At 46.3% G+C, this 277,488-nt stretch overlaps 1 protein-coding gene across 13 annotated transcripts; it reads right to left on the bottom strand.

Moving 5' to 3' along the window:
* Positions 1-71,740: 71,740 nt before the first annotated feature.
* Positions 71,741-276,868, bottom strand: Kank1 (KN motif and ankyrin repeat domains 1). Of its 13 annotated transcripts, none has more exons than XM_015996406.3 (13): positions 276,555-276,868; positions 199,493-199,620; positions 131,795-131,914; positions 95,896-98,574; positions 84,099-84,293; positions 83,355-83,466; positions 82,003-82,251; positions 80,452-80,539; positions 78,349-78,568; positions 75,921-76,063; positions 75,184-75,384; positions 73,223-73,321; positions 71,741-72,704 (listed from the first exon to the last, which is right to left on the bottom strand). In XM_015996406.3, the coding sequence occupies exons 3-13, from the start codon at positions 131,829-131,831 to the stop codon at positions 72,642-72,644; spliced, it is 4,086 nt and encodes a 1,361-aa protein (XP_015851892.2). In that variant the 5' UTR covers positions 131,832-131,914; positions 199,493-199,620; positions 276,555-276,868; the 3' UTR covers positions 71,741-72,641. The 13 variants fall into 13 exon arrangements, with proteins under 13 accessions (XP_015851892.2, XP_076417659.1, XP_042118037.1 ...); XM_076561544.1 differs by lacking the exon at positions 276,555-276,868 and adding an exon at positions 276,283-276,406; XM_042262103.2 differs by lacking the exon at positions 276,555-276,868 and adding an exon at positions 241,757-241,853.
* Between the last annotated feature and the right edge of the window lie 620 nt (positions 276,869-277,488).

Genomic DNA, 277,488 nt, shown 5'->3' with positions numbered 1-277,488 from the left:
CTGGGGCTTTCGGCCTCCCACCTTCCTCCTACACCCGTTTATTTGTTCGCAGGATTTCTGCTACCTGGCTCCAGACAGATAAATGTCACAGCAGCTCTTTTAGCTCTAGCCTTTATTGCTTCTGGTGTAGATAGCTTCTGCCTTTGAAGCAGCTTTGTTTAGAACTTCCCCGGCATTTAAAAACTGAACTTGGCCAGGCATGGTGGCTCAGGCCTGTCACCTCCGCACCTGGAAGGCTGAAGCAGAAAAATCACCAGGAGCTCAAGGCCAGTCTAGGCCACATAATGAGTTCCTGGCCACTTAGAGTTATAGAGACATTGCCTTAAAATAAATAGATAGATAGATAGATAAATGGGGAGGGGAACACAAGTAGAGTAACCCGAATTTGTAATTCCCACACCCTGGCAGAAACTAAAGGATCCCTAAGTTTGAGATCAGCCTGGGCTAAGTAAAGAGAGCCTGCATCCAAAATTTAAAAACAACAAAAACAAAAAAAAAACTGAATCTGGGAAATGGATTGTGCAAATGGAGACATTCTCAAAACTCATTCCACGCTAAGATCTGCTAGTTTGGGAGTTATTGTTGTTGTTTTGTGGGGGTGGGGGTTCGAGACAGGGTTCTCTGTGTAGCCCTGGCTGTCCTGGAACTTGTACTTTAGACCAAGCTGGCCTCCAAGATCCACTTGCTTCTGTCTCCTGAGTGCTGGACAATTAAAGGCATGCACCACCACCTCCCTGCTTAAGATCTGCTACTTTATTATATGGAAATGTGCCCCCCAAAAACAAATGAAACTCCCCAGCTCCATTGTGTTGGAGCCTTTTCTAGGCTCCCCTGTCTGCTTTCCGCTTGGGTCTTCTGTCTGCAAATGCACAGCGAACCTGCCCCGAGGTGTGCTCATCGGTTCTCCGCAGCCCTGTATCTCTCCAAGCCAGCACACCACGTTAAATCTGAATCTCTAGCCTAGCATGATGGCTAATATCTGTTAACTCCGCCACTGGGTGGAGGGAGGGGCTGAGATGGGAGAAGGGTGAGTTCCAGTCCAGCCTGAGCTACATACAAAATGAAATCCAGTACAGCCCCCTTCCCCCACCTCCCAAAAAACTCTGAGTCTCTGCAGGAGCTTCCATTCTGAGTCTCTGCAGGAGCTTCCATCTGAGCTATTTCTTTAGTTTTCCAGTGCCCGTTCCGCCCCAGGGCCTTGCAGTGGCTGGGTACTGTTTTCTATGTGAAAAAAACAGAAGCTGAAGACCTTGGTTTTCTTTGCGTTTCTTAGCCTCTGACAGCCTCCAGCTTGGAGCTCTCCCTGACCCTGTACAGTGTCTCACTTCTAGGCTTGTGACTGCATTTGTTCTATTAGGAGGCCTTCGTCATTACATCCCTCCACTCCTCTTGCGTCTCACCGGGGTCAGCACTTGCCTTCCACGTTAGGGCTGCTTTCCCCAAGGACCACAGCCAGCCCACTTGGCTTCCCATGGAAAAAGGTTCCCCAGTGGCCATGCCTTTTTAGCAGTTTGGTATGGTCAGGGCACCTACCTCTGAAATCCCCCTAATGGGCCTCTCTCATTCCAATTCCCAAGCCTTTGCCTTCTGTGTGGATTTTTTTCATTAGTGTTTACTGTCTGAAAAATATCTTCGAAAGAAGCTCCTAGCTTTATGAAGGACTGTACAGGAGATGCCTGGGAAACTCCATTTCAGAAAGAAGGGGTCCTGATGCAACCATTCATTCATCTTAGAACCTCTTAAGTGGTGACCATTATTGTTATTCAGATATAACTCAGTCCTGTAAAAGTCTCTCACTGAAATATCTATGGCAGCCAGACCTGACAGCACAGGCCTCTAATTCCAGCTACTCTGAAGGTTGAGGCAGGAAGATTTCAAATTCGAGGTTGGCCTCAGCCACAGAATGAATTCAAAATGAATCTAGGCAATTTAGTGAGATTCTGTCTTGTAGCTAGAGTATTCCTGCCTTGCTCACAGTCAGGACAAATCTCATACAAACTGTATGGCCGTGGCAGGCTTCTTGCTAACTGTTCTTATAGCTTAAATTAATCCATTTCCATAAATCTATACCTTGCCACGTGGCTCGTGGCTTACCGGCATCTTCACATGCTGCTTGTCCTGGTGGCGGCTGGCAGTGACTCCTTCTGCCTTCCTTTCCTCTCAGTTCTCCTCTCTGTTGGTCCTGGGAGCTGGATGTGGTGGCAGACACCTTGAGTCTTCCTTTAATTTGGAGTCAGAGGCAGGCACACCTCTGAGAGTTCAAGGCCATCGGGTCTACACAGCAAGTTCCAGCTTATCTGGAGCTATAGAATGAGACCGTGGGGGATGGAACGAGGGACGTAATTCAGCAGTGGAGTGCTCGTCTTTCAACCCTAGGCTCAATCCTCAATATCACAAAATTAGCTAATTAATTAATTAACTAAAAACACATGCCAACTGTTATTAGCCACTCTTTATTCATTTTAATAAACCGCAGCTGAGTCGTCACTAAGGCCCTGTCCAGCTTTAGACATTGAAATAGACATGAGCAGAAGCATTTTCCATGAAAACCCAGACTGTGAGGGCTCTGTGATGGGGTGACTTAACTCTGTATGACTCAGAATAGAAACCTACACCTTCTGGGCCCTGAAACCTAGAAGGTTATGAGGAAACTAATGACTAAGGGCCACAGACAGGAGAGGCTCTAACTATACCTCAGTAGGAGGATGCTTTCCTAGTATGCATGAGACCCCGGGCTCAATTCCCAGTGCAGAAAATAGGCCTCAAGAATCAACAGTCTTACTTGATCTATTTATTTGTGTATTAAAAAAAACTGTTCGTCAGGCAAGTGCACTACCACTGCACTACTTCTTCAGCCCTTTCTCATATTTAAGAAAAAAAAAATTTAAAACAGTCTCAGTAAGATGCCCAGGCTGACCTTGAACTCTCTCTGCAGCCCAAGAAAGCCTTGAATTTTTGATTCTCCTGTCTCAGCCTTCCCAAAGCAGCGATTATAAGCTTGTACAATAATCCCACAGGTCAAGCTCTTACTAATATTTTGAAAATCCTGGCCTTCTTGCCTCCTTTCTTTCCCAGAAAACCAAAGCCCAAAAGAGATGTCACAGATCTGTACACAATGATATGGAGATATGTCCATAACGCACTAGCAAGAGGGGGCAGTTTTAAAATGTGTCTTTAAAAATAGCTAAAACAGAACTGGGATAAAACTTAGTTTTGACATTTCAAAAATAGAATACAATAATTGATAAATTGGGCTTCATCAAAATTTAAAATTGTTATGCTTTAAACACTACCATTTACAAGGTAAAAAGATAAGCCACAAACTGAAAGAAAATATTTAGAAATCATGTCTGGTAAAGAACTCGCATCTGAAATATGTAAAGAACTATTTTGATTCAATAATTTAAAATGGAGGTGAGGCTCAGTGGCAGAATTTCTGCTTAGCATGCTGGAAACCCTGAGTTTGATTCTCAGTAAAACACACACACACACACACACACACACACACACACACACACACACACACACGGCCAATAGGCACATGGAAAGCTGTTTGGTACCATCGAATGTAGATCAAATGTAGATCAAAACTTCAGTGAGGTATCCCCTCGTTCCTACTAGGATATCTGTGATTTTAAAACACAGACACAGGCTGGAGAGATGACTCAGTGGTTAAGAGCACTGGCTGCTCTGGCAGAGGATCTGGATTTGGTTCCCAGCACTCACATGTTGGCTCACAACTATCTATAATTTCAGTTTCGAGGGATCTGATGCCCTCTTCTGACCTGCATGGCCACCAGGCACACAGGTAGTACATATACATATATATACACACAAAATGCTCATATACATAAATTTTTTTAAATTGAAAATAAAAACACAGACAAAAAAAGGTATAGTGACATATACTTATAAATCCAAGTGTTCAGAGCAGCCTGGGATAATTAATGAGACACAGTCCCAAAATAATTTTTTCAGTGACAACTACAAAAACTAAACCACAGTCAATAGCAGATATGGAGAAACTAGGGCTCTCATAGATTGCTAACAAGAATTTAAAATAGTATAGCCACTTTGGTGTTTTCACCATCTGGCCCAGAAAAAATAAAAATACGAAAATGCAGAGCAGTATTATTCATTTGAAACAATTCAAAGGATCTGTAGACAAAATTTGCTGTGTCTCTATGAAATATTAATTTACTCAGCAATCAAAAAGAATGACACACTGATAAATGTTCCCGCATGGGTGAGCCTTAAGAATGTTACTCTAACTGAGGCAGCAATAGCAGACCTGCATGAGTCTGCACTAGGTCCTCTGCAAATATGTTATGGTTGTTAGCTTGGTGTTTTTGTGGGACTCCTAACAGTGCGAGTGGAGTGTCTCTGACTCTTTCGCCTGCTCACGGGACCCTTTTCCTCCTGCTGGGTTGCCTCGCCCCGTCCTGATATGAGAGTTTGTGCCTACTCTTATTCTAATTGTTATGCTGTGTTCAGCTGATATCCCTGAAGGCCTGCTCCCAGCATGCATTGTATGAGAAAATAATAAAAAAACGAAACAAAACAAATACACTCTGGGACTGGGGAGATGGCTGAATGGATAAGGTTCTTGAAGCACAAGTCTGAGGATGGAAGTTCAGGTCCCCAAAACCCATGTAAATGCCAAGCAAGTGTGATGGCTTACCTGTAATATCATGACGGTTTACCTATTATATCATATAGTATCAACTCCTTCCTGAGGGACGGGATTGCCATAGACAAGATGGCTAGACAAACTGAACAAGTGAGCTGACTTGAATGGAGAGATTCTGCGTGTGTGTGTGTGTGTGTGTGTGTGTGTGTGTGTGTGTGTGTGTGTGAAAGAGAGAGAGAGAGAGAGAGAGAGAGAGAGAGAGAGAGAGTGTGTGTGTGTGTGTGTGTGTGTGTGTGTGTGTGTGTTGGAAGAGGGATGGAGGAAGATCCCCAATGCCAACCTTGGGCCTCCACATACGTGAATACACCTATCTATACACATGCACACACACACAAAAAAAAACCCAACACGTTATTATGAGTAAAAGAGACCAGATTTTATAAACCACTTATTTATATGAAATGTCCAGAGGAATAAATCAATACAGAAAGAAAAGAAACTAGCATAACTAAGGATTGTGGGTAGGAACTGAGAGTGAGTGTAAAAAGGTATAAAGTACTTTTATGAAGTGATAGAATGCTCTAAAGTGATAGAGTTTCAGAACTCTGCAATTTTACTAAAATTAGAATATGATTAAAACAGGTGAATTTTCTGGTATGCATATACTATATTCTATCTCAAGGCGGCAGCTTGAAATTTTGAATTAAAACACTCATAGTATACACAATGGTTTAATTTTCAAAAGTATAAATTAATATATCAACAGGGTGAAATAGCTTACTGAATTCTCTGTAACAGGATCCTGAATGTGTCTCATACTTTACTATCTGTGGATGGTTTGTTGTGGAGTTATTCCAATCACAGAGCACACAGAGTCTCCTGCATATTGGGTACACGATAATCACTAAGCTGGACCCAAAGTCCTTCTGGTATTTTTCTTATTCCTTTTTAAAATTTTATTTGTTTTCATGTTTGGATGTTTTGCTTGTATGCGTGTCTGTGCGTGGTGAGCCTGCAGTACCCAAGGAGGCCAGAAGAGGGCACTGGATCCCCTGGGACTGAAGTTGCCGATGGTTGTGAGCCACCATTTTGATGCTGGAAATCAAACCTGGGTCCTCGGCAATGGCAGCCTGTGCTCCTAACTGCTGAGCCATCTCTTCAGCCCCCTCGTCCTTCTAATTTTTTTAAACGGGAGGAATTTACTTCTACTATAAGGAAAATGTGCATCGCTGCATTGGCAAGGTAGTATACAGCTAAAACTGGTTGATTTGTGATGTAATCACCTGTCTGTGAAAGGGAGGGGGTAACAATGCCAACCTCGGATGCCTGTAAGGAAGACTAAGGTAGCTGATATTAGTGACATATTTAGAAAAAAAAAATATCTGATATATGGCAATGCAGATTGTTATTTCCACAATGGAAAGAAAAAAGAAGGAACGCAGAGTGTGTGTACTTACTTACCTTCTACATGAGGGAAGAAACTGTGAAGAGGTGCCATATTTGAAGGCACTAACAGTAAATTTACCTCCTTTCCGTTTTGTCCAAGACGAACTGGTTTTCTTCCAGGTCATAATGTAACGACAGGTCAAGGGAAAATTCTCCAGGGTTGGCTCTGACATATATATCAACTGAGATACTATATAAGTAAAAATATTCCATCAGCTCACGGTGTCAAGTGTGCCGCCGCGTCCAGCGACCTGAGCACAGACGCGTGTGAGCCATGCCCCGTGAGTGGGCTGAGCACCAGAACTCAAGGCAGAAGTAAGCCAGGGAGGGCTAAGCATTTAGCGAGGATTTGGTATGAGATGGAAGAGGTATCCTGTAGTGTCCGGGGATCTGAGGAGGCATAAAGAGAAAACAGGACATTCTAGGTCACAGGAACAATGGATGGAAGTATGGGTGTTGGGAGCCAACCCGAGGGTTGGGGGAGAGGGCACAGACATGCCCGTCTGGAACAGAGGAGTGCCGAAGCCCAGCAGGAGATAAGCGGGGGCCGATAGCTCCTAGTGGCCCTGCTGGCGTCCATCCTCTGGGCCAATGGAGGGTGATGGAGGCTTTTGTCCTTGAGTTGTTGGAGAGACGAGAGCCGGTTCTGCTAATCACTGTGCGATTTGAACAAACCACTCAGTGTGTTTGAGCTTTCTGGCCTTAGGTGGGGACAATAATATCACAGGAATTAGAGATATTTGTAAAAGGCCGAGAAAGATGCCTTCCACTAGAAAAGGTTTGGTCGCTGTGGTTAACCGGTGCTGGCTGTGGTCAGATCTGGGGAGCAGGGGGAATTTGAAAATGGACTACAGGGCCAGGGACCCTGAGTATTCAGGAAGATGGCTGTGCCCGGGGTGGCAGAATCAAGTCAGAGTGACCAGCTGCTTTCTCCCAAGTTCCTGCAGGGGTCCACACAGATGGAGGACGGGCAGTCGGAGCGGCCCTGTCAGGAGAGTAGGAACACAGTCACAGGGCCTGTGTTAGATGCTCGACCTTGCCACTTTCTAGCCACGCGTCTCCGGGACAGTCACTCGCCACCCTCCTTTCCCTCATCTGGAGACTGGAAACAACTGGAGAATGACCGCGAAGATGCAGCTGCGGATGTGTGAGAAAATTGGGCACTAAAGGGCACGATCTACCAGAATCTGAGCAGGGCCGTAAAGGGGTGGTGTTTTTATATTCCTTAAGGGGATTTTGAAGCTCAGAATGGTGAGCGAGGAGGAAGGCTGGCGGATCTGAGCCGTTTATCAGCCCTTCCCAAGCAACAAGCAGGTTTTTAAAGATCAAAGGTAGGAGCCTCACTAAAGGCCTGGAAGTAAATGACAAAGTCTCTGGGCAGCGAACCCTGCCAGGAAACGACTATCCTCACAGGACTGGAGCGTCCAGGCCAGTCTCAGGCCCTTCAGAAGACAGTGAGTTCAAAAAGGGGCACACATGTGTACTGTGTACCCTAATAAAATTTCCCTGAAGATCAGAGAACAGAGCCAGCCACTAGATTAAACATAGAGGCCAGGCAGTGGTGGCACACACCTTTAATCCTAGCACTAAGGAGGCAGAGATCCGCCTGGATCTCTGTGAGTTCAAAGCCACCCTGGACTACATGAGATTGATCCAGACTAGGAGAGAAACAGAACCAGGAAGTGGTGGCATACGCCTTTAATCGCAGTACTTGGGAATCACACGCCTTTAATCCCAGCAAGAAAGGTATATAAATCATGAGGAGACAGGAACTAAAGGCCTTTTCAGGCTGAAGAGTCTTAAAGGTGAGATGTGCCAGTGGCTTATTCCTTTGTCTCTCTGATCTTGAGGCAAATTTTATTAGGGTCCACCATATATCACCAAAGACACGTCCATCATATGCATCACACTGGCTGGCAGCAAAGCCACACAAGGAGGGAAGCCCTCAGCACTGATCAGCAGAGGCCATCATTATTTCATAAGGATGGTTCATAAGCAGTGCCTGGGAGTAAGCACCCAAATATTAAGTTTGTTATTCTCCATTTAAGAGTACAGTGGTGGCACGTGCCTTTAATCCCGCACTCCGGAGACAGAGGCAGGTGGATCTCTGTGAGTTTGAGACCAGCCTGGTCTACAATGTGAGTTCCGGGCCAGCGGAGCTGCATAACATAGTAAAACAAACGAACAAGAAAGAGTACAGTAGTCTTGCTGAGCATGATAGCAGACACCTTTAATCCCAGCAGTCAAGAGGCAAAGGCAGCCAGGTCTTTTTGTGAGTTCGAAGGCAGCCTGGTCTACACAGTGAACTCTAGGACAGCCAGGGCCACACAAAGAGAGCCTGTCTCAAAACACCAAAATATAAAAAAGGGAATAAAGCCGTCTTGGGTTTCTTTTTTCAATAAAAATTAAGAGGTAAATGTTTGAGTATGTATCAGAAAAGGGTGTCATCTTGAAAAAAAAAATCAAGTTAAATAAAGCAATCCACAGCAAATGTACTCATAGTCCAGACTAGACAAATTAAGGATTGGGTTGCATTTTAAAGATGATTGTAGGATAGGGAGAAGGCCCTTGCTGCCGAGCCTGACTGAGTTTGAGCCATGAGACCCATAAGGTGTAAGGAGAAAACCAACCTATGAAAGGTGTCCCTGACCTTCACACATGTGCCGAGGCAGGCATTCACATACAGATAAATGTAGCATGTTTTTGTTTTTGTTTTTTTGAAAGATAATTGTCCTGGTTGACTTTAACTGTCACCTTGACACAACCTAGAGTCATCAGAGATCCTCGGTTGAGAAACTGCCTGGATCAGATTGTCCTGTGACTTGTTGGTGGGGGATTATCTTCGTTTTTAACTGGTATAGGAAGGCCCAGTACATTGAAGGTGATACCATTTCCAGGCAGGTAATTCTGAACTGTACAAAAAAGCTAGTTGAGTATTAGCTGGCCGGCATCTAGCTAGCAAGCAGCACCCTCTATGGTCCCTGCTTTACTTCTCTGCCTGTGAAATGAGTTCCTTGGTTGGAGGTAATGCTGTGTGAAACAGCCTGGCTTTGAGTTCCAGCCCTGACTTCCCTCAGTGATGGACTGAGACTTGGAGTTGTAAGCGAAAATAAACCTTTCCTACCCTAAATTGCTTTTGGTCAAACTGTTCTTGGTTTTCGTTTTTTCAAGACATGATTTCTCTGTGAAGCAGTCCTGGCTGTCCTGGAACTCTGTCTGTAGACCAGGCTGGCCTCAACTTGCAGAGATCCACCCGGCTCTGCCTCCCGAGTGCTGGGATTAAAGACGTGCGCCACCGCCACCCGGCTTGGCCAAACTGTTTTATGAAAGCAACAAAATGGAAACGGGAGCACTAATTACAGGTGACTTTTTAATGTCAAGGGCTATTTTGAAACAGCTGATTCCCATTAACCCAAGGAAAGAGAAAGGACTGGGTATTCTGTGTTTTAATGAGCGACCTACTGATTCCCGTTAGCCTAAGGAAAGAGAAAGGACCGACTACCGTGCTTTCTCATGGCATCAACTGTTTAAAAACTCAAGAGTCTTATTTTTAAAACATACTGATTTTGATTTTTAAGCTGGCCCTGGTGGCTCAATCACAGCTACAAAAGAAAAAAAACAAAACAAAACAAAACAAAAAAAAAAAAAGGAAAAGACTGATGTAGTCCTTGAACCATCGTAAACCACCTTCATTCACAAAAGTGACTTCGATGGAGAAATAGTGACAATACACATTTACGGGTTGGTACTGTGGAGAGCAGATGTCAAATTGCCGTGTTGGATTTTGACTTGCGACTGCTTTTTATCTTAGCTGACGATTTCAAAATTTAAATTTGAAAAATCCACCCCAAGTCATGAAGTACGTAAGCACTTTCTTAGATGACAGATGCTCACATAAGTTGAGAGTCTCGACGATTTCCCTGGGTCTTCTGCTGTAAGAGACTGAAAAGAACAGCCGGAACAGTAAAAACAGATCCTGAAGTGACATATCACTTCACAGTTTCCAAATGAGGGGCTGAGGAGAGGGCTCAGCAGTAGAGAGTACCGACTGTTCTTCCAGGGTTCCTGAGTTCAATTCCCAGCACCCACACGGCAGCTCACAACCATCTATAACGGGGTCCCATGTCCTTATTCTGGTGTGCAGACGGACATGCAGACAAAGCACCCACATACATTAGATAAGTAAGGCTTACAAACAAACAACAACAAAGAAGACTTTCCAGAAAACCCGGAGGTAAGATGCAGGTCAGCTGAAGTGATTGGGTACCTACACTCCTGGGTTCCATGGCAACTAACTTGCTGATTTCTCAGTCTGCTGACTGAATGAAAAAGAAATAAAAGGAAAGGAAAGGACATGACCGCTCCTAGGTATGGTGGAGGAGAAAGTTTATTGTAGAAAAAAAGGGGAGCATAGGTAGAGTCACGGACAGGGACATCTGGGAGAGTCCAAAGCGGACATGACCAGGCTGAGCTGGGCCATGTGGGGTGGGGAGGGCAAGAAGAGAGGGGGCCATGTGCACAGCCAGGAGGCCAAGGGTACAGAAGGGGTGGGTATCCAAAATGTCTGGATTATATACGGAAGAGCCTCTGGGGGAAGGGCAGCCCAGCCTCTGGGCCGGAGAGTTCAGGGGAGGTGTATGCCAGCCATATCCTGTAACTAGTAGGGACTGAGGGATGCTGGGAGAACCTGGTGGACAGGTCCACTTTGATATGTTAAATAGGCACCTCAGCCGGGTTTGAAAGTTAACACTAAGGACATGGAAACAAGACAGGCGAGCAGAGCTACTTCTGCCAGGATAAATAACAGGGTAAGCATGCCTGTGTCTTTACCATAGTCCGCTGTCATGGGGTAGAGAATTGGGAACAATAAAATGAGTATTTTCACATAGATATCCAATATTATGTATTTTACCAAGCTTTTTCCCCACAAAGAAAGCCTTGTCAGGTGTCTGCTTTACCATGTCATGAGAAACACCTGTACTGAATTTTAGAGATGTGTTATGAAAACAGAAATTTCTCCTATGTGAGAAAGAGTAATGAGTTAAGAGCCAAATAGGAATGATGTAATGGCGGAAATAGTGTCTGCTGCTGCCAAGGAGGAGATCAATGGGTGTGATCGTTTTGACATATTACTCAGAAGCCACCTGCAACTACAAAATAATAATAAAAAATCAGTCTGTTCATCTAGCCAGCTATAATGACTCATGCCTTCAATCCCAGCATTTGGGAGGTAGAGGCAGGAGGATCAGAGTTCAAAGTTATCCTCTAGTCTACAACATATCAAGGCTGAGGCTAACCTGGGCTACATGAGACCCTATCTCAAAAAAAAAATCGCAAGCCGGGCGGTGGTGGCGCACGCCTTTAATCCCAGCACTCGGGAGGCAGAGCCAGGCGGATCTCTGCGAGTTCGAGGCCAGCCTGGGCTACCAAGAGAGTCCCAGGAAAGGCGCAAAGCTACATAGAGAAACCCTGTCTCGAAAAACCAAAAAAAAAAAAAAAAAAAAAAAAAAAAAAAAAATCGCATTCGCCTACATAGTTTCAAACTAAAAATAACAACAACAACAACCTGCTTGGGTTGACAGCATGACTACAGTTAACTGCTGGGACTTAAGAAGTCAAAATATCAAAACCAAACACACCAATAGGAAAGATGTTCTGGGCACTGGGAAAGCAAGACCAAAAAAAAAAAAAAAAAAAAGTGAAGTACTTGGCTGTGGAAACATTCAGGAGCACTTCAGTTTGAGAGGGGCCAGGAGTTGGTGCAGGATTCAGGGCGGCGGCTGGAGGATTTCATCGGCTGGAGACCTCCTGAAGAGTCAGGCCTTCAGGAGAGCAGTCATTTGGAATAACACAGAAAACTGGATTATTCAAAAAACTTGAGCAGGGTGATGTAAACCCAGCACTTGGGAGGCAGAGGCAGGTGGATCTCTGTGAGTTCATGGACAGCTTCGTCTACAAAGTGAATTTCAAGCCGGGAAAGGCTACATAGTGAGACTCTGTCTCAAAAAAAAAAAAAAAAAAAAAAAAAAAAAATGAAACAAAAAGAAACCCTAAGGATGGGCTCTCCTTGGGAAAGCCCCTGGAAATGCCAGATTCCCAGGACCACTGGGGAGTAAAAGTCTTCTGCCCCCTGCTGTACAGCCAGCTGGCCCTGCAGCCTGTGGCCTGAGAGCTAAGGATGGGTTTCACATATTTACATGGTTAAGAGAAAAATCCAAGACAGACTGGAGACACACGAAAATGATCTGAAATTCAAGTTTCAGGGTCCCCACATCTGTGGAAACACAGACCACTCTCTACCAACCATTGGTAACTACTTTGCAGACAAAAGCAGTTTTTGGTAATTGCACCAGATTCCATAGGGACCACAAGTCTTAAATAGTTAGTGATTTTACCTACAAAGTGTGTGACAGCTGCTGTAGAATCCCTTCCCCACACACTTTCTTGAGACTCGCAGTCTGAAATAGTAAAATAAACATATATTGAAAGGTGATAACACATATAGAACTAAGTATCAAGTGTTTGCTAGCAGGCAGAATTGCTCTAAAGTGGCATTCCTGCCCACCCTTCAGACAGCCACCCAGGATCCCCTGGGTTTAAGCACCAGATTACCAAGGGAGATGGGCTTGCTGGAAATGTTCTAGAAAAAGTGTTAGGGACAAGGGCATTCTGAGGAGGAAGGAGCTAACGTTGCCTGGGAGAATGGATATGCAGTCCAGCCTTACAGGCAGACCTGGAAGGCAAGAAGTCCTGTTTCAGCCTAGCAGGAGGGTAAAGAACGACACAGACACAGGTGTGTGTCTATTGTCCAGAAATGAAAACAAAATGCATGTGGCTGAACCTGAGGGGCAGAGCAGAGCCAGCACGGAGCCTGGAGACTGACTGAAGATAAAAGCACTAATTAACACAATTCACCGTGTTCCGTGTGTCTGACACAGAGCTTTCCATGTTGATTTATTTTATTATTGTAATAGCCCTTGACCTAGGTAGGTCCTGTCTTTCATTACTCCCACTTTATCAGTGAGGAATCTGGGGCACTCCAAAGTTCTATGATTTCCCAACCTGAAAGAAGAGGAGCAATAGTCGCTAGATCCAGGCTTATGTTCCTAACCATATCCAAGAAAGACGTCATTTCTCATCTATTGTCCCTCATGGGCAGCAGTAGCTAGGAGGTAGTGGCACAGGCCTGTAATCCCGTCCATCATTCTGGAGGCTGAAGCAAGAGGATCATGAATTTAAGGTATACATTACTTTACATATACATAGGGATATATATATATAAATAAATAAAATAAGGGATACCTTACATAACATAGTGATACATATGTAATAAAGGACACCTTATATATACATAGGGATACATATGTAATAAGGGATACCTTACATATACATAGGATACATATGTAATAAGGGATACCTTACATATACATAGGATACATGTGTAATAAGGATACCTTACATATACATAGGATACATATGTAATAAGGGATACCTTACATATACATAGGATACATATGTAATAAGGGATACCTTACATATACATAGGATACATATGTAATAAGGATACCTTACATATACATAGGGATACATATGTAATAAGGGATACCTCACATATCCATAGGATACATATGTAATAAGGGATACATAGCAAGGCCCTGTCTCAAAAAACAAACAAATAAGCAAAATGGCGGCAACGGAAAACAAGGGATAGAAACGGAGAGGTGAGCTGTCTCAGGTCCTGGGCCTGTCTGACAACTGGTGGAGAAGTGGTGAGGATATTATCAGGGCACTTGACACTGAGGACTTTTGAAGCCACACCACACAAAACTGTGGGGCAGGCAATCAAGTGTGGTGCAGACTATAAACTCCATGAAAATTAGGGAGGGGAGAAGAGGACCATTCTGGCTGACAGGGGAGCTATGCTGCTGTCGGGGTGCTGGCCTTCAAGCCAGTCTTTTGGTGGTGGGAACAGGAACTATAAAGTCTACAAAAATCTTATAAACCTCCTCTGCTTGGTTTATTCCTAACTATATCTCTAACATCAAGATCAGGACCTCGTATGCCCAAGGGGCTTATTAGTATTTGTTGAATGTATGAGTGAGTTTTAAATATATATGCATGTTTTGGGGGCTGGAGAGAAGACTTAACAGTTAAGAGCACTTGTTCTTCTAGAGGACCTGGGTTCCATTCCCAGCAGCCACATGGTGGTGCACAGCCACCCACAACTCTATTCCAGGGTGTGGTGGTTTAAATAAGAATGACCCCCATAGGCTCACGTATTTGAATGCTTAGTCACCAGGGAGTGGCACTATTTGAGAAGGATTAGAAGGTGTGGCCTTGTTGGAGTAGGTGTGGTCTTGTTGGAGGAAGTGTGTCACTGGAGGTGGGCTTCGAGGTTTCAAAAGCCCATGCCAGGCTCAGTCCCCACCCTCTCTGCGGACTATGATCAGAATGTAGAACTCTCGGCTACTTCTCCAGCACCGTGTCTGCCTGTGCACCTTCATGCTCTTCACCATGATGCTAATGGACTAAACCTCTGAAACTGCAAAATAAGCCCCCAGTTAAACGATTTCTTTTATAGGAGTTACCTTGGTCGTGGTGTCTCCTCACAGCAATAGAACAGTGACTGAGACATAGGGGATACAATGCCCTCCTCTGACCTCGGCAAGCACCAAGAACTTACGGATGCACACAAAACACACATAAAATAAAGTGATCAAATCTAATATACATACATATATATATATGTATGTATGTATGTGTATATATATATATATATTGGCAGGAAATACATTTACACAGTTCAAAGGTAACATGATTCAAAATGCTGGAGTGAAATTCTTATCACTGGCCTTGGTCAGCAAGCTGCTGCTCTCATTAGACTCAAGTGAGTTTCACATTTTTTGAGTGTTTTTTTTTTAGAGTTATTATGAGCATGAATAAGCAAATACACGTAATGGTGTCAACTCTTAACTCTTCCCCCACAAACACATTTTAACACGAGTTGCGGCAGAGCGTGTGTGAGGTGTTCATCACACAGGGAGGTTTTCCCCTAACAGTTTCTAAGGATCTTCCTCTATCTAATGCTTGCTCTGGTTTGCATTTGGGGACACCCTGCAGAGGCGCCTGTACGGAACACTTGGTCCCCTGTAGAAGCAGTGTTCAGAAGTGGGGCTCTGGGGGAATGGTTGTATTGTGCGAGTTCCCATCTCCTAGGCAGATGAATCCATTGAGGGGTTCATAGCTGCATGCACTTGTGGGAGGTGGTAGGAACGGTGGAAGGTGGGACCTGATTGGAGGAAGTGGGTCACCTCACGGAAACGCCCCGAAGGGGGTGTCTGGTTGCTCACCTGCCTCTACATCCAGCCCCATAAAGTTCTGCCTTGACCCAGGCAAAAAGCGATGGAGCCGGTTGACCTTGGACTGAAGCCTCAGAAACAATGAGATAAAACATTTCTTTTTTAAAAAATTGTTTCCCTCAGGCATTTTGTCACAGCGACCCAAGGCTGGCATCACACAGCTGTATCCACTGCACGATGTGTCTGTCACCTTCTTCACTTTCAGCCTTGGTCCTGTGTTCTTCATTTGCTGCTGGAAATGGATTACAATGTGTGCTATATGGGAGTCGATCGGGGAGGATCTGAACTAGGGAATCAAAAGGCCGTAAAAGCACGGCGATGCTTAAGAAGTCCTCAGCAGGAACGCACTGAAACAGCCTTTGCCAGCGGTGACCCAGTCTAGTGAGAGATACCGCGCTTTGGGGCAGACAAACTTGCATTCTGTTCCTTATAACCCGCTGCTGTGAGTGGCTGTCCTCCGGCCCAGGCAACCTCCACCTTGGGGAATTCAGCTGGGCCCTCTTGCCAAAGGATCATCCCAGCTGGGCTTGTTGACTGTTTACACCCTCTCTTGGAGGGGTGGGGAGGGTCACAGACTTGAGTACCCAGCCACTCCCTACCGGCCATTGTGTGTGATTCAGCCTTAATTGCATCTGGCCTGCGGGAGGGACTAGAGTATAAAGGCTTGGCAGGACTCCGGGAGGGGTGCTCCATCTAAGCTCCTATGGGCAAGCTCTTATTCTGTCTGGGAAAGGATTTTCAGGTGCAGCCTCCTGTGAGTGGAGCGCCCACACCCCTGTAAGTAACCCCCTCACCTACGCTCTGTAAGGAAGCCCAATAAACCGGTGGTTCCCCAGAGGGAATTTTGGAAGACTCCTGCCTCAGTCAGGACGTTAGGGGAAGATGTTTACGTCTTTCCATGAGAAGGAATTTTAGCACTATCTGCATCCCTTTGGAGAGCTGCCGACTCCTTGGGCATTTCACATCTTAACTAGTGAAGGAGTGAGTGGTCCTGGCCTATGGAGATTAAGTTAATGAGCTAACGAACACGCATAGACTTCAGAAATATGCAGAACAGGAGAGGGAACAGTTCTTGTTCTACACTGTGGTGGTGTTTGTTACTCTGTGACCCTCAGAATTCTTTCTCGTTTGTCCTCTGTTGGGGAAGATGTGGCTTAGTTACTACTCATGGGAACAAGATTCTCTTGTTGGTGATGAAATGGTTTAAAACAAGGCCGGCCTCACAACCATAGTTCTATTCCCAGGACCGACATCGTGGAAGGAGAGAACCAGCTCCCAAAAGTTGTCCTCTGACCTGCATACACGTGCTTGTGACGCATGTGCCCACACACATACACACACGTACATGCAATGTGTGTGTGTTTTGTTTTTAAGATTATTTTTATCTTACCCGGATGAGTGTTTGCCTGCACGTATGTATGCGTACCACATATGAGTCTGATGCCCCCAAAGGCCAGAAGAGGGTGTCTAATCTCCTGGAGCTGGAGTGACAGGTGGCTGTGAGTTGCCATGTGAGCGCTGAGGCTTAACCCAGATCCTCTGCAATGGCAGCAAGTACCCTTAACTGCTGAGCCATCTCTCCAGCCTCCAGTACATTTTAAAAGTTAAAAAAAAAAGAAAGAAAGAAAATATGGCTGGGCAGTAGTGACGCACACCTTTAGTCTTAGCACTCAGGAGGCAGAGGCAGGTGAATCTCTGTTTGAGGCCAGCCTGGGCTACAGAGTGAGTTCCAGGATAGCCAAAATTACACAGAGAAACCCTGCCTCAAAAAAAAAAAAAAAAAAAAAAAAAAAAAAAAAAAAAAAAAAAAAAAGAAAAAAGAAAAGAAAGAAAGAAAGAAAAGAAAAGACTTAAAATGGATGCAGTGGCATAACACCCAAGATACTGAAACTAACCGAACTGTAGACTTTGAATGTGCGACATTGATGTGAATTAAACCTTGGGAAACGCTCTGGTAGGAAGGTGAGGAGGAGGAGGAGGAGGAGGAGGAGGACGAGGAGGAAGGACTAGAATAACCCAGAGCAGCAGAGGCGAGACTGGGCAGAGAGGGCGGGCCTGGGACAGCTCTGGTCACCCAAGGGCTTCATCCTAGTCCTGGCTCAGCCCTCAGCGGGCTGTGAGTTCGGAAAAGCTCCCTCACCTCTGTGTGCTTGCCTCGCCTCGTTAGAGTAAAAAGAAAAAATAAAGTGAGAACGGGGATGTACCTCCTGATGACTTAAGCCTCCAGCTTGACTCCTGACTAGGCTGGAGGAGGGAGGAGCAGAGGAAAGCCAGAGATAGGCTGAGAGCAGATATTTGCCAGGCTCCCCCTCCTGTTTGCCCGGCTCTGCATCCTGCCCTCTCCTTGACCTTCTAGGTCTTTGTTCATTCCATCAACCTGAAAGTCCATGCATGCAGGACAGCGAGAGGGTGAGGTTTGGATAAGGTCAAGGTCACGAGGAGGCCCAGACATGAACCCCACTGTCAAGTGTTATTCTATGTCGAGTCACTGGTAGATCTTGGGAAGGCAGCAGCTTGCAAAAATGAGGGGAGGCTCTCAGCAAACTCTCCAGGCAAAAAGGGGTTCCTCCTATCATTTTCTATTGCCTACTTATAAAGAGAACATTCCCTGGTTAGGGTTCCATAGCCTCTGTTAACATGTGGTAGTAAGCTGCATTCATCTGCACGCACTTTAAGTTTTCATTGTGGGAAAGCATACTTTTTTTTTTTCCTTTTGTCTTTGCCCTTTTAAGTGAACCAGACAGTGACCTTAATCTAGCAGCATGGCTGTGCAACTGTCGCACCATCCATGTCCACCCCGAAGTGAGACAGAACACGTGAGAAGTGCAGGATCCCGAACGGTCCTCTCCTTGGCCTCTTACATTTGCATGTATTGTCAACGGTTTCCTGCATCTTCATGCCCTTCTTATCAATTTTATCTTAGCTCTTTGCTTTTGTTCAATGTCAGCCCTTGCTTGGGGAGGTGGGTAAAACAAAGAACAGAGCATGGTTGTTGTTGTTTTGTTTTTTGCAGGAGGCTTAGGTGTTTTTGCAGTTTGCATGGTCAGTATCTCAATGTTTCATCCCCGCAGGCTTAAATCCCCACGTACTTGGGCAGGAAGGCAGAGTGCAGGGATGGGAACGCAATGCTTTCCAGAAGATTTGCTGTCTTCCAGCTCCGTGGAATTCCCTTGTCCTACATCCCAGGGCCACGTCACAGATGGAAACATTGTCACTGTAGAGTGCAGAATTCTCAGCGCAGATGGGACAGTGGTGACAGCCGAGGCTTCTGCTCAACAGAACACAGCGACCCATGCTACTTACTTACTTGGTTGAGCAAGACATCCACACCTGGGCCCTGTCAGTGACTTCAAGAGGGTCGCTTGTTTTGTAGCTGGATTCAAAATAACACTGGTCCATTTTCTCGTTCTGTGGAAGATAAGAACTAGGAAACTGAAAAATGTTCAGTATTTGCTTGATTTATTATTATTTTCAATATTTAAGTCTGAGGTAAAGAGAAACCACAGGGTCAGAACACGGCTTCTCAAACAAGAAAGGAGCCAGTGAAAGGCTGGGAAAGGAGATCCTGCGATGTACTTGAAGTGACACAGTCCAGGAGAGTCACTTAGTCCCAGAGACAGGGAACAATTACACGACTTCGTCCAGAAATGCAAAAGAAAGCAAAATGAAATAAAAAACCGCCAAAGTTTTCCATACCAAGTGTTCTGTCCTCCCTCCCTCCCTCCCCCCTCCCCCCTCCTTCCTCCCTCCCTCCCTCCCTACCTCTCCTTCCCTTCCAACTCTAACTTCTGCAAATGGGCACTCTGTGTTTTTAACCCTCATGTGAAGTCCTGGGGCAGCTCATGTGTTTCTGTGGGTTTTTTTTTCCCACCATGGTCCCCTTGAGCACGCAGGAAATAGTAAAGAACAGAGACACAAGGAAGAACTGGGTACATAGGCCCAGATTCTAACAGGATGACAGCCAAGGTGGATGGGAAGGCAGGGGTCTCTAAGGAGACAGCCACTTTGTTCAGAGGGAAATCTGTTAGTTCCGAGGATTTACAGTCTAGGCTCCTAGGAGAAGAAAGAAAGAAATTCCAGGGAAAATTTAATCAAATGTGGTGGGGACAGTGTTGGGAGACAGTTTCTGTCACTCTCTAGCCCAGGCTAGCCTGTAACTCACTGTATAGCACAGGCTGGCTGACACTTGGGGCAGTCATTCTGATGCACCTTCCTGAGTGCTGAGATTATAAGCACGGAAGAAAACAACAAAACAAAACTCTTTTCTAAAGTCAGAGAAGCAAGCAGTTGGAACGGGGCAGAATGGCCCAGAGAATGTGGGAGGAGCCACGCATTCCTCAACTCAGTCAGAACAGGCAAAATAGAGCTGGGGAAAATTGACAGAAGCAAGGAGTGTGCTGGGATTTTAAATTCTTTTAAATACATTTAAATTTTAAATTTCAAATGCATACGAGTGCAGAAATCATTTGCCAGATCAAACCATGGACACATAGCCAGAAGAGTTTCAGAGTTAATGCTGTGGACTTCTGATAGCAGAATAAAATGCATCCGATGTTACTTTTTTTAAAATAATTCTGATATTTACAATTTATTGGGGTTTTTTTTGGTTTGTTTGTTTTATGTGAATTCATCTACACTCAACTTGGAAGCATGTTTCATGGCTGTTTAAATGGTTGTGATAGCTGAAAGGTTTAAGTTTTATTTACACACGCATGTAACTTTTGCTTTTCAGCTCATTTTATTTAAATAGTCCACATCTTTGCTTTATGCCTACTTGATTAGTTGATTTCTGAGAGATATGTGGTAGTATTCCTGAGAACAGAGGTTTGTTAATTTCATTTCTTATGGTAATGAGGCTCCCCCAAAATATTCTGAAAGCTTGCTATTGGAGAAAGGACTGATAGATATTATGTTTTTATTGGTGGATTGTGCCTTTTGTAAAGTGAAGTGTGTCTCCTTGATGTTTTTTTTTTTTAAGTAGTTCTTATTTTTTTTTAAGATTTATTTATTATGTAGTGTTCTGCCTGCATGTATACCTGTACACCAGAAGAGGGCACTAGAGCTCATTATAGATGGTGGCTGGGAATTGAACTCAGGACCTCTGGAAGAGCAACCAGTGCTCTTAACCTCTGAGCCATCTCTCCAGCCCCTCCTTGACATTTTTTAATTAAAATATTTTTAGAATTTAACATTTTTTATTCTATGTGTATGGATATTTGCCTGTGTGTACATATGCACAGTGTTGAAGGAGTCCAGAAGAGGGCATCAGATCCCCTGGGATCAGAGTTAGAGCTGTGAGCCTCTAGATGGGTGCTGGGGATTGAACCAGGGTCCTCTGAAACACTAACAAGTGCTCTTAACCACTGAGCCATCTCTCCAGACCCTCCCTGACATACTTTTGTTTTGTTTGTTCTCCAGACAGGGTTTCTCTGTGTGGCCCTAGGTGTCCTGGAACTCACTCTGAAGACCAGGCTGGCCTTGACTCACAGAGATCCACCTGCCTCTGCCTCCTGAGTGCTGGGATTAAAGGCGTGTGCCACCATTGACTGTCTCCTCCCTGACATTTTAAATAATTTTTCCTTGCATGTTATTTTGTGTGGATCAATATTTTTTACACTTGATCTGTTTTCCTTGCTTCTGCATCCAATTCTTTCATCGCTAGTTTTGATATTTTTGGTTGTGAGTCTAGCCTTCAATGGCTGAGCCATCTCTCCTGTCCTCATCACTATTTTTTAAAAGACGTATTTATTTTTATTTTATGGTGTGAGTGTTTGCCTACATGTATGCATGTGTGCCATGTGTGTGCATGTGTGCCATGTGTGTGCATGTGTGCCATGAGTGTGCCTGGTGCCTGGAAAGACCAGAAGGCGGCTTCAGATCCCTTAGACCTTAAGTTACAGGCAATTGTGAGGCACCATGTTTGTGCTGCACTGGGAACTGGACCCAGGTCCTCTGCAATAGCACCCAGTGCTCTGAACCACTGAGGCACCTCTCCAGCCCCTTCCATTGCCGCTTTACAATGCAGATTGAACCAGCAGCAAGAAAAACCTCTAATTTTAACATTTGTATTAATTATCTTTAACCGAGAAAAAAATCTCCTAGACTATTGGACTACAGACTAGAGTTGCAAAACAAAAAACAAACAAACAAAAAACCTTTGTTGATGTATAACTTACAAATTATAAAATTCATTTTTCAAGTGACTCTGTCTCTATGATCCATTTCTTAAAACATCTTTATTTCTTCTTAAAATAGTAATGAATTGTACTTAAGGCCTGAGTGCATATTGTCCTTCCCAGCTATAAACCTACAGTTGCCTAAGAATCTCAAAAAGAAAAGAAAAAAAAATTATAGGGAACATGTGTTATATACATAATGAAAATTTTCCCAGCCATAAAAAAGAATATTGAACAAAGCAGGCAGAGATCTGTGAGTTTAAGGCAAGCCTGATCTACACAGCAAAAGTCTCCCTATAAATTAGATAGTTATAGATGTAGATATGGCTTGAAAGTAGAAATGAAGCTATCATTTCTGGTTAGTTTTTCTTTTCAACTTAACCCTAGTGTTATGAATTATGCACCCGTAGGAAAGCCCCAGCTGGCTGGGCCAGAACATCCCACTCGTGCAGGGAACCATGCTGGCATGCTGGGCAGGTGCAGCGACAGGCTGGCTGGTGACCTACTACTCCATACGTGCATGGCTTGCATGGCGGCGGGCTGCGGGTGTACATTCACAACCCAGACACTACATCCATGCAGAAATGGTTTATTGTAATAGAGAGACAAAGAGAAGATAGGAAAGAAAAAAGAGAGAGGGGGAGTTGGGGGCACACCTCCTGGGAGGGGAGGGAGGGAGGGAGGAAGGGAGGGAGGGAGGGAGGGAGGGAGGGAGGGAGGGAGGGAGGGAGGGAGGGAGGGAGGGGGAGAGAAAGAGAGAGAGAGAGAAAGAGAGAGAGAGAGAGAGAGAGAGAGAGAGAGAGAGAGAGAGAGAGAAAGAGAGAGAAAGAAGCAGAGTGGGTCAGAATATTAACAGGTAGAGTCCTGTGGGAAGAGGAAACTTCTACTGAGGAATTGCCCAGAACATATCACCCTGTAACCATGTCTATAAGAGATTGTCTTGGTTAATGATTGCTGTGGGAGGGCCTAGCCCACTGTGGGCGGTACCATCCTTAGGCAAGTGTGGCTGGCCTGCTTAAGAAAGCCAGGTAACCACCAGCCGGTGAATGAGCCTGAGAGCGAGCCAGGAAGGAGCCGTGTCCTCCATGGTTTTTGCTTCAGTTCCTCCTGCTTCTTGTCCTGCGTTCCCTGCAGGATGATTTTACACCTGGAAGGGTGAGCAGCAATCCCTCCACACCCCTTCAAATCTTCGCTCTTTAACGAGATCTGTGGCTTACAGCCCCTCCTTTCCGCTCCCAGCCCAGGGCAGCTGCTTATCTTTTTTTTTATAGATTTACATCTCTTGGGCACTTCATGAAATAGAATTACGTAGCACTGAAGTCTTTTAAACCTGTTTTCTCTTACTTAATAATGCTAGTTTTAAATCGATTCTTGTTATATAATATCCCACTGTGTGGGCAATATGATAATGTATTTATCGGTCAGTACTTGGGCTCCAATTCTGAATGTTATGAATGATGATGAGGCAAGAGCGTTCATATACAGCGAGTCTTTGGTAAAGGCCCATGCTTTCCTTTTTCTCAGACAGATCCCTAGAAGTGGAATTGTGTGGATTCTATGTTTAACTTTCAAGAAGCTGCCAAAGTTTTTGCCAGAGTTCACAGAGTGGGGACCATTTCCACCCTCAGGATGAAGTTATCGATCAGTCTGTGGGTGCCTGTGGGGGGTGCCAAACAGGTGGTGGTGTGTACATGCCCACTAAAGTGCAGGGTCATCCTGCATCTGCATGTGTGCTCGGAATGGAGTCCACTGCTGCTTGTAAAGCAAAGCACAGTCTGCCAACCCGCACACGTGGAGTCACTTAGAGAGACGCAGCCCCGCGGCTGGGGCAGTCACAGAAATAACTCTACATAGCCATCCCGCCATGTCCAGGACCACTGGTTCCAGGATATTGCTTCCCACCAGGAACACACAAATCCATCGGTGCTCAAGTCTCTAATATGACATGTCAAGGATCTGCTTATGACTTATGTCCATCCATGTTACAGCCCCTATTTGCTATAAATCAGCTCTAAAAGCCTAGTTCAATGTAAATACTATGTAAATAGTTGTGATACTGTATTGATTCTGGAATAAACAGCATAAATAAATTAGTAAAGAGGAATAGTCTGTCCTTTTCACAGATACTTTTTCCGTTTATGCTGGAGATCAAATCCAGAGCCTGTCTCCTATTAGGCAATACTCTTACCATTGAACTACACCAGCTGTCCACAGACGCAATTTTTTTTAAAGACATTGTTTCTCTGTGTAGCTTTGCGCCTTTCCTGGAACTTGCTTTGTACACCAGGCTGGCCTCGAACTCACAGAGATCCACCTGCCTCTGCCTCCCAAGTGCTGGGATTAAAGGCATGCACCACCAGTGTCCAGCACTCAGATGCAAGTTTTAAAAAGATTTATTTTAGTTTATGTGTGTGAGGGATGCCTGCATGTATTTATGTACACCATGGGCATGCTTGGTGCCTGGGGAGGCCAGAAGAGGAACTGGAGTTACAGGTGACTGTGAGCGACTATGTAGGTACTGAGAAGTGAGTCCTCTGGAAGAGCACCAGCAAGTCCTCTTAAGCACAGAACTAATTTTTTTCCAGTATCCAGATACAATTTTTTTGATCAAATATTTTTAATCTGTGGTTGGTTGACCCAGAAGACACAGAGGGCCAAGTCCACACATGCGGTGTCAGGAACAGGTCAATGAATGTCCACGAGAGGCTTCAGTGAAGGAACGGACAGCCGTTAGGGCGATCGAGGAGCACCAAAGGAATTAGCTCCATGTGGAGGCCTGAAGGATGAGCCCTGGGTACTCAGGCCACGACTGTGCAGAAGACACAGCTGAAGGGAATGACCATATGCTGCATTTCCTGCTAGTCACAAACTTATTCACGGGTCCCGGAGCTGGGTTCTGCTGTCCCAGCACCCGCATTCAGCGATACTTGGGGCTTTCCCTGTGCTTTCCCTGAATTGAGCAGGCCAGCCTCACCACTCACACTTTTAAAATGAAGAGTCATGCCAGAGTTTAAAGGGTGATAAAGGAGGACCGCCGAGATGGTTCAGTCGGTGAGCGGCTTACCATATAACCATGGCGTCTTAGCCACTGTTCTATTGCTGTGAAGAGAGACCATGACCAAGGCAACTATTATTAGAGAAAGCATTTAGGTGGGGGTATGGTGGTATTTTATTTGTACTGAAATGTGATTTTAATTGTATGTTAATAAATAAAGTTGCCCGGGGGTCAGAGCTATTAGAGCCATACCATGAGTGTGGCGGTGGTGGCACATGCCTTTAATCCTAGCGCTTGGTAGACAGAGCTAGGTAAGTCTCTGTGTGTTCAGGGATACAGCCAGCACTGGAGACATACGCCTTTAAGACCTGGAGGGCTGTAATTACAGGCAGTGACGAGGCAGTCATGTGTTTGGGTTTACAACCAATGAGAAGGCAGAACAGAAAGACTATGTAAAGACATACACACAGGAAGTAGGTCTCTTTCGGAGAGCTAGGAGCACTACATCTACATGGGGGCCACCATACAGTTTCAGAAGTTCAGTCCATTATCGTTATGGTGGGAAGTATGTTGGCATGGAGGCAGGCATTGGAGGAGTAGCTGAGAGCTACATCCTGGTCCATAGGCAGAGGGAAGGGTCACCCTCAGTGACACTTTCTCCAACAAGGCCACACCTCTTCACCCTTCCAATCCTTTCAAACAGTTCCACTCCCTGGTGACTAAGCATTCAATGGGGGCTGTTCTCATTCAAACCAGCATACCTGGCAACCCGAATTAGATCCCACTCCCCCATAAACAGTGGAAAGAGAGAACTGACCTCTCAGCGTTGCCCTCTGACCTCCACATTGATGTGCATGCGGGGTACACACAGACACACGGGCACATAGTTGTCTAAGTCACTCGTGTGCACAAGGAAACATCCGAAGGTCCCAGGCACTGACGGTCTCATGGGATGACCAAGCGAAGAACTAGACATCTCAGAACCAATGACGTTTGCATAGGACATGGGCTCCCGAAGGAAGAGGTCTTAGCTGGAGATGGAACTCTCAGTCATCATCGTAAATAAACCTTGTTTCATTGCACCCATGATAAGGTTCTCGAGGGCGCACTGAGCTGCGGGGCTCGGCGCCGTGTGTGGGTTTTTGCTGTCAGAATTTGACTAATGCGGAGTTAGTGCCGCAGCTATTGACAGCAGAACAAATTCCTATGGACATTACTTTTAACACTGAGTTACTACAACTTAATGGCCACATTTTTTAAAAGATTGGCTAAATCACAAGAACGCTAGCTGTTCTCATCATTCACGAAATTAAAGATAGAACAGCCAACAGGGTAGAGGAGAACCAACCTGTCAATGAAAACTAGTTCATTCATTTTCTTTTGTTGCTAGAACTAGTGGAAGCAGGTTCTGCAACAAGGCTCAAGGCAGCATTTCTTCCCTGTCTTTATTTACCCTCCTCAGTCTATTCAGACTCCGTAGCAAACCATTCTGAAATAGGTGTTTGGAACAAGAGATGCCTCTCTCCATTCTGGGAGCTGGAAGTCCTAATCAGGGTGTAGGGTTGACCGTGTTCTGCTGAAAGCTTGCTTTGGGATTGCTGACTCCCATCTTCTCCTTGTGTCCTTACTTGGAGCAATGAGAACAGGAGGTCTCTCTGGGGTGCCTTTTATCAGCACTGATCTCACTGAGGAGGTAGGACCTGGGTCTGGTTCCAGCACCCATATCTATATCTCCAACTCCAAAGGATCCATGTCCTCAGACATCCAAAACAACATTTGTACACACACACACACACACACACACACACACACACACACACACACACTTAAAAAATATGGTTTTGTCAGATACGGTTTGATTTTTGAGGACTACACACCAAAGCATCTAAAGTTTTGGCCTTTAAGAACAATTTTTTACAGCTAGAAAGATGGCTCAGAAGTTAAGAACATATACTGTTCTTGTAGGGGACCCAGATTTGGTTCCCAGCATATATATCAGACAGTTCACATCTGTAACACCAGCTCTGTGTGATCTGATGCCCTCTTCTGGCCTCCACAGGCAGTGCACTCATATGCACAAACTCAGTCAGACACACTCACATCCACATATACATATAATTTATATTAAAAAAATTTTAAGGGCAGGCACCATACCCAGCAGTAGTTGCCCAACATGAAACAAACTCAAAGGTAGTTTTGGAGATTTTTTTTCCTCTCATATTGCTTTGTTTGGGCATTTTTTTTTTTTTTTTTTTTTTTGCTTTGTTTTGTTGACAGGGTTTCTCTGTGTAGCCCTGGCTGTCCTGGAACTCACTCTGTAGACCATGCTGGCCTCGAACTCACAAAGATCCACTTGTCTCTGCCTCCCGAGTGCTGGGATTAAAGGCTTACAATATCAACACCCAGCTCACTTTACTGGTCTTTTGCTTGTATATTATGATTTCTAATTTTGAATTTTTATGGGTTTTGTTTGTATGTGTGTTTCTCATGCTTTTTTTTTTAAGTTATTTTTTTTTGCTTGTTTGTCTTTTTTATTTGCTTATTTGTTCTCTTAAGAGAGAGAGAAAGAAGGTGTGGAGTTGGAAGTTTGGGGAAGTGGGGAGGGTCTGGGAGGAGAAGAGGGAGAGGGAACCATGATCAGAATATATTGTATGAAAATAACTTTATTTCCAATTAAACATAAAATAAAAAGATTTATAAACTAAAGGCCTTTAATCCCAGCAGCACTGAAAAGGCAAAGAGACAAGTAGATCTCTGTGAGTTCTGAGTCAGCCTGATCTACGTAAGTTCCAGGACAGCCAAGGTTACATAGAGTTACCCTGTCTCCAAAGACCAAAATCCGAAACAAAACTAAAGAAAGAAAACATTTATAGTTACCATCCCACAAACATTAGGCTTGTTAACAGTCACAGTTGTGCTAGCCAACTCCTTAGAAATCTTTTGATAGGGCTGGAGAGATGGCTCAGTGGTTAAGAGCACTGGCTGTTCTTCCAGAGGTCCTGAGTTCAATTCCCAGCAACCACATGGTGGCTGGCTCACAAGCATCTGTAATGAGATCCGGCGCCCTCTTCTGGCATGCAGGCAGAACACTGTATACATAATAAGTCTTAAAAAAGAAGAAAGAGAGAGAGAAAGAGAGGAAGAGAGAAAGAGAGAGATCTGGCGCCCTCTTCTGGCATGCAAACAGAACACTTTATACATAATAAATAAGTCTTAAAAAAGAAGAGAAAGAGGGAGAGGAAGGAAGGAAGGAAGGAGGGAGGGAGGGAGGGAGGGAGGGAGGGAGGGAGGGAGGGAGGGAGGAAGGAAGGAAAGAAAGAAAGAAAGAAAGAAAGAAAGAAAGAAAGAAAGAAAGAAAGAAAGAAAGAAAGAAAGAAAGAAAGAAAGAAAGAAAGAAAGAAAGAAAAGAAAGAAAATCTTAAAAAAGAAATCTCTCGCCAGGCAGTGGTGGCACACTCCTTTAATCCCAATACTCGGGAGGCAGAGGCAGGCGGATCTCTGTGAGTTTGAGGCCAGCCTGGTCTCCAAAGCGAGTTCCAGGAAAGGCGCAAAGCTACACAGAGAAACCCTGTCTCAAAAAAAACCAAAAAAAAAAAAAAAAAAAAAAAAGAAATCTCTTGATAGACAAATTGATAGATAGGTCTATGCTATGTTCAAAACCATCCAAAAATCATTGTAACCTAACAGGAAGAAAATAAAATTGAGTGCCTTTTGTGGAATAATCATTCATTTGACTTTAATAATAGAGCTGTGAGATCATATGATCACTTCTACCCATGGATGAAGAAACTGTTTAAGGGAAACCTGTCCAGGGTCTGAATCTCAGGCTCCTTGGCTTAAAAGTCACCCCCAGCCACCACCACCACCACCTGCCCCTGCCTTCCAGGAACGGCTTGTCCCCAGTGGCCTTCTGGGGCTCAGTAACCTCAGGGGAAGGGCTTCAGCTCAGCCGCACTGAACCCTGGATAGAGTCGGGCATGACCGATGCTCGTGCACACTTGCTTCATTACAGTAAACACCTGGCTGCAATGTCTGCCTACACTTCTGAACACGGTCAGAAACACACTCCAGCCTTGTTCACGTTTCATACCCGAGAAGGCTCTGGAGGCTAAGCGTTCCAGCTCCTAAAGTTTTTATAGATTTTAAAATTTGTAGTGTGTGTGTGTGTGTGTGTGTGTGTGTGTGTGTGTGTGTGTGTGTGTTGTCCACATGTATGTGCCTGAGGAGGTCAGAAGAGGGTGTGTCGGAGTCCTCTGGAATTGGTGCTATGGGTGGTTGTGAGCTACCATGAGAGTGCTGGGAACCAAAGCCAGGTCCTCTGTGAGAGCAGCAAGTGCCCTTAGTCACTGAGCCATCTCCCAGCCCCTGCTTCAGCTTCTAAATAGCAGGGTGGTGTCACCAACTCTTCTCTGTCCCCAAGTTTCTGCCCACGGCATCCACTGCAGAGGACAGCTTATCCTGATGTCCTTAGTGTCTATCCGAAGTGTAACATCTCTCTCATTCCCATTCTTTCCAGCCCGTGGTGGAGCATGGAAGAGTTTTTGTTTGTTTGTTTGTTTGTTTTGGTTTTTGGTTTTTTGAGATACGATTTCTCTTCCTGGAGCTCACTTTGTAGCCCAGGCTGGCTTTGAACTCACAGAGATCCACCTGCCTCTGCCTCCCGAGTGCTGGAATTGAAGGTGTGCGCTGCCACCACCACCCCGAGGAAGAGATTTTTGTTAGAGGGCAGTTCACAGAGATCTGAGAAGGGTTTAAGGGGAGCTATTTTGGGAGGAAAGTACTGTGACTTGGTAACACAAGGACCATTAGCCCCTCCTCCTAAAGTGATAAGGGAAGGAACAATGATAGAATCCAGAGGGTACTGGCCCCTGGCAGAGACAATGGCTCCAGCAGAGACCCACAACCTCTGGCCACCCAGCAGGGAGAAAACCAGAGGAAGAAATCCACACACACACCCCATGCCTCCACCCCCACTCCCCACCAATCCTCTTGCCTCCTTCACCCATGAGAGCATATTCCACAGCCCATGCCCACGCTGAGACAAGAGCACAAAGGAGCTTGTCCCTATTGTCCCTGGAGACCAGACTCCCTGGACACAGAACAGAGTAGAGAAATCAGAACAGGAACCTGAGGATCAGTGCTACAAGACAGCCCCCAAGGACGGTGTCTTGGTTACTTTTCTATGACTGTGATAAAATATCATGACCAAGGCAGCTTAGAGAAGGAAGGGTTTATTTGGGCATACAGTTCCAGGGGGATAAGAGGCCATCACCCTCTCTGCGGGACATATAGCTGCAGGCAGGCAGGCAGGCAGGCAGGCAGGCAAGGCGACTGGAGCAGAAGCTGAGAGTTCACATCTTAGACCTCAGACATGAAGGAGAGGGAACACACTGGGACTGGCATGGGTACTAAATTCTCAAAGTCCGCCTCCAGTGGCACACCTTCTCTAACAAGATCCAAGCAGCACTTGTTACACACTTGTTACACACTTGTTACACACCAGGGGACCAAGTATTCAAATGCCTGGGACTATGAGGGACGTCTCATCTCATTCAAGCCAACACAACCTGCGTGGTAAATGATGCCTCAGTGTTCACCCAATGGATGAGAAGTCAACAAAAGCCTTGGGCCTTGAAGCTACACTGCCTGGTTTGAAGATTGGTCTATGGCTTCCTACCTTCATAGCTTTGGGCTAGTAAGGTATGGTCTCAGTTCCTGTTCTATCACCATGAAGATAGGTCGTGACCGAGGCAACTGATAAAAGAAAACATTTGACTGGGGTCTTGCTTACAGTTTCAGAGGTCGAGTTCATGAACACCAAGGCAAGAGCATGGCTGCAGGCAGGCATGGCGCTGAAGCAGTAGCTGAGAGCTTAGATCCCGATCCACGAGCAGCAGGCAGAGAGAGTGAGACTGAGCAGAGAGAGCAATGAGCTTTGAAACCTCAAAGCCCGCCCTCAGTGACACACAGTAAGGCCGTGTCTCCTAATCCTTCCCAGAAGAGTTCCACCAACTGGGGACCAGGCAATTCAAATATATGTGCCTAGGGGAGCCATTCTCACGCAAACCACCACAGATATCTCTTTTGTGCCTCGGTTTCCTCATCTATACAACAGGGATGAGAGTGTCAGTGCATAGGATGGTCATGAGGAAGACCTGAGTGCTGCCTCTTGAGTAAGACTAACTGAACTTACACCATCCCAAAGACACTCCAAGCACACGGCAGCAGGAAGTTGCCATGTGTCCCCAGGTCTAGACACACTTGGGGAGAGACAGATACCTAGACCTCTCAACACAAGTTGGGGTGAGCATCTGAGAAAGGACTCCAGTAGGGAGGCTGGCTCTACACGTTGGGTGGGAAGGACAAGGGGTCTCCTGGAGCCTTGAGCAGGGCCTTGCAGAGGCTGATGCACAAAGTTGCCTTTCACTACTTAAAGCAAGATGGTATCCATTCTGGACCTTCAGCCTTTGGGGATTAAAAAAACTGGAGGGGTTTGGGAGTTGTCAGGGGACAAGAACCAGCCTTTGAAATCAGGGCTTGTGTCTGAAGTGGGTGGTGTAAACTGGTCAGTCATTTGGAGGAGGCCTTCCTGTCCTTGTCTGCTTTTTGGTTAGATAATCTTGCTGTGGGATGTCTTTCTGTATGCTGTGAATATGTGTGGCTCCCATTGGACAATAAATAAAGCTGCATTGGTCTATGGCAGGGCAGGATGGAGCCAGGCAGGAAAATGCAAAAAAAGTGAAAAAAGAAAGGCAGAATGGGGAGACACCAGCCTGTTGCCCAAGGAGCAACAATATATATCAGCAGACCGGTAACACCGCGGCCACATGACAATATATAGATTACTACAAATGGGTTAATTTAAGATGAAAGAGCTAGCTAGCAAGAAGCTGAAGCCATAGGCCATACAGTTTGTAATTAATATAAGCCTCTGAATGATTATTTTATAAGCAGCTGCGAGATTGCATGTGGGAGAGATTTGTCCAGACTGTGGGGTCGGGCAGGACAGAGAAACATAGTCTTTGTTTTCTTCTTTTCCTTTCCAACTCCATCTTTCCTCCTTTAGCTACTTAAGCAGGGAAATCTTTCTTGGATGACTCATTCAATAAAGCCATTGAAATAACTTAGTGTAGTGGTTCTCAACCTGTGAGTCCTGGCCCCTTTGGGGGTCAAATGACCCTTTCCCAGGGGTCGCCTGACACCATCAGAAAACTCAAGATATTTACATTGCAATTCATAACAGTAGCATAATTACAGTTATGAAGTAGCAATGAAAATAATTTTATGGTTGGGGGTGACCAGCACATGAGGAACTATATTAAGGAGTTGTAGCATTAGGAGGGTTGAGAACCAGTGGCTTAGTGAATAAAGACACTTGCTTTCAAGCTTGACAACCCAAGTTCGATTCCCTGGATCCAACATATCGGGAAAAGAGAACTGAATGCCCCAAACTGTCCCCTGACCTCCACATGTACACACACACACACACACACACACACACACACACACACACACGAATATAATAAGTACAGTTTTAAAATGCATCTGACATTCAAATATACTATTTTTCTTTTGTATCTCTGTATAATTTCTAGTGAGAATACGTGGAGTCCACACATTTCTACAACTACTTATTATCTGTTTTAGCAGATGTATGTCATGTGACCAGCATACCAGTTAGTGATCTTATTTGGTTTCTGTTGCCTGAGGTTGTCCCTGTTTAAACCATGGCAAGCTAGTCTTGTCATAACAAAGCATCTTTTCGAGACAGGGTTTCTTTGTGTAGCTCTGTAGCCTGTCCTGGATCTCAGTCTGTAGACCACGCTGGCCTCGAACTTACAGAGATCCTCCTGGCTCTGCCTCCTGAGTGCTGGGATTAAAGGCGTGCGCCACCACTGCCTGCCTACAAAGCATCTTACTTGGAAGAGACTTCCGTGCTTCTCAGGTACAAGCTCCTGCATCTCAGTCCATTTGATTCACTACAAAACAGCACGAAGTGACTTAGAAACGGCAAGTGTGGAGAAACACGGCTCTGGAGCCTGGGAAGCCAAGACCACGACAGTGGCCGGTTGTATGTCTCATGTCCTGCTGTGTCCTCTTGTGGCACAGAAGCAGAAGAGGTGAACTCACTGCCCACACCCCTTCCTAAGGACTGCAATCCCGTCCTGAGGCCCGCCCTCTGCTGTCACCCGGGTGACTGAGTTCTAACACATAAACTAGGGACGTTTAAACCATAGCACCGTGGCCCTTACAAAGGGTCACTTCATGCTGAAGTGAACCCACCTAAACCCAGCTTTCGTTATTTCCTCCCCTAAAGATAGGCTGATTAAATGACTTAATGTGAAGTCCATCCAAAATTTCAAAAGGTGCACACAAGATTGCTTTCTTTGGAAAGTTATAGGGCTAAATTACCATGGGAGCTAATTATGAATTTATCTTAGCTTGGAGCATGCCCCAGGACTGTTTTTCCTCTTTTCATGTTCATGTGAATGTTTTTGAAGGTGTTGCTAAAATTCCTTCCCAGGGGAAGACATGAACAACATCTGCCTCCCACCCCTCCCCCCTCAAGCCCCATTCCCAGGTCCCAGTGACAAATTGAGGCAGGAGTCTATCACAGTTCACTCTGGGGAACCAATGAATCCATTGGGCTTCCTTACAGAGCATAGGTAAGGGATTATCTACAGGGGTGTGGGTGCTTCTTCCTAAAAGGCTACATCAGAAAAAGTTTACCCGGCAGGAATGAGGGATTACCCATAGCCACAGAGATGACATCACCTCCACTCATCCTCCCCCACCCCACTATATCCTCCAGTCTTTCCCAGAGACTCTGAGGTCATGTGCAACGAGGCAGAACTCATGCCACTGGTTGGGAGGGTTTGGCGGCTGGATACTCAGCTGAGGGCTCCCTACCACTCCCTACTCCATCCAAGAGGGAATGACCACAGTCAGAAAGGCTCTGCTGGACTCCTAGAGATGACAGACAACAGTTTGGCTCAGAGGATAGTCCTGGACAACAGAAGGTTAACAATTTGTTTTGTTTCCTTTTCATTGTATGAAAGAATAATTGTGTGGAAATCATTAAAACGAATCCGGGCATGTGGCGGCGGCGGCGGCGCATGCCTTTAATCCCAGCACTCAGGAGGAAGAGGCAGGTGGATCTCTGTGAGTTCGAGGCCAGCCTGGTCTACAGAGCAAGTTCCAGGACATCCAGAGATACACAATGAAACCCTGTCTTGGGGGAAAAAACAAGGATAGAAATCTTAGCTCCAATATCTCTGTAGAAAGTGCTAGCAATGTGGTTCATTGCCTGCTCTTTTCTGTTTCCTTTTTTTTTTTTTTTTTTTTTTTCTAAGTAATTTGTCCTGGACTTGAACTCACTGTATATCCTAAACAGGTTTCAAATTCTAAATCCTTCCTTCTGCCTCAACTTCCAAGCAGCCAGGACTCCCTTCCTCTCCCACTAGGCCCAGACCGTTGTTAAAAGTCATCACCATTATTTTTATGCTTCTTCTGCGTGCAACCCTAGTTAAAAAATAGGTTTATTGATTTTTTTTAATGTGTGAGTATTTTATCTGCATGTATGTATGTATATCATGTGCATGATTCCTGCCCAAGGAGGTCAGAAGAGAACATCAGATCCCTTGGAACTGAAGTTACGGAATGTGGTGAGAATTCATGTGGGTGCTGGGAATTGAATCTAAGTACTCTTCAAGACCAACCAGTGCTCTTAACCTCTGAGCCATCTCTCCAGAACCCCCGGTTTTGGGGTTTTTTGATTGTTTGTTTCCTTATGGGTTTTTGTTTTGTTGTGGATTTTTTTTTTGTTTGTTTGTTTGTTTTTCAAGACAGGGTTTTTGTGTAGCCCTGGCTATTTCGAACTCACAGAGACCCACCCGTCTCTGCCTCTCAAGTGCTGAGACTGAAGGTGTGAGCCACGGCTGCCTGGCTCCCCCTGGTGATCCTTAGAAAGGATCAGGAATTCATCTGTCACACAGGCAGGAAGAATGGCATTCTGAGAACCACCTTTGCCCTGCCCTGGGCATTACCAACCAAGGACCCCGCACAGTGCTTTGTTAAAGCCAGGAGAGCGGTTCTGGGCCCGGGGAGGCGACTCTGTGGGTGAGGCCTCTGCCACATGCCTCAGGACTGCTTTGAACTTCCTCAACCTGCAGAAAGTTGGATGCAGCATTAGGCATCTATCATCCCAGTGTTCCTAAGGGAAGGTTGGCAGTAAAGACAGGAGAATCCCTTGAGGCTCTTGACGCTGCTGGTCTGGAACACTCAGTAGGAAAAACAAAAAACTCTGTCTCAAGCAAGACAAAGGCAAGGATTGACATCTGCAGTTGTCCACTGACCTCAATCCATGCACCACGGCACATGTGTATCTGTATACACACACACACACACACACACACACACACACACACACACACCACACGCACGCACGCACGTACGCACGCGTGCATGCACGCGCGCGCCTGTGCATCTGCCCACATTCCATTAGGTGATCACAATGCTTCTAGAGGGGCTGAGTCTTGTGGTTCTGTGATCATGATTGCTCTCTGGAGCAATTTTGGTGAGGAACTTGGTTTGTGAGCTGTAAAAACTAACACTATTTTAGGTATATACATAAATATCACACCCGGCAAGAAAGCTGCTCTCCTATCTTCAGAATCGCTTTGGCACTTGTAGCCAGATTTGATTTGCTTATTTCTAACTAGGGTCATTTAAGGAGGATGTCGCATCCACAAAAGCTGTGCCTAAGAATCTGTGGGCTGGAGGGGCTTGTCTCCAGGAAACAAGAATTATTTAGGTACTTAGGATTACCCTGAAGAACTGTACACGCATAGAGCCTGCAGGAGCAGGTCTGTTGGTCTCTGTAGCTGCCAGTGCCTATTAAAAAAAAGTGTGGTTGTGTGTGTGTGTGTGTGTGCATCGTGTGTGTGAATGTGCACCCACATGCCTGCCGCAGCATGCAGAGGTCAGAGGACCTCAGGTATCAGTCCTCACCTTCTTTGAGATCAGGGTCTCTCTTGGTTGTTGTATGCAGCAAGCTAGCTGGCCTGTGACCTAATGAATCTCTTGTGTCTGCTTCCCACCTCACCATAGGAGTACTGCTATGGCAGATACGTGCTACTGTGCCCAGCTAGTACATGGATCCTGGGGATTTGAACTCAGGTCTTCAAGTTTGCATGGCAAAAACTAACCTCATAGCCATCGCCACAGCTCCAATGTCTTATTTTTCTGGATAGGCTCTCATTATCTGGCTCTAAGCTCATAAAACTTTAGTTTTCATTTTATTTTTAGTATAAACTACCTTTTCCTATTTGGGCTTAGATTTCTAATACTAGAAAGGAATTTAAGATCATCCAAAAAAAATTTTTTTTCAAGGCAGGATTTCTCTGTAGCCCTGGTGACTGAACTGGAATTCACTCTATAGACCATCCTGCTTTCGAACTCAGAGATCTGACTGTTTCTGCCTTCTGAGAGCTAGAAGAAAGGTGTGTGCCACCAGATACCCGGTTCTAGATCCTTCATTTTTATAAATAGGACAGCATAATGCAGAAAATGGCACGCCCAAGGTTGTTTGATTTGTATCGAGTGCTAAAAATCCAATATTTTTTCTTTTACTTAAAAATCAGCTTTCTATTTAACAAGAAGAGAATTTCAATCCATCACTCAGTCATTTTTCCCTAAAGCAAAATAATCTGAGTGTGTTTGAGTGACGTTCTGCAAGAGTTCATGTTTTGAAGTTCTAACTGCCAGGGCTTCTAAATGTAGTCTTCTCTGAAGAGGGGGTGGTCTGGTCTGTAGTCGGATTTTCCTTTGGGCAGCCAGCTCACAAGCAACAACCTGGAGACCTAGTAATTGTGAAAGCTCAGCTTTAGCTTAGGCTTGGTTTTAACTAGTTCTTAAATTACCTCATCTACATTCTGTCATGTACCGCCCATCCTGTTCCCTCAGTGTCTCCTTGCCTCTCTCTCTCTTGAGCACCTAGATTCCTCCTCCTTGTTTCTCTCTCTGCCCTGAAGTCCCGTCTACACCTACCTCCTGCCTAGCTATTGGCTGTTCAGCTTTTCATTACACCAATCACAGCAATACACCTTCACACGGTGTACAAATATCCCACAACAATGGCCAGTTAAAATAATGTCATAGTGGAGCAGGAAAACCTCTAGCCCAATAAATACACCTGTTATGTTTATAAAATGGGACGTGGGACAAACTTGGTCATACACACACACACACACACACACACACACACACACACACACACACACAGGGAAAATGACATGCAAAGATGAAGGGGAACCAAAGTCAAGGTTCTCTAAGGCAAGGAACAGCAAAAACTGCCAGCAAACACCAACAGCTAGTAGAGGAGCCGGAGTGTACCCTCATCACTGCCCTCAGCAGGAAGCACCCTGCCAATGTGCTCCTCAGTTATTTAGGCAGCCCTAGTGCATTAGCACACTAGTCCACCTGCTGGGGAGCTAAGGCGGGCCTGAGCCAACTTTCCCTCTTAGGATCCCTTTTTGTCACAGAAAATTGTATGTGACTTTGGACATATATAGGTGTATAAAATAGAATACATCAAACGTTTGCTGGTAGTGAATCAGGAAAAAAGTATTTAAAAGCAACTCTTGGGTACATTTTTATAGTATAATTTTACCATTCATTAAAGACGAAAGCAGAGCTGGAGAAGTGGCCCAGTGGTTAAGAGAGAGTCCTGCTTTTCCAGAGGACTTGATTTTTGCTCACAGCCACTCAGAACTCCAGCTATTGGGAACCTGATGCCCTCTGCTGGCCACTGTGGACACCTGAACAGGTGGTGTACACTTAAATGAACACACACACACACACATACACATAAAATAAATATCTTTTTAAAAACTAAAAACAATGACAAAGCAGATTTATATAGTAATAAGATGCATGTATTTATTTTTACACAAAGTATTAAATCTTGGATGGATATTTGAGACTGGAGAACATAGAGAATCTTCCATAAATGTATATTACTAAAAGATAGAAGTATTTAAAAAAAACCACTCTTATAAAATTGTTGGAAATTCTGTACTACCTTCTAAGCCAAAATTCATTTAACAATTTATTAATGAAACTCAAACAGTTAGTTTTTAAATTATTTTATATGTGTGTTTGATGGTGCCAGCAAAGGCCAGAAGAGGGCACCAGATTGCCTGGGACTGGAGTTACAGACAGTTGTGAGCTACTATGTGTGTTGGGAATTGAACCTGGGTCCTTTGAAAGAGCAGCCAGTGCTCCTAACCACTGAGCCATCTCTCCAGCCTCTCAAACAGCAAGTTTTAAAATAATTTTTTAAAACCGTTCAATACAAAGATAGAGTAATTTGATGGTTACATGCTGAGAGATGCTGGTAGGAAAATATGAAAAGCTTTGTTTTCCATAATAAACTGTCATGTTTGTCTTAGTTACTTTTCTCTTGCTGTGAAGAGACACCATGACCAAGATAACTTACAGAAGAAAGCATGTTTGGAGTTTGCTTACAGTCTCAGAGGGTCAGTCCATGACCATCATGTTGGGAAGCATGGCAGCAGGCAGGCAGGCATGGTACTAGAGCAGTAGCTGAGAGCTTACATCCTGAGACATACCCCAAGGCAGAGAATGAGCTAACAGACAATGGCATGGCCTTTTAAAACCTCAAAGCCTACCCTCAATGGCACACCTTGTCCAACCACGCCTCCTAGACCTTCTCAAACAGTTCCACCAACTGGGGACCAAGTATTCAAATATGAGCCTATGGGGTCATTCTCATTCAAACCACATTTCTGTTCCTTTAAGAGCAGAAATCTTTGTATGTCAGTAACATCACCATGAATTTGATTGCTCTAGAGAACAATGAACTGCACTAGCCTCGAGTCTCAGCTCAGGTGTGCCAGACAGCGGTCACTGGCATTGTGTCAAATGGTGCCGTATTCAGTGCAAAGTGTGCATGTTGTGCTCAGAACCAAGGTTGCAGTCAAGTGTGTAAAACGACAGGCCGAGAGCTTCCAGAGATACCTTGGGTTCATTACACACTTAATTTTGAGTTAATTTTCAGTTGTTAGAAACCTGTTACGTTGTCAAATTTCTCACAGCCCCCACCGTTCAGTTATCCCATTTACAGTCTGTAGCTAGAGTTTTCCTGCCTGGCCCACAGTCAGGACAAATCTCTGTCACCCACTGGTCCCACAGCCGCTCAGACCCAACCAAGTAAACACAGAGACTTATATTGTTTTCAAACTGTATGGCTGTGGCAGGCTTCTTGCTAACTGTTCTTATAGCTTAAATTAATCCATTTCCATAAATCTATACCTTGCCACGTGGCTCATGGCTTACCAGTGTCTTCACATGCTTCTTGTCATGGTGGTGGCTGGCAGTGTCTCCTTCTGCCTTCCTGTTCTTTCTTTTCTCCTCTCTGTTATTCCTGCCTATACTTCCTGCCTAGCCACTGGCCAATCAGTGTTTTATTTATTGACCAATCAGAGCAATTAGACATACAGACCATCCCACAGCAACAGTCTAATAAGCTGTGACCCAGTCAGTGGATTAGAACTGATCATGCCTTGTGCATTTGGAAAATATGGGAGAATCCTCATGCACTCCACAAATACACAATATGTATAGCAAACCAAATGTTTGCAATGGATCTGAGTGCCTCAAACTGCCAAAGTTCAGATTACAAAGTTGTCTTAGTTAGGGCTACTACTATTGGCTGTGATGAAACACCATGACCAAAAACAACTTGGAGAGAAAGGGTTTATTTGGTTTACATATTCAATCTGTTGAGGGAAGCCAAGGCAGGCACTCAAGCAGGACAGAAACCTAGAAGCAGAAACTGATGCAGAGGCCATGGAGGGAGGGCTGTTTCCTGGCTTGCTCCTTTTGCTTAGCCTGCTCTCTTGTAGAACCCAGGACCACCAGCCCGGGGATGGCCCCACCCACATTGGGCCTGTTCCTCCCCCATCAAACACTAATTTAGGAAATGCCCTACAGGTTTACCTATAGCCCAACCTTAATGAGGCATTTTCTCAATTGATGCTCCATCCTCTCCAATGACTCCAGCTTGTGTCAAGTTAACATGTAACTATCCAGTGCAGAAGTCAGCTCATATTAAAGCTGCTGTGCTTTCTGGGGGACCTTCCATGTGGAGCCATTTCCAGCCGTGGCATGCTCCAGAGAAACCTTGCTCCACCCTAGAATGTGGCTAAAGGACCCTGCCTCAGTCTGCATTTGTAGAGGCCATATTCTCTGCTTCCCTATAGGATAGCACATTATAGTCATTTTGAATTTTCTTTCCTTCCTTGAGTGCTATACCTTTAAATTTGGGAGAAAGTCACCGCCCCTTTCAGTACTAAAGTCTCCTTTCTGAAGGTGTAGCATCCTTTCACTGTCCACACATGCCAGACTGCACAGATGTGTGGAGGGAGATCAGAGGTGGTTGGCAAACGGGACATTCTTGTTGCCTTTGGCTTGTTTACGTGAGGAGCGGGAACAGCCTGGCTTTGAAGGGGCAGTTGGGTTGACTTTGTTAAGAGAGCATAAGTAGCCTTCTCTCCCGAGAGCACAATGAGGGGGGACCCCTTGGGGCAACTCCCTCTTAGTTTCACTCAACAGTGAGAGTACAAAATCTCAACACAGAATCAAGGCCAGGCTAACCTTTCAAAGCCTGTGTGCTATTAAAGGCTATTTACCTGAGTTGGCAGGTGAAATTATGGCTTGAAGCTGAAAACATGGAGGGCAGCCGACGAAAGAATTAGTACCCTGTTCAAATTAGATCTGCCGCTCAAGCAGAGAAACCTTTGCCTGTTGGGGCTGATGAGGGCACCTTCAGGGGTCTATGGCCAAGGACAGGCTGAGGAGGAGCAAACTCTTACTGTGTTTCATCAATGGCTTTTACCTACACCGGCTTCCAAATCTACCCAATCGGGAAGAACCGGGAAAGCACAGATCCCATGGATGTTTCAAGCGTCTTCATGGGTCCTGTTTATTTTCTTGGTGTGAATCTGGTCAAAGTCTAGTTTGTCAGGAAGCCTGGGATTTTGTTTTCTGGGATGCTTCTGCTTCTTATTTAACATTTTTATCTTATTACATGTATGGGTATTTTGCCTACATGCATGTCAGGGCACCACACACAAGCTTGGTGCCCGTGGGGGTCAAAAGAAGGGTCTTTGCTTTTTTAAATAGCAAGGAAATGGGCAAAAATTACCCCTCAAAAAGCAAGGCGTCTAAAAGACAGCTTTATCATGCTGTTTCCAGCGGCCTTTGAAGGGGGAAATAATGGAACTGGTGACGGAGCGCTCAGCCGCTCCTCATGACTCATTAAACTGCCGTTTTCAGTACTTTGCCCCGTACTGTACAAATGATGGAATCCTATTACAATCTCTGCTAAGTTGAGAAGCTTTTCTATCCGAAAAGCCTCGTGGCCCCAGCACTCGGCCATGAGTGTAGACATCATTTGAAACACAGGCAGTCATAATAATGGAGCTCGACTTGATAAGGCACTGGGACCTGAGCCAGCAGCCCAGCCCCTTAAGTAGGGATGCACAATTAATTGCTACTCTTTTATTTATTATCTTTTATCTCTCATTGGCTACAGCTGAGTTGCTACTTCCTGGGAAAAGGCCAGGGCATAGGGTGGGAATGAATCATTTTTAAATTATGAAGCAATTTCTTTGTTACAAACCTGGGCTCCGATGTAAGCCCTAATCCTTCCTTTCCTTTTCCCAGGACAGTGCCCTTTGAACTCAAGAAGACATTTGTTTTCCCATCCTCCGGCCGAGGTGGGCAGGTCAGACATGTCAAATCCTTGGAGGTCTCTGATGTTTTTCTTGCCCTCACTAAGGAAGTGGCCTTCTTGCCCAGTGACTTCGCGTGGCCCCAAGTTTCCTTAAAGCCTTTCCTGATGTTAATCAGTAAACCCCACAACCTGCTCCCCTTCGCCACCAACAGGCTTGCTCATCTGTGTGCTTTTCACCCAAGCCGTGTCCGAGGAGGTGAGGACGGTCTCTTCCAGCTGTCTGTGAATCTGAGTGGACCCGGACTGAAGGAAGCAACAGGCTTGGCTTTCAGAGTCACCAAATTTCCTTCCTGTTCACTCAACAGCTTCCTCCATTGTCCAGGTGTTGCCAAAAAAGCTTCTCTTGGGAATTCCATCCTTTGCCTTTCTTCCTAGTGAGGGACATTAAGAGTTTGTGGCCAGCAAAACGCTGTCAACTTCTGAGGTAGGTCCTGAGTAACTTCATGGGACCCTGTCGTGACAAGAGGCTGAGTGTGGAAGCAAAAAGGATAAGCAGAGGGAGAGCAAGAGTCTGGGGGAGGGGTTCAGGTGGAGCGACCCAGACCCTGACCACAGCTGCTGACCGATCCCCTGGAGGTGGCTTTAACGTACTGGAGGAAGGACTAGCTAGTGTTCCAACATGATGTGTCTGAAGATGCCTTTTGATTAAAAAGCAAGTTTCCTACCTATAAAAGCAATCCATATTCTTGTAGGAAACCTCTTAAAATATGTAAAAGATGGAAACCAAATTCTAATCCTATAGTTCAGAAATATCTAATACTTTTCTCATGGTTGCATAAAATATCAGATCACTTATTTAATCAGCTATCCATTGTTTTTGTTGATAGGAATGACACAGAGCAGACACGTAGTCGCAGCTTCTAAGGAGGTTGAGGCAGGAGGATTATAAATTCAAGGCCTGTCTGGGCTATATAATGACATCAAGGCCAGCATGGACAATTTAGGGAGACCCTGTTGTAAAATAAAAATAAAGTCATGAGAAAGGCCTGGAGATATATACAGTTGTGTAGCAGAAGGCTCTCCTAGCATTTGCAAGGCCCTAGGTTCAGCTCCTAGTACCAGAAAGAGAGAGAGAGAGAGAGAGAGAGAGAGAGAGAGAGAGAGAGAGAGAGAGAGAGAGAGAGAGAGAGAGAGAGATGGGGGAGGGGAGGAGAGGAAAGGAAAAGAAAAATAACACTAGCCGGCACTTACAGAGCTTCCTAGGTCTCCTAAGTGCTGACCAGCCAATTCATTGGGTCTTCCCGGCAGCCAAGGAGGAGACACAGGTGTCATCCTCATTTTAGTGATTGGAATTAAGAAGGAACTTATCCAAAGCTACAGCCAGTGAAGACTGGATTCAAACCTGACAGTTGGCCTCCAGAATCTGAGTTCTTCATGTCTGAAGAATGATTTGGAATGTTCTGAACGATTCCGATCATTTCTCGGACTAAGATACTATCTCTGGGTTCACGGTTCCATAGCATACGTCAGGCAATAAACTCAGGTGTTCTTTGCTTTTTTTGATGCTTAAGACCAAGCACCTGTCTGGGGCTGGAGCATTTTGTCTCCCATTTCTGAGTTGGCAGCAGAAGAACGCACCAGGGAAAGAGATTCGTCCACACAGGAGACGGAAATCCTCGACTTACAGCAGAGATTTCTGAGAGAACATTTGGTTGAGAGGTGTTCTGATTGTCAGTGGCCCCACTGGGTAGAGGACTCCATTCCAGCTTCCTCCCAGCTCTCTGTCTTCATGGAATTAGCTGGAGAGGCTCCAGGGAGTGGGAAAGGAGCCCGACTGTAGTCCAAGCTAGGAATCCTGTAGATTGACTCACTGTCTGTTATTTGTATCCAAGGTTGGGGAGAGCATGTGCCATGACAGGTGTTTTGAGGTCAGGGGACAACTTGAGGGTGTTGGCTCTCTCCTTCCTTCTATTGTGCTGGTCCCAGGGTTTGACCTTCAGGGTGGGTGGCAAGTGCCTTTAGCTGCTGAGCAATCCCTGCGGCCCTGTTTATCTGTTGTTGGTGAGAAAGCTTTTCATTATCTTCCTAGGAGACTGAAGCATGGACTGTCCCTTCAACGCAGCAACGCTGAATGAGGTATGTCAGCATAGTCTAGCATGGAAATGAGGCTCTTTCAAGCAGAAACAAACTTCAGAGCTGAGCCATTGTGTGATGCATTTCAGAGGATGTGTAGACACCATCTCCTCTAAAGAATGTGTTGATGAGAGATTAGTGCTTTTCATTTTCTGCTCTGTTCATATTTATATTACTTGAAACTGTCCGTGCGCATCTAATACCATAAAAATAAACAGAAAACTGCCATTGTTTAACTGTGCGTTTCCCTTGCCAAAACTCGGGTTGAAGTTTGGTTATCAATACAAAGGTTTTGAGAGGTGGTGGGGCCTTTAAGAGGCAACTGGGTCTTGGGGGCTTCACTTGCAGGAAGGCATGGACGTAACAACGCTTTTCAAGGCCACCTGGTACCTCTTACACTAACTCTGTCCGCTCCCAGCTCCTCCACTGGCTTCTTCCTACACCATCATGTGCCAAGGCCGCACAAGACCTTTGAGAGCTGCCCCCACCCTTTCTGGAACTTTTCAGCCTGCCAAGCCATAAGTCAAGGTTTCTTTCTTTCTAACCAACAGGCTTTGGATATTGCTTTCACAACAGGACTCAGACTGTGGAGGTTTGAATGAGATGAGCCCCTCCCCCACCCCACCCCCATACATTTTTGAATACTTGTTCCCCTTTGGTGACTATTTGGGAAGGATTAAGAGGTGTGGCCTTATTGGATGGGGTGTGTCACTGAGGCCAGCTTAAAGCTTCACAGGCCCCCCACCATCCCCGTATGCTCTATGCTTCTTGTTGGTGGAGTTGGATGTGAGTTCTCATCCAGCACCATGCCTGTCTGCTTGCTTCCAAACTCCTGGCAAGTTCCTTCTATATGTGGCCATGGTCACAGTGTTTTAGCTGAGCAATAGAGAAGTTAACTAATTCATAGACCAAAAAGTAACCAATAGAAAGATTACAGGAAGCTAGAATACTCAGAGCACAAAATCTTAAAATATATAAAGACAAACTTATTACATATGGAGAAAATAGACCCAAAAACAGAACCTCGGAGAATATAGGACACCACTAAATGATCTGGTATTGGGAAAACGGAAACCTATTTACCCCTTGTGTTTTCTGGGTGTTTAGTGTTGTAGCTGTATAACTACTGTACACCATTGCCATATGCACGTGTTGATGAAATGAAAGAACTTGAAGTCATTAAAAGACAGATTTATCGAGCCGGGCGGTGGTGGCGCACGCCTTTAATCCCAGCACTCGGGAGGCAGAGGCAGGCGGATCTCTGTGAGTTCGAGGCCAGCCTGGTCTCCAAAGCGAGTTCCAGGAAAGGCGCAAAGCTACACAGAGAAACCCTGTTTCGAAAAACCAAAAAAAAAAAAAAAAAAAAAAAAAAAAAAAAAGACAGATTTATCTCTCTCTGCTCTTTGACTGTAGGCACAACGTGACCAGCTCCTGCTGGCCCTGCTCCCTCTCCTGAGGTCACACCTACCCACCTTGACGGATGGTACCCTTAAACCTCAGTGGATCCTAGAGAAGGATATTTTATTTATGGATATTTATGTCTGCAACTCAAGGAGAGGACTTGGAAGTTGTTGGCTGGCCTCCACAGGGAGCTGATCCAAAGAGACAGATTACCGTGAAGGAACACTGTGAGGCTGAGGCCCCCACAGGTAGCCAAGCCACAAGCTCCAGCCTTCACAACCTGCATTTCTAAAGGAAGTACATGGCCCATGTCTCAGCATCTAGAGGGGGCCAAGCAGGAGAGCAAGAGAGGTAAACCGCTCAGGATACAGGAGTGCGACTGTTTCTAGAATTCTCTACCAGCCAGAGCAAGAGTCTTCTCAATTGACATTGTCAAGTTGCTTTTCCCAGAGAACCCATGGTTAAGGTGTTCATGGTGATAGTATCCTTGGTTGTCCAGTTGGAAGGCCTCTGATTAGTTTTGCAGAAACACGAGTAACAACAACAGTGTCCTCACCTCAGTTCATGTTTATTGATTACTCTGAAACACACCAGGCAAAGGCTATGTGACCAACGCCTTTTCTCTTGGACTCCCACAGTGGTGCAAATCAGCATCTCCTCTCCTCCCGGAGTCTTGGCTGCTGTTCACGATGTCCTTCCTGTATATCCCGAGTGACAGATGAGTCAATCAGCATCTCCGCATAAGTAATTAAATCTCAAAAAGGAAATACCTGCTGGGCAGTGGCAGTGGCAGCACACCTCTTTAATCCCAGCACTTTGGAGGCCGATCTCTGTGAGTTCGAAGCTAGCCTAGGCTACAGGACTAGTTCCAGGACAGCTAGGGCTACAGATAGAAACCCTGTCTGGAAAAAAAAAAAAAAGAAAAGAAAAGAAAGGAAAGAAAAAAGGAAATACTTCTTTTATGCCATACTCAAAATTCTTTTTATCAACAATTTTTTTTTTTTTTTTTTTTTTTTTGGTTTTTCGAGACAGGGTTTCTCTGTGTAGCTTTGCGCCTTTCCTGGAGCTCACTTGGTAGCCCAGGCTGGCCTCGAACTCACAGAGATCCGCCTAGCTCTGCCTCCCGAGTGCTGGGATTAAAGGCGTGCGCCACCAACGCCCGGCAACAATTTTTTTTTTTTCTGAAATAGGGGTTCTCTATGTAACAGAGCCCTAGCTGTCCTGGAACTCACTCTGTAGACCAGGCTGGCCTCTATCTCATAGAGATCCGCCTGCCTCTGCTTCCTGAGTGCTGGGATTAAAGGCATGTGCCACCACCACCTGGTTTATCATTAACAATTTTAAGGGTACAGTTTCATAATCAAATTCTCTTCAAAATATTCAAATTTTTTTTTTTTTTTTTTTTTTTTTTTTTTTGGTTTTTCGAGACAGGGTTTCTCTGCGTAGCTTTGCGCCTTTCCTGGAGCTCACTTGGTAGCCCAGGCTGGCCTCGAACTCACAGAGATCCGCCTGGCTCTGCCTCCCGAGTGCTGGGATTAAAGGCGTGCGCCACCACCGCCCGGCCAAAATATTCAAATTTTTATCACAGCAATGAGACATACTCCATACTTGAGTATCCCAGAATGGTTAATAATACACAAAAGGTTTACTTAGCCTGAGAATAAATCCAAAAAGTTGTTTGTGTTACTGATTAAATTTCTGGATTTGAATTTCTTGAATATTTGGAAAGCAGGTTAGTATTAAGCACTCAAAGGCCATTGCTTATGGATATTATCAAGCCTTAAAAGCAGAAGTGTTAATGTATATGTTTCTCTGCAATTAATCTATGAGTTGAACAGTATGCTAATAAGTATGCACAGCCACCAGAGATTGAGTTTCCCAGGCGACAGTCATGGTTCATGTTCTAGTATGTGGAGAGCTGTTACAGGAGACAACCTCAGCCTGCAGAAAGGAACGGTTGTGTTTGTCAGTGTGACATTTGTGTCCATTAAAATGCTGATGTCCATGAAATATGCCAAAGGAGCTTAAGAGATAGAAAAAACTGACAAATGTGGTGATATATTGTGTGGTGATATATTGTGTACCCTAATAAAATTTGCCTGAAGATCAGAGGACAGAAGAAGCCACTAGAAAAACATAGAGGCCAGGCAGTGGTGGCACACACCTTTAACCCCAGCACTTGGGAGTTACATGCCTTTAATCCCAGCACTAGGAAAGTGGAGACAGGAAATGATATGGGTGGGCAGAGAAAGGTATATAAGGCATGAGGAGACAGGAACTAAAGTCTTCCAGCCGAGGAAGCTCATTCAGCTGGAGGCCTATTGGCTGAGGCTTTTCAGGCTGAGGAGTCCTAGAGGTAAGTGGGGGCTTGTTCCTTTGTCTCTCTCTGATCTTCAGGCAAAGTTCATTGGGGCACACAATGTATCACCACAGACAAATGTTGGAGCAGAATAGGAGAGATCTCTTATTTAATATCTATATTTTATGCCTTTAACATTTTAATCCCCCACCTGTTTCTTATAATATATAACCCTTTAATACCTACCTTATAAAAGTTCTATGGCCCTAACTAATTTAACATCAGTTTCAAGGGACTATAGTTTTGGGTCATTTTCATTCATTTTTTATCTTGCATGCTTAGGCTTTGTAAACGAGTCCTGAACTACAAAAGAGAATTCCACAATTGCTAGACTGCAGATCTGAGATGTAAAAGACTTTTGTCTTAGTTTAAAAATATTATTTTTAGAATTTAGTGGTTGTAAGCTGGGACCTTCAGAACATGCCAGAAATGAAGAAGGTGAGAGAAGTCTGGACATTCATAAACACTGCTGCTGTGTGTCACGTCGGGTGAATCCGGGTCCCACATCTCCACCTATGAGACCAAGGGGAAGACACAGGTTTATCTTCTCCTCCTTGCATGGAAATCCTTGGGGAGTGCATTTCTCCATGCTTGCTCTGTCATTCCCATTTCATCACATTATTTGAAGGCTTCAAATACGTTGGGGAGGGGGCACCTCTTGGCAAAATTGCTGCCATCCCCTAGAGTAGCAGTAACCCAGTGTCCCAAACACTGCACGGGGTAGGTGCAGGGCTCTGGGGCAGCGTGTGAGTGAACTTCGCGATTATCCACGTGCTGGTTCAAAGCACCCCATGTGTCTGACGAATCGTGCCTTCCCTCGCGCTGCAGCCTGTTCTGCCCACTCTCATTTGCTCTTGGGACCATCTTGGGCTTTCTCAAGCTTAAAGGAGCCCTGCCACGACACATGTCACTTAGCTAAGTCCCTGGTTGAAGTAAGTAGTCACTTTAACCTGATGACCTTTATATAATGGTTTGGACTCTTGTGAAAAGAAAGTTTCAGTAAATGTTCAGGGAAAAGGAGATAAATCATATTTATGATATAATAAATAGAAAATGTGAGGTAAATTTCCACTATAGAAGAAAGAGAAAGAAATGAGGAAAGAAAGAAAAGCTGGGCATGGGGACCCACACCTTTAATCCCAACACTCAGGAGGCAGAGGCAATCTCTGTTTGAGGCCAGCCTGTCCACATTGTGAGTTCTAGGCCCACCAAGGGTACACAGTGAAGCCTCTCTTAACTTCTCACCCACCAACCCACCCACCCAAGGGAGAAAAGGAGAGAAAGAGGAAGGAAGGAAGGAAGGAAGGAAGGAAGGAAGGAAGGAAGGAAGGAAGGAAGGAAGGAAGGAAGGAAGGAAGGAAGGAAGGAAGGAAGGATCCTAAGTCTTTAAAGAGAGTATGTGACACTCGGATTGGAACACCAGGATCCTCCAGGGCTCTAATTTTGTGAACTTCATTTCTCTGTTCATTCTGGGGGTTTCTATCCCAGACCACACATGAAGATCACAGGTGAGCTTGTAAATATCACCAGCCACCCAGCCTCACAAACAGAGGGTGACTGTCAGGCCTGGGACAGCACCCCCCCACCCCGAGATTGCAATGTTTTCAGGAGGTTGTAAACACTGAGCCAGCCTGAGCTATTTGGTGGGGGAGAGTCCCACCCGCTCCCAGTGAGCAGGGACCCCTCTCAACGAGGGCTGGCAGTGATTAGTGTCATTTACGTAAGTAAATCGTAGTTCTTCATACAGCTCTCGGAGAAGGCAAGCTCTAAGGGCCACTGAACCAGGTACCCACCTTAGTTTTGAAAAGTGGTTGCTCTTTGCTCATAATAACCACTTTCCTTGGGAATTTCCCTGGCATTTGGATGTAAAGAGTATGCATTTTTAAAGCTGTCCAAATGCCTATTTGTGCAGCGGACCATAACTCCTCTCCATAGGCCTCTATGCTTTATCAAGTAAATGATACACATCTAAAAACCCATCTGGAGAGACATTACCTGAGGGGCTGTGTGTGTGTGTGTGTGTGTGTGTGTGTGTGTGTGTGTATGTGTATGTATGTATATATGTATGTATACATGCACGCATGTGCCCAAGGTCTATGGCTCACTGGCTAAATAAAAATCTTCTAACCATTTTTAAATAGATACATCTAGCAAGATTTCATTTTGCCACTCTTACACACTCTATAAAGTGCCACAGTGTGAGAAGGGACTTGTTTAGGTGATTTTATTATTATTATTATTATTTTATTATTATTATAAATTTCACATCAAGATGCTTTACCCAAAGGAACACATTTTAGGGCCAGTGAGTGAGGGTGTTGGCTGCCGAGCCTGCCAGCCTGAGCTCCGTCCCTGAAAGGAGAGAGCTGATTCCCTCGGGCCTCAGGTTGTCCTCTGACGACTTCTCCTCCTCTTCCTCCTCCTCCTTTTTTTGTTTTTTTCGAGACAGGGTTTCTTTGTGTAGCTTTGCGCCTTTCCTGGAACTCACTCTGTAGCCCAGGCTGGCCTCGAACTCACAGAGATCCGCCTGCCTCTGCCTCCCGAGTGCTGGGATTAAAGGCGTGCGCCACCACCGCCCGGCTAGTATCCTTATTCACTTTTCCTTCTGTGGAGTTAGGTTAGTACCAGATTGAGGACATTTGTGCTTTAAGATTCATAGACTCTAACCCCCACCCCCTTCTGTCCAGATTCCTGACATGCATTTTGGAACAGATGGAGACTGAATAGGAGGAGTTATTTGGGTATGACAAGGACATCTGGGAGCTAAGGAGTGTGTCCTCATGAGTCGTGCAACTGTGGAGTCGGTGACAGAGTACCCTCATGGGTCCCTGTTGAGGAGAAGAGGAGGGCTTCAGTCATGAATTTCTGGACTAGTAGAGCATTGCTGCACGCACCCAAGACTCTCAAATGCATGCGGGCTCAGCTGCAGATAACAGGATTCACTAAAGCTAGCTTGAGCGGAAAGGAGTTTATTAAAGGTGTTAATTGGGAGCCTAGGCAGGCTTAGGAGTTACCCATGGACACTGTGGCCAGAGATAGTGTAGCCAGGGAGACATGAACTCTACTTCAAAAGGTGGTTTCTAACTTTCCTGACCGGCAGAGCCTCGTGGGCATTCTGTGGAAGTGAACTCTCTCAGTTCCATCTTAGACCTATTCAACGAGAACCTCTGGGCATGGGGGCCGGCAATCTATTTTAACACATTTTCCAGGGGATGCTGATGAACACTGAGGTTCAAGAGTGGACTTCTGTGATGGTAGCAAAAGCAAGCACCCTGCCACTCTATCCCAGGTTTCCGTGCCTGTAAATCGCCCCAGCTGCCGCAGAAGAGCCAGGCAGCGTGTTCGATAACTGGCTTCTCATTTCCTTGCAGAAGCTGCTGGTCTCTTTTCCAGTGTCTCGTGTGGCTCCTCTCCAGGTTTGAGACACCTGGAAGTCACCCTCCAGGTGGGGGCAAAACCATTCCGTGCTAGCCCCAGGCTAGAGTTTAGCTTTCTGGACCAGAGTGCGGAAATGGGCGACTGCAATGGCTGGTGAGAAAGCTAAGCTTTGTACCTGCAGCCCGCCTGCTTCTACATCCCTGTGTGCATCTCCTCATGCATGTCAGCCTAGGATGGCCCAGGAGGGTAGACCATGGAGGCTGTAGAGACTGGTCCCCCTGCCCTACCTCAATATGGGATACCACCCCAACCCTGGGAAATGTACTCCAGCCCCTTTCCTAAGACCCCAAGACTTTCCATGGGGTCCAGGGAGCCTAAACTCAGATACAGTCTGGCTCACTATTATAGACATATAATGAAATTTGCCTGTGGCTTGAATAAAAACAATTCTTCCTAGCTCCTTCTTTTGTTTTTGCTGAGACAGAATTTCAGGGAGCCCAGGCTGGCCTCAAACTCAGATGGCCAAGAATGACCTTCAACCCCTGATCCTCCTGCCTCCAGCTCCTGGGTCCTGGGATTACAGGCATACACCACCATATGCAGTTTTGTGTAGTGCTGGAGGTGGAACCCGGAGCTGCCTGCATGCTAGGCCAGTTCTTTGACAACTGAGATGCACCCCCAGCCCTCTAGTGGCCTTTTTCATTTTAAGATTTTTGACCTGGCTAGGTTACCAGGTTACTAGGGTAACCTAGGTTACCCTGGCTAACCTGAAAATCCTAGACCCAAGTAAGGCCCCCACTCGGCCTCTCAGCTAGCTGGGTTAGCAGGTGGGTACTGCCACATTTGGATAGGGTCTCGGGGCTTTGGGGGGGAGGGGTACTGGGATGAAGGCCATGGCTTCATATGAGCTACTACCCCTGTAGCTCTCTTTTTAAAATATAAATGAAAGAAGCTGTTCCCGAGAGAATGTCAACTCGCTGCCAGGATGAAGTGCACCATTTCTCAATATTGAACAGCTCCCAAAGTTATATCCAACTACTTCTACATGTTCATTCTGTGATCAGCAAGATCTTTGTAAATACCTCTTTGTGGAAACCCATTCTGACAACGCCATGCTTTCCCAGGGCTGGTTGTAAGTAAGGTGTGTCAGGACACCGGTTATCAATGGCAGAAGTCCATTTCCTTCCAACATCTGCCTGTCTTCAGATGTAAGCGGGTCAAGGTGGTGATCAGTGAGTTCAGTTGACTGTCCCACCTGAGGCTCTGCCTTGGCCAGCAAAGGCCACTTCCCAGTCCAGCTCAAGCATCATCTCCCTAAGGAGGGGTTGCTTAGGGCTACATTAAGAGCTCTTAACTGCTTTTGCAGAGGACCCAGGTCTGGTTCCCAGCACCATGGCAGCTCAACCACCTCTAACTCTAGTTTCATGAGATATGATGCCCTCTTCTGGCCTCTGTGGGCACTGCAGGCACATAGCGCACAGACATGCAGGCAGGCAAACCATCCATACGCATACAATAAAAAGAAAAAAAAATCTCTAAAACAAAGCAATTTGGACACAGCTAAAGCAAACTAAGTCCTAGGGTTAGAAGTCTTAAGACTATACTTTGGGTTGGTCTGTCTGCCTGCCTGCTTTTCGTTTTTGAACTTTTTGCTGTTGCTTGGTTTTTCAGTAACCATGTATTATTTGACCCAGGATGATGTAAACAAACCTGCCAAATGGCCCTCTCCGGATAATGAGACTGTACTGTATTATGTAATTACATTAGTCATCTATTCTTGACACTGAATGAAGGGCAATTTTTTATTATCTGTATGTATAAACTCAGCAGTGTAAATTTCATCCAGTTTGGTGGTGAATTCTTTGGGCTTTTGCCTTTTCCAGTTTGGAAATGTGAGCCACAGGGTTTGGACCCAGGGCATTGCTTCCAAAGCGACAGGAAGATCTCTTCATATTTGTTGCGCTCAGTCCCGAGAGCTCTGGCCTCCTGCTTCTTCCTGGTAGCAGGAGACAGCTGTTTCCGTCTCCTTGGTCACCCTCTCTTTGGGATCTTGCACAGCCGGAGGAGAGCTATGTATCTACGGATGCAAGGCATCACTCCAAACATGGGCTAAGACAGCACCAAATTTTGATCCAGCTTCCCCAGGTCTGGCCACAACTAAATGACTACAGCTGTAAGGCCGTTTTCCAGATTCTCCGCAGGTCTGTGATCTCATCCAGGCTCCAGCCAGAGGGAGCCATTTTCTTGCTCACAAGCTGTTAGCTTCAATCAGTGTCCCATGAGTGGCCACACTAAGGACTTGGATTCTTGCTATCAGCCAGAGGCCACACTCAGCTCCTTGCAATGTGGCTCTTCTCAGCATGAACTCTAATCTCCTCAAAGCCGGTGGGGGTGGGGGTGGGGGTGGGGGTGGGGATGGGGGTCTCCTCAGAATGCAAGCATCTCAATTAGATGTAACCTGATCACAAATGTGGCATCCTATTGCCATAGTCTGGTGGTAGAAGCAGGTCCCAGGGCCCAACTGGGTAAGGACATCACATCTTGGGTGGCAATACCCAGAGCCCTGGTAATGGGTGCTGGCAATGCAATCTGCAGCACTGACGTATGGCAATTTTACAGTATGCATAGAACTTCTCTGACAATGGATTTCTCTCTCTCTCCCTCTCTCTCTCTCCCTCTCTCTCTCTCTCTCTCTCTCTCTCTCTCTCTCACACACACACACACACACACACTTACACACACTTTAAAATAATAAAAATAAATCCTTAAAAGGGAGACTTGTATCAGTTAATTCTTTGGTTTTTTTGTTTGTTTGTTTATTTTATTTATTTTTTTTAATTTTTTCAAGACAGTTTCTCTATGTAGCCCTGTCTGGCATTGAACTCAGATTCACCTGCCTCTGCTTCTCAGGTGCTGGGATTAAAAGTGTGTGCCACCACCACCCAGTTACATCAGTTGATCCTTAAGAGCCAGATGGATGGCAGAATCAGCCTCTGCCATTGAGCTCTCTGAAAGTTCACAGTCCATAGTCTCAGGGTTTTCCGACCTCACTCTGGATTTCAGATGGATTCTCCCATCCACAGCCTGTTGCCATGGCATCTTAGTTCAGGGTCACCTATGGTATAGTAAATGATCTCAGAATGTCAATCTCATTCCAGAGGGCCAAGTAATCTCTGATATTCAGATGCAGTCCCAGCCCAAATCCACATGAGTCAGTTTCTTCTTCTTTTTTCTTTTTCTTTCTTCTTTTTTTATTTTTGTTTTTTTGAGACAGGGTTTCTCTGTGTAGTTTTGGTGCCTGTCCTGGATCTCGCTCCATAGACCAGGCTGGCCTTGAACTCACAGAGATCTGCCTGGCTCTGTCTCCCGAGTGCTGGGATTAAAGGCGTGCGGCCGCCGCCGCCGCCGCCGCCGCCGCCGCCGCCGCCGTCGCCGCCGCCGCCGCCGCCGCCGCCGCCCCCCCCCCCCCACCCCCCCCCACCCCCCCCCCCCTCCACCCCCGGCCAATTTCCTCTTTTTGTGAATTTGGAGCTGGACTCTTCAGAGGAATGGACTCTGGACTCTGGCACTGGGAAGGAAGTTAAACGGTCCTGTTCCCCCCCCCCCTCCCGGCAGTGCTCTGTACCTATCCTCATCCCCGCCAGTCAGCTTACCATGTCTGTTCTGTTTCGTTCCTCTCTTTCCTCTGTCCTGAGCACTCATTGACCTAAGATTGATAAGTACTTTATAATATTTAACACTGGCTTTCCAATATTTAAATATGTGGCCATTTGGCTTTCCGTGTGTATGTGTGTGTGTGTGTGTGTGTGTGTGTGTGTGTGTGTGTGTGTTTGTGTGTGTTTGTGTTCATGTGTGTACAGGTGTGTATGTGTGCAGAAGCCAGAGGACAGCCTAGCTTTTTCTTCAGGCTTCATCCACTTGTTTTGTGAGGTAAGGTCATACACTGGCCTAGAACTCACCAACTAAGCTAGGCTGGCTGGCCAGTGAACTCCGATGATTCTCCCGTCTCTACCCTGGCTCCCCCTCCCCACCAGTGCTGGGATTGCCTGTGCTTGCTGCTATGCCTGGCTTTTAGAATGTGAGTTCTGGGGATCAGACTTAGGTCCTCATGCCAGCGCAATGGTCACAAGTCAGGCGCCGTTCATACGATTCACATTCAGCAGCTGTAGAAGCTAAAGCTTGGCAAAGTCATGTTCTTGCTCCAAGTCCCAGGTGGAGAATGTGGCAAACTCTGAGTCATTCTGTCCAGTCCAAGAGCCCATGCCTTCTCCCTAGAGCATGGTGACACTAGTTCCCTGTGATATTCCTGGGTTGGCTGAGTGTTGAGGGTGGTAGCCATGAGCGAGGGAGAAAGGAGTCCATCTCCTCCTATGGAGGAGGCTGCAGTACCCTATGTGGACACTAGGTGGCAGAGGACCACTGGGCTCTGTCTAGTAAGTCTTGCTCATGGGTTTTGCTTCCTGAGACCTGTATGTTAGCCAAAGGTTGTTATGTCCGGCTGTGAATCTTTAACTCTGATGTGAAGAAAAGGCTAAGCATAGCTATTAAATAGTTACCCGAGTTTTAAAAGGTTCCTTACTTTAATTTTACACAGCTGTCACCAAAAACATGACAGAAACTACTTAAGGAGCAAGGATTCCTTTGGGCTCATGGTTCGAGGGCCCAGTCCACCATGGCAGGGACTGTGTGGCAGAGTTCATGGCGTTTGCTCATGGTGCCAGCTGTGTGTGGCTGGGACTCCTTACAGCTTGGTAGACCTGGAAGCAGGGAGCTTGGGCCAGAAACCCTATCAGGCTAAGCTATGAGGCCGCCCTCTAGTGGCCAGCTTCTTCCTGAGGCTTCACCCTTGAAGGGTCACACCCTTCTGAAGCAGCACCATCCCGGGGACCGGGCACCCAAACACACCAGCCTGTGAGAGACTTTCTCATTTAAACCCTAACGTTACTCCGTTACTCCGGGGCACAAAAGAAGAATTAAAGGCTGAAAAGCCAGCGTGGAGATGAGAAAAGAGCCATGATACATCTCCAATGCTGCAGAAATTCCATTTAAATCCCTCCTTTTAAAAAAGAGCTTAAACCAAAACCCTTGTTTATATTTCCACTTACATTTTGCATAAGTTCTCTTTTCCTTGGTTTTCCTGGAGGGAAAACGTTTTTTCTTCTGACCGTGGAAAGAGAAGTACATACTCTCACTTCGTAGGGGAGAGGCTGAGTTCTATGGTGTTTTGTTGTGGCATGATAGTAGCTGAGAATGTTGGTGCTAAGACTTCAAATCGTGTGGAGTGGCTACACTTCCTGGCAGGAACAGGCTCATCTCGTGAGTTTGCCTGCGGGGTGAATGAAGCGGAGGCAGGAGCTTGGCCTACTTTGTTCCAGAAAGCCCTCTTGTAACCTTTATTTTAAGACAAATTAGGTGCAACCAGTAGCCTAGTAGGGACTCTGCCTTTTCCAGAGGGGTCTGGCAAATGCTTTAAAAGGTGATGGGTCCCTACCTTTAACTGTGTAAAATCCAAAGCATTCTACTTTGAAGGACGTGGTGGCTGGTTATTTCATTATTAGGAAATACTACAGAACTATCCAGTGTTAATCTTATGGCTTGGGATCTTGCATGTAGGACAGTATTCTGGTTATTTAGTCCTGATTAAACTGGATTCAACCTCCACAGGCATGCATATCCTAGGCTCCATCCTGATCAATCCTGGTAGTCCACCAGCACCGTGACTGACACATGAAGACATCCATTGTTGTGAGCAGACCCTGTTCTTTGCAAAGGAGACCAGCACCCACTGTTCAAAATGAGAGAACCTGGGGCCTTCAGATCTCTACTGAACTCACTGAAAAGGAGTTCTGAGCAATGGATGGAGTAATGTTACAGCGGAGGGGCAGAGGACCTCCTGTAGCAATTGGTTTGGCACAGCGGGAAGGTGGGAGGAGCTTGGTAGGACTTAGCTCTCCCCTCCAGGAAACCTCCTCTTGTCTCCTTGAAAGGAATTGAGTGAAGCCTTGATAGCGTTGAGGAAATAATGTGATTACATTCAAGAGGCCAAGGAGAGACCAGCTTGGACACCCTCCAGGGGACCCAGGAGAGAAACTGCCATGCTCTGAACTGAGGAAGTAGCCGTGGGAGAAAGGAGAAACTGGTGGGTGTCAGAGCAGCTTGGTGCTGGGGCGTGGTGAGGTAGCACCGTTAACACAATGGCAGGCCTGTGGGGAGGCACTGGTCACTACCAGCTGCCATCTGGGAGGCAGGTTAAGAGAACTGTTTCAGAGAAAGGGAGGCTGGAATACACAGGAATGAGTCCTAAACGTTCTGGAATGCCCCCTGAGCGTGGCGAGATTGCAGAGTAGTGCATTGAGAAGAGCTCAGAGCTGGTGAGGCCCAGAGCGTGCTGCCTGCCAGAGATCTCGGTCCTTGGAGGACAGCTCCCCTCTCTACACTGCACACCTAGCCAGAGCAACCTGTGGGTCACAACCCTTCACAGGGGTCACTTACGACCGTAGGAAAACAGGTACTTACTTTACAATCCATAACAGTAGCAAAATTACAATTACGAAGTAGCAGCAACAATAATTTTATGGCTGGGAGTCACCACAACATGAGGAACTGTATTGAAGGGTCGCAGCATTAGGAGGGTTGAGAACCGCTGGCCTAGAGGTTCCTCAGAGGATTCTTCTTGCTGACCTTGGGCTGCGCTCCGTCGCTTGTCCCATCCCATCGCAGTGGCCTGACCAGCTCAGTCCACGCTGCAGTGGATGGCCCACTGCATGTGTGTGCCCCGCCATTACCCCTGTTTGTGGGGTACCCGAGAACGATGCTTGCTTTTGTTTGAGCACCTCTGTCCTCCTAGAGAGATGCTGGTGAGGGAAAGGAGGGGAGAAAAGCGGCCCAAACTGAAGAGAAACATGAGGTCTCCCTAAGCAAAACTGCCAGCATTCCCGTGGTAACAGGTTACAGAGCGCCTCCGTGAGCACAGGCTCCGCCGGCTTCCCAGCAGTGACAGGCTTGGAGAAAGCAGCTGCAGATGCTCTTTGCCTTTCTTTCCTTCTAGAAGTTTCTTCCTGTTCAACAAGTCATATGACCTGAACATAGGTAGGATAGGGTTGTTGGCTGTGTGTGTGACTGTATGGAATCTGTATATTGCAGGCAGGCTGCTGGAGCCTGCCCATTCGGCTGGCTTCCTACGGGAATGGATGCTTTGTGGTCCTAACTTGGGCAAGGTAGAATGTCTGGCTTCAGGGTCTCTGGATACCCAGTCGTGAAGAACTCTGGGCATCAGGAATGTGATAGTTAATTTAGTGTGTCGGCTTGGGTAAGAACGCCCATCTAAAGCCGGGCAGTGGTGATGCACGCCTTTAATCCTAGGACTTAGGAGGCAGAGGCAGGCAGGTCTCTGAGTCCAAGGCCTGCCTAGTCTACAGAGTAAGCTCCAGGATAGCCAGGGCTGTGAAGAGAAATCCTGTCTCAAAAAACAAATAAATGCCCACCTAACTGATGAACTGTATATAGTCTCTGGGTATGTCTGTGAGGGAGTTTTTATAAGAGACCTAGAAGAAAAGACACATGACATCCCATCTACAGTTTGGCTCCAACAGAACACAGACTTGGAAGGGCAAACTCGCCTGCCTCTGCCGGGGTCTCCATCTTCGCTTCAATCAGACCATGGCTCTCCCTGGGCCGCAGGCTTTTGGGTTTGGACTGGAACCACTAGAACCACTGGCTTTTCTGGGCTTCCAACCTAAATCAAGACGGCACATTGTAGAGTTTGTTGGCTTTAAGAAACTCACAGCTCAATCCCTCATATACCACTTTCTCGGTGTCTGTGTGTTCTTCTGGTTCTGTTTCTTGGGTGGTCCCTGACTGAATCATAAGGGCCTCACAGGAAAGGCTATGTACATAACGGAGCATGGGAGGTATTTCACTGAGCACCAGAGAATGAGTTGAGGGCAGTAGATGCCAGGCTATGGCAGAAAGAAAAACAGTATTCCAACCCTGTCTGCTGTCCATCACCACCCACTCACTCTCTACCCCACTTTGTGCTTTGTATCACCCTGGTTCCTTCCTTCCTTCCTTCCTTCCTTCCTTCCTTCCTTCCTTCCTTCCTTCCTTCCTTCCTTCCTTCTTTCTTTCCTTCCTTAATTTTCTCCTCTTCCTCCTCCCTTTTTTTTTTTTTTGTTACAGTCTCCCTATACAGCCTGGCTAATCTGGAAATCACTATGTAGACCAGGCTGTCCTCCAGCTTGCGGTGATCTTCCTCTCCACCCCCAATCCTTAACCCCCCCCCCCCCCCCGCCCGTCTTCTGTATGCGGGGATTACAGGCATGTGACCTTGCTGCAGCTAACCCCGAGTTCTGTGGCACCATACTTCTGAGGCAGAAGACCTGACTTAACCCTGGCAGGCAAGAAAGGTTGAAGAGAAAAACCTTAGAGCAAGTAGGCATGTGAGTTAGCCAGGCATCTGAGCCCTGCCTGGCACTCAGAGACTTTCCCAAAGCAAGCTGGGAGCTTGGGAAGGGCACCTTGAGGGAGTTATCAGAGCTGTAGCCTGAGGTACAGAGGCAGGTAAATAATTTCTGTTTACCTGATCAACTGATGTCCTTAGATTTGGTTCCTAAAACGACAACCTAGAGAACTGGGCAGCCACACTTCAAGGACACAGAGTCCCTGAGAAGGCAGACTTTCTAATTATATCTCTTCTCTTCGGAGCTGGGAAATTCAGTGCCTTGTTTGTTCTGCTGGGGACAGCAAACTCCCTCCCTTTATCCTAAGGGTGGGAGTGATAGCCTCAGGGCTTGCTTGCCTAAGTATGATAGGCTTAAAGAAAGCAGCTATGGAGTCTTTGGCCTTTGTTCTAGAAGTTTCTGTCTCCATAGTTAGGAAGTCTCGTGACCTAACTATTACTAGGGCAGAGTTCTTGAAACTAATGTTGTAATTCTGGGCTTTGTGCGTTGCTGGCTGGACTCTAGCTTACAATCATTGAAGTCAGCTGGAGGTGACATTCAGAAGTGAATGGAATCCTGGGTAATTGTTCTATGAGAGCCAGGGCATGCCCAGATTCAGACCTGGTGTCACCAATAAAGTAGGGTCTATAGTGTATTGGGGAAGTCACGTGAGGCTAGAGGATTTCCTTGTCCTTCAGTCTTTTGTCTTTACAGTCAGAGCAGGCTGCTTCCCAAGCCCATAGACAGAGAGAGTTTGTGGAGGTCAGGTATAGCTCAGCTTGCAATCCTTTCCTGACCATGGGTAGGGGAAGATGAAGGGCACCAGAGTTGATATTTCCTGTCTAGAATCTTACACAAAGGGAAAAATAATGGCACACAGATGCCTCCTAGGTTTATGGTGAGGGGAAAGTGGACTGGCGTGCATTACACACTCATAAGCAGGTCTATGTACAGTTGAATGTTAAAGAGCAGGATGTGAAATAAATGGTCAAGGCAAGATCGCTCTCGGCAGCTTCTAGAGGTGACAGACATTCTTGGCCAAGGAGACAGGAGGTCTAGCATCCTCTGACCGGGCTTCCCAAAGAGTCATGGGAGTATCTCTGTGTCAGTCCTTGCACTTAAAATAATCTGTAGGTGGTCCTATGATCTGTAGGTGGTCCTATGATCTGTAGGTGGTCCTATGATCTTAGGTGGTCCTATGATCTGTAGGCGGTCCTATGATCTGTAGGCGGTCCTATGATCTGTAGGCGGTCCTATGATCTGTAGGCGGTCCTATGATCTGTAGGCGGTCCTATGATCTGTAGGCGGTCCTATGATCTGTAGGCGGTCCTATGATCTTAGGTGGTCCTATGATCTGTAGGCGGTCCTATGATCTGTAGGCGGTCCTATGATCTGTAGGCGGTCCTATGATCTGTAGGCGGTCCTATGATCTGTAGGTGGTCCTATGATCTGTAGGTGGTCCTATGATCTTAGGCAGTCCTATGCACAAGACGGGCACATGAGTACAACGGACTTTGGGGCTAGGTTATAGTATGGATGAACCTTCAAAACAGGCAAGTTAAACAAGCCAGCTACAAATGACGTCTGTCACATGACTCCACTTAGGTGAGGCATCTCAAAGAGGAAGAAGCACAGAGACAAAGCAGAGGTCAGGTTTGCTTAATATTTGTAGTTTTTGTTATTTTTTTTTTAAAGTGATGGCAAAGTTCTGGAAATAGAGATGATGGTTACAGGACACTGAATAGACATAATGCCACTGAATCACTATTTTAAAGGGTTAAAATGGCAAACTTTGTGCTATGTATATTTCTCCACTATAACAACAACAAAAGCAGAGACAGGGATACAGCTCATTGGTAGATCATTTGCGCAGCAGCAGCAGCAGCAGCAGCAGCAGCAGCAGCAGCAGCGAGGCTCTGGGTTCAGCCCCCAGCACTGTAACAATAATAGAAAAGCAAGTGATGAAAACCGGAGAGAGACAAGGTTGCAAATATGTGTTTCCGGGAAAAGTGATGAGGTAGTGTCACTGCCCCACAAATCTACCCAGCTCTGGCCTGCAAACACTGCTGTTCCTCTCCCAGCCTCGGGCCCATCATTTCCCTCTGGACAAACTCCTCAGCCCTGTGTTCTGTTCCTCCGGGGCCCTTCTGCCGGTCCTTGGGAATCCTCGGGGCTCTGGGCCCAGGAACCTGCCACACTGCAGCTTGGTCTTCCTTCCGCATGCCTGGTTGGTGGTCCCCTTAGCCCCTCAGTGGCCAGCGACTGTCCCTCTCTGGCTGAGGCGCCTCTCCCCACCCACAAGTCTGTGACCGAAAGGAGTCCAGATGGGCACTTCCAGATGATTCCGGCCTCTGTTCCCTGCCGAGAGCAGCTGTGGACAGTTGTGTTCTCTATCTGGCTTCGCAAACGTTTTAAACTTTCATTCTATTCACCGTGACAGCTGCCCTTCACTTTGTGACTTACACATTCAGGTAAATCTTCATGAGGTGATTCTATTACTCCATGCAGTACAACCTGAGATCGCAGATGTGTTCTGTTTTTCTAAATGCTACATCCTGTTTGAGAAACTTGAATGGCTGGAGCTTGGGTATGTTCACAGCTGGCCACTAAGGGGAGCTGATGGGTCAGGACTCATTGAAGAGCAAATTGGTCTGGTAGGGTTTTGAAGGGTGGCAATCTCAGTAACCCCGGGGCCTTGGGACACTCAGCTTCTCACACCCCTTGACAAGTCCCCTTATAGAGGGACCATAGGCGTTGACTCAGTTGATCTGCAGAACAATTGTCTACTTAGTTGATTTAACTGGATAAACATTTTCTTGGCTTAATGTCTCCTGGGAGGTGTTTTAATTTAGTGTCTTGTTTTATGGTAGGGGTTGACTCCGCATGAGCCTCTCTTTTTCCCAGAGAAGGGTAGAATTTGTCCCCACCACCAAAACATGCTTTTTTTTTCCCTCATAAAACTGCCCTAGTGTGGCCAGCTGCCTTGAGCCTCATGTAGACTCACCTCAATGGGTGAATTCCACACTGTGCTCTCCGCCAGGCACCCTCCTTTAACTTAGTAAATGAAGATGCCTCTGCTTGCTATTTTGATTCTTTTTTGTGTGAAGGGGTATTAGTAATATTTTTAAATAATTTTTTAAAATTTGGTTTTATGCCAGGCAGTGGCAGTGCACACCTTTAGTCCCAGCACTCGGGAGGCAGAGCCAGGCAGATCTCTGTGAGTTTGAGGCCAGCCTGGTCTACAGAGTGAGATCCAGAACAGACACCTACAGCTACACAGAGAAACCCTGTCTCAAAAAAACAAACAAACAAAAATCTGTTTTTTTTTAATTTTATTTATTTTATTTTACAATACCATTCAGTTCTACATATCAGCCACAGGTTCCCCTATTCTCCCCCCTCCCACCTCCTCCCCTTACCCCCAGCCACCTCAGGGCAAATCCTCCCCCGAGGACTGCGATCAACCTGGTAGACTCAGTCCAGGCAGGTCCAGTCCCTTCCTCCCAGACTGAGCCAAGTGTCCCTGAATAAGCTCCAGGTTTCAAACAGCCAACTCATGCAATGAGCACAGGACTTGGTCACACTGCCTAGTTGCCTCCCAAACTGATCAAGTCAATCAACTGTCTCACCTATTCAGAGGGCCTGATCCAGCTGGGGGCCCTGGTTTTATAATGACATTATTTTCCCCTTCTCTGTTCTCCCCATCAAACTCTCTCCTGTATACCTTCTACACTCTTTCAAATTCATAGCCTCCTTAATTGTCATTGTTGGTGGTGGTAGTGGTGATGTGTGTCTGGGTGTATTCCTAAATACATCAATACAGCCTGTTCGGTCCATATAATGTTACTTGTGCATGTGTTTTCAGGCTGGCCTTTTAAAGGTATTAGACACCAGCTGGTGGGCTTTGATTCTTGAGAAAACTCCAAAACTAGAAGAAACTCCAAAAGGCCTCATAGCCTGGCACTGGAGATGAGGAACCCATTTGTGCATAGACAAGAAAACCTCATGGCAAACTATGCCAGCTACACTAAGGACAACCACCCCAGTCGCCTACAGAGCTGTCTGCCCTTGACTTGTTCCCTGAAGCAGATAGACATTATCTGGTCCAGGACTCACCTCAGTGTCTATCTTCAGTGAGAGACCATAGGTCCTAAGGTATTTCAGCCTTTGTCCATGAGCACAAAGGGGTCAGGTCATATAAATCAGTTAACCACATCATCTTTAGTACTTCAGAAGGTGATAGCAACAGAATTCTTCCTCTGTTACCTCTACCTGTGTCGGTAAGGCCTGTTTCTCAAACTTGACAAATGATGGTGTATTCACCCTTTGCAGTGGAACAGGAAGTAGGTGTCTCAGCATTTTGCGGACATTCAGTCTACAGTGTTTACCAGCCCAACTCAGACAGTTAAATGAGCCTCAAGCAGGAGAAATTTCCTTTAACTTCATTAGTAAGTGCCGAAGCTGTCTTCTCTGCCCGGTTTGGTCTCAACTACAACCTCAACACTCAGGCACACTAGCATGGCCCCAGCCTTGCAGCCTTCCAATGACAAGTCAGGCGGCCATCAGCTATCCTGGAGTGAGAGAGATGGATGCCTGCCTCTCTCTTCTAGACAGTCCTGCTAATTAAGAGCACCCCAGGGAAGTTTCATGGACGAGAAGGCAGACCCTATTTTTAACCCTTTCCTCTTGGCCCCAAGAAGTAGTCATGGCTTGCAGTGAGAATAACCCCTAGCCAAGAGCTGAGGGGACTCTGATGTGCCTCACGCCTCTGGGCACGTCAAATTCCCCCAAGCTTAATGTTGTCAACTCCTCAATGAGAATGTGCTAGAAAAATCTAGTCCTCCCTTTTGTGCTCTTTACCTCAAGGTACCATCTGGAGCTGGCATCCAAGACTCTATGATGGTGTGCTTCTCTCAGTTGGGGTTACCATGACAGTTTCTAAATGGCCGCTGCTCCGATCTCCCATTCATGTTCAGGCACAGCTCACCTCCAGCTGGGTTTCCCTAATGGCAATAAGCATGGTGTGAAAACGTGTATCAGACCTCCGCAGACAGAGCTCTGCCAGTGCCAGTCAGTCTCATGGGTGGACCAGATGTGCTGTTGCCACCCTTCCCCACAGATAAGGAGGTTAAGAGAAGTATGTCTCTTGAGCAAGCCCGGAGTCCTGCAGAGTAGTATTAGGGAATGACCCTATTATGATGACAGATTTCTTTTACTTTATGACTCTAATTGATCCTTTACTTCTCTCTAGCTATAAACACCCTGGCATATGACCTACAGTGCCTGTCACTAAAGAATTTGTTGTTCAGTCTCCAAGGATCTGGGCTGGCCCTCTGACCTGCTTGGCCCAATAGAATGCCACAGAAATGGTGGGGTGCCAGCTTGAGTCCAAGTCTCCAGAATCCTGTCCTTTTATTTCTTGTATGTTTGGATGGCCATGAGAACGTGCGCGGGCTGCTAAGTTGGAGGCTGGAATCATGTGAACAATGTCAAGTCCTCTCAGCTGCCTGACCAGAGAGAGTAGCCTACATCAGTGGAAAGCCATGAGACTGGCCAAGATCAGGAGAACCCCATCACCGACCACGTAGACATGTGAGCAGAGAATGCCTACTGTGATATGCTCCCCAGGCTTTGGCACTGTTTGTTGGTTATGTAGCATTAATATGGGCAAAGGTACTGGACTGTTGTGGGATATTTTGATCACATTCTGACGCTCCTGAGACTGCCACTAAGTTTACTTTGAATCAGAGGGTAGAGCTAGCTACTGGCTGACTAAAATTAGCCACAGAGGTTTTGGACGACCAAGGACAGATAGAGAGACACAGGAAGTAATAGAGTGGGGCCTGGAAAGAGTCTCAACCCTTTTGGATCGAGAAAGAGAGAGAGGGAGAGAGAGGTCACGGGTCGCTTCTCCACTCTTCCAAGTTTTTGTTTTTGTTTTTTTGTTTTTTGTTTTTCGAGACAGGGTTTCTCTGTGTAGCTTTGCGCCTTTCCTGGAGCTCACTTGGTAGCCCAGGCTGGCCTCGAACTCACAGAGATCCGCCTGCCTCCGCCTCCCGAGTGCTGGGATTAAAGGCGTGCGCCACCAACGCCCGGCAATCTTCCAAGTTTTTATTGATAAACACTTCACTGGACAGGCTCTCCAAAGAGTTACTAGGAACAGCTCGCTCTCCTAAAGCAGGCTCCTGTACACTGCTCTTCCCTCGCACTGCTCCAAGCTGAGTATCTTCCATGGGTTTTCAGCTCTGTAGACATGCCAATATCTTGGTAGGACAGAATAAGTAGGTAGTCATGAGGGGAAAAGGCAGTCTTTATTGGGCGTCAAGCAAACAGGAGCCAAAGCCCACAAGCAGGACTCCTTGTATTTGCAAAACTTTGGATACCACTCTTGTTACCCAGATAGGTCAGGTCATTGCATGGGTCAACATCCATCATGCTGGCATCTGGATAGCGTTCTTCTCCACGCAGCAGTTAGTGGACGTGCAGATAGATAGTCGAAAGGGTTATTGGTGAGTATAGGCAGTGTTTGGCTTTTCTAATGTGGATTAGAAGCATAGACAAAATTTTAACAGAACAGTTTTGAATCTAAGATCCAGTGCTCTGACAACCAACCATAGGACTATTGTCCTCTTTAGCTGAAGTCTCTCAACTCTGACACATGAGACTAAATCCAATCCTCAGGACTTTTTTTTTTTTTTTTGGTTTTTCAAGACATGGTTTCTCTGTGTAGTTTTGGTGCCTGTCCTGGATCTTGCTCTGTAGCCCAGGCTGGCCTCGAACTCACAAAGATCCGCCTGCCTCTGCCTCCCGAGTGCTGGGACTAAAGACATGCACCACCCCCGCCCTGTCTTTTGAGACATTTTACACACTGGACTTGGTCACTCATACCTATGGCCCTAGCACTTAGGAGGCTGAAGCATTAGCATGAGTCTGCAATATATAGTGAGTACCAAGTGGCCATCCAGGGCTACCCATCAAGACTGGGTCTCGAAACACACACATATACACACATGCACGCATGCATGCACGCATGCACGCACACACCCTAAACAAACAAAACCAAAACTCAAACCTGACTACACAAACTCAGCAAAACTGAAACAAACAAGCAAAACCCATACAGCCAAGGATCAAGAGTTTATAAGGCAGGCCAGTTGCTGGCGGCGGCGCACATCCCAGCACTCTCAAGGGAGGCAGAAGCAAGCAAATCTCTGAGTTCGAGGCCGGCCTGGTCGATGTACAGGGTGAGTTCCAGGACAGCCAGGGCTACACAGAGAAACCCTGTCTCTGGAGGGAAAAAAGAGTTTGTAAGATAGACCCTGAGCTTCTGGGTATTTGATTATGTGTCTGGCCTTATATCCTGACAGTGATTGAATGACACACACTTTATTGATGTTCCTTTGGCCCTCAAGGCCGTCCATCAATCAGTCTCTGTGATTGTACTTCCTAGAGTTGAGTCTTGGAGATTAATTTACAGACAGGAAGGATATAAACACGTTGGCTCCAGTTTCCCAGCCAAACACTGATTTCTTCTACTTTTTCTCATCTCAACTCGGTCTCTCGCTCCAGAGCTGTGACGTGCCCTGTATGCCTTCAGAACAACGGACACCTTCAGTTGGCTCCTGGTCCCTAGGGCTCTGGTGACTTTCCCTGGCAGATGTGTGCGTGTCTCAGCTGCTGGCGGTGCCTGTCTAGAGTGGCCTCTGTCTTGGCTGTGTAAGGACCATTGTGAGCTTCTGGCCAGGGACAGAGAGAGAACAGGGGGCGGGTTTGTGGGGCAGCTGCTGAGAGAGCAGCTGTGTGGTTTTGCTGGATCCTCACGGGGACTCCAGGGGGGACCACCTGGGTTCTAAAGGGGGCATTCATCAGGGAGGGAGCCGAGGCACGGACTCTGGGCTGCACAGCAAAGAAGGGGTCTAAGTGAATGAGGGTCATTTTCTTTCTTCTTATAAGACTGCTATGACTGTAAGTCACGAGTGCTGGGCCAGCTCTGCAAGCTAACTGTAGATGAACTCAGGGTTTGTGTTATCTATACACGGGCTATATTATCTGAGCCGTAGAAAAAGAAGGCTTGGCACCGGAGAAGGCATCTTTTCAGAATTATCTTTCAATTGGGAAGCGCAAATTCTACAGGGAACGTTGTGACTACTGAGGCTTATTTTCTGAAAGATGCAAAAGAGACACCCCCCAGGTGACAAATATGGACCCCAGGTGTCCTCTCTGCCCTGCAGGAGTCCTTTCAGACAGGCCCTTGCAGCTGAAGGGGAAGGGAAGGAAAGGGGGAGGAGAAGGGAAAATCTACTTACAAGGAGTCTTCTGCTCACAGTGTGGCCTCTGGATCAGCAAAAAACTATGTGGAAATGCTGATTCCTGGGCCTGTCCTAGACTGTGTAAACTGCACACAGCAGGGGACCTTCTCGCTGGACAACTAGGATGGCACTGCTGTGTCATTCCTGGGATTCATTTAAAATTCGGTGTGGTTTGTTGGGGAGTCCCAAGTGATAACTTCCCTGCTGCCCACACCAGCTAAGTGTCTTGTTAGAGCAGCCCACTTCCAGGAACCAGCTTTGAGATGAATGTGGAAATTTTAAGTCATGCCATAGGTCCACTCTATGCCTTTACGATGGCTTTTAAAGCTTCTACCTGGAGTTGGCACACTACTTCTGCCCATGTTGAGTTGGCAGAGCAAATCACACGGCCAAAGCTAACTTCAGACTAGATGGGAAGTACGCCCTATTCTGCTCCATCTACCAAAAGCACCAGACAATCTGAGTACAGCTGGCTGGCTAGAATCAGAGGTTGTGGGTGGCCGTGGGCACTCTCGGTGAGCAGAGCGGTCACTAACATTACAGGTTCCATGGCGGCCCGCCATCTCTTTGCTTCTGACCTTTGGCTATAAACCATCCATCCCCAGATCTTCTTTGACCAAGCTTTTAACTAAAAACACCCTGACATTAATATCCATGCACAAAGTGTACACAGCAAAATGAATCAAGCGCTGCAACCACCACACAGGTGGGAAGTGGCCATGGCAGAAGCTCAGTCCCCCACCTCCACCCCCACCCCCAGGCATCTCCTCTCCAATGGCAACTCTCTCCTGACTGTCCATAGCCTTACTCTTTACACAGATTCACTCAATTATTATTCACCAGTCACACACTGGGACCCCTCAGTCCTGGCAGGTGGCGTTTCAAACCCAAACCCAGGCTGGTCCTTTTTTCTGGGCATGCTGTCGGAGATGGGATTTTTCTGGAAAGTGTTACTTCAGGCAGGCCTGGGGGTGGATGAGTTGAGTTACCGAAGCTTTCAAGGACTCAACCTAGCTAATGGATACTGTCTTTATTTCCTGCTTATTTACATACAGCCAGTGTGTCCTAACAAGCCAGATAGATGTCTTTGCTTCTTAGACACATGAGGAGCAAGTGGACCTCCCAGGTGGGACTTGGTCCTCTGTGGTATTAAGCCACCGGGAATGGCTGACAGTAGTTCCTACTCACCCACACAAGGCCTTTTCTCTTTGTTTAGCACCCAGCCTCACCCTTCCAGGTGGCTCAAGGACTCATAAACCGGTTCCTTCTGGGATATGGCCCCTCCTAGCTTGTTTTGGCTTAAACACTCATGAGGAGGACCTCTTGTGCAGGTCCCATAATTGAAAATGAAGGGTAGACCCCCCATCCTCTTGCCTCCCAGGTCACCAACGACTTAAATCACAGGCAGAGATATAGATAGCTGGTTTCCCCAAACTATCCAAATGTCTTCTGCACCAGACACTCTGTACAAGTGTGCAAAACCAGCACTCGGCCTTCCAGCTTCTGCACAGCGTTCTTGCCGAATCCAGAGTGGGCAGCTCAAGATACCATCTGGGCTCATGTTAACTCTCAGCCCCAAGGGTACCACCAGTGCCTGCAGTGAGAGGAAGCGGGGACCTGGGTAGGTCTGGAGCACTGTGGTCAAGGGCTCACCACATCCTTTTGTGGTAATCGTCTCCAACAAAATGCACTTTGGATATATTTTTATAATCCGCTGGCTTCTAAATTACAGCCATGCTGAATAAGAGCAGAGTCAACTTATGATTAGTGATTTCCTTCTGCTGAATGTAAAATGAAATTGTTTCCTGCTGAGGGCCAGGACTTTAAAAAAAAATGTGCTTTTAGTAAAAAAGAAAATGGAAAAGTATCACTATTTCAAAGCCAGAGCAAAGGTTCATGGCCTTCCTGAGTAACCACACAGTCCAGCTCCATGAGGAAGTGGGAAAGGAAAAGATTAAATTGGAAAACATACCAAGAGCAGCCTGCCTGCCTGCCTGCTCAGCCAGTCATATGCCTTGTGGTAACCAAGCATGGAAAACAATGGTATGGTTGGCAGTCACAGTTCCCGGCCTGCCATAAATGACTGTCCCAGGAGGTTCAGAAATGCCCTTGCACACGTTCAGGCAACACAGAAACTAAGTGTGGATGGGCTCCTGGCACAGCAGAGGTACAGGGTTCCTGGCTTTGACACAACCGCGTCTACCTTGCCTGTCTTCCTGGCAAAAACATCTGTGTAGTGTGTCTGGTAATTGGTAAGGGATTCTCAGGGTGGCCCTCTCACTAACAAGTGCCTGGGATGCTTGCGGACTCAAGGCACCAGATTCCAGGGGAGAGCTAGAATGTGTGTCCTCTACCAGCTCTCCAGGAGATCCTGACCTGCTCTGTGAATGGAAAGGTCCTTCCACACAGAGGTCTTTGCCTTTGCAGCAGGCTCTCTAGAGCCTCTGAGATTTAAAGAAAGGTTGTGCTTAGCTGCTCCTTATTCCCTTGGAGGGACAAATAGCTGCTTTCTCTCCATCTGCAAGGATTCTCACACGTCCACAATAGTAGTTCCAGTGTTCTACAAAGCCAGGGATAAAACTCCTCTCAGAGGGGCTGGAGACATGGCTCAGTGGTTGGGAGCACTGGCTGCTCTTCCAGAGGACCTAAGTTCAAGTCCCAGCACCCACATGCCAGTTCACACCTGTCTGTAACTCCAGTCCTAGGGGATTTGACACCCTCACACAGACATACATGCAGGCAATAAAACAAAAACAAAAAACCAAAAAAACAAAAAACCCTACCAATGCACATAAAATCAAAAAAATAAGCAAAAACTGCTCCCAGAGTACCGACAACTAACAGGATGTCGGGATTGCCACTTGTCTGTATTTGGGCCCGTGAGTCAGTAGTGTGTTCCAGACAGATTTCTCCAGAAGCAAGTATCTCCCTATAATGAGAAATTTAGCTATCACGTGTTTTAACGGTGGTTGGACACACCGTCAGTGTCATTTTCTTGATATCAGGGTCTCAAAGTCCTACTGTCCTTGTCCCGTGGTCTTAGGGCAACTTCCAGCCTTCAGCTGGAATTTCCAGGGCACAGGTTTCTAGGAAATTGGCGATGCCTAAAGGTTTGGTCTCCTCTTACTGGATCAGAAGATAAAGCGGGCCGTCTCCTCCCTTCGGCTGCCCAAGTCTCCTTTCTCAGTCCCTTTACAGAGTTGTGCTTCCATAAACCACAGCTTCACCTATGGGGGTAATCAGGCTTGTGTATACAGTGTGTGGAGATCCCGAGATAAAGAGCATTCCAGGTGCCCAGTGTTATGAGAACAAACATGGCCCGGGCCAGCGTGCACTACCCAGAGGTTAGATACACAGTGTGTAAGGCTTTACTCAGAGATAAAGCCAGCACTTGTTTTTATCAGAGCGCAAGGGTTCATTTCATGTTTCTCATTTACAATATGTATATATTTGCTTTTTGTCAGTGCTGGGGACTGAACTCAGGGCCTTGTGCAAATTAGGTAAACAACACCACTGAGCTAGACGGACCCCCCCCCTCCCCCCCCCCAGTATTAATGCTTTTTACCTCTTAGTAAAACAAAATCCCCAGGATTATAAACCTCCTGAGAAACAGCTCTTTGCTCAAAGGCATTTTTAGTCGTTAAGGGACAGGCAAAGCCCCAGGTCACTTCCCTTCACAGGCCCCTCGCTCTTCCACATTAATTTATGGTACCCATTTCTGGCTCATGGGACTTAGGTTTTAATAACGTCCTGAGCCAAAATGTAGTCAGAATCCCAGAGCTCGCCAATCTGTTAGGGGAAAGAGAGAGCAGTTTGGGGGTCCGGTCTCTGTGACCTCACTATTACAGTTCACAGCAGAGAGAGGATCTCTGTCCCAGAGGCCCAGGCCGGCTGTGGAGGGCAGGCAGCTGGCCCAGGCTGACCCGAATCCATTCCCAATGTTTCTTTCATAACTCCTCCAGCAGTTTCTCTAGAAGACCCAAAACTTTAAAAAAGTCCACCTGGCTTCCTCTCCCAATTTTTAACCAAGCACTGGTACCTGCATTCCCAAATTGGCTCAGGACTAGCACTCATGCATCTGAAAGAATCAACTCAGGGGCTCCCTGGAAGTTGCGGGGCTGAGAGTGGCATGTATAATAAGGTCTTAAATTTCAGCGTCGTGACATGCAACCTGGGGACGTGGAACCTGTGTCACAGGCTCAAGCACCCTCAGAAGACCCGCCCCCCTCGGAGCCTGAGACCGGTAGACCATGCTCTTGCTCTCCCAGCCCAAACCATCCATCAGCCTTTGTGGTCACTGCTGTAAGTCATCGGAGCCAGGCAGACAGCTGTCAGTGACGAATCAGGGGACAAGCAAAAGAGCTTAATGAAATTTTATTTTGAAAATATGGCAAGAGTCTAAGGCACTTCAAACATTTAAATACATATACAGGACCAAAGTAAATGTGACATGATAGAAACATACAGAGCTAGACTATGGTTCCCTAGAGGTCCACTTGTAACCCACTCCTCTAACCTAATTCAGCCTTTATCCCCAGAGATAGACACCGGTGGGCAGCTGTTAAAAACGCAACATTACACGTTGCTTTATGACTCTATTGTGGAATATAAAAGTTGAAAATGCTGTGTCAATTTCATATAGAAGTCTTTTATATAAAAAGCCGTATAATACATCACCTAGATAAACCAGCTGTGAAAATATTTCTTGTTGTAAGTTTATATAGTTAGGGGCTCATTTCTATTTTTAAGCCAGACGTGATGAGCCTGGGGGCCAAGTCACTGATGATCAAAGTCATCCCGACTTTCTCATTTTAAAAGACAAGAGAGAAATGAGCAAAAGCATCCTGGAATGAAATACTGGAAGGGCTTCCCAACGGTTCCACATTCAGTAAGTACAAGTATTTGTGGAAAATTTCGAAACTACAGTGTCACGAGAGAACCTGTCGCTTGCTTACATTGTAGAAGTGACCTAGTCAAGCCAGACTACCGCTTCCAAATAACGGAGCCAATTCAGCAGCCACAGGGCTGGGTCCAAGCCCCACAAAAGCAGAGGGCTAGAGAGGCGGCCTGCACCTAGCTCGGCCATTTCTCACCAGCTCTGCTCTCCCTGCAAACCTGTCAGCCTTCGGCTTATTCCTTTACACTTCTGTTTGCCGGTCAGCTCGGCATGGTCCATATACATTCAGTATCTGTCACCCCAACAGGAATCATTAGCAGCTTCGTGGTGGCACACACGTGGAGGGCTATGTTTACATAAATCAGTCAAAGGAGCCTCGGTGAGTGGGACCAGGGGATGTCTTTCTTCCAAGCCTAGGGGTGCCCTAGAGATCAGGAAAGGGGACAAAAGTGGAGGTTAGTTATGAAGTGACTTCAGAACACTGGTTCATCACAGCGACACCCACCACCTGTGTGTCAGAACCAGGCGATCTCTAGCTAAGAATGAGGGACGGATGTCCACCCTCAGCAGGCATGGCTCAAATGCCAGGCAGGCTTAGCAGGACTTGTCTAGGCGCGTCAGCCTCCCACTGAGTAAATGAACAGCCACTGACAGCTTTAGGAATAGTGTCGGAACACAGTGACATGTAGTTATGAGTTCAACCTGTGCTGTTTGGATCCTTATGCGTGGAATTAGCTCCTCGTGAGAGCTGCTGTCCCCCAGGATGACTGAGGTCCAGCCTTTCCTGGCAATGGGGTAGAAATGAGGAAGACTGAAGCTCTGGGCTAAAACATTTTCAGAATCTATGGAAGACCCTTGTGGCCTGTCAATTCCCCGAGGAGAGGGGGCCTGTCAGCCTGTGGATTCCATCCTATCTGTAAATGCCGGATGCCCGGTACTGACCGGAGACTGGGCTTTTGCGAAGTTGACGTGGGCATACAGAAGAACAGCGATGTCCTTGTGTCCAGCTTCCAGGGCAATGGAGAGGGCGGTGCTGCCGTCCTACAGAGGAAAGGGAAACAACAGGCCAGCTTGAGTCTCTCACAGGTCAAGCAGCCAGAAGGTAACAAAACTAATAAAGTCCCTCAAATTCAGCCATCTGTCGGTCCCTCAGGCAGTGTTTCTGGATCTTTCCTTCTTGAGGACATGGAGATAAGTGAGACTAGCCTCTGCCCATAAGAAGCCAAGCACAAGGAGAATCATCCATTCAGTTTGGCTTTGCCTATCAGTGCTGGCAAGAGATACGTGTACAACCTTAAAAACTGAAGGTTGTCCACAAAGAACCCTATCCAACTGTCCCACCCTCCAGAAGGGGCAGTAAGAACAGGAGGGGTAGAAATCTCAGTCTCTTTTCTTACAGTCACAAATGATCAGGCAAGAACCAGGGTGTGTGTGAACAGGTCTAGCCAGTTGCAAACACCTCAGCCTTGCTCTGGACAAGGAAGCTGTGATCTTGTAGCCTATAGCATCTCTACTGAACGCTGGAGGTCATGTTCACATATAAGCACTCCACCCCGGCAGCTTGCATGCATGCATGCATGCATCTTGTGGAAATACCAGGGGGGAAACGTTGCATATGGGAAAGAAACATTTTTTGTTAATTGTTCCATTTTTATTAAATTGCAGGGCCTGAAATGGTTATGAAGGAACTAAGGCAAAGGGCAGTACAACTCAGTTCCTGTCTGGTTTTGAAGTAAGGGCTCTCCTTTGGTCACAGCAACAGGAAACGACTCTCATGCTGAATGTTAGCACTCTGCCCTCCCACACTGTGAATCCAGGGAGCAGCTTTTCTTCCGGAGGTCAGATGGAGGTGGTCCTCCTTGTGTGTGGGTAAGGAGGTGGGCAATTAGCCGGTTAGCCAGGATTTCCGAAGTCTCCACAACGGTCTAGATTCTTACTGCCGAGAGACAAGTTTGCAGAAGGAAAGCAGTTGAACGAACTCCCAGACACAAGGACAGAGACTGGCTGGAGTGGGGAAAAGGCAAGCTGTAATCTCTGGCTCCCTGAGCAAGTGAAGAGAATTGCGTGGTCCCTGGAGGCGGGAGGAGGTTGCCCTTCTACCCAGTGAAGACCTCCCCTGCTTTGCTTGTTGGAGTGAGCCCAGCAGGGTCTGAAATATATGGCAAAGGAGGATACTTTCCCTCTAACTTTATGGTGTTTTGAAATGAAGGAAGCTCTGGCCTGAACCTGTGTTCTGCAGAGAGAAACTTTCAAAACCAGGACCAGCCTGGCCTGACCTCTGTGACCCTGGACTGGTTCCACAGCCCAAGTGCGAGTCCTGTGCTTTCTGCCTGCAAGTGCGTGGTCTCTTTGGCTTGTCCTCTTGTCTCAGAAGGTTCTCAAGCAAGGCTTATCTTGGAGTGGGACAGACCCGGAGCTGAGTGAGAAGGTCGATTTGGTGATGATGGAAGCAGACCAAGCAGACGTGGGAAAATGTGCTCAGAACAGCCAGAGAGCTCGTGGACTTCCTGGCTCATGTGTCATAGAATACAATGGTGACAGGCCACTGTTGCTCATCCGTGACACTGCATTTGTGTGGTTAAGTGGTCCATCCAAGGGAAAAAACCCAAACTTCTACCGGGAGACTGCTCACACACTGCTTCCACCGAAGGTAACTTTGTAGGGCCTATCTGTTTCCTCCCATTAGGGGACACTGGTTCTCACCTTCTTCCTTTATGAACTCAAGGCTGAGGTCCACTGATTTATTTTTGCTTTTGGCTAGTGCACTGTCAGACTATACACGGTAAACGCTGCTCAGTTGGGGTATAAAAGGAAGAGGCCTGGATGCCAACACCAGTCCACACGGAGCAGGAAAGAGGGGCCTCACACCCGCCCGCCCCTGTGGAGGCCCTAGTGGTACTCACATTGTCCTCCAGGTGGCCATTGCAGCCTGGCTGGGCCAGCAACAACTTGACGATCTCCACATGCCCATGCTCACTGGCACACATCAGGGCAGTGGAGCCCTCGTCATCCTGGATATTGACATCAGCCCCACAGGCCAGAAGGCCCTTCACCATGTCTATTCGCCCATGGCTGACAGCCAGCATGAGGGCTGTCTGTCCTGCCTATGAAAGAAATGAGGGTTAGAGTCAGAAGGACAGACTGAGCAGGAAGGCTGGGGGAGGGGTGGAGCGGATGACACACAAAGTCACCGGAGCTATGAGCTAAGGAAGAGCACTCTGGGAGGAGTCGGGTTTTCACTAGAACTCTGAGGATGTCTCAGTCTAGCAAGGGAGAAGGTTCCAGAGAGGTGTAAGCTCGGGTTGTGAACACATTTAGGCTTAGCGCTCTGGGTCTGGCATGAAGCCAAGACGGCAAGAGAGTTGGAGTCAGTAGGCGATGAGTGTATGGTGAGGACCCTCTACGGGTAGGGTCCACTGTATGTGAGCACATTTGGAGTTTCCCTGCAAGCTGCGCAAGAGGCCAGGCAAAGTCAGGAGAGATCTGCAACGTGGGACTGAACGCAGGAGGCGCTGGTGTGCTGCCGGACTGCAGTGCATGCACTGAGGCCGGAAGTGTGCCCCAGCGCCGCTCTGTCAACCTGGTCACACCAGACACTGGCCAGGGCAGTGACGGCGAGCATTGTCAGCAAGACACCAACCTGACTGGCCTTGGCGTTGACGTCTCCACAGCCGAAGAGTTCTTCTACAACCTGCATGTCCTTCTCCGCCTCCACGGCCGCCAGTGCCGCCAACATGATAGGCGTGTACCCCGCCTTGTTCTGGTGATCGACGTTACACACGTCTACAAGAAAGAAACCTCGTTAGGGAGAGCCAGGGAGAGCCGCAAGTGATCACTGGAAGTGTGGTGGTGTTCACAAGAGCCCCGTGAAAAGAAAGTACTCTGGGAATGAAAACGACTAAGAAGGAAATGCTTTTTTTTTTTTATTTTTTTGTTTTTCAAGACGGTTTCTCTGTGTAGCTTTGCGCCTTTCCTGGAACTCACTCTGTAGCCCAGGCTGGCCTCGAACTCACAGAGATCCGCCTGCCTCTGCCTCCCGAGTGCTGGGATTAAAGGCGTGCACCACCACCACCCGGTGCTTTTATGCCCTGTCCCGGAGGGCTGGCAGCAGCAGAAGGGATGGTAAGTTACTACAGTGTGCCCTGCGGGTGACCGGTGACTGAGGTGCGAAAGCTTGGCGGTGTGCGAGGAGGTTGGAAGCGTACTCGCTCCGGAGCGTGAGCGCTGCTGAGGGATCCAGACAGGCACACGTTCAGAAGCTCAGTCCCACGGTTTCTGACTCTAGGGCCTGAGGCGTCAGAACAATATTAGCGCAGTAAGTCCTCTCAGACACTGCCAAGGACTACCAGACTGGTCCCACGGGCGACAGCTCCTCTGTTCTCTTCATTCTCCAGAAGCGTTCCGGGGCTTTAATGATGTGCCAGGATGAAGAGTAGTGGAAAGCGGCTTTTATACGGAGCAAGTGCCAAGTTAAACATTTAAGATGGGATGAGGACAAAGTTGTCGGGACCCCACTCCATTACATAATAACATAACGGGATGTACAGAAGGACGTATGTGTAGAAGCAAAGACTGTTGGGAGAAAAGTGAGTACATACATGTACCCAAGGTCCTCAGGATCTGAGCTCTTCAGCCCTTCCCTGCTGAAGCACCCAGAATTACATTTTATGAAGCCAAAAATCTACTCAAAACAGTAAGCAATAAAAACAAAGTAAAAGAACTAATTAACTAAAACCACCTAACAATGGAATTAATTCAATTTACCAAGATATCCATTCTAGAGTACTGAGGGCAGAAAAAACATTCATTTCAAGAGTAATGCTGAGCTGGGCGGTGGTGGCGCATGCCTTTAATACCAACACTCAGGAGACAGAGCCAGGCAGATCTTTGTGAGTTTGAGGCTGGCCTGGTCTACAGAGTGAGTTCCAGGACAGCCAGGGCTGTTACACAGAGAAACCTTGTCTTGAAAAACCAAGAGTAATGCTGAAATCATGTTCTCAGCTTCCCTGGGTATTATTCACGTCCTATTTTAACAATATCCCCAGCTAATGTTTATAGTCTGGAGGGAAGGAGGCCTGTAACTCCTTCCCATCATCCGATGGAAGCAGTTATCCCCTAACATGGGCACTGAAAACAGACAATTTGCAGCCTCGGGAGCTAGCTCACTGCAGAGTGCTTGTCCAGCATGCAGAGTGCCTCGGGACTTAGCTCTAACACCACACCCCCACACCAAGAAAAGAAAAGGGAAGTCAGAAACTGAGAATAGAAAGAGATGATAATCAAGCTGGGATTTTTTTTTTTCTGTATTATCAGGCCATTACATCAAAAGGCAATAAAGGAAACTTGACAGTTTCATCATAGAAACCAGGTGCTAACATTATGTCCTCACCAGAGTGAGTTACCGTGAATTCTGTGTTAGTGGCATATCAAAAATACTGTTTTGATGAGGGAAGTGATTTAGGGGCTGCCCCACTGAGGCACACTGCTCTCTCACCTCACGTATAACGTGACCCAGGGCTGCATTCTGGGATGGCAAGTCCTCACTATTGTCACTAACTAATGGGAAACACTACCTCTGATGTCCCTGATTCTTCGGGAGCGGTGGGTGGGGCAGGAACCCTGCTGATACTAGCGTGGCTTTGCTAGTCGCTGTCCTGAGCAACCGCTCACTTCTGCAGGGCCACACAGAGGCTGGCGTACAAGGACAAATAAAGTGGTCACAGACACAAAAAGCCTGTGAGCCAAGCCCGCATGATTCATGGAGGAGCAAATGTGAGTCATGCTTATTAGCAGGAGTACACCTCATTTGAAGACAGCTGACCTGCAGCAAGAATATCTTCAAAACCTCCTTTCGAAATAGATCTGGATTCGGTTTCTTTATTGCCCAGGCTTGGTGCACTGGAAGCCTCCCACCCATGACTCAAGAACGATATTCTTGCCATGTCACGTGGAAAAGCAATGAGAAGATTTTTAGGATGGCCAAAGAGCTCAGGCACGGGTCAACCGGCTCCGTGAAGACAAGTCACAACCTGAGCGTTCCCAGAGGAGCCACAGGGCAGCCTCCGTACCTGCGTCCAGAAGCAGCTTGACGATCTGGAAGTTGGAGTGGGACACGCTGTAGTGGAGGGCGGTGTTCCCATTGCCGTCCGCCATGTTGATGATGTAGCGGAGCACGTCCAGGGAGACAGCCTCGAAAGCGGCAATGTAGTCAGCCACCATGGCTGGCACAGCGGACTTCTGACTGGACACGCGGAACCACTCATGCTGGAGGGTGTTCAGACAGAACCTCTGCCAAAACACCACGTCGCTGTTAGTCCTATTTATAGCGCGCTCTCGGAGCGCAAGCGAAAGCCCAAGCAACTAGGCCTTTTATAGTCAAAGTGCACGCTCTCAGCATCTGCTCTCAAGTGCCAGAGAGACCCAGTGCCCCAAGAGCAGCTTCAAACAGCGAACTTGAACTTCTCCTCTGGTTTGTCCACACTGGGATCGTTAAGAAAGAGGTCACAACAATGTGCAAATGGGTTTAGAGCCAGATCCCCAAGGTTCAATTCTGCTACTTAGGAACAAATGACCCCGGGGATCTTCCTTATCGTGCATCTCAGTTCCCATGTCTAAAAACCAAACCAAACCAAACCCCTCATTTTTATAGTATCCATCAGGCCTGGCTGGACTTCTGAGCTGTTTGTGTTTACTGAATTAACTGGTCTTGCAAGCGAATTTTTCATAGGAATCGGGAAGAACTTAGCCCACCCACAACTAAGTTGCTTCCTGACCCAGACCGACTCACTCCAACTCTCCCACTGCACTAGGCTGGGAGGCGAGACTAGCTTAGGCTACATACTGAGTTCCGGGCCAACCTGAGCTACAGTGTGAGGGTCTGTCTCAAAGAGCAAACTGAAATAATCTAATACCAGTCTGACATGGTAGCTGGTATTCTACAGATACCTTATCCATTCATTATTGTCTGTGCGCACACAACACACAGATCACACATATGTGTGGAAGTCAGAGGACACCCTGCAGATGTTGGCTGTCTTCATCCACTGTGTGGGTCCTGGGGCTCAAACTTAGGCCATCAGGTTGACAGCAAGCACCTTTACCCACTGCGCCATCCTGCAGGCCCCTAGGAACACATCTCCCAGGGCCACAGATACTGGGGTTAGGTTTGGCTTGTGTGGTCTCATGGGCACACGTTCCTGTGTACTTGTGTCGAAGCCTGTGACAGCCACTGCCAACTTTCAACGTAACGTGCCAGGCCCACAGCATTCCAATTATGTTCCTAGGATTAGATAACTCCTTAGGTCTCATTTTGCTTTCAGAGCTCCAAACTCCCGAGAGCCCGCTAAGTCACCCGAGCGGCCAAGGCTGACTTAGATGACTCAGCCTCCGATGAACCAATCCTGCTGACATGCAAAGACTCAGATCCATGTTATTATCAAATTAATGCAAGAAGCCACCATTTTCCCAACGTCCTGAAGATGGAGCTGCCAATCAGAGGCCTGGTCAGGTCAAGCAGCTGCAGATCCAGCTGTCAGCGCTGGGGTGAGTCACCTGGCAGCACACCAGATTGGCCACCGCCACAGCAATACCTGCGTGTCCCGTGTGGTGCCATTCCTGACCATTACGATAATCACAGCCCCTCTGTGACCTGCTTCCGTGTCTCTCCAACCGTGAAATGACAGTGCAGTTATTTTTCTGTTTAAAAATAGTGGCCGTCTGCATTCCACACCAGAACCCAATATGTACTTTCCTAACTGAAAGGAATGCTGACCTCAGCCCAGAGACGTCTCTTCTAAAAACTACACTTGCTTTTTCAAGAGTTCTGGGATGCTGTTCTTTGGATCGGAAGGTTCTGTGGGCAGAAGCAGAACACGGAGCAAGAAGATTGCCTGCAATTAGCCCTCTCTTTCTTTCTGCCAACTATGTGCCTCCCAGATGCCTCCACCCCGAGACAAGTACAGGGTGGGTAAGGATAGCGGAAGCTGGGCCTCAGGGAAACAGCATGTTCCCTGAGCTGGGCAGTACAATGCTCTCTCCCAGCTGTGCCAGAAATGGGTGGCTCACGGAGAAGCATGCATACCACAGCTCAGGGCCAGGCTACCACATCCCTGACCGTGGTGCACCTCGGTGATGCGGCACAGCCTGGGGACTGTTCCTGTCATTGGACTCACCATATCTTTGCTGGTTAAAGCTTTGGGATCATTTATGTTATTTTTCAGTAAGTTGCACGCAGACAGCATCTTTTCACTTAATTCATACCTAAAGGGGAAGGAAAAAAAATACAGAAAACTCAGGACTTGTCATAAAATAAAAGTGACTTTTATCTGAAAGCCCACAACCATTGACTAGGTCAGGGCCATGAGCCAGCCTAGGCAGGTCATGATGACTGGAGCCGTCTCCAGACACTGATGATTGACATCACCACCCAAAGCCAGTATGTCTGCGATGAAGGTCTTTGTGTAAGGGTAACTTCCAGCTATATCAGTTTGGCCTTTAGGAAATTACAAAATAACATTTGGAAAATTGTATTCCCTTTAATGTAAGTTCTTAAAAATAGTCTTAGTCTTGGGCGGGTGTGAAGACACATGCCTTTGATCTCAATACTTGGAGGGCAAAGGCAAGCAGATCTCTGTGAGTTTAAGCCAGTCATGATCTACATGGTGAGTTCCAGTCCAGCCAGGACTACACAGTGAGACTGTTTCTAAAAAAATATATATGTATGTGTATATATGTATATACACATATATTTATATAGCTTACATATATTCTGTTTATTACTCTTAAGGAGCTAAAGAGGTCTAATTTACTCTATTTCTATTATGCTAAATCCACATCTCGTGACTCTGTTCAACACATACGCAAAGCCCCAAACCCAATGACACGGTAATATCTCAATAAGGCATTTTGAAACTAAGAAGACATTTCCAGCCCTCTGGAAACACTTACCTTGTGTTGACAGTAAGCTTCCATTTGACAAATGTAACAGAGCAAACGTTTGCCGAATTGTTCCAATTTATACTTCATAGAACCAAAAAACCACTCTGGTGGTTCCATCTTTTCTCATTTTATAAGCAACAAGTCCACACTTACTAATGGTGCCACAAACTCACTCCACTTCTAGGTGATGTTTCAGCCAATCTGAGTAGGTGAGATTTTACTGTAGCCGGTATTTATGAGAGTCCAACACATCTACCATTGTGTTCCTTCTCACTCAGTGAGCAATGAAACAGAGACATGTGTCTGATACCCACCACCCTGCCAGTTAATAGAATTTTCTGGTTGAGGTTAAACTCCCGTTCTGCACACACACAATGGTCCTGTGATAACAATTCTGACATTGCATCGAGAGAAAAATCATCTTAAATAGTGTGCTGGCCATCAGAAATGTCAAATACGTCTTTGTACACAAGGTGGTATGTTCAAGCAGTGGACGCCATCGTGGGCAGTGGGTCCACATGCCAAATTAGACAGCACAGAGTTAAAGTATCTGCAGACGAAGGAGACTATCAGCAGAACCGTTCTTATTGCTGCGCTAAGAGCTCTGGAAGAGGCCATACTCTGCCCTTGTATTTATTAGTACCTTGACCAGATGAGCATGCCTCCAAGACACAGAGACGACTAAACACACAGACGCAGTTGTCAACTACCTGCACCAGTGAGTTCTATTACCCAAGCACACCACGCATGGGAGGAATCGGGGAGGGGAGGGGAATGTACCACACCTCTCTCTGATTTCCACCTTCTCAGGTTCACATTCGGGAACCTGCATTTCATCTTCCACCCTGGCCGACTTGAAACCTTCAACATTAACTGCATGCTGCCCTTCGGCCATTCCCCGAGTGGTGTCCTCCTCCTCCTCCTCTTCCTCCTCCTCTTCCTCGGGAGGATACTCAATGGTGTCACACTCGTCATCTGACTCGGAAGAAGAGCTTCCGTCTGAGCTGGAATCATCACTTGAAGTTGTCTCATACCTAGGTGGCAATTGGGAGTTCAGGAGATGCCCGGTGTCCCCATGAAGACCCAGTGACAGACCTCCCTGTGAAGGGCAAGCTGATGCCTGACTGTGGACACCTAGCCAGTGGTTTCGAGCCTGCACTTAGAAACTCAAAGCAGGAGCTACACTTGAAAGCTTGGTAGGTTTACAATGGGTTCTGACTTCAAAGAGATCTCCAGTTGACGACTGACTGCTATCATACATCACTTGGTTTAATAAAAAAAAAAAAAAAAAAAAAAAAAAGCCATGACAGTGCTAGCTCAGGATACATTGGGAGGAAAGGGACTTTATAGAAAGGTGATCTGCTTGCTCCTCCCCCCCCATCCTTCCTAATTTTGCCCCTTCACTCTCCCGCTGCCAAAGTGAACACATGATACAAGTAACCAATAGCTCCTCTCACACACGTCCTTTGAAATCTTCTGGGCCACATCGCTCACTAAAGCCGAAGATTTGTAAAACATGCGCCATCATGTTAAGCCTCTCTCGGTAGCCACCTCACTATAAATACCCAACGCTGTCCTGTTGCTTTCTTATTGAGTAATCGACTAATTGCTTTGATCCAACTGTAGGAGGCCCAACAGGCTCAACCACCTGGGCCAAGGACTACAAGGTATTTATTCTATTTAGAAAGCACAGAACTGGGGCTGGGGCTGCTCATGATCACAGAGAGCTAAGTCAAAAGCAATCCATTCTGGAGAAGTGGATGACCGTCACTGGGCCCTGGACCAAGGTTGCCAGCCTCTTCCTGTCCCCTCCTGTATTCTAACATGTGCCAAGCACAACTGTCCAAGGGAGAGCAGCAACCCCGCTGGGGTTTGCCGAAGATTTTTTTTTTTTCCAGGTCAGAGGTGAGGAGATGTCACTTTCCCATTTTCAGTGGGGACCCTTGACAGAGGGACATTCCTTAAGGAGAGCAAGAGGAGAGAAGAGAAGAAGCCCAGGTGCACCTTTCTGAGGAGGGAATCTTCTGTCATCAGGATGGGGCAGCATCCCAGAACAGGCGCCTTGACCGTGACTTAAGTCGGCGGGAGGCAAAGGAGACAGGCGTCTTAGCACCCCCACACCCCCAGCTGGCCTTACCCGCCATTGATGCCAATGAACTGAAGGTTCTTTTTGGCGCCGCCGTTCGAGTCTTTATTCCCATCGCTCTTCTTCATGATGGACTTCAGTGTGTTTTCGTTATTTGGACATACTGTTAAAAAAAAAAAAAAAGGAATCAGAGTGACGAAAACTGATGGAAATGATACAAGTTACAATAGTCGGCATTCTTTCCTCACGTTGGTGAACGTAGATCTTAGAGTGCTTGTGTGAGAAACCTTTCATGAAACCTATTGGGAAAGCGTGTGCAAACAGGGAAAATAATTCAGCATTCTATTAATAATGCTCTTTTAAATGGGAGCAAAAAAAAAAAAAATCTATCCGTGTGCCCAGACATTACAAACCGGTGATAAGGGGCATTTGCACCAGGCTGCAATGTTTATAAAGTGACGTCGTGTCTCATTTCACCCTTAAAAATCACTTAGGCACCAAGGTGGGGAATATTGGTATACTTTTTCTTCTGCTGAGATAACCTGGGGGTGGGGAGGAGTGGTGGGATCCGCATGCTAGCATGTGAAAGATTGGAAGGCTTGGAAAGATTGGAAAGGTTTGTACAGCGCATAATCTGTAGCTAAGACTACACAGCACGTTTTCTGTTAAAGATACTCTAGGCCTCCTAGCTGCCAAAAAATTATATAACCCGTCTTCCAGGTCAACATATAAATCATCAACTGGAATGCAGGCCGTGCCGTCAAGAAGCCAACACCAAGCTCTGAGGAGACTCACCATAGAGGCCGGTGGCTATCTGGCCATCTGTGAGGTTCACTGGGGGCAGAGTACTTCCCTGAGTGGGGAACTGGTCACGGCCTCTGACGAGATTCCCTTCCGCCATTCCTGTCTCTTGCTCAGGCTGGGGCGTTGGCACATGTAACAGCCCTCCCGACCGAAGGCTTCCACACTTGGTACATTCCAAGTGATTCCCTGTTCAGAAAGAAAAAGAGTGTGGGTATGTGGTACGAGGACCGCACGACACACTTAAAAGTCGTTTGGTTAAAAACAATTCTCACGGAGCTGGAGAGATGGCTTGGTTAAGACCACTGGCTGCGCTTCCAGAGGACCCGGGTTCAATACCCAGCACCCCCATGGCAGCTCCCAATGTCTCTAACTCCAGTTCCAGGGACCTCACACGGACATAAATGAAGGCAACACACCAATGTCCGTAAAAAATTTTTAAGTAAATTATTTTTTAAAATTATTTAAAAAGAAATTCTCACAGCTCACCCTCTTCTCAGGTGACCTCTTGTGCTTCCCTTCTGAATAAATTGTACCACTTATTTACGTCACCTAGACTGAAACCTCCAAGGCCTTATTCAATGATTGCTAAGCTCTGCCCTTGTCAGCACAGTGCTGACTGGCAAGGCTTGTCGCCTGAGCCACAGAGCATCTCTTCCTTCTACTGTGGCTCCCTCCGGCACACTGCTGCAGAAACCATGTCCCCAACATCATTAAGACTTCAGCTGAGAAAAAACCTGACGCCCTGCAGAGCAGCTCCCCGCACCAGGGAAGCTTGGGAGATGGAGTCCTCACAGTACAGAGAACACACGGGGCATTGTGGCCAGGCACCACCCTGCTTTCCATCCTCATTCCCCTATTCCTGTGGTCTCTGTGGGGAGAGGGACCGCAGCTGAGGGGTGCCAAGGTTGGGACCCCTCATTTCCTGACAGGGCTTCCTCCTGGAGTATCTTCTCCCCATCTCCACACGGCCACATCCTTCTTCTCATCCCTCCTCAACTGAAACCAACTGGCCTATCTCAGTGTGGCCATCCGTCCCATTTTTAGGGTCAGAATGAGTTTTAGAACTATTTCCCTGTCAGCTTTTTTTCTCATCACGTTTCCTTGATTACGTCTCTATGTGTGAAGCATTTCATAATTGTTCACTGGCCAAAGCAGGAAAATGCGATTAAATAATATCTGTAATTTAATGTACCACAGAATTCTCAATACGACTGACACGGAGCTGCTGCTGCTAATGTAAGCAAATAAACTGAAATTCATGGATGTATATGTTTGTTTGAGACAAGGTCATACTATATAGCCCTGGCAGGCCTGGACCTTTCTATATATACACATCAAGCTGGCCGCAAGCTCGCAGAGACCCCGCCTGCTGCCTCTGCACGCCACCATGCCCAGCTAAACAAACAGAACAATACACACAAACATACCTTTATAGGAGATTAATCAGTAAAACTCCACTAAAATGAATGAGCTATGGTGATTAAAATTTTTCAAATACTTACTGCTTTTTCTATACTAAGTACAGAAAGTTTGCTGTGTATAATCCACACTAAGTATGGATCAGCTGTTTCCAAAATCACTTTGGTTTAGTCATTTGATTTCCAAAAATGTTATTCGAAAGCGGCATGGAAGCAATAAAAGGCTTTTCATTATGGCTGTATTTAAAACAGAAGGAGCAGCTGGCATCACAGTCTGCCTAAGACACTAGCGGGTGAGCCGCAGGACACTCGTATGAGACAGTTCTGTGCAGCCTTTATGGTTCCATGTGGTGCTGTGACCACGGCGTGGTCTTCTCTCAGCAAGCTGTCCACTAGCCTGGCACTTTTCAGTTAGTTCTACCCACGTTCTTTCCGAGACGTGGCTTAAATCCTAGTTCCTTTAATTCTGTCTTTCTAGCACCATTCTAGAAAGCCCCCCTTTCTCTACCATTGCTCTTTAGCTCTCACCGTGCAGACAAAATACTCCCCACCCTGGACCCTCAGCTCCTGAGCATTCCCTCCCCGGGACGGCAGGCTCCTCGAAGCCCTTGTTGCTGCATCTGTATCCGGGTCCTCTGCAGGGCTTAGAATAGTGCTGGACAACAGATGTCCTCTGGAAAGTGTCTGTGCCATGCACCCAGAAGTCACAGATGCTGTCTGAGGTCAACAGGTAAGGCAAGCTCACCAGGCACCAAACTAGTCCTTATTAAGACATGTCGGGGAGGACAGCTACCTGAACTGCTGGAAAAATCTGTTCTGGGTGGTGGTCAAACTGGCTGGACTTGAACGGCCTGGACGTGACTCCCAGAGCTTGACAAGGCCCTTTCTATAAACATGGGCATCACATGGCGTGAAACCTGCCCCAGCATAAAGCCCTGACCGAGGACTGCCACATGCAAGAAGAACGGAGAAAAAGTGAGGATGCACAGGCAAACCCAGCGTGGCCACCAAAATCCAATGAGATGATTTCAACCCTGGTCATGGTCGGAAATCATGTACATGAGGGGATGGGCCTTCTAAAAATACAGAAAAGGGCTACCATGTGCTGGCGGGCTCAGGAATCACCATCGTCGTTATTCTGAGACAGGGTCTCACTAAATGGAGCTCTTGCTGGCCTGGAATGTGTTATGTAGACCCAGCTGGCCTCAGAGTGAAGCCTGCCTCTGCCTCTCCAGGGCTTGTCTCCATGCCCAGTGTGAAATCAGTAATTTTTTAACCTTTCCCCATGATTCTGCTCTGCAGTCAGGATCGAGAACTATTAGATTAAGATTAAACAAAACTACAGCTTGAGAGTCTATGTCTCCTCGACCTCAACTCATCAACTTGGATGCATACGGAGTCTTAGAAGTAACTGGTGGTTTAATTAACAGGCCTGGACCACCAGATAGAAGTCCATAGCGAATATCACGTGTTACCCTAATGATAGCAAAATGCAAGAGCAGTGATCTAGAACACCCTCCAGAATTCTGGCCCTACAGCCCAGGTATTCCAGATACCCACTGGGTGGCATCGGCTCCCACGGGCACAATCAGGGTAAAGACTGAAGGAAGAATGGGCAGCTTCAAGATGGCTTTTGTGGTTAACTCATTTAAAGTGGTCATGGATACCAATCAAACATGAGCTTCATTTTAGGGCTTGGCCCGGTTGGTGATGACTAAGGACAGTGAGGGACAGAAATCTTGACATTCTGGAAAGTGAAAAGCATTTCTTCAATGCATTAATTCTAATTAATCCTAATCCTCAAGTGCACAGAGGATTTAATGGGTAGACAACTTTAATAGCGAAGGCAAACTACATTGAAAAATAAGCAACTCAAAATACACACTTTAGTCTTATAGTAGTCTCAACTTTGGGAACATTGGAAACAAAATACTAAATAAGAGAAATAATTCCGTGAAAACTAGGGCCAGGAGAATTTTACAGGGCTCCCTCCCTCTAATTTCTCTGTGACATTCCTCCCTGGCTTCTGAAAATTTACTAAGCCGAATTTTGAAAGTTTTGTTCATAGATGTCTACAGTACCCTGGCAAGCAAATCCATATTTTTATCTATTTTTTCCAGCTGCTTTTAGAAAATGCAGCTCCAAACAGCCTGGCCTGCTCAGCAGTGCTGAAGTTTTAGCATTCTGATTGGGTGTTTTGTTTTGTTTTTGTTTTTGTGTTTTTCGAGACAAGGTTTCTCTGTATAGTTTTGGTACCTGTCCAGGATCTCACTCTGTAGACCAGGCTGGTCTCGAACTCACAGAGATCTGCCTGGCTCTGCCTCCTGAGTGCCTGGCTCTGCCTCCCGAGTGCTGGAAATAAAGGTGTGCACCACCGCCGCCTCATTCTGATTGGGTTTTAAAGACCATTTAGCTTCCCTGTCAAGAATGAGCAGAATCCTAATTTCTGATTCACGATGGAGGCCATCCATGTCTTTAGGTGTTTCCCCCCAAGGGTAACTGTGTAACTCTGAATCTCCTGGGGAGTGGATGGACACATGCAGGGACCCGCTTTTTTGGTGCATGCGCTGGCACAAGGAAGAGGCAGTAGAGTTCTATTTCTGACAGAGGTCCCTTTGTGGGGAAAGTGCATGTGGATGGAGGAGCAGGACCTTTCCTCTTGGAATTCTGACCCCCAAGTGGAGGAGGCACGCAGTCAGCAACACAGTTACTTCCAGCCCTGGAGCAGGGACAGGGCAAAGCTACAGTTCGGTCATTTCTAGCCGCATTGTGTTATTTTCCTGAGAACAGTTCAAACGGCTGCTAAGTAAGCATCGAAAGTGGGCACTCACTCAGAAATGACAACGCTCGAGTGGATTAAGAATCAGATTCTCCTCCACCACAAACCCCACCCACATTTAATTACATACCCTCCCATGACCTGACCCAGAAATCCCAGGCTGACAGGCTGCATTAACTAAGGTTGAGTTAAAATGTGCCCTGTACAGCTCCTCCCACAGAAGCAAAGGTCCGCTTCTCCTCCCCTGATCTTGGCAGCCTTGACCGCAGCTGACCACAGGGCAATTTCCTACCTGCCTAACGTTATCTCCACGGGTGATCATTCACATTTCTGCCACATGAGTCTTGGCTTCCCAAGACAGGGGCCAGTTAGTCAGGGCACACCTACATATCTCTTTGTTGTATACAGTTGGCATTTAATGTACAACTATTGATCAGCATGAATAGATTGGGGGGGGGGTAGTACAGTCTAAACACTTTTGCTGAAGTATGAACGACTCTCCACGCAGGAAAAGACCCAGTGCCAGTGACTGTGTTTGCCATTCCCGTGGACATCAGGAAGTCAAGCCATTTGTGTTTCTTGAAAATTACCACACGCCAGCCCTTAGCCTGACATCAGCTATATGCTTCTGGATTCAGTCAGATTAAGTGTCAAAGTAAGCCAGTGTCTTCTCCCAGAACACTTCTGCAGTTCCCTAATCACCATGTAGGAAGATCAACAGTTCAAGAGAGCAGACTTTTCAAACAAGTGTTAACTGAAGGGCTGCCAAGGGAGAGGGGCAGAGGTAAATCCTTTAAAGAGCTTTCTTCATAGATGAATGCCTTTTCCCAAGATCATTAACAAATGGTCAAGTGACCTGGGCCTACAACTTCAATCTTTCAGGGATCACTTAAAAAAAGTTGTTGTCCCCCGCCCCCGCCCCCCCCCCCCACTCGCGACAGGGCTTCTCTGTGTAACAGCTCTGACTGTCCTGGAACTCACTCTGTAGACCAGGCTAACCCCAGACTCACAGAAATCTGCCTGCCTCTGCCTCCTGAGTGCTGGGATTAAAGGCATGTGCCACCACCACCTGGTCTGCTTATTTTTATTTTATGTATTTTGTGCACATGTATGCATGTGTACCATGTGCACATCTGGTGTGGAAGACAGAAGAGGATGTTGGATGTCCTGGAACTGGAGCTACCGATGGTTGTGAGCCATCATGCGGGTGCTGGGAACTGAACTTGGGTCCCTCTGCAAGACCGGTAAGTCCCCTCAACCACTGAGCTCTCTCTGAGGCCCAAGCCCTCGCCTTTAAATGTAGAGCCATTTCTCTAGCTCAACTAGCTCTTTTTAAAAATAATTTATTTTTATTTCATGTGCATTGGTGTTTTTCTTGCATGTATGTTTGTGTGAAGGTATCTCATCCCTTGAAACTGGAGTTTCAGGCAGTTGTGAGCTGCCATGTGGGTGCTGGGAATTGAACCCAGGTCCTATAGAAGAGCAGCCAGTGCTCTCAACCTCTGAGCCATCTCTCCAGTCCCGCTCAACTAGCTCTTAAAAAAGAAAAGAAAAAAAGATAGGGTTTCACGTTGTCCCTCTGGCCAGCCTGGAACTCACTATCACCAGGCTATCTCAAACTCGGAGATCCACCTGTCTCAGCCTCCTGAGTGCTGGGATTAGAGGTGTGGGCCCAGTAGAACACGTCCAGAAGAAATCACTTCTGTTTTCAACAAAGGGTCCTATATACACCAGGCTAGCCCACTACTCCTTACATAGCCAAACCTCTGATTCTTTGCCTCTACCGCTGAAGTATTGAGATTATAGGCATGGATCACCACCACACTATCACTTTTGAGAATCAGATAAAATTATGTACTATTTTATAAAACAAACAAAACGCCCAAGCATAAAGTTATGAACTGACTCTAGATTAAGAAACTGTGATCACAGACTGGGGGTGCAGCTCCGTGACAGAGAGCCTCTCTAGCAAGGACCGGGGTTCATCTTAAGTGTAGACACACACAACTCTCTGCTCTAAGCCCATTTATTCCAACATGCCCCTAAAACTGGAGTGCTTATTTGGTGACGGGGTAGGTAACGGGTGGTAGCGATAGTACATGTTTTAACTATAGTCAGAGGAGTGCCCTCAGTTGAAATGGATGGCCAGCCATTGACACAGCTACTTCCAGAGAAAAATTCTGCTGGGAGGGAACCTGGGGGAGAAAAATGAGTCTTCTCATTTGACCCGGACACAGAACTCAGACTCTGCAGAGACCAACACAAACACCCTGGGCTGAGAACCAGCCAGCTCTCCAGACGCCCAGGCCAGTAGAGACCCCTGCCTCCCCAGGCCATCTAAACACCGCGGGGGTCCAGGACCTCTTGGCCTGGCTTATTGTGATGCTCTTGTAGCATTTTCAAAAAGGGATGCAAAAAGAAAAGCAGATCCTGAGTGGTGTCGCTCAAGAAACAAGGAGACCACTCACTAGAGACAGAATTCCGTAAGTTTCATTGCCCGCTCTTCTTTTGGCAAGATTTCCTTCTACAAACTTGCACAGCGAAGAGGAGGTCTTCAAGTTCATAAACTTTTTAAACAAACCCCAGAGACCAAGACTGCAAATACAGAGGCTGTTGAGCAGCTGTTCCCTTGAGTGTAAAAGATGAATTTTAAAAAACCACATGGCAGACAGTTAAGTCCTAGCTGCATTTGCTCAGGGCCAGTTTGATATTTTTAGGGTATTTGTAACTCTGAGTCATTTGTCTAGAATCTTCTTCCCCTTTCCAAAGGGAAAAAAGAAATCAATATACTCCCTGTGGTGTAAGGGAAAAAATAAAACTTACTTCTTAAGATTTTTTGGTAACAACAGGGATTTCCTTCCTCTTACTTAGCCAGGCCGACGGTGTACACCTTGAACCCTAGACAGGAGAAGGCTGAGCCAGGAGGCGCCGGTAAAAAGGCCGGCTGGCCGGATTGATCCACACAGTATGGGTTTGTCAAGAGGAGGAGGGACGGAACCTACTTCCTGTGACCATTTTAACTGTACCAGAGAAACAACACTGGTAGTCATCACCAAGTTATGCTGTGTCAAAGCCGTGACACACTGTCCCTCCAATCCTGAGAGAACGTTTATGGCCAGTTGGAGGAGGAAAAAACATGGAGCGGGAGATAGCATGGTCCTACGTGGTGGAATAATATGATGTGTGATTCAAATTTCGTTAGAAAAAGAAAGCGTGTTTCTGAAACACAAGCCACATACCTGCACTCTCGTACATGGCTAGCACACACCGGGGCACACACAGGGGAGCATGTTTCACGTTCTTCTAAAGGACTTACAATCACATACTCCCAGTGCAGTTTTAAATACAATAAAGTTTTCAGTGTGACGATGTGGTTAAAATAACGGTTTGCAGCCGGGTGGTGGTGGCGCACGCCTTTAATCTCAGCACTCGGGAGGTAGAGGCAGGCGGATCTCTGAGGTCAAGGCCAGCCTGGTCTAGAGAGCGAGTTTCAGGACAGTCAGGGCTACACAGAAAAACCCTGTCCAGGAGGGGTGGGGAGAGACAACAGTTCACAAGCTGACAAGTGACTCCATCATCAAATCCTTAACTCTAAAAAGAGTAAGTCTACAGGCAGGGTATAATACTTGTATATTGTATAATAATGTATTCAGCCTATTACTGATTTTTGAATGACTGTGGCCTGACAATTTATCATACCCCCCCTAATTACCTATAAAAAATATTAGTTGGACAGGCATAATAATTGGTGTGCGTGGGTGCGTGCGTGCGTGCGTGCGTGCGTGTGTGCGAGAGAGAGAGAGAGAGAGAGAGAGAGAGAGAGAGAGAGAGAGAGAGAGAGAGAGAGAGAGAAAGTATTCACAAGCCAGAATTATGAATACAAAAATTTGAGATTAAAAGGGGAAGGGGGGTGCTGACGAGATGGCTCAGTGGTTAAGAGCACTTTTGCTGTTTTGGAGAACCTGGTTCGATTCCCAGCACCTACATGGTGGCTCACAACCATTTATAACTATGTCCAGGGAATCTGATGCCCTCTGCCCACCTCTGCAGGAACCAGTCATTTACATGATGCACTGACATACATTCAGGCAAAACACTCACACATACAAGAATAAAAGAAAAACAAACATCAAAAGTGACTGGCACAAGCTTTGTTTAGCAACTCTTCTGAACAAGGCCCTTTCTGGGGGAACTCAGACACGAGACACAGCAGCTTTCATTTAGCGCTTACACTCCGTGCTGCGGACACTCCAGGCTTCCCTCCTACAGTCCCTGATTCTTCACTACAACCCTGCGAAGACACAAAGACAACTTCTCCTTGCAGACAGAAGCTGCATTCAGACTGCCTGGCATCAGAGCCCAAAGTTAACTTCTTGAAAGAATTGGGTTTGTACAAGTGACGACTGATACTCCGAGACATGTCAAACCCAACTAATTCCTTATTGATTTTTTTAAGGCTAAGATTGTATGAACAAATGCCTTTCAGCACTCATATGTATTCTGCACTATGTGAGGGATACTTTGGATTACAAGGTAGGCATGGTGATCCAGTGTCCTGTGACATTTCCTTATACATGGCATGCAGATGTTGAGAATGCTACCAGTTTCCTGGATCAAGCTGTCTGAATTTCCAGCCTACATACACAAACACCCTATATGGGGTAAATTCGTGACTCCATTCCTTTCTCATCAGATCTTGGTTACGATAATATGTGACGTGAGTTATGGACAGCCTGAAGGTTGCTCTTGTGCGCTCTGACTGTGGCTGCCACTGTGACTAACCACCTGCTCCCGAGAGTGTTTTCTCCTTTTGTTCCCAGCTGTCACAGAGCTCGTGTGAATTAGCTGATTAATTAGGTGTTCACTGCAGGGTCAGATCTACACACCGATGTGTGGAATGTCAGCGTGACTGGACACAGCCCAAAACACACTGTAGCACAGTCAAATAAAACTTCCCAGTCTCCATGCTCAGGAGGCCACACACATTACTCCAGCAACACAGCAGGAAATTCTTGACAAGAATGGGAACTAGTAGCCCCAGTTTGGGGAGGAGGAAGGAAGGCTGGGAAGAACATGTCTTCACAATCCACTCTGCCATCTGAGGTACTGAAGAAGTTTATTTTGACATCAACATCTGACATCATGATTTTTTTTTTAAAGGATGAGGAGACAGACATGTAAGACTTCATGTTAGCCTACATATTAGTCTAATCCTGCTTATTATAAATGACTCCTCTGTATATTTATTAGTTATATATACACACATATATATATAACTATAATATATTAGAATATATATATTAGAATTCTAAAAGGCAAACCCACATAAACATCAGCTGTCATGTGCTTTTTTTTTTTTCCACAATAAACACTGTCCTATAGCACAGATACTAAAAACTAATGCTCATTCAGGTTTGAAAGTGTAAACCCAGGAAGATACAGAAAGGGAATATGTTAGTCTACTTTCATGGCTGTCCTTTCTGGATATAAAGGGGCCCACTGAGACGCCTATGGGTGCCTTAGTAAAAATCTATTCCCACATTTTCACACAAAAATGAACCTGATGAGCACCCTTCTCCCTAGGTACGGCTGGTTCCTGAGCACTACTCCATCAGGGAATGGAAGCCCAGGGCGGGCCCAGGATTAGTAGGGAATTGTGGACTGTCTGCCCGAGACTTAGCAGGGAACTGTGTCCTGTCAGAGACTTAGTAGGGAACTGTGTCCTGTCAGAGACTTAGTAGGGAACTGTGTCCTGTCAGAGACTTAGTAGGGAACTGTGTCCTGTCAGAGACTTAGTAGGGAACTGTGTCCTGTCAGAGACTTAGTAGGGAACTGTGTCCTGTCAGAGACTTAGTAGGGAGCTGTGTCCTGTCAGAGACTTAGTAGGGAACTGTGGACTGTCTGTCAGAGACTTAGTAGGGAGCTGTGGGCTGTCAGAGACTTAGTAGGGAACTGTGTCCTGTCGGAGACTTAGTAGGGAGCTGTGTCCTGTCAGAGACTTAGTAGGGAGCTGTGTCCTGTCAGAGACTTAGTAGGGAACTGTGGACTGTCTGTCAGAGACTTAGTAGGGAGCTGTGTCCTGTCGGAGACTTAGTAGGGAACTGTGGACTGTCTGTCAGAGACTTAGTAGGGAACTGTGTCCTGTCGGAGACTTAGTAGGGAACTGTGGACTGTCTGTCAGAGACTTAGTAGGGAGCTGTGTCCTGTCGGAGACTTAGTAGGGAACTGTGGACTGTCTGTCAGAGACTTAGTAGGGAGCTGTGGACTGTCGGAGACTTAGTAGGGAGCTGTGGACTGTCTGTCAGAGACTTAGTAGGGAACTGTGGGCTGTCAGAGACTTAGGGAACTGTGGACTGTCTGTCAGAGACTTAGTAGGGAGCTGTGTCCTGTCAGAGACTTAGGGAGCTGTGGACTGTCTGTCAGAGACTTAGTAGGGAACTGTGGGCTGTCAGAGACTTAGAGCACCAAGGCAAGTCATTTCATTGAGTCTCTTGGGGACAAGCTATCCCAGGGTGATTGCTCAATGACTAGCTTTAACTTAAAAACAGATGAGCAGGGATCTCAGTGAATGGGGAAGAAAGATGTGTATATGCCTATTAGCACGTGCAAAGGAAAAAGACCCATGGTCAGCTCTTGCTATGGGTCCCTTATCTCGAAAGCGTACCTTCCCCTCCAGACACTTCACTCCCTGTCCCCGTAACTGGGAGCAAAGTCTCCACAGTACTTGCTACTTCCAGGTCTAACACAACTCTCTTGTTTATTGTTTGGGACCTGGTGACCCCAGCAGGGAGGGACCCTGGTTGAACTCCAGAAAGTATCCTCAGAGCCTGCGCCTGTGCTGAGGTGAAGTGGTAATTCAAAGGTTATTTGCCATCTTAATAAGTCGATGAGGTGTCTACCCTCTCATAAAATGTTAACCCAGGACATCTTACTCTAGAATTTTTAATTGGTCATATACTGATAATTATGCATATAAACAATACAGGCATTTTTAAAGCAGTTCTGTATAAAATGAGCAAATATATAACCAGAAGACAGGCATGAGGCATCATATAAAGCCTCAGAGGACACCTCCAGGGTAGCCAGGCCTCACAGACTTGCTTTCCTGTGTTAGCCTGAAACCAGAGGCCAGAGGAGGGAGCTATGAGATACTGAGGCTGGGCAAGGCTGCTTATGTATCTCAGCTCTTGGTTTGTCTTCAACTCATTACCATCCTAAAGCTTTCTCCAAGATTCCAAAATATGGTTCCAACAGTTAAAAAATAAACAGAACAAAACAAAAAACCATTACATCCTAGAGAGACATGCCCCCTGTCTTTCCTTCTATAGTTTGAATGTGTCCCCAACAATTCATGAGGTGGAAAATGTAGCCCTCATGGACTGATGTCACTATCCTGGGAATGGGTATATTATTGTTCCGTCTCGCCGTATGACACATTCTTTGCTATGACAGAGCAAAAGAAGACCTGGCTGAAATTTGGTGCCATGCTTTGGACTTCCTACTCTCCACAGCCTTGAGCTACACAAACATCTATTCTTTTATAAGTTTCCCCATGTCCTCGTGCTCAGGTGCCTGGGGGGGAACCACCTACCTGTGCTTTTACCCAGCCTGGTTTTCTGGAAGTCACTGTTCCTGAGCTCTTCCGTGCCTGCAGACTTCATGACGGAATTGATGGAGGACAGGGTGCTGATGAGCTGTGAATTGAGGGAGCCGATCTGCGAATTAGGCTCCCCAAAAGCCTCTGCCAGTTCACTGTAGTTCTCAGCCAGCAACGTCTGTTGCTCGGCCAGCAGCTTCTGCACGCGCTCAATGTAGTGATCCAAACCGGTCACCACCCCAGACGCAAGCTGAGGCTGAGGAAGATCCTCCACAAGGTCCCCTACAGACTCGCTCCCAACTCCTACACTCCTCCTGCTGCCCATCAGGCCCACCGTCAACTGTGGAGGCCCACAAGCTATGGTCCTCATCTTGAGACCAACTAGATAGTTGTCGTGAATACTGATCTGTCCCACACCTGACTCTTTGGTCTTCACCGCAGATGGCTTGTCAAACCCGGAACTGCCAGACAGCACCGTCCCCACGCCAACAGAGCGAGTCTTAGTGGAGGGGTTGACGTCTTTGACACGGCCTTCTCCTATGGCCACGGTTCGCATCTCCACAGTCTGGGTGCTGGTCTGCTTGTCCAGAGTGCTGAGGAAAGTGTTGGTGCAGGACTCCACGAGGGTGGCCGCCTCCGTGTTAGTGCACTGGTCCGCCTGCTCCAGAGTTGTGCTGGTGTGTTGGTTTGTGGTGTGAGGCACCGCCATGACAGCAGCTTCCTCCTGGCCTACCGCCTCTGTGTTCATGCTTCGGGATGCGCACTCCTTGGGAAGGCAGACAATCACATCAACAGAACAGTCTCCACAACCAATGGAGCGCACGTCTGTGAGGTCCAAGTTTGTCTTGAGGAGTGTCAGGTCGCTCCCAGAAGCCTCTGTGTTGCTGCCCGTTTCACAGACGCTGACTTCCACACCCACACTCTGGTCGCAAGTCTCAACAGACTTCCCGACGCATCGGTCATGCGTCTCCACTCTCTCCTTCACGACCCACCAATTCATAGGCAGCTCGGGCCCCACGACTTGATTCCTGTGATCAGGCTGGCAGGAGATGCCTACACTACTTGTCTGCACGGAGGTCCCAACGCACGAATCCGTTGTGTCCACGTGACTGCCAACCATTTGGTCTCTGGTTGGCACGAGCGCCTCCACCAACTTGCTGCAGACCAGCGGCTGGGCCATTGTGGCCTTGTCAACTTTCTTCCTGGACCCAGCCGCCTGTAGCTCTTGCTTTAGCTTAGTCATCTCCCGATCATGGGTGGTTTCTTTAAGTTGTACTTCCAGGCGGTAAATCTTTTCCTTTAAGGCCTCTATGGTCTGCTGCTGCAGCTCAATCTCTTTGTCAGCTTCAGTGATCACCCCGAGCATGGCTTCCGTCACGCTGATACCAAAATTCCTTGTCTCGGTCACCGTCCCTACAGCCGTATCCCTGCAGGACCTGAAGTCTCTGTGGTAAACCACAACGTCATTCATGTTCTCGTCGCTACCCACAGCCACAGACTTGCACTCCCGAGACGGGCACTGTCCATTCTCCCGGAGCTCCGGCACGGCCTCACAGCTGCTATCCTGAATCTTCTGCTCCAGTGCCTGCATGTCAGCCGTGAGCTGCCGGAACTCCTTGATCCTCTGTGTGCTCTGCTGCACGCTCTCCATCTCTTCCTCCTCATAGTCGATGTACAACTCCCCGCCGCCTCTCCGGGTCCGGGAAAGCAGTTCCAGCTGGGAGGCATTACCCGCGCTGTAGGAACGCTTCCTCACACCACACACTTCGTTCTGGGATGCAGCCCTCTGGTTCTTCAGCTGCGAGGCCAACTGCCTTTTCTCTTCTTGCAAAACAGAGATCTTGACCTGGAGCACGGGGATGGTCCTCACCTGCTCCTCAAGTTCCTTCAGGCGTTTTAAGGCGATGGCCATCTGTTCTCGAATGTGCTGCAGGTGCATGGGGCTCACGTTGGTGACAGGGGTGGAGATCCCTGAACTCAGTGGGCTGTGGCGGATGGAGCTTCCCATGGAGGAAGTGGTAGCCGTTGCTGGGACGTAGCTACCATAATCCCCATTGCCTTGGTATCCGTTCTGAAACTGGTGCATGGCAGAATTGTGGTTCCCAGAACCCATAAAGGATGGGAGGGAGCTCGTGGAGCCCATGCCTCCGAAACTGGCCAGCCTGGGCCTTCTGAACTCACCCGGTGCCATCTGCATGGTGACTCTCTCCTGTTCGAGTCTTCTCCGGGTCTCCATCAACGTCTTGGTGACATGAAGGTTGTGCTTTGGGAGTTGAGGGGAGGGAGGGGGCAGCAGCTGTCGATTTTCTGGGATGGTGAAAGTGGGTGAAGTCTCTAGTGGGGCAGGTGGCCGTGGGATTGGGGTTGATGTCACGTGGCTTCTGGCTAGGAGGAAGCTGGGACACTGCTTGCTGTCATCACTGTTGGAGGATGACAGGGATTCAGTGGAAGTCCACACACCTTGATGACCAGGTGTGGCCCTGACTTCTGGACATGGCGCAGACGGTTTTCGCCTCTTCTGGATGTTCACTTTCTTGATAGTGTTCCCCTTCTGTATGTCATCCACGTATTTGACGAAATCTAAGTCGAGCTGGAAACCATAAGGGGTTTCCACAAAGTATGGGTCTTTCTGCTCCTTGGTATGGTCTCCATTCAGAACTTCATCTGCTTTTTCTAAGAGAGAGAAGACAACATGATAATACATTGCATTACATATTTTGGTAAGAACAGTTATTTGTGAGTGTAGCACACGCTAGTCTGACTAAGAGTTGACAGTCCTAGTTTCTGGACCTCAACTCTCTGAATGAAAATGGAGACACTGACCATCGTATCGGCACAAGTCTATGATCCCAGCTACTGGAGAGACGGAGGCAAAAGGATTCCAAGTTCAAGGCCAATCTGGTCAACTGAGAGAGAGACCTTATTTCAACATAAAACGTGGATGTAGCTCAATAGTAGAGCAATTTATAGTACTAACCCCCCCCCCAAATAAATAAAAGGACAATTCAGGTATTCAGCTCCTGACATTATGAAACAATGGTCTTGAGAGCCAAGCACATACTGGTACAAAGAGCCTGACACCCCGGTCATGTAGATTTCACTTGTCCTCTACAGTTCTTTGAAGGAAAAGAGGGCAGTTTTTAAGAGTCCTATCTTATGCAGTCCACTAAGTCACAAAATGCACTAAGTCAGCAGAGAAAAAGAGAGGGTCACAGCAGATGCATGGATCTAGGGATGTCTGTGTGTGTGTGTGTGTGTGTGTCTGTCTGTCGGTCAGTCTGTCTGTCTGTCTGCAGGTTTGGCAGTCTTTTCTTGCCAGTGGCCAAGAGCCACCTAGTGTCTCTCTCCACATGATTCCATTTTGCCCCGAACCCTTCCTGCTTCCGATCTGGGGACACAGGACAGAGAGTGAATTCTCTGGTGGCCTGGGTGCAAGGCCACGGTCAGAGGACAGACTTTCACCTGCTGCTCACTTTCTCTCCCTACTCAAAACCCTCTGCCGCCAACTGGAGGAAAGTTTTCTCCACTCTGCCGTCTTTTGCTTTCTGACACAACATTTACCACCTCACCAATACCTGGTTTTGTAGTCACAAGCAACCCAAACAGGTCCAAAGAGGGACGGAAGTGAGGGCAAACCCAACTCCAACTTCAGGGTCATGTGGTATTCAGTAAACGCTACTTCTGGCTAAACCAAACATAAAAAAGGAAACACAGGAACTTTTCAAAGCCTAGGCCTGGTTGCTGATCTGAGCTGTGCATTTCGAATTTAAAAGCAAGGTCGTTTTGTTTAAACTGTAGGATTAGGTCATTTGTTTTTCTACAGCCACACAGACACTGGCCTGTGTTTTTAGGTCTAAGGAATGGACCAAAAGCTAGGAGTGAAATGAGAGCCATCTGTCCCCCTGCCCCAGTCCTGGTCATCCCCCTGCCTACACTATTGTCAGACCCAAGGATGGGAAGCAATCTTAGGCTGCCTGCCTGCCTTCCTGGTCTCCAACACTGCTCCACATTACAGCTGATGCCGAAAGCTTGGAATGTTCTCCCCCCCCCCACACACACATTTCTCTCTCTTTTGAAACTCTGGAAAGTTTAAAAAGATTGCCAAATGGGACTAAAAATGGGCACACATTCTTTATATCTCAATTTCAAACAATATTAAGATAAGAATACTTGGCTAACCTATGGCATGAGTTCTAGGGTTCAACCATTCCATATACATACAAGCTTTCCATATACACACATAATCCCCACACCCAAGCTACTGGCTGCCGCCGCCACCGGCCCCGTATTAAAACTGCTTAGAGCAAAAGTTAAGGAATTCTCTTTCAAATAAGTGCCCCAGCATGAGCTGACCCAGAGCGCCAGTGCCTGGAAATCCGAGCTCATGCTAACACAATGTATCTTCCTCTCTCTCTCTCTCTTTCCTAGCTTCCAACTCCACAGGACAGTGCGCTAGCTCAAAATATGCAGCCAGACCTGTTTCCAGAACTATCTGAAGTTCCAAAGGAAGCAGGGAGAAAAGGAAAGCCCAGGGTGTCTGGCGCACGGGGGGGGGGGGGGGGGGTTGGGGTCGGGGTGGGGGGGGGCAAGGGACACATTCACCCGCGCGCGGTATGGTGCTGGGCAGGGGTGGGGATGGTGGGGGCAGCACTCAGGGTCCCGTGAGGAGGGAGCCGGAGCCATCTGCAGGTCACCCTCACCCCTAAGCACTTGGCCTAGTTCCCCTCGGCTCACCCCAGGCGGCCCACCCTTCCCCAGTTCACCTACCCCAGGCGCAGGTCCACAGCAAGACAGCCTCCGGCCGCAGCACCCCAGGCCTGGATTCCGCTCCTCTCCACTTAAGGCAACGCCTGTCAACCCTCGCACACACCTCCCAGGCCCGCAGGGACACCATAGGCCCAGCCTACACCAATGAGGGCTCCCCGCGTCCCGCCAGGCACACTCAGCAGTCCGGCATCCCCCTGCTGTCTTAATGAAAACAGGAAGCCGCCTTCTTCGGAAAACCGGCGCTCGGCGGCGCAGCTTTGCCAGGAGCCCAAATAAAGCCGGCAATGTGAGCCTCTCCACCGAGGGCTCAGGCTGCCCCTGGGGCCAGACACTTCATCAAAGAGTCTGTGTTCTGGAGGCAGGCCTAGCAAACTCAGCCCGGGTCACCTGAGGAAGGGCAGGGCCACAATTGGCCACTGTTCCCGAGCACTGAAGGGCACTTCTTAGCATAGCTCCTGACAGGTGACCGGTGGCCAACAGCTCCCCTCCAACAGTTGAGCCCTGGCTCTGAACCTTAAAGTGAATTAATGAAACAGGCCCCTTTATCCGCTGTAAACAAAGCAGGGCATGCCTGCAAGAATACCACAGAGAGGCTTTACAAAGAAAAAGTCAATCATGTCTGAGGCGGTGGCCGCTGGCATGACTTCTAGGTTTTTCTTAATGATGTTCCCACTGCGGCGTTTTCAGCAGGAAAAGTGAAATTGGTGTCCGGTTTCAGACTCCCTCCCCACCCCGCCCAGCTCACTTTTCCGAAAAACTTAACTGGCCTATATTTAGCTACTTCCCAAGCTCAGCGAATAGAGATAACCAAAGGTCTGGGTCATTCTGAATTACCCCCAAGTGACAGTTTGGACTTCTCCCCCTGGAAGTCAGGGGCAGTGAGAATTCAACCAACAGCAGACTTCTTTCCCAAGCACTGCTGAATCTCAAATATTGAAAGGACCCTGGAGACGGTATCTCCTTCTCAAGCAATAAAAATGAAACTAAAAACCCAGACAGAGCAGATAGAAAAACATCCCCACAAACAAACAAACAAACAAACAAATGTTCTCAAAGTATCATCTGTACTAAGTATTCTACTCTTACATTGAAATATCCAGTCTCACTTCAATATTTTTTATTTAATTAACTTAATATTGGTTTTTTGAGACAGAATCTCATTAGATACCCCTGGTTACCTAAGAACTAGCTATGTAGACCAGGCTACCCTTCAATGAGATCCACCTGCCTCTACCTCCCAAGTGTTTGGAAAAGAGGTGTGGCCACCACACCCAGGACACAATCTCAATATTTTTTATCTCCTGATTTCCAGTGTCCTTACACAAGCATCTGCTGACATGCCTATGACCCATACTTAATTCTCAGTTTTTCTTACAATTCTCAATTTTTCTGTACAAACGTATGTCTTAACCTCCCTCCCTTCTATAAACATCCTCAGAACAACAGATTGAATTTTCAAAAACATAACTTTACACCACATAACAAGATGGTTAGGAGCAAAGCAGACATTTAAAACCCCTTTAATGGTTATTTTCAGGGTGCGGAATTAGGGGTGACATATACTTTGTGCTTTACAAATCTTTATGCCAAAACTACCACAGAAGTCACTATTTCTACAGGAATGTACAATCTAAGTACGCTCAAGTGTGAACGTGGCAAAGGTAGACAGTTAAACCTCTTCCACAGTAGAATTAACTTATTTTTAGGTGAGTAAATCTAAAGCCAGTATTTCCCCCAACCTCCTTTTACTGTTAGTGTGGCCATACGAAGACAGTTCATGAAACAATTCCTAACCCCACCCGAACCGTCCTCAAGAGACCCAGGAATAATCTTTCTTTTCTTCATTCCTTCCTCCAGTGCGGGTATGATGCTAAGATCACTAGCTGATAACTTGAGTTCACACCTGGGGGTAGGGGAACCATGTGTTAGAAGGAATCTGGGTCTCAGGTGGCTCTGTGCATCAAAGCTAGTATTAAAACTCTTGAAGCGCCTACCCCTCTGTACTACTGTGGGAGAGAAATAAACTTTAGAGTGAACCCTGAATTCTAAGAGATACAGCGGTTTCTATCCTATGTCCACTTCTCATCCCTACCCAACCCCCAAACGGTGAGCTATATATATCTTTAAAAGAAGAAAATGCTAAGTAACTAAACTGAGGAGGTATTACAACATTAAAGCTTTTTATTATGAAAATTGGTAAATTCAAGAATAAGAAAGTACAAAACAATCTCCATAGCTGAGTTATAAAGAGACTTTTGAGCCGTCTCAAAAACCTCTTTTAGACTAACAGAAATATGTCTGCTTTCACACAGCCAGAACTCCAATTGGTTTTGTGGAATTCTGCAATCAACAGCTCCCGACCGTTCTGGAACTGGAGGGCTGCCCAGGTGTTTACGAGAATTTTCTGAATGTTTGGGAATGCAGTACTGAAGTCAGACTACTCCTAACCCCCCTCTGCCTTCATTATACAACTTTTATTGAAAACTTACTGGGTGCAGAAAAAAATGATCCTATTGTTGAAAGAGTAGAAGAAACATTTGTGAGAAATAAAATGAGATGTAGGCTTGCTGGGGCAATGAATACACACGACACAGGTTGAAGTTAGCTACAAAGGTACGCTGTGGACAAGCCAGACCACGGTACGTGAGCAAGCGGCTGAAACAGAACTGGCTGCCCAAGGACCGGGTTTGGAAGAACAGGTAAGTGTGGATAAGAACACAAGGCAAGAGGGGCAGGCTGGGTCTGTGAGAGCGGCCTCAAGACAGATGAGACGGGATGGGGGCGGGACAGGCCCTGGTCCCGGGTCCAAGAGCGGGGCACTCTGGCCCCTGTATTATTTAGCCACCAACTAGGGGATGAAGGTTTAAAAAACATCAGCAAAGACATCCTTGACAGCTACGGAGAGACTGGACTGAGCCAGGCAAGAAGAGCTTAAATTCAGAGGACAAGTTACAGTGGTTTGAGGGCTTTCTTTTGTGAAAGACAGTCTTATCATGTATCTCTCTGGCTGACCTGGAATTCGTTACATAAGCCAGGCTGGCTTTGAACTCTCAGAGAGTTGCCTCCTGTTGCCTCCCAAGTGCTGGGTTTAAAGGAGTGTGAGCATTATACGTGACAACAATCATTAGGTCTTAATAGCCACTGGGAAGTTTAGAGCCAAGAAGACAGGTATTTGTATGTGTGACTTATAGTCAATATTGAGGCTAAAGGCTTATTAAAATCTATCATCCATTCATCTTGACGCTTTCTGCTGTAGGAATTAGGGATATAATGTAAATGAAAGAAACAACACTCTTATGTGGCTCACAGTCCAGTGTCGATAGGGCACACAGAAAAAAAAAAAAAAAGATGAGATGCTGAGCAGGAGTGAACGTCACCCCAGCCCTGGCACCAGTGTGCCTGGGTGACTGGGTGGCTTGCTAACAGTGGGCTGCACAGCCTGGGCCAGCACCCTTCCTGAGCTGGTGCCAGCCTGAAAAATCAAAGGTCACAGAGACCTTTCTCCTCCTCTCTCTACCCAGTCTGCCCGGGCTGCAATTAGGGGTAACCGCAAACTAACGTGACAGCCACCCTCCGAGAAAACTCCCCAAGTCCAGGAGAGATTCCCATGAGTTCAGAGGGAAATCAAAACCCACAGTTGGTGATAAGGCTTTTCTTTATGTGTATATTTACCTTCCCAAAAAGGCCCAGCTGTGGCTTCAAGAACAGTGCAAGATTTTCTTGTGGTTCTCCTCCATGCACTAGTGAATTTGAGATACAGAAATGTTAAAATTCATTCCAGCGAGGGCCAGAATGTGTTCTTTATTCGATTTTAACTTTTTAAACAAACTAAACTCACTGTCAAAATAATATTCCATTTGGGAAGACCTAAACATGACTCTCTTCACCAGGAAGCCGCAGCTTAGATAGCAGTTAACTGGTGTGGGAGTCCGGCCTGCCAGCGGCTCTCAGCTCAGCTCTCTTCTCCCTGGTGACCTCTGGTAACGTCACAGGTAGTGAAAAGTGCTACGGCTGGTGAGTGGCTTGGTGAGTGGAGCCCAGAGGTGGTGCCGAATGCCTGGTCTGCCCCCTCTCCCAAGACAGTCTTTCAGGCCCCCCAACAGAGCAAAATAGCTTCATACAGCAACATCTGGGCTGTGGCCTTTTAGCCCTCCATTTCTCAATGAGACTATAACACTATGTGCCAGGGACAGGGTGATCTTTTTTAAAAAAACAGAGTCTTGCTATGTAGTCCTAGAGCACGGATCTTGTTCTGCAGGCCTCAAACTTAGTTCTCCTGCCTCTGCCTTGTGAGTGGTGGTATTATAAGATCTGCACCACCATCCCTCACCATCCATCCCTGTCCATTCACTGTAAAGCACCATGGGTTGGCTTTGTGGTGACATTCTTACACACGGGTGCCGTGTACTTCAGGCACACTCACACCCCCACGCTGTCTTAACGCCTATCTCCTCCTCATGCTCCCTTTTCTAATGAGTTCCTGTTGTACTTTCATGTCTTTTTCTTTTTAAATTTAGATCCTGTGTATGACAGAAAATAGGCAATATTTATCTTTCTGAGAAAATGCCACTTTTGAGTAAGAAACACTCATCCTTTTTCTACCATAATGAGCGATTCTTTATTATGAACAAAAAGCTCTAGACATTTCCAAAATAATGCTCCCTGGACTTTTAACTGGACAAGGCTCTGATATTATTACTCTATTTGTTGGACTACAATGACCTCTTTGTTCCGCTGCCCACTCTAAGCCCAATTACTGAGGACGCCATGAAGAATAATTACACCTGTGTGCCACAACCTCACACATTGTTAACGTGTTTTTAATCATCAGACACTCTCACGGACTGCTGAAACTAAAGAGTTAATTCCCACCACAGCATTGTCCTCTCTCACAGGAAGCACAGGGACCTGGCCTAGGAGCATGGCATCACCACAGAGTCCCACATCGACAAGTGGCCGAGTGCAGTACGCTGCTGTGGGGAGCATCCCGGAGGACCCCGGCCGCTATGGCCCGGAGGCAGGAAAGAAAGTCGTGAGGGTGAACAGGAGGGAGGGGGACCAGGCCATGAGGTGAATTCTGCAGCATTTGAAGGTGTCTGAGCTAGCAAGGCAGCTCCTCTGGGAAGGGACAGTGGTACAGAGAGAAAGCAGGAAGTGGATCAGCTGGACCGTGCCCTTCAGAACAGGTCTAGCAGGAAATGCTCCAAAGACACTGAGCACTAAGCTTTCCTATCCAAGCACCTTCCCTCCCAATACCAAATCTACACAGAAAACCACAAGAGAGATGCCACTAATGTGAGTATTCTGCATTCTGCCCAAAAGGAAAATATGGGGGGAAGGCACTTTCTTGCACTTATCCAACAATTACTTTGTTTTATTTACTTTTTTTTTTTTTGCTTCTTGAGACAGTTTTGTTATATTGCATCCCAGGCTGACCTCAGACTCAAGATCTGCCTGAGCTGCCCACGCGCTGGACAGAGTTAGCTGCTTCCAAACCGGCTCTTTTCCTCCCAGCTAAAACCCATTCATTGATTCAGCCACTCCAAAGGGTGCTAGGCTCCCTTTGAAGAGAGCGCATTTCTTTCTCCTGGGAGTGGAGACTGCCTGTCTTAATCTTGCCAATACCCCTCTGCAGCTATTTCTAAACGGCTGTCCAAACACTTGTGCAAATAAAACAAGAAAGTGAAAGGGTATTTCAAAAGCTTTAAGGGCCGGACCCACTGACACTGTATGTAGCAAAACAGCAACTTCACGGCCGGCTTTGTTGATGGGGCTGCCAGAGCGCTAGGTCCTTCTTTCTTCAGCTCTTTAGATCTTACCTCCACGTTTGTCAGCTCTGTCACAGCTGCACACGATCCCTGCACACAATCCCTACACGAGCCTTCCTTTCTACTCCAGTTCCACATTCCCAGGTTCCCTCCTGGGAATGCTCCCACACTCCACAGGGGGAGCCCCATCTTAGGAGGATGACAGATTTAGTTGATCACTTAGTAAGTCTTTAGGAAGAACCCAACATGTGGCAAGCCGCTCAGTGCTGACCAGAACAGCCATGGAGGGAACCTGCCCAGAGAACATACAAACTACAGGAGACAGCTGTGTGCTTATACAGATAGCAACTGCCTTAGCAAATGCTGTGGAGGTGAAACCGGGGCCCTCACACGGGAGGGAGGGTGGGGGAAGGGGTAGGCACTTGAGAGGTCTGCTCGGCAGCCTACTGGGGGCATGGGGGAGGGAAGAGGCACACGCTAGCAGAGGAGGGAAAGACCAGTTTTGGATCCTGAAGTGCATCTTGAAGCTATTGGGGGTTTTAAACAAGGGAGTAAAATGGTCCATTTACATTTTAATAAGATTTCTCTGGCTAGTCGAAGGGTTATATATTAAAATTCCCTTCTCCGTCTTCTGGTAGGCTTCCAAGGACTGTTTGTGCAAATTTTCTCTTCAGTCTCACAAGTGAGCATTTGTCTACTTAACAAGATAGACCATCAGCGCGGCATGACATTAAACTATCCAAACCTGCACTCCATATTTGGGCAGTCGGGCCTCGTGTCTGGGTGTCCATCTTTCCACCTCTCCACCCTGTATTTAGGAGGAAACTGTGAAGTCCTAACAATGTCAGCCCCTGTAGGCTGAGCTGGAGCCCAGACACCAGGACCAAGGCTGTGTCAGGCTCTATCTGCTGCCCCATTCTGCTACTAAAAAGGAAAATATTTTTCTGACAGCCAATGACTCACAGCGGAGAGAAATGGTGGGGGAGGGGTTTCCTCTTCTGGAGGTCATTGAGCAACAATAAATCTAATCTGTGAAGGACAGAGGTGGCGTGAGTAATGCCAGGAAGCAGGCAGAAGACGTTTAGGGAATCCGCGTTCTGACTGAGCACCGAGGAGAGGAATACGGACTTACTCTACACCCTGCGATTCTGGGAGCGGAGCAGCAAGATTCAAAGTGTCAACCACAAGGCTGACCTGGCAGCCAGCAGGAGCTTCTGTACCTTTAACTCTCCCTTGACTTTAATTTCTCCACCCATCCGTGACTAGTTGCTGAGGGAAAACTCAACAACTCAGAGAGGATCTAGGGAGACTTAAGCAATGCTCCCCTCCCCCAGATTCAAAACATTTACCCACCAGAAGCCTCAAAGCTGGGTTTGGGGTTGGCTTGCCTCATGTCCTGAATGCTCCTGTCGGCCCAGGTCTTCCTGTGGCTGACACTGCCTGAGGAAGGCATCTTGAACCCGTGTTAGCCCCACTGCCTGTCAGTCACTGCTCTCAACTTCCACCCCAGCGTTAGCTGCTTCAAACCAGTGCCGGTGGTCTCCTTGGCTCAGGGACTCTTCCGGGATCCCACTGGCCACTTGGATAATTTGGGCATCAAAATAATATCATTAATGATAATAACCAACTGATAAGTATCTGTGAGTAGTCCATAATGGTAGAGAAGAGTGCCAGCTAATGACCACGGTGAGGATTATGGGAACAGAAAATTACCATACAGCAACCATCCCCGCGGTGGCTGATGGAGACAGGAATGGCTGGGGAGGCTGGTGGATGGAATACTTCCTACCAAAGATGAGAAGACTGCTGTGGTCTCAGAAAACCTCACGACAAAACTGATGGTTCCAGTGAGGAAGCCAACGGTGAATTACGCTGGCATCCTGCCCCTGTAAGATGCACTGAGATAGAGGAGTCACTTTTGCCAAGTGAGATACAGACTGGAGTCTAGAAACATCCGTGGGTCCCACCTGAAGGACAACTCTACAGTGCCAAAGGACTTTCGTCTGGGAATCCTCCAAGTCACAAAGAAAGGAAACATAACTGACAGAGACTGGATTACTTAACGAGATGAATTTCAATTCCTTCCTCCTTTCCTCCTGTCATCCCTCTGACTCTTCCTTCCCTTCCTTTCCACTTATTTGCTTATTTATAATTTTTTTTTAAATTTATTCTGTATATAGTGTTCTGCCTGCATGTATACCTGCAGGCCAGAAGAGGGCACCAGATCTCATCACAGATGGTTGTGAGCCACCATGTGGCTGCTGGGAATTGAACTCAGGACCTCTGGAAGAGCAGCCAGGGCTCTGAACCTCTGAGCCATCTCTCCAGGCCCCCTTTCCACTTTAAAGGTGCACGAAGGCAGCCAGTCAGCCATCATGGAGCCAGGCCAGGCCCCCGACGATGTCTGTTTTGCAGACTTAGCAGTCAGTCTGCTCTCTGGTGCTGCTTATTTGAGGATGCTCCCTTACTTTGAGGTAGTTTTGAAAACATACGGCATCTGACTCAATGCTGGAGGTTGATGTGTCCCATTACAAAAACATCACCCAGAGTTCCTGTCTGTGTGTTGCGTCTTCCACGGCTGAGTCTCAATCCAGCACTTCCCTTCTATCTGCTCACCTCAGCGTACCAACGTAGTCGTCCCTATCTGTGGCTTCTCCCTCCATCGAGCACACACTTACCCAGACTCTACCATCTGTCAACACCAGCTGTGCTGTCCTTCAGAGCCTAAGCCACAGGGCTCCTCTTCCTCAAAGCCCCAACCACCCACACCTTAGCTGCTCTGTTCAGGGCAGAGCTGGGCACCTTGTCCTCACCATGTTCCTGAGGCCTTTGCCGTATGCAATGTCCCGTGTCACGGTTAGCAGGCCCTTGGCTCACCTCCACTCTCAACTGTAAATGTTTAGGAAGGTGGGAACTGAGCAGAATATGTATTTTGTAATCCTTCAGTGCCTAGCTAGCCTGGTGCTTAGCCTACCACCTGCTTAGTATATGTTGGCACCAAAGCCTCCCGTCTGGGCATCTACTGATGAATAAGTGTGGTGGGGGAGGAGATGGCATATTAAAAGCAGGTAAGCTGGGGCAGACTGCCCATGCTACTTGCTAGCTAGTGGCAAGTTAGATCACCCTCCAACTGTATAATCAGGAAAATAGGCACCCGGATCAGTGCTGGGAGGGTGGGCAGGGAGGCTGGGGGTCTGTGCTACTATTACCAGGCCACTAACGGCCTACTAACCCAGAAATTATACAAGACTCTGCCTCGAATTCTGTCAGGGCCCCATGAAGTTGGGGGCTTAAGGTTATGTGTGATACCTGTTCAAAATCAAGGGGAGGAATCTGCTAACCTTTATCTTGAGTCCTGTGTTTGGTGAGCCCCGAGGCGGGGTAGGCATGAACACATGTACATGCTGGGGCGAGGGCTGGGTGCTGGGGGATTCATTAAGGCAACTCCACATAGTTAAAAGGGAGGTTTATTTTGGGGTAACTTACAACAAGTAAAGGGATAGGTTACAGGGTCGGTGAGAGGTGTAGCGCAGTCCAGTGGTGTTCTCTGGAGAACTCTGCTCGGTCTACATCCAGCATCCAGGATCACCAGGAACCAAGGGCGCCAGCACATCCAGATCTCAGGTCTTAAGGGCTCCTGTCTTGGTCCCGCCTCAGGGGCAGGCTATAGATAGGCGTGACAGATACTGGAAGCCTCACTGGGGGTAGTACTTCCAGGTCAAAGCTCGAATAGCTACCCACTACAGCTGGGTGCTGGGTAGAAAGAAGGGAGGCCTGGACCAGCACCAGTAACACCCAGGAAGGAAGGAAGACAGAAGTGGACAAACATCCTCACTTTTCAAAGCACATCAGGCCGAGGTAAAATGCATTCTTCCTGCAGGGAGGGGTGTGCAGTGACCATCAGGAGAACTCACATACGGAGGGGGGGAGGGGATGATCTGGGGACGTCCCCAGAGCAGAGGGCACCTCAACTCTGCAAGAGGGTACCTGAGAACCACCCAGTATATTTCCACGGTGGTCATCCCAGCAGGGCCTGCCTAAGCTGCGGGAAGGTACAGTTTTTGTTCTGTTGAACAAGGGCATGCGATATAAATGGTTCTTTATTCATAGTCAAGCAGTGGGCAACAAGAACCCATGACTAACAAAACAAAAAAACAAAAACAAAACAAAAACCCCAGCAGTGATAATTTAATGTGCAAAATGGGTCCACTAGAATTCCATGATTTCCACAGCTGCTGTTGACTGCACTCGACACAAAAATTCCCTATCGGGGCATGCTAGTGATCAAATGAAAGTAGAAATTAATTGCAGAAGCTGTCAGGTGAGCTCCAGCAGGGCCCGTGGCTTGCTCTCTGTGGGGCCTGTTCACAGGTACCTTTCCAGTTGCCTCCTGGCCGGCAAGACTGAGTGCCCCCACCCCCTCTTCCAGCAACCCATTGGCAGTGTCCTTGGTTACACCCTGCACATGACTTAAGAGGTCAGAGGCCAGGCAACAGCCGTGAGGGGAAGGAACATGGAAAGGGTCAGCCGCTGCTCCTGGGAACAAACTAGCGTATGGCTTATTAAAGGGTCCACTGGACCAGGGAGGTGCAGGAGGAGGCCAGTGGACCCTTGTGATCCAGTGGTCCAGTATCGCATGGCTGGCACAATCGTCCTTTGATCCATTGTTCAGAGTCAACAACAGATGCACCAATCTTTATCAATAACCTACAGGCATCTCACCAGCCCGACCCATGCCGCTTGCTCTCTAGCTAATGTTCACTATCTAGTTAGAATATTGGCACTGAATCAGCCCAGTTTCATCTCCCACACACAGAAGGGAGCTGCTTCTCCACCTTTATTCAGGAATTCCATGCTGGGCTAGAGAGATGGCTCAGTGGTTAAGAGCACTGACTGCTCTTGGAGAGGATCCAGGTTTGATTCCCAGCACCCATTTTACAGCTCCAGGAAATCCTGTCCTTTCTTCTGACCTCCTTAGGCATCAGGCACACACATAGTAACAGATACACACATGCAAAATACCCATACCCATAAAATAAAACAAGCAGAAAACCAAAACCAAACACTAAACCACACAAGAAACATTTTTAAGCTCTGTACAGCACAGCACACCTTTAATCCCAGCACTCTGAGGCAGGGGCAGACAGATCTTTGTGAGTTTGAAGCCAGCATGGTCTAGATATTGAATTTCAGGCCAGCAAGGGCTACATCATGAAGCCCTGTCCCCCCAAGAAACACAAAAAGAATTCTGTGCGACTTTAAGCATAAATAGGAAACAGGCCAGGTGACAAGGACAGTTCTGTGAAAAGCAGACAAGGTGCCCAGGCCGAGACGGATAGAGAGGGCACCAGCTACACTTTCGGGGATGTGTGGGAGAACTCTTGCCGGAACCCCAGCCCTTCCAGAGCTGACACAGGAAACGGAACCAGACTCAATCTATCCTGGGCAACTAACTCCCTAGAGAATACAGAAGTGTGGGCTGGAGAGGTGGCTCATCAGTTAAGACTACTTGCTGTCTCGCAGAGGACCTGTAGCAATCCCTCCAGGTCCTTGTGTCCAAAGGCTAGTTCCACACATAGACAGTACTCGGGCTCAGTTCGCCCCCACGCCTTAAGCATTTCTAGGGACTGGATTATTTCTTTACTTTTTGTTTGTTTGTTTTGGAGACAGAGTTTCTCTCCCGAGCTCATTTCTCAGCACTGACATGGCAGCTTGACTAACGACCTGTAACTCTAGGTCCAGGGGATCCAACGCCCTCTTTTGGCCTCCGTGGGCACCAGGCCATGCACATGGTGCACATACATACACAGAGTCAAAACACTCACACACATAAAATAAATAACTCTTTACAAAGAAAAGAAAAACACGTGAGAACAAATGTCCAAAGAGGGCCTGATTAGCAACAACACAAGAGAGATCCTGGACTCTGAGTAAAGCAAGAACCCAGAAACTCAAGCTTTCACATCTGTGTGAAATTGTCCCTAGTGCTACAATGACATCTTTGTGCCAAAGCCACGGGCTAGAGGGAAAGTTTTCACTGAACCCGGAGGCAAGTGCCGAGTTATTTTTTCCAGCCTGTCATGAAGGCAAATATTTTTCATAACACACAGAGCTCCACTTTGTGTCACAGCCGCCCCCACCCACATGTCACGTTCCCCTGTCTTTTTTTTTGACATTCCTACTTAGCCACCCAGGGACACAAAAGCTGTCGTTTTCAGCAAGGCAGGAAGTCTCAGCAAACTTCCCTCAGCATTAAAGAGACTCCACACACTGCCAGGCACAGAGCCCAGGAGCCATGGCAGAGCATTTATTTATACCCATTTTGGAATTTCCTGACCAGCTAACAGCCACAGCGTCGAATTCCATGACACGGAGCTCCATGAGACAGCAAAATCACCAATGAATGAAAGTGTGCAGCACGGATCTTAACCGAAAAACAGGCCAAGATGCTCCTCCCGTGCTCCCCCCCCGCCCCCCCAACTCTTTAACAAGTCATACCCCCACCTCTGCAACGCTGTACTAGAAATGGAGTTTCTTAACTGCAGGAAGAGAGCAAGGCAGCCAAGGTTCTGTCTCTCTTTTCTCTTCCCCAGCTCTCTAGTCACAGGAGAAAGTTCCCTTGTTATAATCTGAGTTAGGGGGCAGCAGCTGGCTTGGGAAGGAAGCGATGAGGTCTAATGCTGCCCAGGGCTGGGCTGGAGACTTCCTGAGGATATTCGGTTAGTCCTGAAATTCACCACTTTGGCCAAACTTAAGCAAGCTTTTGTTAAAATGTTAAATACTGACTGAGATGAAATTTGGTCAGGACCGCTCCTGGAAACTTTCCAGCTGTGTGTCCTCAAGATACACAGGTCGGGGGGTTATATGGACAAAAGCCATAGGCCACCATACTTTCCCACGAGGCTGTGTTGTTATTTTCCAAGAACTACAACTCCCAGAATCCCAGGAAGTTACCTGGACATTGGGCAGGTGTTATCTTTCAAGAACTACAACTCCCAGAATCCCAGGAAGTCACTTGATCTTTGGGCAGGTGTTATCTTTCAAGAACTACAACTCCCAGAATCCCAAGAAGCTACCTGGTTTTTGGGCAGGTGGAGCTTACAGGTTAACTTCAGGTCTAACAATTCTTGTTTAGTGCAACTTGGAATCCAAAGGCCAAAAACAGCATTTGTAAACCACAGCCCCCCCATCATGCTCTGTGACCCCCGCAACACACGACCTAGATGACATGAATTTCAAAGGCTGAGAATTAATTCCGGGACATGGACATTCTTTTCACTGAGGTGGCATCAGTGGACACGCTTTTGCTTCTGTTTTTAAAAATGAGTAAATTTGTGTCCCTGAAATGATTTAAGTTCATCACTTCAAGGGAAGAAGAAGAAAGGAAGGGAGGGAGGAAGGGAGAGAGGGAGAGAGGAAGGAAGGAAAGAAGGAAGGAAGGAAGGAAGGAAGGAAGGAAGGAAGGAAGGAAGGAAGGAAGGAAGGAAGGAAGGAAGGAGAGAGGGAGGGAAAGAGGGAGGGAGGAAGGAAGAAAACAGAAGAAAGGAGGAGGAGGAGGAGGAGGAGGAGGAGGAGGAGGAGGAGGAGGAGGAGGAAGAACCCCCACGTGTATCAACCAAAGCCTATAGCGTAGATGTGGCCCTGTGGAAGACTTGCTGAATTCCATCAGAGCACAAACAAGAGAAGCCAGTTCCAAGCAAGACCCTAGAGATCAGCCATGATTGGGGCGGCTGCAAGGGAAGAGGTGAGGCTTGAGAATTCACAGGCCATGTCCAGTTTCTCTGCGCATCTCAGGCCCCCACGCCTGCCCTCCCCCTACCCCCAGGCCCAGCCTTTTGCCTTGTCCACCCTCTTTCTAGCCGTGACCACACTGTGGGCTTTGTGTCTGCTCATCCTCCTGGCATTCACTTTTCTGTGAGGAGCTAAACCTTATTTGATATTTCAAGTTACTTTACTTATCACCTCCCTTAGGTAAGAGTTTAGGGGAGCCTCTTCATTTCACCCCACCTCTACCTGCAGTTTTGGACTAAGAAAAAAAAATGACGGCAAAGTGACAGCCGTCAAATGTGAAGTTAGTCATCCATCCTCAGGGCCCAGTTTTAAAAGATGCCCATCGCTGTAAATGCTTTTAGCATTTGCTCCCCACAGAGAAATTGGTTTCCATTTTTTAAAAAATAAAATTCTGTATTATAATGACATTACTTTAGCCAAAGCTAAGTATCGCTATCACAAAGCCTGTTACTGAGAGTTAAACTAAGGGGCTGACGAGGTGGTTGAGAGCATTGGCTGCACTCTTAAGGCTTGATCCCCAGCACTGACCCTGTGTGGCTCACAACTGTCTGTAACTCCAGTTCCCAGGAGATCCAACACCCTCTTCTGGTCTCCTTGGGTATTTCACACAAATGGGTGCACATACATGCAGGCAAAACACCTATATACATACAACAGAACAATTAAACTAGGGAAAGCATCCGAATATGGGGTTTCTTGATCCCACGAAAGCATTTGGCTACATTTTTATCGATACACATTGTGCTCCAGGAAGAATATGATTTAGTATAGAAAGCAGTGGGCGCTATTTGGCTTCTGTGGCCGGTGTCTGACGCTGCGCAGAGTCACCTTTGTGCATCTCCATGAATTCTGTCTGGCAGGGCAAGAGTTATTGTATGCAAATGAACGTCTGGTGTTTTGTCAGAGGATGACAGAGGCTGGGAAGGGAAACTCCTGAGACTGAGTTGCACTCGCCTGGAAACCATCAGTCACAAAGGTTCCCACTGCACAGAATGAAAGGACCGTTTTCTTCACCCTTCAGGCAAAGAGCTGAGGGAGGAGAGGATTCTCTGAGGCTGCTTCTCTGAGGGGTGGGGAGGAGCCAGGAAAAGGGACTCCCGAGAAGGACACTGGCTGCTGACGCCAGGCTACTGTGGCGGCACAGGGCTAACTCTACACCAGGGCTGGGGCTTCAGAGCTCTGCAATTACAGGTCGACACCTCCGGCCCCTCAGCTCTGCCACACCATGGTACTGCCACACCAAGGCTGTCTCCTGGTAGTCTACCCCTCATCAAAGCCAAGAGCGAAGCGGAGTGCTAATGTGATCCCATGGTGGATGCCTCTGGATGCTTGTCCCATGCGGTGACCTCCCTCCCCTCTCCTATGCCCCTTCCGGCTTAAGCACGTCACAGAGCCCTCCCGGCCTCACCCTACAGCAGGAACAAATGTACTAGCTGTCATTCCTGCAACAGCCTGCCCACATGCTTCCCACCTCTGCCCACCGCCCACCCTCTGTCACTCTGCCGTCATTCACCCGGAGCTGAAGTACCTTTCCAAGGGCTTCCCCAACGCACGACCTCATCCATCTTCACAGCAGCCCTACAAAGCAGGTGTGACCATCTCCACATTTCACAGATGGGCTCGTGTCACGCACACACAGTACCCTTCCACTGAGCCTTGACACTATATTGTACTGCCCAGCCAGACATACTCCATCCTGCAGCTTTTATGGAGGCAAAGAGGGTCTGGGAAAGGGGGCTGGCACTTCAGAAACATGGGGAGGATTAAATACAGGCAGGTTTCTGCAAAGAAATTTCCTTCCAATTTCAGAAAAAAAATTCTGATCTAATACAGCCACAAAACTAAATATTAATCCCTCTTCCATCACATTATTAATTAAATATTAATTTTCCACCACAAAAAAATCCTTGATCTCAAGAGTTTAACTGAGGAAAAGCATCTGGATGTAGTGTCTTGATGCTGTACAAACGTTCTGCTAAAGTTTGGCTTGATGATACTGTGTTTGGAAATGATATTTTAGGGACTTGCATCTATTCTTTCCTCTCTGAGTGAGGGTCACAGCTTATTTTTCTCTGGAAAATCTCTTCTTATTTCCAAGGGCCAGCCAAAACCTCAGCTCTGGGGGCGGGGAGTGTAGCCCAGTGGTGGAGGTCTTGCCGAGAATGCCCAAGGCTCTGGGTTCAATCCCTAGCACTGAAAATAAATACAACCCTCCCCTCTGCCGTGGCTAGACTTTATGTCAACTTGACACAAGCGTCACTGGACAGGAAGGAACTTCAGCTGAGAAAATGCCTCCATAAGATCAGACTGTACGCTAGCTTGTGAGGCATTTTCTTAATTAGTGATTGATGGGGGAAGAGTCCAGTCCATTGTGAGTGGGGCTGCCCCTGGGCTGGTGGTCCTGGGTTCTGTAAGAAGGCAGGCTGAGTAGTCATGGGGAGCAAGCCAGTAAGCAGCACCCCTCCATGGCCTCTGCATCAGCTCCTGCCCCAGGTTCCTGCCCTGCTTGAGTTCCTGTTCTGACTTCCTTCAGTGATGAACTATTACCCGTAATTGTAAGTGAAATAAAAAATCTTTCTCTCTAAGTTGCTTTTGGTCACGATGTTTCATTACAGCAACAGAAACTCTCTCACCATCCCCCAGTGCCCTCTGAGGTCAGTCCTCATCCCCTTATCCGCCTCTCCCACCATGGCACCCAGAGCAGTGTGCCCCCACTCCATCAGGGCATACCCCTTACATCCTCTCTCTATAAATCAGAGAGAGCTCTGTCCTCTCCATCATAGACAGGGCTGTGTCCTCGGCTGTCAGGTGTGTGTACAGACCAAGTTCAACTCCAGCCCTTCTCAGGGAGCAAAACTCAAAAGAGTATTTATTTCCTTTCAAGGTGTCTGTGAACATGCCAAGGACTCAGCCCATGCCCTCATTTCACAGCCAGACAGAACTCTGGGCACAAAGAGGTGACAGTCACTGACTTTCACTCTGTCATTCCAGGAGCTGGCACCAAGTTTGGAACCTCCCAGAAGTTCCCAGCCCCTGGACACTAACAAGCTACTTCAGGCTGTTGTTAGATGCCGACCTCCACACCCACCGTGAATCAGACCTCCTGGGGCCTGGCCCAACGTGGGCATCAGCAGTTTCAAAGCTGCCCCAAGGATTCTGTCCTGCTGCCAAGAGTGAGAACCATGCAAAGTTCTTTTTGGCTTCGGGATTAGTGCCGGGTTAACACACCCCTTAAACAACGCAAGCACCCTCATGGTACCTGAACTGAAAGGAAAGGGGTGTTAAGGAAGTTGGGGGATCCAGAGAGAACCTGTTTCTTTCTCTAGTGACTGTGCCCACTGGGACATCCATGTTCAGTGTTGCTATAGCGCCGGATTTATTTATTTATTTATTTATTTATTTATTTATTTATTTATTTATTTATTTATTTATTTATGGTCCCCAAAGAAGCTAAAGCAATTGGTAGCTATACCAAATAAATTAATTAAAAATATCCAGGCAATGAGCTCAAATGAAAACAATGGGTTGGAGAAACAGAACATGGCCTCTGCCACCACGTGTCCTAGGCAAGGACACCTGATACCCCTCTGTTCCAATGTCATTCCTGTTTCTATCACTTTCCTTTTCTTATCTTTCTTGCCCCCTCTGGTTTCATGAAGCCCTGTCTGTCCATGAACTACACAGCCGAAGACGACCTTGAACTTCTGATCTTGTTTATAGGCACAGCACCATCCATGCCTGGTACTGCTGCTGGGCTTTGTACATGCTAGGCAAGCATGCTACCAACTGGGACCTACACCCCCACCCAACCCCGCCCAAGGCCTCCTTTTTTTATTTGACGGTGATTTTCCTCTTATAAACCCATGGAAGGAAAAAAAAATACATATAACTCAAGTTTTAAAAAGATTTAATTCATTGCATATTGATTTGGGCATCTTTCACATTTAAATTTAGCTGTTCAGCTAACGAGATGTTTTATTGAAAAACGGAATAGTGACAAGGACAATATCCAAACAAGACCCTCATATCCTCACCACCATTTCCCTGTGTACTCTGCAGAACCTCTCTGCTGACCAGTGTTCATCCCTAAAGGGGCAGGTTGGAAGGAGAACTCTCTGCATTTCTTCTCGGAGGCGCTAGGCTGTATGGGAGATTTCCTCCGAACATTCAAATCTCTTACTGTCCTTTGCCTCTCCTCTCCCCTCAGACTGGTGATGGGGTGTGGGTGTAGATCTCTGGGTGTCTGGAGAACTGTACAGAGGAAAATGGTGGGTGCGGTTCCTTCCCAGAGCACTGATGCTCCTCGGCTCACCTCTCACCAACCAAGGGGGTGGCGGGACTTGCAGAGGATTAGAAGGCAAGCCAGCAAGGCTCTGCATCCTCGTGCCTTCCTTGGGGTGTAGACCTTGCTCCACCCTGGGTGTTGGGAGACGGCTCTTTTATATGCCTGGATTAGCAAGACCTGTTCATGGGACCTAATGGAAGGGCAGACTTTCCCAGAGAAGCCACCCAGCATGCAACGGGAGAAGGGTGTGTCCTGGCAGCAAAAGGGGCGTGGTTCTTCTCAGGAGAGTGACAGGGGAAGAGGACACTATCTCGATGTCCTATCTGAAAAGACAAGAACAAGAATCCTGTTCTGTTATCGCTTTTCCCTAAGCAGGGGCCCGAGCTGGGGCCACACTGGGTTTCCACATGTCCTGCTGTCCCCCATTATTATCCTCATGAGATTAAAGGTAGAGATGTGGGTCTGTCTAGCCAAGATTTAAGATCAACATTCCAGTTGTACTTTATCTTTTTACTTTGGGGACTGGGGGCCTTACCAGCAAGCATTCTAACCCCGAGCCACATCCCCAGCCCCGTGTTTACATTTTATTTTGACCCAGGGTCTCCTAAGCTGTCCAGGATGGCCTTCAACTCAATTGGTAGCCTAGGCAGCCCTTCAATTTGCAATCCTCCAGTCCCAGCCTCCTCGGTGTCTGGAATTACAGCCTGTGTCACCAGGCCTGGCTAAAACCAACATTTTAAAAAGGTCAAATGGCAAAAATCACCTGTGGGGCACAGAAAGAAATACGGGAGTTAAAACCTTAAACATTCACAAGGACTGTCCGCAAGGCTGTGAAGGAGCAACAGTAGGGACTCTTTACTTCCTCACATCTTAAAGAAGATGCAGAGGCTGCCCCACGAACACAGTGGGACAGAAGTAGGGCAGACCACACTCCCAGAGTCCCCAGCCCAGGTCTCACCCACACTTCCAAGGAGTCCCCCAAACCAGATTAAATTAGCCCGACCAAAGCGAGTCCGTTGGTCCTCTGCCTCCTCCCTCTGGCCGGGTTGTCAACAAAGCAGTGAAAGGAGCAAAGGAAGAGGCCAGGGGAGCTGGAAAGAACTTTCCAGAGAGCCTCTGCAAGTCCTCCAGGGGACGGGATTCACTATGCGCTCAAGCCACTCTGCCCCTCTGCATGCCGTCTCCCTCCCCGGTGACGTCACCGAAGGCAGCCTTCGAGCCGAGGCTGGGGAGCAAGCAGCTACTGACCCACAAGAGGTGGAGTGGCAGTTAGTGAACTGTTTGGTTCACCCAGGTGGACAGACCAAGTGTGAGCTAGCAGAGCAAGCGACTCCGGAGAACAGGCTGGTAGACAACAGGCTAGGGGCTGGGACGGTGTCGGACTGGCAGGGGGCAGGGCCCATTTCAGTCCCACAATTCCGCCCTCTGCTCCGAAGCATGCGCCCAGTGTTAGCTGGCACAGTGCAGGGGCTCTGAAAGTGTGGCTGACCAGGGAATCTGCTGGTCCACAAAGCCAGGGAGGACAAGTCTATAAGGACTATGACACATTCCTACCTCTCGTCACAGATGGGGGAGGCATACAACCAAGGCACACGACTCATTGAAAGCAGGGGATGGCAATCATTTGACAGAAATACAAAACACTCTCGGAATTAAGAAAAGCGGAGATGAAGAGCTGGAGCTGGGTCCGCGGTGAAGAAAGAGCCTTGCAGCTCTTCCAGAGGACGGGGGTTCCTAGCACCCATATCAGGCATCTCAGAAATGCATGCAACTCCAGCAGCAGGGCATCCCGCACCCTCTCCTGGACTCCAAGGACGCCTGTCTGCACTCACCCACATACCCACAGATACACATAATGAAAAAATAGTTTTAAAACTCAAGAAAAGATGCTGAGAAATAATTTTAAAAAGGAAAGAAGAATTCCGCAGCATCCGGCAATGAACATTGCCGGTAGAGCAAAGAGTCGTGGGGTTTGAAGGCTATGAAGGGCCTGTATTCACAGGCGCAGGAAAGGCTTTCAGGCCCAGAGAACAGTGCAAAGCCACAGGCTGGGGAAACAGCCCTGGGATGGAGCAGACGCTTCTCCTCTCGCACAGTTGTCTGGCCTCTCAAGCCCCAGAAGATCCACCGTGGTCTCCTCAGGCACCAGGGCTGGCGGTGGCAGAAGCAGACAATGGCTTATGTCAAAACTGGCCCCAAACAAAGGTCAAGAGTTCAGAAAATAGTTCTAAAAGTTAGTGGGGGGAAAAGTATCTGAGGAGACAGGAAAAAAAAAAAAAAATCAAAGAATCTTGCCAATCATCCCTAACCAAACAAAACCACAACCTAGCGAGAAAAAAGAAGAGAAGGAAATGCTTTTCCAGGGCCCGGGCTGGCTCATCACACAAAAGAGGGATGGATGCAGCACGCTTCTGCCTAACACATCTCTGGGCGGGTATTTTAAAGTGAGCCGCCGAAGGAACGGGCTTTCTGAATTCAACTATCTGCAGTTTCCCACCACTCTGCCTGCGAGTCCCTGAACGAGACTTCAACTTAAACTCACCACTAACGGCAAGGTTTTCCTTCTCAATGTCACGCTGTCCGGGGAATACCAAAGAATAATTCTACAGAGGAAAAGCCCCCCAGCCCCGAAATCCCTTTAACCTTCTACACCTCTATTTTGGCATTCTTTATTTCAAGTCAGTACTCTGAGGTGTCGTGGGTTCCAGCTGCTACTTTCTGGTGCCCGGATAAAGTCCCAGCGCTGTCTTCAGAGGACAAATAGCCACAGCTGTTTCTGCGGCTGCCGAGAGTGTGGGAGGAGAAGCATGGGCTCACTGTGGCCCTTTGGGATAAACAGAAAGGTGAGGAGACCCAGAATTCAGGACACACTGGGGCCATCTCCCTCACACTGCCTGTCCCTGGGGCAGATTTGGAAGCTACACAGAACCTGGTGCTAGTGGAAAAATCTGGTGGCACAGGGCTTCATGTTTTGCAACTTTTTCCTGTAAGCTACATTGTTGGAATCATTTCACAAGCAAACCGTGCCTCCTCCCCAGCTGGCCTACAGACTTCCAGGTCTCCACCCTGGAGTGTTGTAAATGCCAGTGCATCATCAGGCTGATTCACCATTTGCGGGCCGGGCAGCAGCGAGGGTACGTGCTACAGAAACCTAAGCAGGTACTTCAGTATCCTCTCTGCCAGGGCATGGGAAGACAAACCAGCCTTTGCCATCAGTCGGAGGGGAGCAAGGGAGCAGTCTGTGACCCTAAATTTTCCTGGTGTGTCCCCAGTTGAATACAGCACCCCAGCCCATCGAAAATACTGAAGGACTGAGAATGAGCTGTATCTTGGCGCGTCTCTGGGCTTACAGGAGGAGGCTGACTGAGAACAGGATGTAAGTGTTGACACACCAGTAGTATTACAAAGATAGTAAGCACTAGGTTTGTGAAGGACTGGAAATACTCAGCACGCAACCCCCCCATCCCCCGTTTCTAGCTTAATTCATTTGTCTCTTTTCTTGCAGGAAACTCTAGCATATACCTGTGGCAGAAAAACAATATGCCTTGAACTAATGGGCAGCTCGTACACGAGGAAAGGACTCAGGAGGACAGGGATGGGAAAAAGGGACGGGGGCATGCTCAATTGATGTTTGCACAAAACTATCTGTAAAGCCTGATGAGGTTTATCAACTCAACCAAATATTATGTGAATAAATACAGAAGCCATGGGATTCTCTTATGGTTCTACCTAACAAGGAACAATTTGATTTTTAAATATGTGTGTGTGTGCACATGTGTGGAGGCCAGGCAGGTGTCTTCCTCTACCAATCTCCACCATATAAATACGTTGTTTGTTTCTTTGAGAAAGGCGGGGTCTCATTGTGTAGCCCTGGCTGTTCAGGAACTCACTATGTAGACCAGGCTGGCCTTGAACTCACACAGCTCTGTCTGCCTCTGCCTCCCGGGTGCATGCCTGACTCTATTATGTCTTTAGACTGGGTCTCCCCCTGAACTCACTGATTGGCTACTCTGGATGGCCAGCACACTTCAGAGATCCACCTGCCTCTGCTCCACCAGCCCTCGAGTTACAGGGATCTGCAACCACACCGGCTTTTATGTGGATGCCGGGATCTGAACTCAGGTCCTCATGTCTGTGCAGCAAGGCCCTTTACACACGGAAACACACCTTTCTCCAGCCCCAGAAAGTGTATATATTCAAAACACAAACGATCACTTGGAGAGAAAAAAAAACCTCCTTCACTTACATGAAGTAACAGAAAAGGATCTCAAGTGAACACAGTAGCTGTGTCTTTCGATAGCAAACTGCTTCTCTGAATGCTTAATTCCTTCATAAATAAAGGTTTATATGCTGAAGATGTAACAAGTCTGCAACCCTTGATCCAGTGAAGGAACTGTCAATGGATCCTTCAAATCTGGCTTGCATAAAACAAGGGAGAGTTGGACTCCAGAGGTTGAATTTTCTAATTGCGTTAAATCCACAAACCCAACAGGTAGCCAGCCCCTTGACCAGGCTTCCCTGTCTATAGTTCCACTTTCTGTTGATGAGAGAGGACTGAAGAATACCACTTAGTCTGAATTCTAGTTGTTGCTGGTTCTAAGAACTGCTCGGAGGAGGAATCTGGCCACTGTATTTTTAAAAACCCTCAAAATAGAAGCATAATTATTTTTAAGTGGGGCGACCACTTGTCTGAACAGAACTCCCTGCTGAGATCACCAGTGCTTAGCCACAAATGGGCCACATATTTTTAAATTTCTGATTTCAGTCTTTCTAATAAACCGTATAGCCCCAAAGCTGAACCCAATTTGTCTTCTAAACACGAGCACATTTTCCCAAGCAAATATGAAAATGAATGAGCTAATGAATAGCTCACTCAGAATACATTTTGCAGAGAAGCCAAGAAAGAAAAAAGGAAACCGTACCTTGTTTGGCCTGAGAATGTTTGAACTCAGGTCCTCGGGTTTGTGCACGTTGGCACTTTACACAATGAGACACTTCTCCAGCCCCAGAAAGTATATTCAAAACACAAAAGATCACCTGGAGAGAAAAACCTTCCCTTCCATGAAGTCACTGAAAAAGAACCCGAGTGCACACAGTACTTGTGTCTTTTGATGGCAAATTGCTTCTCTGACTATCCACAGCAGTCTGAATTAATCCTGTAACATCTGATTTCCAGACCCACAATAAAGATTTTATTAGTGAAGTCTATTCAAGGCAACTTTAATACATTTTTTTTTCCAGAAAAGAGTATTTATCACTTCCATGAATCTGAGGACTATGCTTATATTCTTCATGCCAGATCAAATCAAACAGCTTTTTCACGGGAAAGAACTCCAAAACAGAGACTTGGAGCTTTTGTTGGTCGTTTCCCTCTCAGCTCATAAAAACCTCTCGGAGACTGTACGAAGGAGATGGCCTGAAATTCTCCAGGATACAGGAAGAAGGCAAACCCTGGAAAAGGTGAGCTGTCCATGGATGGACTCCACTAGCCCACTGGAGCCAGTAGAAAGCACAGAAGCCAAATCGTAATAAATGGCAATACTCACGACGGGAGTCCTAGAGTGTGGAATTTCCAAACCCTGGTGGCCGGCAAGGGCTGCGCTGGCTCTGTGCCGGCTTCCCGGGCTCTTAGAGTCACCGCAGCAGAAATCTGCAGCTCAGGCTTTCTTTGCCTTGCCCCGGGAGGAGCCCTTTTCTCTCCTTCCTACGCCCAAGGAGGCTGGTACTCACCAGTCCCAGCTTAGCTGCAGCCCTAATCGCCTGCTTGAAATCTGATGCTTAACCCATTAAGACTGGGCAAGCCTGCCAGAAAGAATGATTGGAAGGTGAAGCTGGCTCCAGGTTAAGGCTGGAGCTTGAGAGTTAGCACAACAGGCAAGCCCTGAGCAGGGAGGATCTTCCACAGCCTCTCCGGGGTGGGGATCAACTCTGGGGTTCTGCTTAGCCACACAGGCAAGACTCCAAAACCTAAGCTCTTCAATTTGTAACTAGTGTTGGCATTTTAACAGTTATAAAATTCAAAACTACTTGACTTAAAAAAAAAAAGCCTTGTCAAAGACCATTACTATAAGAAAAATTATTTTATTTATGACCTTCGGTGTGGAATTAGCCTTCAATAAATTAATATCTAAGTTTTATTAAAAGCTGAAATGCACAATTAAATCCAATAAATAAACATATCCAATGCTAGGAAGGAAGTTCATGGTACACTAAAGAAATATAAAGCATTAGACACGTTAATTTAACTCAATGATGCAATGCACACTAATGTGCATTAAAAAGTAAACTATCAATACAACCTTTATCATGCATATTAAGAACCCAGCCAGCATTAAAGAAAAAAAAACCTATTACCATAATCCCCATCTTAGAGGACATTTTGTTTTTAATCATCCTACTTTCCAGGTGTTAATAAATTTGCTGAAATACATACATCTCCCTTGGTCTGTTTTCTCACACCATCTTGAGCAGATATTATATACACTGTCAATGTCAACACAAGGCAGCCTCGCCTTAGCCACTGACTCACTGTGCGAGCGTCACAAGTTGTATTCTGTCATCTGAGAGGAGGGAAGAGGGGCCAGACAACTGAAATCGAAGAGACCTCCTCTAGCTCCTACCTGTATTTTTATGTTAAGAAACTCAGGTTTTTTCTGAGAGTTTGATGACACTGTTTAGGGGAAAATATATCACTCAAATCAGAAAGCACATCTAACATCAGATGTTACAAACAGAATCAAGAGACCCCGGGAAGTCACAGAGCAAAGCAGTTTGAAAGTAGTTTAAGCTCTGCACGTAGGGCCAGAGTAACTGAATGGCAGGGGTGGCACTCACCATTACAAACACAGAGCCGCTCTGCTGTGTCCTTTCTAAAGATGGTCTCAGCAAACACCACAGTGAGTCCAGGCAGGCTAGTCAATGCAGAGTAGTGTTTAAACTTGAAATTCCAGCTGCTAGGCTCACCTTCAGTGGGCTCAGAGTTCTGTTTGAGAAATGCGCCTGCCCAGAAAAAATATTTACACAGCCCAGAGTGGGCTGTGGGTGCCGCGGCCAGTTCTGCCTGCCCTGCAGGAGTCTTGGGCTCTGTCTGCTTGACCCAGCCCTTATCAATGCCCTTTGTACCTCACTTGAGATCAGCGCAGAGACAAAATCCACAGCCAAAGCACTGCCCAGGCTAAGCAGATTCAAGACCTCTGACAGTTACTGAAGTCATTAAAAAGCTGAATTCGGTAACTCCGTTTCTGTGAAATCACTCAGGAAATCATGGAAGAGGAGAAAATTGGCGAGACAAGAGGAAGCTCTCTGCATTATATCAATGAGGGAACTGTACGGCAATCTTCATTCCAAACACCCCAGCAAAAAGCGAAGAGTAACCAAGCTGCTAGAAATAGGGCCAAGAGTATCAGGAAGCCGTCACAAAGATTAATTTCAAGGCTATTTTCTATGAAGACTGGGCAGATGCAAAGAGTGTCAGAGCCAAAGCTGCATACTAAAATGTACAAAAGCTTACTCAAGTTTGTCCGTCAAGGAAGGGGAAATGCTAAAAATAAGACCTAGTATGGGTTTATAAGTACTCCCCCTTTCTATTTTCCTAACAAATTTATGAATGCTATCAAATTAATTTTAAAAAATGGAGTTAAAAAATATTTTACGTGTAGAAGTGTTTGCTTCACAGATATCTGTGCACCACTTGTGTGCCTGGGGCCCCGCAAAAGCCTGAAGGGGGCATCGATCAGATACCCTGGAGTTGGAGTTACAGAGGGTTGTGAACTATCATTCGCGTGCTGAGAACCAAGCCTAGGTCCTCTGCAAGAGCAGCAAGTGCTCCTGAACCCCTGAGCATCGCTCCAGCCCCAATAATTCAAAATGGTTAATGCAGTCAGTCAGTGAGCGAGCAGCCCTCGTAAGGAAGTAGACATCCGAAGAAAGACACGCAGGTTGACAAGAGGGAGAAGCCATAAAGGAGGGAAGGCAACCATTAGCAAACACAAGATGGGAACAAGGGCCAGAAAAGCCACTTAACCAGCCTCATCCACTCATTCCATTTAACCGTCACACAGGAGAACACGCTTGCACCAATGTCTCAGCACCTGTCAGGGTTCCACACGAGGGCACCAGAGCGGGAGTTCATGACAGGGACAACAAGGCCAGGGCGACTGGCCTGTCTCCTGACGTCTGACTAGGTCTGGTGTCTTAAGAAGTGTTCTTCCAAACCAGGTGTGAGGACACATGCCTATAACACCAGCAGTTGGGAGGAAAGAGGACTGAGCTCAAGGGCAGCCTGGGAGACCCTGTCTCAGAAGAACCACGGAACAATGCATGGCAAAGTCCACAGCTTTGCTTATTTTTGCCTCACACCTGTCTCGTGAAGAAGACAAGACACGGGTTATTATTATCTTCATCTGACAAATCAGCCACTTGTTATTTGGCTTCTAAAGGAATCCTAAGGTCTAATTAGAGTTTCACAACATTAATTAGTGTTCAGAGAGGTATCAATCAGGGTAGCCAGTTTACAACACGACTTGGGAACTTGGGCGAAGAACAGACTGTCCCCATTTCAAGACCCCGAAGAAATGCAGCTACCTTCCTAAGCAAGGATTCCCGTTTATTGCCTAGCTAGTTCTGGAAGAGCCAAGCTCACAAGAGCAGACTCTGCAGTCACTGGTCATGTTTTGGACGGATGGTTACAAACTGTGCCAGTGGACAGAAGCGGAGCTCAGCTCTGCTAAGGGGAGATAGTGTCGTGAGGAGGACTGACGCAGAAAGGGGTGAGTGACAAGGAGATGGGTGCAAAAGGAAGGCATTTGGGTGGGGCAGGTTGGCCAGGTTTAGCAAGCAGAAGTAGATCACCAGTTAAATGTGAACCCCACACACACACCACTTCTGTGGTGTTAACACATGCTCTATTTTAGCATCCCTGCCCACAGGAGACCCTGGCTTCCACTGGATACAAACCCAGAGGGCAGAGATTCATGCCTGTTTTGTTCACTGCCAAATCCCTAGTACAGAAACAGTACCTGACACATAGCAGGCACTCAGCGATAACTGTGTTCAGGCAGAGTTTATTTATTTATTTTTTTAAAGATTTATTTATTTTATGTATATGAATGCTCTATCTGCACGCATATCCACACTCTAGAATAGGGCATCAGATCTCATTATAGATGGTTGTGAGCCACCCTATGGTTGCTGGGAATTGAACTCAGGACCTCTGGAAGAGCAGCCTGTGCTCTTAACTCCTGAGCCATCTCTCCAGGCCCCTAGAGTTTATTTCTTAAGCTGGATAGTGCAGGAAACATGTGCAGTCCTCACACGATCTTCACTTCTATGTCAGAACCATATCATAAGAATGATTTATAAATTACAGCATTGATGCACTTATTTTACAGTCAGCACCCTTTGCCCATTCTATCTCAAGGGTTCTGTGGAGAAGCTGGAACTTGGAAGGACACAGGACTGACTGCCCCCCTCACCCAGCTCAAACCCTAGGTGATGTCAGTGTGTGGTCAGTCTTTCTGAATGCAGCGGAGGGACAGTGTTGTTTGGTCTTGTAGTGCTTTTTAATGGTTACTTTTCCTTGATTCCTAGGAACATGAAAAGTGGTTCCTATTCACGTTCGATGAACCAAAAAGTTATTTTTTAGTGAAAGGATTGGGAGAACACATTTAAGGGAAATGTAAAAAAAAAAAAAAAAAATCATAGACAAGCCGGGTGGTGGTGGTGCACGCCTTTAATCGCAGCACTCAGGAAGCAGAGCCAGGCAGATCTCTGTGAGTTTGAGGCCAGCTTGGTCTACAGAGCAAGATCCAGAACAGGTACCAAAACTACACAGAGAAACCCTGTCTTGAAAAACAAAACAAAACAAAAAAACAAACAAACAAACAAACAAAAAACCATAGACATGCTTTCTTCCTTTCTTCCTTCCTCCCTTCCTCCCTTCCTTCCTTCCTTTCTTGTGGTGGTCTGCAAACGTGTAGCTTACATCTAAAACTTCTACCAAATGACCCAAATAAGTTACCCTTTTTCTCACAGACAGATCAGTACCTGGCCCCCACTAGCTGCCACCCCTCCAATATATGTAATGTCTTAGTTTTCTTTCTACTGTTGTGATAAAACACCATGACCAAGGCAGCTTGGGGATGAAAGGATGTATTTGGCTTATACTTCCAGATCACACTCCATTACTGAGGGAAGTCAGGGCAGAAACCCAAACATAACCCTAGTCAGAACTGAAGGGGACCAAGGAAGAATGCTGTTTTCTGGCTTTTTTCCCCCTCTGACTGGCTTAGTTTCCTTTCTTGTGTACCTCAGGAGCACCTGCCCAGGGGTGCTATTACCCACAATGGACCGGGTCCTCCCCACATCTGCTATCCATCAAGAATGCCCCACAGGCTTTCCTAAGGCCAAGCTTAGGAGCCATTTTTCTCAGTAGAGGCTCCCTCTTCTCAAATGACTCTAGCTTGTGTCAAGGTGGCAAAAAACTAATCAACACACAAAACTAACTTTTAAAAAGAATTATTTTACTTTTCAGTCATGATTATGTGTATGTGGGGGCATGTACGTGTGAGTGCAGACCGTAAGGGGAACAGAGAGGGAGCTGGGACCCCTAGAGCAGGATTTGCAGGTGGTTGAGAGCTGCTGATGCACACAGACAGTTGCTGGGAACTGAACTTAGGTCTCCTGAAAATTTTTCCCAGCCTCTCAAAACAGTACGTTCATAATTAGCATACACTTTTGCATTTTAAACCATGGGCCAGTATTTCTTGTGTAATACAAGATGAGAGGGGAAAACACACAGAACAATGGTTTTGATAAGAAAAATCTTTATCGTCAAAAACATTTAAAATGTGAACGTTTGGAAAGAAAGAAAACTATTTTTTGGGTGGTAGCAGTACCAAGGATTTTGGATTTGGATTTATTTTTTTTAAGATAATACAACACTTCTCTACATTGTAGCTAATAAGCATCACATGCACACAAATCCATGTGTATTAATTAATCAATTGTGGGACTGATTTGCTTAAAGCAGCAGTTCTCAACCTGTGGGTCATGACCCCTGGGGGGGGTCCCGAATGATGCTTCCATAAGGGTCACCTAGATATTTACATTACAATTCATAACAGTAGAAAAAGTACAGTTATCAAATAGCAATGAAAATAATTTTATGGTTGGGGGGTCACCACAACATGAGGAACTGTATTAAAGAGTGGCAGCGTTAGGAAGGTTGAGAACCCTGGCTTAGAGACTCACTTGTACTAGTAGTATAAGCAAGGACTCTTCTTTTGCTTGTCTGGACCAGACACCTGCTCGCAGCAAGCATCCATACTTACACATCCTGGAAAACACGAATCTGAGGGCTTCCCCTTGCACTGCTCTTGATGCCCAGACCTAGTAGGCAGGAAACCAAGCACTGCCACCAGATACTGCCAGATCTCAGGCGTGAGGAAAAGGGAAGGGTGGAACAAGGCGAGGTCAGGAAGCGGAGAGGCAGGGGTGAAACAGAGCTCCACCATAGGAGCAGAGCGCAAACGCTAACTTAAGTCTCCTGGCTCCAAGTGTCTGTCCCTCCTGAACACGACGCTGCCATGTGAGGGTGCTCAGAGTCAGCAAAGCTAGAACTCTGGGGTCAGGCTCTGGAGAAGAACACTCTCTGCTGTCAATCATTCAGCTCCTCAGCAAGTTTTCATTCAAGAGAGGAATCGATACTCCGGAAGCTGTTTTACACAGGCTATCATCAGTTATGTATCATCTAATAGGATGACCGCCCACCCCCATTTATTCTACAAATTTCTCTCAAATCTTACAGAAGCAAACTGGTATTCAAAATATGCAGGTCTCTAACATAACCAAAGTAAGAATCTTTGTACAGAGTACAGGTCTTCATGATTTAAAATATAGCTCGTTACATATTCAACTAAAGAGCACAAAGTCTCTTCCTTGTGGCGACCAAGCTATGTTCTACTCTGAGTTACTTCATATTGTATGAAACAGTAGCTTTCAGGCTATGCCTTGTCCAGAGTGACTCCATTTTAGGAAGCACTGGGTGGCTCCATTTTTAATCAAATGCTGAGTCAGAATGAGTCTCCTCCATCTTAGACACCACTACTAGCACATTGTGAAGCAGGAAGCACACAACTTGTTCACCCAAGTAAAGAGTTGCTATGAACTTAACGAAGTTGATTGGGGACACGGAAAAGCCAGGCCCAAGAACTTACCGAACACCCCAGATCGATGATGACAACGACCCCCTCACCTGGCTCCCACAAAGGAGGGCACAGCGTCACCCAGGGACCTGTCATCTAACTGCCTGGTGCAGGCAGCACAGGATCAGGTCGATAAGCACTGGACTTCAGACTGTCCCCAGGGTGAAAGCCTGGACTTGGTGCCACTCATCAGGACTCGGAGAGGGAGTGCACCCTGCTCCAGCCTGCCCTGGTCGTGAATCTTATTTGACCATCGGCACTGCCTCGGTACCATCCCTGTCTCTGCCTTCAGGAAGGCCATCCCGTAGCCCACGTATCATTACAGTGTGTGCAATGTGTGAACTTAAGAGTTAACAAGGCGGCATAAAAGATCCTCAGGTTGCGAACTGCCACACCATCGAGTAGAGACAAGATCACTCGGTGCATTACAGCTGACAGGATTGACTGAACTTAGGAATTCACTGTTATTCAATAAACCCTGACATTGGAGAAACAAACAAATGTGTCCAGGCTCTGTTTCTGGTCACCCCACCCCCTTTTCCCATGGTTGGTCTCATCAAACCAAACTCCTAGGAATTGGTTTTCCGGATCGAAACTGGTTGCCCTTCATCTAATGATCACTCAGAAGTCTGAAGCTGAGTGAGTGCACCTTATGCTCAGATCAACATTCAAGACTTTTATATTTCTTTCTCAACACATCAGCAGACCTCTTGGGTAAGAATTGTCTTAAAGAGAAAAGCAAAGGCTGGTCAGCCGGCTCAGTCGGGTAAAGGCACTTAGTGCCAAGTCTGACCATGTGACTTTAATACCCCACAAAGTTGTCCTCTGATAACCCCCTGAATAAGTGTGTGTGTGTGTGTGTGTGTGTGTGTGTGTGTGTGTGTGTGTGTGTGTGAAGGCAAGTTTTCTAAGAGTTAAAGAAGACACAACTTCAACAAGATAGAAAGTTGCTGTGAAATACTACTTCTCTAGGCCACTTAGTATTATTTATCCTTTATTAAAAGAGAAATAAAAAAGTAATTTGAGGGAAGACATACCCTTCCCTCCCTCTTCTTCACCCCCATCGTCAGAGCGCTTACCTGCGCCATAGCCGTTGACTTTTGTGGTATAAGCCATGCTGGCTCAAATCCAAGGATGGACTCCCCAAATAGTGAGGATGTGTGCAAATTTCATACAGCAAGTCCCCAAAGGCTTTCAACCTGAAATGACAAAGAAAGCCCATGAGAGCATTCAAGATGGGTAGAACCATAACCTCGGTTTCTGGGTACAGGTAGCTGCAATGGAGAAGGCAGATTAGAACGGGAGAGAGGCAGGCTGAGGATCCAGATGGTGGCTGCATGAGGCTGGCCCCAAAGTATCCAGAGGAATGACACGCCCACCGGCCGGCCTATCAGTGTCCAGACCTAACGCAATGCACCCTGGGGAGAGAAAACTGGCTCCCAGACACTGACTACTTAGGAAGTAGGACTCCTGACACATGTCCCTCTTCAATGCTCTCTATATTTTTAAATTATATATAATAGTTATATACATATAAAGTTTTGAAGCTCATCTGCTTTTCTAGAAGCTGGTTCAATAAATTTCATTTATCCAACTGCAATTTCAAAGCAGTTCTTGCACCAGATGCCCCGTCCCTGAAAGGTAAACACTGTATAATAAATTTTTTTAAAAAAATATCTTTTCTTGGTTCCTCTTTTCTTCTATGCTGTCACTTTGTTGAAATACTAATATGGTACAATCAGTCCTCTCTTAAAATGAAAGGACCCAAGCCTTCAGTATCCTGCACTTTCTGCTGGGGAAACTTCAAATGAGAGAGAGCATGCCACGGCATCGGAGACACGGACTGCATACCGCACAGCATGTTTCTGATTTTACGTTGACTCTCTGCTAAAAGTTACCTCGGTGGCTGAGGAGATGGCTCAGAGGTTAAGAGCAAGGACTGCTCTTTCAGAGGACCTGGGTTCAAATCCCAGCACCCATATGGCAGCTCACAAGTATCTGTAATCCCAAGATCTGACACCTTCACACAGAAATAGATGCAGGCAATGCACATAAAGTAAAAATAAATAAGTTTTTTTTTTTTTTTTAAAAAAAAGTTACCTCAGGTTACAACATTGAGACATATAACAGTTACAGACTTTGGAACAAGCATGAAATAAGCTAGGAAAAAATACTGCTCTAATTATTCCTTTGTGAAAATGCTTCTATAAAAAACTGTACACAAGAACACTGCCAATCCATCCTAACTCCAGACCTATGAAGCCAGAAGAAACACACCTCCCTGCGAGGTGGTGTCAGCCGCGAGGTCAAATGTCTTCTCAGGAGCAAGAGCATGCCAAGGTAACAGTAAAATAAGCCGTCCTAGCACAGCCACTGAAACCACGGAGATTTGTTAAGGATATGGTACAGTCTCAGTGCAAGTTGATTTTTGAAAACCAAAATAGGGCTGGAGAGATGGTTTAGAAAGGAAAAACGCATGCTACAGAAGCCTGGGGGCCTGAGTTCAACCCCAGCACTCACATCAAAAGTCAGATGGGATGGCTCAAAGCCAGAAAGCCAGCAACTCCTGCGAGATGCGACAGGGACAGGAGAAGGGGTAGAAGTTCACGGGCCAGGTCGCCTGGAGCACACAGGTCAGCAGCAGCAGCAGCAGCAGCAGCGAAGAGACCTTGACTCTATAGTAAGTGATCTTCTGACCACACACACACTCAGGGCACGGGAATAAATACAACTTAAAATTAACAGTAAGTGTTATGTGTATGCATACACACCTACACACTCACCCCACAAAAATCAATGTGATATTAACATCTGTAAGGCCGAGGACGGCCAACATTCATTAATCGCTAACTGCTGTGAAAATCTAAATCATCACATGCTTCAGTACACCATGATTTTAAGTACTACTGGTTTTAAAAAGGATGCTGCCAATCAAATCCTAAGCCTGAGTTTGTGTGTGTGTGTGTGTGTGTGTGTGTGTGTGTGTGTGTGTGTGTGTGCATTTAATTGAAAATTAGAAGTAAATGGACCACGATGTCCCCTGTGCATGGCCCCTGGCTGATGCACTGATGGACTATGCCGGCTCCTTTGTTACTTCTCTAATAATAATAATAACAACAACAACAACAACAATAATAATAATAAATCAGTGTCTGGACTCATCTTGTCATTTGGGCTTTATTTGCTATGAAAAGGGAGATGTGAGAATATGAATCCCATGTAAGAGGCCACTCTCAGGCTCCTTTCCGCACACACAGGATGTTGGTAATTCTTGTAAGTAAGAATGATGGGAAAGATGGCTGCTGCTGGTGACCACACAGGGTGAGAACCTTGCTCCTTAGCTAGTGAAATTTTCCTCACTGTTCAGAGCTGCAAACTCAAAAGGACTTTTTGTTGTGGTTCAAGGCTGCTTCTGTCAGGTCCCACACTGCACGCTCTTCCAGTTACTGCGGAGAGCTGTGCTCAGAGACCAGATGCTGAGCCTTCCACTGCCTGCAGGTTCCCAGCTTCTGCATACCAGGGCAGGACAGCGCTAATGCCTCTCCCGACACTCCCTGGGAAGCAGGAGCACTGAACACGCAAGGCCATAAACTGTGCAAGGGGCAGAGGGAACAGTAGCTTTCAGGAACAGAAGGGACTGCCAATGTCTGCCAGGTAAGGCTTTCCACAAAAGAATGTGGGGCCTGGAAAGACTCCAGAGGAGAGGTGGGGAGACGAGGGGGTCAAGGAGAGAGGCCAAGCTTCTGGAATCGTTCAACTAATTACACTTCTAAAAGCCGCAAAGAAAACCTCAAAAACCTCAGCCCGAACCCCGTTTTCTGGCCCCTCAGTGGCCTCTCAGGTTTGTGCTCTTGTGTCAATTCAGAGGCTTGTAAATACCACCATTTAGCCTATTGAGGGCCAACAGAAGACAAGAAGAGACAAGCTGTGGGTGTTAGGGGTGAATAAAGTATGTGTCAAGGTATTTGAGTGGAGAGGTGCCCAGTCTTCCCAGACAAGCTGCACAGACTTTGGCCCAACACACACACATACTCTCTTCCCGGCAGGAGATCTTTATCTCAGATCCAAATTGGTCTCTCCCACCCTCTCCTAAAACAGAACAATACAATAAAAAGAAGGAAGCCTGAAATTAGGAGCTACAAGCATGTCACAGATAAAATAACAAGGCACCCTGTCACGGGATGGGGAAGCTGGCAATGTCTGTGTTGAGAACAGCTGTAAAGTGTGGATCTGTCCCTCCCGATATTATCCCATCTGACAGGTGGCCTACCAATTGTGCTGACTTGCTCTTCCTCATGCAATGCTGAGACTTTTATCGGTCCATTGAAGAAAGCAGAGAATAGCCATGGTCCATTCCCTTGTTACAGCTCAATACGGCGTCTCTTTTCTCCCTTGGAGGAAAGTACCAACCACCAACTCTGGTGGTGAAATTGTGGCTTTAGTTCTGCTACCTATGAAAAGTATTTCTTTTGATTTGGGAAAATGCTTCAGTAGAGAAAATAAAGAATGGGCCTTCTCTCTTTATTTCCAGAGACTGGATCATCTCCATAGTAGTCCAAGTGTAGTTCAGTGCACAGGATAAATGATGCCAGAGTTGGCCTCACAAACACTTTACAGCAGCTGAAATGAAACCAATTGTGAAAAGCAACTCAAGAGAGGTCTGTGAAGAGCACAGCAGTGGAAGACAGCAGTTGGAGAAACTGAGGTACACACAGGCACCCAGAGTTAGCTCTGTAAACCATCAGCTGTCACCACATCGCCTAGGACCATGATGGCGATGGACAACACTGATGATAACGCTGCAGCTAACATGATTTCGTCCCTTGCTAGGATTTCTTAAATCGGAAATGGGAAACCTCACCTACTGTATGATGTGCCATTGAGTGTTGCTGGTCTATCTGAAAACATTTTACTAATTAAATGATGATAAAATGATAAAATGACCAGGGCTTGAGAGATGGCTCAGTGGTTAAGAGTCCTGGATGTTCTTCCAGAGGACACAGGTTCAATTCCCAGCACACACATGGTGGCTCACAATCACCTGTAATGGCAGTCCTAGGAAATCTAGCTCCCTCTCCTGGCCTCGGCAGGCATTGCACCTACGTGATGCACAGACACGGGGGGGGGGGGGGAAGCAAATCACTGATACACATAAAATACAAATTTTAAAAATGAAAATAAAATGCTTACTAAAACTCCATTGGAGCTGATGATGAGGGTACCACTTGGTGGTGCAGCATGTGTTTAGCATGTATGAGGTCCTGGGCTTGCTTTTCAGCACCAAAAACAAGGGAGAAAGGGGAGAGGAGAAGGAAGAGGAATTGCACTCACTATAAGACATACCCTTGTTCTGAATGTTAAAATCTGAAGAAATCTTAAGAACTGAGGATATTATGATAAATTCTAGACAGTTTTTATTAAAACACAGTTATCACCTCATTTTCCCCTCCTAAGAACCTGCAAATACTAAAATCCATTCCTCATTTTACAAGTAACAAAGGCTTAAAATTACCCAGTTACGCTGGGCGGCGGTGGTAGTGGTGGCGCACATCTTTAGTCCCAGCACTTGGGAGGCAGAGCCAGGAGGATCTCTGAGTTCGAGGCCAGCCTAGTGTACAGAGCAAGTTCCAGGACAGGCACCAAAACTACACTGAGAAACCCTGTCTCAAAAAACCACCACCAACAACAAAAAAGAATTACCCAGTCACATAGCCACATGACTGAGCGGATGTAGCTGAGCTTGCCCTGTTCTCATGTAATTAGCAGTGAGAGCATAAGGCTTTGACACAAGAGAACATACACGCACCAACACATGATGTCCCTTTCAAACTCTGCACGGGGATGTTCGGTACAAGGATGCTTTGACTCACACTGCTTTTAGACAGAAAGGAGTGTAAACGAAGCAAGATGGTCTAAGGAGACTCGGAGAGGAACCTGCAGGAAACAGACTGGACACACAGATGCACAAACACCTTTGCTCCAATTTAAAAGACTACACAGCTCAAGTATTTCTTTAAGTTAGTCTTTCAACCAAGCCTCCAAAAACCTGTCTTACTCACCACATACATCACATCACATCACATATGACTATCTACATGTTCCTGTAGACTCTGCAAAGACAGTCAACTATCTAATTAACGGCAACAATTAAAAGTTATGTCAGAGTGCGGCCACTGTTGAGAATCAGACTCTCCCCCAGTGGTCTCTGCTGCTTACTGGCTTCTCGGCATCTGGGAGCGTGTTTGGGGGTTAGGAAAGGCTACCCAGCCTCTCCTTGTCTTGCAGCCATGCTACCTAGTACAACACAAGATCCAATTTCATGGGGCCCCTTTGCCTACAGCAGATCACTTTCTTTGCATGGGAGAGGGAGGGAGGGAAGAGGCAGGGAAGGAGGGGTCTTTACTATGGATCAAGATACAAATTAGAATCTTACCCAGACACTGGCTTTGATTTCGAGTGGAGAAAGAATTTTGGGGTTTGCTTCCTGAGGACTTTCAGGCTATGTTTGTCTTTATTTGCAGCTCCATGTGTTGGGTAAAGCCCAAATGAAATGCTGAAGTAGGCGCTCTTATTACAGAAACCAATTAAAATGCAGATGTTAAGGAGAAAACAAAATAAGTGCCAGTGAATAAATTCATTCATTCATTCATTCATTCATTCATTCATTCATTCATTCATTCATTCAGTGTCTGGCCATCATAAGCCAGTCTGATTGTAAACCTCAGAGTATAGATTGAGCCAAGGAGACACACACCCATCCTCTTCTCCAAAATGAGCTAATTGAAGATTTGCGTTTTGGGAACAAAGAAAATGTAGGTTCCTGGGATGCTTAATGACCAGCTCTACCAAAAGCTCATCTTTCTGCCTTACCTGAAAAGTTCCCACGGTAATATCTGCCTCCTTATGTGCTTACTTTGTCTCAAAGTGGGTGTGGGTGTGCCATGCCCGCTCACAGACCCCTATTGCTCATCCACATCCACCCAACACTACGAAAGGACACCGGTATCTTTCCCAGAGTGTGTAGGAGCTGTGGGCAGGCTAACACCACCTGGAAGCCTCCAGATGTTTTCAGAGCCCCACCCTGGCTCTGCTCCAGCTGGGTTGCTGGGACAGACATGGCTTCCTGTACACGTAATAAGAACTAACACTTGCAAAGTTTCTTTCCAGGAAACTTTCTGTGGTGAAAGTTCATTGGATAGCCATGACCAACTTCTCCCCTGCCCGCACACGTGACAGACTATGGAGGGCAGTCACAAGCACACGGGCCCCTCTTCCCTTCAGGAACAACCCTCCACTTCTTGTTGACTTTGGAGGAAAGCATCCTCAAGACTCAGGCGAAGCACATTGAAGCGGCTTGTTCTGACCTGCTCTGGTCCCCGCAGCTGTCCTGAGGAAAACAGTCCTAACGGAAACTGAACTCTGATTTACAAGTATGGCCAGATTACTAGTGCCTTGTTCTTGCTGAGAAAAGACTTCTGTCTGGCAGTGCTTAAAATATCAGTCCTGTTGCCTAGTCCAACATTACGAATAAGGCTGGGCAGTAGTGCCACACGCCTTTAATCCCTACACTTAAGAGACAGAGGCAGGCGGATTTCAGTGAGGTCGAGGCCAGCCTGGTCTACAGAGTTGAGTTCCAGAATAGCCAGGGCCACACAGAGGAACCCTGTCTTGAAAAACACAAAAAGAAGAAGACCAGCAGCACAGATGTAAGGGAATTCAGTCCCTATACTTGGAAAGACTTTTAATGTGTCCTGTTTAAATGACTTAAAAATGTTCTCATTTATTGCTCTCAGACAAAAGTTCCCCTTTATTTCCTCTGGGATTATATTCCCTGGTGACATTCTCTAAGCTTAGTTTTTTAACTGATCCATATTATTACTGGAGACATCACTAAGTCAAGCGGGACCAGCCACACACCCTCAGATTCTTAGCCTTAAAATGATCTATCTTGGAGTGAAGTTTCCACAGCATTGCCTCCCAGAATTTTGTAAGAAATGTTCCAATTTAGTGTCTTTATGGGAGTATGCAAATGGGTGGGCCTCTGATTTCCATGCCTTCACTTGGGCTCTTTTTCTTCTGTTTCTTTGTCTTGGCCTACTCGAATGTGATAGTTTCTGTTTTATCTTGTTATATTTTATTTTGTTATATTTTACTATTACTCTTAGATGCCTGTTCTTTTCTAATGACAGATAGAAAGGGAGTAGCTCTGGAGGGGAGGGGAGGTGGGAAGGAACTGGGAGGAGTAGAGAGAGGGGAAACCATAATCAGGATATATTATGTGAGAAAAGTATTTCCAAGAAAAGGAAAAAAGGAATGAAAATCCTCAGATCTTCTTAGACATGAACCAGGTCTCTAGGAGCCACACCCAGCGATCTGCACTTCAACAAGTTTCTAGGAGACCCGGTGGACAGCAGATGTTCTTAACAGCACAGCTTGATTAGAAGATTCACCAGGAAGAAACTAAGCTCCAAGGCTCCAGGAGCAGGAAAGGGTCCAGAACTTGAACACAACGTTTCTCGGTGATTTAGAAGCTATCCCCAGGAAGCTTGATCGTCAATGGTTTGTTTAAGCCAATATTAAACCTCAGTATGTGATAACAGACAGTGTCAGATGCTACAGGGTAAACAAAACAGTTTATGCTTGCGTTTCTGAGGCTTACAGACCTTAATAGCAATACATCAGGAGGGAAAGGACACTGGCTCTTCAGATCTCACATTGAGGATTTCACCTTGAAGCTATCACCAGCCTCCGGGTTCAGAAAGGCTCCGTTATGCTAAACAGAAATCTCCCAGGTGTGTGTGTGTGTGTGTGTGTGTGTGTGTGTGTGTGTGTGTGTGTGTGTGTGTTTTCCAAGAACAAACAAATGTCTACTAAGATAAACTTTATGAGGAGTCATTTTACAACGCGCTACCTGGTGAAAGTTCTCGGTGTCAAGCAAGGCAGAACTAGAGGAAAACTACAATGAGGTGTCACCTCACACTCGCCATCAAACTCCACAATACCCAGTGACATCAGTGGTGTAGTGGTGAGCAGAGCTGCCTTCCAAGAGAAAAAGGACAATTTGTGTCCCATTATCAGAACTCAAAAAACGGTGCAGTTATAATGAAGACTGTATGGAGGTTCCCCCCAAAACAAGAAATAGAATTACTCTATGATCCAGCAACCCATTTCCAAAAACTCTCCAAAACACTGAAACAGGAACTTGAGATATTTGTGGCCCCAAGTTCATTACAGAATTATTCACACTATCCAGCATGGCAGCCCAGTAGTCCACTGACAGGTGAGTGTACACAGGGTCTCCACACACTCGGAGAGTACTCGTCTTTGACGAAGGCATCCTATCAAACACTGAATCAACAACTGCTAAGCATCTCATGAGGTACAGAAACCTCGAGAGCACACGTTTAGTGCAGTTTTCCAGGTCTTCCCTGTGCTTGTCTATGCCTGAGTTTATTTCCAAGTGTTACTTTATAATAAGTAACATTGTAGCTGGGCATGGTGCTGCAAGTCTTTAATCCCAGCATTGGGAGGTTCAGGCAGATCTCTGGGTTCAAGGCCAGTCTGGTCTACAGAGTGAGTTCCAGGGCAGTTAAGGTTACACAGAAAAACCCTGTCTCAAAAAACCAAACACACACACACACACACACACACACACACACACACACACACACACACACACAACACGAGCAATCAAAGACTATTTTATTAATGGCTGCATAGTATTCTTTCATATTTTTCCATATTTTGTTTGACATTCCTTAATTACTAAATATTTAGAATATTTTTCACATTGCAACATTTTGACAGATTGCTCTGTGTACTTTCCCAGTAAATTCCAAGAGGTGGATGAGCAAGAAAAAAAAAAAGGCAGAGCCTGTTCATATCCTACAGATATGGATAGCACTGTGTTGTTCTTCAGAAACCAAAATCATGGGAGGGGATTCGAACTGAGTTCCACCCCCAGTTTTGTTGATTTGAACATGATGAACATACCCACCAAACAGCCCATCACAAATCTCTCTGCATCACAGCAAATGTGCTTTCAGTAGGTTTGAACTTGACATGACGTTTGAGCTATTCCACACCAGCATCTGTGTTTACTCCTCACTCTAGGCTCAGTGCAGTTTTTATCTCAGAAGCTCAGTGCCTGAACATAACAGACACTGGAGGCAAATTAACAGAAAACATCCAGTTTCTCACCCCGAGTTACTCAGAGCGCCTCACTACCCACTGCTATACCCCAAGCTTGTCATGTGCCAGTCAGGCAGCCTGAAACATGAGACAGGAGGACATAGTTGGACTCAAGGAACCTTCCAGAACTGCTTCTTAACTAATCTCCAAACAAATGCTAGCAGCCACAGATGAAATTCTAGCATCGTCACACTGTAATGTCACAATCTCAAATTAGTGTCAGGGACACAGAGGTTAATATAGTCAAATGTGGGTTAACTGCATAAAAGAAATAATTTTAAAAGTTTGAAGCCATAAAATTAAAGATGCTTTAAAAAAAAGAGAAAGAAAAGGACAAGGAATGTAGGAAAAAATATTATATATCAACATACATACTTATCTTAGAAGTGGCCTTATAGCTATACAAACGCATTCCCAAAGCACAGCCATGAGTATCGGATGCAATGCTGGGTGAACAGAAACCTCCCATGGGTCACTGAAGCGGCTCCAAGAACAGGGTGCATCCAAATTCTTGTCTCTGTACGTGAGGACACTTGGTGAAGTGGAACACAGTCTCACAAGCTAGTTGGAAGTGTCCCCTGGTTTTGTTCCGAAGAGTAAAGGTAAAAGTCAAGAGTAATCCCAGTCCACCCTTGGATGGAGGCAGCAGGGAAAGGGACCTTATCTCACTTCCTCTTTATCTTGTCCCTCTGGCCTGCATGCCTGCCCTCACAGCCCCCGAGCCAGTTCTGGGAATTCCACTCCCAATTCTTTGCATGAGCAGGCACGTTAAAACCTTTGGTATCCTAAGTGGTTTCTCTCTCTCCCACGCCAGTATCTCAACTAATCACAGCCATCCTCAGAGTTGGGGGCCACATGTGCCACCCTAACTCAGGGAAGGTACGACAGCATCCAGAGCCAGAGCTGGGTGAAGCACCCACTTCCTGAAGACTTGCTACCCAGGCTGTGTCACTCAGACTTGGGGTCTGATGGAGCCTGCATCCTTCAGAAATGATTGGAAACCACGGTTTTAGGCCAACACTCCAGACCTACTGAACCTCAGAACCAGAACCCCTGTGGTTCAGTAAGAGCCCCACATCAAAGCATCAGAAGGTTTTTTTTTTTATAAACAGATCTTCACCACACTTCTCCCTTTCTGGAGAATAGAGTGGGGCCAGCACTAAAAACATCTCATCCATTGATTGTTCTTTATTCACATTTCTTTGGGGCTTATAAGCACAGAGAACAACCGTCAGGAGAGAAAGGCAGCGCAATGCATTTGATCTTAACCAGGTAAGACTCGCATGGAACTTCTCTCCAACTGCCCCGCAATGAAAACACCAGGAGTACATGTAACTAAATAGCAAAGCATCACGTTAGCCTTTTTATAAATTCCATATTAAGGCCAGCAGCAAGGGACAACTTCGTACCATTATCTTGGGTATTGCAAGCAGTCGCACAAAGTGACACCCCTCCCTTTGCTATAAAAGAGGACAGAACTGTCAGAAATTCCTCTGTGAGTTTTGGGTCCTTTGGTCCTGGCTTCTCTTTCTACAGGGAGGGATGGCCATCGAGGAAGCTGCAATCTAGCCTACCCCGTCACCTTGCATCCCCTTCTGTGGGCCACCCTAAAAGAGCTATACAGGTAGGAAGCTATTTTAAAAAATTGGAAAAGTGGGAAAATGAGAAAGAAAAGGACAAGGAGTGTAGGAAAAAAATATTATATATTAACACACGTACTTAGCTAGGAGGAGGCCTTATAGATGATATACAAACGCATTCCCAAAGCACAGACATGAGTATCAGAGGCAATGCTGAGCGGGCAGAAACTCTCCAGCATCACAGAGGCTCTGAGAACAGTGCATCCAAATTCCTGGCCCCTTGGGTGGCTGACATGGTGAATAATGGCTCATCATGGGACCAATACCACCTTAATGCATGTGTTCACACCAAAGGAAACTCGCCATGCGCTTTCAGGAGGAATGCGAGTCTTGAATCTCCAATCAGCTGGTGTCCAAGCTCTGTTCCCTGCCGGGATGAACACTCACATGCTTTCATTCTTAGCAGCTCATCAGAAAACCTGCTGCGGTGGCGGCTCTGACCGAAAGCACTGACTTAGATCGAGAAGATGCATTCTGGGGTGTCCTGGACCAAATTCACTCTCTGAGGGTCAATTCAGTGCTGAAGCTCAGTTACTGCAGACCTTAATCATTTCACTAATTTGCTGGCTCCTCATTTAATGTTCTCCCATGCCTTGAGACAGAGTGACCAGAAAACTGGAGGCCTAAGGGAAACACTTGGGAGATTGTTAAAATGAGGAATAGATGGAATGTTAAGGGCAACAGACATAGTCTAGACTCAGGCAAACTGAGACATATAATTTCTCTACCTTTAAAGAATGGGGGGGCGGGAAAATGGAGAAGGCTAGCAAATAAAAATACTGGGAAATCATGACATGGACACTGTAGAAATCACCTATAAGCAGGCATTTTTTTTTATGCCCTTCTATGACACAGGACCCAACCCACTTTGCTAAAGATACAGAAAAAGTACAGTAGCAGTGTTAACAGGAGCTGCCGATGTTGTCACACTGTTGCCGAGTGTCATGCTTTTAACATCAGTGTTGACAAAATGATTCCCGCATGAGAAGCTCTGCACCCCACTCCGACGAGCCGTGGGGCCTCACCTTAACCAGTCACCAGTACTATCTACGTGGTTTCAGACATCAGTTCCCCCAGCTTCCACTCTCAACCATACATGACAACAGGCTTCGTGGGATTCTCAGCCTGAGACAGACAGAGAGAGAAATGAGGATCAGAGCGGTGAGCCTCTTGGCCTGTGATGGCTCCTGCCTTTCCCCACTGGGCCATGAGCTCTCTGAGTGCGACAATTATGTCATCTCAGTGTCCTGGCACCTCACACTCACAGCCCAGCTGGGGGTCGACAATATTTCTAATTAATAAAAAAAAACAAAACTGTACTTTGAGGACAGGATACATTCCATGAGAAAGTATACTGATGCCTCTCTGCTTCTTTGTCTACATTTTCAGTTTTGAATGAGAAGGCAAATTATAATATATACTATAAATATGATATAAAATATAAGTACTATATAATATATATACACATATGATATGAAATATACATTTAAATGCAAGTTCTAATGTAGAGCAGGCTGGCCTCGAACTCACTATGTAGCTGAAGGTGTCCAATTTCTCATTCTCTTGCCTCCATCTCCTGCTGGAATTATAAGCATACACCACCATGGAGTGTTGGAATGGAACTCAGGGTTCCATGCATGGCAGGCAAGCAGTCTACCACAGAGCTGCATCCTCAGCCCTGTGTACACATTTTTAATATCTTGGGATGAGCTATGATCAAAGATCAAAGAGATAAAGAAATTCCTGCTATGCACTTAAGAACACAAAAGGAAAAGGATACCCAGACAAGTGTTCTGGTTCCTTCAGTGGGTTGTACAACAGTCTGAGAACAGAACGTGCTGTGCCCTGGATGGAGCAGAGCCTTTACTCTTCATCTGGGGGGACTGTAACAGCATCTCTGTGAAAATCACTCCCCACCCTACCAACTGAGGGGACCATGGGTGGGAGCTGATGTTTCATCTCTGCTCTGTGCACCTGTGGGCCCAAAGAAGAACCCGAGCTGTTGAGTACTTAGTGTTTACTGCTCTGAGAAAACAAGCTAAGTCAGAACACTCAGCTCCAGTGCTCACAATGCCTCTGGACCCTTCCCCTCAGGACCCTTTTGTGGGAGCCCGTTTTCAGGTTCCTCGTGGCTTTACCCAGCAGGTCCGCATAGAGGATGATCAGGACCACGGGCCTGAGTGCAGGTGTCTGAGATGGTCTGCACTTGGCTGTGCTGGGGGAGGAGGTCTTTTGCTCCACCCCTTGGTGTCTCTAAAAACTCTGGGGCAGAGACAGTCGGGGCCCGTTGGAATAGGTTCCAGGCCCTCTCGAGGCTATTCTTTATTTTCTATCTGTTTATCCCCACAATCTAAATCCTTCTATCTAATATTTCCTGCTGCTCGCACTCAAGAAAACTCTGGGAACTGTGGGGTTGGTGGGTAAATGCCCTGCACCCTCCCATGAGGCAAACCGAAGTATGTTGTTTGTTTAGAAAGAACTAAAGATGTATTTTCAGAACGAAAATGGATGGACAATCACCAAAAGAACTAGTTTTCTATAGTTTTTACTAGTTTGAGACTTGAATGGTTCTGGAGATAAGGACAGTGGCTTGTCTATGTTTCATGGAAAAGCAGAGAAAGAAACCAAAAAGGGCATAAAGTGGTAGAATTTTTAAACTGAAGTTTCTGTTTATTGTTGGTTTCTCATCTTGTTACCTCACAATAGAGCATACCAGTATGGCCGGAAATGCTGTAAAACTGCTCTGCCATGACAAAACATCTTACCCAGAGCTGAGCCTGCCTGTCACAATATGTAGAAGACTAATGTAAACAAACAGTCAGATAAACAAGTGTCTTAGTCACCCTGTTATCGTTGTGAAGAGACACCATGACCAAGAAAATGCTTATAAAAAGGTCTCATTTATTTGGGGGCCTTGCTTACAGTTTCAGCCTGTGATCATTATGGCAGGAAGCATGGTGGCCACTAGGCAGGCATGGGGTTGAGAGTTCTGCATTCTGATCTGAAGGCAGCAGGCAGAGAGACAAGATACTCAGCCTAGCACAGGCTTCTGAAACCTCAAAACCCACCCCCAGTGACAAACTTCCGCCAACAAGGCCACACCTCCCAATCCTTCTCAAACAGTTTCCCTAACTGGGGACCAAGCATTCACACATACGAGCCTATGGGGGCCACTCTCACTCAAGCCCCCACGACATGATCAAACACTGCCAGTTTAGATAAGGATCTGCTGACAATGGCCATCTTCCCTCTCCCCCAGCCACCGCCTCAGTCAGATTACAAGATGGGGGTGGCTTTGGAGGACATAGTAACTCAAAGGCAAATCCCCAAAGCGAAAGTAAGGCAGCAGTTCCAAAAGCGAACGCCGAAAAAGAATTGCTGGGGAAACAGTCCCCAGGTCCCTGTCTGTTTTACAGCACCCTAGGATAGTTAAAGTCACTACAGGGGAGGACGGACCTCACTTAACAAAGAAGGTCAGTCGTATTCAATGGATTGCTTAAGGAAGTTTACAAGTCCAAACTTAAATCTCAAAAGCTGTCAAAAGAAAATGATTGTAAAATGAGAAGCGGATAGAAAAGACAAGTTAGAGGGCAAAGCCTGTGCTGTTTGGAAATCCGAGTCACCCAGAGAACATATTCTGGTAGAGAAGTATAAACAGCTATGTTGTATAATAATCATTTTTTAAATATTTTCTTTCTGTATATCTGCTTGTGGTGTTTGGTGATACCCATATTTCCAAAAGTCTGTATGATTCTTAATTTTCCTTTTTTAAAGAAGATTTATTTTTATTTTTTGTTTATGCACGTGTGTGTGTGTGTGTGTGTGTGTGTGTGTGTGTGTGTGTGTGTATGAGAGAGGGGGGGAGTGTGTGTGTGTGTGTGTGTGTGTGTGTGTGTGTGTGTGTGTGTGTGTACACATGCATACCTGAGGAGGCCTCTGGTGATAGGAACTGAACTTTGGTCCCCTGTAAGAGCAGGATGCACCCTTAACTGCCTACCCATCTCTGCAGACCCTCAAATCAGGATCTAAAACTTAGAAAAGATCAGGAAAGTGAAACAAGATGTGATGCAGTAACTTCCTTTGAGCTCTGTGGGCTGTTCCTGAATATAGCCCGGACTAGTGACTCACACCCAATATCAATCAACAAGCATCTGTTGAAAAAGGTCTTTGAGTTTTAAGCTAAATTATGTATAATTTACTACTGCTTTATCTTATTTTGTTGTATAAACTAAGCATATATTAATTTTTCCCGTCTTATTTCTTTTTTAATGTGTATGGGTACTTTGCTTGCCTCAGTGTGTATGGAGGCCAGAAAACAGCATTGGATCCCCTGGAACCGGAGTTACAGTTGTGAGCTGCCACATGGGTGCTGGGCTGAATCCTCTGGAAAAGGAGCCAGTGCTCTTAACCACTGAGCCATCTCTCCAGCCCCTATGTTAATTTTAAGCATTAGGGATTTCATTTCTTTAAGATGCAACTGTCGGTTTGTCTCCCTTAAAAATCTGCTTGTTTTACATTTTAAAGTATGAGTGCTTGCTTGCATGTCTACCTGCGTACCATGTGTGTGCCTCGTTCTCTGCATCGGTCAGAAAAGGGCATCGGATCCCTGGAACTGGAGTCACAGATGACTGTGAGCTGGCATGTGAGTGCTGAGAAATGAACCCTAGTTCTCTGCAAAAGTCCTATTTCCTTTTCAAATGGCCAATTACTATGGACATTTATTAAGCACCAAGTGTATACTGCAATGATTGCTATATTTAAAAACAAGACAACAACAACAAAACTACAAGATAAACATAAATTCCGGATACTTACTAAGCTTATAGTCTAAAATAAAACACAAGAATTCTGCATGCCTACCACAAATTCTCCTCAACTTAGAATGGGCTATTTCAGGTACAGTGTTTAGGCTTGGAATGTGATCTTGGGCATCTTCCTTGTATCTATTTCCCCCATTACATCGGGCTTGTTAAGAAAAAAGGAGCACTTAGAAATTTGGTGAGAACAACGGATTGCTGCCCTGCAGAGTTCTAAACAGAGATGCCCATGGGCTCAGCAGCCAGGGATGTCTACACCAGGCCTGCCTTCTCCTCCACATGAGCACACCTCCCTCCTTTTCCACCTGCCATGGCTCCGACCACACACCATCGAGGGATAAAGTGCTGTCCCTCAATGAATGACCTACTGTGCTGGAGACCTAACGAGGGCAACTTCTGGGAAATATTAATTCCTACTTTAAAAGGGGACCTCACAAACAGCCAGAGGAGACACCTGGCTATGTAAGACACACAAGACGGTCCAGCCCACGCATCTCCAAAGTGATTAAGATCATATCAAATGCTTGCTCTTTTGTTCTCTATTTCTGGTGTAAGGATACAGAAGAACTTCAGCACCAGGATGCTAGAGTGCACGCTGCCTATTTTAGACAGTTTTGGTTGTTTGGTTTCTGGTTTTTGAGACTATACAGCCACAGCTGACCTTGAACTCACTATGTAGGCCGGACAGGCTCTGAGTTTGTGATCTTTGGCGTCAGCCTCTCAAGTACAAGGATTACAGGTGTGCACCACCATACCTACTTTAAGGATCTAATTCTTGAATTCTTAAATGTTTCAGAATATGAGGCAACTCCTTTTTATCCAGTCTAACAGGAAGTGACACTTTGGACAAGAGGAGTGGCACTTTGTCACAAACCCCACAAACCTGAGCGACCACGCTGATTCTAAAACTGGTTCTGATTTAGCCATTTCCCCGGGAGACAGCATGCTTATCTTCAGGCCTGCAAGGCCAGCGTCCCCTCCCCTCCACTTCCCTGTCCCACAGGCTGAGTGGTATGACCACAGGCTCTCTCTCCATGGGATAGCCAGGGGGTGGTGGACGGAGGTACGTGCTGCACAGTGATAATCACTCCACACTAGCGTGTACCTGTTCTCACAGGAAAAGCCAACCAAAGGCAGTTCGTACACGGATGCTAAAAGCATTCTTTGTGGACCTGGAAGATGGCTGAGAGGCTAACAGTGCTTCCCCAGAGACCCAAGGTGGAGTCCCAGCACTGGCAGTGTGGCTCACAATTGCCTGTAACTCCCGTCCCAGGGGATCTGAAGTTGGTTTCTGACCTCCTGGGGCACCAGAAATGCATGTGGTACACAGACCTACACACAGATTAAAAACACCCATACACAAAATACAAATGTTTTTAAAATAAAAAAGTTTTCAAAAATCATTTATTTTCACTCAAATTCGAATGGGAGAAGAGTCTTCTAAAGTTCGGACTGATATTTTGGGAGGACAAACAAACAAGACCATACACTTCAAAACAAAACCCAGTCTTTTCCTACAGCAGCGGCGTGGGCGGAGCCAATCAACACAGAAACTTACAATACAGCACAGGGTGGCTGGTAACACAATGACAAGGGCCAGAACGGTATCTGAAAGAGGTATGGGAAAGGCTTATGGGAGCTGTAATACAAAGCCCATCAGAAAATGCATATATATGGACATCTGTGGAAATACAGTACGTATATCATACATATCTCATACACACACACACACACACACACACACACACACACACACACAAATGCACACCCAAAACACCTGGATATGATTTCAAAGAAAGATGGACGAAATAGAGAAGGGTTCCCCCCCAAAACATTCTTGGATTAAAACTTTCATCTTGAAATATATAAACTATCACTAATCAATACGCTATAAATTTTTGATTCCCCCCCCTTTAAACCATAAGATCTTTTCCTGTCATGACCTAAGGAGGCCCTTGACCTCCCCTGTGTTATCAGTGTTTTCCAAATAGGCTTTCTTCTTACAAAAAAGTTACTTTGTTTCTTACAAAAACATGTTTACATATTTAGCACAAAGAACTACAAAGTAGGAGGGAAAGACAGAGACAGTCATAAACAGGCATTAACAAAACACTTCACTTCCAGGCTTCCAAAGATACTCACCCTCCGCATGAGCTTTGCAGACAGGCCAGGCCGCCAAGGAGGCATAAAATAAAACTCCCAAAATACCAAAAGGAGGTACAACTCTTTTCCATCCATAGAAGCTAGGATGTGGGGAAGTAAGGGGACAGGCACCTGATGACTGGGAAGAACCCCGAGGGAGGACTTGCCTCTAGGAATTCAAATATCTCAAGAATTACCTGCTGCCATGCCTTGGCTAGCTTGTAGTATTATCCCTCAAGGACGGAGAATTTTATCAGTTAATTCAGAGAAATGCCCACTACCCCTCAGCGCTGGTGGCTGAGTACAAACAGGAACCCGGAGTTCTGGGTAGGGCATCCAAAAATTGAGCCCGTCTGCTCCAAACATTAGCAAAACCAACAACTGTTTCAGAACCAGACCTGCCAAACACTTCCCAGCCTTTATTTGCTCAAGTGTAAATGAATTTGGGAAAAGTGCTGCATAGATAATTCCCCTTTCTAAGGTGAGGGAGGAGAAGGAAAGGGTTCTTTGAAGAAACCTTCAGAATGCTGTTCCCGCCCACTGACATGGTAAAACACACAGTGACTTAACTATGAAGTTTCCTGAAGACCGGTTGACTCTGGGGCCCTTCCTGCTCTCAGGCTACGGAGGCCATGAGTCGGAAGACACACGGGGATGAGAAGCAAAACCTAAGGGCTGGTGCATCAGAGCACACTGGTTAGATGCGCTGAGCAATCCAAGCCAGCAGCTAACAGAGTCCAACCTCCCAGTCTATGGGCATCAAATTCCCAAGGGGGAGAAAAGCAGGCTCAGAGAGGAAGCAGATTAATAGTTCCTAGATACGGTGTGTGGTGCCAAAGCTGGATGGGAATGCCTCATGACTGCCGATCGGCTTTCTTCTGGGGATGATAGAAACATTCAAACACGGCTTGTGGTGATGGCCGCACGATTATGTATCATGGTTTTGCACATGCTTATAAATGTGTAGGCTACCTGTGTGGTGAATTATACTTCAATTGAACTTCCAGAATATTATCCAAATTAAAATTCAGGGCATGGGAGATGGCTCAGTGGAAGAAAGCACTTGTTGAGCAAGTGTGTAAAGACATGAGTTCAAATCCCCAGAACCCACATGAAGCAGGTACACCCACCCTTGTATAAACCCAGTGTTTTATCATTCCTACAGTGAGATAGAAGGGGATGGGAGAACCTTGGTGGCAGCTAGCCTGGGATATATGTATCAGCAAACAACAAAGACAATAACAAGGGGTGAGGGGTGAGGGGAGGCAAGGCACAACTCTGAGGATCTCCTCTGCCCGCCATACAAGTGCTGTGATGGTACATGCACCCATATTCACATAAGGAGATTAAAAACCAAAAAACAAACACAAAACACTAAAATATCTGAATTTCCTTGATCTATAAGATCGGAGAGCTGGTAGGGAAAGGTAAGAGTCGATGAAAGGGCATGAGAAGATCAGAGAGAGTCCAAAAGCTGTAAGATGAGTTGAGAAAGCATCGATGGTCCTCCTCATAGAATCATCTCTCCAAGCACGCACAGACTCAGCCTCCCGGATGTTAGGAGATGCGTCTGAAGCAAGGTCCTTAACTATAGGGTCATGTGCCTCGAAATTCTTTGGGACCCCAGTGCTTGGTAGAGCATCCAGACTTCTGCAGGCTGCTCTGCCTGTGCAGCATCCATAGTGGCAGAAAGGGTCTCCTGAACCACGGCACAGAGGCTACAGACAACCCCAAGAGACAGCAAGATGCTCCCCCTTCCTTCTAATGACACACCTGATGAGGATTACCACACAGGAAACAATTACACAAAAGACTTTCATTTGTTTATCTGATAAAGACAGAGCATACACACACACATGCTCAGACAACTTTTAAATATGTTGTGTGTGGCTGTGTGTATTTCCTTGCATTAATTAGCACTTCCATAGGGATTCCGGTTCTCCTCAGCTGAATTCTTCACCATCGATGGGCTAATTTTTCAGGCTGCAAGTATCACTTACTGGTGGCGAAGGGAAACCGGTTTGGGCTCTTGGCAACATCTGCTAAAAACTGACATCAAAATTTGGCACGCCTTTGTACAAATTCATTAACACTCAGACAGACATGTAAAAATGCTGATGTGGGTCCACAAATAGAGTTTCCTTTCAGATGGACAGTCAGGCTGAGAATGGGAGCGAGCACCTTCAACTTCCCAAAGCACACAGTTGGGGAGGAAGCCTCACTCAGAGGTGGGTTTTATTCTAAAAGGGAACCGTGTGCGCACTGAGGTTGGGAGGCGGCTGGGCTCCGAACACCTCTGTCCACCCCCATCCCAAACTCAAATGATGAAACTTAACTCCCGAGACAACGGTTCCAAGAGCGGGACTTGGGCTGGGGAGATAGTTCAGTGGGTAAGAGCACTCGCTTGCACAAGTGTGAGAACATGAGTTCGGATCCCCAGCATCCACATAAAAAGCCAGGCATGGCCTAGTGCTCCTGTCACCCTATCAGGAAGGGGCAGAGACAGGCAAATCAGTGGGCTTGCTGGCCAGCCAGCCTAGCTGAAAACCCACAAGCTTCAGAGTTTCATCGAGAGACCCTGCCCCAAGAGAATAAAGCTCCAGGCAGGGCATGGTGGTACTCAGGAGGCAAATCAGGCGGATCTCTGTGAGCTCCAAGCCAGCCAGGGGTCTGTTACACAGAGAAATCCTGTCTCGAAAAACCAAACCAAACAAATGAAAAAGAAGAGGAAGAAAGAGAGAGGATGTAAAGCTTTGAATGATACAGAGAATGCTGGCCTCTGCACGCATGCACGCGCACACACACACACACACACACACACACACACACACACACACACCCCTTGCTCTCGTGTTTCTGGGAGGAGGTCAGTCAGAGATGTGTACTTTCAACAGGATCAGTACCCTTAAAAAAAAAAAAAGACTTGAGGGTACAGGTGGGCCTGTTGTTCTGGGAGCATGTGAAGACACAGAGAACACCATCCACCCCATGAGGAACAGGTCCTCACCATCTATTGGACCTCTGGCACCTTGATCTTAGACACCCATGCCTCCAGAACTTGAACTTAGGCACTTTAAATGATCCCACCCCCAGCATTCTGTTACAGCAGCCCTGGCTAAGACAGATACCTCACATGGAGCCCGAGGCACATGGCTGCTGCCCTGTTCAGGAAATCATCCAACATCAAATCTACACGTGGAAGAAGGCGGGCTCCTGACACCGTCACTGCCAGGGATAGGAAAGAGAAGAATTTCAAGGGATACAGAAGTGAAACAGGGCGGAGTACAATTCCAAAGTAAAACAGCAGCTTTGAAGAAACGCTGCATGAACCAAAATGGTTAGCATCCAATTTGTGGGGGAAAGTATGTTTTGGGGGAGTTTTAATAGGGCCGCTACAGGAAGGAGAGACTTAACACGATATCTGCTTCTTTCCCCGCGTATGACGTAAAATCATTCTAAGTCATTAACTTTTTAGAAGGTGGATGCCTTAAAACGCACGAAGATAGTTAAGTATGCTGAAATCAATCTGTTTGCTCAAGCTGCAGGTAAAAGGTACAGACTGCTCCCAAGGGGTGAGCACTGCCCAATAAATATCCTCTTTGGGAGAGTCAAAAGAGGCAGTTTCAATACTCACAGTGATTTGAAGATCAGAGGAAATAACAGAGGAGAATTAGGAAGAACTAAGTCCTTCTTCCACAGAAGTCAAATTTAACAAGATTATGAAAGAAAACATGAAGTCACTTCAAAGGGCAGGTAGCCTGGCGTTGGCCCAGAACCCGGGAATAAAGAACTAAGATCGTCCTCGCCGCCAAGTACCCAGCCTCTGACAGACAGGACACCCTGGGACGCCTCACACACACAGCTGGTGCCAGAACATAATTTTAGCCTCCGTGCCCAGGAGGGAACAGATTCATCAGAAGCTTTCTTCTTCCTATGCTTCCCTTCAACAAAACCGCATCATCCCAGACGCATCATCCCAGACCCAGCGGAGGGGCACTCATCCCAGACGCCTTCTTCAAGGGCAAGAGGGTCACCAAGAAAGTAAAGGCTCGGGCCAGAATCAGAAGGGAGAGTAAGTGGAAGGGGCTGGTTCGGGTGAGCCTTCGGCCGGGCAGGCTGTGTGGACACCCAGGCTGGGGCAGGAAGGCAGTGGAGCAGCAGGCCTGTCAGGGGCCTCACTGGCCATTGCCCTCCTGAAGGAGTCTTGTTTGCAAAGCCTCCGGCCCAGGGGCTGGGTCTGTCTGCAGTCTCATACTGCAGTCTCATACTGCCATGCAGGACTGGCCACGGAATTCGGGATGGAGATTGTTGTTGTTGTTTGTTTTACTAACCCGGCAACAAAGTCCTTGGAACTGGAAGGTCCTATGAAGTCATGTACCCTGAATGTATGGAGATGGTTAAGAAACTGATGCAAAGCCTGTTATTAAGGAGGAGGCTGAGAAAGAACCACACAGTACGTTTCTTAGGTGAGCGAGTCAACCTGTCTCCGTGACTACTCTGCTCATACCTTAATGATTATCTTGGCCAAAACCCGCCTTTAGATTTCAGTGTCTCCACTAGTGACGGACAGTATGTCAGCTAGGACACTGAACGGGGCGCGCCTGAGTAAGATCCGAATATTTCTGCAGCTACTCTGTCGCCAAGGAGACCCAGTCTGAGGACCCAGGAGCCTGAGGATGCACGGCGATATCAACCCAAGTGTCTGACATCACTGAGCCTACTGGACCCATCAACCCCAAGATCTGCTTTCGAAAAAATATTTTCTTTCTTAATGCTTAAGATGACTTCCTGTTGCCGGGTGGTGGTGGCACATGCCTTTAATCCCAGCACTTGGGACGCAGAGGCAGTCGGATCTCTGTGAGTTCGATGCCAGCCTGGTCTACGGAGTGAGATCCAGGAAAGGCTCAAAGCTACACAGAGAAACCCTGTCTCGGGGGGGGGGGGGGGGAATGACTTCCTGTATGTCTTAATTCAAGAATTCCTTTTCAAATCTATACCTAATAGTAGGTATCCCACATGAGTCCCTGCTATTAGGGGTAAGTATCTGAAAAGGACCTAGAGAGAATGTTCCAAATATATATTAACTTGTGCTCGAGAACACAGGTGTGTGTGTGTGTGTGTGTGTGTGTGTGTGTGTGTGTGTGTGTGTGTGTTTTGAAACTAGGGCCTCTTGCAAGCTAAGGGGGCAACTTAATCTTTACTTTGAGCTACACACCATCCTGTCCACAGTGTCTGAGATAGGGTCTCTCCAAGTTGCCAAGGCTGGCCTTAAACCCTAGCTAACCCTGACTCTCCCAGTAGACCAAGTAACTTGAACTTCTGCCTCAGCTACCCAGCTGAGATTACAGTCCTGTACCAACAGGCCTGGCTAACACCAAACACTTAACCTAAAGAAATGGACACTCATTCCTGGGCTGTCTCCTGACAGAGCTTCTCAAGTGTGGTCCCCAGATAAAGCTGTACTTTCGTGACCTGAGAACTTACCAGTACCAATTCCCAGGCCTCACCCCAGACTTGGTGACTCAGAAATCCTTGGGTGTAGGGACCAGCAAACTGTTTGAATAAGTACATCGGTGGTTTTGATGCAGGCTGAAATTTAAGAACCCCTGCCGCTTAAGACACCAGGTGCCACTCATCATTAGTCACAACCAAAGAAATGTTGAACCATGCAAAATGGGCTATATAAGTGCCACCCACCCTGCCCTCCAGTCCCTAAGCCAAGTATTGTCCCAGATGAAAGGCCAAGAGTGAATGAATGCCCGCCAGTGCCCACACCAAAGCTTTCCCACCGTCACTGTGCTTGCGTGAGCGCATATCGAGGCTGTCAGGGAGTGTCTGAAGGAAGAAGAAAACCTGGAAATGGTGAACCAGAGAAAAGATAGAGATGCTTTTCCTGATGCACTGATATTAGGGAACTGGTGGTAAAGTGAAACAAAGAAGAAATTGTCAAAAGTGTGTGTGTGTGTCGGGGAGAGACTCATATATAACTGGACCGAATAAAGCAGGAAGCAACCGAAACATCCCTGGGATGGTGCGAGACGGGAATAGAGGTGAATGTGAGCAAAGTACAATGATGTGTGTATCCTGACTTTAAAAATTAAAGGAGAAGGTAAACAATCATAATGCACGCCCACAACGCACAGAGGCCTGAAGACAAGACCAGCGGAGGCAGCAAGCGCTGAACATTGTGGGAACATGGCTGTGAGCAGGAGATAGCTCAGCCGTTAAGGAGTGCATACAAAGCCAGATGGTCGTGGCGCACGCCTTTAATCCCAGCACTCGGGAGGCAGAGCCAGGCGGATCTCTGTGAGTTCGAGGCCAGCCTGGTCTCCAAAGCGAGTTCCAGGAAAGGCACAAAGCTACACAGAGAAACCCTGTCTCGAAAAACCAACAAAAAAGTGCATGCATACTGCTCTCTCAGAGGACCCAGGCTTGGATTCGGGAACCCATCGTTGGGGGCGTTCAGCTATAGGAGATCTGACATCTCTGGCCTCAGCAAACCAGCAAACATCTCTTTCTTTCTCTCTCTCTCTCTCTCTCTCTCTCTCTCTCTCTCTCTCTCTCTCTCTCTCTCACACACACACACACACTCTTTCGCTCAAGCAGAGCACTAGCAATCTGTCCTCAGTGATGAAAACTGAGCCTCTCCGATTGCTCAAACACTGTCATGGACTCTGTGGGAAGTAGAGAAATGAGATGTTGACCATGCAGACCAGGAAATATTCAGCCATCAAAGGTTACACAATTAGATATGCTTACGTGAAACGGTCTGAGCACAAAGCTTGGAAGTTTTGAATTCTGCTAGTTCTACAGAAGAAGGGCTTATATATGGCGCCCTCGGCAGCGTTCACAGAGCACACACCTCTTCCTGAGGAACAGACTGGGTCCTTCCCCAGACCACCTGACAGCTAGCTTTAAATGATGTGTGAGTCAGGATATTTTCTATATTGTTAGTATCTGGTGTGTACTAATTCCGAGGTACATCCACTTGTCAGAAATAATCAGCTAAACAATGATATCAAGGGGCCTAACTACCTTGTCCCCACCCCCTAAAAAAAAATGTTAAGGGCTGGGGTCGGTAGTTAAAGGGCTGGCTACCCATAGGGCTAGTTTAGATCCCAGAGCCCACATAAAATGCTGGGTGGGCATGATAACCTGCCTGTAATTCCTGTTTCAGGAGACAGAGATGGGATTCCCCACAGCAAACTGGGCAGTGAGACTAGCCATATGCATGAGCTCTGGGTTTGATTAAGAGAACGAATAAGATGGAGAAGTGATGGAGAATAATTTCCGGCAGCCACCTTGGGCCTCTGCCACCATGTGCACACATGCGTGCTTATATACACGCAAACACACATATGCACACACCACATGCATATACATGGAAATAGAAAAGGGGAAAAAACGAAGAAGTAATAAATTGTGAGGGCTGCATTTACCTTTCTTCGTTCACTAATAAGGGACTCTTCATGGAAAGGGCCCACATGCACCCGATTTTAAGGACTAGTCCAGTCTCAAAGGGGCCATGACTAGGATGTCTCAGGTTACATTAGTCTTAACATTTGAGAAGAGGCCTGCCCAAATACAGTCAAGGTTTGTGGCTCCCTGAAAAGTACACAAGAGAACAGAAAGACTTACAAGTAAGTCCCAAAGGACCTTAAAGTGTGACTGGGGAGGCTGGAGAGGTGGCTCCATGGTTAAGAGAATTGGCTGCTCTTCCAGAGGACCCAGGTTCAGTCCCCAGCACCTACACGGTGGCTCACAACTGTTTAACTCCAGGTCCACGGGATTAAATGAACTCTCTGGCCTCTGTGGGCACCACACACACATGTGTGATATACAGACATACAGGAAGGCAAAACATCCATGCATGCAAAATTAAAAAAAATAATAATGAAATAAAATAAAATGGCCAGGGGTGAGTAGAGTGGAATCCCCCTGCCCCAGCCCTTGTTTTCTACCTTTGTTCCACTGAGGATGGGAACCATCTAACCTCCTTCTCCTTGCCAGTGATCGGTATAAGAAAGGACACGTGAGTCAGTTCTGGTCAATGAGACACTCCCTGGGGGGTTTCTGTGGGACCTTTTCCATAGTTCTGAAGGGGACACATGGTGCTAGGTCAGCATGACCGGTCCTTCCGCAGCCATTTGTTTCTGTGCAGTCTGAGGGTGTTCTGGCATGAGGTGGGTGGGAGAGTGGAGGGGAGCTGGTAGCCTGAGAGGCGGATGGCCGCGCTGTGCCAATATGTCAATGAACTTTAAAGCTGCTCTTCTGGAATTTAAGTTATAAAACAGACCATCTGAGTCAAGATTTTTCTTGGACTTTATTCACACATTCAAACAACAAGACTAAGATAAATCAGAAGGAATTCTTGAGAGCCTGTATGGCCAGGCTCCAGAATGCGGATTGTTTGCTATAGGGAAAGACTTCATTATGAGGGATTCCTACGGTAAAGAGTGGCATTGTTGGTAGAAACTTGAAAAGGATGAAGAAGGGCTATTACCCCAAGTCCATGAAATGTTTTATCTCACAACCCCCTTATAGGGTTCTAGAAGTGTGCCTCTAGAGAGGGAGACCCAGCATGGAATGTCCTAAGATGAGGGAGGGGGTGGCCCTGCCTCTGCCTTTGGCTCTGTTGAGGTACCAGGCACTCTCCTGGTGAGACTCAGTTACAGACCCTCGAAGTAGCTCATTCCCATTCACAAAGAGGCAGTCAAAAGGCAGCTATGGGATTAATTTCCAAAGCCCATCCCAGAGGAAGGCTGTGCCCTGTGCCTTGAGGCTGCTAAACCCACACAAGGAAGCCGCGCTGAAGAAAACCATAAGCTGCTGCTGTATTCTGCACAGAGCATCTGTCTGCACCAGTTACAGTAAATGAAATAATTATCTTCTCCAGGCTCCCAGTAATTACCTTCTCTAGCCAGTTTTCAAAATAGTTTCTATTTAACTTCCCTTTTAAGAAGAACAATACCATTACTAAACCATCCATTTCTTTAACCTCATCTCTTAGAGCCCCAAGGTAAAGGCTAATTATCAAGACAAATAATTGCATGCCCAGTGCATCATCCCAAAGATCAAAATCTCAGAGCATGGAGTTTCAGGAATATTTCTGAGTAAGGAAACCTGGAAAAGCTGATGGCTATTGATACTGAAACACAAGTCCTGCTAGGCATTCACTGCTACGGTCGACAGCTTGACCAATACTTCCTTATACACTAGGGGTCAAAGTTCACCTCGGTTTTTTGTTAAGTTTTTATTAAGTGGTTAAACAGGCTCGACATGGTGTTCATTCTAGGGGGAAGGGGTTAATAGCTCAGGCTTGATACTCAAGGAGAGAGAGAGAGAGAGAGAGAGAGAGAGAGAGAGAGAGAGAGAGAGAGAGAGAGAAGTCACTGCAACACACCTGTATTGTACTTCTCCCATTAGTGAGGCCAGGGCTACAGAGATGCAGAAAGACAGGGGATAATCCAAATAAGGACGTAGAGGGAGGGAGTCTTAGAGATGAGTAAGTTGGCCCTGGAGGGGAGGAAGCGGGCTCTTCCAAGAGCATGGGGCAGAGCCCACAGGATGGGGCGTGTATGAAGGAGTTGTGGGGAATCAGAGATCCAAGCGTGGATGACTAAGGCTGTATGTGCCAAGCTAAGGAATGTGCCGTGTATTTTGAAAGCAGTGGGGGTCACTGAAAGACACCTGGGCTCAGAGTTGGGTGAACAAGCCTGGGTTAGTCTTCTGGAATTGCTGTTCTGGACTGAAACAAAGGGAATGCTTAACCAGAGGGAGAGGAAGCGAGGACGGCCTCAGGTGTGCCATCGAAGGGGTGGGGAATGGGTAACTGTGAATAACTGAGCCCCAGGGTCTAGATGCTGGTCCTCAAGACAGGCAAGCAGTCTTAAATTATGGGGTAGCATCCCAGGGAGAGCATAAAACCCAGAACAGAAGCCTCCCAAATGCTGAAGTGCTTGGCTGTGGATTCCAGAACTTGTACAGATAATTCTATTTGCTGGGTACACACTGCACTGTGTATTTAATCCACTACCAACTTGCAAATTCATGGTCTTTATCTCACAGGCAAAGGAATAGGCAAAATCTGTGGATGGATTTGATGCAAAGCATAGCACCAATGAGCAGACCTAACAGTCATGCATGTTCCTCCAACTGCTTCTACAGAGGGACACGTCCACCAGCCAGCGATGGCCTTACCGCGCCCTTTGTTAATCTCCAAACAGAGTTTGACTAACCTTTCTACAGCCCCTCACCTTGGACCCGACTGAGTCCATGCTTTTGCCTTTTACTCCTATTATTCTCTTTGCTCTTAAAAGGAGCAGCCAGATTCCATTATGGATGAGCTAATACATGCTAAGAGCCCGGTCAAGCGGAGGACATACAGAGGCCCTCGGAAGACAGGTCACTGCTGTGGGTATGTGAAAGCCACTCACTGGGAAACCCATTAGTCTCTTCAGTTCTTTTCAGGTATTTGCTCCCCACAGGCATGGGGCTGTCCCTGACATGTTTGTACTACAGACGTGTAGTGCAGCCTAGAGCATGGTCTCCAGGGCTTAGAGGGAACTGGGTATCATTTGTTATTTATATTTGCTTCGGAGACCGTACCTTCCTCTCGGGACATGTGTCTGGATATTTATAATCTGTTTGGACAGGAGAAGCAATAGTTAAGTTACTGAATCAGAAAATGTCATCGCTTTCCGCAACTCGGCTGAGCAGATGGCAAATGACTATTTTTACAGCCTGTTTCTCCATTACATGTAGAAATATTTATTAACATTGTATTTCTGTTGCATGTGTGCAACCAGCAGGAAGACAAGGCAGGCAGCTGTCCCGGAGTGGGGGAAGGGCACAGGAGGGGGAGCAAGCTGGTGCTCATCTTAGTAAGCAAGCAAGCCAAGCCTCAGCTTATGGGAGGGGAGCCCTGGATATCTGCTCAGCCCTGGGACAAAAAGACAGCGTTGTGTCAGGAAAACTCACATGCAGCACTTGGGAGCAGACATCCTTAAGTGACTCCATTAAATCTGAGATGTGACTGATCATAAAACAAAACAAAACATATGTGTCACTGAGAAAGGAAAAACATTCAAGATGGGGAGTTGAGCAGGGCAACTCTCCACTGGGCCACCAAGAAACAACTCTCCACAGAAACAAGGATGACGAGGAGATATATTCTCAATGTGGGTACTGGAAACTGGGCGAGCCAAAGGGGACTCTTCTCCTAGGTCCTGTCCCATGGGAGGCCAAATGGCCCAAGGCAGGGATCTATAAACTTTCACTCCGGTTTCTCAGGACCGGGGTGTAGGGAGGGTGCGGTGCACCATGCCTGGGACGCTAGCATTCAGAAGGCTGAGGCAGAAAGATGGGGAGGTCTGGGAAAGAGGGAGAGATGGGAGGGTGGAGAGAAGGGGGGAGGAAGGGAGGGGCAGAGAGAGAGAGAGTAGAGATCAGGCAATGCCTGATTTACTCTATATTATATAAAGATTTACTTTCCTTGTGTGCGTGTGTGCGTGTGTGCTCGTGCGTGTGTGTGTGTGTGTGTGTGTGTGTGTGTGTGTGTGTGTGTGTGTGTCCCCACTGGTGTTCGTCTGTCTATAATAAGGGTGTCCAGCAGGCAAGGCAGTGTCAGATCCCTTGGAGCTGAAGTTAAAGGCAGTTGTGAGCAACTCCATGTGGGTGCTGGAACTGAACTCACCTTCTCCAAGAAGAGCAAGCACTCTTAACCTCGGAGTCAACCCAGCCCCGCCACATTGTATAACCCCCAAGACCGGGTTTCAAGAGGCATTTGGCTCCATTTTTAATGCAAATGCAGGTAAACTGTGTAGCTTGGTGGACACATAAACAGCACCCTTTGTCGGGCACTGTCCACGAGGCCCAGACTAACTGTGAATTACTCCCAAGAGTAAACAGGAAAAAAAAATGCTCTCTACATTTATCCAAGAAAAGTGGGATTGCATCAGGAAACCCAGACCTGAGAACCTAACACACCAGATCGAGGACAGAGCACAACATTCTCACCTGGATGGCCACCCAGGTGTGTGCCAAGTGACCAACAGGCAGAGACTTCCTGAAGCTCCGCCTCTGTGTCAGCTCGGTTCACGTTGTTGATGAGGTCTGCTTCAAGTGTAGTCCATTTATCTGTCTGTCTATCTGTCTGGACCTGCGGCCTGTCCATTCATCTGACCCAGCCCCGCCCTTCACCTCTAGTCTCCACAATCCCACACGGCATTTCTTCAGCTCCACTCGGACTGGGTGGCCTGAGGACAGCAGCATTACCTGCAGACAACCTCCAGTGGCTGACCCGCCCTCACACTCTTCTGGCAGTATACTACAATACTCTTCTTGCAGTACACCCTAAGGCGGTGGCTCTCCACCTTCCTTTAATACAGTTCCTCATGTTGTGGGGAACCCTGACCATAAAAGTATTTTCGTTGCTACGTCCTAACTGTAATTTTGCTACTGTTATGAATTATAATGTAAATGCCTGATATGCAGGATATCTGATACCTGATTACTGTTGGTTTTAAAAATAAGCGGCGTGGGTTACCGTGCAAGAAAGGTCAGAGGCACACAAAACCCAGTATCAGAGCTTTATTAGGAGGAAGGAGGGGGACAGAAACGAGCGTGGCCAGGCCTGGAGCACAGACACGTGCAGAGGAGGTGGGGGGAGGAGGAGAGAGCAGAGGAGAGAGGAAAGAAGTCTGTGTCTGGCTTTTTAAGGATTCCCTGCACATGTGCAGGTGGGCTTATGGAGCTACACCACGCATGCGCTAATTGCATGACCATGCTGTGCGCATTTCATGCAGTGCACTGATGACATAAGACCCCTTACTTAGCTACTGAACTGCACATGTGCAGTCATATAGCTGGAGTGGCAGAATCCTAACAATTACTGTGAAAGGATCACTCCACCACAAAGGGGCTGAGACCCACAGGTTGAGAACCACTGCTCTAAAGGCTCATTTTAGCCTTCCCCCCCCCAAAAAAAAAAAAAAGATTTATTTTTATTTTATATGGATGAGTGTTTGCCTGCATGTGTGTATTGCACCACATGTGTGCAGTGTCCGTGGCAGCCAGCAGAGGGTGTCAACCCCCTGGAACAGGAGTTACAGAAGGCTGTGGAGTCACTATGTGGGGGCTGGGATTCAAACCCAGTTCTCTGGGTTGCGTTAAGCCAGTGTTCTTAACCCGAGGCATCTCCCCAGCCACTCTAAAGCACAGGTCCCTGTTTGTCCTAAGAGGCGTGAGGCTCCTTTCTGTTCACTTTATTCTAAACCCCTGCCTGAGGGATTATTTCTGTGGAGGCAGCTTCAGTAAGCGAACACAGCAAGGCAGTAGTACCTCAGAGAAAACACCAATCTGAAGAGGGATTTTTCTTTGGAAGTGACCTTGAGTCTGGGGATTTTCCAGACATCCCCTTGCACAGAAGGAATATAGAAATGTAAAACTTTCAACAATGGGTAACTATCAGAAGACCCAACCCACAAATTTCCAGCTGACTCAAAGGAAAAGCAGAAACAAAAGCTCTGAGCCCAGGCTGGTTCAGACCCACTCGGGGTTTCTGGGAAACCAGGAAACAAGGTTCGCTTCACCTCGAAAAGGCTGACAGCCAGAGTTTTTGTTGGACTTGAGTTCTTAAAGATGTCAATGTTTCCTACTCCCAGATTTTGGCTTGCAGCTCAATTAGCAGTCCTTAACAGGGACCGGCTTGATAAGGACTTAGGAAACCATGGAAAATTAAGTTTCAACAAATCCTTCACACAGTCTTTTCCTCTACGCAGAAGTGTGGGTGTGAGAGCTGATCTGCAGGAATAGACTGTCAGGGGGGCCCACGAGGGCTGGGGTGGGGTGGGGGATGGGGTGGGGGGTGTCAGATTCCTCTGACAGACTGGACAGTATTTGTCTCTCTGAGTCTGGCTTGTGTCATGGGACTGTGTCCGATTCAAGCATATTGTCCCAAATGGCAGGATTTCCTTCATCTTTATGGCTGCATAATATTCCTGTGTGTTTGTTGTGTTCTCTGATGAATACCTTAGTCGATTCCATATCTTAGCTATTATGAATATTTATCCACTGATCACAGAGATACAAATGCATCTTCAATCTTCAGATCTACAGGTAAAATGAAAAATTGCTGCAGCCTATGGTGGTTTTAAATTTGAGGGAAACATTCATACTGTTGCCATAGTGACTGCATTAACTTTCATAGCCCCTAACAGTATGAAATAGTTCTTTTTTTCTGCATCTTCTCTAACACCTTTTTTTTTTAAGTCATCAGAATGAGTGAAATTTTAAGGTGGTTTTGATTTGCATTTCAACACGCATGTTGAACATGTTTTTATACACTCTGTCTCCTGTACCATCCCCTAGAAAATGCCTTCTTTCTAGGAATGTTAAGTTTTTTGTCCATGTATGTGGTGCAGGATCGGTGCACTGAACAGGTTCATGTAAGCGTCACACAAGCTAAAGTCATCTGAGAGGAGGTAGTCATTCAATTAAAAAACGCCTCCATAAGATCAGGCTGTAGGCAAGCTCGTTGGGCATTTTCTTTTCTTTTTTTTTTTTTTTTTTTTTTTTTTGGTTTTTTCCAGACAGGGTTTCTCTGTGTAGCTTTGTGCCTTTCCTGGAACTCACTTTGTAGACCAGGCTGGCCTCGAGCTCACAGAGATCCGCCTGCCTCTGCCTCCCGAGTGCTGGGATTAAAGGCGTGTGCCGCCACCACCCGACGGGCATTTTCTTAATTAGTGATTGATGGAAGAGGGCCCAGTCCATTGTGGATGGTGCTGTGCCTGGGCCAGTGGTCCTGGTTTTGTAAGAAAGCAGTCTGGTTAGGAGGTAGTGGTACACGCCTTCAATCCCAGCACTCGGGAGGCAGAAACAGTAGGATCTCAGTGAGTTTGAGGCCAGCCTAGTCTACAGAGTGAGCGCCAGGACAGCCAGAGCTGTTACACATAGAAACCCTGTGTCGAGAGGGAAAAAAAAAGGAAGAAAGAAAGAGAGAAAGAGAGAGGGAGGGAGGGAGGGAGGGAGGGAGGGAGGGAGGGAGGGAGGAAGGAAGGAAGGAAGGAAGGAAGGAAGGAAGGAAGGAAGGAAGGAAGGAAGGAAGGAAGGAAGGAAGGTTGAGCAAGTCATGAAGTCATGAGGAACAAGTCAGTAAGCAGGACTCCTTCATGGCCTCTGCCTCAGCTCCTGCCTCCAGGTTCCTGCCCTGTTTGAGTTCCTGTCCTGACTTCCTTCAGTGATGACTACAATGTGGAAGTGCAAGCCAAATAAACCCTTTCCTCCCCAACATGCTTTTTGGTCACAGTATTTCATCTCAGTAATAGAAACCCTAACTACAACAATAGGTCTGTTTTCCCAGCACCACTGACTGAACGGCTCTCCGGTCACCATTTTGAGTCCTTGGCATCCATGCGCAGAGGTTTTCTGTGGCTTCCCAGGACCACACAAGAGTCACTTGATATTTGAGGATTTTTTTTATACATTTATCATTTGTTTCCATCAACTTTCAGCCTCTTTCAAGGTAGTTCCAGGCCACATCTGTTACCCAACCCAGAACCAAATCCCATCACAGAGCCTGAGGAGAGCAGGAGCCATGAGACACATGCCACTGGCTTCTTAGTACTCCAAGGGAAGTTGTCTTGGAGACAAAACAACTGTAGTCATTGATTGGTTCTAGATACATTTAACGAGGATTCGGGTATTCCTTGGCTGACCCAAACAGGTTCTATTCCTTATCTTCTCTCCATCACCTATAAACTCCCACGACACAAAGGAACAATAAAAGCCATAAAAGGCCGTACCACAGAGAAGACCCTCATGATGTAGGCTTAAAGGAAGGTTGGAAAAAATTAATACAAGCATTTTCTCCTCTCCCTCCTCTCCTTTCTTCCTAAGAGGCATTAGTAGTGCTTGAGATCCTCAGGACAGAGTATTGCCACTGACAAAGCATCTGGACCTGTTAGGGCAACACCTCCCCTTGGGGTGGTCAGCAGGAAGACACCAGTCAGCAGGGGACGGTTCAGGAGCAAGCACACAGCACACAGCAGCCCTGACAGTATGGCGGGCTTTGCTCAAGCCTTCGAAGGCAGTCCATGCCAGACGAAAGCAAAGAGGAGCTGACTCCGGGCTGTCGGAGAAAGGATTATCAGTGAGGCTTTTTCTTCACTAATTCTGAGGATCTTTGTCCCTGAGGATTCAAGAACAGCCAAATGACCAGCCACCTATCGGATGTGGAGTCATTTGTAGCAATGACAACTTGAGAATTTCTACACCTAGCGCGTCCATGTGACACTGAATTTGAATGTGACTCAAGGGCACCTCAGGCTTTCTTCACACTGACTTCACTGTCTCGTCAGCAGTGTTTCATAAAGCCCACATTCAATGACAGACGTCTGACAGACAGCTAATACAGACAACTTGGAGCATTAATCTCTCTTTGAATGCGGTCACCAACCACTTCAATGCTAACATTCTCTTCTAGCTGTGAGATGTTCTGTTACCTGAGTAAGATGAGGCCCCAAAGTGAAAGTTCTCACTAAATAGGGTAGGCTCCCCCATTGGGCAGCTGGGTTTGAGGCAAGGAACCTGAAAACAGAAAGTGAGTGCTTCTGACTTCTGAAACACGTTTGGTAGGTAGGTCAGTCCTTAAATGCAGCTTTCCAGATGCGAGATGATGAGCTAGGCAACTTGATTCAAATGCTTCCCTCTGGATGATCAAATGCTGACTAACTTCCACGCACAAGGGTACTCTTGTCACAGTAAAGTGTTGGCTAGGTATGGTGGCACATGCCTATAATCACAGCACTTCGGAGGCTCATGAGATTTGAAACTTGCCTGGGTGACACAGCAAAACCTTGCTCACCCTCTCCCTGGAAAGGTATTATTTCTTAACTCATTAAACCTTATATTTCAGCCGGGTGGTGATGGCGCCTTTAATCCCAACACTCTGAAGGCAGAGAGCCAGGCAGATCTTTGTAAGTTCAAGGCCAGCCTGGTCAACAGAGTGAGATCCAGGACAGGCACCAAAACTATACAGAGAAACCCTGTCTTGGAAAAACAAAACAAAAACTTACATTTCTGAATTCTCCTCTACCCAGTACTTAACTTCAAAAGGTTATTATCAATGGCCTGGAGACTGGCTCAGTAGCCAGGCTCATAGTTACTTAGCATGTACACAGTTCTGTGTTCAATTCACTACACATACACACACACACACACACACACACACACACACACACACACACACACACATACACAAGTTAACTATTGTTTGGCTTTTCTTCCAAAGAATCGCTTGCTGGACACATCAGCCCACAAAAATCAGATTTTAACTGATAGATGGTTTATGAGTTAATGTCCCATTCTAAGACATGGCAGGAATTTACCCAGTGTTGTTAGTGGGTGACACTTGGTTATTAGAAGGTAAGACCATCTTAGATGCCGGTGTGCCTGAAAGTTGTCTGGCTGGCCTAGACCAGAACTATACAACTAAAACACAAAAAAGGATTTAAGTCAATAAAATGTAACTGAAATTAACCCTCCCTTCCCCCGCCTCCCACGTTTGAATGAGAGGCAACCAACCTCCTTAGTCTCAGGCATTTGAAAATGTGATGTTCCCCCTCCCAACTTCCCACCAGGTGGTGGCGCTGTTCTGGGGAGGTTTAGGAGGTAAGGCTTTGCTGGAGGAAGTAGATCCCTGGGAGCAAACTTTGAGATAAAAGCCTCTTGCTATTTTTAGTTTGACTTCTCTGCCTGTGGTTCAAGATATGAGTTCTCAGCGTCCAGCTCCCACTGCCAGGCCTGCCTCTTGAGGCCATGCTCCCCACCATAACGAATCCTTCTCTCGGGAACCATAAACCTAAATAAACTGTCTTCTGGTTTGTTTTTGTTTTGTTTTGTTTTGTTTTGTTTTGTTTTGTTTTGTTTTGTTTTGTTTTGTTTTTTGAGACAGGGTTTCTCTGTGTAGCCTTGGCTGTCCTGGATCTCACTCTATAGACCAGACTGGCCTCAAACTCACAGAGATCCACCTGCCTCTGCCTTCCAAGTGCTGGAATTAAAAGCATGCCCCACTATGCCTGGCTTAAACTCTGTCTTCTATAAATCGCTTGGTTTTGTTTTATCACAGCAATAGAAAAGTAACTAAATACATCACCCAAGAAAAAATCTGCCTTGTATCTTAAAATTATATAAAATTCTCAATATTCTAATATTTTGACATTTTAATATAGGAATAAATTTTATGTGAAGCCCTTAAAAACCATAGCAAGGCTGATGGGTGAAATCTGCCCATGCATCTACATACTGAAGGTAAAATTACTTACAGATCATCACGTGTTGTGCTTTTATCCCTGGCTGAATGCTGGAAAGCTACCAGGATTATCTAGTGGCTTATTTCATTCTAAAAGAATGAACGATTCTGAACTGATGTTAGCTCTTTGTGTAAACATTTAAACAGTCTCAAGATGTAAAACAATCTTTACTTAAAAATAACTTCATCCTGATAAATATTTTGACTGGGAGGTAAAAGATCTGGAAGGGAGAACGCAGTTCATTTTTTTCTCAATGAATGTAGCTTTACACTGAATGGTGTCTAAACTGAGCACTCTATTCTTGGGAATTCGGTTGTTTGTCCAAGAGGGGTGGAAGTCTGGGGGCAGTGTCGGAAGTGATCTTCAGGAAGGTGCCTCTTTTGCAGAGTGGGTTACAGCAGGAGTAGGTGGGCCACACTTTCTTCTCTGACAACTGCCTACAATCAGTTTGGCATCCAGGGTGGTTCTCTAAATATGTTGACTGACAACAACGAGAATTCATTTCATCTTCCACCCCACCCACACATTCCTTCTATAAGATGTTCCCATCTATAAACACGTGTTTTCGTCTTTATGAAAGCAACAAGTCTAAGTGGAGCCTGCTCCGGTGAGAAACATGAACAGGGAGAGGGCAGCAGAAGAATGTTTCCAAACGAGACTGGGTATCTGCCAGGACCCAGCCTGCTGATCCGAGGCTGTGCCAAGGGTGACGGGCACAAGTGGCTGCTTCCCGGCCTTAACTTAGGGTGGGAGAAACAGGAGCTTTTTATGAAAACAGTGGTTTTTCCTAGCAGCCTACATGTGCCCCCCTCCCCATAGCCAGATGGGACAAGAGTGGCTGGCTCCTTATCAACACGGAGTAGCTGTAAGGGTGGTGCTGGCTCTGCCTGCCAGGCTGACTTCCAGAATAAACAGAGCTCAGCTTCAGGGTCCCCCACGTCTTTGGACAGAGATAAAAGATAATTATTTCTCAGATAAAGCAGATATGCCCACATGAATAAGAGCTGACATTTTTGAGACAATGAAGGAAATGAAAGCCAGGACACTAGACATTGGCCATGCCTTGTTCTTTCCCCTCAAGCCTCTCAGTTCCGTTTATCTTTAGGAGACAAAAGAAATGTCTGGATTAGAACACTAAATGCTGAGTGTTAGCTGTGAAATATAAACTTGGTAAGAGAATAGGGATTGTCCTTAATGATGGCTTTAATACATCATAAATTCTTTGTTATGAAGTGTTGGGAATGCCACGTATCAATCTAAGAGGAAGGCTTAAGGCCAACCACGGAGCTCACCTTGCTCTTTGGCTCCTTGCCAGGACTAGGGGCAAACGGAAGTAAAGCAGAGATGGCCTGTGACAGACTGAGGTCCTGGAGGAGAGGGCTGCAGACTCACTAGGGATGAGGCAGACCTGCTGCTTCTTATTCAAATGCACTGACTTTGTGGTTGGTTCATTAAAATTACTACCGCAGTTAATAATGGATGCTTCTGCACAAGGAACTGGATGGATGGTGGATAGGTGGATAGGTGGATAGGTGGATGGATGGATGGATGGATGGATGGATGGATGGATGGATGGATGGGTAGATGGATGAACAGATGGATGGATACTTGGGTGGATGGATGGAGGGACAGACGGATGGAGGGACAGATGGATGGATGGACAGATACATGGGTGGGTGGATACTTGGGCAGATGGATGGAGGGACAGACGGATGGAGGGACAGATGGATGGATGGACAGATACATGGGTAGATGAATGGATGGATGGATAGATGGATGCATACATGGGTGAATGGATGGGTGGATTACATGGTTGGATGGATAAATGGTTAGGTAAATGGGTGATTAGGCTTTCAAGAATTCCCACAGTGAAATTTGGTGTCAAGTAAATACAAATAGAGTATTCCTTTACAGAACATGGCGCTAAGTCAACTACATCCCAAGAAATCACTAACTTATTAACAAAGGTGTTTTTACCTAAGTCCTCAAAGATTTTCCTCTAAAATGAGCGTGTTCTAGGGATTGGATGAAAATTAAAAGTCTAATACCCATAGCTGGGCATGTTGGCTCCTGTCTGTAACCCCAGCACTCAGGAGGTGGAGGCAAGAGGCTTCCACGTTCAAGTCCAGCCTTGGCTACCTAGTGAGACTGAGTGAGACTGAGCCAGCCTGAGCTACATGAGAGCCTGGCTTACAGAGGGAAAAATGTTAATAATCCAAACAAGTTCTAAGTTCACCTAAACCTGAAAAATCCACCTTATTGCCTGATGCATGCGAACATTAAAGGACATTTCCTTGAGGGTCAATCAGGGGGTGGAGCTGCACTGTTGCTAGGCGGAGAGGGAGGGAACTCTGGAACCAGGCCTGCAAAGGAGTTCCTGCTGGTCTTCAACACGAACTTCTCTTTGGGCTGTTCTGTCTGACCAGGCTTGTCTAAGGCAACCAATGGCATCCATTCAGGCAGCGAACATGGATATTAGTTGGTTTCCCCCTCTGGATCCTGGCATACCAAGGAATAGCAGGAGGCCGACATTTCCTGGACTCCGAGGCTGAGTTCCCTCTTTTCCGTCTGGTGTGTTTAGTCTGTCAGGTGCCAGATGGCGTCTCCTCTGCCACTATTTTCTCTTTTGATATCAAAGGAAATAGGTAACATCTGTTCCCAGTGACACAGGCCTAATTAATGTGGGATGCTGACCTAACCTGTATCCAGAACTGAAGTTAAAAAGTTAAAACCGCACCAATGCAAAAAGCAGCCAGAAAAGTAAGCGACTAACAACTACATTAGTCACCTGTTTCCCTAGGGCAGGGCTTCTTAAAACTTCTTTGACTAGCAACAACTCCTCCCTGAGAAATTTTTACACAACCCCAAGTACATAAAAAAAAAACACCAAACAGGTGTGCAAATCATTACTGATCATAAATCAGAAAATGTATCTTTAAAACAATCTTTTGGTGTATATGGACTACTCTTACTTTTTAAAGACAAAGGCAAATTTGCATGCTAATAAGGTAGATGTATTTGTTTGCTGTTACATAATTAGATCTTGGCTGAGAATATTTGATAGTTTGGAGCTCAGAGCATGTAATATCTTTCAGAGTTTACTGATATTTTGACTTTATGATTGTCAGTGGTGAGACATGTGCTCGGCAAAAAAAAAAAAAAAAAAAAAAAAAAGGCAGATTTTGAACTTGAACTTATGGCCTTGTAGTCCCCACTGCCTTAGCCTCCCCAGTGCCGAGGTGATAGGCATTCACCACCATTCCTGGCAGCTTTTCCTTTATTTAATTGTTTTATTGAAGAAAAGAATGACATCTTATTTCTTCTCGTATGGTGTTAGTTGCTTCTCTCATGACAAAATACGAGAGGAAAGATAATTTACAAGAGGGGAGAGGCTTGTATTCCTCATGGTTTCTGAGAGGTTGGCCCATCACGGCAGGGAGGCGTGGCAGTGACAGCGACTCCCTCCGTGATGGTGGGAGCCTGAGGTGGCTGTTCACGAGTGTGAGGTGGTGGGAGCCTGAGGTGGTGGCTGTTCACGAGTGTGAGGTGGTGGGAGCCTGAGGTGGTGGCTGTTCACCAGTGTGAGGTGGTAGGAGCCTGAGGTGGTGGCTGTTCACGAGTGTGAGGTGGTGGGAGCCTGAGGTGGTGGCTGTTCACAAGTGTGAGGTGGTGGGAGCCTGAGGCGGCTGTTCACCAGTGTGAGGTGGTGGGAGCCTGAGGTGGTGGCTGTTCACCAGTGTGAGGTGCAAAGCAGGAAGAGAGCCCAGGCTGGTGCTGGGCTGGATTAGGGCTGTCAAAGGTCACTCCTGGTGACCTGCTGCCTCCAGCCATGCCCTGGCTCCTTCAGGCTCCACAGCCTCCACAGAGCCTCAAGCTGAGGACCTAGCATTCAAATCCAGGGCTTGTGGGGTCATTTTAGACTTCAGCTGTGACACTCACAGTCTTTTCACAGTGACTGACTAGTCTGAAGCGGCTCCTGAGCTCAAGGACTTGAATTTAGGATTCCTGTTTGCTCTCATGGTGTTCAGCATAGGCTGGCCCCATGGCCCACCTTCTGGGGGACACAGTTTTTAAAATGTGGGCTGTCACCACATAGGAGGTCACATACCAGAATGCAGGGGTCATGAAATGTTTGACAACAATATGAGATTTCCGAGTATGCACCGATCAAAAATGAATTCAAAATCAAATGTCAATGAATCTAAAATGTTGCTGTCAGTGTTTCCCCGTGCTGGGTGACATGGCTTCACTGCAGCCTTGATTCTGAACACACGGCATGCGTCTGCACTGGACATGCCATCCTGCCACACAGGGCCAGCAAACCCTGCCTGAACACCTTGACTTGGAATCAAGAGGCTTGTATATTGCAATGTTTTTACTACACATACAGAATCTCTGCTCCTATAGAAACATACACTGTAGAAAACAAAGATTTAATATTGTCTCACCTTCGTTCCTCAGCATTCCTTAGCCTGTCTGCCTGCTGTGTTCAAAGGTTTGCATTTAACTGACAGGATTGTCCCCCCAAAATCATCAAGTGATTTTAGCTTGGGATTTGAACAGAATCACCAGCTGTTCAGTAATAAGACTTTGTTTCAAAAAAATAAATAAATAAAAAATAAAAAAGCAAAATCCAAACCAAGAAATGAACGGCATTTGTGTCATGCAACTACCTCAGGCAAGGTGCCAACCACCGGATAATACTTCTCTAGGTGGTGGTGGGGGAGGTGTATGTGTGTCCGTCCTAAAAAAAAAGGGGGGGAACCTATGGCCCCAAGTGTACTGAGGGCAAAGCCTGCAACTCTTCCCCAGTGTGTCTGAAACAATCTCAACAAACATGACTCTCTATAGAACTCAGGATGATGATGCTAAAATCCACATAATAAAAACAAACAGTCCCCCCTTTCAAAAGGCGTTATTTGTTAAACTGGGGTGGTAGTTGGATGGAGAGGAGACCACCTTGGCGTGAGGTTTTAACTCAACAGATGGCGGGAGAGCAAGAGAAGGGCCCGGTGAGGATAAATATTCATGCCACGAAATCAGGTCCAACTTCTACCAAGTAAAATCTGTGTACACAGACCCAGAATCAGAGCATAAAATGAATGCTGATAAGAAGAGGAAGGGGAGGGGCCATGGCAGGGATTTCTAAAATATATAAAGTAGATTATGTGTTTCTTTTTTCAAAAGATCATTCTACTCTCTCTCCCTTTCTCTTTCTCTCTCTCCTCTCTCTCCCTGTCTCTCTGGGTGTGTGCGTGTGCATGCATGCAGGCACGCACGCGAGCACATGCGCACACGCACACGCACGCACGCATACACACACACACACACACACACACACGCACGCACGCACGCACGCACGCACGCACGCACGCACGCACACACAAGATATTACTGAGTCGTGTCTGAGGACACTTTGGGTGTCTAGTGGACAGGGGCCAGGGATGCAGAATAACCCGCAAACCCACAGATCAGCCCTGTGCAACAAGGAGCTGCCGCCCCGTGCAGAATGTCAGCAGCAAACTGCCACCAGGGAGAAGACAAAGGAGAGCAGGTCTTCTAGAACTTTCTAAGTGCTAACCAAGACACACAATAAAAAAGTTGAACCACTGTTAGTTTAATACCATTTTAATTTTAAAATGATGTAATTTTTCATTAAAAACTGATAGGTATGTAATCTCTCCTCAAAGACAAAGAGGTAGGGAATCACCCTTACATAAATAAATAGAGAAAAGCACCTCATTTCCTGAGACATCTAAAGTATCTCCACTCATGAAACACACTTTCACATCTCATTGGTACACCATTAAGTATAATAACATTAGTATCATTCCAAATGACCCTCAGTCACTCCTGCCCTGGTCTGAAAAAGAGAAAGCAGCAAGGGACATGTCTGGGAACCCGGCAGCCTTAGCCTGAGCGAGCGGAGCACACTGTAGACAGTTGCTCCTAGTGAAAGTATCTTTCTACCCTTAGTGCCATCCCCAGATGCCCGCAGCTGCCCCCAGCTGCAACTCGCCACCTCTGGCCGACCCCCAGGCTCCTGTGAAAGGAAGGAGCAAAGCCTTGGTTAAGTGGCTTTCTTGCCTTTTTTTTTTTTTTTCAAGTATTTCAGAGTCACGATGCAATGGAACGCCCCAAAAGGCCGCTAATACTGCCATCTAGTGAACAGTGCCTGATGCAAAGGGCATCCCTAAAGCAACTCCAGAGGCGAGGGCCCCTCTTCTTAACCGCCTCTGAGGCACTGCATGCGGAACATTGAGACGGAACAATAGAAAGCTGTCAGAATGTGGACTGTTGATGTAAGGATCCTCAGACTTCAGAAATGCGCACAGTGGGTGCACAAACGAATTCTAGTTTCCCATAAAGCACCGGCACTCTGCCCACCTCCAGCTGCTGCACAGCTGTCCTCACGGTGTGTGTGGCTGGTGGCCAGATACATGGCTCCCCATGTGGTGACCCCCTGCGGTTTTCCTGAGTTAGTGCCCATCAAGGGTCCTGTTAACTGAGTGGAGTAACTGGTCCCAATTCCTTGTTTCCCTTGGCTGTGAGGGGACCTGCAACCAGAGCGGTGGCCTGTTCCAGCATGCCCCCAAAACCTGACCTGCTGCTCCGCCTTTTCTCACTTCCCCTTCCAGCTGACCCAGGGTCTTCACCCACTGATCTTGTAGTTCATTTTGTGTGCTCTTTTAAGACAACATAACATTTCCTGGAGCCAAGATTGATGTGCATAAATAAAAACTGTCAGGGATGCTTGCCGTGTACAGGGCAAGTAGTCTCACTGGGGTCCTGACTGTGCAACCACAAGCTGCTCCCTACAAAGATCAGACAATGGGGATTGCTGACCTTTGGGGTCTCCTCCATTAGGAGACGTGCAGACATACAAACTGGACCTGCAACTAGTGTCCTCATCCAAAAGATGACCCACCTTCTACTCGTTCCGCAATGGCTCCCTGGCATGTCTGCCTTTAATTCCTGTAGCTCCCTCATCACCCTACAAATCTAGTATTAACGTGTTCAGCACGATGCCCTATTCCTTGACAGGTACCCACATATTCCCAAGTATCAAGCGCTGAAAGAAAAGCCTTTCAATTTACTATATCGGTTTCCCTAAAGGCGGAGCATGAATGATTTCCGTAGCAGGCACAAAGATGACGACATTGAAAACCCCAAGGTACACCTTCCCAAACACCCAGGCTGGCACAGGCTGACTTATCACCACCTCTGTGCATGCGCCCACTCAGCAGCCTACAGCCTGTGCTTAATGACTGATACCCAGGGTTCATCACCTCAGCCTTGGGCTGCAAGTCCTTAGCACTGGTAATGAGACATTAGAAACCATATGGATCACAAAAATGACCTTCTGATCCTACACCCAGGAGCCATAACAGTTGGCTCTGTGTTTTCTTCAGAAACGTCCAAAGCACAAAACAGCTGATGTTTCCTATCAGCAAAGGATGGTATAGGAGGCGTGGGTGGGTCAACAGAGGAGGCCCTTGGGATAGCAGGTGTGTTCCTTACGCAAAGGGAAGCTGTTTTTTATTTCAGAAGATTGCATTTTATAGGCTTAGGCATGCACACACAAAAGAGACACATGATCTGGGAACTGAAGAGATGCATGGTGAAGAGAACCGAAACATTAATCATTAAATTAAACATTAGACTATCGAAAAGGCCTCAGAAAGTGAGAAGAGTGTCATCTGGAGGCCAGGGAGTCAGCCAGGGAGTCCAAGCTTCTGAGGTACTCCTATACAAGACAGGCTGTGGTATCCAGAAGTGACATGAAACCTAGCTTGTCTGGCGTTAGCCTCCATGCAGGGAACACAAATAAAGATACCCAGCCCACACCAGCCCAGGTGTTTGATAAGGACACATCAGAAAGCCTGACAGATGGACGGTCTCCTGATTTTTATTTCAAGCTTAATCATCAGTTGAGGCCTCTACTTCTTCCTACCTATGTTTTAGATGGAATCCCAGAAACAAAATTTAGCATGCAATTTTAGAAATTAGAAACTATTGCTCAGAATGAGTGAAGAAATTTGACTCAGAGAGCTGGACTAGGTTCAGTGACAATGTCCGTGACTTAGCAAAAGATTCCTTAGTCTGCTGTTTTTAGTACATGGTTATAGTCTAGGCCTATGCTAGCAAACAGAACTTTGGGGGCCAATTACATGACATCTTTAAAGACCAAAAACCCAGTATTCATGTCAGGCCCCCTTCTCTTGGAACACAGGGATGAATGGAGACAGGCCAGCACTCAAAGTGACATACACATTGCATGTGACAATCAGACCAGAGTAACAGAGCAAGTGAGCAACAGGACACAGGATTTGAAACACCTCGATAAGACAAGCAGACCATGAACACCATGGCTGTCTTCTTCCGGCTCCTAAACGACATTAGCTGGGTCAACAGCAATACTACAGACTGGTCTCTTTGCTCACAGCAATTCCCAGAAAAACAGGAAAACCACAAACTTGACTTCTACCCGTGGACCTAGACCATGAAGATACATCTCAAAGAGAGCCAATTCACAGACAGAAAGACAGAAAAGCCATTGCAACCCACCCTCCAGGTGGGTTTGCAGCATGGGCATCCCTCCAGGTCTCCAGACAGACTACCCTTCACTTATCTGCAAGGAGTTTTCAGTGTCCTGTGGCCCGGGAAAGCGGGGGCTGCTGATTCCAGCCAGAGCTCAGGGGGCAAGGACACCACATAGGAGCCTCCCTCTCCATCTGGCTGCTACATCATGCCAGTACTGACCACTGCAACAGCTTGGTGTGAGACAGAACGACATTCTATTAAAGAAAACATCACACAGCTAAGCCTGTACTTAGCTTTCCTTTTTAGCCACATAGTTCATTATCATCACCTCTAGCCAACTCCCTCCCCGTTAGGACCACCTTTCTCGTTCTATGTATCACTCATTGGCTTAAGGGCACATCACGGTTCATTTTGCTGAGTGGGGTGAAGGTCAGGTAGACAATTTCTTCTTTTTTTTTTTTTTTTTTTTTTTTTGGTTTTTCGAGACAGGGTTTCTCTGTGTAGCTTTGCGCCTTTCCTGGAGCTCACTTGGTAGCCCAGGCTGGCCTCGAACTCACAGAGATCCACCCGGCTCTGCCTCCCGAGTGCTGGGATTAAAGGCGTGCGCCACCACCGCCCGGCTCGATAACTGTTTACTTTTATAAAGAATTTTGATAAATAGAAAGTGTTCAAGAATATTAAAATATACTTATCCCCAAGATCTAGTTATGCTCATGAATTTATCCCAAGGAAATAAATGACTTCGGTATGAAGATGTCATTCAGTGATAGATATCATTAGATATGTGGCAAAGGATTAAGCATAGTCTACACTTTTAGCATTAAAACAGTCCATAAATTATGATACGTTAATGCAAGTGAATGTTATTTATCATAATTGTAAAGATTCCGTAAATAAGCAGAAAACCCCAACACCTCAAGAAAACGCCATGTTCCAAAAAAATAAAATTAAAGCACATCAAAATGCATACTAAACATACAAACAAAAACATTTGTTATATTAGAATGGTAAAATTTATAGGTCATTTGAAAACATTTTTAAAATAAATAAATATAAACTACCTGCTAGCCAGTGGTCTGTGAAAAATTAATTTTGCTGCAGTTCCAAACTAAGCTATTGATCAGACTCTACTAGAATTTACAGGCTTAAGTTGTAATGAAAAACCCACTAAAGGAAATGAGTGAGGGACCATGGATTAAAAAGGCAAAATGTATGTGAGCAGATCAATAACCGCCGGATGTATTTACAATGGTTCTGTGGTGCCTGCCAATTAAAGAATCCCCAAAGAGCTCGCAAACAAATCCATTTAAATTAGAAGCAATAAGCTTACAGATGCTTTCTCAATTAAAATGCTGTAGTGCCATCATAACCCTGATGCCCCACCGTTACAGGTTTAATAACAAGGGAAACTTGACTAGATGAAGGAATCTCTCTCTCTCTCTCTCTCTCTCTCTCTCTCTCTCTCTCTCTCTCTCTCTCTCTCTCTCTCTCTCTCTCTCCAAAGGTCAGGAGTCAAGTTTTCTTCCCTTTGCTTCTCAGAACATAAGGATTTTCAATGTTGTTCTCACAAGAGCTTCAGTCCCAACGGGCAGCCAGGCGAGAGAGAGGAGGAGGCCAGGAGTGACCCGAACCGACAAGAGGCGTGAGTACATGCCTATGTGTTATTTCCCATGCTTCCATCCAAGAACAGGCTGTACGGAGGCAGTGTGTATGAATGCATCCATTATGCATATCGCCCTTGCCTTATCCCACTCAAGGTCTAAAGCTGGCTTAGGTCACCTCCCTTGGATACAATCTGTACCATCAACTGGGGTGGAGGCTATGAAGAAACTATGAGTTGGCTTCATCTAGGTAGCTTCTCAGGTGTGGTTCACCAGGCACACCCTAATAACTGACACTCTTTTAGAACAAGGTTTGGATTCTGCCTCGTCCGTTGGCTTGAAGAAAGGCGGAGGGGCCGCATCTGTCTGGGCGATGACTGCACTCCTTCGTCAGTCCACCCCTGTAAATGTCAAGCACCTCCATCAAAACGCTTCCCAGAACCCTCTTCCTCTCCCATGGTCTGAAACAACTGTACTGTCCCACAGATAACATTGACCAATCGAGATAAAAGGGGTTCTGTTTAGTCACTTGTTATTACTTGGTATCTATCCCAGGCTGGTCTGGGACTCACTGGGGGAGTGTAGGCTGGCCTCGAATTCACAATTCTGCCTCTCTTTCTCAAGTGCTGGAATAACAGCGGTGGGGTACCATATCCAACTCCAATAGAATGTTGGGTTGTTTTTGTTTTACAGTCTTTTAGGTCTTTAAGAGTATATACAAATGCTGATTTTAAAAAAAGAATTGGTCTACCATCATCAAAAACATCACAAAGTTAATGTGTGTGTATGTGTGTATGCACACATGTGTACAGTGTAGGTGTGTGTGTGTGTGTGTGTGTGTGTGTGTGTGTGTGTGTGTGTAAGCCAGAAGTAAATGGGTATCTTTCATTACTGCTGTTCATCTTATCTTTTCAGACAGCAGTCTCTCAGTTCTCAGTTTAGGGATTGGCTAGCTGGCCAGTGGGCTGCAGAGATGTGAGTATCTCCAACATCACCCTGCCCAAACATGTGCAACCATGCCTGGCTTTTTTTATTTTTTTTAACATATGGATTGAAACTCAGGTCTTTATGCTTACGTAGCAGGCACTTTACCAACTAAGCCTCCCCCAGGCCCACATAAAGTCATACTTGTTATAATTTTGAAAGTTTTAGCCCATCCTTCTAAGATGTCACCGTACCGGATAATCACACAGAGAAATTCCCACATGAACACCCTCCGGTGTCAGGCTTCAGACAGCCAAGGGCAGCAGGCACGGAGGAAGGGGATGTTCTTGGGGTGCTCCTCGGTCCGCACAACTTCACACACCCATTTTGCTCTTTGCCTACCACCCTTGCCTCTGCACCATGACCTCTCCTCTACCACAGCCACTTGGGACAACAAGAAAAGTCACAATCTCACAGATCTGAGAGACAATGCTTCTAGAACCCCACCTCTGGGCTGGGTGAGCTGACGATCTGGCTCTCCTAGCCTGGGGCAAAGCACAGGTCGCCAGGCATATTGCAGCCAATGCTGGGTCAGTGTGAAAAGCACGACACTGCACAGAAGCCAACCAGCCCAAGCCCACGGCAGGGGAGTACCAGCTGAGCCTGTGATGTGCAGGCACAGCCAGCTGGGCACAAGGAGTTTGGACCAAGTTAATCTCAATGCCACTCTTGATGACCCAATAGCATGCAGAGAAGGGGTGGGGGTGGGGTGGAAGGATGGCCCACGAAAACTCATAAAATTAGAAGTCAAGTGCCAGTCAGTTCTCCCTGAGCATACACTTAAAGATCTGAGTGAGATAAGCAACTTCAAGTCTCTTTTCGGACTTTACACCAACTCCGCAGCCAGCCTCGTCTCATCCAAACCTTACAGAACACAATCTCTCTAAGAACACAATATTGGGGTTCTTCCTCCCCCTCCCCGCTCTGTCTTCTATCTGCTATCTCCACAGAACAACAGCATCAGGCACACAGTAGGGCCTTAACACAGATCTGGTGAGTCGACGAACAAGCGTTAAGAGCTTGCTAATTGTGGCTCTCATTAACTGCACTTGTTATATGAGGGCACTGGCTTATACCGTTAAAAATTTCATCTTTAAAATTCTCTCTTTTTTTTTTCTACCCCGAGACAGGGTTTCTCTGAGTTGCCCTGGCTGTCCTGAAACCCACTCTGTAGACCAGGCTAGCCTCTCAAGAGACCCACCTGACTCTGCCTCCCTCCCAAGTGCTGTACCACCACCACCTGGCTAAAATTCTTCTGTATTATATATTTAAGCTCAAATATTCTAATATTAATTCTATATAGTTAGCTGAAAGGGAAAATGAACCAAAGCCAACCACTCTAGTCCAAGGATTCAGCACACAGGGCCATACGTCAACCTGAGTCCCACGTTCCCCTCCACCATGGTGCATGCAGACCAGCCAGTCAGCCAGCGTCCCAACCAAGACCAACGTCACTTCCCCGCCCATGCTGGTCACCACCCATCCCAGAGAACAATTCTCACCAGACAACTGCCCCTTACAAAACCCCATCTTCATGCCTCTCTAGACACAGCAGCTTTCTGGACTAAGCTGCATGATCTCCTATATCCCTAAGTATTTAGGGCCGGCCATCCACGGAGGAGGGGGAGGGGTCCTCCCCTACCTCTTCTTTTTCCTGACCCTCCCCTCCTCCAGCACCACCAGCCTCTACAGTTGGTTTGTTTGTTTTTTAAATCCTTGTTCGGTTGGAACCTCCAGCTCACTCCTGCATGGTCTGGGAAGCCCCTTCTCTCTCTTTTCCTCCAAACTCCACCCTCTCAGCGAATCTCCAAGAAAGAAAAGGTCCCCAAAAAGCCCAGTTCTGCATTCTTGACAGCTCTGGCAGCTCCTCCCCTGAAGTTGCCAGCCACCAAAGTCCCCACCTAAAGTGTTCAGTTTTTGACCGTACTTGGGCACAAACCCAGCTTGCCTACAGGCTATATAACCTCTGCGCTTTAGTTCAAGCGAGTGACTTCTGCTGCTGAGATCTCTGGGACTGGAGAACTCACCAGGAGTTGCTTTCTCAAATAAACCTGTTCTTGCCGGGTGGTGGTGGCGTACACCTTTAATCCCAGCACTTGGGAGGCAGAAACAGGCAGATCTTTGTGAGTTCGAGGCCAGCCTGGTCTATAGAGTGAGATCCAGGACAGGCTCTAAAACTACACTGAGAAACCCTGTCTTGAAAACAAACAAACAAACAAACAAAAAACCCTGTTCTTTTACTTTTTCAATTCGGCTTGATCTGGCTTACTGCATCAGCAGGGAAACCTATTTTTTGGGTTACAGAAAACCTTTTATTAATCTTGACTATGTTTTTCAAAAAAATTGTCTTGATTATGTGTCTATTTGTGGGTTTGTACATATGAGTGCAGTACCCACAGGGACCACAAGAGGGCATCTATCTCCCTGGAACTGGAGTTACAGGCAGTTGATATCTCAAGTGCTGGGGACCCAACTCTCATCCTCCAGAAGATGGGTTCTTTTTTCTTAATTGTTTATTTTTATTTTATGTGTGTTGGTGTTTTGCCTGTGTGTATGCCTGTGTGAGGGTGTCAGATCCCCTGGAACTGGAGTCACAGACAGTTGTAAACTGCCATGTGGGTGCTGGGAATTGAACTGGGGTCCTCTGGAAGAACAGTCAGTGTTCTCGACCACTGAGCTATTTCTCCAGACCAGAAGAGGTGTCCTTAACAGCTAGGCCATTTCCACAGCCCTGATGCTCCTGCTTTTAAACCCACAATTTCACCATGGCAGGTACTGCGTGGACTCTCATCAGCTCGAAGACTAAGAAGGGTTTGTGGGATCTAATGTTCTCTTCCCTTATAGACTGAGGTCTATAGAGTCAATGTCAGCGGGAAATCAGGTGCTCAGAAAGTAAGAGAAGCCTTTAGAGAAATGCTTTTTTTTTGTTTTTAAAAAAATTATTGACTTTTAGTTTATATGTTTAAGTGTTTTGCCTGCTTGTACATGTTCCTGGTGCCCAAGGAGGCCAGAAGAGGGTGCTGGATCCCCGGAACTGGAATTATAGACATTTGTAAGCCACTATATGTGCTGGGAACTGAATGTGGGTCCTCTGTAAGAGCAGCAAGTGTCCAACCTCTAAAATCTTTCTCATCACATTCTTATTATATAAACACTTGTAGCGCATACACTCCTCAGAACATATAGCGCTCATTTATATAGCAGGGTATTTCTTAACAAAATCTGTGCTGGACTCTTTAGCACCTGGACCTTATGGACGCCAATCACACACCCTGAGATCACCTACTCCACAGCGTGGAGTTCAGTTCTGGCCATTTGCCCTTCTTCCAGCTACTTGTTCTCTATGATCAGAACAATGTCACTGTCCCCAAAGCCTTCCTCAACAGAGGTGTTCATATTCCTCCTGTTATTATTATGCAGCGCTGTGTTATTAATTAAGCAGCGGTGCTGTTTACCATGCGAGAAAAGCCACGAGGCACAACAAAACCCACTATAAGAGTTTATTAGGAGAAAGAACAGAGGGGAATGTACTTAAGCCTATGGAAGATTGTGCATGGAGAGAGAGGAAGAAGAAGAAGTGGGGAGGAGCCTGTGACCTGCTTTTTATGGATTCTTCCGCACATGCACATATGGGCTTACATAGCTACCTACCACAGCACATGCCTGGCTCACACATGGCACATGCTCAAAACTAACATAGAAAAAAAAATCTTTCTACCAGCTGCTAAGTATCTACGATGGGGATAACCTAGAAACAGATCAAGGATCCTACACCAGCATATAGCCTCGCACGCCAATGCAACGGACCCTTATGTTCCTAATGAATGACCTCTATGTGACTCTGCCCACGTTCAGAAGCACTTAAACAAAACGTGGCTGTGTTAAGGAAAACACACACAAGCAGTATAAACAATGGACTCAGTTGTTTTTTGGTTTTGTGTTGTTAAATTTCTAGATGCACATTTACACTCCAATTTTGTGTTATATAAACTTGACATTAATCAGTGTGAACTATTTCGAGCTAACAGTCTTAGTATCACACAGCTCACATCTGAAACCCTGCATTTACTGGGGTTAGAGTCATTCCACTACCTCTGGGCATGGACGCCCAGACGGCCATCCCACTCACTTTAACACTGCCTGCTGTCTTCGGTCGATTCTCAAAACAGACTTAGAGAAGCCTTGTTCTCTATTCCATCCCTGGTCTGAATCCAGAAACAAGCTGTATCAGTGCTGAGTTCTGAGCTTCCCAGGGTCTGGGCCAAGAGCTGCAGGACTAACCACTCCGATTTAGTAAAACTGGCCATTTCTTCAAGTTTCTTCATCCAACAACAGGAACTTCCTAGGATAAATAAGCTGTATGTAGTCGCTGCATAGACGGGCAGCTCCATTTCCTGCCTCAGAGGTGCAGGTAGCAAACATGAATAACTTGGCATTTAGTTTTAAGTGTTCAGACTCATGGTCTTTTTTTAAAAAAAAGGATTTATTTAAGGCTGGAGAGATGTCTCAGCAAGTAGGAGTTCTCAGACACCCCTGACCTCTGCCAATTGTGTGTGTGTGTGTGTGTGTGTGTGTGTGTGTGTGTAGAGAGAGAGAGAGAGAGAGAGAGAGAGAGAGAGAGAGAGAGAGAGAGAGAGAGAGAGAGAGAGATCCTGTATACAAGTATATGCATGCGCCTGTGGAGGCCAGAAGAGGGAACCGAATCCCTTGAAGTAGAAATTGCACACACCTGCCGTAGGTGCGGGGACCCGAACTTGGGACCTCTGATAGCGCAGTAAGTGCCCTGAGCCATCTCTCCAGCCCTCCCACCTCATATCCTAAACATGACTGGTGTGAGTGCTTGGCTTCCTCTGGGAGAGCAGTACACCCTCTGGGCCATTTCTCCAGCCTTCAAAACAGAACTTTTGGCAAACCAAGAAAACAACCATGGCTACTCTTCCTCCTCGCTTCCTCCCAGCTTCTTCCTCTTTGGGGGCACTGTACAAAAGCATCTTCCTGGGAAGGTTAAGACCTGAGTTTCACACACATCACAGTGATCCTCTTGAAAGGAAAGCAGGGTCTGGCTTCCTTTCAGTTAGCATCTGTCATGATGGACAGCTGTAACTGTCAGCTTGTCACAGCTTAGAATCTCCTGGGAAGAGAGTCTCAAGGAAGGACTGTCTACCATGGCTCAGCCTGTGGACCTGTCTGTGGGAGACTGTCTGAATGTTGCGGGAAAACCCAGTCCAATGAGGGCGGCACCATTCCCTAGGAAGGAAGTCCTGAACTGTGCGAGAGTGGAGCACTAGAACACAGCACAAGCAAGTAGGTATGCATTCATTTCTCCCTGCCCTTGACTGTGGACGCGATGTGACCAGCTACTGGAAGTCCCTGCCTTGACTTCCTCACAATGATGGACTGTAATCTTGAACTGCACACTGAAAGAAGCCCCCTTTTGCCCCGTTTCTTTCTTTTCAGTGCATTTCCTCACAGGAGCAGAAATGAATCTAGGAGAACACTGAAGAAACCCAAGTCTTTAACTTCAGAGCAAGCAAGCAAATTCCTAACCTAAAGAGATGGGTACTCCCAGAATCTGTCAACAAAGAACAGATCTTTTGGCATAAAACCCAAAGCTATCTAAGAGCTTCTGCCAGAAATGGGTGGAGGGATAAAGAAGGTATGTTGAGAGTGGGGTGGGGCGTGTGAAGGGCGAGGGAGAGAAGCGTCTAGAATCAGGGATGTACAACAGCTGCTCTCTCACTTAACAATATCAAGTTGAAGCACCAAGCATTAAAACCACTGTGTTTACACAGCTCGGCTACATGCCTAAAAGGCTCTGCTGTTGACTACATCCCTGTGGATGTTGCCACACTGGATGGGAATAAAAGGACTCAGCTACACTTTGCTCCTTTTTTCTCAGACACTGAATTACTCAGCAGGATGATCCTGGGTGATAATGGGAGGCATCCATAACCAGAAGGGAGCGGGTACTTTATTTTTAAAGGGGGTGGGGCTCTCTTCCTGCCCGTCAAAGTGCAGCACCCACTACAGTGAAGTATTATTCAGTCTTAAAAAGTCATCAGGTCCTCCTGTTACGGCATGAATGAAACTCCAGGACGCTTTGCTAATAAGTAAAATAAGCAAAGCGTTAAAAGGTGAGTAGTGTGTGACTCGCCTATGGAAGTACTGCAAACAGTCAACTCACAGACACGAAACTCACAGTAAAATGGCTGCTGGTGGGCTGGAGACATGGCTCAGAGGTTAGGAGCACTGACTGCTCTTCCAGAGATCCTGAGTTCAATTCCCAGCAACCACATGGTGGTTCACAACCATCTATAACGAGATCTGATGCCCTCTTCTGGCCTGCAGTCATACATGCTGTATACATAATAAATAAATAAATCTTTAAAAAAAAAGGGGGGGGGGTAAAATGGCTGCCGGAGGACGAAGGGCAGGAGGAGGGGCTTGATGGACAGTAGGGTTCTTGTCATTCCTGATGAAAAAGAATTCTGATGTTGGTTGCACAACCATGTGAATGTACTTAGCATTACTGAACTATACATTGTAAAAAGGCCTAAGAGGGTTACATATATTTTAACAAACAAATTGAAAAAATATGTAGTGTGTGTGTGTGTGTGTGTGTGTGTGTGTGTGTGTGTGTGTGTGAAGTTCTGGGGACAGAATCCACAGAAGCCAGGGACCCTTGCTGAGCTACATTCTCCAACCTGAAAAGTTTTCAAAAAGGTAAGATGTGTGCTTTTCTCACCTCAGGAATTCTTTTGACCTTAGAGACAGTCAAGGAGTTACAAACTAACACAGTAAATGTGATTGCTATCTGCTGCACTGTTTGCAACAGAAAACAAAACCAAAAATACTCCTTAAAGAAAAAATAAGTAAGTATTCATTAAAACACAACTCCCTCCCCCCAACCCCCCCAGGGTTTTTTGAGACAGGGTGTGTGTAGCCCTGGCTGTCCTGGAAGTCACTTTGTAGGCCAGGCTGGCCTTAAACTCAGAGATCTGCCTGCCTCTGCCTCCTGAGTGCTGGGATTAAAGGCGTGCGCCACCACTGTCTGTAAAACACAACTCTGTACAACAGTCTCTCAGCACGGAAGGCGAGTAAGCCTAGACATAGAGGAAGCAAATAAACACCACACACATCTACATGCAAACACATATCAGACAGACAAAGTGCATTGTGAGTGAACCCTGGGAAGGAACTGCATTCACACGTAGATTAGCAGCAGAGAATGTGCAGAAGGACACACAGCCAGTGCAACAGAGGGTGGCCCTAAAAAATATCTGGATGGATAGTGACGCTCCTACTCAGATTTTTTAAATAACTGAGAGAAGTCATTATTACCATCACATCGTTATTATTCGGTGCTGCTTAGACCTGAACCCAAGACCTTACACATGGTAGGCATGTACTGACCCACACCTCCAGTCCCAGAAGTTAGTTTCTAAAACAATACAGGTTAGAAGCTGTTCTATTTCTATGCACAGGAATGAACAGTCCAAAAAGGAAATCAAGAAAATAATTCAGGGAGCTGAAGAGACGGCTCAGCAGGGAAGAGTCTGCTTTCCAGCACCCATATTGAGTGATTCACAACCACCTGTAACTCCAGCTCCAGGGGATCTGACATACTCCCCGCCACACACACACATAAATAAAATTAAAATAAAGCAAACGATTCTTGTTTGGGTGTAGTGGTGACAGATGCCTGCAATCTTAGTACTTGGGAGGTGGAGGCAGGAGAATTGAGAGTTCAAGGTCATCCTCAGCTAAATGACAAGTTTGAGGCCAGCCTGAGCTACATGACACCCTGTCTAGAGAAGAGAGAAAGGGAGGGAGAAAGACAGAAGAGAAGCCAGTTTGTTTGTTTGTTTGTTTGTTAATAAGAACAAAATACTTCTAAAAGGTATCGGAATTGAAACAAATTTGTGAATTAAAGACCTTGTAAAACTGTGACTATAAATTAAATAAGACCTAAAAATAAATGGGAAGAGACTCTAAGTATCCAAGTATGGTAGGATAGGCCTGAATTCCCAGTACTTGAGAGGTTCAGGCAGAAAGATCACAAGTTCAAAGTTAGCCTGGGCTACACAGGAGACCCCTGTCTTAGAAGAAAAAAAATGAAAAAAGGTACCCCGTATTCACAGATTACAAATCTCAATATTTTAAGATGTAAAACACTACCTGAGTCACCAATGAATTCAATATACTTGCTACAAATACCACTCCCCCCCCAAAAAAAAAGAAAAAGAAAGACACAGAGCCTTTCACTTATATGGAGCCACAAAGGATCTTAAGCAATCCAAACAATGCTGAAAATACCACAGTGTGGACCCCCCCACCCCCCACTTAGAGTGGCAGTGATGAGACAGCATGGTGGTGGTATGAGGACAGACACACGGACCAGAGACTTTTAACAAAGTGCAGAGGCCACTGAATGAGCAAAGGCAGTAGTCAACAGACAATGCTGGGCAAACTTACTGTGTGGAAGGGTGGCACTGGGCACAATCCCCTCCCACATGAAAAATTAACCCCAAATCACTTAGTGATTTCAGTATCAAAGGGAAAAGCACAAAACGCTTGGGGAAAAAAAGTACATGCGTAAATATACATAACTTTTGGCAATGGATTCTCAGATACTCGGACTCCACCAAAATCCAACCTTCTTCATAACAAAGAAAGTAAAAAAGCAAAGAAATATGTCTGTAATCACTATAGGGGCAAGCATCCAGAATATGCAAGGAATCCCACAACTCAACGATCAAAAGATAAATGATCCAACTTAAAAAAAAAAAAAAAGAAAACAGGCAAGGACTTGAATAGACACTCCTCCAAAGAAAACATATAAATGTCCAAGAAGCACATGGAAAAACTCATCCATACCATGGGTGGTGTAGAAATACAACCTAGTGAGCCACTATTGATAGTTCCAAAGGTAGCTATGATAGTTATAAAGAATAATGAACTGAAGGGATGTGAAGAAATGGGAAACCCTTTCTATGGTAGAATGAAGCAGTTCAGTTGCTATGGGAAACCCTTTTGCTAGTTTCTCAAAACAATGCAACAGAATTCCTATAGGACACAGCACACTTCTCGATACATAACCCACAAACATGAGAAACAGTGATGCAAGCACTAGAACATCTGAGTGGTAACAGTCAAACAGAAAAGTCCAAGAGATTAATAGATAAACATACATACATAATGGTGTACGCATACGATGGAGTGTCATTCAGCCCCAAACATAGCTGAAACATACAATGATATGCCTAAACTCTGGAAACACACCCACTGAAAGACGTGAGATTAAAAAAAAAAATCACACTAGTGTATAACAGCATTTATGTGAAATGTTCAGAACTAGTGAATTCACAGAGACTGAAGCAGATTAATGATTGTCAGAGGCTGGGTCGACAGGGAATAACAAGCGATGCTTCTGCACCCAGAGTGTTCTGTGTGATGATAAAAGCCTTTGAAAACAGAGATGGCTGCTGTGGGATGTTCTGTATGTCCTGTGGGAGCCCGTTCTCGGGTTCCTCGTGGCTTTACCCAGCAGGTCCGCATAGAGGATGATTAGGACCACAGCCTAAGTGCAGGTGTCTGAGATGGCCTGCACTTGGCTGTGCTGGGGGATGGTCTGTATGTCAAGTTGCTCTGATTGGTCAATAAATAAAACACTGATTGGCCCGTGGCTAGGCAGGAAGTATAGGAGGGACTAACAGAGAGGAGAAATAAAAGAACAGGAAGGCAGAAGGAGTCACTGCCAGCCACCACCCTGACAAGTAGCATGAAAAGATGCCGGTAAGCCATGAGCCACGTGGCAGGGTATAGATTTGTGGAAATGAATTAATTTAAGCTATAAGAACAGTTAGCAAGAAGCCTGCCATGGCCATGCAGTTTGTAAGCAATATAAGTCTCTGTGTTTACTTGGTTGGGTCTGAGCGACTGTGGAACTGGCGGGTGACAAAGATTTGTCTTGACTGTGGGGAAGGCAGGAAAACTCTAGCGACAGATGGCACTGTCACATATATTAATTTTTGTACTATGACAATTTTATCTTATTAAAAATAAAGCTTGAGAAATAGCACAAAGGTAAGAATACTTCATTGGTGTTGGAGAGGTGGTTCCACTATTAAGAACGTTTGCTGCTCTTTCAAAGGACCTGAGTTCAATTCCCAGCACCCATATGGCAGCTCACAGCCACCTGTAAGTCAGGCATCAGGAGATTCAATGTCCTCTTTATGGCCTCCACAGGCACCTGAATACCATGTGTCAGACACACAGATATATACAAATAAATTAAATATGCATAAAATAAATCATTGTTCAAAAAGAGACCAAATCACCAGTTCACTTTTGACATGTCAGCATGGGAAAAGCTGAACAGGAGGACAGTGAGATGGTGGACGAGCTTACATGAGGACATTCGGCATCTAGCTGCCAGTCTGAGCAATGCCCTGAGTGAAGGACCACGGTGACGGGAGAGGAAACACACTCCAAATCAGGAGTTATGCAATCCCGGGTCCCATGCAGTGGGGACACATGCCTGGCGAATGAGTGGGTTCACTCAGTCAGGGCTGTCTGTGTTCTGGCTGTTATTACTCATGTCTGTCCAAACCTGATCCAGACACGTGCAACCAAAGAGGCTGCGTGTCCTCCTTCCTCTCTGCTAAGAACCTGTGGTGAGGCTGCTGCTTCCACAGTCCACGCACAGGACCTTGGGTAGGAGATCAGGCTGTGGCAGTTTGCTAGAAGTGCCTTCTGGTGCCCCTTTATCAGGTTCTAGAAATAAACAGTCCCCCTGTCCTCTGGGTTAACTCTCACCTCACCAGGGGCACATCAGGAAGGGCAGGAGAATGCTGCAGTGTATTCCTGGGGTTCTTGTCTTGCCGACTGAGGTAAGCCTACATCTCAGGCCTCCAGTCTCCCCAGGAGAGATGCACACCAGCACACTTTATTTCCTGAGAGCTCGGGTATATTAATTCCTAGTTAATCTTTTGTCAACAGGTACCAACTATTAAAACTTACACACATTTCTTTGGGTCATTTCAATGTGATTATTGTGGGTAGGAGGATGGGAGAGGAGAGGAAACTTCAACTTCGGGCAGTTTTTCAGAGCATCGTTCAACTGTTTCCGTAACACGGAAGGGTGATGTGCACATTCACATACCTCTACTCTGAATCCCTTCAGTGGACGTGGTCTGCGCCTACCAGAGGGGCTCAACCAAATGGATTTCATGGCATGGTAGAGGAAGGGTGACTGGAATGGAATCTGAACCACTCAGATTTTATGTTCAGTTTTAAAAAACTGTGCCTTGTTTTAAGTGTCATTAAAAATTACTAATGCTGAAGACTGAGGAAAAGGAGACTTGAGAGGTGTGGACATTTCTTTCACTTCCAGTCTCTGCATCTCTTGCAGTTCCTGTGGTCCCTGACATCTTAGGGGGGAGGGAGGGGACAGTGGGAAGAATTTCTCCTCTTCCAGTGGGAAACAAGGCAGCGGTTACTGGCTCTGATCACTGTCACCCTGGATCTGATTTTCTGCACCTAGGAAGACACCCAGGACTTAAGAAGGAGGTTGTAATTTCTTGCTTTAACAGATATGAAGAATGTTTGAAAGAGGTGTGATCTCTGAGAAATGAAGTAAACTCTTGAGTATATTGTATATTAGATACAAATGTAAATACACTGACAACGTGAAAAAATTACCAAGGCTATTTTTAAACATTTAGAAACTACAGAAACCTCACCCTATATTTTTGAATATTTTAGGATGTCTACAGTTATGGATCTCAGTTCAGGAAGTGAAAAGCAAACCCCTGGGTTTTGTCCCTCATTCCATATTTTCTTAAAAGATCCCAGGAAATATAAACAAGCTTGGCTAATTAACACTCTAAAAAAAAGTCACAGTCCCTGGGGCTCACTTAATCCTGGGCACACCGCTTCACACTTTGAAATGAAAATTCCACGTTAACTTGGAGGATTTAGAGACTTACAAAGTCAAAAAAGAAATCATAACTCCTGCATTTTTAATCATCCATCCTCCCGGTCAATGATTTACCCCATAATTCCCACCAGAAAAATGAAGAAAGTTTTGAGGAACGAGTTATTCTCAATGTAAATCTCCTAGCAGCCTCTGTCAATCATGTTAGCCTTTTCCCGTAGTTAGCCTTTCCCCACTTCCTGCCTGAAAACTACACTACTATTTAATTGCTTGGTGACTTCCCATTTTATTAAGAGGCAGAAAAACATAAAGGGCGAAAACATGGAGATGAGGCCATAGCCATAAATTGTCCCCTTAAGCAATGAAACTTGCCTCTCCGGTGTGATAAGGTGGGCACTGTGGAAAACCCTACAAGTGCAATTCTGTGGAAGTCCACAGCCCCCATCACTTACAGCCAGCCCTGCAGTTTTCGGGGCTGAGTGCCATCCATCAGAGCCAGGCTAGTCAACTAGGTGCTCTCTAGAGCCAGTGTGAAGGGCACAGCCAGGAGTCAACTTCGTCCACCACCCTTACCCACCCCAAATTTATCTTCTGTTCTCACGAGATAAGAAAAGCAGAAGAAAGGGGTGGGATGTAGCCAGGGCTGAGGCATCACGCAGCACATGGAAGACACAGGGTTCCATCTCCCGGTACCAAATGGAAGTGGGCACAGGGGACTTGTAAGAAGCAGGCTATGAAAAAGTTTATGACCTGACTGCACTCCACCTGCCGTCCTGTTTCCTGGGAAATCGAACTATGTCATAATCCAGTGAAAACTGTAGCTAGATTTTCAGCCTCGTGAACTCAGAAGAATTCACTTCTCTCCCATTCATACACTGCCCAAATCTCCATTTCTTCCTCTGTAGGGAGACAGAAATCATTATCAGATTATGCCACATCCTGGAATGTGCCAGAGCGTCTGGCCTCTGAAGACTGCTTCCAGTGAGTCGCAGAGACTAAGTGGGGTCTGGTGTTCCAAAGCCTGGGAAAGCATCAGTTGGTGACTTCTCTAGGAGGCTGCCAGCCCAGAAACAAAGGCAGCGAGTGTTAGCAAAGCCACCCATTGATGTGTACAAGAAAGTGGGGGGTTGATGCTGTTCAGAAAACCATGCAAGTGGATAGATAAGGGAGAGAGAGAGAATGAGTGAATGAGTGAGTGTGTGTGTGTGTGTGTGTGTGTGTGTGTGTGTGTGAGAGAGAGAGAGAGAGAGAGAGAGAGAGAGAGAGAGAGAGAGAGAGAGAGAGAGAGAGAGAGAGAGAGAGAGAGAGAGAGAAGGTCTGGTAGGGCACACAAGAAACTCAGCAGGGTTACAGGAGAGAGAAATCAGGAGGCAGGATACTTGTCTGTTTTCTTCTTTCAACATATTTTAGATTTTTATTGCTTTATATGTATGGGTGCTCTGTGTGTGTGTGTGTGTGTGTGTGTGTGTGTGTGTGTGTGTGTGTGTGTGTGTGTGTGTACCACAGAAGAGGGAATTTGATTCCCTAGGACTAGAGTTACAATTGTGAGCCACCATGTGGCTGCTGGGAATTGAACCTAGGTCCTTTGCATGAGCAATAAGTGCTCTTAACCATCCAGCCAGCTCCCCACTCCTCTATTTGGTCTCCGAACATGTTTTATTATGTGAACATGCACTGCATTTTTATTCTTTCAGCTCCCAAGTCCTAACACTTAGTTCACCTCGAGGGAAGATTGAGTTGGGAAAGGACTTTAAACACCAGAGTGCTTAAGTTTCCCAGTTCCAAGGATTTCTAAGTAGACAGAATCTCCTGAAACAAGAGTGCCTAAAACCCCAGCAAGCGTAGAAGCATTGGACACTGAGCCACTGGTCCCAGCCCCCAAGTCAGCGCCACCTCCTCCCCTCTTTCTTAGAGGCAGGGCCCTGAGGGATGACCCCAGGATCATCTTTCCTGGCACCCGGCCAGCACACTCACCCGGAATTTGGCTCAAATCTATGGACAGCTTCTGCATTTACAGAGAAGCACTCGAAAGAACCAAAATTACTGTGAGTCCCCAAGGACATATAGTTGGAGTTGGAGACTTAAAAGGGTTGCATTGGGCTACTCATTTAAAGGGCAAACTGCCTATCGCAAATAGTACTTCAAGCTGAAGTTCAAGTGCATGTATTTAAAATGCCAAAGTCAAAAAACAACAATAAGAGAATGTAAGTAAATTTCCATGCAGTCTGGTGGTTGGGGTACTGTTCCGGTTCATGTCATCTAAATACAGAAAGTAAAGCACTAGACACCCCATTACAGACACAGTCCTTACCCCATGGGAGGTACAGGGGGAAATTAAATAAAAAATAATTGCAACTGGTAAGTGCTCAAAGGGAAAAAAGACAAGACTGTGAAGTAAGAGAATTTTGCAGAGAATGATGGGCGGTTAGACAGCAGGACACTCAGGGGAAGTCTAAACTGGAGCCTGAAAGATGAGTCTGGTGAGAAAAGGCAGGGCTATGAACACAGGGGGAGATTTCCAAGAGTTCTGCATGAATGGACCAACTTAATCCTAACAGCTCTCAGGTAAGCATTATTACTATGAAGATGAGTCCAAAGTCACAAGCCAGTAAGTTAAGAGTTAATGAACAAGAAGCCAAGTGACCCCCAAGTACCAGGATCTGAGTCTTCATTCTAGAACTGCTTCTGTGAGCACTCAGCTGCAAGGCCTGTGTGTGTGTGTGTGTGTGTGTGTGTGTGTGTGTGTGTGTGTGTGTGTGTACACATGCGCATTCATTCGTTCCCTGCCCCGAGAGGCGGCCAAGCACTGGAACACAGTGTTCAAGGGTGACTGGAGTGGGGATGGAGAGCAGGCACAGCCAGATCGTGTCCCACCTTGCAGGCCATGATAAAGAGAATGTCAGGGTGTGCCCAGCGGGACCACACCTGAAAGCGATTACAACAGAGCAAAGACTACCACATTCTTGCTTCCAAATGAATCTACGCAGGAATAATAAAGGAAAATAAATACTCGGCTGTCTAAAATGTTTACATATAGTCAGAAGCACTAAGCATGATTCAAGGCCCCAAAAAATGACTAACACTTCTATAGTAGGACAACTGAGAAGAAAAACATTCTGGTGAAGCAGAAAGAAAAATAGCCATTTCTCTAGAGACATGGGCAAGGTGCATGGACAGAAAACTCTACAAAAGCACACACATGAATGCATCAGACACAGTCCCCATGTCCATAAAGCTCTGCGCACTTTGATTGGTTATTGCCTTAATTGCATGCATTTCTTAGGAGGGGAAGCATGCGCTGGCCCATGTGTGGAGGTCAGAGGTCAACTTGGCAGGAGATGGTTCTCCCCTTCTACATGCGGGTCCTGGGGAGGGAACACAGGCCATTGGGCCTGGCAGCAGAGGTCACCTGCTGAGCCGTCTCATCAGGACCCCATCTTTTAAAACATTTATTTACTTTTTGGGGGGTGGGGTAGGGGATGGTGTATTCAGGCACCATGTTGCACACGAATGTCTAAGGACACCTCGTGGGAGTCAGTGCTCTCCTTCCGCTGTGTGAGTCTCGGGGCTAGAACTCCTGAGGCTTGGCAGCTGGTATCCTCACACACTGATCCATCCCCTTATTATATTCTAAACGCGTTTTTCTCCAGTGTTAAGACAGATATGGGAAGAGAGACCTCTTACATAGTTTAGCCTTCCAGGTAACAGAATGGAGAAGCCTCTTTATTGGTTTTTAGTAAGGAAAAACATAGATTGGCCTCAAACATACAGTTAGAAGGATGGATATTAACACACATGTCTAAAGAGACTTGTTTAGTACAGTACATCTCTAAAATCAACTACCCAATCACTTTTGATAACTACAAAGTAGTGACTTATTGGCGTGGAGGAAGTTTTGCTCTTTGTAACTGATAAAAGCAGGTGAATTTTTGTGTTTAAACTCTGACAATACACATTATTCTTAATAATAAAGTTGTACTTTTGAGATGACTAGTTTTGAGGCTAGCCTGAGCTACAGTGAGACTCTCTCTCAAACAACCAAATGAGCAAAAACAAAAAAGCCAGATGGCTCAGCCGGCGGTTAAGAGCACTGGCTGCTCTTCCAGAGGACCCTGGTTCAATTCCCAGCACCCACATGGCAGCTCACATCTGCCTGAAACTCCAGCTTCAGGAGATCCAACACCTTCACATAGACATGCATGTGGGCAACACACAAATGCACATAAAGTAAAAATAAACAATTTTTTAAAAATAGCTAAATCTTTAAGAAAAAAAAAACCATCATGAAATGAGAGACATGCTATATAATATTAAGTGATTCTCCGTCTGTGGAACACAACCCCTCTGGTATCAGATAGTTACACATATCCTGCACATCAGACATTTACATTACAATTCATAACAGCAGCAAAATACAGTCATGAAGAAGCAAGGAAATAATTTTATGGTTGGGGTCACCATGACATGAGGAACTGTATTAAAGGGTTGCAGCATTAGGAAAGTTGAGAACCATTGGTCTATTAAGTTGCCTTGGAGCAGAGGCTCAGTGTAGGCTGGAGAACTACACAATGGTAAGATGGGTTCTGGAAAGCCGGGCGGTGGTGGCACACGCCTTTAATCCCAGCACTCTGGAGGCAGAGGCAGGCAGATCTCTGTGAGTTCGAGGACAACCTGGGTTACCAAGTGAGTTCTAGGAAAGGCGCAAAGCTACACAGAGAAACCCTGTCTTGAAAAACCAAAGAAAAAAAAAGATGGGTTCTGGAAGTACCCACTGAGTCCAACATCATTTCAATGTTCAGGAAAGCACCACGAAGAACAGCCCTGAACAAAGGCAAACCCTAGCCAGCTCTCCCTGCTACTCCACCAGTCAAGGGTCCATGCGTCACCTGGGCAGCTGTCAAAACTGTGTCCTTGACTCCAGCAAACCAGGAACACAGCCTGACAGCCGCTGGACACCGGAAACAGCATCACCATAGGTGGAGTCTTTTCACCCCACGGCGATGGGGACTCCGCTTTCCTCACACGCTTTCACGATAGAGTCCGTGCCGGTCTCAGGCTGAGCCCCAGAAGCATCTGCAATCTTCCCAGTGGCTTCAGATGCCAGCAAGCCTTCCTCAGCACCACAAGTGGAGTTCGGGGCACACTGCCTGGTCTAGCCTCCTCCACAGAAGAGCCCTCTGACAGTTCTTCCTGTCTTGCTGAGCATTTCATCTTCCTCTGATCTAAAACCCACACGCTACCACTCTTGAGGTCTTCACCAACATTTAATTCCTCTGTTTTGGAGGAGCCTCGGCATCAGACATGGTGGTGCAGTTCCGTAATCCCAGCTGAGAGAAGTTAAGGCAGGGGATCCCAATTTGAGGTCTGCCAGGGCTACACAGAAGTTTTAAGGATTCATTCCTCATAAACGTTCCTTTCCACCTCAGAGCTCCCGGTCTGTGCGCTCTTGGCTTTGAGAAAACCCACTTCCTGTCTCAATGATGGATTTGGAGTCGGGGAGATGATTCACCTGGTAAAGTGCGTTCTGTCCAAGCCCAAGGATCCAGAGTTTGTAATCCCCATCACTCACATAAACAGCTACACGTGGCGGCACATGCTTCCGATTCCAGGGCTGAGCAGGCAGAGACGTGTCATCTCTGGGCTCACTGGCCAGCTAGCCTAGCCTAATCAGAAAGGCCCAGACCAGTGAAGATCATGTCTCAAAATCAGGGTAGAAGGGTCTTGAGGAATGACATCTGAGGTTGACAGCTGACCTCTACATGCAAGAATACACATGTGCACATACATTTGAACACACATATACAGAGAGAGAGAGAGAGAGAGAGAGAGAGAGAGAGAGAGAGAGAGAGAGAGATCACACTAACAACAGCAAAAATATTAATTTTTTAAAGAAGTTCCAGGTCAGCCTAGGCTACATAGGGAGTTTAAAGTCTGAGATACAAGATTCTGACTCAAACAGCAAGAGAGGAAATCCTCTGCCTTGGATCTTTATTCAGCCCTCTTAGCTCCGAGGTCCTCAACTTCTGCATTTATGCTCACTTGCCCTCCACGGTTCTCTGTCACACTTCTAACATGCCCAAACTTCCTTCTCCCAACTCTGCTGCCCTCTCCTAGGGAGCACTGGTTTTGCTCTTCCTTTACTGGGACATCTCCAGCCCTGGCTCTCCCCACCCGCCACCCACTCTGTGGCTTATCCTTACGCACGGAACATCAAGAATGAGGATTAAGGACACAAAGACAGAAGTCTGGAGTACTTGCCAGCTCTGCCACTGACCATTCCATGACCTGCAGTGAGCAAAACACCTAATCCTCCAAGTTAATTTCCTCCCTCTGTAAAACCAGGTTAGTCACAGCTGCTCCACCTCCCTACAGGTATGCAGAGGGTCAAATGAGTATGCGCAAGCGTGTGCGTGCGTGCGTGTGTGTGTGTGTGTGTGTGTGTGTGTGTGTGTAAGTCCAATGGGAGTCACAGCTCCACCTCCCTACAGGTATGCAGAGGGTCAAATGAGTATGCGCAAGCGTGTGCGTGCGCGTGTGCGTGCGCGTGCATGCGTGCGTGCGTGCGTGCGTGCGTGCGTGCGTGTGTGTGTGTGTGTGTGTGTGTGTGTAAGTCCAATGGGAGTCACAGCTCCACCTCCCTACAGGTATGCAGAGGGTCAAATGAGTATGAACGTGCCTGTGTGTGTGTGTGTGTGTGTGTGTGTGTGTGTGTGTGTGTGTGTGAGTCCAATGGGAGCCATAAAGCTGCAAGAGCCTAGTCACCCCTGTTTCTACTCTGCCATTATACAGAGGCAGGAGTGGTTATGTGTGAGCTTCAGCCTGTTACAGCTAATGCAAGCAGTATGACACAGTCTAGTTTCTACTGTGATTTACTAATTTGGTAACAATCACATTTCATTCAAAACAAGTACAGCCTTTGGTTTTTTGGTTTTGTTTTTTTAATTGTGTGAGCATGTACTTCTGGAAGACAGCTATAGAAGAGGATTGCTGAGCATGTACCAAGGCAGGCCATTCCAAAGTGTCTCACAAGGGAGGTTGGGGAAACTGAGGCAGATTAGCCTTCCTATGATCTAAAGTGGGCATCTTACTCTCGAGCCTGCACCCTTATGCACTGTCCTGCAACCCTGAAGTGATGACAGAAAGCGAGCGTGCCGATGTGACGGTCTCTAGAACACTGGGTAGAAGAGGCTATATCTGCAAGAACCTTCGGGATCTCTAAAACCAAGACAGCGTCATTCAAGTTGCAATCTTCAAGTGCTGCTGGGCATACTCAGTTACTTCTCTATGCTGAAGCCAAGGAGCTTCATTGGCACAGCTTTCTGAAAAACCAATTAGAGGAGTGTCCCATCAACCCTGGCAAGACCATGGGGGCAGCAATTCACCCTACAGAAACTATCATACATGTGTATGACAAATACTCCCAATAATGAAGCTTCTAAAATTATAGAAAGAGAAGTGACGCACAGCCAAGAAAAGGATGGGGTAGAGAGATGGAGCATTGCGCAGCCACGTAAAAAGGCGTGCTGTTGAACTACGTATAACAGCCTATTGGTGGGGCTTATTATTTCAGTAGCCCAAGTTTTTTTGTTTTGTTTTTTTTCCGAAAGAGGGTCTCTCTGTGTAGTTTTGGTGCCTGTCCTGGAACTTACTCTATAGAGCAGGCTGGCCTCGAACTCACAGAGATCTGCCTGCCTCTGCCTCGCGAGTGCTGGAATTAAAGGCGTGCGCCACCACCACCCGGCTGCACTAGCCCAAGTATACACAAGCATGGATAAGTCACTTTCCCAAAGTCTCAGTTTTCTTAGATGCAAACGGTGACGAAAGCCCTGATCTCACAGATCATTAAGAGTTAACAGACGGACAGGCCGGAAAGACGGCTCTGCAGGTAAATGTGCGTGCTGTGCAAGCCCGATGACCTGAGTTCGATCCCCCACAATCCTGGAAGTTGTCCTCTGACCTTTGCATGCACACACGTGCACAAACAGTAATAAAAAGACAAGAGAAATAATTTTTATAGGAATCAATAAATTAACGCCTACAGAGGGGGTGCTGTGGAGACTGGTACAGGGCAAGAATGTGGCAAATGTCCATCACTGCCAAACCAATCTAGGAACTGAAGCTCACACACTAAATAAACTGGGACACTAACTCAATGCAATGTTAACATATCAAAGTGGGACAATGTTTTTCTTTTAAATTTCCTGTGTTTTTACTTTTGTCTTTTGAATTAAACCAGCAATATATTAATATTTAAGTATTTCCATTTATTTCAAGTAGCCTTAATAATCCTTCTCTTGAGCTAATAATTTTTTTCTAGTATAGTCCGGCCTGTGCATACTGTGTTTATGGAAATGGAATATTTTATTGATTTAATCTGAGGAGTAATATATTTCACCTCCATTTTTCAGCGTCAAACAGCCTGCTCATATTTCATCCTATAAAAATATTTTCTGCACTCTTATACATTTTCAGATTAAGAGTGTTCTGAATGGAATATTAGAGCATAAAAACCTGTGGAAGGGAATGGATTGATGTCTGAAGAAAGTAAAGTTATAGGACACAAACACGACAACTTTGTGATGGCTTTAAGATAAAAAGTAAAACCTTACCTCAATCACGTAAGGTCAGAGGTTACCGCAATCAACATTTCAACTCCACCGACAACTCCCTCGTGTGGTCAGAGAAGGTGGACGTAACTCAGTAGCTCAGCAGTCCATCCAGTGTGGTGACAACCATTCTGAAAGGGGAAAGATCCCATTGAGGGAAGTGTGATGGAGCGATCTCCTTTCTAAGTTGAGGCTGACCAGCCGGGGTAGTCAATGATTCGGGTCAGCTATGCGTTTCCAAAATCAACCTCAACTTCTCTCCTGCTGGGAGTGGGAGCAGGATAAAGAACTGAGGAAAATGCAAAGACCGGTCTCTCTGCTGGTAGAGGCTGGCTGCCACTCTTCCGGTGATTTATTCTTTCAAAGAAAAGGGCTCATCCCTCACCGCCTTTCATCCTCAGCTGTTACCACTCTTCTGTGTAGTTGCTAAGATATACATAGGTCAGCTCATACATCTCTCCCCCCCCCCCCATCTTTACATTGTTTCCTGTCATTTTATACTCGGACCACCCTCATCGACGCTCTTAAGTGGCAGTTCCCCGGGATAAGAACCTTGAGACTCAACCACGCTCTCCACCATTGCCAATTCCGACACCAATCGGCCACCATCTTTCCTTGAACTTCTGTTTTAGTGGCAGTGATTTAGTAACATTGCCTGGTACCAAAGCCACTGGCACACTGCATGTGTCTACGACTTCTTGACCTGTAGCCTGGACCCTTCCTGTGGATTGCCACCTGTCCGCTTTCTTCCTATTACCTGCACAACCTTGAAGAGACTGCCCTTGCCCCCGAGCTCTTGGTTTTCTTGACTACGCAATCAAGAACCGACGCCACTTTCACATCCTCATTGCTCTATGAAATCATTGCTCTATGAATCCCTGGGCATGAATCACACTCCCGCCATTCTGCAGAATGGAACCAGTATGTCTGCTCTGCCAAAAGTCTCAGCTTCGCTATGAATAAAATGAGAACACGCATCCCAGAGGCTGCTGTTAAAGAAGAACAGTACAATCTTTTGTCTCACTGATCCCGCCACAGGTACTCAACAGCATCAGCCATCCCCGTCCCATCTTACAGACTACCACCAACCAACCCTAAGGCTCTCTAGCCTTAAAACTTCTAAACCCCGAGTCCTCTTTTACCCATACCCTTGGTGTTAAAGATTTTGTCTTCTGCCAAATATAAACTCCTGTGCTGGCTTTCAGTTCTCCCAAGATCTATCATCCACTAACTATGTGCTGGCAGCTTCCAGTTCCTTCTGTTCCAGGGAGACTAGTCCCGACTACCAAAAATATGCAGTCTTCCACTCTGCCTATGTAACCATCATGTCCCCTTGTGAGGTGTGTGCTAGGGTTACAGGCCCAGCAATGCTCATCATCCACCTTCCGTAACCCTCAAACACCACCTAACATTACTGTCCAGTGTGGCATTGTGTATTAAGTTTAACTGTCCAGCTGACAAGTGATTATTAAGTTTTTCACTTTAGTGTAGACAGTATTAGAGTTTTATAAGTCAATTCTCTTCTGGGTCAGCTCTGCCAACGCTCTTTGAAGTCAATAGGGCTTTACTAAGTTTACTAAAAGGAATTCAAAAGTTTTCACCATAAAGACATAATAAATGTTTGAGAAGATATATCTGCCTGGATTTAATAATTCACAAAATATGTATGTTTTGAAATATATTGTTAACCAATTGCGTACAATATATTCACAACTTTTGTGTCCCAGGTTCAATGACCAGTGGGTACCAGGCACATCTAACCTGCTAGGTCACATAGGTCCTGAGATGCATATGAACATGACCCAGCACATTTCTAGAAGACATCGAGAGGTAATGTCAAAAGGCTGGGCACCACTTATAGGCAATTCAGTCTAAGGATCACCTCATGGAGCTAAGAGATGAATTTTAAGTATGTCCAACAAGTATTAGATCTCATGCCAAAGTGAACATGCTCGAATTTCAAATTGCGTCTCATAACCAAGCTCTTACCATCACTGACAATAACTTGCCATGGGAAAAGGGTGACTACAATTTTATCCCAAAGAGATGAACAAAAAAATTAAAGGAAGGCCAGACGGTGGTGGTGCATGCCTTTAATCCCAGCACTGGGGGGTAAAGACAGGTGGATCTCCGAGTTCAAGGCCAGTCTGGTCTACAGAGTGAGTTCCAGGACAGCAACTCTGTCTCAAAAAAAACAAAACAAAACAAAAAACCTAAAGGAAGGTCCTGAGCAGGAATAAGAAGAAGATTTAGTGATGTGCTGAGGGATGCAGGAAGAGTAACTGATAGAGAGGAAACGGAACCACCACAAAGGTGAGAGAACCATGCCAACAGCAGAGTTGAGTAGGGCAGGACAGAAACTCACAGGAGGCCTCCGTCTTGAGAAACAGGAAGCAGGCGCAACTTTCAATATGGCTGACATAAGATGCCTGTGGCAGAGGACTGAAGAGAAACCAGGAGAGCAAATGGAATAGCAGACTTGCCTGTCAAGAACTCTAAAGTTGACTGCTGGTCACTTTCAACCCCTGGGGTCTGCCTAACCTAACATCCTGATAAAAACACCTGAATTATTTAGTTTCATTCTTCTGTATGAGAAATCCAGAGGAGAGAAACTTAGAGAGGAAGGCCTTATTTGGACCAACAGTTTCAGAGGGTGGAGCAGCTAGCTCCATTTCATGGTGGGCCAGGAAACAGAGAGAGCTGGCAGGATGCGGTGTGGTGTGTGATGATATACCCCCAGGGATGAGCTACTTCCTCCAACCAGCTCCCAGCCCCTAAAGATTCCACCAGCTCCCCAAAATATCACCACCACTGGGATGTGACAGTTCAGCCCCTAGCTGCCAACCCCTGCTCTGCTAACACCACCCTGCTTGCCTGGTATTGTCTCCCTAAGAAATCTCACCATTCAACACTTTCCACTGCCAAGCCTGGAACGCGGGAACACGACGGTTACTCACACAGATAAAACAGATACGACGCTGTGTCAAACCGACAGCACAATGCTGGGTAATTTATAAAGTTAACGCTCAATTATTTTTAAAGTAAGATGTTTTCATCTTTCAAAATAGTGTTTGTTCTAAGCTGGGAGGTGGTGGCGCATGCCTTTAATCCCAGCACTCAGGAGGCACAGAGAGATAGGTGGATGATCTCTGTGAGTTCCAGGACAGATGTTGTTACACAGAGAAACCCTGTCTTGAAAAACCAAAAAAATTAGTGTTTGCTCTCAAGTATAAGTTTAGAAAATTCAAGAGATAAAACTTGTTAAGTGCTGTTAGCATCTTGTTGAATCTTTCCCCACTTTGGTATATATCCATGGCTGCTGTGGGATGGTCTTTCTGTATGCTGTGAGTATGTGTTGCTACCATTGGTTAAGAAAGAAGCTGTTTTGGCCTATGGCAACACAGGATATAGCCAGACGGGTAATCCAAGAGAGATACAGGGAGAAGAAAGGTGGAGTCAGGGAGACACAAACACCGAGGGTGGGGTGGGGGGTGGAGGGGTTACAGGTTGTAATGGAACACAGGTAAAGCCACATGGTGATACATAGATTAATAGAAACTAATAGAAATGGGTTAATTTAAGACGTAATAGCTAGCAAGCAATAAGCCTGAGCCATAGACAAAACAGTTTGCAATTAATATTAAGCCTCTAGTGATTATTTTATAAGCTGCTGTGGGCCAGGTGGGACCCAGAAAAGTTTCTGGTTACACATGGCCAATTTATAAACATAATACACAAACAAGAATTATCTGGTATTATCTGTAACTGGATTTTCCCATTTATTTTCATGGAAGCACTGTCATATAATAGTTTTCTACACCTTTATTTTAATGACTGTATGGGATTTCATTTTAAAACTCCTTTGACTCACTGAAATAATTTTCTAAGCTTTGATTGTAAAACAATGCTGACTTGGATACCTTTTCACACATTATTCGGTATTTTTCTGGAAAAAGTCACAGGCCAGTCACATGAAACGTAAGGAGCTGTACTGTGAAAAGCTGCACATGAGAATGTTAAATCCCTGGAGAGGTGGCTCAGTGGTCAAGAGCACTGGCTGCTCTTGCAGAGGTTCTGAGTTCAATTCCCAGCAACCACATGGTGGCTCACAACCATCTGTAATGAGATCTGGTGCCCTCTGCTGGCCTTCAGGCATACATGCAGACAGAACACTGTATACATAATAAATAAATCTTTTTTTAAAAAAAGATTATTTATACAAAGGAGGGTGCCAGATCTCATTATAGATGGTTGTGAGCCACCATGTGGTTGCTGGGAATTGAACTCAGGACCTCTGGAAGAGCAGCCAGTGCTCTAAACCTCTGAGCCATCTCTCCAGCCCAATAAATAAATCTTTAAAAAAAAAAACAATGTTAAATCCTACGACACGTGGCAATACCACTCTTTCACACCCCTCCAATATATTTTTTAGTATTTTTTAATATTATAGTCTATAGATATTTCAAACAGTGTGGCTATGAAGTTAACACATTTTACCTTTTTATACTTCTTGTTCCTGTTCTTTATTTTTCTACTTGAGTGTTAACCAGGTAGTATGGATTTACACTATCTCATTAGATCAAGGGCATCATCCACGTGATACCCTGACTGTACACTGATTGGGAGGTTTTGGTTACATGAAGTAAAGTCTACGGAAGCCTCTGAGTCTCAGAAAGGATCCTGGTGTGGGTCTCGAGAGTCTGAAGACACTAGCATATGCCTTTGCCTTGCTGAGAGTTTCCTAGCTCACATTTTTCCAGAAGAGGAACATCTCCACTTTATCGGCCTATTTCAAAGATCTCAGAAAGTCAAGGTAAGCTCACAAGTCAAAGTAACCTTCATAAAAGCAAAGGAACAAACAGGATCACCCCCACTTACTAAGCAGCGGGTGCCTCAGTCTTCCAGCCCTCCATCAGGCTGTGAGGTGAGAACTATCACTCCTCTTTCACAGACAAACATACGATAGAGTGAGAGACTCTTGGTTTTACATATAAGCCATGTAGACATGGGACGATGGCTTACTAAGTGCATGAGGACCTGAGTTCAGATCCCGAGTACCTATGTAAAAGCAAGTCATGACAGCACATGTTTGCAATCCTAAGGCTTGAGAGGTAAGATGGAGATGGATGGATCCCTGGGTGTCTCTGATCAGACTACCTGGCTAAAATGGTCAAGCTCTGGGTTGGATAAAAAAGTATGCTTTCAAAAGGAGGTGGGGAGTGAGCCATGCTGAGGTGGCGTGCGCCTTTAATCCCAGCACTTGGGAGACAGAGGCAGGTGGATTTTTGTGAGTTCAAGGCCAGCCTGGTCTACACACACACACACACACACACACACACCATATACTGATTCTCAAGACTCTTCTCAGCTGTAATCTCAGAGGCTAAGCTTCAAACAGCTCCTAGCTCCATCCATCCTCTTGAGCATCTCTAGTAAACTCAGTCACGAGTAAACTCACTTCTCTCGCTTTATGTTTCTTGATACTTAATGGTCTTTCTGATATTCATAAAAAGTCAAGTGTTTGGGGCTGGGAACCAAGGCTACTCTATCAGCCACTACAAACTCAACGGCAAACGTTTTCCTTTCTTCCAAAGGTCCTTCAGGGGCTTCTCGGTGAGTGACTTCCACAGTAACAGTGCCCACGCGAACCCTCCTTTTGTGAAAGGCGAAGCACGCTGTGCTCTATAAATATTTTACACACAGCCCGTGCTGCAACTCTAGAAGCCAAGGGCTCCACCGAACTCTCTGGCAAACACTGCTCCTATCAACGCCGGGTGCGGGCTTTGTCATCCTGCAGGGTCCTCCCCACTTAGACCTAAGTCTCTCTCCCAAATGTCTGTTTTGTTTTTTACTGTAGAAGCTGTGCAAAGGGCAAGGAAGAAGGGTCTGAAATTAGGACAAAAGGAGGCAGCTGATAACTAAACCTGACTGGGCTCACAGCTCTTTGCTGAGGCCTGAGGGCAAAAGTTCATGGCTGTGTGACCCTGGAAGACAGGTTTTTATCAAAGGGTATTAGTAGAACCAAAGGACTCATTGCCAGAAAGGGAAAAAAAAAACACCATACTTTGATTAATCAGGTGATGATTTAAAGACAATTCTAGAAATTTGAAGGCTAACACGTGTGCAATAGAAAGTTTCCAAATTGGAATTGGGAAGCCAAATGTCTCAAATTCCCCTGCCACCTGATAGCAGGTACAGGCTGATATATCTCAGGAGCCATGAGCAAGGACAGTTGGCATCCCTGCAGGGTGGATGTAGCCACAGAAGCTAGAGAAGAACTGTGGCTAGGTAAACTGAGGAAGCATGGACTATAGACCATTGGGCAGTACCCAGCCTGAGGTAGCTCATCACAGGCTTGGAGGCAGGAAGCTTGCTCAGTGTTCAACTCCCAAGTACCTGTGGCTCTGGCTTCCCAGCTTCAGGGAGGCTACACCAGCAGAACCACATCTGCCCTCTGGCTGCAGCCACAGGAGAGTGGGAGCCGCAGGAGAAAAGCCAGGTGCTGAATGTACACTTGTGAGGCCAAGCATGGCCTCAAAAGTAGTTCAAAAGTGGCAGGGACCAGTGTCAACACAGGGCCCAAAGGCCTTACTGACATTGTGACAGGCCATCAGACCTAGAAGCTTGACACAACCTGTCTTAGGGTGTTATTGATATGATGAGACACCATGATCACGGCAACTCTTATGAAGGAAAACATCTAATTGGGGCTGGCTTACAGTTCGGAGATTCAGTCCAGTCTCACCACGGTGGGAAGCATGGCAACACACAGGCAGACATGGTGCTGGAGAAGGAGCTGAGAGTTCTATATCAGGATCCGCAGGCAGCAGGAAGGGTGAGTGAGTCAATCCTGACTTGAGTTCTGAAACCTCAAAGCTCTCCCGCAGTGACACACTTCCTCCAACAAGTCCACACCTCCTGAAAGTGCCACTCCCTCTGAGCCTATGGGGGCCATTTCATTCAAACCACCACACAACCCCAAGAAGGAGGTGTGGGGAGAGTTTCAGGGACAACCAAGGCGAACCACGTAACCCAAAGAGAGACACTCACTGAAACATAAATCTTAAAAGGTCTTATTAAGCCGGGCAGTGGTGGCACACGCCTGTAATCCCAGCACTCAGGAGGCAGAGCCAGGCGGATCTCTGTGAGTTCGAGGCCAGCCTGGGTTACCGAGTTAGTTCCAGGAAAAAGGCGCAAAGCTACACAGGGAAACCCTGTCTCGGAAAAAAAAAAAAAAAAAAAAAAGTCTTATTAATAAAAACAAACTCAGGGCCAGGTATTGGGGTGAATTCTGGAAGATCAGAGAGTCAGAGAGACAGAACACAAACCACAGCTGACCTCGCCTCACCCACTTCTCAGCTGATCCTGTATCCTCCAACTGGAAGCCTCTGATTCTTCTCCCAAATGAATCTCAGCTGAACTGCTGCTAAAATCCTAAAAGCTTAACCAGGCTCTAGTTCCTGGTCCTCACACCTTATATACCTTTCTGCTTCCTGCCATCACCTCCTGGAATTAAAAGCATGTGTGACCATGCCTGGCTGTTCCCAGTGTGGCTTTGAACTCAGAGACCCAGACGGATCTCTGCCTTTGGAATGCTAGGGTTAAAGGTGTGTGTGCCAACATTTTCTGGTCTCTATATCTAGTGGCTGTTCTGTTCTCTGACCCCAGATAAGTTTATTAGAGTCTACAATATATTGGGGAACACAATATCACCACAGGTCACTGTGACTATTAAGTCAACTTAGGAAAAACGCAATAATACCTCTAGTTTGTGGACTAAGATTCATGCCCAATTCAAATCAACTACTGACTTAAAAAAAAAAATAGCCGGGCGGTGGTGGCGCACGCCTTTAATCCCAGCACTCGGGAGGCAGAGGCAGGCGGATCTCCGTGAGTTCGAGGCCAGCCTGGTCTCCAAAGTGAGTTCCAGGAAAGGCGCAAAGCTACACAGAGAAACCCTGTCTCGAAAAACTAAAAATATATATATATATATATATATATATATATATATATATATATATATATATGGAGAAGGGGAGGGGTGAGACCCAGAGTCTCTATTTTCTTAGTTCTGTGTCATTGACTTTCAACATTTTCAGTAAGGGAAGCTTTTAAAGCAGACAGTCACCCATGAAAAGGCTTTGACCACGAAGCCTTTCCCTAAGAACTCGGGCTCAGCTGTCACCACTGTCGCGTCAAAGGTCTGCACTAACAGAGACAGGCATCGCCGAAGGCATCAGGTGCTGACAGCCAGGGGGCCTCAGGAACAGAGTGACTTGGAAGTGACCCACACTCCCTCTCATTTAACACCAGCCTGGAGCCCAAGAAGGTCACTCCCCTAGCCTGGGGTTAATGGAGAAATCCACAGCATCACGCTAATGGGGTGTGCAGGGAGAATGCCTCGTCCTGTCATGAGATCTGTGGCCTCTTGGGGGTTTTCTGATGAGGCCGCGGTGTCTATAAATAAAGGCCATCTTCCACCTCTCAACATGTTCCCTGGGTCCTACTGCCATTTCTGTGACTGTGACAGTCTAAAGAAACAACCTGGGTTTCTAAATGAAAGACTTAGACAACACTGGTCTGCAGAAAGCGGGGGCCAGAGCTGAGAAAAGTGAGGACGACAGGTTTTCTCCGAGGCTCCCGGGCTCTTAGGAGCATTTCAGGATCCTGATAAGTTCATTCCTAAGCTGGTTTTGTTCCTTGTATCAGATTCCCAGTGGACCCACTCTTCTGTGTGCCCCACTCACTGGGTGTACTGGGAAGCCTAAAGTGGTGCAGAGCGGCAGGGGATGGTGGGGACAGACACGTGATGGAGTAGAGTCTGCACCTGGGGGCACCAGAGGCAGCTAGCCCTCGCCTCCCTCTCAGACTCTACTCAGCAAACTCTGTTCCTTGAAGCCCCAGTATACACTTTCTAAACTTGGCATGTGGTCAACTCCTGTTTTCAGCTGTACACGTTTTATTAAATCCATATGCAAGCCTTCTCCAGATGGCTGACTAGAAACCGCCACCATGAGACCTAGTTAAGGACAAGAGTGAGCATAAGAAAGACAGCAAGGCATTGGTGGCGCACACCTTTAATCCTAGCACCGGAGGCAGAAGCAGGTGCATCTCTGTGAGTTCCAGACCAGCCTGGTCCACACAGTGAGTTCCAGGACAGCCAGGGCTACATTGTGAGACCCTCCCTCAAAAAATAGTTCTAAAAAGAAAGTATGGACTGTGCTCCAAAGAGATAGAGCTTTGGAATCCCCAGAGACGGTGATAAAAGGGCTGAATAGAGTCAATAAAAGGGCAGGTAATACGGCAAGAAGCCAAAATGGACACAGTTCCAGCCTCGTGGGTCCCCGCAGGAAGAGGGGGAGCAGAAACCTCATCCCAAGAATTTATTTTATGCTCTGTGGGTAATATTAGGGGCTGAGCTCTCAAGAACAGGCTGCTCAGTAAGAAAGAGCCCCAAATTAAAGAGGGAGAGACATCAAACTAACAAGTCAATACAGCACAGAAACCACACACACACACACACACACACTACACCACACCACACCATACCACACAGACAGACACACACACACACACACACACACACACACACACACACACACACACACGCTACACCACTCCACACCACACAGACAGATACACAACAAACACCACACACACACACACACACACACACACACACACACACACACACTGGAAAAGGCAATAGAATTCTACCAAAAAACATACAGAAACAATGTCAAACATACAAAGCAAGAAAATGATAGGAAACATTCCAAAGGGAAAATACTAAATCACCCCCAAGCACATCAGTAACATCAAATATCTCATTGGCAACCTAAAAGCACGGACACATGAAATGACATATTTCATACTCTAACATAAATAACTCCCAGCCCTGACTGCTGTGGCCAGGAAACCATCCTTCCAAATAGAGAAATAGGGACATTTTAAGAAAAACACAAACTAATGCAGTTTATGATCAATCCAGCACTGTAGATCTAAAAGGAAAACTATACAAGGAGGAAGAAAGACAGTCTCAATCATAGGAGCACAGAAAGAATAAATTTCATGGGAGGAACAAAAGTAGGGAGGAATCCATCACGTCCAACACAGTTCAACAGTAATCCAATACTAACAGGACAGGAAGAGAAGAACAAACAATAATCCAGCCATCCAGAAGAACAAACAACAAAATTATAGGAATTCATAAACATCTTTCAAAGAAGAACCTTAAATCACCAATTAAAAGACAAAGACCAACTGAATTAAAAAAAAAAAAAAAAAACTTTCCAGGCTGGAGAGATGGCTCAGCAGTTAAGAGCACTGACTGCTTGCCCTTCCAGAGGTCCTGAGTTCAATTCCCAGCAACCACATCGTGGCAAAAGCCATCTATAGTGGGATCTGATGCCCTCTTTCTAGAATAAAGGTGTACATGCAGATAGAGCACTCCATAAAATGAATAAATCTTTAAAAAAAATTTTTTCCAATTATCTGTGGTTTCCAAGAATCATGCCTCACAAGCAAGCTAGATACAGAGGAAAGGATGGAAGCCCGTCTACCAAGACAGCCAAAACCTGAAATAAACTGGAAGATTCAGGTATACGACAAAGCAGAACACACCCCAAAATTAGAGATTTTAAAAGGCCACTACATACTAGTAAATGGAAAAATTCATTGAGAAGACACAATTGTAAACATACATGTGCTGAAATTGGGGCTTCCAATTTCATACTAATAGCCCTAAAAATCAATTCAGTTCTGATATAAGAATATTCCATCTGGTGATGCACGCCTTTAATCCCATCACTCAGGTGGCAGAGGCAGGCAGATTTCTGAGTTTGAGTCCAGCCTGGTCTACAGAGTGAGTTCTAGGACAGCCAGGGCTACGCAGAGTAAGGCTCAAGGTGGGAGGGGATGGTAGTGTCCATCTTTAGATACGTCAATGAAACTAAAAATCAACAAAGAAACTTCAGAGTTAAGTCATACTCCTGATCAAATTGACTTAACAAGGTACCTACAGAATATCCCACATATCAGGAACAAAACACATTCTTCTCTGCAGCCCAAGGGACCATCTCTAAAACAGATTACATTCTAGGCCACAAGAAAATCCTAACAAATACAAAAGAATCCAAATAATTCCTGTATCTTATCAGATCATAGTTAACTAAAAAGCAGAAGCCAATAGCAAGAGAAACTTCAGAAACTAGGCAAATGCAAATCCCAGGAGGTACAGAACTATTGTGCAACAATTAGAAAAATAATTTAAGAGTTATGCTTAGAACCAGTTCTTTTCAAATATTAGCATGCTCCAAAATCACCCCTCAGGGTTTGTTAAAATGATTGCTGCCACCTCAGAACGTCTGACTCAAGAGGTTTGAGGTGGAGCCTGAGTCGTGCTCCTACAGCATCCCCAGGTGATGCTGCTTGGAGTCCAGAGAGCATATTTTAGAGAAGCCGAAGAAACTGGCTCTCTGGGAGACGATACACAGTTGGTGTTAACTGTCTAGTGATTCCTCCAAACGCTGCACACCAGAGCACCTGCTACCCGTCAGGCAAAGGATATTAATGGCTTACAAGATAAGGTCCCTCCGTCTGACATAAAATCAGTTTCAAGAGAAGCGCCAAGTTTATCTCGAAGCTTCCCGTATCTCTGAGTTGAACCAGCATGCACAGACTTTGAGTGAAACATCATCCCCCTCTGTGACTCTCGGCAAAGAGCCAACACAGACATCAAGGCTGGACCGGAGAACGACAGACAGCTCCATGAAGAGGAAGTGCCACAGTACACTGGACCCAGCAAACTAAGGGCCTCGGAGTAGAGGGAACTCAGCACGCTTTTCTCGACCCTGGCTTCCCTCTGCACCTCATAAGGCTACCTTTGTGGCCCCGTAAGGCTGTCTGTGGAAGTCCTCAAAGGAGGCTGTTCCCACTGCTGATGGCATGGAGAGTCCGGGGAAGTCTATCACCAGTGCAGACCTCAACAATGAAACTGATGCAATGGTAAAAAGATGCTTCTAGCCTGTGGCTGGCAACCTTGACCCTATCGGAAGTATATGGAGACCTTGTTTTTGTTTTGTTTTGTTTTTTGTTTGTTTTGTGTTGTTTTGTGTTTTGTTTTGTTTTGTTTTGTTTTAGAGCCATTCTTGGATACTCTAGAGTACATTTCCCTGAATCTGAGAGGCACCTGAGAATATCAACTTGCTAAAAACCTCCCTGATGATGTGCAGAGTCTGGTCCAGAGATCACAACAGAGAACCACTCATAAGCCATGGCTTAGGCCACTGTCACCTGCCTGTTACCCGAGCGCCTGCTCTGTTAGTGACCGTGTTAATACATGCACAGAAGTCCCTCACTAGGAATATAGCTTTTGTCACCTCTATGTGGCAGACGTCAGGCATGTCCTGTACACACTTCATGCCCTTCCTTTCCACATGTAAATGGACACTTATCTCCACACTGGGACAAATTCCCCACGACTGTGTAATTTTAAAGACATTACTTGGTATCAGAAACTGTTTCTTCTCTTAAAATGTTTTTCCTGGTTTAATTGAAATGGGGTATGACATTTAAAACAGGATCCAGAGTTCCTCACTGGAAAACAACATGTGGGAGAAAGATGCAAGAGCTTTTTTTGTTTAGTTTTGAAGCTAAATCTTCGCAAATGGGAGGCTTCATAAAAAAAAAAAAAAATCAGAATCTGAAGCTGTTTTGTCCATGTTTTCATTTTTCCTCATAAAAAATAAGTTCTGTTTGTGATATGGTACAGCCGATAATACAGGTTTCAATTAAAACACCCACCCACATACAAGCACATGTACACACACACACACACACACACACACACACACACACACACACACACGACCTTTAATAAAGCATTACAAACCTAAGGTTCTCCCAGGTTGCTCATCTTAGGAATGTATAAATGTCCTACTTCAATCCAGGGGCCAGGGTGAGAGGTGGGGCCAGGGAGGGGCTCTGTGGCAGCCCCGCCCACAGGATCTGCAGTGCTGACTGGCAGAACTCAGCAGAGCTCCAATGCTGGTCTTTGAGCAGACACCTGTCCCTCCATACCCACACCCACGCCCACTCTCTTTACTCCTTAGTCTTCAGGGGAGACTGCAAGTGACAAGCTTCTGCTTCTCCCAAGACAGCAGGGGCGTGAGGTGAGCCTTCCAAGACTTTGTAGCCGGAGAACAGAGACCATGGGATGGGCAGGTCATCTCTGTGACTTTATGGGCTAAGACTCCTTCCACCATGAAAGACAAATGCAGATTGCCCTGGCATGCGCCCTGGAAGCACTGGGCTGTGGGGAATTGGCCAGCCTACTAATGCCCTCCCTGGCTCCTCCAAACACCTTCCACGCTGCCCTCGGCCTCTAATTAAAGTGAGCTACAGTCACAGAAACAAGAGGCGCATTGTTCCCGCAAGTCAACCCATCCCGACAGCACACCTTTCCAAACCGTACACTCATCTCTAAGACCAGAAGACTGACCTTCCAACTTCAGCCACTGTTTTTTTAATTAAGTGTGTGTGTGTGTGTGTGTGTGTGTGTGTGTGTGTGTGTACAAGTGACTGCAAGCAAGTGTGTGCAACACACATATATACCTGGTGCTCATGGAAGCAAGAAGATGGCATCAGACTCGCTGGAACTGGAGTTCCAGATAGTCATGAGCTGGGAGCGGAAGCCAGGTCCTCTGCAAGGGCAATTGCTTACACAGAGCCACCTCTCCAGCCACATATCAGCCGCCTTTACTACAATGAAATAATTTCTCATCTTTTCACTCCAGATTTGGAAAACAAGTATTAATCACTGGGATTGGGGAGCTGTGGAGAGCCTCGTTAGAGAATACTTTAATCATTTCAATCAATTTTAACACCCCCTGGGGCTTTTCCTCCTCACTCACAGCCTTTTACTTCCAGTCTAAGGAAGAAAATAATGATCCTAAATAGAAACTGGGCAAGCATCAACTTTATTATTCCCGGCCCTTCACACCGACAAAGTATCTTTTTTTGTTTGTTTGTTTTTGCTTTTGATTTTTGGAGACAGGACTTCTCTGTATAGTCCTGGCTGTCCTGGAACTTGCTTTGTAGACCAGACTGCCCTTGAACTCAGATATCCACCTGCCTCTGCCTCCCCAGTGCTAGGATTAAAGCATGCACCACCACTGCCTGGTGACAAGGTATCATTTTAAATTTTATTTAAATTTAATACCTGTGGGTATTTTGCTTGCTTGTATGTCCGTGCATCATGTACAGGCAGTACCCCTGGAGGCCAGAGGAGAGCACCAGGTCCCCAGATACTGGCGTTCCAGAGGGTGGTGAGCCACCAGGTGGGTGCTGGGAACTGAAGCTGGGTCCTGGGCAAGAGCAGCCAGTGCTTTTAACCCCTCATCCGTCACATTATCTTTCATTCTTCTGTGAAGACTGCTCTATGTGTGGTGGGGATGCTAACCCAGGAAACACTCTAATTACCATGACATCAGATCCACACCTTCCTGAACCCTGGAACCCTGATGGCCAGATTTTCTTCCTCTTCATCCAGTGACCAAAAATCCACACCAGTTATTATTTATAATGCTTGCTAAGAGAAGAAGGGACTTTCTCTTAAAAGTCAACACCCCTGGATGAGCACATATACTGCTGCAAGGTTTGAAGAGACTGGCAAGAATGCAAAAGCAAGTCCTGCTGGAGCGACCCCTGCCCCCAGCCTCCCCATCCTATTCCAGAAGGAGACTATCTCTTGGGATTACTGCCTATAGAAGTAGAAAGTACAAAGTCATCCAACCAGAAATAGCGTTTGTCTCCTCCTCAGTACAAACTGGTACTCATGCAACAAACGCATTAACATTTTAAACTTCCCTGCTAAAATGGACATGCCTTAAAAGTACAGAAATATTTATTTTAGTCACTATTACACATATAAGTCTGAGATGTATTAGTGGAAGGAAAACATCAACTTCTTGGTTTCAACTTGTTTTAAACTGAACTACACCGTTGGGTGCGGCTACATACATCTGTAATCTCGGTAATCAAGAGGCAAAGGTGGGCAGCCACGAGTTTGGGGCCAGCCTAGACCTCCCGCAACTGTCAACAATCTCCCTGAGGCGGAAGGAAGGTTTGCTCTGCCGTTGACAGGACTGTATTGCATGTCACCGTTTGCCTTGGGAACAAGACCTGTTCTTGCAGAGAACACACACACCTGTCACACACAACTTACCACGGGGCTGATCCTGGAAAGGAACCCTTCTCCTCCTCAGCTGGACTGGGTCCATTTTGTGGAGGTGTGAATGGGTGACTGAAAGTTAATTGATTTAACAAGACACACTCACCGTCCTTGGTAGTTACAGTTTGGTGTGTGTTTGTTTTCTTTTCGGAGACAGGGTTTCTCTATGTAGCCTTGGCTGTCCTGGAGCTAGCTAGTTCCACAGACCAGACTGGCCTGGACCTCAGAGATCCACCTGCCTCTGCCTCCGAGTGCTGGGATTAAAAGCATTAGAATAGTTAGTTTTTTCCTTATATTTGTAACTTCTTTTTTATATGTTTGGGGGTGGGTAGGTGTTGTTACTGCTATTGTTTTTGAGACAGGGTCTTGATATGTCAGCAGGTTGGCCTGGAATTGGGGATTCTCCTGTCTCTGCCTCCAGAGTGCAGGCATTGCAGGCATGTACACACCCACCACATCTAGCTGTATGTTTTGAACCTTCTGAAGCTTATTGTTTCCCTCTAAAAACACAGCAAGGAAATAATGTTCATTAAAAAAAAGAAAAGGTATTTCCAAGGAAATGCATTTGCCGCTTACTTCATTACTGTAACAAAAAGTCAGAAACTTAGATTATTAGATAAGCATTTAAGAAGTTGATGCACGCCTTTAATCCCAGCACTCGGGAGGCAGAGCCAGGCAGATCTCTGTGAGTTCCGGGCCAGTCTAGTCTACAGAGTTCCGGGACAGGCTTCAAAAGCTACAGAGAAACCTTGTCTCGGAAAAAAGAAAGAGAGAGAGAGAGAAAGAGAGAGAGAGAGGAGGAAGAAGTTAATGAAGTCTAACAAAGAACTATGCAAATGGACTTTCAAGTTAATAAATTCACATTTAAAATCAATATAATTTGCTACCTAGTGTGTATATATGTGTGTATAAACAACAATATATATACAACAATCTAAGTTAATGGAGACAGATAATTTTAAAAAGGGAAGTGAAGTCTCCAAGCCTGAATTTCCATAATAAACAGCGTTAAACAGCCAGGTTTTATCAGCCACATTAAGACTGTCCCTGCCTTTCAGGATGATGAAAGTCCTTTAACAGCTGAACCTCCTGGTAAAAAGCATCTGGGAACCCAGTCTAGGTCACAGGTTAGGTTTCTGGGGACTATGACTTGATTTCTTTTTCCTGTATTGGGTAGGGCATCAACCAGCTGAGCCCTCTGGGCAGCCAGACAGCGTAACTCATCCCAAAGCTGGTCCACTAGGAGTCAAGGCTTCCTGATCAGTTTGTGCTGAATACATTTTTTCCCCACAGTCATAAAAATGTAGTTTGGGATTGGAAAAAACAAACCTAAGTCATCTTTACATTAATAACTTTTTTCAAATGTACACAAACATAAAATTGTACTAGAGCACAGAGGAGTTCCATAACCTCTTGCACGCAATCACGACAGACCACACTCCAAGCACCAATTAAGACAAAACCATGACACATTTGCACAAATGAGTGTCAACACATGAAAAGCAAACTCTTCTAAATAATTACTGACTTAAAGAAACACAAATCCAGTTACACGGTTATTATGAAAATCCAGAAAAGTTTAGAGCCAAAAAAGAACAGACTTAAGAACACCTCCTGCCATCAGTGCCCAGGAGAACCAAGAGAGACACCAGCCTTGAGGAATTACAGAGAACAAGCCACCTGCCCAAATGAGAACAAATAACCAATTTGTTAGAAAGGTAGCAATGAATAAATGCACTGGACAATTACAAAAAACCAAAAACCCAGAAATAACTTTAACAGCTTCTCAGAAAGTCCACCCAAGGTAAATAGTCACAGAGGGACAGGATGAAATGAGGAATCACAGGGCTGTTCCCAGCTCATCACAGCTCTTTGAGTTAGAGTTGATACCAGGAAGGGAAGGCCTTGGAAGAGCGCCGGGGAGGTAGACGTACAGGACTAGATCAGAAGCCACTAGATCAGAAGCCACATCCTATGGACAGAGACACTGCATGTACCAAGGGCCTCCTCACACAGAGGGGCTGGTCCCAGATGAAGCGGGCAGTTGGGAGAGACACAAGTTGGGAGAGACACACGGACACCATCCTTACCATGCGGTGAACACCGGCACATTCAGCAGGGGGAGAGGCAAGCAAACTCAGGTTTAAAATGTATCAATTTAGTAAAATGTATCAAGTCTTCAACGTGGTTACAATCTTGTTGGTTTGGGTGAGATAGTGTCTCACTTTGACCTTGAACATGCAGCAATCCTCCTGCCTCAGCCTCCCAAATGCTGAGATTAAAGGTATGAGCCACCACATCTGGCTTACCATTTATTTTAACGTTACTTCTGACCCTATAATTTTGCATCTATTAACACATTGTAAGGAAATAATAAAATAACGTTTTAAAATACATCCAGGCTGGGGAGATGTCTGCTCTATTGGTCAAGTGCTTGGCACATACGCATGAGGACCTGAATTCAACTCCCTACAGCAAATGTAAAAAAGTCCAACAGCATGCTGCATATATTCAAAGCAACTGGCTGAGGTGATCCATCCTCACACACTACTACAGCCAAGATTTAATTCTTAATTTTCTTAGGATCCCCATAAGATTACCAGTGCCCCCAATCAACAAGAAGTAGTAGGATAAGCTACGCCCAAACTCCCAAAATATTGTTTATAAATATTTATTTTTATTTAAAGGGGGTTGATTATAAATGCGATCTCTCACTAAAGAAGAAAAGGGGATATTATAGATATGATAGGATAGAAGGGTAGATTATTGAATCTACTTTTAAAGAGCAACAACTTGTTTAAAATGATTGTTCATTGTACATTGTTATCGATTTTCGTTTATTACAAATTTAAATTAATTTTGTTATACTGTGTATATTTCTACTCTTGTTTAAGGTATTATGTTTATACAGCTCATTTAAAATTATAATATACAATTAAGAAATACAGACACTAATAGTCATCTAGGATAATCAAATTTATAGTCACGTTAGTTAAGTTTTTTAGGTATATAAAGGTATGTTTCAATTAGGTAGGTAATCTTCAAACACTTCAAAAACTTACAGAATATGATATTTTAAATGCGTAGACTTTCTGGACAACGAGACACATCTGCTCCTGGCAGCATCAATTTACTTCAAAGAGGAAGAAGGGCATTGAAGACACTCCATATGGAGTTCATCTTCTTGGCACAAAATGGCCTGCTTGACAATATGTTATATAAACTGGACATACAGGACCCATAGAAAAATGACCACTAAATTTTGTCAAAACAAGGCGAGATGCTCCTTCAGGTTCCTGCTTCACAGGAGACTGCCAGATATTCTACAGGACACAGAGAAAAGTGACTAAAAAAACTTTAGGCCTTTAGGCTAAAGATGGATGCCCCAACGTTACAGAGGAATTTTGGATGACTGTCCTAAATTTGGATGGCTGTCTCTGTCATTCTAGATTTTTAGAAGTTGCTTACAATGCATTTCCTGTTTACTTAGGTAATATTATATCCTTCTGGGGTCTTTGATGTAGTTGAAGACTAGTTATAATTATAATTTTCCTTGGTTATGATAAAAAATAAATTAGATATAAAACCTTAGACTCACAAATATAAAACAGATAGAATATTTTCTTTAAATTTGCCAAATACAAATAGACTAGGTATTGTAACTTTAATTCCTGCTTGATAACTATTCTATTATATTTAATTTTACTATGTTAAAATTAAAACTCCTTTTTTATTAGATAAAAAGGGGAAGTGCTGTGGGATGTCTTTCTGTATGCTGTGAATATGTGTTGTTCCCATTGGCTAATAAATAAAGCTGCTTTGGCCTATGGCAAGACAACTTAGAGGCGGGAAATCCAAGCAGAGATACGGAGAGAAGAAAGGGGAGTAGAAAGAGATGCCTAGCCACTGCCCAAGGAGCAGCAAGATGCCAGCAGACCGGTAAGGCCACAGGCACATAGATTAATAGAAACGGGTTAATTTAAGATAAAAGAGCTAACTAGCAAGAAGCCTGCCATCGGCCATACAGTTTGTAAATAATATTAAACCTCTACATGATTATTTTATAAGTGGCTGCAGGACCATGGGGCAGGGCGGGACTGGACAAACACTACATTATACATGCCGTAACTCTGGTGCGGTGAATGCAGAAACGCATGATCTGTGGGCCTTCCTGGCCAGGCTAGCCAAGTTGGTGAGCTCCAGGATGAGTGTGAAAGACACCAAGATAGACCTGTGTGTGTTTGTGTGTGACAATCAGCCCACTGACTTCAGCACAAATACAGTCACTGATTTACCATGACAAGGACAAATTTTCCAAAACCTTGATTTTTCAATTACACTATACAGACATTACACACTTAGGGAGAGTCTAAGATGGGGAAATAAGTTTAGTTAAGCTGAAAACTAGGTATGAAGTTCAAGGGAAAAAAAAAAACAGAAATGACGGGAGAATTTAAACAGTTTCACCTTTCATCTGAAGCCTATCTGGGGAGGCTAATTTTCCTTTTACACTGACTTATTGACATTGGGAGTCAGGAGGCAGAGCATGCCACAGCATGCCTGGGAGGTCAGAAGACACATCTTGTCAGTTCGTTCTCTCCACGCTCCATGTGGGTTCTGGGGACAAGGCTCAGGTCCTGCAGCCTGGTGGCAAGGATCTTGACCCCCTCGGTGTTGTGAGAGTGAATAAAATGTATGCTTTTCTCACTCAGAATCCAACCCTTTTCCTGCCTGACTAGTCTGCAGCTATAGACAAATTAATTTCATGAGGTGAGGAGCAGTTTGCTTGAGACAGGGTCTCTGGCTGCCCAGGCTAAGCAGCCCAGGACGACCCTGAAGACTGATCATGCCTTTAACTCAGCGCTGGGATTACAGGCCTGTGTCCCTGTGCGCAACTTAACTTTCGAACGCTTTTCTTCCTCCTTAAGATGAGAAGCAAAGCCAGTTAAAACTACCACCAGGATTAATATTAGTGAATTCCCCAAATTTACAAGGTTCCCTAGTAAAAAAGTCTGGCAAGCAGTCTCGGGCGTTTCTCGGGATAGCCAAGAAGCTTTAGTAGGAACCAACGCAGCACCAGACCTCCATGAAGAAGAGACCTACAGAAGTTCCACTTTCAGAACAGAACATCTCCATGAACAGGCAGGCTTCACACTCCCAGCCACGCTTCCTTCTGATGGCGCTTCCCAGCTAAGAGACACTTCAAAAGCGTCTCGTGCTGGGTCTGATCCACTCAGTAGGGATTTGGAAGAACAGTTAGGCTTTGTAGAGAAATCTTGTAAGGCCCCTCCCTGCACCGGGTTGATGGGAGCAACTGTGTATCACTGTTCAGCACTCACGTCCCCATTGCCAGGGCTCCTGGCAGAGTCCTAAAGTTGGGGTGCTACCATTTTCTCACCAGCAGTCCACGAGCCAGTGAAGGTAGGTGGATGTGAACGCTCTGTGTACAGTGTCTCCAGTTCTCTGGTTTTCTAAAATCTGGTTTACACAAAAGCTGCCTAGCCACTCTTTCTGGTCTTCACAAGGGTCATAGGTAACACAGAGGAAGGCAGGCTTTTGCTCCCTTTTCTCAAAGTCCATTGTGTAATGGGTGTGGGTGTGTGTGCGCGTGTGCGCGCGCGAGTTACTCTGCCCAGTGTCACCAGGCTCCTTCACACTCTCCAGGCAGCAGCCACATTTGTACCACGTGGCTATCCATCCCCCTTGAACACAGTCAACTGTAGCAGGAATCTTAAAGGGTCTTATTAATAAAATCAAACCTGAGGCCAGGTATTGGGGTGAATGCTGGAAGATCAAAGAAGCAGAACAAGCCACAGCCACCTCACCTCACCAGTTCCTCAGCTGGTCCTGTTTCCTCAGACTGGAAGCCTGTGTCCTCATCCAAATGGATCTCAGCTGAACTGCTGCTCAAAAGCCTAAAAGCTTAACCAGCCTCTAGTTCCTTGTCCTCACGCCTTAAACACCTTTCTGCTTCCTGACCCCACTTCCTGGGATTAAAGGCGTGTCACCATGCCTGGCTGTTTCCAATGTGGCCTCTGGAATGCTAGGATTAAAGGCGTGTGTGCCACCATTTTCTGGCCTCTATATCTAGTGGCTTTTCTGTTCTCTGACCCCAGATAAGTTTATTAGGGTGTACAATATTTTGGGGAACACAATATCACCACAGCCAACTGGGTGGGTCAGAGCGGACTCATCATCATCAGGAGAAGCCAAAGTAATGTTGTGGATGGGATCACATGAGCTTTACCTGACGAAAGCTGAACCTAGTGCATCAGTTCTCAGCTCCCAGGCGTTTGGGTGAGGGAGGCAGGGGAAAGCAGCAGCCACCTCTGGGGACATCCGCCGAAAGGGTATTAGGAGATGCCAGAGGAACCACAAAGAGGCAAAGCTGGGTGCAAACTCAGATTATAGGACTGCCCAACTATTGGACTGAGCAGAAGGTGGAATGCCACGTGCCCTTTTGGTCGTATCCAATGTTAACGAAGCCAACATGGCGTCCAGTACACTTAAAACACTGCCTTGCCACATCCTTGTGTTAGCAGTGTGTTCTAGTTTAATTTCTGTTGCTGTGGTAAACTCGGGTAAGGAAAAGATTTATTATCTTACACTTCTAGGTCACCGGTCATCACCGAGGGAGGTCTCTGCTCTCTGACTCAGGCTCATCCGGCTTGCACCTGCCTAGGGATGGTACCACCCACGGTGGGCTAGGCCTGCCCACCTCAATTAACCATTTCGATACCCACCCCCACCAGCTCAGACCTGCCCACGGGCTGATCTGATCCAGAAAATTTTGCAATCAAGGCTTTTCTCTCAGATGACACTAGGTTGTGCTAAGTTGACAATTAAAGCTAACTAAGGCACAGTACAACTATGTGTACTTCACGTTATTCACATGAAACAATCAGACCATGTCTCCTCTTTATAGGCAGGCATGTGTGGATCATTTACAAACTGTCTATATTAAGGGTGTGGCTTTTAAGACTGTTTTTGATGAAGGTAAAGGTACAATAATTTTTTAGTACATTTATTCATTCTCCCCCCTCCGTGTGTGTGTGTGTGTGTGTGTGTGTGTGTGTGCGCGCGCGCGCACGCGCGCGCAAATGAGAAAGGGAGGGAGGGAGGGAGATAGATGGATGGAGGGAGGGAGAGAGGGAGGACATCCCATGGCAGTTGGCTTTCTCCTCACCATGTGAGTTTTAGGAATTGAACTCAGGTCATCAGTCATGGCACCGCGCTTCTTCCCTGCTGGGCCATCTCAGGGGCTCTCAGAACAATTTTACTTAGACTTGACCAGAAAGTGCACTTTCTATCACACTAAGTGACAGAGGTTAGGACACTGGCCGACGATCATGACAAAGACCCTGTCTTCAAGGAGCTCTCTGACCATAACGAGTAACAGAGGAGAAAAAAGCAACATCTCCGACTTTCCCTGGAGTCCAGAAATGTTCTCTTAGCGCCCATGGGAGCCCTGCCATAGTCTAGGCTCTGACCTCATTCTCCAGCAACAAAATTACCACTGTTCAAACATACTGCTGGGCCAGTGGTCCCTAAGCATCACTGGAACAGACTGCACTTATTCCATTTTTTTTTCTAATGGTCCATCTTCTAGGAATGCATGCACAAATACAACTGCATTGAATTTCATTGCTGCTTCTTTTACCCAAAGACTGGGGATAAGAAATGATTAGTTCTACTTTTTTTTTTTTTTGACATATAAACAGATAAACACACATAATAATCACACTGTCCCAAACTCAAGAGTACTTACTTGGGAAGTGTATGCACAGGCTTCTCTCTTCAGCTGCATCATCTGAGTGGCAATGAGAGAAGACTCCAGAGGTGAAACACCACTTCTGTTCTCAAGTACAATGCACAGAGCTGACACAATGTCACCCAGCTCCACAATGGCTCTTCAGACGTCCCCGTGAATGGAACACTCACTATTAGAGCCCAAACACAATGCACAAAGGGCGGAGACCCAGACCGAGTTGCCCTATCAGGAACGCAGGGACACTGACTTCCTAGCACATCAGAGTGTGACAGATGAAACAAAAATTATTTTTGATAAGGGTGAGTAAATAAAGTCTGATACACAACTGCATCCCTTTACTTTGAAAGATTTTACACAATAGAGTCACAGGTCACAGGTCTGGATCGATCTTAAGAAAAACAAAAAAACACAGCTAAACAGATTAAAATCACCTGAGGACACCAGCATGTAGTAACGGGAATCAGCGGAGATCAACCAGCTTCGGTTTCCCCATTTTAAAGCTAAGAATAACAGGGTTAATCCCATAAAGAAGACAAGTACATTTTTCACAGGGAAAAAAAATGCAGACTTATTGTTTCACGTCAAGTCAGGCTACGGTCCCCATATATTCTTCTTGCATTCATTCAACAAATGTGTCGTGAGATGCAGCTGTAAGTAAAACAGTAAAATTAGAATACCTCTTCTTGATGAAGCTTACTGCTTCTTCGTCCATTAGGAAGATGGAAAGCTGAAGGTTCTAGTAGCTGCTAACGACCGCCAATATGCATGTGGCGATGTGCAGATTAAAAAGTACTGTGTATGCACCGCTGCATATAATCCTCACAGTAACCTGGAGAAATGTGCTAACGGGTCATTTACACACTAAGAATTCAAGGCTCGTGGAGGTCCAGGGCTCACCAGGCACTATGGCTAAATCTACTGCACAGAGAAGCCCTGTACTTCACACTATCTACGCAGGCTGAGCTGGGGGTTGCCAGGAGAAAACATGAGTAAAATGATCCTGAACTTTGGCCTAAATCCACTCTTCCCAGAAGCAAAGTTTACTCCATTTCTGTGATTGTACAGAAATGCAAATTGATTTATTTCACACAAGACTGACATATACACCTTTAATCTCAGCACTTGGGAGGCAGAGGCATTTGAATCTCTGACTTCAAGGCCAGCCTGATCTACAGAGCTAGTTCTAGAACAGGCAGGACTACACAAAGAAACCCTGTCTCAAAAAACAAACAAACAAAACCCTGACTTACATAAATAATACAACAGTTAAATAGCCAGATGTGGTAGCCCATGTCTCTAATCCCTGGAAGATGGAGTAGGAGACTTGTTAGTTCCTTCTCAGCTCCTTAGCAAGTTCAAGGACAGCCTAGGCTACAAGAGACCCTGTCTCAACTAAAACCAAAAATTAACTAATTAATTAAATAAGACTGAATGGTCAATCCACTGTGTGACCTCCTCTCTGGAGCACTGAACTGAGGCTGCCGCTGCGTCTCTCTTTACTGGTCAGTTTCCATGGAGCTCTTTGGATGCAGCAATCTGCATTATTTTTCTAATGACACATTTTTTTATGCATATGGGTGTTTTGTCTATATATCTCTTTACCACATACATGCAATACCAGTAGAGGCCAGAGGAGAGGTCCAGGAGTCCCTGGAACTGAATTTACAGATTGCTGTGAGCAACTCTGTCTGTGGCAGGAGTCAAACCCAGCCTCCACTGATAGATCCTAACAATTAGATACAAAGCCCTCCTATGCCATCTCTGACTTGGGTTAGCAGACTGTAACAAACTCTTTCATACCACTGGTAAGGCAGTTCAGCATGCAGTATCCAGAGCTGTAAGTAAGAACAAAAGGACTAACTTCAACAAACATTTCATTTTTGGAAATCTGACCCACATTCTTCATGGAAGGTCACATTGCTCAAACTAAGATTCCTTGTCACTTGGTAAGAACAACTCTGCCAATTTTATTGGATGAAATTCCCTGGGACTGGCATTACAGATGACTGAACTGCCATGTGGATGCCGGGAATCTAACTGGTGTCCTCTAGAAAAGCGACCAGTTCTCTTGTCCACTGAGCTACCTCTTTATCCCCAAAGACAGTTTTAGTAAGAGCACATTCATATAAATGTCATTAAAGAGATTTATAAACATGAAAAGATATATAGGCTCAATCTAATGAGAAAGGCAATTGCGTGTGTGTGTGTGTGTGTGTGTGTGTGTGTGTGTGTGTGTGTGTGTGTGTACGTGTACAGGAAAAACCTTGAATTAATAAAATGACAAAACATGTTCTCTCCTTCTCTCTCTGTGCACGCGCACATGCGTGTGCCTGTGTGTGTGTGTCTATGTGTATGTGTGTGTGTGTCTGTGCCTGTCTGTCTGTCTTTTTAGTTTTTCAAAACAGGGTTTCTCTTTGTAGCCCTGGCCATCCTAGAGCTCACTGTATAGATCAGGTTGGCCTCGAACTCACAGAGATCCGCCTGCCTCTGCCTCCCAAGTGCTGGGATTAAAGGCATGTGCCACCACCACCCGGTTAAGGCCCTTATTTTTACAACTGACCTACAAACAATCTTGAGAAACTCAGACCAGCACTCAGCTTTACTCTGGCATTTTCTAGCAATGACATTATCCAAATGTTCTCTGCAACCGGGAACTCATTTTCAAAGGAGCCCCAGTTACCTTAGCAGGGCCAGATCCTGGGGACCTCACAAGGATTTCCTTCCCAGCTAACCTTGAACCGTCCTTTCCTCCTGCCCACTTCCTTCACTCCAAGGTCATGCCTTCCCTCCTCTTTTCCGAGCACTTGTCTGTAAATACTACCTGAGATAGAAGCTCCTTCCTGTTCTACCAGGGGGAGTCTGACACATACTCAAACAACTACAAAAGGCCAAAGAAAGTTCCAGAAGAGAAGAACTAATGTACAAGAAGGAACGTGTTGTCAAGCTTGGATCACAGGTGTAGAAAAGGCAAAGGCCAGCCAGGGCACAGAGTGGGCACTTCTCTATTGAAGGACGCAACTGTGACTTCACTTGGGACCATCTAAGCCTTCTGGGTCATGCTTAAAAAAACTGATGCATTTTCTATCTCAGAATATTACTGTGGTTCAGTTTCGTAAAAATAGTCTTTGTCTTTTCAAACATTTGGTCTTTCTCCTGTCTTCAAAGACTGCCAACAGAAGTCTACAAATCAGAAAATTATATACATATTCTTTCTTTCTCTCTTTTGACAGTCTTTTGAAGTTTGTGAGGAATTTTGAAATGGATGACCTTTGCACGACTCTAAAGTATGCTGAGATATGATGAAATTAGGGACTGAATATTTAACCTCAGTTCAAGTATCCTTCTTATTGTGGTCACCTCCCTCAGCCTGGGTAGCTACCAATTTTAAGCATAGTTGTTTTGATCTTTCCAATTAAAAACCATCACCCACCCCTGAGTTTTCTAAACTTAGAGGAAAAAAATTAAGACTCAACACAAGTCAAAGATAATAGTTACTGTAAAAATTCAGAACATAACAAATTAAATCAATGACAACTGCAAAAATATTACAAAAAAAATTCTCAGGGACTTTAACAGTTTTGGAACAGGCCAGACAATACTCAAGGCAGTACTTAATCTGAGAAAAATGTTGAGTGCTATCAATAAATTTTCCCCTAAAGGCTAAGGAAAAGATACAGGTACCTGTAAATTAAAAAAAAATAAAAATAAAAATAACATGAACAAAGTAAGTAAAAATACTTTTCATATCATTAATAGATCCTCTATTTACAAATTCATCTGATCACTAAAATTTACTTGTGATGCCAAATCAATAAATGTGCAGTCCACCCAAATGCTTGCATTATTCTGCACAGATTCCCAGGTGAGGTCAAAGGAGGCTCTATCCACCTTCTTTCAGCTCTGTTGCTGTATGTAAACATCCTTTGTCACACAACCTTTGAGGGGCTTTTGTAGATGATTTTACTGTCTAGACTTGACCTTTTCTCCAACCCTCTCTCTGGACCACACTAACCCTTCGACACCTGCTTCCTTGACATGCCTACTACCTTTGTACGGGTCCAGCTACAGACGCATTTCCTAGGTAGCCTTAGACACCTCTTAGACTGACTGTCTTCTTAACCCATGGATTGCATTATTTTTGTGAGCAATCTCCTGAAGTATCTGTGTCTTCCATCACATGACCATACCTACATTTCTGTCTGTTTAAAATTCAGTTTTCAATAGCTCCCCAAAACAATTCCCCACCTTAAAGTCTAGGACATGAATATTTCCTCCATTGTTGCTCAAGGAGCCTTTAAATGTTCTGATATGACAGTTGTATATACAGATGCAAATACATACAGTGTAGATACACATATGAATAAGAAACACATGCTAGGATCCCAGAACTCCATTTTCAAACCTGTTATTACAAAAGACTTCCAACACATGTAATAATGAGGAGACTACATAGGAATTCAACACACAGTGAGCTGCAACAAGTATGATCTTTCTCACCTAGCCCTTTTTTGTTCAGTTTCTTTGAAGATTTAGTTTTATGTGTGTGAGTGTTTTGTGTGTGTACCTCATGCACACCTGTGCCCAGAGGCCAGAGAGGGCACAGGATTCCCTGCCAATGGACATTACAAGTGGTTGTGAGCCGCCATGTAGAGGCTGGGAATCGAACCCAGGTCCTCTGTCTGCAAGAGGAGCCAATGATCTTAACCACGGAGACATCTCTCCAGCCCTTTGCTATTATTACATCTTAGAGAAAAAGTAAGCTGCCTCTTAACCTTCAAGAACATCCTTGTCATAGCCGATAAAGACATTTGCTTTAACATAACCACATAGTTATGTTAACTATCAAACCTAAGAAAACCTATCATTTCTCTGGAGAGCCATCTGCATAGGAATTTTTATTTTCAAGCTGTCGTTATGGTGCATTTATTCAAGAACCTAAACAAAGTCCCCCATTCCCCAGCATAGAGACTGAGATTCGCCTGAGACTAATGCAGAAAAGCACCACAGAGCTCGAACAAACAACAGTTCACTCGACCAGAAGAATTAGGTTGGAGGATTGCCCCCAAGAAAGTGAAAAATAACAAAACCTCAACAAAACCTCAAACTATTCAGGACAACACAAAGCAGGGCAAGAACCCAAGGGCTCCACACAGGCTGAAAGTGGAGAGAGAGAGAGAGAGAGAGAGAGAGAGAGAGAGAGAGAGAGAGAGAGAGAGAGAGTAATTGGGTAAGTGATTGAATTATCTTAGTGGCACCAAGGATCCAGCTAGAAAACTCACACTTCAGACCCACTGAGTACTGAACAGCTTTTGAAAGGGGAAGCCTTCCAGACACAACGCCTAACTTAGTTCATTTCCTAAACCTCCGTGTCATAAGCACCCTTGTACATCACAGCACCTTCACAACTGGGCTACAAGTTCAAAAGGTTCCTGGATACAAAGTTGTATTTTATTTCCCCAAAGAGACCAAGATAAATAGTGCCTGAAATGGATGACAGTGGTGCAAATGACTATCTCTTATTCGTCCCTAGTTCTTGGATTTTTCTAGAAAAGAAAAGAAACATGGCCCTCAACTTACCAGGATGACAGTTAACAGTACAAGTGACCAAGAGGATACTTCGGAACCGTATGTGAAGATTACTATGATCACACCTGATTTACAGATGGGGAAACTGAGGCCTCAGGCGCCCTGACACAGTCAGGAACATGTCTCATAACTGATGGCACCGAGACTCCAAGGCCAGAGACCAAGATTCAAGCCACACTCAGCCAGAGGTCAGTACAGCTCAGCTGTCAATTTTCAAACACTTCCCTCTATCTCAGACAGACAGACAGACACACAAGAAAGCTTTTACATGCTCAACAATTTTAAAAAGAAAGAAAAATAAGTTAACTAACAATGAATTCAAGTATTTTTTTTCTCTCCCACTTTCACATCTGTGTGTGGTGGGGGTCAGGTGTGTACACACGTGTGTTTATGGAGGCCAGAGGCTGACGTCAGCGATCCTCCTCAATCCCTCCCCCACTGGAATGTGCAGATTCAGCTGGACATTCTTGTCAGCATGGACAAGAACCCAAGATCCTGTCTTCAGGATGATGTCCCCTGCAGCTGGAGTAAACAGATGCGTAGCACCATGCTCGGCTGTTACTCGGAGGCCAGGGCTGTGACCTCAGGCCCTTACAGGACCAGCAAGCACTTTATTAATTGAGCCATCTCTTGCTCCTGTTTGCTTTACTCCAGCTGGCTACAGAGCTGAGGAGGGACTTCCATCCGCCCCTTCCATCTCTGCCTCTCAAGTGTTGGGATTCCAGGCATGCACCACCACGCCCAGTTTTATAGGGTGCTAGGGATCAACCTAGGGCTTGTGCATGCTAGGTTAACAACACTTTACCAACTGAGCCCCACACTCCAACCTCCCTTTCTCCAATTTGACATTTAGTATCAGAAGTAATTTCAGATTCCCTCTCATTCATAAAACACAAATTTGGAAAATGCTTTTGTATTCAGTAACATTTGTCTTCCCACCAAGCTCAACCCAAATAGAATCTAGAAAAACTGTAGAGCTGTGACCTACCTCCCCCACCAACTTCACGGTAACATTTTAATTAGAGTGCTATGATTAAAAAAACTAGTTGCCTTAAGTATAGCTCTGCAAAAATTCTAACGATCACGTTCCACATGACCAGGGATGTTTGTGTACACACAATTAATGACGGTGTTGTAACAGCAGGAAGGTTAAAGTTGTTTTAATTCTAAACCGTCCGTATGTTATCACCACCCAAGGGTAACTTCAGCAATTCAAAGGAGTTTTTCCCTATTTGTATTTTAAGAAGCACTTTTATTTTTTTTAAACCGCTTATGCGCTGGGAGCACACAGATCTTGTCCAATCCTGAACTTCGTATGCTGGTACAAGTCTGGACACATCACATCTGGAGGAATTCCTTAAGGCTTCCTCGCACCAGCCTCTGTGATTTCAGCTATCCAGCTACTTCTCAGTCACCGCAAGGAGGGAGGGAGGGGAAACTCCGTCCAGCTCTTGTGGGCAAAACACCCCAGAGGAAGGACCGCCACACAGACCCCTCCACCCTGAGTAAACTAAACAGATGTTATGCCTAATTGGTATCTGAATCTGTCTTTTTAGTTTTTTTGTATCACCCCCTACACACACATACACACACACACACACACACACACACACACACACACACACACACACACACACCAGTAGACCAAGCTGGCCTGGAACTCAGAGATCCACCTACCTCTGTACCAGCACACCTGGCTGGTATCTGAATCTGGACTTATGCTGATGTTTAGTCATTTGATTCTTTTCAAGGAGTGTGCATGCCCTTGCCTAGTGCCTAGCAGAACAGAATGGAAGGGTATAGTCATCCTAGAATGCACAGGATGTGTGCTCATGCTTCTGTGTCAGGTGCCCTCAGCTGTAAGGGGATGGGGTGGACTCTTCCACCTTCTACCTAACAGTAGTACTGGCTCCATGCTGGCTGCATGGAGTCCTTGCCTCACCCCGACCCTGGTGAGCACCTGATTCACTTGTTATTGGTTACAGTGTAGCTAGAATTGGGAACTGGGTCTCTCTGGGGATCAGGACTGGATCATCTTATTTCATTAGTACTGTTACTGTCCAGGAGCCGTCTCAGTCCTAACCAGTGGTGCTCAGAGTGTGTGCCCCGCAGCATTATCTACAACGGCAGTTCAGTCAAGCTGGCACATTGAGTTAACGGAGCAAGCTTGGGTATGTTAACTGCCACTTCCAGGTATGTCTGTGAATCTGCTTCTGCAAAAAGACCTGCATGAGCTTGAAGACCTTATGGAGCAGACGTCTCTCAACCATGTGGATAGGCATCCAAATCACAGCAGAAATGAAGGAAAGGAAAATCACCTCTTAGCTCAAATCTTGTTGTGCTGGCTAGTTTTACGTGGACTCTGACACAAGGTAGTCATTTGGGGGAAAGGACTCTCAGTTGAGAAAATGCCTCTGTCAGATTGCCTGTAGGCAAGTCTGCAGGGCATTTTCTTGATTAATGATCGACATGGGAAGGCCCAGCCCATGGTGGTGCAGTAGGCAGGGCCGACCTGGACAGGTAGCCCTGGATGCTGTAAGAAAGCAGGCTGAATTAGCCAAGCAAGGGTTGAGCATGGGCTTTATTCCCAGCACTCGGGAGGCAGAGGCAGAGGCAGAGGCAGGCCGATCTCTGAGTTCAAGGCTAACGTGGTCTACAAAGCAAGTTCCAGGACAGCCAAGGCTACATAAAGAAACACTGTCTTGGGGGGGGGGGGAGGAAGAAGAAAAAGAAAAGAAAAGACACTAAGAAAGCAGGCTGAGCCAGCTGTGGAGAACAGGCCAGTACAGCAATACTCCTCCATGGCCTCTGCTTCAGTTCCTGCCCTGACTTTTCTTCATGACAGACAGAGATGTGGAACTATAAGCAAAATAAACTCTTTCCTTCCCAAGTTATTTTTGGTCACAGTGTTTGATCATTTCGATAGGAACGTAACCGAGGCACTTGCTTTCTCTGCCCTTGGACTTTGGGGCTCATGGTCCTCAGACCTTCAGACTCCGTCCAAGACACGCACCAGAGGCTCCCCTTACACATGGTGGATTTTGGGACTTCCGGGCCTCCCCAGTCACATGAGCCAACTCCTCTCATATCTACAGGTGGACAGACCAAGAGTCATCAGAAATGCCAGCTCTCAAGCCAGACACAGAAAATGCTAGACTGGACTCAGAAACCCCATACTTTACACATCAGTCCCCCAGAGGACTCAGCCAGGCATAGAAATCTGAGGGTCCCTTCTAGGAGTGACATATTTGAAGGTCCCATTCCCTCAGATTGCCATGGTATTTGGGTTTAGTTTTCACTAAATCTATTAGGTGCTGTTTATTGATTTTCTAATATTCCTTTGAAAGTAAAGTCAAATAAAAGGAAGGTTTGAACTTATCAAAAGTGGCAAAGAATGATGTCAAATTTAGGGACTGGCTGTCATTTTTCCCTCACTTGGGCTCTGGAATGAAGTTCTTCCTCGAGTTTAGAAGGGCATACCTCTGCTTACATTTATTTGCCAGATTCATTGTAAAGGCAATGCCCAGGACCGGCCTAAACAGCTGAGGTCTCAGCTCCAGCATGGCCCACCTAGGGACTCCTGGGAAACTCAGTCTCTGGAACCTCAATTTCCAAACATGTAGATGAAAAATCAAATAGTCACACAGCCCTCGGCATGGAGAAGTCCTGAGAATGAGAGGGTCTGACGTCTACTGTCACCTGGTCCCGGGGACTCAAGAGACTGAAGCAGGGGGATAAGTGACCTCAACTCAAAAGAGGGAAATAGGAAAGGAAGGAGGGTGGGGAGGAGGAAACGGGAGAGAAAAGGGAATGTGGGAGGAGCAAAAGCAAAGAATCTTACTGTCTGGCACCAGCCGGCCTCCGTGTCCAACAATAATTCTATTACCATCAGCTAACAGTTTAGTTCAACTTTAAATGCTTCTGAACATACCCGAGTCCACAGAAGACAGGGATGCAAACATCTAAACTGGTTTTGGTTTTGTTTTTTTTTTACATGAAATATCAGTAAATGATTATTAAACTGGGAGGAGAGGAACAAAGTCAGTTACATTTATTTCTAACCAAGGCATCCATAAAAGAAAAATGCTTTATTCTGGGCTGGATATTCAAAAAGTAATAAGACAAACAAACAACAAAATCTACAAAAGCAGCGTGTAAGCCTTCCAACCCCAAATACTGTGCTCACGAGAAAACCCCGCCTAAGATTTTCTTTAAAGATCCTTAAACTGCCCTGAGGGGAAAGCCAGGGCAAAGACCTGACAGAGTGGTCAAGGATGTGACTGGAAACATTTTTTTAATTATATTTTGGCTGAAGTGGAAGGCAGGCAACATTCCAAACTGGAGTTCACTCAGTGGGTCTTTCCCTGCCTTTTGGGGGCTAACATTACAATGTTTCATATTACAATCAAAAGATCAAAACACCAGCTATAAAGAAGTCACATAAGGATCTTTTAAATTTGTACTAGGTTGCTGGGAGTGCACGCCTTTAATCCCAACACTCAGGAAGCAGAGGCAAGCTGATCTCTTGGGGTTTGAGGCCAGCCTGGTCTACATATTGAGACCTTGTTTAAAAAAAAAAATCAGAGGCAGAGGCAAGCGGATCTCTGTGAGTTCGAGGCCAGCCTGGGCTACCAAGTGAGTTCCAGGAAAGGCGCAAAGCTACACAGAGAAACCCTGTCTCAAAAAAAAAAAAAAAAAAAAAAAAAAAAAAATCAAGGGAAAAAGCTTAACTATACACTGGACTGATATAAGCATCATTGCCAAATAGTCCTTTCAATGCTGAAGTGGGAATGGATCTGGGTGGAGTCCTCGGCTGGTCATTCACATGATGAATTCTACCATAGCAACCACATAATCCCAATCTGTTCCTCAAGCAGGGCAGAGCCCCCTTCCCACCTCACGGCCTTTACAAATGTCCCACAGTTATGCCAGAGTGCCCTTCACAGAATTCCAACCTTCACATGCTAATTCTATTAATCCTTAGGTGTCCAGTCTCCTCTCGGGAATGCTCGCCCGGTCTGAACTAGGATATGGCCTCCCATTTGAGCCCCCTTTACTCATTGCCCGTCAGGAACTTTGTTTAGTGTTTGATTCGCTGCGCTGGGAGCTGCCGCTGGCTGTCACCGTGCCTGTCCTTGGCTGTGTCCCTGACACAAGCTCAGGGTCTGGTGCACAAAAGAGAGTCATTTCAACAGTCCTCTGGACACCATCTTCCTTCCCAAGTCACAGTGGTCAGCTAACTTCAAAGAGAAAGGTGAACACAGATTGTCAGACTCACCAGCGTCAGAGAGTGAAACCTTCCAAGAATCGCTCTGGTTTCCGGAAGAATGAAGAAAAAGATAAACAAGCGTGAGCCTTTGTCATTGAAATGACCCGCTGACTTCAGGTTAAAGATTCTATCTCGGAATCCAGGGGAGAGGTGACTCGGCAACCAAGAGCACTTCTGTGTTCTCCAAGAGGATCTGAGTTCTGTTCCCAGCCCTCACTCACATGGTGGCTAACAACGGCCTAAATCCAGTTCCGGGGCATCTGACACTCTGGAGACACCTGCATACACAAGGTACTCAGACATACGTGCAGGCAAATACTCATACACATAGAATAAAAATAAGTAACACCTTAAAATCCTTTGAATCAAACCTATAGAACACAATAACCTAGTATACGGAATCTGGTCCTACATCTCATCATGGAAGATGCTGTACCTCCCAGATGGACAACCTCATACGGTGAACAGGGGACAGGGTCACACTATGTAGCCCTGGCTAGTCTGACATGGATACCAGGCTGGCCATGGGCTCAGGGAGATCCACCTGCCTCTCTCTGCCTCCCCAGTGCCTGGATTATCATGTGTCTCTCACCTTTTCCATGCTTAGAAAGTTCCCTGGGGTGGAGGAGTAGCCACTTGGGATTCTCCCATCTTGGTTTCCCTGAGGCTCACACTCATGTTACCCTCCTTGTCCTGACACGCGGTTTAGCTGGGCACTGCCTCCCTCCTTGCCCTGCTCTTCACACATTCCCAAGGAGTCACCCATGGCTTTCTCCTATGGCCACACGACTCTTCCCGACTTCCCCTTATGCGCTCCTGGACTCAAGGCTCAAAGTGCATGATACTTAGGAGACTGGACTGGGCATCGACTCCTAAAGCTGGGAGTCTGGGAAAAGGAGAAGGGAGGTTAAATAAAGTAAAGTAAAACTATAGGCAATCCAGAGAAAAGAAGGGGGAAAAAATAGGGTAGAAAATCAAATAGGGTGTCAGGCAGTGGTGGCGCACGCCTTTAATCCCAGCACTCAGGAGACAGAGGCAGGTGGATCTCTGAGTTTGAGGCCAGCCTGGTCTTCAGATCGAGTTCCAGGACATCCAAGGATACACAAAGAAACAGAGAAACCCTGCCTCAAAAAACTAAAAAAAAAAAAAAAAAAAAAAAAAGGAAAGAAAATTGGGTAAAATGGAGTCATTAGGGAGGGAAGACGTGGGTGGGTGCCTCTCTTTCCTAATCCACCTCTTCCCTGCTCTCCCTCCAGCTAGCAGCTGCCTCCCCCCTGCTAAGGAGCGTCTAGGTCACTTCCTTGGCTTTTGGAGAAGGTGGTTTATTTGTTCCTGCTGCTTAAGCTCAAGGGATGATACAGTTTAAGATCTACAATTAGGTTCACTGTGGTTGTGGGAGAAAGGAGTGGCCAGAAACGTTAGTAGATGACAGGCTCTGGTTTTTTGTAATAAACATCTTAACAGCTTTCATTAAAAAAAGTTAGAGATGGAAGCTTCTGCTTAGAATCATTAATATCTAAAACAATACTGAAAATTACAGCTGTCACTGATGAAGGCTGTTTACCCCAGCTCTGTGTGTGTGTGTACACACACACACACACACACACACACACACACACACACACACACACACACACGTGCCCGCATGTTTTCCAACACACACTTGCAACTCTGACTATCTTGCATCCCATTTGATGGTATCGAACTGCCAGCATTCCACAGGCACCCACACATGAAAGCAAGTCCTTGATTTCAATAGCCTCAGAGTTAAACTAGAAAAGACTAAAATCCACCAAGTTTTTCCCAATGCTCCATCTACTTTCTTAGGTTTGTTTCCCTGGGGACCTTTCTGACCCACGGCTTTGTGTGCCCCACCCCCACCCCAGCCCCAATTAGGCATCGTTTTACCCTCTGGAGGCTGTGGGGGAGGGGGGGGATGAAAGCAGCCCCAGGAAGAACTAGGCTGGCTTCCTCCACACAATAGCCAGCCACCTGCACAGGGATTTAGTCCCCCACTTCCTAGTTCCTATGTCCTGGAGTCACTGCTGCCGGTCGCCTGGAGAACAAGGAGAAAGAACAAAGGGGCCAGGTGGCCAGGACAGAGGGAGGATGGGGACTCTTCATTGTCACACGCCCCCAGTGCAGCCTGTGGATTGAGGAAGCCAGGTTACTCCCACCTCAAATTGTGTGTGTGTTGAGACAGCTGTTGGAGCCAGAATAGGGAAAAGAAAATGAGTCCTTTTTAAAGTCTTCCCAGACATTCGCTCTACAGCAGCAGTTCTCAACCTTCTGGGGTCAAATGACCCTTTCCCAGGGGTTGCACACCACATGTCCTGCCTATTAGATATTTACAATTCATAACAGGAACAAAATTACAATTATGAAGTAGCAGTGAGATAATTTTATGGCTGGTGGTCACCACCACATGAGGAACTGTATGAAAGGGTCGAAGCATTAGCAAGGTTGAGAACCACTGGTCCAGAGGAAGGGATACTTCTCACCATGAGATAGAGCCTGTCTTGAAATACTGTGGACTTTCCTCCACCGATTTAGTTTAATTCTGGCATGAAAAATTCTTCTTTCAAGAGCTGGGTGTGAGGGGCTAGAGAGATGCTCTTCCAGAGGACCAGGGTTCAATTCCCAGCACCCACATGACAGCTCACAACTGTCTGTTACTCCAGTTCTAGGGGAGCCGATGCTCTTGGCAAAACATCAATGGGGGGGGGCAGACATGACACAAAAGCTGAGTGTGATGATGAACATCTGAAACCCCAGCACTCAGGAGGCTGAGGCAGGAGGATTGAAAATGCTGAAGACTAGCTACACTAGATATAGAAAGTACAAAGTTAAAAAAAAAAAAAGTACAAGCTAAAAAAAATTAAATAAGCTAAGTCATCCACGAGCATGAGGCTCCATCCATCACTTGCTGCTTAACATTCTGTCCAAAGGGCAACATCTGCGATGCTGGGAGGCTGGGGAGAGGGGTGGGTGGGTGGGTGGGTGGGTGGCTTAGATTGGCAGCTGGCATGCATTCATGTCCAGTCCAAGAAGTTGAGATTTACAAAGGGTTCTGATCAGCCATTCACTGGTCTCTAGAACGCTTCATAATAATAGACCAGGAGGAAATATCAAAGTAGGACACAGGAAGAAATGAAACCATAGGCCAGTTAAGTTGAAAATTCACATATACCCCTCTATTTTCCAGTGGAAGGAATAACAAAGAAAGGAAGACATTTCCTTCACATTTTTGATGGAATTAAAAGAAGGCTATTAACTTCATATTATCCCATCTATAATTTGATGTGAAACATACACAGTTCTTCAGCCAGATTATAAAACTCCTGTCACTCACACTACTTACACACACTTCCCCTTATAGAATATCTTTATCACATAAAGGTAATGTGATCAATATAAAACTTTTAAAATCCTAATCAGAAAAATTTCAACAGCACATTAAAATATGATATGTCATGAGCAAGTTGGTTTCATTCCAAAGCTACCTTTAGATAAATTAAAAAGAAAATAAGGTAAAACGGTCTATAAATAGACTCAGGGACAGAAATCCAAGTTGTCAGTACAAAGGCAGAAAAGGTCTTTGCAAAATCCAAACACCTTCATTTTAAAAGCCCTGCAGAAACTCAGCCTAGAAGAACACACCTAAATACAATAAAGGCTCTGCATGATAAGCCTATAGGTAACATTATAACTGCAAATTAAACTGAAAATCATTTTCTCTAAAATCAGGAATGAGTCAGGGTAGTCACACTGTATACTAATTCAATGTCATACTAGAAGTCCTAGCAAGATCAATAAAATAAGAGCAAAATAATTAAAGGGATACAGACAAGAAAGCAGGAAGTCAAATCACCCCCATTTACAGACAATGGTCTTTGGGCTTAAAGACCCTAAAGCAGAAATTCTCAACCTGTGGGTCACACGCATCAGAAAAACCTATTTCCAATGGTCTTAGGGACCCCCATCCATAAATGTATTTTCATTGCTACTTCATAACTGTAATTGTTACTGAGCAGTGTCTCAGTTCCTAAGGCCATCGGAAATATGTGTGTTTTCTGATGGTTGCAACCCCCAGGCTGAGAACTGCTGCCCTAAAGACTCTCCCAGAAAACTCTCAGATCTAACATGTTCAGAAAAGCAGCAGGACACAAAATCAAAATACAAAAATCAGTACCTTTTCTATTCCTCAATAATGAACAAACCATGAAATAAGTCAGGAAAACAATCCTGTACACAATAGCTTCAATAAACAAAATACCTACAAATAAGTCTAAAGGAAAGAATTTAACTAAAATCTAATGTTAACACTGAAGAAAGAAGCTGAAGATGATTAAGCTATCCCCTGGGTCCAGAGAAGCATGATTCATATTCAAAAAATGGATTTACCATGGAAAGCAACCTATTAAAAAAAAACCCTATCAATATTCCAATGACATTCTTCACACAAACAGGAAAAAAAAGTCTTAAAAAATAAATTAAAAAAAAAAGTTCTAAAGTTCACATGTAAACACAAAAGATCCCAAATAGTCAAAGCAACCCGGCACAAAGAGTGAGGCTGGAGATGCCTCAACACCATAGGAAAATGGCGCACAACCAGACATCTAGAATGGGAGGAGAAGGACCCAAAAGTAAACTCAGACAACTATATCCATCTCAACTGTTTGTTTCGAAACAGGGTTTCTTTGTGTGGCCTTGGCTGTCCTAGAACTAACTCCATAGACCAGGCTGGCCTCAAACTCACAGAGATCCCAAGTGCTAGGATTAAAGACATGTGCCACCACTGCCCGACACAGCCACCTCATTTTTAACCAAGAATATACCTTGGAGAAAAGACAAGACAAGCTGTTTCTGGTCTGTTTTGGTTTTAGCTTTTGGACAGCAAAGGAAACGACATAATGAGGAGATAGCATATACAACAGGGGAGAAAAACCTTCGCCAGACACTTACTAGGGGATTAATATCCACAATATATGAAGAACTTAAAGATTAAACATAAACCAAACAAATAACCCAATTAGTAAGTGGCCAAGTGAACTAAACAGACGGTGCTTCAGATAAGCATAAGTAAGCAACAACATATGCTTAATATCCTTAGCCATCGTAGAAACGTGTATCAATAGTCACTGCAGGCCAATGAGATGGTTCAGCGGGTAAAGGTGCTGGCCACCAAGCCTGATGTCGTCTCTTCTATCCCCTAAACCCACACAGTGGAAGGAGAGAAGGAACTCCAAGTTTTCCTGACCGCCACATTGTTGCTCATGGCAACACACATTGACATACACGCTTATACACCAAAACTAAATAAATGGAAAAATATTAAAATTACTTGTAATTAGGGTCAGAATAGCCACCCTGAAAACAAAGGCTGGAAAGGATGAGAGAGGAGAGGGAAGCCATCCTTACACACTGCAGCTGAGAACGTAACCGGTCCAGCTGCTATGGAAGTCAGCACGGAGGGTCTACTGAAGAAAACAGGTATGTTAGCGGGTTGGTCGTGCCTATCTTGAATCTCAACAGCTGTCATCAACTGCCTCACTCTCAAGAGATCTGGCCTATTTACAGTCCTTGTGGAGGAAGAAAGAACTTCACAAGATCCTCATGTGGTCCAGCAACTCCCAAGGTTATAGAAGCAGAAAACAATTGCTTGGTATGTGTGTAGGGGAGGGGGGGGCTGGGGGGGCAGCGGAGATTGGATACTTGTCAGTCATGAAGGTGCCCAGGGGACTCAGTGGTGCAGTTATCACTGCAAGCTACCCAAGCTGTGGGAAGAACTCTTCTCTGCTGCAGCTTCCCCTTAGTAGCCCAGGTTCCTGGTGATATGACCCGTTCTTTATAACTAACTTGGGTATACCCACTCATTCACCATTGACCAATTGGTCACCATTGACCATTGGTCTGTCAGTAGTGGCCTCCCAGTCTGGGGTGAATAGCCTTTTTCTTCATATTATCCCAGGAAAAGTCAAGTGACAACTACCAGCTCATTGAAGTTCAGCACTCTGAGACTTCTAGATACATACACAGAGAATTCTAAGTCAGCATCTCATAGAGATTCTTGCATACCTACATGCATTCGTATGCATTTATGTAAATGTATATATATGCATATATATGCATGAAAATACAAATGTAGCTGGACGTGGTGGCACATGCCTTCAACCCCTACACTAAAGAGGTGGGCAGATCTCTGGGAATTGGAGGCCAGCCTGGTCTACAGAGGGAGTTCCAGGACAGTCAAGGCTACAGAGATACCCTGTCTTGAAAAACCCAAAAGGAAAAGAAAAGAAAATACAAATGTTAATGACCACAAAAGTAAAAATGGCCCTATTTTGGGGGCAAACAGGGAGAAAGCGTCGTCGAGAAAGGGGGAGATATCACAAAAGTACATGATACATACCCAAGAAACCATCAGAACGAAACCCATTATTCTGTGCAATGAATATACACTAATGAATGCAATTACTTTAATTATTAGAGAAATTTGCCCCTATTATTTTTTTTTATTAATTGAAGACGGGGTCTCTCTGTGTACCTCTGGCTGTGCTGGAACTCGCTCTGTAGACCAGGCTGGCCTGGAACTCACAGAGATCCACCTGCCTCTGCCCCCTGAGTGCTGGGATTAAAGGCATTCACCACTACTGCCAGGCCAACTATTAACTTTTTATCACATCCTTCCTTATTGTTCGATATGCAACTGTGTACATGTGAACGCATGACGAGATTAGTGGGTTTTTCTTTCCTGCCTGGGGAACCGAACCACCACCTTCTGCATGTTAGGCGAAACAGAACCACTGAGTGCTAGTCCAGCACTTCGTGTACTTTCACTTTGAAGTAGTGTCTTACTAAGTTGCCCAGGCAGGCCTTGAACTGACAATCCTCCTGCCTCAGTCCTGTGGCAGCAGGCTCAGCTCCTCTGTCGGATTTTGTCACATGACTCACAAACACTATTTTGTAAATAAGTACTGGATCATTTGTGTTCTCTTCTCATATGTTCTTGGCGAGTATTCCTGTGGTTTACTGTTAAAAATAGACCTGGGAAGCCCATGGGGACATCTATACCAGCACCGAGGTATAGATAGGTATAGACAGGCGGGTCAGTATCAAGTTCACCTGTATCAAGTTAGACAAAGGGACTGTCTCGTTAAGCAGCAGTCCTTAGGAATGCCTCCTAGGTTAATACCAAAACAGAAAGGGAGGCAGGGCTGGAATCCTTTCCTAGATAATCGACTAGCTGCCCAAGGGAGAAAACCCTTTATGGGCCACCTTCACTAGTTGCTCCTAATATAAATGGCAATGACTACTAACATCATGTGTGTCCACAATATAATTATAAAGGGTTTTTTAATACATGTAAGAAGATTTAGTCAAGTTAAAAAGCATGATGAATCGTTCTCTTAAATGCAGAAAAAACATTCTAGCACAGATATAAACTTTCACACTATGGACACGAGGGAGGGGGTGGAGACAGGGCGGCATTTATCTACGGTCCTAACTAAATGAACACATGCACAAGCTGATCTGGGTGCTTTTTGTTTGTTTAAACCGACAGAGAGCCAAGTGTATATACTTTGGATAAATGTAAGTAGACGGTCACATTCATCTAATTAGCAAGCGTCTGTCTTTCAGAGAGGTAGGAGCACCGCAGGAGTTAAGATTTTAGCTCTGAGCTCTGACCTCTTGGCTTTCTCTTTTACATTGGTTCTGTGTTTCTTATTTAATAAGACGGTTGGTTACATCTACAGATAGCTGTCGCATTTGTGGTGCAGGCACATACAATCCACTTTTCCAGAACACACCGCATTTCACCAGCTGTCCTGTACACTAGATCTCTCCACAGCTTACTCTTCCCAACTGCAGTTAGCTCCCTTTCCGAATTTGAACACGATCAGCCATCGCTGGAAATGGGACTCCACATCAAGACCCTGCCCCAACCCTGCTCTCCACCACGTTTCACTTCCACCCTATGCACCAATTCACTACAAACAGGTATTACGCTGCATGATGTGCCTAGGAGTTAGAGACCAAAGCTATCACTGTTTATTGGTATTCACCATCCGGGAAGAGAAGACTGGCATCAGCCCTACTTTTAAACTCTAGAGAAAACAGTTTAATAGAAAAAGACCTAAAATACATCTCTATAGACAGTATTAGAAGGAGCTGCCCCACATCCAATGCCTCATTCACAGCCAACACCACCAGTAGTTCATTTTAATCAGCTCTCTAGCACCAGTTTTAAATTAAACACACTGTTCTCCCACACACATCTCACTGCCTTGTAGACTCTGCCAAATGGTAACATTTAAACTTGTTTACTTTCTTTCAAGGGGTTTAGATTTATACACTGTTGCACTAAAAAATACTCCTCGGCATAGAATCAGCACCCAGCACACTCACCCAGGACTTTCCAAATAGGTTCTGCAAATTCAACTCCTTCCCCATTGACAGAGTGTCCCAATGTATTTTCCTGACCATTGGAACCAAGACGCTGTTAGCCTCGGGTTGGAGGGGCTCACAAAATGTAACCAGCAATCATTTGTATCAAATGGAGCAGTATCATCAAATGAGCAGCCAGGGGCTTTGGACTGCCACTTGAGAAGGCTGAAAAAGGACACCAGGAGAGACACTTGCTAATTAATTCTTCTCCGCCCCATCAGCCCCAAATGTTTCAAACAGCAGCAGAGCTGGGAACACAGTTTTGACATTGTTGAGATAATGACTTGATTTGCTCCCAAAATGCAGGGAAAGCTGCCGCGAGTCTATCTGGTGAGAACCGTTCGTACCCTGCTCTCAGGGCCAGAAGCAAGGCTGTTGGAAGTCGGAGAATACTTGCTGTTGCTTTCCAAGACTGGCGGTGGAGGGGAGCTGACTGGCGGTGAAGGGGCCACACACTAAGGGCCTTGTCAACCTCGCAGTGAATTATGGGCTGCTCTTGATTAGCCAAAGCAATGTTTCTGGGTTGCCAAAACAGAATTTGCTGACCCAGGTTATTAAAATGCAAATGTCCGACAAAGTGCCTGGAGGCAGGAACGCACACACACAGAGTATCTACATTGTGTACATGTGGGCTGTGGAAGGCTGCAGAAGCCTCAACAGTGAAGACCACCTACCTGGTGACCAGGAGACCCGAGGTTGGGAACACTGTGGCACAGGTCGGGGAGGCATGGAGACAACTGCCACAATCCGGAAAGACCTGGGCCACTGTTCTCAGGAATGCCTCCAGACTCACCTGCCTCACTCTCCTCATCTGTTCATTTGCTTGTTGGTTTTGAGACAGGGCTTCACTAGGTAGTCCCGGCTGTTCTGGAACTCATTCTGTAGACCAGGTTGGCCTCTGTAGAAACAGAGATCTGCCTGCCTCTGCCTCCTGAGTTCTGGGATTAAAGGCGAGCGCCGCCGCCGCCACCACCACCACCACCAGCTCACAGCCAAATCTTAAAAGATTTGTCCAAACGACCTTTTCATAAGGGCCATTTGGGGCAAGGTACCGTTGGGTGTTTAAGAGGGGCAGTTTGCAGAATGAACACGTGCACCCCGCTATGGTGACATACAGGAAAGAAAGTCCATCCAGGATATCCACTCCCCAAGCTATGCACCCAGAAACTGTGTCCATCCAAAGGGACATAATCCCCTGATCCCCACAAGGCCCCCTCTAGCCCAGAGGAAGTACTGTTTGCACAGTGCTCCTGACTCTCCATTTGAAACAAGCCAGGCAATCATCCAATTACTTACATGCTTCTTATTGCCAAACCCCGCAGAAATGACTCAATTCTCACTGCTCCTCAGAATCTGACACTAGCTACTCCTCCCTCTTGAAAATGCACCCTCTCAGCTTGCTCTGCCCTCCCCGCCATCAGCTGCTGCCTCCTTTACAGGCTGTTTCTTCGCCTTTGGCCTCAGCTTTCTCTCGTTCCACCATCCTAACCAGGTGATCATAGTTCCTCACAACTGCACTGTCATCCGTATAAAGACGCTTCTCCTTTCCAGTCAGCAGTCCCTTTTAACACCCCCCAAAATCTGTCCATTAATGAGCTCACTGTCCCCCACCAGCGTCCCAGGATTTCTCTTACTGAGCAGTGGATTGATCTCTCAAGAACCCGAGCCAGCCCTGGCCTGGACTCTTCCCTTCACATTCTACCAACTCTCTAGTCTATTCACCTTCCTCCAGCCAAGCTTTAGGCTGGGCTAGCTTGCCACCCAACTGGGTATATTCCTGGGGCTCTGTTCTCAGACCTTTCTCACATACTTACACTGGAGACATTTTCTCCAACCTGCTACTTCCTGTCACATCACTCACCAAACGAAAAACCCATCAAGATGTCCCACCATCCTCCAGAAAAAGTCCAAGATTTGTCCCCACAGCATACCTCTATGATCTATACACACCCCATATCTTATGCACACCCAACCCTACTCTCCAGTGTGAAGTCTCAAACTGAGCTCCTTTTTCAGGGCATATGCCTCTGGCCACCTGGTGAGCTCCACCTTTCCCAGCATGTCTCAGCTCTGACTTTCTCCCTGAATTGTTCCTACTGGTAGGTGTACAGCGTCAAGCTTCTCCCATTAGAACACTGACTGACTTCTGGCCTATTTCCCAAGTACACAAACTCCATTTCTTTTAGCTATAAACTGTTCTCAACCTCACTTATTCTACACACATTGGCTTGTCTCTCCATGAACTGCCAACCTCAAATCTGCTGTGACTCATTATTGCCAATAAACACAGAAAGTACCAAGACTACAGAACACCCTCACTATACGAGAGCCATAGCTGTATCTGAGCACACAAGACACAGGACTGCCCTCAAGAGATATACCAAGGCAGGTGAGCACTGGCCACCAACCTTGACAACACTGAGTGCAATCCCTAGGTCCCACGTGGTAGAAGGGAAAAACTCAGCGCGCGCGTACACACACACACACACACACACACACACACACACACACACACACACACCATTCCAGACCAGAATAGTGCACTTAGAAGTTGAATACACACCATGATCAGTGAAACTTATGCCTGGTGTGCAAGGATGGTTCAACACATATATGCAAATCAATATGCATGACATGCCACATTAACAAAATGAAAGATTACAATTTCATCATCAGGCTAGAGAGATGGCTCAGAGGTTAAGAGCACTGACTACTCTTCCAGAGGTCCTGAGTTCAATTCCCAGCAACCACATGGTGGCTCACAACCATCTGTAGTGAGATCTGGTGCCCTTTTCTGTCATGCAGGCATAAATGCAGAACACTGTATATGTAATAAATAAATATTTAAAAAAAATTCATAATCATCTTAATAGGTATTGAAAAGGCAGCACAAGTCCCCTCCTAAGTGCTCAGCTTTTGACCATACTTGGGCACAAACCCAGCTTATGACAGACACGTCATCACCCCTCGCCTACAACCTATAATCTCCCTGCTTTTGTTTGGGGGCGTAGCTTCTCTGGCCTTGATCCCTGGGACTGGAGAATCCCACTCAGGAGTTGCTTTGTTCAAATAAACCTGTTGTTATGCTTTTTCAATTTGGCATAATCTGGCTAACTGCATCAGTGGAGAAACCTATTATGGGGTACAGAAAACCTATTATGCAGGTTTCCAGCTTTCATGATCTACCGGGCGGTTGGGGTGGGCTTTGGTGGTGCAACTGTCTTCAAGCTATATCTGCTCCTGTGAATAACCCCAATAAATTCATTGGCTCACCAAGTTGGACCTTGGTGGGATCCTTACCTTGGTCTGACATTAGTTCCCTATCTGGCATAAGTAGATGCTTGTTCTTGTCTCCTAAGGAATACAGTCATACAAGAATAGTCTAGGCTGTAAAACCAGCAGGAGATACATTATGAACTATCCAAAAAACAGAAATTAAGAAAACTATCTCGGGCTGGAGAGATGGCTCAGAGGTTAAGAGCATCGACTGTTCTTTCAGAGGTCCTGAGTTCAATTCCCAGCAACCATATGGTGGCTCACAACCATCTGGAATGAGATCTGGCACCCTCTTCTGTGTACATAATAAATAAATAAATAAATCTTAAAAACAAAAACAAAAACCAGAAATCCGGGCGGTGGGGAAAAAAAAGCCGGGTGGTGGTGGCGCACACCTTTAATCCCAGCACTCGGGCCAGCCTGGTCTACAGAGTGAGTTCCAGGAAAGGCACAAAGCTACACAGAGAAACCCTGTCTCGAAAAACCAAAAAAGAAAAGAAAACTATCTCATTTATAATAATAACAGTAAAGAATAAAAAGCTTAGGAATGCCGGCCAGCAGTGGTGCATGCCTTCAATATTTGCACTTGGGAAGCAGAAGCAGGTGGACCTGTGAGTTCTGAGTCCAAGGCCAGCCAGGTCTACAGACAGGACAGCCAGGGATACACAGAGAAACCTTGTCTCAAAAAACAAAACAAAACAACAACAACAAAAAAAAACCTTAGGAACAAATTAAAGCAAGAAGAGATCTGTAGACAGGAAGCCACAAAATATTTATAAAAGACACTGAAAAGGATACAAATAAATAAAGATAACCGTGTGTGCATGGATCAGAATATAGTTAAAATGACAGTATTATTAAGCAGTCTATGGATTCAGCACAATTCCTATCAAAACGCCAGTGACATAGCCAGGCACAGCACTGGGGAGGCAGAGGCAGGCGGATCTCTGAGTTCGAGGCCAGCCTGGTCTACAGAGTGAGTTCCAGGACAGTCAGGGCTACACAGAAACACCTTATCTCAAAACAACAACAACAAAACAAAACAAAACAAAACAAAACAAAACAAAAACCCTTTAAAAAAAGCCAGTAACATTTTTTAAAAGGAACAGAAACAAGTAACAAAAATAACAAAACCCTTAAAGTTTGCATAAAACCACAAAATTCTCCAAATTAAACAATTTAGAGGAAAAAATTTGGACATGATACGTAAAAGCTGGACATTTTCAACCAATAATGTTTATAAGTATCTCTTTTTTTCCATATTTACTATGCCAGAGGCCATACAAACATATCTGAATGAGACTCTTTTAATAACCATTTATGGGACTATGACTATGAGGGTCCAATCAAACTATCAATGGGATTCAAATGCAAATTTGACTCCTAACTTCATATTCTAAACCAGTTTTCAAACAATTTGCTGGGACCGAGGTACCAGTCTGTAATCCTAGGAACTTGCGAGGGGGAGACAGGAGGAGGATCACAAGCCTGAAGCTGGTCTGGGTAACTGAGTGAAGTCCTAGAAGTTCAAACTTTAAAAAGAGGGGGGCGCAGATGACACTCAGTAGGAGAGTACTTGCCTGTGATGTAAGAGGTCCCAGGATTAACTGCTTGCAGGGGAGGTGGGGGGGGGGGCGATGGATGGACGGACGGACGGACGGACGGACGACTGAACATGAACCCCCTAGCTTTTGTTAACTCTAGGAACTGCTGAAACCCACCTGTGGGAAGGAACGGCTGGCCTTTGTAATTAAGTCAGGAGTGTTACAACTTGAACTAGCTGCTGTCAACTCAGTGTTAAAAATAGCTCTGGCCTGAGGCCCGAAGGCTTCTGGGGTACTTGAGATTGCTTTGTCCATCATGAGGTAACCTTTGCTGAAGAGCTATAAAACCCCTCCTCTTTCCAGGGAGAGCTGAGAACAAGCCCTGAATGCGTAAGGCTTCTTTATCAAGTTCTTAAAATATAAAATACGGCTTTTAGGCCCCTTGTACAAGTTGCCTGGGACTGGGGCATTTACATTTGCAGGCCTTTGTTCCATGGCACACTTTGCAGCAGGCATCTGTCTCAAATACCCACAAGCACCCTAAGTCCCTGCTATGATCAGCTGCTTTCAGATGAGAAGCAGGGGCTCAGAGCAGTCCCAGGCCTCCAATGTTCTTCCCATCTTTCCTCAGCGGATTCTGCCACCTCAGCCATTTGCTCCTCACTGCTGCCCTGAGCGACTCTGATCCAAGACAAGGACATGAAGACCTTGACCAGGGTGCAGGCCACAAGCAACAACCAAGAAGTATGCGAGCCCAGGGCAAGTTGCTTCATGTATTGAGAAACCAAGCCGTCATAAATCCCTATCACCAAAGAAACTCAATACAGTAGCAGGATTAAGAAATCAGCCAGGTGTTGGGGGGGCAAGGGCAGTGGCGCACACCTTTAATCCCAACAGTCAGGAGGCAGAGGCAGGGAGGACCTCTGTGAGTTTGAGGCCAGCCTGGTCTACAGAGTGAGTTCCAGTAGTAAGAGACGGTGTGGTGCTTCCAATGACAACGGCCTCTCGAGACTCATATATTTGAATGCTTGAACCTCACTTGGTGTAAAGGAGAAAGATCAGGGGGTAGGGCATGATTGGAGGAGGTGTGTCAGTGGGGGTGGGAATTGAGGTCCAAAGGCCCACACCCTGTCCAGTTAGCTCTCTGCCTCCTGTCTGTGTGTCAAAATCTAAATAAGCTCTTGCCTACTGCCATGCTCCCCACCATGACGGTCGGAACTCTCGGAAACTGTAAGGCCCCAATACACTGTGTCTATAAATAGCCTTGGTCGGAGTGTCTTAGCACAGCAACAGAAAACTCATCAAGACGCCCTGTCTCACAACGAAAGGAGGGGGGAAGGATGGAAGAAAGAAGAGAGGAAGAAAGAGAAGAAGGGAGGGGAGAGAAGGGATGAGGAAAGGGAGGGGAGGAAAAGAGAAATACCCACAAAGTGAAAATCGGAAAACCGTCTCCCTTCACTCCAGGTTTCTCAACCTCAGGCCTTGTTGATATGCTGGACTATGTAATTCTCAGTTGGGGGCTGTCATGGGCATCATGGGGGATTGAGAATGTCTCCACCCTGCATTCTGCAGCTGCTGGTGGCACTTCCCGTCATAATGACCGGAAATGTCTGTGCACTGCTGAATGCCCAAGGAGAAGGCTCACTCCTCATCCCCAACCATCTGAGATCCACGGCTCTGAGAAAGGCAGGGGCTGTAGTCATCTAGCACGATTACTTCAGGTTATTCACTGCAAGGCTTCATCTTACCCAGGCCAGTTCAAGTTTTCAGACTTCTTTTCTAACATATTGAGAGGCACATCAATCAAACGCAGAAACAAACTTAACAATCTTAAAAAAGAGAGAGAGAGAGACTCAAAATTCCTTGCTTATCAAGGACCTGAGAGTACTTAGAGAGGGTGTTTACATTCTCCTAAACCAGTAGTTTACTGAAAAATTAATTTAACTCCTAGTGCTTTGATCTTCTTGCACACTATTTCCCAGACGAGACCTGGCTTGTAAGGGCCCAACAGGCTAGCCAGCTGTCGGATGGGGGTGGGCATCAAATTCCAGGTGTCTTAAGAAGGGGCTTCCCCCCTCCCCCAAAGGAACCCTGCTCAGTAACATGCCAAATGCCACAGAGGGGTCCAATTTTCCAGCAGAGAACACAGGATCAAACAACAATTCACCTTCAAAGAAGACCGAGCCCTTCGGAGGCACCTCAGCTTTCTACCCCAGCACTCCCGCATCGGTTATGAACGGGCGTCTTCTGGACGGACGGTAGGCGTCTTTCCTCAGTTCACAATAAGGACAGTCACAGCTCCAGTGGTCCCTCTGCTTCCCTTTCTCATTCTAGTCACTAAGACAAGGGGCGCAAGGTGGGGGTGGGGGTGGGGGACCCTACTCTTCAGTTCATCTAATACCGAGGTTCTCAGCCTTCCTAACGCTGCGACCCTTGAACACAGTTCCTCATGCTGTGGTGACCCCCAACCATACAATCATTTTTTGTTGCTACTTCATAACTTAATTTTGCTGCTGTTATGAATCCTAATGTAAATATCTGCATTTTCTGATGGTCTTAGGTGACCCCTGTGAAAGGATCATTTGACCTCAAAAGGAGTCATGACCCACAGGTTGAGATCTGATCTGATACCTGACCTGCAAGGTGCATGTTCCTGGTCCAGTGTGAAAGATGTACCCTGAAGAAAATGCTCATATTGCACTATTCAAGTATCACCTGTAAACACAGACCGGATGGTTGGCTGTATCATGTTTGGATTCACATGCTGCCTTGCATGGCAGACAGGAAACTGTACCTCTTTGAAACTGCTTTACGCCTAATTCCCAAACCTGTGAACACATAACATACATAGCAAAAGTGACCGTGCTGGCCAGACAGAGGCTAAGGATGCTGACATCGGGACCATATCCTGGATTACCCAAATGGGACCAGTCTAATCATGAATCCTAAAAAGCCAGAAGAAATGCCAAGGAAGTTTGAAATGTAAATGGGACTCACCCCTTGAAAATGGAGGAGGCGGGGTCATGAGCCAGGGAATGCATACTGCCTCCATAAGCCAGGACCAGGAGAAGGGGGTCCTGTGGTGACTTGAATGGCAATGGCCCCATAGATTCACATATTTGAATGCTTAGTGGAACTGTTTGGGAAGGATTGGGAGGTGTGTGTCACTGGGAGTGGTCTTCGCTATTTCAAAAGCCTGCGCCATTTCCAGTTAGCTCTCTACCTCCTGACTGTGTCTCAAGATGTAAGATCTCAGCTACTGTTCCAGCACCATGCCTGCCTGATGCCATGCTCCCCACCCACGCTCCCCATCATGATGGGCACGGACTCTAACCCTCTGGAACTGGAAGCCCGCAATAAACTCTTTCTCTTATCAGTTGCCCTAGTCATGGTGCCTTAGCACAATGTTAGAAAAGTAGCTAAAACAGGTTCTCTTCTAGAGCCTTCAGAGGAAGCCAGCCCTGCCCACCTGTGGATTTTACTCTAGAGCACTGGTTCTCAGCCTCCTAATGCTAAGACCCCTTAATACACTTCCTCATGTTGTGGTGACCCCCAAACATAAAATTACTTTTGTTGCTATTCCATAACTGTAATTTTGCTACTGTTATGAATCGTGATATAAACCTCTATGTTTTCTGATGGTCTTGTGACCCCTGTGAAAGGGTCGTTTGACCCCCAAAGGGGTAGCAGCATCTCACAGACTGAGAATCGCTGGTCTAGAGAGATCCATGTGGAACTTGGGGCCCATATCCTCTAATAGCAGAATTTGTGTTTCCAGCATTAGATCTGTGCCTTCTACTACAGCAGAGACGGGAAAGTGATGCAGATAAGGGAAGCAGGCAATGGTGAGGCTAAGAGGAAAGGTTAAACACATGGGAGGAGCAGCTTTGGAATCACATGCTGTGTGGAGCCTGCAAGAACTGAGGAGAACGTGGTGGGAAATTACAGAATGGCTGAATGGACTGGTTAATAGAAATATGGGTGTTAACTGGCTCAGAGGGAAACTTGGTAAACAGCACCTTAGGGAGTACTCAGATCACAGAGAACAGAACAGAACATGGATACCAGCCCATTTGCTGCCTATGTGCACTGGGGAGGTGAAGCCTCCCGGCTAGGGCCCTGGTGCTTAGGACAACTTCCCCGTCTGTCACTCACTCAAACTGCAGAAGGTGGTTTTCCTTAGAACATTTTGTTGCTGTTGTTTTGGGTTTTCGAGACAGGATTTCTCTGTGTAACAGCCCTGGCTGTGGCCTCAAACTCACAGAGATCCCCCTGCCTCTGCCTCCTGAGTTCTGTGATTAAAGGTGTGGGTTACCACGCCAGGCTCCTTAGAACATTTTTATATCCTAGTCATTGGACCAGGGTCAACAGCCTCTCTGCGGCTCACTCCAGGGCTCACTCAGCAATCCAGCAATGAGGGTCACACAGGGGAAAACTCTCAGTTACAGGGCTTAGCAGGGTGAACACTGGAAAAGTTATTTGAGTTATTCTCCGCTTGGAGAAGAAAATGACTGACAGATCGCGGTCTTCCTTTCTCCCACAGGAAAGCATGTGATACGATTTCTCCTGGGACAGACTTGGGTACCTGGCATGGAGAGGGGAACAAGACAAATGGAGTTTATTCAGAAAGCCAGTGCTGAACGAAGGCGAGGCCTGGGGACTCAATGGGACTATTCCAGAATGCAGGGGACAGAGGTACCAAGGTCTGGGGACGCTGCCCAAGGCTGCGGAAAGCAGAGGGGAGGCTCAGTTGATTCTCAGAGTGACTGTGTGACTGGAAACCTGCCAAGCGCAATCAGAGAACACGAGGCAGAGGCACTGTGCCACTCTTGGTGCCAAGTTGGACAGGAAGTGATGTGCCAGGTCCCATGGTTGTTCAGCCAGCAGGAAGGGGTGGTGGGGTAGCCTCAGAGAAAGGCTACTCTTCATTCTCAAAGCCTGGCTTCCCACCTCAGCCTCCACCAGTCTCTACCCATGTAATTATAACATCAAACTCAAGTGGGAAAAACAACAACAACAACCGCTCAACACTCCATGGGCAAGGCAAAGCAGATTTTATAGAAACATATAGAATGTTCTTTGTAAGAAGAATGACAGTTTTCCTTTCCTGATGTAATTAAAAGTTTAATTTTGATGCTTTTCATAAAATTTCCGGGAAGAAGGCATCACAGGAAGAAGAAAAATACTCAAAGCATGAGGCCCTTTTGGCCTGTTTGCAACCATACCCCTGACTATAACAATAGCTCACACCCCAGGATTATGTCATCCAGGAGACGACTCCATAACCAAGGGGGAAATCGCCCTCAGGATTCTTCCCAGAAAGCCAAGCCCGGAGTCAGTGAGATGGCTCAGCCACCAGACCTATGACCCCAGTTCAGTCTCCGGGACCTAGGTGGTGAGGAAGAGAACTGACTCCCCCATGTTGTCCTCTGACATCCACACGTGCACTGGAGAGCGTGCCTGTGAGAGTGGACACCCCCACACAAGGAAATACACAACATGCCATCTTTATTAAGAAGCCGAGAAGGATAAAACCAGGCACATTAGTCTGCAGTCCACTCTAGAGCAGAGCCTTGCCCACTCCGTTCATTCCTTCTAGATCTAGTTCCTGCCGAGAAGACCTCCCACCTCCTACCTTCCTGCTCACAGCTCCTGACAGGTCTCAGCTGTGAGTCTGGGACAGACGTTTGTGGTCATGGCACACATACGCACTGAGCACAATATGGCTTTCAAACCAGAACAGGCTTCAGAAGTTCTCCCAACAGTCCCATTGTTGGGGCCACAGAAGCTGCAAGAACCCACATTTCTGCATTCCATTTTCTGAATTTCCCCAAGTCGGGCTGCTCTAAGAGCTCATTCTTCACACTCCCACGATGTTTTATTGCTCAACGCCCTTTCCAAGTAGAGCAAGATGAGCAGCAAAACTCTGGGGAAAGAGACAGAGGACCTGGCTCTGATCCCTGCCCACAGTTCTCCCTGGCCCCTGTGCTACACATCTCTACCAGCGCCTCTGCAGAACAGGGCCAAGAGGGGGAAAGGTGCTGGGTGACATTCTCCTTATCTCACCCACTCTGTGGAATCTGGGCGTGGCAGCTGGTAAGCTTCCAGATCCTCCCAAACTGAACTGATTTTGTTTTGCTTTTCATAAACATGAGAAAGGGGCGGCCTGACTCACAATTATATAATGAACCTAGCTACCGAAAGCAAATTCCAACCTAGGGCTCAAAGGGAAGCAGCAACGTGTAGAAACAGTTCAAACGGCCTGCGTTTTCATAGCTTTCTTATTCATCCTGCCCACTCCAGTTCGGGCCTCTGGAGTCCTTAGCTTCTCAGCAATCAGGGCCACCTTCAACAGAGACAATCGGAACACCTGAATGACAAGAGTTATACACAAATACACACACACACACACACACACACACACACACACACACACACACTTATATATCATATGTACATGTGTAATTATAGATATATCGTATGTATTTAAAATATAATTTTCCACTTCATCTTTCCTGTCCAGGGGCATGAGAGGCCTCACATAGAAGTCTTTAGAATGTGCTATGGCCTGCAGTGTGCTATGCATGTATTATCTGCCCTTACAAAGAGTGGTACTTTCTGTGTCCACTCCTCAGATGAGGAAACTTAGGTTGAAACAAGTTAGCCTGAAGTCACAAGCTAGCAGCTCTAAAGCCTGAGCCAAACTCATGTGCCTAGCCCGGGATTAACTCCTATGACACACTCTCAACAGATGTGAAATTCCGCTATGACTCCTCCAAACCGCCCTCAGGGCTCAACAAATTTTACTGGCAAAATAAATGATTGTCACAGCCTCTCTCATTCTTTTTTTTTTCCTAGCAACCTTTGTTCCTACTTAAGAAACCTTCACACAATCAGGCCTGCTTCTGACTGGCAATAAGTCACAGTATCTCCATGGCGCTGACTTCAAAGTAATGCAAATATCCAGAAGGCCTCCCTCTTCAAAGAGGACCATCCCTGCAGGACAAAATCCAGTTCCAAAACTGTTCTGACCAGCAAGGACGTGGTGCCAGACGCGCCATTATCTTCTACAAGCCACCCTGCCTGAGAGCACCGCCACCTCCCCGCTCCCTCCTGCAGCTGCGCACACGTACTTTATCATAACTCAAGAGCCGGCTAAGCTCCGTGGCCAAGAAATATGAAAGACAAGTTGACTGTGATGCTACTCTAAGAAAAGCTTTGATCTATATTCCAGAGACCTGAAAGTGTGATGCTCCATAATGCAAGTTTCATCCCCTTTCAAGACGTTCCAAAAAACCCAAGGTCTGGCTTCAGTAGACATGGGTGCCCAAGCCCGGCAGCTTGGTGAAGACTTTTACACAGAAGGTTAAAACTCCCGAGTATTAATTCTATATCTAAATCAAACAATTACAGGAAAGCAGACTAATGTCACCAGTGTCTGTGGGGAAGAGGCAAGGTGAGTTAAGAGTTTAGTGAGACACAGCTTCTGTTTAGGAAGATGAAGAGGCGATGGACAGGGGTGCTGATGCTGGTCATGTAATAATATGACTGTGCCAAATACTGGGGCCCTACAGTTACAATGATTCAAAACAGAGGTAGGGGCACAGCTCCACAGACAGTGCCTAGCATGTGTGAGTCCTGGGTTCTATCCTTAGTACCAGAGGAAAGAAGGAAGGAAGGAAGGAAGGAAGGAAGGAAGGAAGGAAGGAAGGAAGGAAGGAAGGAAGGAAGGAAGGAAGGAAGGAAGATACAAATGAACGAACGAATTAAGGAATGAAGAAAGGAAAAAAAGGAGGGAAACTGGTTAAAATAGAAAAAGTCTCAATACGTAAGGTAGAGAATACTCACAATGCCAACCTCTGGCCTCCATATACGTAAGTACACATACACCCATATACAGTAAATATACCTACACATGTATGTGCATACCACACACATACATGAAAAAAGAAAAAAGCAAAAACAAATGCTATTGAGCCACTAAACACACACACACACACACACACACACACACACACACACACACACACACACCAATATACAGTAAATATACTTATACACAGGCTTGCATACCACATACATACATGCAAAAAGAGAAAAACAAATGCTATTGAGCCACTAAATGAAAACACACACACACACACAGAAAGAGAGAGAGAGAACACAGCATATGCCTAAACAGAGCCCAAGCTTGGCATACTCCAATTATTTTACAACCCAATCCATAATTGCTCCACATCTGTGTTTACATTGAACTACTGGGTTTTGTTTATTCTTTTGTTTTCGTTTTGATGAGATAGAATGTCACCATGTAGCCCAGGATGACCTCAAACTTGGGACCTTCCTGCCTCAGCCTCCCAAACACCCCAACAACACACTTCCCTCTAGTGTCATAAGACACAGCAGGTCTCACACACGAGCCAGTGAATCTACATTTTATGGACTGCTTCAGCACACCAATGGCCAAAGTGATTCAGAACAAATCAGTCTTCAGCTCACAGCAGTCTCTTTCCGTCTCATATAAACGGAAGCTAATCCTGAGACTCCCATCCTCCAGGTCAGCACTGACTCTGTATAGTCATCGCCTGAGTTCATCTCAAATGATAGAGTTGCCCCAACTCATGCCTCCATCTAAAGGGTTTGCTTTGCAACTGCTTTTTTTACTCATTCCTCTGGAGTGGAATGTTCTCATACATAAGCCAACCTTGATCCCAAAGGGGAATAATTAAGTATGTCTTACCTGTGCTATGATAACATGCTTCCCACACAGACAGGCAGACAGATAGAGGGGGGGAGAGAGAGAGAGAGAGGGAGGGAGAGAGGGAGGGAGGGAGGGAGGGAGGGAGGGAGGGAGGGAGGAAGGAAGGAAGGAAGGAAGGAAGGAAGGAAGGAAGGAAGGAAGGAAGGAAGGAAGGAAGGCAAGCCTTGGGTTAAATCCTGACCTCTGTCAGCCCAGGTCATCAGACTTTTACGTTACATAAACTCTGAGTGGTTTCTTTTAAGTGATATGTGACTCAGGCTTAAATGCCAATATAAAACTGAAGGTTAATATCAACAGTTAAATACATAAAAATAAACTCCATCCTCCCTAACAAACAAATATTCTGAACAAATTTGGAACACTGTTAGGATTAAAACAGGAACATCCAGGCAAACCAATAGAAAGAAAACTGAGGACAGAGGGTCGGACACGTGTACCACTCGGCACATCACGAAGATGTCACTGCCAGACAAGGTGGGAAATAGATTAATAAATAGTTGGGGGAACAATAAATATTAGGAAGGGGGGAAAAGTAAACTAGGATCCTACTTACCTAAACAAGTTCGAAATGGAACAGTAATTTTATTAATGAAACTAAAAACTGGGGCTGGAGGTGGAGCTGAACAGCCAAGCACTTATTCACCTACCTCCTCCTCCAAAGCCCTGGCTCCATCCCGACCACCAAAACACAAACCACAGCAAACAAACAAAAACCCCTGAAATCATAGACACAGCAGAAGACACCCTTCCCGGACAATAGAAAAAAACAGCGGGGCATGGGTCTACACCCTCAATCCCTGCACTAGACGGGCAAGGGCAGGCAGGGTCCTGTGAGTTTAAGATTAGCCTGTCTACACAGCAAGTTCCAGGCCAGCCAGGCTGCATATTGAGATCCTATCTAAAAACTTTAAAAAAAAAAGGGGGGGGGGCTGGAGAGATGGCTTAAAGGTTAAGAGGACTGGTTGTTCTTCCAGAGGACCTAGGTTCAATTCTCAGCATCCACATGGTGGCTCACAACCATCTGTAATGAGATTTGGCTCCCTCTTCTGGCCTGTGGGGACACATGCAAACAGAACACTGTATACATAATAAATAAATAAATCTTTGAGCCGCGCGGTGGTGGCGCACGTCTTTAATCCCAGCACTCGGGAGGCAGAGGCAGGCGGATCTCTGTGAGTTCGAGGCCAGCCTGGTCTCCAAAGCGAGTTCCAGGAAAGGCGCAAAGCTACACAGAGAAACCCTGTCTCGAAAAACAAACAAACAAACAAAAAGATTGTTTTTCTTTTATGACACTCGATCTAAAGAACTAAAAATAAGCAGCTGACAAATTCCATGAGAAAATACAATGCAATCTAAGTAAAAAAATGAGGGCTAGCCTAGGAATGGCTCGTTATTTTCACAGATAAGAATGACTCATGAGGGGCTGGAGAGATGGCTCAGCGGTTAAGAGCAGTAGCTGCTCTTCCAGAGGACCCGGGTTCAATTCCCAGTACCCACATGGCAGCTCACAACTATCTGTAACTCCAGTTCCAGGGAATCCAACACCCTCATACAGACACAGGCAGGTAAAACACCAATGCATATAAATAAGTAAATCAAAAAAAAAAAAAAGGAATGACTTGTTATTTTCACAGAGAAGAGGTTTGTTTCCAGTGCATACAAATCGACACAATCAAAGTGATACAGTCGGATACCCAACAGCCCCGGAGTGAAAGACTAACAACAGTTCAGAGGCAGGTAAACACAGACGGCAATTATGGGCTCATGGAAAGACACTCAACCTCCGAAAGGAGGTACAAATTAAAACCACTTGAGATGCCATGTTTTCATATAAAAAATTTAAACTTCCAGAAAAATGGCGGTGTCTGCACCTCACTGGCGGGGGCCAGCCCAGCCTTAGTGGAAAGCAGTGGCGCCACATCCACATGGACTAATACATGCATCCTGTCGCCTGCCAACACGGCATCCATCACGTGAGCAGAACAATACACATGCAAGGCTGTCTCCTTCAGCATCGTGGGATAAACAAGATTAAGGGGAAGCAGATTAAACAGAGTCGGGGTGTTCAATTAAAAAAATACTGTGCTGCTGTAATCAAGGTGGTCAATGAGCAGGTGACCCGAGGATGAGTGAGGGGAGCCTCTTCATTACACTTAGAACTTTTATCTATGAACCATGTATTTGTCATTTGAAAATCATTTTTGAATTCAACAGAACAGTCAAGTAAAGCTGAGTCAATTCATAAGGGAAAAAATGGATTTTTAAAACCGAGACAAAAATTAGGAGAGAGAAAAATGGTAAAAAGCTCAGAGGATTGCTCTTGAAGGACTAATATTTGAAAATAGAAATTTGATGAAGAGAATTCTAAGGGGAGATGGGATTATGAGAGAGAATAAATGTTCCAGAAACTAAAATAATTTCTGCTTCCAGATTTAAAAGGCTACTGTATTCCCAGAAAAATGAATAAAAAATGTCATTCATGATTCTTGGGACAAAGAGTTTTAAAATGTTGACCAAGAGAATGAAAAGAAAATCCCACTTTCTTTATCCCCGCCCATAAAAAAGGCAGTCCTTGAGGGTTCATGGTTCTGAGGGGCAACAGAGCATGTGTGTGGTGTGTGCATGTGTGTGGTGTGTGCATGTGTGTGGTGTGTGCATGTGTGTGGTGTGTGCATGTGTGTGGTGTGTGCATGTGTGTGTGGTGTGTGCATGTGTGTGGTGTGTGCTTGTGTGTGGTGTGTGCATGTGTGTGGTGTGTGCATGTGTGTGGTGTGTGCATGTGTGTGGTGTGTGTGGTGTGTGCATGTGTGTGGTGTGTGCATGTGTGTGGTGTGTGCATGTGTGTGGTGTGTGCATGTATGTGGTGTGTGCATGTGTGTGGTGTGCACACCTGAGAAAGACGGTGTGTCTGCCAGCGTGAGCAAATGTGACTGCAGAGCAGGACGCACGGAAGCCCCTCTGCTGCTCTTTACATTTCCAACCTGGAGACAGGGTCTCACCACTCAGCTAGGCTGGCTGGCCACCAGCCCTCGGGACCCTCCTGTCTCCATTCCCCAGTGGGGGGATTAAGGCACATTCAGCCATATCTGGCTTTTATGTAGGTTCTGGGATTTGAACCCAGGTCCTCACACTTGCACAGTTAGTGCTCTTACTCACTAAGCCATTCTTCTGCCACCCCGAAAAGTTACAAGCTGTATCTTCATCTTCTTCCACAGAATAACTTGAAGAAATAGTATCCAGAGTTTTGTTTTTGTTTGTTTGTTTGTTTTAATTAAGAAAGAACAGCCCAGAACACTTTCTCAAGAAACTACCATTTAGGGGCTGGGGAGATAGTTCAGTCAATTAAGTGTTTGCCACTCAAACATGAAGCCCTGACTTGGACCCCTAGTGCCCACATTCAAAAGCTAGACATGGTGGTAAAACTGTAACCCCAGCACTGGAGAGACAAACAACGGACGCCTGGAGCTTGTGAGACAACTAGTTTGTCAAATCAGTGAGAGACCCTGTCTCAAAAAAATAAAGTAGACTGGGGCTGGAAAGATGGCTCAATGGTTAAGAGCACTTGTTGTTCTTGCAGAGGACCGGGGTTCGATTCCCAGCACCCACAAGGTGATTCACGAACAACCATGATTCCCAATCCAGGGTATCTGACACCCTCTTCTGACTTCTAAGGTCACCAGGCATATAGATGGCGCACACAAATGCACACAAGACACTCATGCTAAAAACTAAATAAAGTAGACAGCACTCAAGGAAGGTACCCAATGTTACCCTCTGGCCTACACACACACACACACACACACACACACACACACACACACACACACAAACACATATGCACACTCAGATGCCACACAAACATACATGAAAAAACAAAAAACAAAAACAAAAACCTGCCATCTTCATGAATCTCAGCCAGCAAAGCAGCAGCATATGGTTTAATAACAAGGAAGAAAGACAAGAGATTTGCAAACAGTTCCTCAAAGGGGAAGGGATTGGGGTAGGGAAGGGATTGGGGTGATGAAGGTGGGGCAGACAGCCACCGTTTTTATAAAGCCTTTGTAGAGCTTGTCTTTTTAGAAACATTAAAGTGTGGAAACGTGAGCGAGAGCCGTAGATCAGTTGGTAGAGTGCTTGCCTAGGGTGAACGAAGCCCTGAGATCCATTTCAACACTGTATAAACTGTGTGTGATGGTGCATGATTCTAATTCTAGCTCTTGGGAGGTTGAAGCAGGTAGATCAGGAGTTCTAGGTCACCCTCAACTACATAGCAAGTTCGAGGCCACGGTGACATCATGCATCAATAAATAAACAAAGTATGCAAACATACATGAATAATCCATTGCTAAAACTTTTTACAGATACAATATTCCAGTTTGGGGGCTTTTGTTGCTGTTATTTTTTTCTTTACAACAAATAAGAACCAAGGAATAGCTTTATCTGTACTGCCCCAATAACAGCGGCTGCCTTTCAAGTAGCAGCTAAGAATAGCCGGAGGTTTCTGGGTCACTGCTGCTGGCGCTGCCTACCAACTGGCTACCAACTCCTACTCGTGGGTCAGGACACAGCTGTGGCCTGCAGTCTCCTTCACTGGGAGAAGCATTTGGAGACAACGCCAGGAGACTCAGTCACACTCCTTGAAGAGTTCAGCATTTCTCAGGCTTTCTCATTAACACCATCATTTTTAATCAGTTCTGAAATGACTAAGATCACAAAATAAACCAGAATCCTCAATCCTTTGTTTTTTCCAAACCTCATTCTTGAGAGGTGGAATTGGGGAGAGGTATGGGTTTGCAGGCAGACTTAATTAAAAATATCTTAAGCAGAAAACATAATTTGTAAGAGCCTAATGGCTATAGGTGGACATAATTTAAAAAAAAAACTAATCCTTTGAGTAAAATCCGATGTGATAAAATACTAGGTGTATATTTTGATTAAGCATTGACTTGAAATCCCCAGTCCCAGTTCTAAGAGAAATGCAGTCACCAGGGCTGCAGGGACACTAACTCCACCCTTGTGGTCCCGTCAGTCACAGTGCCTAAAATCAGCCACCTACTTAAAAAGAGGAAGTACCACACACCCACTCGAGTCACTGGCCCCAAGACAGGCAACTCAGGAACGTGAAATACTACTACCAGTTTGCATGTGCACCCATGGATCAGAACTTGCAAGGATCCCTCCTTCAAGGGACTTCAAGAGAAAAACAAGGTCCAGAAGGATGTTTACTCTACACTTTGGGTACCTCCCACACCAGCCACGTGTGAAAACCCTGTTAGGGTTTCTTACGTGCCCAGGATGCACACAGCACACAGAAGGTAATCCTTTCAAGTTTTAGCTAACAGTTCCTTTTACAGGACTGTGGCAAGAGATACTTGAAAAGATATTCTGTCTGAAATTAAGGGCTTTAGGTTTAAGAAGCAAGAATTGTGAAACAGCTAACCAAAGAAGGCAGCAATGGCAGTTTACAAGAGTGTGAATGTCTACCTGAGCATATTCAACCCGAGGGAAGGAGGCAGAGAACCAGCATATTCCTAGCGCTGTTTCAGAAGACTTGAGAGAAAGCTGAAAGGAAACCAGCTAAGCTGAGGCACGCACAGCCCTCTACTACACCTGTGCTCCCTTTAGGTGATTAGATTTGGATTCTTATACACCATACCTTTCCTAAAGTTATTTAATAGTTCTAACAACAAATGGCTGAGCAGTAAGGAGCTGAAAAGATGGCTGAGCAGTTAAAAGCACTCACTGCTCATGCAGACGGCCAGGGTTCAGTTCCCAGCACCCACACGACAGCAGACAATCATCTGCGTTGGGCATGGTTTCTCACTTCTAAAATGGCAAAAGTCCCTAGTAAAGACTGTTTCAGCAATTTTCTTTGTTCTTAGGTTTATCTTCATAATCATAAACATAACTCTGAGATCCAGCCAGATTTCAAGGGGAATAAGGAAAAAATATGGACCCTAAAGAGCTCTGTAGGGAGAGCACGAAGATAACGAGATGTTGCCAGCAGGTGGGATGGAGGGGCGGCGCCCTCGTGAGCTAAGGGAGGAACGGCCTGATGTCACTGGAAGATGCACACGGGCCTCAAGTGTGAGAGCCAGCACCGTTGGCAGTGGTGATCTTCTCTCTGGTCTTGCCATGCTTGGACAGAACGCTCCACAGCATCCGCGAGGCTCGCACCAACTTTCCCTGTCCTAAGCTACACGCTAGCCCTCCAACCTTTCAGCCTTGGCAGCAAGACAGAAACCTGGGAAGTGTTTATGCTCATCCTGCATTTGCTGCAATCAAATTGCCAGCAGCCAGGCACTTTAGGACGAAGTTCTCACCCACAGATTTCTCCATGTACGTGGACCTGCCTCGGTGTCACGATGGCATGTGCGGTCACCACCCTGACATCCCGGAGTAATTCTGTGAAAGCAGGACCCTTCAAAACCAAATTGTCTCTCTCCAGTGCTCTGCAAGTTTGCTGCAGTCCTGGGAACTCTGTCTGCTACATCACAGAAGGAGGCACAGCCCAAGGGCTGGCTATCGGCACTGACCAAAAATGTGGTGGGGCTGGCCATGGCGCGGGTCAAGCAACCACAGGGGACAGGGGTTTATTAGGTCCTAAAGAATGCTATTTGCATCAAAAGGCACCACACACACACACACACACACACACCACACACACTTTCGTGTGTATATGTGTTGTGTGTGTGTGTGTGCATTTTGCCTAAGTGTGTGTGTGTGTGCGTGTGTGTGTGTGTGTGTGTGTGTGTGTGTGTGTGTGTGTGTGCATTTTCCCTAAGATGGTGCACATGCATACATGTGGAAACCAGAAGCCAATGTTAGGTATTTTCTTCAATCACTCTCTACTTTGTATTTTAGGGGACAGGGACTTTTACTGAATGTGGAGCCCACACACTTGGGTAGACTTAACAGCCAGCAAGCCCTAGATTCCCACCTAGCTCCGCCTCCTCCGTGCCAGGATTACAGCCACCGACTGCCACACCTGGCTTTTATGTGGGTGCTGGGGATCACAGCTGGGTTCTCAGGCTGGAGGAAGTGAGAAATTTTAGAAGTGAGAAACCATGCCCAATGTGGATTGTCTGCTGTTGTGTGGGTGCTGGGAACTGAACCCTGGTCTTGTGCATGAGCCACTAGTGAGTGCTCCATTAATGTATCTCCCAGCTTCCATTTCTACCCTTCTCTTGAAAGCACTCTCTACCTCTAGCTAGCGGCTGACGGCAGAACCATATCAATATAGATAATTAAACAAGATTACTTGACTCATAAGATAGAGCATGCGAAAAACCCAGACATGAAAGCCAAGAGAATAACAAATATAATTATGATTGGGTTTTCTTTTGCCGGGGGTGGGGGGTGGAGTGAGTGAACAGAGAGACTTGTACATGTTAAGTCAGTACGCCGCTGAGTTACATTTCTAGTCCTAAGAAATATGATTTCTTGGTTCAAAGGCAGATCTGAGCTCTTAGTAACAATGAATGGAAAGTTACCAAGCTGTGGGTACAGCTCGCCAGCTCATGAAAGATTAATCAGTCCCGTCCGAAGAGTAGTCCTTGTTTTCCAAATCTAGGCAGATTTCTAAGGCCTAACCTTTTCCAAATGAAACTCAGAATGCACTTTAATCAATTCTAAAAACAGTTTCAGCATTGCCATAGAGGTCATTAAACCTTTCTGAATTAAATATAGATTTCTATTATGGGAGATTACATTGTTTGCAATTATTTGCTGCCCTCCCGGAAGAAGGTTATACCCCTCCCATCGTTACATGATGTACAATATTCCCAGATGGAAGAATTCATTATACTCCCACCTCCTCGTGTTGGCCAGCTTGGCCATGTGGCGGGCTTCCACCCACTGAAAGTAAGTGGAATGGATCCACAAAGAGGCATGAGAGTCGCTTCCTTCCTTCCTCTCTACCACTAGACTCTGTCTCAGGGTGGGCATGGTGGCCTGTTCAGTCCAGAGCTAAAGCAAAAAAGTTCCCTGCAACAACAGACCTCTCACTGTCTCGTGCTATAAAAGGTTTAAGCCACTGTCTAAGGCCAAGTGACGCAACCACTTCATTCTGGAAACCAGCCTACCGGCCAGGAGAGGAATCACCACCGAGAGCTGTCTGAAGGAGTGGGCAGCTAGACAGGCTTTACTGTTGGAGAACGTTCAGAACGATGACAAAACACACAGAAAATCGCGCCTGCCTCTTCCCATTTTAAGTTTTTACCTTCCGCACAGCTGCTCTGGGGCACAAGGGGACAAGAACGGAGCTACTGGTTTGGCTGACCTTTAGAAGACCTTCAGGAAAACAATAGTGAGTTCACAGAAGACACCGGCCAGCCAGTCTTTGCACAGGTGCGTAATTAATGTCTAACTGGTGGGGGATAAAACAAGAATCGCAGTTATAAACTTAACTGGCAGACCAGGCTCCTGGCAAAACCAGGAAATGTAACTGTCTGCCAGTGTGATGAGAAGTAGAAATCTTTTGAAGTACCTGGTTTGGCTTGACTCCTTAAGTCTTAGTGGCTGCCTGGAAATCTGACCAAGGCCTGAATATCTGAACCGTTTTTTCAAATACCAATTAAAAAAAACTTGATGAAAAACCAAAAAAAAAAAAAAAAAAACAAAACAAAACAAAAAAACCTTGATAACTATTACTTGATCTCTGTCTTAGTTAGTTTCTATTGCTACAATGAGACACCATGACCATAAGCAACTTGGGGAGGAAAGGGTTTATTTGGCTTACATTTCCACATTGTAGTTCATCACTGAAGGAAGTCAGGATAGGAACTCAAGCAGGGCAGGAACCTGGAGGCAGGAGCTGATGCAGAGGCCATGGAGGGGTGCTGCTCAAGGGTTTGCTCCTCATGGCTTGCTCAGCCTGCTTTCTTATAGAACCCAGGGCCATCAGCCTAGGGATAGCCCCGCCCACAATGGACTGGGCCCTCCCACATCAGTCACAAATTAAGAAAATGCCCTACGTCCTGATCTTACAGAGGCATGTTCTCAGTGGAGGCTCCTTCCTCTCAGATGACTACAGCTTGTGTTAAGTTGATATAAAACTAGCCTGCACTGTCTCACAGATGTTTTTTCCAGAATCCAGTCTGTTTAAACCACTTAGGTTTTCCTTTTTACAAAATACCTTTAAAATAAATCAAAATGATTTTATACTTTAAAAAAAAACTGATCTGTATGAAAGTTAGCACAATAAAAGAAACTAATGCTTCAATCAATGCATATCTTGATGAATTCTTACAAATGAAACCACCTGTCAACACCTAGATCGGAGCCAGGGAAGAGCAGCCTGACTGACATTCCCCACCCTCCCTCAGTCCTTCCCTGCCCCGGGCTGCTCTGTCCTGGCTTCCATCATCTGGGCTGCTTCTGTCTAGTTCTGAGCTTTGTATAAAGGAAGTCATAGAAGAGGTAGTTGTGTATGACTTATCTCTCTTTTAGCATTTATACAATTTGTCTCGTTCTGGATAAGAGCCATTTTTTTCTTTTTTGATGCTGAGTAATACTCCACTGTATATCTACACCACAGAGACCTTTGACTCATTTGGATTGTTTCTGATCAGCGCTATGTATAGTCTCCCAAATGCTTTTGAGGAATGTTTATGTTCATCTAGTTGAGGATACATACCTTTTCAGGGAAATGAGTGTAGTCGCCAACTCACAGAATGTGTTCAGCACTAGCTGGTACTTCCAAACAGCTTTCCAAAGTGGGTAAACTCACTTACACTTTCATCAACAGCACACAATAGAGTGCATGTCTACATCTCTGCTAATATTCATCAGGATTCATTAGTTTTAAATTTCAACCATTTGTTTGCAAACGTCTTAACAGGCATTCTCCTGATGACTACAAATGCCATCTTGTTCAGTTTAAAACCTGAGTTTTCTGTTGTTCACTCTCCTGGAATTGTCTTCACATAATTTAGACAGGTCTAGAAGCTATACGCTCTGAATTTGTACTGATGCAGCAAAGTTTGTTTTAATACATGTGAAAACAGACGACACTGTATTCTCCAGCAGCCCAGAAAGTACCCAGGGAATCCTCATGTGAACACTGAATTTGGCTGAAATACGAAGAGAGCTATCTCTGTCAACCCCGAAGGAACAAATGTTACAAATCACTGTTCTCCTCTCCTTAAACTTCAGGTCCACCCACAGGGAAGCAGGGAGGCCAAGAGCGTATCAGTTGCGTTTATGCAGACCTTCTAGAAACACTGTTGCCGGCAATGAATGGCTTACACCACAGGCCTGGGAAGCCCCACGAAGCTTCTGCTCAACCTGTAGTCATCCCATGTCCCATCCGTCCAAGCTCCACTGTCCCCCCCATCCCCATTCTGCTGCCACAGATCTCAGAAAAGATGTGCCAAGCATCAATTTAGATAGCCCAAGAAAAGATCTCATCCTTCCTCAACCCAGGGCCCCAGGAACCAGTGTCCTCAACAGTTAGTTCCTCAGCAACAACACTTTCTCCTCAGTGCTCCCAATGAGCCTGAGGTCCACAATCCACTACCTCACTGATCCCCTCAGGTCCACTGTGAGGTGGCCTCCGCACTCCCATTTTGCAGACAGAAAAAGCCAAAGTATGTTAAGAGTGCTCAGAGATAGGGGAGATGGTAGAGATTAATAGAGGTGGCCGAAGTAGAGATTAATAGAGGTGGCCGACCGGGTCCCTGGAAACCATCCTCCATTTGTTACTTCTGGCGAGAGTTCCACTTCCCTGGTCCAGGTGGGCTGGCGAGGGCGGCCCCTTTCTCCGCAGTAAACAAGGCAACCCTTCAGATTTCTCTAGGGAGGCTTGGTCAGGAATGGTTTTCCCCGCTGCCTGACTGTCCTTCCTGTGTGCTCCCAGCATTCACTCCAAATTTACCGAACTGTACTTACACCCCTCAGCATGATGTTTTTTGAGCTTCTTGTTCAAACACAGAAATGCCAAGGAGAAACATCCAGCAGGAAAGGGTGGAGTTGAGACTCCAGGGTCCAGGTGCCTGCCTTACACCCAACCAGACCCTCTCAACCAAGAGCTGGGCAACAGGAGAAGAAGCCGGAGAAGAAATGCTGGCCTAGCAAACCGAGAGTCAAGGACAGAGAAGGGTCACATCTGATGCCACAGGCGCCGTCTGCACCTCCGTCAACAACTCCACAGTGGCTCCGACCGGGCTCCATCAGATGGGCACACTCACAGCAGGCTCCGGTATCTGGGCAAACTAGACGTGAGGCCAGAGGCTTACCACATGTTTTCTTTGAAAATGACTGCTACGCTGTATAAAGTCCGGGGCCCCTGAGCTTTAGGACCTCCTTTGCTTCTGTACAGGAGCAGGTGTGACAATTTTTCCCTCTGGCAGGCAGGGACTTGCTATGTAGACCACACTGGCCTTGAACTCACAGAGAAGACACCTGCCTCTGCCTCCCGAGTACTGGGGTTAAAAAAGCATGTGCCACCACGTCCTCCATTTTTCAGTGGGTTTTTGTTTTTCTTCTCCAACTGGCCACTTGAGAAGTTAATTGCTGGTACAGCCTTCCCTCTATCAAAGAGACACTCTGTGTCCCAGTGAGACTCTTGAATCCTCCAGCAGGTAAAATGAGCTTGGGGGCCAGGCCACAAAGGCCGTCAGTTGGCTTTTCCTGTGTCCTGGGGAACACCCTCGGGAATTTTGTTTCTTGAGGATGGCTACAAGAAACCCAAAATGAAACATGTCTGTTTCTCTTTTTGCTAAAAACTGATCCAGACCCTCCTGAACTGGAGGGACCATGATGCTTTGCTCCCTGGCGGCTCTAAATTCACCAGAGAAAGGGGTGAGGGGACAGGAATGAGGGTTCACAAGAAGGGTTCAGAAGCATGCTTGGTGGCTGGGGTCACACTTCACGGGGACAACTATAAATCTTAAATGGTAAGGGCTAGCTGATGGGAACAAGGGATTCCTCGGGCAAGGGACAGGTACCACCCAGTGCCTGACCCACCACAGTGGTGACCGGTAAAACAGAACCTTCAGGCATGTCTGCTGATAAAAAATAGCTCAAATGTGTTTTAAGCAATATTTCTGAATGCCTATTCGGGGCCGCCCCGCTTCTCCCTCCCTGCACAGCCATGAGCCGGGGGCTCTGGCCAGCACCTCCCTGTGTCTGTGTTAATTCCCAGCACCACCACCAATTCTGAGACCCAGTCCTGGAGCCGTAACCACCCTCCACTGCCTCCCAGAAGACCGAACTCACAGGGGAACCAGCAAAAACAACGCACAGAAGGTCCCATCCGCAGCGGGCTATCTAACCGTCTTCCGATGTCTCAGAGAGCCCGCCAGAGCTAAGGTTTTCTTCATCTGTGTCTCTCCAACAGCCTTTCCTTGACAGGGGTTCAGCGAACTAACCCCACTCCTGAGTTCTAGCTCTGAAGGAAGCCAAGGGGATGGATGTCTCTAGAGACAAAAATCGGACTCTGCACCCCAGGTTGAAGCCCAGATTCCCTCTTACATTGCCCAGGAATCACACTCACCAAGCAACAGGGGCAGTCCTCACAAGTAAGTCATAGGAATTTCAGATCACAAGCATCCATCCCTTGCTCATACTAATTTGCAAGGACCAAGGGAATACGTGAACGAATTAGAGCCAGTTGAATGCTAGCTGTGCATGGCACTCTTTTTTTTTTTTTTTTTTTTTTTTTAACTTTATTTGATGTGTATTAGTGTGAAGGTGTCAGATGCCCTGGAACTGGAGTTACAGACAGTTGTGAGCTGCCGTGTGGGTGCTGGGAATTGAACCCGGGTCCTCTAGCAGAGCAGCCGGTGCTCTAAACTGCTGAGCCACCTCTCCTGCCCCATGTATGGCACTCTTAAAGAGGCATAGGTCCTTAAAAAGAATCAACTGAGGCCGGGCGGTGGTGGCGCACGCCTTTAATCCTAGCACTCAGGAGGCAGAGGCAGGCAGATCTCTGTGAGTTCGAGGCCAGCCTGGTCTACAGAGAGAGTTCCAGGGCAGCCAGGGCTATGGGGGGGGGGGGGGGGTGAAGACAAGCAAGCAAACAAACAAAATCAACAGAGAAGACCAAACAGGAGCCCTGAAATTGAAGGGGTAAATTCAAAACAGTCACCAGGAAGTAAATCACGCACACGGAGCTCTCTACCCGACAGGTTACACTCCTACAACAACATCCTTCTTTTTCCAAGCGACATCAAAAACTCCATGCCTGGGATTCTTCACACTATCACCTGACCCTGGGCTGACAAGCCCCACCCTCTGTAAGAATCTCCATTACTTCTCTCCTCCTATCCCTCCCCTCCCTCCCCTCCCTCTCTCGTCCTAACCCACTCCCCAGCAGGACTCAGACGCTATCCCCTGTAAAAAAATGTCACCTCAGGAGGCAAAAAACCAATGAACTAATTTAGCACAATATAAAAGTTGAAATAGCACAATGAGTATCAGCTCTCAAACATATCATACTCTCAGAATGAGCTGGGTTTATCTAATACATTTCTAATCTTTCAATTTCGATTAGACATAAATCCCTTGAAAAAAAATGAAAAAAAGGGTGAGTTTTGTGGCATGGAGGAGCAGCTATAAAGAACTGATACAAAGCCTCCCGGTGGTTGGCTGCTTGGCTGGGTCACTGGCCCAGAACTCAAGACCTCACCAAAGGCTGGGTGTGCAGTGCCCTCTGCCATGCCCAGCTCTGCATGAACTCTGTAACTGCTCTGGTTTCTATTTCATCATGCTAACACAGAAAAAGAATATGAATCTTTTGGGGTTCTTGTCTCCATGAGAAGTCTGGAAATCTCAATAACATGCACTTCCACAGCTAAACCAAGGCCGCGGACGATTGCAAACCTCGACACGAATATAAAAGCAGGGCCACTGGAGCTCACACACCGATGTCCAGAGTAGGCACCAGCAAAGCCACTTCGGCAAGTCCTACCCACGTTCAAGTCCAGGCCCAACCATTTCCAAAACAGATGCCCATGTATGTTCAACAATAAAAATGGCACAAAACTGCTTCCTGACAGTGTCCGAATTTCTTTTCTGGGGTGGGAAGAGTTTGTTTCATGTTACACTTCCGGGTACCAGTCCATCACTGAGGGAAGGCAGGGCAGGAACCTGAAGGCAGGAACTGAAGCAGAGACCATGGTTCTGGTTTCACTCCTCTGTGTGGCTCATCTACCTTTCTTATACAACCTGTTAAGCTTAGGAAGCTGGGACAAAAGGCTGAGGCGCCTTATTTAACACATCAAAGTGAACCTGGCCAGGTTCCTCCCAGCATCCCTCAGTCCCTACCTGTTTGTTACAGGGCCCTCCAGGATAGCATACCCTGCCCCCTACCTTGAACTTCTCCAGCCTGGGGGGTGAGGGGGGGGCTGGGCTGCCCTTCCCCATACAATCCAACCATTTTAGTTCGCTGCTCTCTTTGTACCTTTGGCCTCCTGGCTGCTGTACCTAGTTCTCCTCTCTCCCTTGTCCTTCCCCCTCCCCCCTCTTCTCACCCGGCACAGCTCAGTCTGGTCATGTCCACTCTGGACTCCCCCAGATGTCTCTGTCTCTGCCTCTGGTTATGCTCTCCCACATATCTGCAATAAACACCCTCCTCCACCATACCTAAGAGCAGTGTTTCCTTTCCTTCCCTTTTCATTTCTTTTTTTCATTCATTTGGTGCCAAAAACCCAGTCATATCCTTTCCTTTTTATTTCTTTTTTTTTTTAAAAACAACCCAGGACCACCTATCATCTAAGAATGGTGCTGCCCACAGTGGGCTGGGCCCTCCTCCATCAATTATCAACCAAGAAAATACCCACAGACGCATCCACAGGGCCATCCGAGGAGGCAATTCCTCAGCTGAGGTTCCCTCTTCCCAAGTGTACCAAGTGGACAACCAAGATGAGTCATCACAATAGCATTATTTATATTAGCCTCAAAGGGGCAACCAGCTCATGCCATCCACAGTAAGATGATAAAGAGTAGGATATCCAAAATATAGAACACTACACAGCAACAAGCATGAACAACCAACCCATAACCCCATACGACAGGGGAGATTCATCTTAGGAACACAACAGAGAGAAAAAAACAGGCAAGGAAAGTCACACTCTGTGATACTACGTACATAAAACTCAAAACAGACAAAATTAATCTAGATATCAGAGATAAGCGTAGAGATCGTAAGGGACCACAATACAAAGATGGGCAGCTTGATCTCTGGCTTCCTTGGGGAAAGGAAGAGGGAGAGTTTGGTAATAAAGGAGAGGCAATCCCAACCAGCTGCTGCCTCTACAGCCAAGGGCCGGGCTGTTGGCCTGAACACAAAGATGGAGGAAGGAAGCGAAGGAGAAAACGCTTTCAGACCTGACCGCTGTGCCTGCTCTGTTTTCTCACATTTTCCCTTAAAGAGTAAACAAAAGGCAGGCGCGGTAAACTGAGGCAAGGGGATCTCCAGTTTTGCCGTCAGTCTGGGCTACATGAGAGACTCTGTCACCGAATGGTCTCGAGAGGGTTTGGTGCAGAAAGAGAGACAAAGTGAGACAGAGACAGAAAATCTGAGCCAAGAGACCCAAACTGAAACACAAACATCCACAAATATGAGTCTCAAATCAAGCCAACATTTATATTGTAAGAAACACTGGAAATGGTTTTATCTGCAGTGTGTCAATGCAACCCAACAAGAGTAGCAGTTCCATGCTCCTCGGGGCTCGGCTAATACAAACAGGGATTAGTGAGTCTTCTGAGACTTAGTGTAAGCTCCACTGCCCAATTCCATTAACTAAATGAATTTTTTTAAAAGCCACCTTCTTCTGAGCTACAGGGCTCCTGACACTACACTAGAATTGCTTCTAATGAACCGATTGCTTCTGTAATGAAATTAGCATGAGGATGCTTACTCTTAACAAGCCTTTCTGCGTGCACATCCACAGACACGGCTTAGAACTGCGCCTGTCCCAAGAGTCTTCATACTGAGAATGTCATTTCCAGCATCCATCATTTAAATGAAAAGCGTAAGACTGGAAAAAGCAAACAGGTCTAAGCTTAAAAGCCTAAGGGGGAAATAAAATCCATCAGGTGGTGCTGCTGGCTATTCTCAGGACCCCACCTGCCCTGGGCAAAGACAGCTCCATCTCCAGTGCCTGGGGAAGGAGGGGGGTGGTTTCACAGGAGCTGCAAGGTCAGCTCTCACTCACCCAAGCCAATTCCATTGTTCTCTTCCTTTGTTGTCCCTCCCATACACACAAGGCACAGTCAACAAACCTGGGCTCCTTACATCACCAGAGCCGCGTAAAGGATGGATGCTTTGCCTAAAATATAAAGACAACTAGAGGAACTAAAGCTAGCAAGATAAAACTGTAAGAAAGAAGCCAGCGGGGCGGTGATATCAACCCCACTGTGTCCTGGATGGGGGGAGGTGCAAATCTGTGACATCAAATATAGAAGACAAACAGCTCTTTTATAAGGTAGCAAATGCTTTGACGGTCTTATCCCATCCCTTGAAGTCTGGGCAGCTGTTAAAAGCAAGGACACTACCTAACTTTTGAGAGTGGGTTGTAAAGGGGGTTTCCACCTGCTTTGTGGGACTACCCGCTGTACGGTTGGTTTTCAGTGAGAACTCAGAGGCTGCTTTTGGAGGAGAGTGTCACCTAACTCTAGGAAAATCAAATTATCATCCATGACGGGGATGGGAATTCTCCAGTCCATTTCTTCAGTTTTCACCTATATCATGCCCAGCCTGATGTGACATATGCCAGCCCACACTGCAGATTCTACACTAGCTATCTCCAGAATTTAATTCCTTAGTTTAAAATCTCTATCTATCTGTCTATCTATCTATCTATCTATCTATCTATCTATCTATCTATCTATCTATCACCTATCTATCTCTCCCTCCCTCCCTTCTTCCCTCTCTGGAACACTCCAGACTAACCCATGGGAGAAACCCACCCTGCATCTGCAAAGCCCAACTACATGGGACCACCAAGCTCCGTCACCATGGAGACAAATGAAGTCACCTTGCTGCCCTCCCAGCAGAGGTCAGTTGTGAGCCCAGCCTCCTTCTGATGACCAAGACCCTCCAGAGAAGCTCAGTCCCCAGCTGGGAGCCAGGCAGGGTGACTTCCTCCGCAGGATCACCCTGCCACAGAATCATTGGTAAAGACTAGCAAACTATTCTTAAGCCACCTTTTGTGGTAGGTTGTTTTTGTTTTCAAAATAATAATCACCTAAAAACAGAAATAGATGCTATACCCTTAAAAAGACACCACAGCTGAGCTGGGATCAGAGAGAGGTGATAGGTTTTAGTTCTCATCTTAAACTTTTTGTTGTCTGCCCTAATTGCGCTGTGAAAATTGGAGACCTTAAAATTCAGAATTTAGAAATAGCTAAAATGGAGGCCCCCCACCTCCTCTGCTGGGCATTCTTGTTGCTGAGCAGGTCCTGTGGCTGCCTCAATTCACAGAGTAAGTTTAGGTCACGTAACCTTTACAAACTCTACGAAGACGGTTTATTATCCCTGGGTGGCTTTGTTTTGTTTTTTATTTGGAGATAAGTGTCTCTCCCAGGCTGGCCTTGAACTCACGATCAGTACAACATCCCGAGTCTCTGGGATTACAGGCCTATGCCACAGACTCAGCCTATTTACCCCATTTCACAGAAGGGACAGTGAAGCGTAGAGCAGTTCAGTAACTCACCGGAGTTCACAGAGTAAGAAACAGATCCTGCATTCCAGCCAGGGATCTGGGCTCTGAACAACGGTATTTATTTACATGCGCAGGGAAACTTGACAGTCACAAGTCCATGGACAAAGATGGCAATCTCAAACGGCCATTTAAACGGCCATCACATGTCCAGCATCACTGGTGCTTACCTGAGCTTCCGTACCTCAAGGTACAGTCCCTGCCTGTCACCCAGATTCCTGCTCCCTGCTCCCAATTCAATGACTCCCTCTGAGAACGAGCCAGGGCCCACTGCAGGCAGGCAGGCCTAACCCCTGCCTCCTAGTCTGTCTCTGTACCTTCATGCCTCCCCACTGGCTATTGGTTCCTCCATCAGGACCCTGCATGTCACAGAAATATAATTATTATTTACCAAACTTACGGGTATCACCTTACTCACCAGCTTTCCCATTAGGTAAATTTCCACTGAATTCTAACAGGAAAGAAAAGTAGTTGCAAGCTCCAACTACACGAAGCAGCCACTCATGGATCCCAACCTCTCCGGTCCTCACAAGGATCCCCGACAGTGCTGATGTGCAGGTACGAACCAGCTCTCTTCCTATAAACTCGAGTGCTGCCCTGCCTTTCGGTTGGCTCTGTTATTTACCATCTTCCTGAAGAACAGCAAAAAATCCCGCACCACTTCTACAGGCCTAGAAGCCGACAGCGCCTCCCTGCCCATTGTACGGGTCCCCTCCCTAGAGATGCTCAGTGGTCTCTCACTTCCCCTGAGACCCCTTGAAGGTCGGCCCAAGACTGACAGCTTGCGGAGACCACTCCTGAGCATCCACAAGAGAAGAACCTGACTCAACTCAAACGCCAAGCAGATAAAAATAAACCCCTGTCTTGAGCTGGAATTTTGCCCAACTTTAAATTTTTACATATTCTTTCTGGACAATAAAAAACACCAAACCGCTTTATGGTAGATCCTTGTTTTGTCTCCTAAAGCCCCGGGCTCAGAGCCTTTGCAACAAAGTATCGCACAAAGAAAAACCAAACGTGACTGCTCAAGGAAATTGCAATTTAGTCGATTTAGAAGGAAGATATCAGGGTCAACCTCAGTTATTATCTTCAGAAATAGCATTTCAACCCACAAGAGACCCTCCTGAAGTGCTGTATTAGCAACTTAAAGATGTCTTTCCTCAATTCCATACTAGGTTCAAAGGTCTCTCAGCTTTACAGGGAGCAATACAACAAGGATTCAGAGACACACAAAGGAGAAGCTACAACTACTAAACCAAGAACAGGAGAAAAACTATGCACAAATATCATTTCTGCAGCCACACACACCATTCCAAGGAAAGAATAAACATTCCCAATAATGGGAATTATATGTGATTATTGTCACATGGAAGCACACACCAAAATCATCCCAGTGCCTAAGCTGAACACAGTAGCACATCTCTGCAATCCCAGCACTTGGAAGTTCAAGACTATCCTCTGCTAGATGGTGAGTTTGAGGCCAGCCTGGGCTACAAGAGATCCTATGTCAGTACACGTGTACACACACACACACACACACACACACACACACACACACGTTTCATAATATTTTAATAACATTTCAAAACTACTGAAATATAATGTTTAAAAACACTACAAATGTATTAGAATTGTGACTTCAAATGAACACACAGGGCACCGCTACAAATCTTCTCTTTAAGTTTAATTGTGGCTTAAGGCCAATATAAAGCTCATGCACACTGCTGATAGAAGTATAATCTAAAAACAAAAAAACTTTGGAAATCTATTTGACAGTATCATCTAATCCAAACACTAACTTAGAACCCTAACTTGACTCCTATTCCCAGTACATGTGTCTACATGTATGCATGTATGCAGACTCAAAGCCTCAATTACCACAAAAACTAGGAACGGTTACAATCCTAAAATGGATAGTGTAGAATACTCCACAGCCATTAAAAGGGACTGCCTCCCCAAACCTTTGCCTTCTCCCCATCTAGACCCTTCCCTTCTCATCTCCCCTGGAAGAGAATCCTATGATCTCCAGCACTCACAGAATTAACCTAGTTTTCGATGTATCAATACCTGTAGTTTTTTCCCAGACACTGGGCAACACTTTACAAGTACTTTTAGGCACTGGGAATGGAGCCCAATGGTAGAATACTTATTTAACATGGTTGAGGCTCTGAGTTGGAGCCCCAGGACTAAAAACAAACAACCCTTGCTTTTAAAAGTAAAGATCCTCCCCCCCCCCCATCTCTCTCCTTAGTGCACATGCATGCTATCTGATTTCTGTGGTCCTTCAGTCCCCTCCGTCCTGCCCCACCCCCACCCGCAGAACTCACTTTTGCTATAGTAACTCAGTCAACTACAGCGACCCGTGGAGGAGGCAACCCCAGGGCTCAGAAAGATCATCAAAAGGCCTCCTGGACGCCGAGGGCTGAATGAATTCCCCCTTCCCACTGCACGGGTAGACGCTCCTCCATGTTCACCCTTTTTAATCTTCCCAAGCAACTGCCACACTTACCCGCAGCCGCCCGACTCAGCACCTTGCCCAAAATTTAGCAGTAAAACAGCCAAAGTTTGATCACGTGTCTTCTCATTATCTATCCCCTTACAATGGGAGAAAGGCCAAGGAGGCAGAAAGAGCGAACGGCCGGGATGGGGGATGAGGGTTAAGGTTTCTGTGGGGAGGTGGGGGTGGGGGCAATGAAAATCTTCTGGTTTGCGTTGATGATGACATAATTTTACGATTATATTAAAAGCCAATGACTCATGAATTTTAAAAGGTATATTGATGATGTTTATTACATCTTAACTTTTAAAATTAAGCTTAAATAGATTAAATGTGGAAGAACCCACCAACTTACTGGAGAGCGATGTACGAAAGGAGAAACAAGATTAACAACTAAGTACCGTATAAAAAATCAACTTGAACAAATTAACTATAATAAGCAAGGAGACTTATGTTCCCATCTAGTCCAGGTGACAACCAAGGTCACTGATCTGGGGGATCGGCATTCCTGATTAGTCTCTGGCTCTCGGTCTGAATCGATACATTATTAAGATGAGCGGACCCTCAGAGGAGAAGTGCGGAAAGCCGGCGCTGGGGGACGCCACAGAACGTTGTCAAAGCGAGCGACACGGCCTGCCCCGGGTCAGCTAGCGAGCTGCGCGCAGTCAGCTCCTGGCCGGACGGCCCGCGAAAAGTTGCCTTTGAAAGTTGCAAGGGGAGCGGGTGAAGGAGATGAGACTCACCAGCCCCGCGGCCCGGGAGCGCGGGGTTCCCCACGTGCCTGTGCAACCAAGTGTGCCTCGGGACGCTGCCACCCGCCCTGCTGGACCTGACACCGCAGGCCCTCAGGAACCCACGCTAGTCACTGAGCTTAGGGCGGTCCCTGAAGGCCGCGCCCCACCCCTCCCCCACGCCCAGACCCTGCAACACCAGCCAGGGCCACCTGCCGCTCCAGGACCAGGATAAAAGGGCCCTAATCGCCGCTCCCTCCAGGCAGACGGGCCACCGATCTTACCCCGAGACGCCTCGGAAAAGGGCGCTGCATCGCACCCCGACTCCAAAAGGCCGGGAAGGTACTCAAAGGCCAGCGCGCCCCACTCCGGGTCGGGAGGCGCCGCCCCCTTCGAGCGCCAGCGGTGATCCCAGGCGGCTGCTAGCCGAGGCAACCCCACAGACCTCCCCAGGGCAATCCCAGGGCCAGTGTCGCCGTGCGCGCCAGCACGCACCAAGAGTGCGAAGCTGGGCACCGGGTTGGCTCGGGACAGGGTCGGAGCCGAGGCGCCTCAGATCGTCCCTGCAGGGGACAGGAGCGCAGCACTGCAACTACTCACCTCCAGCGCGGCTGGTCTGGAGCTGGCGCAGGGCGGGCGGCTGGCGGGGCGGGACCGGGAAGCGCGGGGCGGGGCCTCGGGCAGCGCCAGAATCAAACTCCAGTTGCACCCGGAGCGCGGAACTAGATCCTGCAGCCCAGCGCATGAGTTCACCGCGGCTGCCCGGAGCCACCGAGTACAGGGACGTAAGGGCAGGGGCAGCCCGGCCGGGGATCTGATCGGGAAGTCTGCCGAAGTCTCCTAACGCGCTCTTTGTACCGAAGAGCCCGCCGTGAAAAGCCCAGTGCGCCTGCGCGCCGCCGCGACTCTCCCAGGCGCACCTCCGCACCTCAGGTTCCTACCCACCGGCGCGACCCTCCCAATCGCGGGAGTGAAATACATCCTTTCCTTGGAGGGTCCTCGATGCGTACAAGTTATCGACCAGGGGAGCTGGGTGCGCCTGGGCAGGTTAAGATCCCAATAGCGCCTGTGTGCAGTGCCGTTAAGAAGTTGGTTTGGGGACATGGATGGAGTAGGGGGCTCGAGTTTGCGAGTCTTCAGCCGGACCTCTTTGGAGAGGCTGGAAACTTCCAGCTAACCAGGACCCCGCAGAGGCCTAAGTGCATTCCTGTCTGGCGT

The sequence above is a fragment of the Peromyscus maniculatus genome, chromosome 1 (genome assembly GCF_049852395.1).
Source record: "Peromyscus maniculatus bairdii isolate BWxNUB_F1_BW_parent chromosome 1, HU_Pman_BW_mat_3.1, whole genome shotgun sequence".
Lineage (NCBI taxonomy): Eukaryota > Metazoa > Chordata > Mammalia > Rodentia > Cricetidae > Peromyscus > Peromyscus maniculatus.
The sequence above is the reverse complement of the archived record's forward strand: the minus strand, read 5'-3'. Positions and strand labels throughout refer to the sequence as shown.

Bases quoted from the DNA above. Each gene is read 5' to 3' on its own strand.
- Kank1 (XM_006977639.4), bottom strand. From the start codon at position 100,795: ATGGTGTCCCTGCGGGCCTGGGAGGTGTGTGCGAGGGTTGACAGGCGT. The intron at 98,575-100,668 runs GTAGGTGAACTG...TCTCTCTCTTAG, and splicing joins GCTGTGGACCTGCGCCTGGG to AAAAAGCAGATGAAGTTCTG. The intron at 75,385-75,920 runs GTTGGTGTCTTG...TTTCTTTCATAG, and splicing joins TCAACGCCAAGGCCAGTCAG to GCAGGACAGACAGCCCTCAT.